Source organism: Rhinolophus ferrumequinum, chromosome 3 (genome assembly GCF_004115265.2).
Source record: "Rhinolophus ferrumequinum isolate MPI-CBG mRhiFer1 chromosome 3, mRhiFer1_v1.p, whole genome shotgun sequence".
NCBI lineage: Eukaryota > Metazoa > Chordata > Mammalia > Chiroptera > Rhinolophidae > Rhinolophus > Rhinolophus ferrumequinum.
The window spans coordinates 93,932,698-94,221,055 of NC_046286.1; the positions used below are offsets into that span (position 1 = coordinate 93,932,698).

Sequence of the window (288,358 nt, forward strand, 5' to 3'; positions counted from 1 at the left end):
GTTGTGGAAATGTTAGCTATTCCCATACCAAGAAAGTCATCGCGTGTCAGATGTGGCAATCATCCTACAATGAAAAATATAGACAATAGTATAAGATTAAGAATGTGAGCAAACTCCCAGCTCTGCCGCAAAATCAACTGACCTCTCAGGACTCTGGACCTGTTTCCTGAGGTTGAAAATCAGGACAGTACGCACTACGTTTGTGAGGATTAAATGAAGTCTCTGTCCAGCACTTAGTACAGTGCTTAGCTGATGGAAAACCAGTGTTTATAATTTGGACTAGTTTTATTCCTACTTGGGAATTATAATCCTGATAAGATTATAAACAAAATACCGGTACTCGTTTTAACAGATGAGGCAGCTATGGTGCACAGAAATTAAGTTTGCCTAAAGCTTACAAAGTCAGCATTTGAACTCCACGGCCCCACATTCTTCTTTGGTAGGCTGCTTCCGGCCTCACGCAAGCCCTGGTATCCAGGTCTGCCACATAGCTAGCCCTTCCAGGAAGCAAACTGCCACCTGAGGGCAGGGCGGCATCAGCATCCTGGTCAGAGGAACGATGTACCGGCTCAGGGCAGCGCCTGAGCTCCACCCTATGGCCCACCCTCCTCTGATTTTTATTGCTAGCCACCTTTCGAGTAGTAAGGCAAATGCCAAAAAGCCTGCCCTGGGCGTCCTGGCAACTCCCACAAGCGGCCCCTTGTCCGGTAGGCCCCCGCCCTCCCATCCTCACGGCCTCTAGGTGCAGTGCCCCCTAGGGGCTTCTGGTCCCGCCGAGGAGGAAGAGACCGGCCCTTCCTGCCACTGGCGGGTTACCGGCTGGACCTGGTGCTTCTCCTTGGCGCCCGCCTCCCCGCCCCCGGGGAGGAACTTGCCATCGCCTCGCCCCCGTGTTCTGCAGCCTCATCTCCGCGTGGCGGGAGGACCTGCCAACCCTCGCTCACGCCGCCTCGCCGCCACCTCGCTGCACCGCCCGCGCCATGAGCGCGCGCCTGCCGCTCTTCCTGCGCCAGCTCCGCCGCCCGCCGCAGCCCGCGGGCCCGCCGCGCCGCCTCCGAATGCCCTGTCGCGCCAGCAGCGGCGGCGGCGGCGGATGTGGCGGCGGCGAGGGCCTGCTAGGGCAGAGGCGGCAGCAGAATGCCCAGGCCGGGAGCAGCCGCGGCCGGGGCAGCGGCGCGCCCCCGGCGGGGAACTCGATCGTCAGGTGAGTGTCCGGCGCTCGCCGCCGTCCAGGGCCCCAGAGGCGGCGGCCGGGGACCCTGGAGGTGGGAAGGCCGGAGCGCTGAGGTCTCGGCGGGGCCCCGGGGGGGTCTCCGTGGAGGGTTTTGCAGGGCGCAGGGACGCGAGTGCTTGGTGCCAACTTGTTAGGGGCGCTGGCGGGCAGGAAGGGAGGGGGGCGCGGGCACCGGCAGGGCGGGCCCGGCGCGCGGAAAGACCGACAGGGGCATCCCTGGGCGAGGGGTGCCCCGGCAGGCGCTGCGGAGCGCAGACGGCACTCACGTGCGCCGTGGGCGCGGGCTCTGTTGCTAAGGCGCGGGGCGCGGCCTGGGCAGGAAAGGGCGGTGCGGCGGAGGGCGAGAGGCGGGAGGCGGAGGGCGGCAGGCAGAGCGCGGGAGGCGGGTCGGGAGCGCGGATGCCGACGCGGTGCGATCTCCGCGCTCCGGAGAGTCCGCGGGGCCCAGGCCTGGCTCCTGCCCACGCAGGGGCTCCGCGTCTGGAACGCTGGCTGCTAGCGGCTCACTGTGGGGTGAAGTTTGCCCTCTTCCGATACGCCGCCACCTTCCGCGAGGGAGCGAGCGTGTTTTGGAGTTGCACCATTTTTTGCTGAACAAGTTAACGTGGAGGCCGGCCTACCCGATAATAAGGAGGGCGCGGCCTGAGAAGTCGGTGCGGACCCGTTTCCAGCATCGCTGCGTGGTGGGCAAGGAAGCCCCTGCGCAGCTGTGTTTCAAAAGTTCTCTCCCGACCCACAGGCGAACTGGGAGACTGGGAACGAGTCTTCCCCTGACTCCACCTGAGATGCCATGTGCCTCCGTCCCCTCCCCCCACCACGCCTCCACCCTCCAGTCTTCGGCCCCCCTGCCCCTCAGTGGGGGAGAGAGGGAAGGGCCTTCTCAGGCCCTTCCTGGAGAAGTGTGTTAATGGGGGTACCTAGACTATGTAGAGTGAAGCGCTCGGGCATATCTGGAGGTGGCTGAAAAGCCCTTGCCTGCCTCCCCACCCCGAACTAGGATTCCTAATTCCATGTCACTGGACAAGTTGTTCCACCTCCATCCGTTCACATCCTCTTTCGTTTTCCTTCTGTCCTTCATTCTAAAAGTGGTTGCCTTTCCCCTCTGTTTCCAAGACTCTCTATCATGTGACAGATGACTCTAAAGAGCCCTTTGTTTAGTTTACCTCGTCTTTCTGAATGTTGTAATTACTTTAGGTCTCTTCAGGTCATTAGATTTTAACCAGTTTATAGCGGAGGTCCTCTTGATGGGTGAGAGTCTGAGGACAGTATGGGAGGCAAAACCACCATCCCATCACCCTGTTTTATTTTCTGGGTAGCTCTTATCACTACTAGAAACTTTCTTGTTCATGTATTATCTGTCTCCTCCACCTGGAATGAAAGCGCTTTGGGTCAGGGGCTTTTTCTCTCTTGTTCACTGCTAGATCCTTTCTAGTGGAGAGTGCCTGGTTTAGGGGAGGGACCTGTGGCACGGTTGGTGATTGAAAGACAATATTTGGGTAATTCTTGGGTTTTATTCATGCATGTTCTTTCATTTCAAGCCATGGCTGATTGAGAGATTAGAATGGTCAGTAGGGGGCTGAAGTTAGGCTCCTGTTGCACTGGGCTGGCCAGACCCTCACTGCAGTGGAGGAAAAATGCTAGTGTCTACTGCAAAGGGTTATGGCAAGAGTTATATGAGAGAACATAAACTGCGTAGTCCAGGACCTGGCACAGCACATTACTATGCCCTAGACAAATGGTGGCTATTGTGTTTATTTTTACAGCATTCTAAGCCAGGAGTTGGCAAACGTTTTCTGTAAAGGACTAACCAGCAAATATTTTAGGTTTTGCAGGCCAAAAGGCAAAAATAGAACATACTGTGTAGGTACTGTTATGTGAGGAAAAACACATTTTTACAATTTTTATTGGTGAAATTTAAAATTTTATTTATGGACACTGACATTGGAATTTCATATATTCACATGCCACAAAATATTTATTTTTTATTTTTATTTTTTATTTATTTTTTATTTTTTTTTTATCAGGGAACAGTGTATTTCCAGGGCCCATCAGCTCCAGGTAGTTGTCCTTCAGTCTAGTTGTGGAGGGCGCAGCTCAGCTCCAAGTCCAGTCACTGTTTTCAATCTTTAGTTGCAAGGGGCGCAGCCCACCATCCCATGTGGGAATTGAACCCGGCAACCTTGTTGTTAAGAGCTCGCGCTGTAACCAACCGAGCCATCCGGCCGCCCCTACAAAATATTATTTTGATATATTTTTTTAACCAGTTAAAATATAAAAGCCATTCTTAACTCCCTTTCTCAACTAGAAGAAGAAAGTGAGTGTTGTACAATACGAGATGTGATTGAAAGATACAGTGAATGTTTAAATTTTAAAAATTTGTTACCGTGAAAGACATATTGCCATTAATCCCCCTCAAAATAGTCCCCTTTGCTTCAAACACTTATCCCATCCTTTTTGTCCCTTTCTGAAGCAGTTCTGGAAGTCCTCTTTCGTGAGTGTCTTTACTTCAGTCTCCATCATGACAAGGCTCTGTCACACATCACTTCTGGTATGGCAGTTTCTGTCAAATAAAAACATTACGGTGTGTCCTCATTCATCTTACTCACCAGATCTGGCACTGTGCGACTTCTGGCTCTTCCCCAAAGGCAAAATGACCATGAAAGGAAAAGGTTTTGAATCAATTCAGGCCATTGAGGCAGCCACGACAGTGGAACTAAAGACATTCGCGAAAGAGGACTTCCAGAATTACTCCAGAAAGTGGCAAGAACGATGGGATGAGTGTGTTCAGAGTGTGTGTGTGGGGGGGTTAATGGCAATGCGTCTTTTACTGTAATAAATGTTTTTTAATTTAAACATTCACCATATTTTTGATCACACCTCGTTTATTACTGCTCCATAGGATTATGGTTAAGAAATAGGCACCTTGCTTTACAATATGACTCCACCACTTAATAACTGTGAGAGTTCGGGCAAGCCGTTTGATCTCAGTTCTTCAAGAACTATACAAAATTGAAACCATAATATCACCTGCTTTATAAGGTTGTTGTGGATATTACTGTACTCTAGTGATTCTTTGAAGCACATTTTTAGTATCTCCCAAATTGGTATTTATCTTTCAGTTGATTGTGGTTTTTAGTTGTTGTTGGCCCGGTGTCAGTCACAGCGTACTTGTCATTGCCTGTATCTGTGGGACTTGGCCGTAGCTTTGCACATCGCTGTACCTTTTGACTTATGTGTATTCATCTAACAAAACTTTTCTCCAATATAGTCCCCCGAGACTTGGAAGAAAAGGGGAAGTGGGCCTAGCTTAGAAGTCATCTGGAATAGATGTGCAGGAACCTCTGTATGTGAGCTCTCGATTTATTTCATGGACAGGCATCAGAAAATTTAAAGAATAAGCTTCTCAAAGGCATAGTGACCTGCCATTTCTGGTGGTGACCATAATCCCCAATGTTTTCTTTATGTGAAAAATAAAACTGACACCAAGCACTCTGAGTCAAAATAGTAACTCAGAAAAGTCAGATCCTGAATGTGAAGAAATTTTAGGAATATCTCAATTCAATTAATTTTTTGGTGTGTTTTCCTTTTTATGTCATATATGATTGGCTTATGACCCCAAAAAACTGTCTAAATAGGTCTAAAAAATTCTTTTAATACCCTATGTTAAGAAAAGATTATACCATAGTTTAATTGGCAGCATTTTTTCTTTCTTTGTAGTTTATAAAACAATGGTATGTCTCTCATTCTCTATCTTAAATGGGTGTAACATAATAAATAAGATTAAAGCTCTCAGATCAGGCCTGTGTATATAATAGGAAACAGGAGCGGTTGCTCTAATAAAATACGCCAAAATAACTGAGGACTTGATTATCCAGAGGTCAGCAGTCCAGGGAAGACTAAGATACGTCCTCACTGCCACAGCGCTGCGTAAAAAGCAGCTGCTCAGGTCTCCCAGCCAGCAAGAATGCAAGAGGGTCAGGTTGCTGGTGCACCTTTTTCTCTTAGCTGCGCATTCCTCATTTCTTTCTGGCCAGTGCTCACAGCCTATTGGGCCGAGGTTGGTCATGTGACCTCATCAAAACTACAGGCAAGACTTGGAAATGTGCTCTCTAGCAGGGTGGACAGGTGGAGCGAAAACTCAGAACAGCACAATGCGTGGCAGCATTCGTAGGAAGGACCCAGTAATGTAAGCCGTTAGTATCAGCTTTAGCATTACTACTGTTACTGTTATGTAAAATGTATCCAGTATTTGCCAGTGCAGTGGTTTATTAAATGCTCCCCTGTGTTTCCAGCCTGCACTATTTCTTGGAATACAGATGGCTGTCTGTCTTTGAAAGAGACCGTTTTGGAAATCTTCACTGTGTTTATTCACTGGTACCTCTTTTGCCTTTGAAAAACTTGAAAAGTTGAAATGTAGAATATTATCAATAAATGGGCTCAGCACTCAGGGATGTACTTAAAAATTGGTCGTTCTCGCTATTGCCTCCCAGACTCTGGCATGGCCACAGCTAGCTGCAGGGGAGACTGAGAAATGTAGTCATTATTCTGGCAGCCTAAAGCAAACACACATTACAGACGCTCCCTGACTTAACGTGCCTTCCTGAACTAGACAGAAACAAGGATTCACCTTGGCCCAAATTAGCAGTCATGAAGGCAAGAAATGGCACCAACACATGGCCCTTGGTCACGCGATTGACAGAAGATTTTAGTGATCGTTTATAAGGTGATTTGTAAACTTTCATATATAGTCTCATTTATGCAACACAATGAGGCAGTAATTTCGCTGGGAATTAAGTTGCTTATCCCAAGTATTTAAAAACAAAACAAAAATTTTCACGGAGCACGTACAGTTACATGCATGCTCACCTGTTGTGTCTTCTAGCCAAGTTGACAATAGAAAAGCTCATCCTGGTTTAGTGTCGAAGCTCTTAAACGTTTTCTGAGCACCGCTCTCTCCTCGTCCCCCTGCTTCAGAGCAGTCTCTTCCACGTACGTTCATCTTCCTCTCTGAAAACCTGGAGAAGCTGACCTGTGTCTCTTTGCCCTTGGCGATTTATTTCTGATGGTATCGCGCTGGAACGTCACCTCGCATTGTTTGAAAGCTGTTCTGTGTGTGCAAGACCCCATCAGAGACAGGAAACAAAATTGAAAGATGGTTAAACACTGAAGGGTGGGGACTGCCTTGGCTGAGCCTTTTGTCTGTTATTGTGGGAGGAAACAAAAGCCGACTTCATATGCAAGTGAGGAACATTTTGTAGGGATGGTGGTGCAGGTGGGAAATCGCTCATCCCAGAGCCTGACTTTCACCCTCGCTAGGTCTGCCCTGCCCTGGGCTGGCACCCCAGTGGCGCTAAGGTGGAGGTGGCCTCTGCTGGTACTTTTAGGAGGTCCAAAAGCAGAGTGCGGGCCCACAGGAATGACCGGCTTTCTCCCTAAGAGGCCTTGGGAAGAGGATCCAATTCTGGTACAACCCCAGTATTTCTGCAGCGTTTCCTTCACTTTCCCTTCCGTCCTCGATCTCCCATGCCTCCCTCTTTTCCTCCCTTCCTTTTTGAAAATGTTTATAGGAGTTTATTTGAGCCAAAGTCACTACACATGCTGGAGAGCAAGAGCTCCGATGCTCCTGCCATTGCTTCTCTGGACTCTGGGACTTGGAATTTGCCCTGACCCCCACTTCTCCCACAGCAAGCCCCCTCCCCAACTCCCTGTCTTCACTACCCTCCGTCCACCAATGTTTGCTTTCCCCATGGACCCCAAACTCTTTTTCTGGAAAGGAGGGAGTACAATGGAAGGAGATTATTTCACTTCTGAAGAAACCCAAACTTTTCATTATAGTGAACTTGGAAAACTTGGAACAAGAGAAAAACTCATCCGTACAAAATTGCTGTTGACATCTAGTTTGTGAACCTCTGCTTATTTTTAAAATTAGATTGTCACATTTTATACTGTGCTAGTATTTCATGATTTCATTGTTAAACGCCCTCCCCTCCACACTTGGAACACGTCTTTATGTTGTCTAATTATTCTCCTTTACAGTAATGAACTTTCTAAGGAACTGTGTTGTACCCATCCTATCTAGTCATTGACAAAGATATGTTATGTTCTTTTTCTTTCTCAATGCAGAGAAGTCATTCAGAATTCGAAAGAAGTTCTGAGTTTATTGCAAGAAAAAAACCCTGCCTTTATGCCGGTTCTTGCTATTATTCAGGTAAGCTGATGACAGGTTGTCCTGTTTTAGGATGCCTTCCAATTGTATATAGTTACCTTCTAAACGACCAGCTGCATTTTTTGTCACAGAGGTCCCATTCAGGCTTCATGGAGGGAAGAGCGGGCTTCGTTGGAACTGCTGTCATTTTCCCCTTCTTTTGATCATTTTGCTTCCACAAGGTTACGCTCTGCTTGAGCATCTTTTGTGAGTCTTTCTCCATTTGATGTGTGGAGCTTTCAGAGGTAGGCATTCACCTAAGTTCCGTTGCACAGGATTTGTAGTGGTCCATGTGTGCTCATAAATGCTTATCGCATGTAATTTGAAAGAGATAAGGGAGAAAACGTCCCCTTTGTTTTCTGTGGAAGACAGATGCTTGCTGAGCATGGTATTGGGTAACTGTCCTACTAAGACTTTTAAAGCCTGCCATAAGTTTGAAGGGCCAAAAGTTATTACATGTCAGAAGTACTTCCACATTCCATGTACATCTTTTGGCTGCAGCCCCTTGGTTCCCAACCGCAGTTGGCACTGTTTGCCATCCATTTTGGCACACCCGTGCGATGACAGGTGCAGGGAAATAATGAGGTGAGCCAAGCCTGTAAACTAACTCAGCACAACAGTTGGGCTGCTACTGTCGTTTTTTTGGCATGGGTTTGACGTAGCAAGATAGCAGCGTCTAGTTCCATGAACGCTGTGATTTTCGAGACTGTAGAGCTATGCTCGAGTCACTTGTATTCTCTGGAGTCTGTCTCCACCTCCCCTACAAAGATAGGCCAGTGAGAAGCATAGAAAGAAAAGTAGATCAGGAGCCTGGGCCTCCTGGGACTCTGGTTTCCATCCCAGGGCAAGTCATCCAACCCCTGTCTTTGGTGCCTTCTGTTTAGAAAGGGATGCTTGGCTGGCTATGTGGCGATATGTGCTTTGGGGAGGGAGGGAGGGAGCTATTATTTTTAAAAAGTGATTCATTTGAAAGCCTGAGAAACCGATGTGTTGGTAAATACCAGCCATTGGTCCCCTTTTATGAGCAATAAGCTTCCTTTTTTTTACATTTTCCTTATCATCGTAATTAGATCGCTTATAATCACAAAATTAGTCTCTGTGTTATGTTTGTGCCTTTTCAAGTTGTTTTGATGTTATTATATTCTCCTTACTTCCCTCTCCTAAGGCAGGGGATGAAAACTTGATGCAGGAAGTAAACCAGAATTTGGCTGAGGAGGTGAGAATTGTTGCTGTTCAAAAATTCGTTTCAATTTTTTTGATGATACATTCTCTTACAGTAACAAACTAACCTTGTGTTCTCTTTTCAGGCTGGTCTGAACATCACTCACATTTGCCTTCCTCCAGAGAGCAGTGAGGACGAGGTAAGGACAGCAGCACATGTGGACCCTTATTTTGCTTTCCTCTTTAGACCTAATACACCTGTTAGCATCTGTGGCTGCAACGGGTGGAGCCTTTTCTTGTGGCTGAACTTTTAGAGGGAAGAATTCCTGTTTCCCTCTAGTATAAACACTCCTTGATCTATTTGTCCCTCACTTCATCTTTCTACTCAAGACGTGAGCTATGACGTGGCGACTTTGATTCTGTTTCTTCAGCAGTAGCAACAGCGTCCTCTAGTGAAAATGGTCTGGCTGCCAGTGTCTGCAGACGAGTTCTGGTTTTGCTCTGTCCTGATGGGTTGTTTGCCCTTGGGCCATCATTCCTTTGGCTTCTCTGGGTCACAGTTGCCTTATCAATAGGAACAGAATGATAATCTTCTAGATCTTTTCCAGGCTAACATTCTGTAAATTCTCCAGTGGTGTTTTGGGGCAGCTGATAAAAAATACCTCTAGGAACCTTTACTTTAGCTGTGGTTGCATGTGATTTAGTTGTCTTCCAGCACAGCGTAACAGATTTCACTTGTGTCATCTCAAGCCTGAGAGAAGCAGCCACCCCCATAAGTATTGGTGAAGCAACTGGACCGCTGGCCGTGGGTTCCTGGTTCTTCTGTGGCTGGATTGTCTTCAGACTGACTGTGGCAGTGGAAATTTGATTTGACTTTCAGTGATAGAAAACCTGAAACAGCTGAATCTGAAATAACACAGAAGTTCATTTTTCTTGTACATGAATAACATTTAGAAGCAGGTGTGCTGGCATCACAAAGTCATTAGAAACTCAGGCTCCTTCGATCTTACTGCTCTACCATCTTTGGTGTGCTACCTACCTCATATCCGAGAGGGCACACTGAACTCTACATGTCACATCCACATTCTAGCCAGTGTCCAATTAAAAAAAGAAATCCCGACTTAGTAGGGGAGACACAATTCAGAAGTATTATGGCAAGGTGGTGAAATGGACTATTACGTTAGGGAAAGCACGCTGACCACAGGATCCATAGCCTCTGAGACTTAGGCAGAGGGTTTTTCTTGTCTTTGGAAGGATGGAGAAGGCTAGAAAGAACCCAGTGTGAGAAAATGGGATGACAGGGTGGCTTGAGGACATAGCAGGTCAGACAGTGTTTTACCCTGAGGCCAGCCTGTTCTCAGAAGGGGCTGTCGGCTAACTGGGCTCAGGGTGAGCCAAAGTTTAGGAACCTGGGGAGGGAGAGACGCTCGCCCAAAATCTGATTCACAAGCAATTTGTTTGGCTTGATCAGTGGGGACAAATAGTTCTGCTAATCATTTATGAGACTTAAAAAATGGGAATTTGTAGGGAATTTGTCTGGCCTCATCCTAGGTAGATAAGGAAGTATCCGTGAGTCTTATCTAAATCAAATGTGGAAGGTTTCTTTGCAGTTGAGGCAGGGGGGATGATTTCATAACTGTTCCTGTTTTCCAGGATCGCAGGACTCAGTTCAACAAGTTCTTATCGCCAGCAAGAAAAAGGAAGGCCAAAGGCCAGACAGGCCCCCCGTCTCTTTCCTCCAGGGGCCTTTCCTAAAAGTCACAATTCTGCTTCCATTCCATTGGCCTGAACCTAATTGCTTGGTCACGATGAAGGGAGGCTAGGAAATGTAGTGTTTACACAAGGTGACCTTAGATCACATAATCACAGCTAAAAGTCAAGAGTTTATTACTAACTAGGACGGGAAACTGAATATTGGGCAAATAGTTCCATTGGGCAAATAGTTGCCATTTTAGTATATTACAAATATGGACACAGCTACGGTACCGCTATTAACAAAAAAAAACAAAACAGAGAAATGTGTTGTTCCTTTGCTGAAGGACACCCATTGTCTGCAGTAGAATTTGCTTTTTTTTTTTAGCTTGTTTTGCCACTGGTATTGTAACCCTTGACTTTTTTCCCCCCTTGACTTATTTTTTGATAAGGAGTCGTTAATACCCTATATTTCTTTGAAATTCTGATAAATGGGAATTTGTGTGGTGTTACTATGTTCGAAAAAGAGTAAAGATCTAAATTAATTAAATTGTTGTGGTTGTTGCTTCTCCCATCGTAGTTACATGTAACAATAGTGCCCTCACTTCATTCTGGGCTCTATTTAGATGTCATCCACTCTGATCACCCCCACCTGCCATCACTCTATCAGTCCTTTACCCGGCTTAACTTGCTCTGTTTTTCTTTATATCATTTGCTACTTTCAAAGATTATAGTATAATAATAATCGCTGTTATTATTTTTATTATTGGTCTTGTCTTCTCTGCTAGAATATAAGCTCCATGAAGGCAGGAATTTTGTTTACACCTCTATTTCTTTTAGTTAGAACTGGTTAAAGTGGGTACTCAAAACATTCAACAATTGTTGGATAAATGAAAGAACAGTGGAGGAATGAGATAAAATTTTCTTGTTGAATTTTGTACATCAAATAGCGTTTCCTTCTCTTACCACAGTGATTTCTGCTAGGCAGTGAAACAAAAACGGTGAACTCACACTTCCTCTTAGTGAGATCCTTATTCATGGGTTAGTAGCTCTCTTATTTATGAACAAATAATATTAAGTGAAACGAATCCTTTCTCTTCTGGCATAAAAATAGGGGGATAAACAGAGAGGGGACAGAGCATTGCTTATTTAAAGACATAGCTAGCTGTTCATTAGCTATTACATTAGCTTCCCAAACTGTACTTTGGTCTTTTTTATAAATAGTGAATTATCTTACTTTCCTATAAGATATCTGTGTTTAGAGTTTCTCTGTCATAAACCTTTGGAAATGCTTTCTGTATAGCACTCAGGTCCAGACCACATGAGGGCCTGAGTAACAACTTGGATGTCATGATTAGTAAGGTTTTGTTGAACTCCTTGTGTTTGAAGCACAGGCTTGGCTGGGCCAGGTGGGGTGCTTGAGATTCATGCTTCCTGGCCTCCCTGAAAACTGGGCAGTCCACTTGGCTTACATATGATTGTTGACAGCGAAACGTCTTTTGCCTATCTAAATTTTATTAACTGTTGAGCTTTGGTTTGGTTTTGTTCTGTTCTATTCTGTTCTGGCAGAGAGTAGAGCGATAAGAAAGACCGAGAAGTCACGAAACAATTCAGCCAGGCTTTTTTTGAGCTTTTATAAACATTGTGAAAAGAGAAAATAGACTTCCTCATTGTGCTTTACACCAAATCGTCAACAAGGAGTAAAAAAGAAACTACAATAGATGCATTTTTTTGACTCTGTTTTTTTATATAAAGCTTCCTTTGTTGGGTCTTATTTTTGCAAAACAGATTTTCATTGTTTTTCCTCTTCAGATTATAGATGAAATCTTGAAGATTAATGAAGACACGAGAGTACATGGTCTTGCCCTTCAGATCTCTGAGAACTCATTTAGCAACAAAGTCCTCAATGCCCTGAAGCCAGAAAAAGATGTAGATGGGTAAGAAAATGTAAAGGAAAACAACTCTAATTGCTAAATGAGTTTTTTCTACTGTGATCATTTTATTCCACTGTTTCAACTATGTCAGTAATTGAGAGGAAAGAAATCATTGTAATACTTAATACAATTTAAAATTGACTATCATTTAAATAATATTTTGGGAGTTTGGGAATTTTTATTCCTTGATCCACCTACTTTATTTTTTTTTAATTATTTATTTTTTTCAGTTATAGTTGACCTTCAGTGTTACTTTATATTACTCTCAGGTGTACAGAATAATGGTTAGACATTTATGTAATTTATGCAGCGATTTCCCCCCCCATTAGTCTAGTACCCACCTGGCACTATACATAGTTGTTGCACATTATTGACTGTGTTCTCTATGCTGTACGTTACATCCCAGAGACCAGTTTGTATTTCTTAATCCCTTCACCTTTTTCACCCAGTCCCCCACCTCCTCCACTCCCCACCCCCGGCAACCATCAGTTTGTTCTCTGTATCTATAAGTCTGTTTCTGCTTTTTTTTGTTCGTTTATTTTGTTCTTTAGATTCCACATATAAATGAGATCATACAGTATTTGTCTTTCAGTATTTGAAATAAGCCTGACTTATTTCTCTTAGCATAATACCCTCTATGTCAGGGGTGCCCAAACTTTTTTCAGCGTTTTTCACCAAGGGCCATATGCGGTAAAATACACAAACAGCCGGGCCACTCACTCGAGGTGAAGTACGTATTGCCTCACCTGGTTTATTTAAGTAAACGAAATATAGTTTTGGAATTTGCTGCGGGCCAATTACAACGGATCATGGGCCGCAGTTGGCCCGCGGGCCGCAGTTTGACACCCCTGCTCTATGTCCATCATGTTGTCGCAATGGTAAGATTTCATTCTTTTTTACGGCTGAGTAATAGTCCACTGTATATGTGTACCACCTCTTCTTTATTCAGTCATCTGTTGATGGGCAGTTGGGTTGCTTCCCTATCTTGTCCGTTGTAAATAGCACTGCAGTGAACATAGGGGTGCATACTCATATGTCTTTTCAAATGAGTTTTTGGGTTCCTTCAGATAAATACCCAGAAGTGGAATTGCTGGATCATAAGGTAGTTCTATTTTTAATCTTTTGAGGAACCTCCAAATCATTTTCCATAATGGCTTTACCAATTTGCAGTCCGTTGGGGGCTTTTTGAATTCTATCTGAGAAAATTACCTATTTTGGAAAACACACACTTGCCCTTTTGTAGTACAGAACCAGAACACCCCAGGTCGTCCCAACTCATAGGAACCAGGCAACTTTTCCTGAGGGGCTGCTATAAAAAGCTAATGGCTTTTATTCCTGCTCACTCTTTATATTTAATTATTTAATATATTCTACCTACCCAACCCTGACTTGGATGTTTTTTCAGATTAATCCATGTAAATTACAGATGAGTGACTTTTGACTCAGTTTTGACTTACCCGTTGCCTTATTTTTTATTTCAGAGTAACAGATATAAACCTGGGGAAGTTGGTGCGTGGGGATGCCCATGAATGTTTTGTTTCACCTGTGGCCAGAGCTATAATTGAACTTCTTGAAAAGTCAGGTATGATGTTCCTTCAGAATTGCTGCTATTTTCTATTTATTGGTATTTGCATTATTTTTTAGTAAGGATTTGTTTCTAGAATGTCAAGATTCTAATTGAAACGTGGAAGTAATATTCAGTGTCGGCTTTATTTTTATCATCTTTTGGAAGATATGAATGACTGGCAAATTTTTCTAATAAGATTAACTATATTATATTTTAAAAGAGAAATTGTTAAAGATAAATGATTAACCTGTTTTAAACAAATTCTCAGTTTCTCTTCATGAAAACAGTCAAAATAACCACAATTAAAAATGTTTCAAGTTTTAACTCAAATCTGTCAATATGTAGACCTAGATAACACATTTAAGTCTTAAATGAAGAACATTTTAGATAGAGTTTATAGTATAGAAACCTAGATTGGGATTTATCGGTGAGCAGTATCTCTTTGAATAATCAGTATTTCATTCCCATCATTCTTTCCCTGACCTTGCACTTCTATGTCAATGACACAGAAATGAGTAATTTCTTTTGGTTATTAACGTTAATAATAAGTAAATTGCTAATGAGTGTTTCATGTATTTGAGGACTTTCTAGCTGAGTGCGAAAAAATTCAGCTTACTAAAGTTTTCTCAATTCCAGCTTGAGTGAAAAAAAAGCAAATGCCCTTCCCTCTCACCTGAACAAGCAACAATCAAACAAAAATTCCAAAATATATACCAAAGTTCTATTAGAAGATCAACTTTCAAGATATACCTTTAGGACATTGGCCATCTGAGATAATCCATAGACGGTGCTTTTCCATCATGTGGGTTATGAGGGTGATGATTCTCAGTCCCTCTACCATAAAAGTTGCCAAGAAAGAGGAAATTATGGCTTCTAGTCATTATCGGTTGGTGCTCAGAGGACCAGGTTTTCAAAGGCTCTTTTCCTTACGGGAAAGCTGTATGGGAGGAAAGCGTGACGTTTGGGTTGTGATACTGATTTTCATTTGGTGGGCAGGTGTCAACTTAGATGGAAAGAAGATCTTGGTAGTAGGAGCCCATGGGTCTTTGGAAGCTGCCCTGCAATGCCTGTTCCAGAGAAAAGGGTCTATGACAATGAGCTCCCAGTGGGAAACACCTCAGCTTCAAAGCAAGGTAAGCATCATCCCGGTGGGAAATACAACCTCAAAGGCTTATATTAGAAAAGGACAAGAGCTGGAAGTGTAGAAGCTAAGCGCTAAACGTAAGAAGTTGGAGAAAGAACAGCAGAAAATCTCAAAGGGTGAAAACAATAAAGAGCATAGATTAATGAAATAAAAAAACAACACAAACACATATGAGAGATTATCAACAAAGCCATAAGTTGGTTCTTGGAAAAGTCTAGCAAAATAGACACACCATTAGCCAAAATAATTAAGAAGAGAAAAAACACCAGCAATATTAGGAATGAATGAGGGGACGTAACCACGGGAACAAAACTTATTTTTAAAAAGGATAATATGAAAAACTTTATGCTGGTAAATATGAACATTTCTGTGAAATGAAAAATTTCCTAGAAAATGTAACTTGCAAAATGGATTTAAGTAAAATTTAATTGACTTAAATAAAGACATTGAATCAGTCTACCCACCAAACAAACAAACAAAAAGGCAACAGGTGGTTTTATAAATGAGTTCAACCCGTCAAAGAACAGATCATAATCTTTTCTCCAGAGAATGGGGAGAAACAGAACTCTTCCCTAACTTGTTTTATGATTGCCCCAAAAAGGGACAAGATGCTAAAGGACAGTTACAGATGAATTTTACTTAGGAACACAGAGGAAATAATGATTAGCAAAATATTAGAAAACTGAATCCAGCACCAGGTTGGGGTCATCATAGGATTGCAAGGGTGGTTTAACATCAGATTATCTATGAGTGTCATTCACATTGTCAGATTAAAAACTACTGTCACCACAGTAGGTGAAGAAGAGTTATTTGACATCATCTAGCATCCTTTATGATACTTTCCTAGAAAGCCCCTTAGACTAGGAATTTAAAGGCATTCCTTAATTCGATAAAACTTCTATAAAAAGTTCTAGCAAGTATCTCATTTAATAGTGCAATATTAGAAACTTTTCTTTTAAAATTAGGAAAGACAAGGTGCCTGTTATCAATACTCCTTATCAGCACTGTATGGGAATGTCGAGCAGTACCAGGAAGAAATGGAGGGAGGAGAGAGGAAAGGAGGGAGGGTGGTAGGGAGGGAGGGAGGAAGGAAAGAAGGAGAAAAGGAAGGAAATTTTTAACGATTGGAAAAGAAGATACCAAACTGTCATTAATCCTCAATGATATGGTTATCTACATAAAAAGCCCAAAATAATGTATTTAAAAATAAGAGAATTAATAAGAGTTCAGCTGGGTTCTTGGGTATAAAATGAAGATGCAAAAATCAATTGCATTTCTAAACACCACACCCACAGTTAGAAAATCAAATTTTTTAAAAGTGTAATTTCTGAGAGCAGTGAGAATATAAGGCACCTAAGAATAAACTTAACAAAAGTTATTTCTGATCTTTTGAAAGAAATTATATAATTTTGATGAAATTCATTAAGATGACCCAAATAAAAGCAGAAATACCATGTTCATGGATAAGAAGACTCAGTATCTTAAAGACATTGTTTCTCTCCAAATTAATCTGTAAATTTGAATCAAAATCCTGACAGAACATTGCTTTGTAGAATTTAACAAGATGATTCTAAAATTTATATGGAAGCACAAGGACAAACACAAGACAGTTTTGAAAGAAAACTAGAGTTATAAATATGTGTATAAACATAGAAGAATTTTTTTAAAACAGCGTTCATTGAAAAAAAGCAAGGTTGTTGCAGAAGGATGTTATTTCATTTCATGAACACCATTTATGTAAGCTCTAAACACAATACTACTCTACAGTATATATATTTTAGGTCTGCATACATATAAAGTATAAAGAAATGAATGAGAGCTATGAACCAAATTAGGAAACTATGGACAGGGACAAAGATGTAGATGGAAAGGAGACGTGGGGACCTTCACTTACACTGGTCATGTCTTTTGTGTTAAACTGTGCAGTGAGTAAGGTATCCAGGTGTGCTATATTCCTTTACATTTTCATGTCTGAAATAGTTAATAAAGTTTTCAGTTTCAAAAAAATGACAATGCATTTCACAAATTTCGAGCAAAGTGAAGTTGAAAACGCATTAAATACAATAGATTAGTGCAGAACAAAAATCTCAAAGATGGTGTACCTCGTATCGCTGTGTGAGAATGGAAACAAGCCACTGTGGTCCTGGCCAGAGGAGGCAGGCATCTCCTCCGAGACGTACAATGTTTGAGTGGCAGGTGGATCAAATATCTTTCATTCTTTCTTGTTTTAAGACAGTTCAGGAAGGTGGTTTGGCAATTAATTCAACTGAAACCTATGTGCTTTTTGAGCGGTCACCACATGGTGGCAGCCTACTCAAGGAAATTGAAGGGCAGCGTGTTGTAATTTAGAGCCCAGAATTTTTGAGTTGGAAGCTTAGTGGAAGAGGAAAATAAACCTTGCCCCGAACTGAACAGCTGTGCTGAAAGAGAGAAAAGAGCTTTCATTGGCAATTGAATGTTTTCACAGCTGTCACAGATACTTTTGCTAGTTGTATCTGTATTTTTGAAAAACAAAGACATCTTTTAAAGTACTTTTTTATTATGGAAATAAATCACCTGAGTTCTTTGGGATCAGTCTCATTCTAACTTTAAGAACGATTAAGTAGCTTTACTCTCTAGAGAATCTAAAAATTTGGTAGCATTCCTGTTTTTGTAAATCTGAGAAGGTTTTCTCTAATAGCTCATGTTGCACACACGTTTTATTTCTAAGACCTTGATACTTAAAACAGCACCACTGTAAATTTTAGAGCCAGTCAACTTTCACTCTTTCTATTGCTTTATCTTAGAAGCCAAAACTGTGGAAAGAAAGGTTCAGGGTTCCCCATGCATGTCTTTGAAGTTTCTTTGGTATCTGGTTTTGGCCCCCTCTACCTGGCCTACTTAGAAATGACAGGCTCCCATCCTACTGCAAAATAAAGCCTGTATCTTCCCATTTTTCATGCCATCAGCTATCACGTCACTGGTCACTTACCTTCCCGTCAATGTGCCTCCATACTTCTACCTGACCTTTGATTTTTCACTACAACTATATTTTATTTCTACAACAAAGACCATTGCTGGGCCTTGTTTCAGAGGGTCAGCAGTCCCTCTGCAGACCACCATGGTGGCAGTTAACATGATACAAAATGCACGTAGGCTCAGGTTAGCATCCTGGGGCACCCGACTGGCATAGGCTGTGTCTACTCCTGCCACATGCTATGAAAAATATGAACATGTTAATTTAACAAGAGATTGGGATTTTTATCTTCTAATTTCATCAACAACGAATAATAGTGCATTTTAAGGTTATAGTCCATTTAGCTTCTCATTATCATCAGTGATAAGTGTTTGGGAATGAAAAGGGCAAGCAAAGGCTTATGGGTATTAGGTCAAAGGGAATTTCTTACATGCTTATGTGTACCTGACATGGGACAAGAATCCCTGTTGGCCATCTAGTTGGGGATTTCCAAAGCCAAGGGCATGATGGGTTTGTGCTTAGGGGGTGATCATACGAGAGTTGTGTCTACCACCTCCTAAACTACATACAGCCTTTCGAGTTTGGGATGTCCTTCGAGTCATCCAGCCTCCTGCAACCAGTAGGCACTGCCTTCGAAGACAGTAGAGCGTGGGCTTCAATGACAAAGCTCTGGGGTCAAGACTTAGCTGCTGCTTAACTTCTGTGAACCTGTCTCCTCGTGTGTAGAATGGGGGTCATGATACTCCATACCTCATAGAGCTGCTGTAAAAATTCAATAATTGTGTAAGTTTGCTCAGCACAGAACTTGGCACCTATTAACATTCACATTAATAGCTTGGCTGTTGTTAGTGGTTACTCAGGAAAGGCACTGGCAAGTTTCACCATACGGATTGATCCACGATGTGGAAAGGCAGGTGGGCCCATCACAGCATGAGGAGATGGTCTGTGCAGTTCCCCAACAGTATGTGGTGGCATAAAGAATTAAACCAAAACAAAATGAAGAGACTGTGCCAGAGAGAGTGGGTGCTCAGTTTCAGCCAGGCCCGCTCCCACTGTGGTCTGCACCAGGAGTGTTATCACCTTTTAGTAATGTAACGGAGAGCCCTTTGCTCTGCAGCTGTGGATCTCTGCCTTCCCTTGATGGCTCTGATACCTGCAAGCCTCTTTCCTTGGCATCACATCTGCTGGGGATTCCTGCTTTTCCTCCCAGGCCCTACAATTTTGAGGAACACTTTTGTCAACTTAGTTAAATAGATAGAGCTCCTACCTAAATCTAGGGATAGTCTTGGGATAATGATTACGAATGAAATCCCTGTGGAACCTGAGCATAAGGAACTGAGATTTGCCTTTTCAGAGTTCTAGAGAAAACAGGAGATTTCTATACTTGATAGCTTTATAGCTTATGCCCATCTGAGTGTATCAATTGAAAATTAAGACTCAGTTTCCTGCTTTGTGTCTGAGCTTTGAGATGTGTCATGCATTTACGTGTGGGGGACGGGAAGAATATTTGGGCATTTGTCCAAATTAGCCATGTACGCTGGAGCGTCAGATGTCAGTGAGCCAGAGCAGCGGGCGTGGCGTTTCTGCATAGGGCTAAGGAATCGCCCTCCTTCCTCCCTCCTCCACCCGAACGTAGGCCCTACGCTCTGCTTCCCTGGCCCCTGGGATAGAATGACCCCTCTGTGGGGATGGCACAGAGCCCTCTGCCCCAGGAGAATTGTCCTAGATTTGGAGATAGCCTCTTCCTCACCCTAATGAGTTCACCCTCATGCCAAAAGCAATCCAAGGTGAGAGAAAGTTTCTGCATTTTGTCCTTACGAGGCACAGTGGTAATCTTCTGCAGGGAAGAGGGTGATGGGCACCACGGGGGGGGGGGCGGGGTCTGTGCACCCCTCACTCCCCTGAGAGCCTCTTCTGCATCTGTGTTAGAACAGCTGGACAGCGATGGCGAACGGTCTCCTCTGTGACAGATCACATCAGTCCCAACTGCGTGTAAGAAATCACCTGGAAATCAGAGAACCATTTTGTTTTGTTTTTTTCTCAGAGGGTCTCATTTCTCCTGAGCACAGAGATCTTCAAAACTAGTACTAACAGAAGAAGGAAAAAATAGAGGTCTTTCACATTTGAAAGATCAAAGTGTGTAGTTTTGTTGAGCAAAGCTAAATTATCACAACGTCATTTCCAGTTTAAATTCAGTGCTTAGCATGGCTTATAAAAGGCTTTTAAAAGTGTATTGGAAAATTCTAAATATATTTGAATTATACACATGAAATCTTGGGGGAAAAAATCTCTTTTCCAAAGATTGGAAAGAAAAAAAAATACACCTAGTTTTCAAACTGGACTAGATTAGTGAGTTACATGGTAATTCTTTTTCTTTAAAAAAAAAAAATTATAGTTTTTCATGCATTTGTCTTTTAAATCCTGTAGGAAATAAAAAGTGTAGTTATAAATCCAAAATGCAATAATGCTGCCTTTTCTGGAGATCTTCATTTGTTCATGTGGCTTGGAATTACTGTCTAGTGTCCTTTCATTTCAACCTGAAGGACTCCCTTTCACAGTTATTGTAGGGCACATCTAGTGATAATGAGCTTCCTCAGCTTTTATTATATGCAAATAAATTCATTTCTCCCTCTTTTTTTTTGAAGTACAGTTTTGCTGGATATAGAATTCTTGGTTGACAGATTGTTTTCTTCTAACATTTTAAAGATGTCATCCCGCTGTCTTCTTCCCTTTAAAGTTTCTGATGAGTGAATTATTCTTTGTAGCAGGAGAGGCTATACTTAAACCTGTAACATATTGTAACAGCAATAATGGTAGCTAATTTTAATGGAGTTAGTAGTTACTATGAACCAGGCACTGTCCTTTACTCACGTTTTCTCATTGATTGTATACAGTCATCCCATTAGGCAAGATTCATTATCCCCATATCAAAGATGAGGAAACTGAGGCTCCGAGAAGTAAAGAGAGTTTCCAAATATCTGTAATTTTAAAATGATGGCAGTCGCTCTACAGCCTGTATTTCTAGCCACTGTCCTATGTCAGCTCTTACTCCAGATAATCACATAGTCTAATCTCTAATCTTTAAAACCCAGAAGTACCTGACAGCTCGAATGGTGAACGTTAGAGAGACCTAGACCCAAGATATTAGACTTTAGCTCAGTTCACCATTGTTCTATGCCAATAGTTAATAATCCCACAAACTCCCTTTTAAGAGAAGGAAGCTGACCTAGACTGAGTGTTGTTCTCTCCCTGAGGCGGGGGCTTGTCACCACCGCTTCAGGCTCACTCCTCAGAGGGAAGATGTCCACCCTACTGAGGCTGGGGCAGGGGGGCAGAGGTGCAGACACGCGGGACGACCTCATCGTGGGACGACCTCATCGTGGGAGCCCCTCTGCTCCCCCACCTGTTGTAGGTGGATGGGGAAAATAGTCCCTGACACCAGGGCTCCACAGATCTTGGGGCAAGGAAATACCAAGGCCCCTCAGTAATATGTGATTAAGTGACCTGAGTAATGCTGGTCCTTGGGCTTGGACAGATTTTTGAACATTCAAGAGCTGCAAGTGCCTTTGGATGTCGGCACCTGTTCTTTTCACTCTTCCTTCTGCCTAATCAGTGCACTGCTTATTAACACCAGAGAAGGCGGTGAACAGAACTGTTTAAAAAGCCCCCCAACCAGGCCATTTATATTTAGCAATGTTGAGGAAAGGATTTGTGAGACGATCTATTGAAACTCAGGGACATGTGATCAGAGGGGGCCGTGTAAAGTCACAGGCTTGGCTGTCTTAGATGTTTCAAGCTATGGCTTGTGCACATGGAGGAGGGCTCCCTGCTGTGTCCTGCAGAGAACAGGCCAGGAATCCACTCCACCTGCGTATCACCCGTAGTTTTCCTTTCTGCATCATCGACAGAGCCTGTTTCCATCTTTCACCCCTGCTTCCCCCGGTGTAAATGCGTTGTAAGGCTGTAGAATTAGACCACTTTAATCAGAAGGTCTTAAACAGAATCTATAACAATAATGCACCTTCTATTTGTGTAAAGATTTAGCTTTCATAGCCTTTTCATATATTATCTCATGAGTATATGAAAACACCTGAAAATGGGGTGTTGGACAGCATACCTTGACCCTGGTCAGTGGTGAAAAGGAGCAGAACCTGAGCTGAAGTCTAGATCTTGTGACTCCACCTATAGGACTCTTCCCACTGCACCTCACTTCCTTTCTGTCGAATGCAACTTGCACACTTTCCAGAGAAGGCAGTGGAGGCCCAGAATGCAGAAATCCTCATGTGCAATATGAGGTTCAGAATTAGAAAGCATAAATGTGTTGGGAAATGCAAAGCTAATTTCCCACCGCCATTATCAATTTGTGTTAATTTGAACATGCTTTGGGTACACAGGCAGGTGGGTACTAGACTTCTTGGGGGGGAATCACTTCATAAGTTATGTAAATAACTATGCTGTGCACCTGAAACTCATACAATATTGAATGTCAATGGTAATTGAAAATGTAAATATACAAAAATAAATTTAAAAAATAAAAACTAATAAAGCATGTGGTTAACAGCATAAACAAATCGTGAAGGCTGCCCTGCCTCCGTGACGTGTGGCTTGCTAAGTGTTGCTCTGGGAACTGTCACGGGAATTTCCTCATTTTTGTGCTGCATGGTTCTGAGTCTGTCATTAGATTCCCTCCCAACACACACACACACGAACACACACACATACACACACTGTTTCTCTCTCATCTCTGCTTTTTCATTTTATTTTTTTCCTAGGATTTGAGGAAGGGAATTATTTTTGATGAACCTTTCAAAGTATATCCATTACTAGGTTTGAGGTTACGTGTCCCTTTTACCATCTGTCATAACTTATGTGAGTGTCAAGGTCACTTAAAGAGGGATTGACTATCTGTTCTATCATTTTGAACACAACCCAGAATATCTTTGATTTCCTCCTCTCATACATTGACTAGTAAATATGTAGAATGATGACGTAAAAGGTGAACTTAGGAACATTAGATAAAGGAAGGTCATTTATTGGCCTTTGGGGGAAAAATTGGTAGATAAGTGCTGTAATTATAATCCCTAACCGTCCATTTGGCTTGTAGTCATACTGATTTATGAAATAACCATGGGGTAGGTCTTAATTTTAAAGGCCAATAATCTGTTCTACTGATCATGGATGAGAGTGGAAAAAACAAACATACCCAGTTCCTGAAAGGAAAAGCCTCCCAGGATGAGGTCACTTGATAAGCATAAAGTAGGGGAATTACCTTTTGCTGAAATTGTCATTCTCCCATCTTGCCAAAGTATTACAACATCTGAATGAAAATGGTTTGACATTCTTATTTTAGAGTATTTATGCAGCTATTTTAATGTTTCTATTTGATAGTATGCTTATTATTTCAGGAAAATGGATATGGATCCATAGATACAAAGCAGTAATCGTACGGTGGATGTTCCATTAATTTAAATAAAAAGATTAGACATTCTAAGTTAGAATAACTTATGTGTACCCAGGGACTTTGCTCATGAAAAATCTGCCCAAATGAACTTTTCATATGCAGGGAACATACTGGACTCAAATGGCAAGAATTTACCAGGCATGGTTGCTAATGTCCGTTTCTATAGTAAAGTCACTTATGCGTTCCTCCTTGTCAGAAATGGATTTTTTTGTCTTTCAGCTTGCTTGGCTATTGGGCATCATTCAAACCTGTCGGCCACACCCTTTCTCCTTAGCTTTCATGAAAATACCATTTTTCTTTTCCTACCTCCTGGGCTGCACCTGAATCAAGTGGTTTGTTCTTCCTCTCTTACAATTTAAGAGGAGCCCTCCCCAGGGATGTACTGTAACCCCTTTTCTTCCCGTTCCATCTATTTCCCTCGGAGAGCTTTATCCAAGCTGCTGGTTATAACTACATCTGCAGGCTGATGTGTAGTGCAGCCTGCAGCCCCACCCTCCCTGGCTACCCTCTGTTCCCGGCACCTGGCATCCAGCTTCTTCCCAGACATCCCCTCTTGCGTGTTTCAGTATTGGGCTTTCCTTGTCACCCACTCCGACCCGGTTCTCCACCCAGCTTTCAGAGGAATCTTCCTAAAACATGTCTGATGGTGGGAGGGCAAAGAAAGTAACCCAGTCTAACAGCTACTTTCCTGTTAATCAAGAAAAGCTCAGCAAATTTGGACATTTGACACTTACGGAAAGAAAAGTGACCTTTCATAAAAAAAAAAAACACAAAAAAAAACACCTAACTTTGTTTAGGACTTTGCCGTGAGATAGTCAGGAAACAGATATCCCAGATACTCCCTGTCACTCTAACGTACTGTGAAGAACCTTCTGTGGAATATAATGTCATCCATAAAGCCACTTAACTGGGCTCGCAGAAACCACATGGTGTCCCCATTAGCTGAAAGTGGAAGACCAAGTAAGGGGCCACCTCCCTCCCTTCGGAACCCTCCGCACTTTCTGTGTGTGACAGCTGCCAGCCAACATACAGGGACTGATCAAGAATGCTGGCTGGTGTCAATCTAGAGGTTAAATACTAATAAAATCTCCTTTCCACACTGCATGGGCAAAACAAGGAGAATTCGAGTGTTTGTTTCTTTTCTCAGTTGTTTGCCCCGTGCTCCTCCGTATTGAAGATTCCAGCTCTAAACTTTAGACTGGGACTTTCAGTTCTGAATCCTCAGCAACCTCTGTCTGCCCTGAGGAGCACTCGAGAGATGGCAGGTGAAAGTGTGTTCACTAAAGAAGCCTGGATCTCTTTTCTTCTCTGTAATGATTGTAATTTTAGAAGCGAGTCTTTGCTGGAGAAAGCACCTGTTGATTTTTTTTTTTTTTAAGTACTGTTCTTCATTTTGAACTTGGTTTTCTGAACTGTGTTGAAGGAACTTTTGAAGGATATAGAAACAGGTTTCATAGGTCTCAGGTAATGTAAAGCACAATTCTTCAATAATATCCCTCAACTTTTTTTTTTTTTAACCTATTCAGCTTTTGGTATACAGTATATACAAATCTCATAGCTGAGATTCTCAAATGTCCCTTCTCGAAACACACTGATAACAGAAGATGAATTCTGTCTTCTAGCCGAGACGGTGAGGCTGACTATACTTTTCTGTAGTTTCAATTTTAAAATGCATTTTGTTTGCTAGATACAAAATTATGATGCAAATCACATCTTTCCTCGCTCCCCTCTTCATGTTTTGACACTTGTCCCCACCCCCCTTAAAAATCAGTGAGTTAGAGAAAAACATTTTTCATGTTATCTAAACTCTACAGTACTCCCGTATCTCCACAATAAATGTCTGCATATCTGTGTCTTGGTATTGTTTTAACATTTGGTCTTCTGCCTGGGGAATGGGCGGTTTCTTTAAGCTGCTTCCACTCAGGTCTCAGCAGAGAAAGCAATATTTTGTTATGAGGTAAAGTTTCAAGCCAGGCTCTGGCCAAGGTCTTTCCCATTTGGGAGGAGGAAAGTAGAAACTGCCAGTGAGACGATAATTCTCCTTGAATTTTAGCTCAAAAAAATCTTCCCTGGTCCTCAGGAGGTTATTTATTGATTTAAGCATCTAGCACTTTTCCCTTCCAAAAAGAATTAACAGCTATGATGTGATCATTGCTAAGGGAAGAGATTTTTGTCTTTTCTCTGTGGGATTAACTGTCCCCCAGTTGCTTATTAGCACAGCTCACTTTGGAGTTGTATTTAGGTCCAGAGTTGAGGGGTCAGAATGAGCTTTCGAGATTTATAGATAATGAAAAGAACAGGTTGTATCAGAGACACCACGTGTAGGAAACTAGGTCTTCTTAGGGGACTTGTGTGAACCTGTGATTCTTGCCCTTTTCCAAAATGAATATTTCAGTCTTCTACGTATTAACTTTTTATAGATGTTTTAACATGTTCTGTTCTTGCTGCTATTGTGCAGAAAAACACAATGGCTTTTCTTGTCTACTGATCATTTTCAGCAAGCATTAAACGTTTGTGTTTCTCTTGAGGCTTACTGTAGTTGAATATTTGCAGTGGTATAGGTAAATGAAAAAATGCATTTTCCTATTCAGGTGTGTAAAATCCTCTTTCCTCAAGAACACTTTATTCCCCAAAATATAACATCACCCAAAAGTCAAGCTGCTTTTTAAATCTATCTGTAGGAAACATAATGTGGCATTAACACAATTCTTCAAAAATATCTCTAGATTGTTAGTAATATTGGGTATACACGTCTTAATTCAGTTTCACAGTGTGATCGCTTCTTGGGCTTTTGGCCAAGATCAAGTGCAGTTTCACAGTGTTGTGGCATAAAAAAAGAATGGTTCTTTTAGTAGGGACTTGTCTTTTTAATGTGAGTCATACCGTCGATTCACTGAGATACCATTTCAATGAATTCATCTTCTTCCTGTACCTTAGTAAAATACGGGACTGCAAAGCAACAAGCACTGTTTGGCTCATGGGTGGTGGCACTCAATGATGTCAGTTCACTTGGTCCTGTTTGCATGATCAAATTGACCAGCTGTTTCTGGGATGTTAACTTTCAAAGGTTGGCTCTTTGAGAAGACACACATTTGCATTGTTACCGTGCCCCTCCTCTATCAGGGGAACTTGGCTTTTTTGTTCCTACACCAGGTGGGACGGTCATGGGTGCTTCCCCTCACTGCCACCTCTTGTCCCAAGATGCCTAAGAGACTTTAGCTGACGCAGCCTCTCGCTGAAACTGTCACACCTGAGAGGGCTGAGCAGCTGGCTTAGTTCCTCCCTGAGATGTTCAGCAATCAGCCTGTCCACACTGAGAACGGACGAGGAGGCATGGAGCATGTTTGTTTACCGGGTAGTTGGCTGGTGGGAATGGCAGTGGGGGTGTTTTTGAGTTTTTATACTTTCTGCTCCTCTGTTTGATTCTGAAGAGTCTGCAGGGCTTGGAAGTCTGTGGAAAGAGCAGTGTTGGCCACCAGTGTTGGAGAGGAGAGGATGGGACCTCCCCTCTCTTTCTACCTCATAGAGTATTCCAAGACTGGGTCCACTAGGGGAAACAGGACATAGCATAGAGCTATTACAATCACCGAGCCTCAGTTTCCTTGTCTATTAAATGGGTATAGTAACACCTCCCTCACAGATTTGGGATATGCAGTGAGATAATAATTGAGAGCACCGAGTGGACATGTGCAGTGGCAGCCCCTTTTCTCCAAGGGTCTAAGATTTCTTCTTTGCCTCTGTCCCTCCACACATGGACCCAGTTGGAGATCATCAGCTGCTTAGTTGGTACAGGGACAGGTGGTCATTCTTTGGTTCAGCTCAGAGCCAACCTCTTACCCTATCTCTAGACATAACCTTCCCACCAGACACGTCCCACCAGCGCTGTGTTGTCAAAATCTGAACAGGACGGACGTGATGAATGTGTTTTGTAGTAGTGGTTGCAGTCTTCCTTTTTCTCAAAAAAAAAAAAAAAAGAAAAAGAGGCAGTTTGGCAGGAGACTGACCAGAGCCTCAAGGAAAGTGAGATTCTTTCTCGAGCTCTTGAAAATCCTTCCATAGATCTAGTAAGAGTCGCATATGGCTCTAATTTTGATTGTGCAGTTGGACGGGCCAGCAGTCCCCCTCGCTGGTCAGATCTGCAACTGGCTTCACATAACAACCCCTATTTTCCTCCTAAGCCACGGTGTGAATCAGGATGCCACCTACCCGGTGTATCTTTCGGGGTCCCCTTTCCATTAGCAGACTTTTCTTTGCGCCATCCCTTTGCTTGACATTGCAGTTAGTGGTGAAAACATATAAATGATAATTCCACACCTAGTCCATGTGTTGAAGTGAGTACACCCTGAAAAAAATTCTAAAGTCTCCTTTTCTTTCTTGGATATGATAAACACGTTGTTAGTACTGATACGTGCTACATTGGTACATGTGATTCTGTCCGAGTCTTCGCTGTGGGCCGAAACTCTGCAACTATGCTTGTCTATTACACTAAAGTCCCTTGACATTGGTTGTTAGTCACGTCTTGACGCTACAGATTAAAAGGTGTGAGCTGTTTTTCTTTTTCTCTCTAGCTTCACGAGGCTGACATTGTGGTCTTAGGCTCGCCCAAGCCAGAAGATATTCCTCTTTCTTGGATACAACCAGGAACTACTGTTCTCAACTGTTCCCATGACATCCTATCAGGTAAATGGGTTACAATTGGTGCTGGGTTGCTGATAAAAAGAGGTGTTGTTATTATGAGAAATGTTAATCTTATTCTAAAGAGTATGTTCCTGAAATGTTGTCATTGCCAACATATGTACTCGGGATAGGAAACTGGAATGTTGATGTGCCTACCTCTTGGGTTACTCACATGGGAACCATGTTGTCCAGCAAAGAGAAGCTAAGATGCCAACTGCAGTAGCTGCTGCTTCCTCCTTCCTTGCTGGCCTCTAGCATTGAGCCATCAGGTTGGTGGCTGTCTAAAGTAGATAATTCCTACTTGTGCCGAGTCTTTTAAAAAGCAACAGAATCCTGTCCTTCAGAGAAATCTCAGCTGAACTTCTACATGTAAAAGCAGATGAAAACAAAGTTGCCGGGAGGGATGGGAAATGCATCCCTCGTGTCACCCTGATTTCACCTTGTACTAACCGCCCCCTCCAAAGGCACCTCAGAACAGTGTGAAAGTCACCATTAGAAACAGAGGTCGTGTTAGGTTTGCTGCTGATAGTTGATGGTATTTTGCCAAGGGATCCAGGAGTGTCTCAGGCCACAACAGGCCCAGCATTAGGGTAGCTCAAGCTATCTGTGTCAGCACCAGGGTACCCAGCTGGGGGCCAGTAGGAGCAAGCCCACAGGGGGCACCCCTTAATCATTCACACTGAGGCAAAGAAAGCTTTGGAACACACCCAGCACAGCTCCTCAAGTCCCCGAGTAATGTGTGTATTCAAGAGATACTGGCAAATGGTGGCAAAGAAACCCTCCTTCCTCATTACCTGTGGTCTCCCATTTCAGCTTGGAGAGGAGGCCTATTCCAAGCTGGCCTGGAGGGCAGCATTTTTATCCCCAAAGCTGATCAGAACGAGGACCAAAGTCGGTAGAGGCCTCTGCCCCCTTTCACCTCTGCCCGTACCATAGTGGATTTCTAGATCTTGAAACCTTCTGGGCAAGACCACAAAAGAGAGTAAAATTGAGAATAATATCCAGAAGGAAATAAAAATAACTTCTGATCTAGTCACCTCTAGAGAACCATTTTGTTTTTTTCATTAAAAAAAAAAATATTCAACTTAGTTGTACGGGATATTCTAGAAGGAAACGAAAATAATATGCGAAAAGCATTCTTGAAATTCATATAACTCTTTCTTTAAAGAAATATTGGACCGTCCTCTCTAGGAAATACAGCTCCTCCCAGAATTGATCAATCAGATTAAAAACTTACCCTTGGGGCTGAACGGTGTGGGCTGGATTGCAGAGTACAAGGGAACATGCTCCGGAATTTGACAGAGTGCTCGTGTACTCAACTCTTGGGTGAAGAGCACATCGATGAATGAAGCAGTTAAATGCAATATAATGTGAATGTGGGATTAATGGCTCTTGTTAGCAAATAGAGGGCACGCTCCAAATAACTTCTTAGAAATAAATGTAGCTTCTGGATGTAATTTTTTGGCCTGAAAAAAATCAATACCTAACCCATAAATGGTGGACGTGGCTCAGAATCTTAGTTAGACTAGGAAAGTCAGTTATGACATATTTTTTAAATGAATGTTTCCTTGCTATAATATTTGCTTGCTGTTTGAGTTTATATATTTAGGACAATTTGGGCACAATCCTGGCTAGAGATAGGGGAATCTACTTCCCCGTCCTTTTGTAATCCCTTTGAGTCCTATGATTATAGGAAGGTGGCATATTTTAGTACTGAAACTGTGCCTTATTTTTAATAAATTTCTTGTTAGGACAAGAAATTTATTTTTATTTTTATTTTTTAAGGCATTCTTTAAATCATTAAATTTCAATGTAGTGATTCTGTTGGCGGAGCAGGGGGTGGGTTGGGGGCGTGAAGACCAAGGCATTATGTTTTCATTTATCCATTCTGTGTATAGACTGATTCAGTTAGGTTTTTCTTTTTTTTTTTTTTAATGATTTTTATTAACAATGCAGCTAATATACAATATTATAAGTTGTATATGGTGATGGGAGGAGAACTGATTCTGGGTGGTGAACACGCAATGCGATATATAGATGATGTATTACAGAATTGTACACTTGAAACCTATGTAATTTTACTAACCATTGTCACCCCAATAAATTTAATTAAAAAAAAATACTTTCAGGTATACACCATAGTTATTTAACATTTATATATATAAAGAAGGAATCACCATGATAAGCCCAGCAACCATCTGACACCGTACCACGTTATCACAATATTATTGACTATATTCCCTATTCTGTACATCACATCCCCATGACTTACTTGTTTTATACCGGAAAATTTGAACCTCTTATTCCCCTTCACCTTTTCCTCCCTTTTTTACTTTTTCAATTATAGTTGACAGTCAATATTATTTTAGGTGAATTTCAGGTGTACAGCATAGTGGTTAGACATTTGTATAATTTAAGAAGTGATCCCCCAGACTAGTCTAGTACTCACCTGGCACTATACATAGTTATTAACATATTGTCGACTATAACTCGTATTCTCTATGCTGTACTTTACATCCCTGTGACTGCTTCGTAACTGCCAATTTGTACTTCTTAATCCCTTCACCTTTCTCACCCTGTCCCCCAATTCCCATCTATCACCCCAACAAATCTAGTACCCATCTGACACTGTACATAATTATTGCAATATTATTGACTATATTCCTTATACTATACCCTACATCCCCATGATTACTGTGTAATAACCAATTTGTACTTAATCCCTTCCCCCCCTTTTTTTTAACTTGTATTTATTTAAGTGTGTTTTTCCACGACCCATCAGCTCCAAGTTAAGTAGTTGTTTCAATCTAGTTGTGGAGGCGCAGCTCACAGTGGCCCATGTGGGGATCGAAACAGCAACCTTGTTGATAAAAGCACCATGCTTGAACCAACTGAGCTAACTGGCTGCCCCTCCCTTCCCTTTTTTTACGCTGCCCCCCAAACCCCTTCCCTCTAGCAACCATCAAAATGTTCTCTGTATCCATGAGTTTGTTTCTGTTTTGTTTGTTTATTTTGTTTTTTAGATTCCACATATAAGTGAGATCACATCGCATCTGTCTTTGTCTATCTGACATACTCCATTCAGCACAATACCCTCCGGGTCCATCCATGTTGCCACAGATGGCAAGAATCCATTTCCTTCCATGGCTGAGCAGTATTCCATTGTATATATGTACCACCTCCTCTTTATCCATTCATCCATTGACAGACACCCAGGCTGCCTCCACATCTTGGCCATTGTAAACAGTGCTGCAATGAACATATGGATGCACATGTACCCTTGAAGTAGCGTTTGTGTTTCTTTGGATAAATACCCAAAAGTGGGATTACTAGGTCTTTCTTTGTCACTTATTACAGCCTATGTTTTAAAGTCTATTTTGTCTGGTATAAGTATTGCTACTCTAGCTTTTTTTGTTGTTGTTTTTTTCATTTCCATTTTTATGAAATGTCTTTTTCCATCCCTTTACTTTCAGTCTGTGTGTATCTTTCAATCTGAAGTGATTCTCTTGTAGGCAGCATATGTAAGGGTCTTGTTTCTTATCCATTCAGCCACCCTATGTCTTTTGATTGGAACATTTAAGCCATTTACATTGAAAGTAATTGCTGATAGATCCGTAGCTATTGCCATTTTATTATTCATAATTTTCATCTTTTTTTTCCCCCCATCTTAAAAGGTCCCTCTAACATTCCTTGGTGATGATGAACACCTTTAGCTTTTTCTTGTCTGGGAAGCTCTTTATCTGTCCTTCAATTCTGAAAGATAGTTTCCTGGGTAGAGAACCCTTGGTTGTATATAGGTCCTTGCTTTCCATCTCGTTGGACATTTTCTTCCAGTCCCTGTGGCCTGCAAAGTTTCTGTTGAGAAATCAATTGACAATCTTGTGAGAGCTTCCTAATAAGTTACTAGTTGCCTTTCTCTTACTGCTTTTTGGATTCTCTCTTTGTCTTTAACCTTTGCCATTCTAATTATGAGGTGTCTTGGTGTGGGCCGGTTTGGGTTCATCTTGTTTGGGACTCTCTGTGCTTCTTGGACTTGTATGTCTATTTCCTTTGCCAGGTTAGGAAGGTTTTCAGTCATTATTTCTTCAAATAGATTCTCAATCCTTTGCTTTCTCTCTCTTCCTCTGGTACCCCTATGATGTGAATGTTATCACACTTGATGTCGTCCCAGTGGTCTCTTAAACGATCCTCATTTTTTTAATTCTTTTTTTCGTTTTGCTCTTCTGATTGGATGTTTTCTGCTACCTTGTCTTTCAAATCAGTGATTCAATTCTCTACTTCTAGTCTGCTGGTGATTACTTCTAGTGTATTCTTCATTTCAGTTATTGTATTCACTTCTGACTGGTTCTTTTTTTTATGGTTTCTAAATACTTTTTTATGCTTGCTATCTGTTGAAGTTCTCGCTAAGTTCCTTGAGCATCCTTATAACCATTGTTTTGAACTCTGTCCCTGGTAGGTTGCTTACCTCCATTTTGTTTAGTTCTTTTTCTTGAGTTTTCTCTTGTTCTTTCATTTGGGATGTATTTCTTTGTTTCCTCATTTTGGCTGCCTCTCTGCTTCTATGTATTAGGTAGATCTGCTATGTCCCCCAGTCTTGGTCAGGTGGCCTTATGTAGTAGGTGCCCCTGGTCACGTGGTACTCCAGGAGTATCTCTCAGATGGGTTATGTGTGCCCTCCTGTTATATTTGAGCCTTGGTTCCTATTAGCACATGAGTGGGTGGGATTGACCCTCAGGCTGATTGACTATGGGGCTTGGCTACATCCACAGCTTACAGGCTGCTTTGCAGGGTGAATTTGAGTAGGATTCACCTTAGTGGGCTCTGGTGCCTGTTGAGACCGCCCTTCGTGTGTGCCCCTTGTGGGATTAATTATGCACTGCTCTGCTATGGTCTGAAGCCAACCTCCAAGTATGTTGGTTCTGGGGCCTCTTGGGAGGAGGTCCGGTGCAGGCCCAGGTCATCCAGTGCTTGTGACCAGCCGGGGACTACCTGGTAGGAGCTACAAAGCAATTCACAGTTGTTTGCTGCCTGTGCGAACCATAGAGGTGCATAGGAAAGTCCACACTGCAAACTGAGAGCGAACTGAGGATGTCTCCCACCGGTACCGGGCCTGGGGTAGCTCTGCAGAAAGCCAGCACACCCCGAAGCCTGCTGCCACCTGCCGGCTCCTTTAAGGTTTCAGCCTGATAAAGCCTCATATGGTATGCAAGTTGGGTGAGGCAGGGTTTCAGGGAGTCACTAGAGTGAGAAGAATTGTGGTCACCAGGTTAATATAGATTCTGGTTTGGTGCCAGTGCTGAGCCTGAAGCTACTCAGCAAAGCACACCGAGGCCACTCGCCACCCACCTGTGGTCTGTCAGATTCTGATAGTTTTCAAAGAAAGAGCACAATGCAGGCAGGGCTTGCTGCTCTTCAAGAAAGTGCCTCCAGCGTTGGGGGAGTTTGGTGGGGCGGAGTCCCAGTGAATCAGCAGGGCAGAGCTGCGGACCTCAACAAACCAATCAGATTCAGATTTGGCCGTAAGCATAGGAGGGCGGGCTCAGTTTAGGAAAGGCACCTGTCTGCCAGCGCAGGGGAGGAGGACCCCCCCCCCCACACACACACAGGGAAAATACCAACTGTCTTCCAACCCTCGCCTTGAAGCCACACCCCTCAGTCTGCCCCCCCGCCCCCCTGTATGTCTCCAACACCCCCCGAGTTACTGTCCCTCTGCTGGAGCCCAAGGTGAGTGCCTGGGAGTGAGTGAGTCTGTGTGAGGGCCCTTTAAGAGGAAGCCTGGGTTTCCCGCCGCCTTCCATCCCACCCCCGCCTTCCGTCCCACCTGGATGGTCCCACCTGGATGGTCAGCATCCCCACTGTTATTCACGCCCAGGTGTTGGGAGGGCTCCTCTTCCCGGCACCAGTACTCCAGACTGGGAAGGTCAGTGTGGGGCTGGGGTCTCTCGCTCCTCCAGGGGGAACCTCTATGGCCAAGATATCCCTCCATATTCTCAACAACCACAGGGAGGTTTGGGGCCTATTTCTCCTCTCCACACTTCCTGCCAGTCTTGTCATGGCTTCTTTATATGCTTAGTTATAAAACTTCTGTTTAGCCAGATTTTAGGTGGTTCTCCAGGTTGAGTGTTCTGTAATTTAGTTGTAATTTTAATCTGATCATGGCACAAAGCAGGCACAGTGTTTATCTACTCTACCATCTTGGATCTCTCTGCAGTTAGTTTCTTTTTTTTAATTTATCTGGTCCAGTAGTAGTTTTCTTGTTGTTTTCGAACACCCAGAGCCCAGCATAGTTCCTGACACATAGTAACTGCTCAGTAAATACTGAGTGTTGGATGAGTGCATAAACATGAGCTCAGAATTGTACTGTGATTGCTGTTCCAGTTAGTTGCAGAATTAGACAGACATTTCCTTAACCGTGTCTCCCCTTAAAAGCAGGGCTGACAGGGCAAAGACAAAGATAAAAACTTACTGTGTTGATAAACTGAATGAGCATTTTCCAGTTGATACTATTTATAATAAATAGCATTACATTTTTCAATAGTCCAAGTTTTAATTTTAACAGCCATGATTAGTATGAAAATTTAATCCACGAGTAAATTGGTGAAAGATTCCCCCACCCTCTTTTCATATAACCTTGACCCTTTGAACAAATGAATAGACTTTTTCAAGCATTATAAAAAGGAAAGATGCTTTTATTTAAACTTAAGAGCCAAAGAATTTTTAATAAACTTGTGATTGAATGAACACAGGGTTTTATAATGAAATTTTTATACTCACCTTAGTGGTACAGGGTTTCCCTACCCAGCCCTCCCCCCATAACAAAAGATGGGATGTTGTGGTTTAAGAGGAGGTAATTCTGTAAAGGTATTTTATTGAATACCTAATCTCTGGGGAGATTTTCCTGGTGGCTGGTATCCCAGACGTCATACTCATAAAACAATTGCCCCTAACTTGTTGGATCCGTTCACTCTCCTATGGCATGACTCTGCTGTTTAGATTTAAAACGGGGATATGGCAGTGTTCAGTTTTGTAGCTATAAGGATAACTAATTTTTTTATTATTAAAAAAAATATTTCAAATGAAAGAAGTGAGGTAGGATTTTGTAATGGAAGACCATTTTGTACCCTAGTATTAGGATTTATTTCCTGATACTTATTTGATTATTTATTTATTTATTACCAGATGAGACAAAGGAGAAGAAACTGATCTTATGTCTTGGGCCCAGAGAACAGTATTAAAACAGCAAGTCTGTGGGTCAGTATAGTTTACAGCATAACTTTAAGGGAACATAATTCTGTTTAGTGTGGAGTGGGGGCAGAACCCTGGGTTTATCCCAGGGCTCATGCTAGTGAGCTGGGGAACCCTGGGCCATTTGAGCCTTCCCTCTTATGGATTTGAAGGGAGTATAATGTAGTGGAAAGAACATGGAATTTGGGATCAGCATTGATCTTACTCAGAGATGGCAGGGGTTTTTAATCTGTTCGACCTCTTAATATCATTGTACTAATAGGCTGTGTGATTTTAAGCAGATAACTTAAGCTCTCTGATCTTCGTTGTCCTTGTGGGGAAGATGGGAGCAAGGCTGTCGGGGGGAATAAATATGGTAAGATACACACCTCAGGTGCACTGCCTCTTTCATAGGTAGCTGCCAATAAATGTCGGTCCACTTCCTCCCTCCACTTCACTGGTGCCACACCACCAGCACACAAAATAACTTTCAGGCTTCATGTTAGCAGAATGTAAGTTTATGTTTGAAAAATCAAGCCCAAGGAAGGAAGCAGTCCCATGAAATTCTGGGAATGTAAGAAGGCAGCTTTAGAGAAACTAGGCATGCGTGTAATTGAATCGGTATCCTAGTGCATTTGGAGTATTTGCTTATGACGCTTGAGCTTTAATTATTCTAAAAGTCATTGTATCTATTACCAGTTTTCTTTAATTTTTTTCCAGGAAATTCTAGATATTTTGGAACTATCCCTGAGATACATTATTGCCAGTTTTTCATTTCAAATTTTAATCAGTTCTCAATACAACATATTGACTCTTTTTTACTTTTTCATTTTTTTTTAATTTTAATTTTAATTTTAATTTTTTTAAAAGATTCTATTGGGGAAGGGGAACAGGACTTTATTGGGGAACAGTGTGTACTTCCAGGACTGTTTTCCAAGTCAAGTTGTTGTCCTTTCAGTCTTAGTTGTGGAGGGCGCAGCTCAGCTCCAGGTCCAGTTGCCGTTGCTAGTTACAGGGGGTACAGCCCACCATCCCTTGCGGGAGTTGAACCGGCAACCTTGTGGAAGAGAGGGCACACTCCAACCAACTGAGCCATTCGTGAGCTCAGCAGCAGCTCAGCTCAAGATGCCGTGTTCAATTTTAGTTGCAGGGGGCGCTGCCCACCATCCCTTGGGGGACTCGAGGAGATGAACCAGCAACCTTGTCATTGAGAGCCCACTGGCCCATGTGGGAATCGAACCGGCAGCCTTCAGAGTTAGGAGCATGTAGCTCTAACTGCCTGAGCCACCAGGCCGGCCCTTTTTTACTTTTTTAAAAGGCTCAAGCCAATAGAAGAAACAAGTCTGTATTAATTTCTTCTTAGTTTGGTTTCAGTGATTTTAAAAAGCTTCTTATATAATACTAACATTTTAATTATATTCCTTTCTCTGAAGATTCTTACACTGTATTCTTTTAAAAAATAGTAATACATAGTTGTTTGGTAGAATTCAGATGTTTTAAGTTCCAAGCGAAACTCTTGAGCATTGTCACAAAAATTGTACTAAAATTTCATTTATTGCATTTTACTGTTTATCCTAAGAGGTTAACATAGTTAACTTAAAAATTAATCATCAGTATTTTTTGAAAGTTTTATCTATACTAATTGTAATATTTAGCTCTTCCTGTTTTCAAACCTTTGCACAAATCTTTTTGGAATAACTTGTTCTTCTAGAGGGGGAGAAAATATTTAGAGTTCAGTCTATGGGTTCATACAGTGCTTTTGTGATAAGAAGGGTGCCCTTGGCCAGATTGCAAAAAAATGCTGAAATGTTTCCATATAACTGAGATGGCAAGAAGACCAAAGAATTTGCCTTGGTCCCTCCCACTTCATTTATTCTGGCAGAAGTCCCAGGGTGGTCTCACAACTGCTCCTGTCAGAAAGGCCTGTTCTGATTTCTAGGGAAAGCATTATAACACTGTAGCCTTAAATTTTCTTATTGTGGAAAGTTTGGTTATTATAGCAGAAATTATAAATGAAAGGCTATCTTTTAAAGTGATTCATTGACTTGTCCCTGGAGGAACCATGAGTTAATGGGGAGTGTTTAGTGAGAAGTGAAAAGACCCATTTGGTTTAGGATGGGACCCCTGGTGGACTCTCAGGCCAAATGTAGACAGCCCTCTGGGTGGGGCCCTCCCACTACACAGGCGAGAGTGAGATAATGATTTCCTTGCTCAATTCTCTTGAGCCATGAAATTTATTAAGGATGTATTCCTGATTCGTTGAGTTACCAACTTAGTTGTTTCAAATTCTCCAGGCTCAGAACTCGTAATTCAGTGTTAGGATGCATTGATTCCTATTACAAAAACAATACAGTGTTCATGTTTGAAAATTTGTGAAATCCAGAATAGTAAACAGAAAAAATTTACAGTAACTTCTGATCCAGTAACCTTGAGATAGCCATCTTACATTTTTTAACACTAAAAAAAAAAAAAAATTTAGTTTTATTGGATGGAATATAGTAGAAGGGGAAAAAAGCATTACTGAAATTCAGATAACTGTTCCTTCAAAAAGAGAAATATTGGTTCCTACAAGATTCTAATGAGTTTTAAAATATGTTTATGTGCATTTTGTGTTGTGTTTTAAAATCATTGTTGATTTTAGCCACGTTCTATTTTATGCAATGCAGTAGCTGAGGTTATGGGAGGAATTATTCGCTGTATAATGCTATAGGTGAAATATTCCTCATTCACATGGATATTTGTGATTCTGTTCCGGGAACATGCATTTATAAATTGATACCATCTCTTAGAATGTAGCTTTTTCCTATTTCTTCATCATTTAAAGATAGAGATAAGAATGAGAGAAGCATATTTCTTTTCCATAGGGGTTGGACAGGACCTTTAGGTCAAATCTCTAGTGATTCAAACAAAACAAAACAAATCTGTCTCATTCTCTAGACTCTTGACTTTTGCCTAAATATGATTTATAAAACTGAAGTGTGGCTAATCTTTAAACAATACTGGAGGGATCTGATTTTCCAATACCCTTAATACATTTAACAATAGTACATCACAAAACACTTACTCTTAAGTGTTTTGTGCTCTCTTGAAATGGATAATTTAAAAGTGGAGTGGCCAAAAAAGAGGAAAACAGTTTCTTAATTCAAAAGAGACGCTATTAGAAACATTTTCTTTTTTTTTCAAAGGAGGGTGTAGGCTAAAGCATTTTACATGTATGTTTACTTTTGATAAACTTTAAGTGCCAATTAAAGGAAGGAAAAGAATTCTTATAAATTCCTCTCTATTTTGAAAACCAGGTCTTTCCTAAAATTAATATTCTAAAATTTCTCTGTTTTGATGACAAGGGTGTTTTAAATTATCAAAGAAAGCGTGATCTTTCCCATAACACTTTGGCAGGGCTTATCCTGTAGGTAGTTAGTCCCCCTTCTTATGTTTCGTATTCATGAGTGAAATTGCTTTTATTTTCTATGTGTTGTTTAAATATGTGAGGTGTGACGATTAAGTTCACGAACTTGTTGCAACGATGTTGCTAACATTTTTTTTATATGAGAGGGATTATTATGAATTTGTACCAACTGGACAAACAGTTAACCAAGCTTACTATTATATTTGGAAGTGCTGAAAAGGCTGTGTGATAAAGTTAGACAAAGACAACCCAAAGTTTTCACCAACAATTCATGGCTCTTGCATCACGACAATGCACCAGCTCACACAGCACTTTCTGTGAAGGAGTTTTTAGCCAGTAAACAAAAAACTGTATCAGAACACCCTCCCTACTCACCTGATCGGCCCCCAGTGACTTCTTTCTTTACCCAAAGATAAAGGAAATATTGAAAGGAAGACATTTTGATGACATTGAGGACATTAAGTGTAATACGACGACAGTTCTGATGGCCAATTCAGAAAGAGTTCCACAATTGCTTTAAATGGTGGCCTGCGTGCTGGCATTGGTGCATAGCTTCCCAAAGGAATACTTCAAAGGTGACCATAGTGATATCCAGCAATGAGGTATGCAGCACTTTTTCTAGGATGAGTTCGCGAACTTAATTGTCAGACGTCGTGCGCAACATATGCCAAGCAGTTTACATACCATGTCTCATTGAATTGTCACAAAATTCTATGAGGTTGATATTACTAACGTTAATTAACACACTCAACATCTCATTTGCTAATAAGAGGTAGAGGCAAGATTTTAATTCAGTCTAAGTCTGTGGCCCAAGGCTGTGCTACTTCCTAACTTCCTTGGTTGAAAATGAGAACGTCATTCCATGTACCACCTTTCTCAAAGGAGCAGTTGGTTATAAAAGACATTATGCTGAAAGTCTTTGTTTTGTATTCCCCCACCTCAAATTTTTTACAGGCAAGCTTGGATGTGGTTCTCCCAGCATACATTTTAGCGGTCTCATCGCAGAAGATGAGGTGAGCCTCCTTGCTGCAGCTCTGCGGATTCAGGTTGGTTTGACACAGCTATTTAAAAATTTGGGGTCTGGAGCTTTGAGTAACGGTGACTAATGTTTTACAGGTTTTTTTGTTTAACAGACGTAACGTTAAATACTTTGCACACATATGTCATTTAATTCTCACAGCAATCCTATAGGACAATGTTATTCCCATTTGATGGGTAAGGAAATGGAAACTTAGAAAAATTAAGTTATTTGCCTTTGGCCACATGATAAATATGGGGCAGGGACCCAACTCATGGTCCATCATTACTTTTATGTTGCTGTGTAATAAATTACCCCCCAAATTTAGCAACTTCAAACAACAAATATTATCTCATAGTTTCTGTGGGTTAGAGATGTGGGAGCAGCTCAGCTGGGTAGTTCTGGCGCAGAGTCGCTCGTGCAGTTGAAATCAAGATATTGGCCGGTGCCGCAGTCATCTGAAGGCTCGACTGGGGCTAGAGGACCCACTCCCAAGATGGCGCACTCACATGGCTGTTGGTGTATTTAATTCCTCATTGGCTATTGGCAGCGTCCTTTTGTTCCTCATCTTGTGGACTTCTTCATGGGCTGCTCATGATCTGGCAGCTAACTTTCCCCAGAATGAGTAATCCAAAGGAGAGAGCAAGGAGGAAGCCACAGGTTTTGTGACCTCGTCTCCAAAGTCACACACCGCCGCTTCCTTTTTTCCTCTTTGCTAGAAGTGAGCCACCAGTCATTCACAGGGAAGGGAATTGGGCTCCCGTCTTGAAGAGAGGGGTATTAAAGAATTTGTGGCCATCCTGTTGAGCCAACACCACGTCTGCAACCTAAAGCCCAACATCCCAAGGTCTCCATGACACAACATTCTTAGTTCTGCTGGTCCCCTGGCCTACAATGATGGCAGCTGCCAGCAAAGGCATTAACTAGCGGCAGAGAAGACTGAGCCACTCATTCCTGCCCCAGTACCTTTAAAAGGAGCAAGTTTTAGTTCATTTCTTTCTTACATACGTAGCAATACACCATTAAAACTTACTTCAAAATGGGATGTAAGGATGTGTGACAGCTAAAGCCAAATTTTATTTCCTTATGTGTGTCTATATTACTATTTAGTAGTAATTTAATTTACTTACTCTTTTATATCAATGTAGAAGGATTATACTTTAAACGGTGTTGCAAATTTTAGAAGCTTGGCATCCAAGCTGATCATTTATGCATTTTCATATTTTCCTCATTCTTCTTTTCTAGTCAAGATGAAGAATCCACTCTATAATTTTAATCTTTGTACTTGATGTCTTTAGGTGAACACTTAAACTATTTTAATAGGACATGTATCTCACATTTTCCTTTTCAAGAAAAAAACTACAAATTAAGTAACAGGAAAATAAAATGATTCCTGATATTCCCTTGAGCTGTCATGCAACTTTGTAATTCTTTTCATGGCATGACATGCCTCAGCAATATTTTCACAGTTGAGATACATGCCCTGTCAGCTTTTACTCTCCTGACATGTTTTCCTTTCTGTCCTTCCTAAAGAATATGGTCAGTAGTGGAAGGAGATGGCTTCGTGAGCAGCAGTACACGAGGTGGAGACTTCACTGCCTGAAACTGCAGCCCCTCTCCCCCGTACCAAGGTATCTGGGTGATTTGTTTATACGACGTCAGCTCATCAAAGTGCCTTAGATATCCAGAGTGATCCATTATGTGGGAGGCATGACTCGTGGGATTATGGCTTTGATGGTAGATCATTTTCTGTAATCAGAGTGCCACACTCTTTTTTCTGTCACTTAAGTCCTCCAGAATTAAATAATAATGAACGTGTTTACCATATTCATTCAATTCTGAAGTGCATATTTTTTCATTTCTGAAATCGATGTTGTATCTTGTATTAAATGGTAGTGTTTTCTTCTACTTAGTAGTCCATGAAATAATGGTATCTTAGGTTTGACAGACTATGGTAGTGTAATATTTGGAATATGCTTTTCAGTGTTAGAAATGCCCAGCATATGTCATCTTGGTCTTCAGGGCCATGTAGCTTTCTACTTGGGGGGTAAGTGGCCAACCAGCCCAAACACCACTCCATGTGGGACGTGCGCTCAGCTTTCTTCAGAGCGTGGTGATATCTCCTATGTGACAGGATGTTCTGTCATAGACCAGATGGATATTTTCTTCAGAGTGGCATTTAATGAAGTGTAAGCTACGTAGTCTCTCTGTATAAATTTGGAAATACAAACTGGAGGACATTGTCTCAGCATTTTTAACATAATTAGTTAGATAAGCTATCTGAGCCAGAGAAATAAATGCATTCCCCAGCCTCATAATGAGTCCTCTGTGGTGGCTGCCCTGCCACCTCAGTGAACTGGCTTTGCCCCTCATCCAGGGCGGGTATAATATAATGCCAGGGCTTCCCCAGGTGATCCCATCGCCAGCGTTGGGATGAGAGCTGAGTGTTGATAGTTAAAACTTCCAGTAATTGACTAAGTTTTCGCTTGATAACCAGTTGCTTTTTAGACTTGATCTCTGTTTCCTTGCGCATTTACTGAACACTGTGGTTCGATTACACCCACTGGGCTGGTGAAACCCTCCCAGCTCTGCTTTCACCCCTGCAACAGACTAAACATCTCAGTCACCTTCTGTGTTCATTAACACATAAATTCCAAAGAATGCTTTTTTTGTAATACCATCCCTGTAGTTCTATAATCTCTGTAGTTCATAAAATACTTTCCAAGTTACTTATATTGTTATAGGACCTTAATGTTTTAAAGTAAATGAGAAAATTCTACTTATAGAGAGCTAAAAACTGAAAATCGAGATGGACCCTACCAAATCCTGTGCCACAATCTTTGTATAAATCAAAATGAATTCTACTTTGGGGAAAAAAGTGCTTTCCTTGCTTAACCAAATTTAACTTCTAGAGCCACTGGGGAAAGCAAGGCAGGCCGAGTAGTTTATAAATCACTCAAAAAAGTGAAAATGATGTGAGTGTCACTCTTTAGCTTGTGAAGAAAAAAGCCTTGGAGATTTTCCAAGAGTGGGATCTTTGGTTTAGGAGATTGTGGCAGGAGAGAAACAGAAAAAAGGGGTAGCCAGGGAAGTAAAATGGAGAAGGAGCGAGGACAGTGAAAAAGGACAGGGGAAGAGAAGAGATAAGGAAAATGCAGGCAGGCTTGGGGGAGGGGGGTAACCTGGCCAGAGGCACAGCCCAGCCCCCATCGGGCCCAGGGGGCCCTCTCCCCTCTCTGAGCTGTTCTAGTGCCCTTCCGAGAAGTCTGAGAAGTCGGGATTGGAGACAGCTTCACTGTTATCCCGTGCACGAAGGTCAGTCCCTGTGGGGTCATGGAGGAGACGATAGGGTCCTATGGGGCCTCAGAGTAGATTGTCAACAGTAGCAACAAAAAGTCCAGAGCAGGGAGTGATCTGCTACCCAATGCAGAGACTGCTGTGCCCCCAAATAAGGAGGGGTCCAGGGCCAGTCAGGGAACCGACTACTGTCTTCTGAGCTGTGAACCCTTAAGACTGAGCCTCTGATGCCTGCTCTCCCATTCTCTGGCTTGTGCCTGCCAGGTCTCACTCTCAAACAGATGGTCACGCAGACGGATGGATGGCCTGAACCCCCAATAAAAAAATTTAAAAAATGGCTGTGCTCAGGAGCCCCAAAAGACTGTCTCTGAGAAGTTCAGCACATGCTGATTTTCGTAGCACTCCTGTACGATGAGCAGCGGTGTTCTCATCTCGCCAGAGGAGAAAATAGAATAGTTAAAGTATTTGTCTAGTAGAACGCCAGAGCTCCTAAAATCTCCTGTGCCTGACGTTGAGCTTCAGGCATTAGGTCCATTACAGTTATGTAATTAATAAAATATTTTGAAATATGATTTTGGACTTGAAATAGGAAAGAAAGAGGGAAAGTATGGACCCAGATAAAACAAAAGAGCATTTCCATATTTTTGAATAGCCAAGAGATCGTGGGGCTAGCCCAAGAAGGAAGCATTATGCAATAACCCGTCTGTTCATGGTTAATGAGTCCATCAATAACCCGTAGAAAGCGTGGAACTCGATGGTGGGTTTATAGTTGCGGGACACCTTTGGGCACATTGTCACTCAAAGCCTCCTCTCCTATAGCATAGGTGTTATCCTGGTACCTGGGCAGAGCTCTAGGATCTTGATGAGTTTGTAAGAGTTGCTTCCCTAAAGCTATGTACTGTTTTCTCAGGCGCATTAATTGTTAGCAGTTGTGATAAATACTGCTTGGGAGAAAAGACCACAAAGCCATCACATTGATTTAATTGTTGGCGTGGCGTATGGCTGTTTTTCATGCTAGCAGCGACCACCTAAGCTGAGAAGACTCTTGCCTCTTATGTGTTTCCCCCCACCAGTGATATTGAGATTTCCAGAGCACAGACTCCAAAAGCTGTGGATGTCCTTGCCAAGGAGATAGGATTGCTTGCAGATGAAATTGAAATCTATGGCAAAAGCAAAGCCAAAGTACGTCTGTCGCTGCTGGAAAGGTTAAAGGATCGAGCAGATGGAAAATACGTCTTAGTTGCTGGGTAAGATTGCTTTCTAACCTATTTTACCAGAGAGACATTTATCAAACTCGTCCCTGTGTATGTCTGTCATCACACCCTTCAAATCCATCCTACTCGCAAATTTGACATTATCTTGTCCATTTCACTTGGCATTCCTTCATGTCATGTGAGACAGTAAGTTTATTTTCCACGCAAAACAAATTAGTCTCCACACAGTATGAAATGTAACGAGTCGCTGATCCACTACTTTATTTTTTGTTTCTCATATTGTGTTTTGATCACCCTTGCTCCACCTTCAATTTTTCATTTTGTTTTTCAGGATAAAATTTAAAATAAGAATTGAAAATGAAACATTTTGAACTGAGCAGGGGTTTTTGTGTGTGTGTTCTGCTTAGAAATAACATTTCAGTGGAAAGTGTACAGATGATTCCATGATACTTTGTTTATTCTCTTCATGTCTTTAATATTTCTTATTGACGTATTTGGATTATAAAAACTCACCGTTTCTCTCTTCTTGTGTTTCAAAATTGACGTTGGGCCATTTTCTTTTGTGGTCGTCATTTTTTAAAAGAAATGCACAATTTTTATGAAAAGGAGTGTTTTCTTTATTATTTTTTCCTCATTTTAGGAAAAGAAATATATTCACTAACTGAAAAACAAAACGATAGAAAACAAGGGATTTCAAATATTAATTCAATGTGACCTGAGGGATCATTGAGAGACCATATAAATTCCTTTGTTGTTTTGAAATATCATTGCACGGACTTGCTAATGATATATAGGCCAATGCTTGAGGCACAAAAGCCTATTAACAAGCAGAGACATTTATAACTGGACTTGACTCATAGTTTACTTTATTTTTACATATTTAATTATTAATGTAAGTGCTTTCTTTCTTTTTCTGGTTATAAAAATTATACTCATGGTGAAAATATTTCAGAAATACCAGAAAGTATAAACAAAAGAGTGAAACATCCCAAATCCTAGCACCCAGAGGAAACAGCTGTTAACATTTGAGACCATCTTGACACAGATACAGCCCTTCATAAATGAGATCATTTGCACCGCTCCAGTCAGTGATTTGATTATTCAGCAGTTTGTCATGCACCTAGCTCCGTGGCAGCCCATACTGAGCCATGTTGTTATTTTTCATGACAACATACCATTTCACTGTTTGCATCCGAGAGACGTCAGGTGCTGGGGGAGGGGGTCCCAGGTAATGTCCGGGATGAGGCTGGATTCCATTTTCCAACGTCTTCCCAACACTGAGAAGCACTGCGTGGCTGAGCCACTAACAGTACAGCATGTTTCTAATGCTTCAAGTCTATCGAGGCAGAAACATGGTTTGCAAACATCATAGGGATGTCCCATAATTCATTTAACCAGTTCTCTATCCGGGGGGCACTTAAATTGTTTCCCATTTTTGGCCATTATACAAACAGTGCGAAAATTAACAACCTTGGGCACAGATATTCGTGTGTTTGTCCAATGTCTCCTTGGGAAAAATCCCTAGAAGTGAATTCAATGTTTTTAAACTACAAATAAAGATAAAAACTACAAAAAAGGAAGATGTCGTGCACAGTAGCACCTGTTTAATGGTGTAATAATTTCTTCTTCTCGCCTCTCCCTCTCTTTACCACCTTCCCACTTACCCACCCCCCAGCTCCTTCTGTTGCTATTTTATATGAGATGTAGACAGCCAGGGTTTTTCAGAGGCACTGAAGTTTTGAGGAATTCGTACCTTATTGAAGCACATTGGTTGCCTTTGGCTTAAACCTTCTCCTTCAGGCTTCAGGCTCACTTAGAGTTGGACTCCCCACCCTAGTGGGGTGCTTTCCAACCTAGGACTCCCCTCCCCAAACCTAGTCCCGCACGGAGCTGCAGGAAGACTCCTTGCTGAGAGATGTTGGTCCCACCTGCAGGTACCCTCTGGGCCAATCTGTAAAAGGAGCCAGCTGACTAGGGGGGGACTCCTGGTTCCCCCGAGTTTGCAGCTCACATCTAGTCAGTGTTGCTTTGATGGAAGAATGCTTGATGCAAGTTTGTTGACAGTGGATAAACAAACTCTTGGATGTGGAGAAGTTCTAAAGCAAATTCAGCCTCTTGTCCATGGGTGTGCTTCTCTTCCTCCAAGCCTTAGGTGACCTTGGTAGGTAGGTTTGCTGGTTTTCTCACCATTTAGGGTAGAAAACTCAGGACGCACTCTCAGTTAACGAAGGAAAAATCAAGCAGTAAGTTTTGATGTGGAGTGGCTGTGGTTTACTCTGTTTTGGGCTTCTCAGTATTGGAAATAAAAACACAAATCTAGACATTGCCCTGCACTTCGCTGGGAACACAGAATTGATGCGTCTAAAACAAAGCTCTGCTGGTATTGTTCTCAGGTTCTTAACTTAAAGTCATCCTGTCAAAGCCTGGCCTCCAGCCACAGGCTGGAGCGTGACCAGGCTCACTAGGGTTACAACCAGGCAGGGGCCTGTACCCGGGAGAACTGCCCCGCACTCTCCGTAGCATTTATATGTACAGTCGAGCTGAAGAAGCCAGGGTGCCGTGTTGTAGACAGAAATGAAAATTAAACCTGAATTCTCCAGTACGAATTGAACCCCAAGATATCAGTTATTTTTTCTGAAATTGTGACATAAGTTCCTTTAGTTCACAAAGGACATGAAGCAACAAAAATTAAACGGTTCCTTTCAACTGCATTGGAAAAAACAAAGCTGTAAGGGTAGGATTTAGAGATATATGTATGCATCCGTAGCAGAGCTTGAAGGATACCACACTGTATTCTGTGAGGGAGGAGTAAATTTACCCACCAACACGAGAAATGATATTTAATTGTGTAAACTGCCTTTGTTATCTAATCTTTTAATAGCTAGCTGCTTGAGATTAGTTTAAAACAGATCATTTTATCTATAATCTGAAACAAAAAGTTCATTTGAAATAAAGATCACCCCTATATTTTTACTTTTGGTCAAGTCAGTTATGGTAAAGTGACCTCATCAAACCATTATATACACTGTTGCAACTTCTTTAGAAACGTGAATGATCCTCCCATTCAATGGAGAATTTTTTTCTTAAAGGTGTTTTATTCTGAAAATAATATTGGCTCATTGTATAAACATTTAACATAAAGAAAAGTAGAAAGAAGGAGAAACTAAATATCTTATTACTCAGAAGGGTTAAAAATTTGTGTGTCTCCTCCCAGGATTTTATCTGTGCATTTGTCCTTTTTACACATTGAGATCGTGTCATAAATATCACTTTGTGTCCTTCCATTTGTCTGAATACTGTAACATAAATCTTTTCCCATGCTTTAGAATTCATACCCAAGTACTTTTTCAATAAATCTAAATAACAATATATTTGTTATTGTACATTTGAATTTATGTGTAAATGCAATTTAAATATATCAACAGTGGGATGAATATAGAAAACAACAGGATTAAAATTTTTTTCTACTATTAATAACCCAAATGCAGAACAGATTAATTCGCTTTAAAAAGCCATTCTTCAAACTTTAGAATTTCTTATTCTGTCAGAATCATCTGTATTTCATCAGCTACACATCGCATGGTATTTACACCTACACATCACTTTATTTGCCTTGCCTGACAAAATGAAAAGTATTGGGAATTGTTCAGGGAAATATGCCAAAAGAATCTTAGGGGCTCTTGAGTATTACATATTTTCCCAGTTACACTAATGAAAAGGAATTTGTTTGAGAACTTGACTCAGAGTGCAGCTGTAGGGCATTGAGTGTGTTGCAGGATCGGTCTCCATTGGCCCTTTACCGATTTCTGTCCAGAAGTTTCTAGAACGTCTCTGAATTGCTTGAACAGAGCAGTTGAAAGAGAAGCCCAAATTGGTCTGTGAAGGGACTGGATTTCACATTAAAGAAAAATTAAAATTATTCACATCACTTTTTTTTTTTCTGTACAGTGCCAAACACCTGATTAGATTTTTTGTTTGTTTTTGTTTTCAATTTCAACCCATTATTTTGGTCAGTATAAAAATAACCTTTACTGAATTTTCTAAGACTGTACTTTTCTGCATTGGGTAACTAACTATTTAAATATCTGTGAGTTTTTGTTTTATTTGTATCACTTGCAAAATATAACAAAAGTGTTTAGAAGGAACCACTACTGACAGGACTTTTGAACTATTTACCTCCGTCATGTGTGATGGGAAACACAACCAAACGGACTATGGAGTTTATAGTTAGATGATAAAAGGCTTTTTAAAAAACCTTCTAAGTTATGAAGATGCGTGGCGTGACTGTTGTTCTTCATATGCTGTCCAAGCATATAGTTTTGAAGTTCACGGTTAGACCCACACTTAATCGCAATAATGCTATTTAACAAGATTCTGGATTTTGAGAACAGTTCAAAGTTTTATCACTTATCCCTACATAAGCAATCTCTTTGATCTTGGAGTAAATGTAAACTTTTTTCAAATCGTGTCCAAATTGGCACAGCGCACTTAATAAATTTTTACTGTAGTTGGCAATAAATATTTGTCTCAGAAAAGGCGTTATTCCTTTGTCAACCATTTCGTACCCATCTGTGCCCTAGACAGGTGACAGGAATTCAAGGAAAATAGGCATAGTACTTCACCGCCTGGTGGCCTGGTAAGCAAGACAGACATGCCGGGAAGCTTCTAGTGATGCCCTCTGAAAAGTTATACAATACACACATAGTGGGTACTGTGGGATATCGGGGGGAGCAGCTCCAGCAGCTGGGAGAAGTTGAGGAAAATAATGAACAAAAATCACAGTCCTCGCTCCATAAACTCATAACGCTTGCAGAAAATGAGGTTTACATGGTGCTTATTTTCTAAACCAACTTGATAATTAGGAACCTGAGGCTAAGAATATTGGGACAACAATTAAACCACATTTTGATGCCATATGCAGAAATGATGTGAAATAAGTTTTTATTGTAGCTTTCCTTTTATTGCTCCCAATAAATACTTCCTACTTTCTGATTTCCCTGACTTGTAATAGTTGGCAGAAAGCGAAGCAGTCCTATGTTTCTAATTAAGAATTGGATGGTTAGCTGAAGTTCTGAGGAGGTCATCTCTGGGCGTGTCTGCTCTTGGCCGTCTCCAGCGGCTATGTTAGCATATCCTTGGGAATGAGAATGTAATCCTTCGTGTACACAGTTTAAATAAACCTCCTATTCCTTTGCAACTAGGAAGTGCTCAGTGTGGTTCTTAAATCACCTTACGTTTGATACCACATTTTCTTTACCGGCTGTTGGAAAATTGTGATACCTATGGCTTTTTAACGTTTTTTTATTTATGTTGTATCTAAAAAATAAAAAGTTGGCTCAAAGCATAAACACCTTCATATAACTTGGCGTCTTCATGTTGACCGGGTTTCGTGTGGCTGGAGGAGGTTGAGGTCCCTTCACTGAGCTGTGTTCAGGTTGGCTCACCAGCTTCCTACCAGTGACCTCCTGGTGCAAACTCCAGTGACCACTCACTTCTAGGTCCTCACCAGGCTTCAGACTCTTCAGACTCTGGACACTTCCTTGGTTTGTTTCCAAGACTCTGTCACAGCCCTGCCTCCTCCTCAGGGTTTCTCTTAGGTTTTACTGCCTTTTCTTTCTCAGTTTCCTTTTGCTCTGTTGTCTTGCTCTTCCTTAAGAAAAGACGTTCTTAACAGTTTTGTTCTGATCTTACTCTGTTCACACTCACTGACTGATTTTACCTATGCCCATGCTTTAAATTGATAATTACAGTTAATGATTTCCAGCCATAGAAATAACCTAGTGAGGTTATATGACTAGCCTGGGATTGATTTTCAGTTCTGCTAATTGTGTGACCTTGGGCAAATTACTTAAACTCCTTGTGCCTTAGTTTCCTCATTTCTCAAATTGGGAAAAAAATAATTAACCAAATATATATAAACACAGAGCCTAGCATGTTAACAACTCCGAGCCCGCCCTCAGTTTTATTAAGCCAATGTTGATTCATTTGTCAGGTTTCAGTTTTGATGTTACTTCCTCCAGGAAGCCTTTCCTGATGTTCCAATTCTAGTCAGATCCTCCTTCCATGTGCTGTCATAATGCTGTCTACTTGCCCCATTTCCCCTGTCCTGGTGTTTGTTACATTCATCGTAATTGCTGATTATCTGCCATAGCTCTCATCACTCATAAGCTCTGTGATGGCAGCGACGGAATCCAACTGGGACGTCTGTGTGTCCCCGGGGCTTGGCACACAGTAGTACTTAATACATATTTGCTGAATGAGTGATTGCTGGTCTGAGATAGTTGGGGATGATGTATCTAAGGGCATTTATTCTTTGTGGTCACATCAGTAGATTTTATAGGTCAGAAAACTCTGTCACCAGTTTTGTTGTGGTTGAGTATCATAGACAACTGACTCACCCTCTAACTCGTAGAAGACCATATTGTAAGCCCAGAGGAAAGTTTTTTAAACTTGTTACAATGGTTCAAGCATTGGAACCCTTTTATGGGACCTTACTTGGGAATGTAATTCGTGCCTGTCCTATCACATAATGCTGTGATGTTGTTCTGTATGAAGGTGTGATGTTTGGCTTTATAGATGCTGTAGCCCGCTGTCAGGTCCTCCGAGCACAGGTGATCGTAGTGCGCTGAGGACCTTTGCACTTGTACTCTTTCCCAATATCTGAGGGGCTGCTGTATGGGAAGGGATGCGGCTTAGTGGGTCTGACTGCAAGAGACAGGAAGCTAAAGGAATGCAGACATTTCTTCTTTAGTGCAAAGAACTTTCTAACTGCAGAAGCTGTCTGCAGATGAGTGGGCAACCCTGGAGGTGATGAGTTTCCATCACTGCTTGTGTTCAAGCATAGTGGGAGCAACCCTGGGCACTGGTACCTAGAAGGAGATGGGTGAGTGGGGGTGAAGAGTCCTTCTGATCCTGAGCTTGGGCCATGCGTTGCTTGCTCGCTCATGGGCCATTGAGTTACGTGCTGTGCCCACATTGTAAGAGCAAATGCCAAATTACCCATCAGCAAGAAACGACATCAACTTAATTATAGAAACCATTTGGATGAATGATTCTGTGTGATTTTTTGAAGTTAATGTTAATTAGGACCACTGCCAAATCACTTATTGGTTTTGTTTGTTTGTTTGTTTGTTTTGATCTCTTGGTAAAGGTGTGTCTGTATCTTGACTTGAGCGTAAGCATGGCCTGTGTGATGTAGGAAGGTAGACTATAATGGTCCAAGATAGGTAATAGAATTATTAAGTGGATTTTGCAATGGTATGTTCTCCTAATAGCCTATGATTTGGTTCTGGAACCTTAAGTTTATTTTGCATAGGTTGTTTACGAAATACTATTAAATTCACTTTCTTTTCTCCCAAATCAGGATCACACCCACCCCACTTGGAGAAGGGAAAAGCACAGTTACAATTGGGCTTGTACAGGCACTGACTGCACACTTGAACATCAACTCTTTTGCCTGTCTGAGGCAGCCTTCTCAAGGGCCAACTTTCGGAGTTAAAGGTACTTTATTTAACAACTGGTATAATTTTCAGAGCAAAATTGCAGTGGGAGAAAAGTTTAAAAAGAACACATCAACAGATGTGGCGTTAAAACCTGTCAGAGGAACGAGTGCATTTCACCCCTACATGCGTTCCCCACATGCGCTCTGGTCACCCCAAGGTGGTCCTCCTGCAGAGGGAACTGCCATGGGGTTTTAGTGGAGCCGCCCCCGCCACCCCCCTTCCCGACCCGATTCCTTGGTTTCCTGAGCAGTGCCCGCCCCCCCCGCTCCCCCCCCCCCCCCCGGGCTCTTGCTCAGGAGTCCAGCCTTGAGCAGACAGAAGCCTTCTCTATCATCAGAAGCTACTTTGCCAAGCGATTTTGAAACTCTGCCATTGTATTGGTGTTTTATCATCGCAACCATGATGAAAGTTCTTTCCATCCAAACAGTTAGAGACCCTCAGTAGGGACACAAGTCTTGTCTCATTCGGAGTCGCTGTGGGGGCCTGAGGAGCTCTGGAGACGGGACTGGCCGTGGACGGCGATGTGATAGAATCCTCTTTGGCTGCGCTTGGGCTGACTTCTGGCACCGTCACATTCACTACTCTTTCTTCACAGAATTATCACGAAATACTTCTCCAGCTCACTTTACAACGGCATTTATTGCTGCAATTAGTGTTTGTTCTTGGCACTTTGAGGTTTTTAGCAGTATTATATTTATATTACTCTTACAAATATTAAAAACTCCTGACCCCTTAAGTACTGATAACCCATAGCATGTCATGTGTTATATAGTGGCGTGAGAACTCGACTTGGAGCAAGAAGGCCGAGGTTTTATTCATGGCTGTGTCTCTTACTGCTGTGTGACCTTGAGCCAGTCATAACCTCTCTGAGCTGCATCCGTAAAACCATAAAAAGGATTATAGTACCAGGCTTACCAGGTTATTGGGAGGACCAAAGGAGATAGCATCTAAAAAACAGGGTAAATTGTAAAGTGGTATGGACATGGAAAGAATCCTGATTGTTTAGGAAAGAGTTTTAACGTAATAACGTTAAAGTTATTCATTAAAGTTGTTAATGCAATAACTTTACTATTTTGAGGGACAAACAGCATGATGACTCTTACATACTATTATCTAAAATAAATCGACCGAAGTTCATAATGTGTTAGTCTGAGTTAGTCAGATGGGGTTTTTTTAACAAAGTTTTTTGATACTTCAATGCACATGCAGTTTAGATGAAGCATAGCCTCATAAACCTAATAAAAAATTTCCCCTATTTGCTGTAATGGCATTTGTTCCATTATTTTTACCCTTTTTTTAAACAAGGAAACGGAAGTCCTTCAATTGCAGAATTGGGCACAGTGTGAACTTTCCCCCTTCTGTTCTGCTTTGATAGACAGCTAATGTTTCTCACTGCCTGTTGTTATTCCATCCGGGTGGGTAGGGGGTGGAGAGTGTGCCTCCTTGTTGGGTTCAGGGAGCCATGTCCCTAGGGCCTGTTCATCAGTGTAGCTGTATTTGGTGACTCATTGTAAATGGTGCCTACTCTGTTGTTTAGGAGGAGCTGCAGGTGGTGGATATGCCCAGGTCATTCCCATGGAGGAGGTAAGATCTCAAAGGGACCCATGTTATGTGTCACTGGTTTTCCTTCCCGGCACCTTTTTTTCCGTGCTCTCATAAACACAGGCCCACCATCCTTTCTCCTCAACCCCAAAGTCATAAATAAGGCCCCGAAAACCAAAAATATCTGCATGACCCATTTGGTGGCAAAACCTGACATTTACTGTTATGAACTATTTGTGGATTTTGTCTATGCCATTTGATGGAAATATTTGTATATTTTGCTGCAGAAATACTGTTTTTAATGAATGGATGCTAACCTAGACGCTGCTTGGGGTGTTTTACAAATAAATTATGTGCACATCACACTACCTTTCTGAATTCCAAAAAAACTTCTGAATCCCGAAACCCCGCTGGCCGGCAGGGTTCTGGATGAGAGGATGTAGACCTACGAGTGTATCACTGTCGGTCATTTGCTATACTGCCAAATTCAGGAAACGTGGACTTTTCACTTCTGAAAATTGAGACTCAAAAACCAAAAATGCGTCCCAAGAAAAATGGACAGAAAGGGCCAATGGGGTTAATTCCTATTTCTCTGAGAACCCCTCTGCTCCCTGATAACTATGCCCTGTTCCCTGTATCTAATCAGTAACCAGGTCTCATCAGTTCTACTCTTTGCTTCAATCCCTTATTTCAGGCCCTGAGAAATCTTCCTAAAGCCCAGATCTAAGCAGGTCCAAGGTATTGCAGTCACGTTGAAATACACTCTCAGGGTAGATGCTAGGAGCCTAGTAAGGAGACCGGGCAAGTGGCCCAGGGGAAAGATGGTGGTGGCTTGGCCCAGGGCAGTGGCAGTGAAGATGGAAAAAAGGGTGACATTGACTTGAGACAAGTTTGCTGATGTTACAGAATTAGATGTGAGGGTGAGAAAAGAGGAGGATTCAAGGATGACATCCAGGATCCCGGGTTGGGCAACTCTGTAGAATCATGTATCGAAATGGAGGACTGGGAGAGTAGTAGTAACAGATGTGAGGAGGCTGGAACTGGTGGCAAATGTGACAGTCATCAGAAGAGGCCTGTGTGGGGCCTGCAGACATCCAAGTGGGTATAAATAGACAGCTGGAAAGAAAAACTTGCGTTCTAATTCTATAACGGGCAAAGGATTCAGCAGAAACATCAGGAAAGAAATATTAACGAACCCGTGGATGTTTATCTTCACTAATAATCAAATTAGTCTACATTAAAACCACTATCAGTTATCATTTTACTTGCCCAATTGACAGAGTTGGATTTTTAAAAATAATACCAAGTTTTGACATGACACTTTTTTGAAATACATTTTTATACACTGCTGGGACATGTATGTTGGTAATACTTTTATGGAGGGGAGTTAGAAATATGTATCGCGTGCCTCAAAAATACTCATACCCTTTGGCCCAAATACATCCATTTTTAGTTTATCCTGAGGAAAAATTGGCTGTGTGTGCAAATACTTAATTTGAAAACCGTTCATCTTCACAGTTTGTAGCATTAAACAATTGAGGGAAAACCTTAAATGTCTAATAACAGGATTTTAAATTAACTATATTTTGAAGACTCATGATATAAAAATGCTAGTAATATTAACATTAAGTGTAAAATCTAAGGTATAAACTATTATGGTGTCATGATCTCAATATTTCAAATTATAAGTATTATAAAATATATATATATGCAATTTTTTACATTTTCTAGTGATCACATATTTTGTTACAAAATGAGATTTTAACAAGAAAATGTAAACGTTTAACCTTCCAAGAAATGAAAGAAATGCAACTTGAAACAGAACACCACTTTTTCAACTTATTAAATTAACTTATTTTTTTAGCCCAAAGATTACTTTGTTTCTGAAGTAACTGATCTGCCAGCGTTTTGTGGGTGGTATTCCAACTCTTTCAAAAAGCAATTTGGTGATATTATCAAGATCCTTTAACCCAGTAACCACACTGCTGGCAATATATCGCGTATTAGCAATTAATTTTTTTAAAAGCTATTTGTATGTGTTCTTTATAATTGTAGCCTTCTTTGCAAAACTGAAAATTTGGAAGCAGCTTAAGTATCCAGACGTAGGAGACCGAAAAATTTTGGTACATCTGTTCAGTTATACAGCCCCTATATATTGTTACCTATACGTAAACAAAATTATTACATGAGAATAAGTTCTTTAAAACAGGAGGTATAAAATTACAAGTATGCTGATTCTACAAATATGTGTACACATAGGACTGAAAGGAAAACAGAAGAATTAATTGAGTTGTGAGAGTGATATATTTTCTATTTCTCAGACTTTCTGTCATATTTTTTTAAGATTTTTATTAAAAATATAGCGAACATACAATACTATACTAGTTTCAGATGTACACCGTAGTTATTCAACATTTATATACCTAAACAAGTGATGTCATATTCTATATTGTTCTATATGTTACTGTTTGTTTTATGCCCTGCCACGTTCCAAAGTATATTTGATGAGACTATTTTCTAAATCATAAAACAATGCATAAAAGGAAATGAAAATGAGGAAAATAAAATAAGGCCCGATCACTAAGTCCTTCAGAATATTTCACCCTTAACCCGAGAAAGAAAGAATTTGCAACAGAGAGTGGGCTCGAGAGTTCTTTATTGTCAGGTGGTAGGCCCTGGCATTGATTTTCTGACTTCAGCTCTTTTATGGACTCAGTGCATAATAAGGATATGTAATTAGTGTAATTATTTATTTAGAAAGGCCTCGAATACTGCCATAGTTGCTTGAAACAAGTAGAAAGATGTTTTCATTTCATTTGTAGTTCAACCTTCACTTGACGGGGGACATCCATGCCATCACCGCTGCCAATAACTTACTGGCTGCTGCCATTGACACAAGGATTTTGCATGAAAACACTCAAACTGATAAGGTGAGAAAAATTTCTCCATGTCCATTTGGGGCATCTTATCCTGGGATTCCTGGATTCGTAAGGAGTTCATGGAAAAAATTCTGGAGCCTGTAAACTCTGAAATTTTATTCAACATTTTGTGAATTTCTATATGTCCTCATTTCTTGGGGAGCAGATCCATACTTTGGTTGGATTCTCGAATGAGGTTATGACCACTGCCAAGTTTGGGGGCGAAGTGTGTTAGTTGTACTTTCTAAGCCAAATATTCTTTGAGACAAGTCTTTTTAGTTTTTAAGGTAGTTGGTCTGCCAGTCCTCTACATTCTGCCCATAGATTTAATCTCTGTTCTGTACAAAGGGGAGTGGAGAGAGGGCTTTTCAAGACTAGCATTACATGCAGCTATCCTATTTGTGCTGTTAAAGAGTTCGGACCCCTGTTGGCTTCAGGTGCATGCAGTCTGAGAGACAAACCACACACCTGAAGGGGACAGGGTACCAGATATTAATTCTTCATAGACGTAAGACCTGGAGGAAAAGTGGGATTTTCTGGCTCTTTTACAAGGGTCCTGACTACCTCCAATTAAAATAACTTCCTAGTGAGTTTGTGAAGCCAAATACAGATAAATATTAATTTGATAGTTATAAGGCTGTAGATCAAGAAATATATATTTATGCAAACTCTTTGCAATGTGCATTATGTCAGCTCTAGTCAGATTTATTAAAATGACAGAACTTAAGGCTACATTGTTTATATTAGCCAAGAATTTTAATAGGGTCTGTAATCTAAACAGTTTGGTTATAAATGTAATGAACTTTGTCATATCCTGTGAATTGTCCAAGTTCATGGTTGGCCCTTAAACTTTTGTTGGATTTTATTTTTGTTTTGTGTCCTTAGGCTCTGTATAATCGACTGGTTCCTTTAGCGAATGGTGTTCGAGAATTTTCAAAAATTCAGCTTGCTCGGCTGAAAGTAAGTTTCCAGTTACAGTTCTTTAAAAAGAAAATGTCATAGAGACAAATCAGAAAAATTGCCAAAGCCAGAAATTTTGAACTTGGTTTGATTTGGGTTTTCAGATACTCTTTTTGGTGTTAAACTCTAAAGAGACAGAATAATCTTCATCTATGAAATAAGAGGAGCGCTCTGCTGATCTAGAGAGTCCTAGTCAACAAACAAATGAGAATTTCCAGGAATCCTTCTCTTTCATGAAATTTTTTCAATTTCTAGGAAGATAAAGCCTTTGAAAATTCATCTATCTCAGTTTTTGGTGCAGCAAGATATTCAGATTGTAATTGTGGAAGCGATCTTAATTTTTTTTCATATTATCATTTTCTAGTGCAATTTGCTGCTTGTCTGACTAATTACGTTGCTTTCCCCTTGCTCTTCTTCAGGGACTAAAAACTAACTTGAATGGTATGATTTACAGCCACTGCTTGGTAGTAATTAGTTTTAAAAAATCCACCCCCTTGCTTCATACTGAACTAAGGTCAGTTTATCAAGATTAATTCTTAGTCTTCTGCCCTCAGCAGCTACAACATACAGAGTTTCTGTTTCCGAGATTCTTTTCTTACAGTTCTTCATTAAAACCCCCTTTCTTAGAATATTTCCTTTACAGAAATAGATGTATTAACCGTGTCAATGTTCTTTTTTTCTGAGTGAATTAGACATTACTAGTTTTGAAAACATAGACATAAACTTTACTTGAATTATTGGTATTTGGATTTGAAAAGAAGAACTAATGAACTGGAGCATCAGTTGTACGGTGTGTGTCCCTTCTGAGCACAGTACCTGATGGCCACTGTGCCATCAGTGATGGGGAGCGAGCGGCCTGAGAGCTTCCATCTGAGATAGCGTAGTCAGCGAGCGCGTGTGTACTGCCTACGGCGCTGATTTTCAGATCCGTCTTTTTTTTAAATAATATTTTCTATTAGTTTCAGGTGTACAAAACAACATAATGATTAAACATTTACATCCCTCACAAAGTGATAACCTCACTAAGTCTACTACCCCTCTGACATTGTACATAGCTGTTAAAATACCGTTGACTGTACTCCCTATGCTGTACTTCACATCCCGTGAGGAAAAAAATATATATATATGTATATTATACACATAATATATATAATATGTGTGTGTGTGTGTGTGTGTGTGTATATATATATATAATTATAGTTGACAGTATTATTTTATCTTAGTTTCAGGTGTACAGCGCCGTGGTTAGGCATTTATGTAATCTATAAAATATTCCCCCCCATAAGTCCAGTGCCCATCTGACACCCTACATAGTCTACAACATTATTGATTATATTCCCCATACTGTATGTCACTTCCCCATGACTATTTTGGAACTACCAATTTGTACTTCTAATCCCTTCATCTTTCTCACCCATCCTCCAACCCTCCTCCCATTTCAAAACCATCTGTTCTCTGTATCTATGAGTCTATTTCTGTTTTGTTTGCTTGTTATTCTGTTCTTTAGATTCCACATATAAGTGACATCAGATCCGTCATTTTAAGGATATGTTACAAATTTCACTGTCTTCCACTTATAGGCGTCATTGGGCCTTCGGCATTTATTTATGAGTTGGCCTAGCCTGAAATGTACGTGAAGTTCAACTTCAGTTTTTTCAAAAGGCTTTCCTAGTCATGGAGAACATAAAGAGGGATCATTTTGATTACATTTTGCTTTCTCTTCTTTCTAAAATTAAGTGCATTTTTTTCCAACCATTAGAAACTGGGAATAAATAAGACTGATCCGAGCACACTGACAGAAGAGGAAGTGAGGAAATTCTCCCGTCTCAACATTGACCCGTCCACCATCACGTGGCAGAGAGGTGGGTGCCGATGTAACATCAGGAGCAACGTATGTTCCAGCCGAAGCTCTTACGTCAGCTTCCCAGATGCACAATTTTATTAGGTTGGTGCAAAAGTAATTGCGGTTTTTGCCATTTTTTTTTTAACCTTTCAAACCGCAGTTACTTTCGCACCAACCTGATATTTCCTCCTATTGTCCGCGCAGCTGGTGTTTCCTAATCCCTTTGTTTGTTTCACCATCCTTGTCTCTCAGCCCTGCCTCCTATTAGTAGAAAAAGCTGCGCCCCGACTTAAACCAACTGCTCCGTATGGGCTCGGTCCATCCATTCCTACGCCTTCCAGTTTCTAAGGAAAATTACTTATTTTCTCTTCTGTCTCTTCTCTGGCTTTTTGTTCTGTATTTTTGTTTTTTGGGTTTTTTTTTAAAATCTTAAAGTGCTCCCCTTATTTGTCCTGCTGCCCTCTCGACCCACCGCCCTAATTTCTTCCTTTCATTTCCTCACCACTAGCTCCTAAGTTCTTAAATTTGTGTTTTCGGTGCTGAAATGTTTCCTCTGACTTTAGTGGCTTCTAGCCACTTATGAGAATACCTTGTAACACTTCAAATACAATGTGAGGGACTCCCCATTGTCTCCGTCCTGACCACCCTCTTAGCCGTGACACTGCCACCCTTCTGCCACACTGCCCTCTACAAGGGTGTGACAATGAGGAAAAGCCCTAAACGTGGAGTCAGGAGCCGTGAGTGTGTGTCTCTACCCCGCCTCTAACTTACACTGCGTGATTCTGAGCAAGCCATGTACGTGTTCTGGGCCTCGGTCTCTCAGAGATGGACATGGAGATGGGAACAAACACTTAGAGGAACATGCAGATAGCATTTGATGAAACCTGTGGTGCTGCAGAAAGCTTAGATGGTCTGTGTTCCTGGTCCTTCCTGTGTGCTTCTCAGACCTGCCTACGCACTCTCCCCACTTCTACCCACTTCCATTTTTATCAGGTGCCTGATTCATTGCCATTGCCTCTTCGTAGGTATTCTTGCTTTCATTTCATCCCCTAATTCAGTAGGTTCATATTGTAGAGATATTCTGTCATTTCCTTGCTCAGAAGCCTCCATCATGTGTGATGAAATCCTGCCCATCCTCCCATCCTGGGTGGGTTAAAATTGCCACCACATAGTTTGCCCTAAGGCCCACTGTGGTGTGGCCCCATGCGCTTTTGCTGTCTGTCTGCTTTCCAGATAGATGGGCGTATCTTCATCCTTCTGCCTGCCCTTGCCCAGCCGTCCTCACCCCTCTCCCTGTCTGTGCCCTCCCAGACACAGCCCAGACACTCTTGTGATGCTTCCCTTCTGGGAATCCATTCAAACAGTTCATTAAGAATTTAATGTTTTCCCACAAACCATGAGGTGGAGAGACAAAGGCAGAGATTGAGTCTTGGCTCCTCCATTTATGAGCTATGCAACTTTCAACAAACGACTTACTCAGTTTCCTCTGTAAAATGGAGTAATAATTACAGTCTCCCCTTCTCACAGGCCCATTGCAGCATGGGAGTGATTTCCAATCTCTAAAGCACCAACCAAGTAATCAGTAGGTGCCCTTGTGATAATAGTTGTGTGATGTAGTATTTCTGTGTGTTTTTGTCTCCCAAACTAGAGTAAAATCTCTTTGGAAACTTTTAAAAATATTTTTTTATTATAAAAGTAACAACAAATAAAGATTTTTGAAATGTCTAAAAAGAATAAGAAACATTTTCCTATACTAATAAAACTATTTCAGGTTTTTTTGTGCATCTGGATTTTGTGTATAACTACAATTCTAATTTAGATGTGAAGATTTTATGTCCTACTGCTTCATTTGTATCATAATATGCATGTTCCATTTTGTTAGCTCTTTGTTGTAACGGTAATTTTAAATGCCTCTAGAATATTCCTTTGTGGATAAACCACAGTTTACTTAATTAAGCATGCCTCTATTATTGAATAGACCAACATCATTTTAATAACGGACAGGAATATTTTCAGCATTTTATTGGGAAGACTACTTTCTTTTAAGTATAACTGAAAAGGTTAATTATTACAACACCTTTATATCCAAAACGCATAGTCAAGGCATTTATGAGTTTATGTTACTCTTTAAAACTTTTTCAGAGCTTGTGAAAGAAAAATCATGCAGGTGGAAATTAGAGTATTTCAAACCAAGCTTGTGGATATGCTAAGAGAGAAATTTTCACACAGGTGGTCATTCTTCCACACCTGTTTTTTGGTTCCAGCTACAGCAACCTTCAGAAAGGGGCAGTGGCTCAGCCCCGTGGGTCTTGGGACAGAAAGGCTACTTATTCCCTCATACCTCGGGCTAATGTTCAGATTGGTTTTCTCTCTGAGAAGTCAGAATGGACTGAAGCATTCCATGGTTGCAAGTCAATTTTAATGGAAGTGGCAACTTAAAAGAAGTATTCCAGATAAATACTAGAATTAGGGCACTAAAGTGAAGAAAATGTTACTGCCATAGACAAGCCACCTGGGTCCAGAGGAGTTTGGGATGACATTTAGTAAGTAGTTTAGCTCTTATTCTCATGAATTAATATCAGAAATGGGACTCTTCATCAGATGAATTGAGGACATTTGATGTCGGGTTTGTTTTTTTTTTTTAAAGGTGGTATGGGCTTAGACCGAAAAATACTGTAACCCTTGTGATGAGATTAGATTTTTATTATGATTTGGTAACTAGAGAGGGGACACTCAGGGACTGTGTGGGGCTGAGAACCTCTTCTCAGACCATGTGGCTGTCACATCTTTAATGGTCACCCCTGTCCTGTCGTCCTGGTGTTTCTTGCACCCTATACCTCATATCGGAAGCTTAAAGTCCTCGTGTGCCTATAGCAACAGGGTGGAACGGGGAGCTGACAGCCTATCCCAGGAACACTTAACATGAGCAGAAGAAACAGTAGACATAGAGCCGCTTTGTTGTTCCTAGGAGGGCACGAGCCCCTGCCTCTCTGAGCACTGGAACTCCTCAGGGCTCATAGTCTTCCCTTCTCCCCTTCTGGATGGTGTGTCCCTTTGTTGCCTGTGAGACCGATGGCCCACAAGTCACAGTCATACACAGGGAACTGTCATCAGGTTCCTGGTTCCCAGCGTTGCCTGACAGCCCTGCAGAGAATCATTGCAGTTCTTGCCCTGAAACCAAATTAGCGGACCTGCCCCCGAGGGCGTGCCTTGTACACCCCAGACCCTGAGCAGCTGTGGTTCCTAGGCCATTAGGCTCACTCTGTCCCTCAAGACGTAGTCAGCACTGTAGTACTAAAAGGACCATCTGGAGCAAAGAATAAACAGATTTCTCCACACTCATTCATACTCTCCTTGTCCCCCCTTTGCCAGTAAATGCCTTAGCTCAGAGACGGGTCTTGTTCACCTTTGTATCCCTGTACAGCTAGCAGGGACCTGGCACACATTTAGCCCTCAGCAGATACTCCTGGAGTGAACAGATGTTCCTCATCCCACCTTTGGTTCTATCGTGTGGAGGCCAGGAATTATGTATCACTCACTTAGGGTCACTTTCTCGTATCTTTCTTGTGTGTCAGAGTTTAGTCTTCACATTCCTTCTGTTATGTATCACTGACGCAGTCACACGACTCTCCCTGTACATCAAAAGCGTGTGGAGGTGCGATGCCCTGCTCTGCTGGGTCCCCGTACACGCACGGGCGGACTTTCAGTGCCACTGATTGTAGTTCATCTCGCCAACATTAATTTTTGGCTTGTTTGTGTTCCCTTTTAAATAAAAAACAGCTGAACTTCCAATAACTGGATCACATCAATCTTGTGCCAAGATTGTGTGTACTACATATGAGAGTAAGAAGCATTTTTACTTTATATGACTCTGCCACGTAGGACTTGGGAATAAGTGCTAGCTCGTGATCAGATTGAGAAGCATTTCTTTCTCTGTATATATACTCTGCTTATGTCTTAAAATCGTAAAGAAGGTTTATATGTGTTGAGTGTGTGAGTGTGTACAAATGTGCGAGAGCGAGACTTACATGTGGAGAAGGAGACTGGCAGCAGCTGAGTCAGGGAACAACCAAGGTGGGCAGGTCTGCTCGTGCTTTGTGTGAAAGAAACGGTACCATTTTCATCCTACAGAAGCTTTCAGTCCCCAGATACATAATTCCCATCACCGTTGTCAGTGCCGTATTATACATTCAGTGAATTGCATCTAAGTTGTCAGTGTGGACAGCTTATTATTTGAAGACCCATAAATTATTAGTGAAGCGTCTGTCCCTCTGGCTTTGTTTCTGGCATTGTCGAATTGGTTTGCACTAAAACCAAATCTAGTTTTCACAAATAAAATGCAAATCAGTGCGATTCAAACAAGCCAATAAAAAAAATGGAGAGAATCGATGCCTGCTTGGGTCATGATTAACTTCTTCCTTCCCCCCATGCTACTTTACTTTTTAATTGTGCTTCAATGTGTATATATATATGTCACTTTCGCCATTTGTAACTGTGTAATTAATGACACTAAACACTACATTCACAAGGCTTTCAATGATTACACCATCACCATTATCTGTACCCAAAACCTTTCCATCATCCCCAAGAAAAGCTCTGTACCCGTTAAACGGTAACTCCCTTCCCACCCTCAGCCCCTGGTAACCACTGTTTTACATTCTGTCTCTAGGAATTTGCCTATTCTAGGTACCTCATTATAAGTGGAATCTTCTAGTATTTGTCCTTCTAGCTTACTTCATCATGCCTTATGTTTCCAGTGTCCATCCATGTTGGAGCATATAGCAAACGTTCATTCCTTTTTATGACTGTATAATCTTCCACTATACGTATATACCACCTTTTATTCATTCCTCTGTTGGGCACTTGGTTGTTCCCTCCTTTTCGCTATCGTGAATGATCCCACTGTGAGCATGGGTGTGCAACTATCTGTTCAAGTCCCAGCTTTCTGTTCTACTGGATCTATACCGAGAAGTTGAATTGCTGGGTCATGTTCAATATTTAATCTTTTGAGAAACTTAATATCCTTCTTGGGACTCGGGTTTCAGCATTACATGTCACTGCTTCAGAGATGCTTTTCTGTACTGCCTGGTCAAAACTGGTACCCCACCCCACGAACGCCCTGACGCACATCATCACATCACCGCCTTCATCTTCTTAAGGCACTTGTCATTAGCTGACATTTTCTTGTTTATTTGATCCCTCTCTGTGTCCTCCCCCTGCAGTGTCAGCCCCAGGAAGCAAGACCTTGTCTCTTGCTCGACACTGCTTCCCCAGCGCTCAGAACACAGCTAGATGCACACTAGGCCGCTAGGCTGTACATATTGATTGAATAACCTGTTCTTTTCTCTTTCAGTATTGGATACAAATGACCGGTTTCTACGAAAAGTAACGATTGGGCAGGCACACACAGAGAAGGGATATTCCCGGCAGGTAGGTGGCCTTTTTTTCACAGGAGTGGCTCTGTTCTTACTAGTATTGGTTTACACTGGCCCAGAAACTGGTTCTCTGCTTTTCTCCTTCCTCTGCCGGCAGTGGCCAGTGGGTCTCCCACCATCTCAAGGTTTTGTTTGCAATCCCTCAGCGGGACTGAGAGAGGATCAAAAGGTGGGAAGTCTCCTGTATTATCTTATCCTTTCTTCTGTGATTTTAGTTGTGTTTCTGCAGTGAGCCACTCAGGGTGTCCCTGGAATGTAAATCCTAACGTTTTATTACAAACCCACCCAGTTATTACTACATCTGCATTACAACTAAAAACTGAAAATCTTGGATATATTACTCAAGTTTAACAACCAAAGAAAAACACCTAGTTATTTGACTTAATAGCTTGAGGAATTTTTAAGGATAATGTCTTATTACCCAAATCCAGAGACTATGGAAGACAAATTACAATGTCCACTTTCATTTTAATAGGTTTCCAGTGTGGGGCGATGGTGCTTAGGGAATATAAATCCATTTCATAACTTTTTAGCCAGGCACAGTAGGCCTCTAAATTATTATTATTTTTCGATAATAAACTATATTTTAAGACAGTCTTAGATTTACAGCCTTTACATTGTTAAGTTTTCTTAGTGAAAAAAAGAATCACTTTTACTCTAGTATTCAGCTCTCATACCAAATAGATTTTTTAGATCTTTTGAATCTTTTGGATTAAAAAGGGATTGGATCAAGAAGACAATCTAAGCCCTTGTACCTTTCCTCCCCCTCTAAATTCTGGAACTTACATACAGAAACAGATTTCAAACAATTAGTCAGTATCCATGCTAGAAAATCAGAATCATTGCCATATAATTTTAGGAGCTCCTGAAAAATAGGAAGATAGAAGTGAATTGATGGAGAACAGCACAGACCCACATCTGGTAGAAGTGTTTTAGGGGGGCTGTAAATTCAGAGCTCTACATCTCAGAAACAGGAGAAGGCCAGAACAGCCCTCAGGGTGAGTTGTTGGGGACAGCTCCCAAGAAGCTGGCGACGGGCACTTTCCTGTGACACGTGTGCTGACTCACATCCTGCTGATGGATGTGTCTCAGCCTGGGGTTCTGAGTGTGGTCCTGAGGTCAGTGTCTGGCATGTACCACCCATCCCTGGGGTGCCCCTCACCTCACAGTCACTGATTTGCATCTAGACTATGCCGCCTATCTGTCATTGAAAAGTGTCCTGTTCAAAGAAAAGCGGTGTATTGTGACTTTTTTTTTTTTTTAGGAAATCGCAGCCTTTTGTCATTTGCACAGAGGGCGCTCTCAGGATTAGCAGTGGCCCTGTATAGGTACCCTAAGGATTAGCAGGACAGGAAGCCAAGCGGCAGCGGCTCCTATGTCTTACCCTGCCGAATCCCTGGTGATAGACAGGCCGAGGTCATTACAAATCAGGTCCACAGACAGGTAGGAAGGAGCTCCAAAGCCTAGAACTGCCACACTCCAAGAAAATCCCCATCGTGAAGATTGACACCAGACCTAACAAAGAAGCCCGCATGCCCAAGGGAAAAACACGATGGCAGAGCAGATGGAAGTTGTCTTTAAAAAGAATAACGTCAGTATTCTCAGAGGATTGAGAGACACGTCAAGCAAGGAGTGAGAATTGGCCGTTGTGGAAAAAAGTCAGTTAAAATCTTAGAAATACAACTGTGATGTCAGAACAAAATCCGCTTAGTGGACTGAGTAAGAGAACTGGCCTAAGTGTGAGAGAAGGAAGGCCAATCCAAAGTTGTCTCTCAGAACCTAGTACCAAAAGGGAAGCCATAGCAAATATAAAGGAAAAGTTAGCCACGGGACGCACATTGGGAAGTTCTAACCCACAGCTCATGAAAAGGGAATTTATTGACTTGAAGGAAAACATGAATTTTCATACTACAGACACTAACAAGTGCTGAGCAGGGTGAATAAAGAACAAGTTGTACCTAGACACATCAGAACACTAAGGGAAAAAAACCCAAAAACTTCCAAAGGGCTGCCAGAGAGAAAAAAGCCCTAGTTCGTGACAAAGGAGTAAGACTCAGATTGGCATCAGATTTCTCACTGACATTGATTGCATGGTGACTGGGAAAATTGATTTGGAGTTCTGAAGGAAAAATATTTTCCACCTAGAATCCCTAAGCAGAATGAGAACGACAGCAGCCACAACGGTGAACCATTCCGAATAGAACACACAAAATAAGCCGGCTGGAGTAGGTCAAAAACCATGGTAGTTGCTATAGATATGAACCAGCACCAATATAACATGTGGAAGTGCTAAAGAAAAGAATAGATAATTTTGACGTAAGAAAAAATTAAAATCTGCAGTGTGAAAAATGACATGCAAAAACATTCAAAGACCAGTAACAGACTGGAAGAGAATATTTGCAATACCAGGGGTGCCAAAAAAATGTATGCACATTACTTGTATTCATCCTTTGTTAGCAGTATATATTGAGTATTACAATTTTAGTACAGTTTTTTCCTTTCTTAAAATGTGTATGCATTTTTGGGGGGCACCCTCTGTGTATATAACAAAGAATTAATGTGCCAAATATAAAAAGAACTTCCCCAAAATAATACTCAAATATTGCTCTCAGTAAGACCTTCACTGGTCACCTTTAAAACTGCAACTGCCTATCCCAGAATTCCCTCTTTCCTGTCCCTGCTATCCTTACTTATCTTGTTTATTTTCTGCCTCCCGTTGTTAAAATGTGAGTTTCATGAAGGCAGGGGTTTTTGTCTGTTTTGTTCACTGCTGTATTCTCAGTGCATAGAACTTTGTTACATGGCAGTACTAGGTGTTAATAAATACTTGCTAAATAAATGAATAGAGTAAGTAAAAGGCAGTTTATAAAAACAATGCCAACAGGTAATCATGAAACTGCAAATTAAAAAACAATGAGGTATTATTTACCTATGAGCTTATCAAAACATAAATAAGTATTAAATGTTAGTGAGGATGCAAAGAAATAGAGACACAGGATTAGTGGGCATATAGATTGGTAACGTCTCTTGGATGATAGTTTGTTAGTATTAAAATTTGAAATGACCTAACATTTCCAATTCCAGGATTATAGATTTAAAAAAAAAAAAATAGAAGAAGGAATATTTGCGTATGTGAAAAAAAACCCCGTATGTATAAGGATATTAATTACATCATTATTTATAATGGTGAAAATTTGAAACAATCCAAATGTTTATCAGTAGGGCAGTTACATATCTTTGGTGTCTCCTTCTGTACCACAGATACATGTGGCTGTTGAAAATAATAAAGTATGTGTAGGGGGGTGACACAGAGCTCTCATAGCAATTATGAAGTGGAAAGGTTAAAAAAAAAACTTACACATTAAAAACATTTGAAGTAAAATACATATAGTGAAATCTGGTTTATGTTAGGAAAATGCCATCATACACTATATATATATAGTTTTACATATATATATGTATATATATATATATATGTGTGTGTGTGTGTATATAGACACACACGAAGTGGAAGCTGGTAAAGTGTTTGCCAACTTCGGACACTGGTTACTTCTGGAAAGAGGACTGGGAAAGAAGGAAGGCCTTTTACATTTTCTCTGCATATTTTTGTTCCTTAACGAGGCACCAGAGAGGGAAGATTATTGTCTATGATTGGAATGCCTACTATGCACCTTGTATTAGTAGGCTCATTACATACATTAGCACATTCAGTTTGTACATTGAGTTTACAGACAAAAGTAGTTATGTTATGTAACTTGCCCAAGGTTATATCCTATATTTATGCACACATTTTTAAATAAAAAGGATTGTTTTCATTTTTGTGTGTATTCTTGTTGGATGATATCCTCAGGACAAATTCCCAGATCTGTAATTGCAGAGTCAAATTGGATGCAGATTTCAAGTGTTGGTGTACATTTCCACATTACCTTCCAGAAAAGCCATGTCGATTCATAGTCTTGCCAACATTGCTGAATGTCCTTTGTTTGAATTTGTGATAAATTATAAGAATAATTTCGTTTATACCTTTATATGATTTTGAAATATTTTATTTGCAAAACAAAAATGAGCAGCCCTCTAACAGGTATGTCATCCAGTCAATAAAACAAGTAACAATGATATTTACATTGATTCAGTTTGTTTCATTTTTGGTATTATGCAAGATGCCAAATTTTGAGAATGGAATGATTACAAATGAAGAACTTGTACATGTATTATAAATTCCACTTATTACTTACACAGATAATATTTTAAGAATACTTCTAGTTCCACATTTTATATAGAAAGGCTCAATCGTCTTAGTAATTTTTTATATGCAATGTTTATAATGGAGTGGTGGTATAGAGAATCCTAAATATCATACAATGAAAAATCATTTATGTTTGGAATCGATTATATTGAGACTATAATAATTGGATATAGTTGCGTTTGACTTTCAGGTAATATTTTTTCACTAAATAGATGACTAAATGAAATTCCATTCAGGAGGTAGCCAGAAAAAGCTCCTTATTTCCTTCATTTCCTTTCTTGTCAGTGACGGAAACGGACAATTCATAAGGTGATCCCACTAGGGCATAGCTAATTTCTCTCTATGTAAGCTTGAACTTTTCAGGCTCACACGCCCCTTGGGAAGAAGAGATTTCAGCGGAGCATAATGAAGTGGTTTGTCCAGTGCTAAATTAGGAGCAGGAGGAAGTGCGTGTTCCTTGTGTGTCTTTGAGTTCCTGCTGGACTGTGTGCAGCCTGGAGTCAGAGCTGGGAGCGAGAGGCCCAGGGACTTGCCACAGAAAGTAGTTGCTCTCCAGCATTCATTGCTGGGCACTTCCAGATCCCATGTGGCCAAGTCCTCGGGGACAGCTGAACACTGATTCTGTGTCTCCTTTTGACTTGGAGGATCATACGCGTTAGGGTGTCCTCGCTGCTGTGTTGAGCTCTACTCCCTCTGGGGAACTCGCCCCAGGACCGTCTTTCACTGTCTGCTCCTCATCTCTTTACTGGAGAGACAAATGCAGGCACCTTGACACACTGATGACTAACGAGCGGAGGTCGTCAGCAGGCTGCCCGTTTATTCAGTGGATATGTGCTGAGTGCCCACTGGGTTTCACACTCAGTCCTCCAAGCTGGGATTCAGAAGCGAGCCCTCCCCAAACACCCCTGCCTTCGTGGCACTTAGAGTCCAGTGGTGGAGACAAGTATCATACATAATCACATTAATCATCAATTGCAAGTCTGAAACATGCTACAGAGCAAACCACATTGTGCCCTGAGCAGGTGTGAGGGGGCCTCGCCAGGCCGAGTCCTGCTCAGCACAGCCAATGGAGAAGAGGAGGCCGCCCCAGAGATAACCAGGCCCAGGAATGGACGTGCTCTAGACACTCAGAAAACGTGTGCTTTGGAGCACAGCCCATCGAGGGGAACCCCCAGACCTGCAAGAACTGTAAATGCCGAAATTCAGCTCTTTGGCCCTCAAGCCGACCGGTACCTGTGCTTCTGCCCCCTCAGGCGCAGTTTGACATCGCAGTGGCGAGCGAGATCATGGCTGTGCTGGCCCTGACGGACAGCCTTACGGACATGAAGGACAGGCTGGGAAGGATGGTAGTGGCCAGTGACGAAAGTGGGCAGCCCGTAACAGCAGAGGATTTGGTGAGTTTGTCCATCTCCGGAGCTCCAGAGCGCTCGCGGTCCCTGTTCTTTTGTAATCAGGAGCGTGAGGATTTCTTTCTCTTATCAGTGTGCGTAACGGGAATTCAGAGAATTTCTGCACACGCATTTTTTACCCCCTCACGAGCCTGTTTGTTTTACAGCTTCATAATATTCTCACAGGCATTTATTAATGTGCTTGTAATTGGCTTCAAGCAAAGCACATGAAATTTACTTCATAAGCTTTTCCTAATCCTCGCCAGTGCTCACCTGTGCTCTCCCCGGGGTGGGGTCGTCCTCCTGCCTCCTCGGGCTTTTTAAAAAGTGTGATCTATGCCTGCTTTAAATCGAGGGCAAATCACCTTTCAAAGGAATAGGAAGTAAGTGGCTCCACCCTCATGAAAGGGAAGATTAAATTAATCGGGCACATTTTTGGCTCCAGCCTGCTCCCTGGGCACCCTGGCTTGTTTAATTTTGTGCCTTAGATTTGGGTTTCACATTATAAAAGCAGGTCTCCACATTAATCAGTGTTACTCATATCTAGCTCCTTTTTGAATGGAATGATGCTGTTTATAAAGCTTTCATGGAATCCTGGCACGCTGCTGCCGTTTTTAGTGCTTATTCTAATTTGGCACGCTAATCGTTTTGTTCTTTTTAATAACCGTCTTTCCTGTTAACTTAAACCCCACCAGTGGTATGGTTATTTCATTTGCTTGTACGTGTCTATAAGAACGCAGGTATGCCATAGGCCTATTGGACAGCCATTACTCTAAGCTTACTTCCCACATACTGAGTCACACACAATAGTGAGAACTAAAACACACACTGCTGGTTGAAAATCCAGTTGTGGAAGGAGAAAAACAAATTAATATTTTATTAATTCCAAGAGCTTAGGATGCAATCTGAATCCTTTGCCAACATGTCTTGATTACATTTTGGCTGCTTTAGAAGAAACGAATCTGACTGACTCATCTCATCGGTCTTGTCAAGTAAATTAAGTAGATAGGTTTATATCAACAGCCCTGTGGAGTGCTCGATACAAAGCTTAAAGAGAAAACCCATATTCTACTTGCTGTAAAAGTACTGCTTTCCAAACATTGACAAACACTACATTTCTGTCTAAACTGACATATTACAGTGTCTGTATAAATATATTTTTCTGTATCCTATTAACCTTAGGTACCAATAAATACTTGGCAGGAGTAATTTGAAATTTAACCCTCAAATATCCCTAAACTTATATTTTTGTATGTGGTAAAAATCTTGGTTCTGGAACAAACTCAAAGTCTGCTCTTTTTAGTTATCTTTTGTGGTTCTTTGCAAAAGCACCTAATCTCTGCAGAGTGTGTTTATCGAGTTGGAGCTATGAGTGGTTAGTCCTCTCTGGAAAATTAAAGGAGGGCTTTCAGAGCATCTATCCTTTCATGTCATTCACTGTTTTATAGCTTGTTTTTGATTTGGTCAAAAAAAAAATTTACGTATTGCATTTGAGAAAAGGAATAGATGGCCTCTGAAAGTTTCTTATAAGATGATTGATTCTGATGTCCCCTGGGAGGATATGTCCAAGCTCTCCCCACCGTGGACTTGGGCTGGAACAGGTCGCATAGCTTATAGTGCACAGGACAGCTCAGAGCTGCTCTCGGTGGTGAAGTGTTTTTGCGTGGGTTGGGTTTGGTAACAGTCATTGTGTAAAGAGCAACAAAAAATGTGGCACGGAAAACCAAGGAGGTGGTAACCTACCTGAGATGATCCAACAGAAATGTCCAATTTCCTTCCTCCTTTAGTTTCTTGAGCCAGGTTTATTTGACCGGGAAGTATAAGCAAGAATAGTGTGCAGAAAAACAGGCTAACTACTATTCTTCCACATGTTCTGTGTTATGAAAAGAGAGCTAATTTCTTTGAGCCGTTTCTAGACAGCAGCTTTCGCAGTAAAATATCTTAATATATTTGTAATAGGTGGGTTATATTTCTTGCAATGTATATTCTGTACAATCAAGTAGAAAATAAATTGGATTTTCTTATAAATCTGAAATGATTGAATATAAAAATAGAAATTGATCACATAGAGAAACAATATTGTGATAGAAGTGGAGGGAGAAAGTGAGAAACTAATGCACTTTGGAGAGATGAAGATTCTCTAGATCCCACCACCAGATCTGTTAAGATCTGTGGCTTGCCTATTTTATTTTTTCATGGCTACATTCCCATGCATTTGCTCATATTAGAGCATTCCAATAACCTAGTTTGTTGAAGGACACTTGCCCAGTATCATTAGCAAAGGTGGAAGGGTGTTTTTTTTTAAAGCTTACCTTTGTGACATTCTCCGGCTCACTTTTTCCATCAGTGCTTAGACTTCATCCTGTTGTCTCCCTTCTCTCTTCTTTTCCAGGAAAGGGAACTTAGAGGGAGCCTGACCCAGGGCTTCCTGAGATTGGAGGGAGGCAGCCCCACTCTAAGCAGACAGATAATATGAGACACAGAAAATGAGAAACCTTTCAAATGCAAGTGTTTTACGTGCCTTCTCTGTCTGTGGGATGAGACGATGGATGCTTTTAGACAGTTCCCTTTACCTCTCTTCATTCCTGCTCTGTAAATAGCCTTGTTTCAGTTCTTCATCTCATTTCTTTGGTCAATAGTAAAATCTCTGGTAATGAAAAAATAATGATCATAATTGCCAGAAAACACTTTTAGGTGGACTGAGACATCTGTTTCTGGCAAGCCTCTGAAACACCCTCAAGGGAGGTTTTGCAGGGGGGGGGGGGGGGAAATGCAATGACTGTTGCTTCCCCATCACTCTTCAACTCTTAGGTGGTTGACATCCATTCAAATGGAGAGATGACACAGGTAGCAGTGCTGTGTCACATGTAGCCCAGAGGTGACAGGAGCCTGTGGGGTGCCCACCCAGGAGGCAGGCTGGTGGGAAATGGCCAAGAAATTCACCCACAGATCATCTTTTGTCAATAATCTAAATAAGTATGTTTTTTTCTCATGGGAGAAAATATTTTTAATTTATTTTTAGTTATAGTTGACATACAATATTAGATTCATTTCAGTGTACAACACAGTGATTCAACATTTATATACCTTGTGACAACTACAGTAAATCTTGTAACCATCTGTCGCTGTACGTAGTTATTACGATATTATTGACTCTATCCTTATGCTGTACAGTAGTACATCCACATGACTTATTTTATACCTAAAGTTTGTGTTTTTTAATCTTCCCCTTTCCACCCAACCCTCCCACCCACCTCCTCTCTGGCAAACATCAATTTGTTCTCTGTATCTGTGTTTGTTTGTTTTGTTTTGTTTGTTCATTTGTTTTTGAGATTCCACATATAAGTGAAATTATGGTATTTGTCTTTCTCTGTCTGACTTGTTTCACTTAGCATAATACCCTTCAGGTCTATCCAGGTTGTAGAAAATGGTGAGATTTCATTCTTTTATATGGCTGAGTAATATTCCATTGGGTGTATGTACCACATCTTCTCTATCCATTCATCTATCTATGGACACCTAGGTTGCTTCCATATCTTGGCTATGAACATAGGCGTTCAGATATCTTTTCATATTGTTTTCGTTGTCTTTGGATAAATACCCAGGAATGGAATTGCTGGGTCATAAGGTAGTTCTATTTTTAATTTTCTGAGAAACCTCCATACTGTTTTCCATAGTGGCTGTACCAATTTACAATCCCTCCAGGGAGGGTTCCCTTTTCTTCACATCCTCACCAGCAGTTGTTGATTGTTGGTTTTTTAATGATAGCCATTATGACAGGAGTGAGGTGATAGCTCATTTTGGTTTTAATTTGCATTTCTCTGATGATTAGTGACATTGAGCATCTCTTCATTCGTCTGTTGGCCATCTGTATGTCCTTTTGGGCAAAATGTCTGTTCAGGTTCTTTGCCCATTTTTTAATTGGATTGTTTGTGTTTGATGTTGAGCTGTATGCATTGTTTATGTATTTTGGATATTAACCCGTTGTCAGATGTATCGTTTGCAAATATCTTCTCCCATTCAGCAGGTTGCCTTTTCGCCTTGTTGATGGTTTCTTCTGCTGTGCAAAGCTTTTTAGTTTGATGTAGTCCCATTTTTTATTTTTTATTTTCTTGCCCTTGACCAAGGAGACATATCCAAAAACTTATATATATATATATATATATATATATATATATATATATATATATATATATAAATTATATACAAATAGTGAAGAGCAATGTCACAGAGTTTACTGCTTATGTTTTCTTGTAGGAGCTTTATGATTTCAGGTCATACATTTAAGTCTGTATTTATTTTTTTGAATTTATTTTTATATATGGTGTAAGAAAGTGGTCTAGTTTTATCTTTTCACATGTATTTATCCAGTTTTCCCAACACCATTTATTGAAGAGACTGTCTTTCCCCATTGTATATTCTTGCCTCCTTTGTTGTAGATTGACCAGGTAAGCATGTGTTTATTTCTGCGCTCTCTTTTCTGTTCCATTGATTTATGTATCTGTTTTTGTGCCTGTATCATACATTGATTGTTATATATAATCATTGATTGTTATAGCCTTGTAGTATAGTTTGAAATCAGGGAGCATGATACCTCCAGCTTTGTTTTTCTTTCTCAAGATTTTGTTGGCTATTTGGGTCTTTGGCAGTTCCACATAAATTTTAGGATTGTTTGTTCTAGTTCTTTGAAAAATGCCATTGATATTTGGAAAGGGATTAAATAATTGGGTTTTTTTCTCTCTCTCTCCTTTAGGGGGTGACAGGTGCTTTGACAGTTTTGATGAAAGATGCAATAAAACCAAACCTGATGCAGACCCTAGAAGTAAGTGGTTTCCTTTTCATAGAAATTGTTGGCAGTTTGGGTTAATTGTGTTGCTTGTGTGTCCCCACATGTGAACATGTCCAGCCGATAGAAGCCCACGAGGAGGATCAGAATTCCTCCTTGGTCATCCAAAAAAGGCTAAAAGTGTATTCATAGCTTCTTTAACATAATTCATATCTTGGCTGATGAAGTACTAACTGACCAGAGTAGAAACTTAGAAACTCAATGTCTGTCTAATACCTCCAGATCTTGTGTAGCCATATTTACGTGATATGATTTATTTTGCCTTTTTTTGATTTAGCCTCATAATCATTAGCTTTTAAGTTTTTTGGTTTGTTTTTCCCAAACAAAACATTGAGAAATGTTTTCCAGGAGAATGTGCTGTACCCTACTGTGATAGGACTGTTGTTTTTATCTCTATATCTTTGCCGGCTCTTGTCTTCATTGAACTTACATTTCCTCAACTAAATATCTATATTTTCATGCGCTTTGTTAGTCACTCATCTTGCTTTTTTGATGTAGTAATTGTCTAATTCCCTCATCCTAGCTAATGAGAGCCCAGGATTTGGGCGCAAATGAGGCAGTACCTGGGTTGGGTTGAGGAAGACACACGTGGGAGATTGTGGGTGGGGTGTTGGGGAGACGGTGGTGTCCTGGGGTTTTAGCGCCAGACTCTGGTTCTGAATTTCTTGACCTCGAAATGTCAGACTTGTAGGTATAGTTACCGAGAGCCAGTAAAAGGCATTTCAAACTTATGTATAAAATTGGATCTTTGATGCACAACAACCTCCTACTTCCTTCCAACTTGCTCCTTCCCCCAAGCCTAGTCAGTGAATGGTTCAACCCAAAAACCCCGAGGTCGTCCTGGCGATTCCTTTTCCTTCCCCTGCCCACCTGCCCCACCGAGCAGCCTCCCAGCTGCCCTCACTCTTTCCACTTTTCCTTCTGAAACCTTTCTTCACTCAGCAGTTAGCGGACTCTAAAACCTGAATCAGGTCCTGTGGCCCCCCTGCTTACAGTTCCCGCGTGGTTTACTCTTGTCCTCAGTCGGGCCCAGAAATTTGGCCCCCAGCCCTGCCCCCTCTCATGCCTCATCTTTGCCTCTCTCTCCCTGCCCAGGCCTGCTCCATGCAGGTATCACTGCCCAGGACGCACCTCCTCATCTTCAGGGGCTCCTTCCCTTCTCTCAGGTCTCATGTCAGCTCAGTGTCAGCTCCCCAGATGGGCCTCCAGGGCCACTCAGTCAAATGTAGCCCCAGTCACTCTGTCATGTCACTGTCTTGTCATTCTCTGCATGGCACAGAATATTATCTGAGAGTTCCTATGGCCTTGTTTGTTTACTGTAGTTCTCCTCCTACCAGGATGAGAGCAGGACCTTTTTCATCCTGTTGACCACCATATCCCTAATTGCTGGAAGTGCCTCACACATATTAGGTGCTCCGTAAACACTTGTTGAATAATTAAATGAATACTTATTATTTTTACTACATTGCTCCTAAAAATACATATTTGTTAAATAAATAACTGAATGCATGAGAAAAAACATAGACACGCAGCATTGCTTCTTCATACACTTTCCCCTCAAAAATGAACACATTATTTTTAGGGATAATCACTTTATTGTTTTAAATAATTATCTTTCTTAAATTAAAAATTGCTTGTACCTTTAAGATACTCCCCATTCTAAAAGTCAAGTTTCCATTTAGTAAATGAATTAATTGGCTGGGCAGCTCCTGAACAATTCTTATTGTACTCACATTTGTCTCTCTTTTTCATTTAAGAGTAGGCCATTTTGTCATTACTTTAAAACGATGGGCATTGTTTAAAAAAAATATAAAGACAGCATTCAGTTAAAATACCCGCAGGTATGAACTCTGCCATGTGGGTCCTAAATAATCATTTTGGGTTAACCTGGCTGATCAGTGGCACTAGGAATCTAAATCAGCGAATAATCTCAAAGTGTCTGGTTAGTGCACCGATTTGAATACACTTCTGTGTTCACATTTGAATGCACTTGATTGTTGGGCCCATGGAGGATTATCAAGGGTTGCATTGCTGTGAGTTGCCAGGAGATCAGTAGTTTTCAATCCTGGATTAAAATCACACCCGAATCACTTAGAAAGATTTAAAAATATTGATGCCAGGTTTCACCCCAGACCAAGTGAACCAACCAGAATATCTGGAGAGTAAGGCCTGGGTACTCCAGGTGATTTTCATGGATAGCCCAGTCGAGAACTTCTCTGTGGAAGACTTAATCAAGGACAGGTCTTAACATTATACCAGGTTAGGAAATAGCCACGGGCTGGCGTGTGCTGTCCAGTGTGGTAGCCAATGGTCACGTGTGGTTATTTCGATATAAAATAAATTTACAGTTCAGCTCTGCAGTCATAACCGGCTACATTTCTATTGACATATTTTATTTAAAAAAAATTTTTTTTTTGCTAGCTACATTTTAAATGCTGAGTAGCCTCATTTGGACACTGGCTATTGTATTGGATGGTGCAAATATAGAATATTTTCAGCATTGCAGAAAGTTTTTTTTGGACAAAGCTCTTTTAGAGCTCTGGCAAGCAAGTGGATAATTGAAGTATTAGTCTCATGAAATGCTTGAAAAATCCCTTATGGAGAATATCCATTGCTTTGAAATCATGAGAAACTGAGATAGTTCCTACATTGCTTTCCTAAGTGTTCTGCATATAAAATAAAATACGAAACTCATGATAGATAATTTTCTATCTTTGTATTAGTCATGGAATTACTTAGACAAAGTATTTAACTATGTACTGTATCATATAGCTATAAACATCAGCTGAGTGTCTGAGCATGTGTATGTCTGTGTTTAAATGTCTCAGTGATATTCTATGAATTTTTCCATTCAAACTCCATACTGGGAGTTCCAAAACCAGGGCTCTAATACCGCTTTAGTAATTAACACACTATATAGCCTTTGATTTAACTTTAAATGAAAATGCTGCTGATCAGGAATAGCAATGTGTTTATGCTGATCCAGCCACACCGTCACCTGTGCCCCCTGGAGACCAGTGCCCGGTGCTTCTCCGACACATGGCCACGGTGAGGATTGCAGTCCGTAGAGGAGTGAAGGCAGCTGCCCACCCAGGGAGGGAGCCCGTGACCTTGTCCTCACTCAACTTTTCCCAACTCTGCTAGCTTACCAAGGGCAGCCACATTCTAGGACTAGCAAGGTTAGGGGGCGATGGAGACTTTGTCTTTTAAATAGTGTTTTCTTCAGAGCACTTGACAGGTTTATTCAGGATGGAAGTGAGAAATCAGAAATAGGTCAATGGGTATAGATCTAGACACTAAACATATATATATATACATGTCCATAAACGTGTATTGGTCTTCTCAGGACCCTGTCATCGTCTGTTGTGAGGACTTTGGGAGAAAAAGTAAATAGAAAACGCACAGAGTGACTTTGATAAACTCTGTCTTTTTCATCCTGAGATGATTTTTCTTTCACTTCCTTTCTTCCTGCTTTTGTTCGGCTTTCTCATCCTTGAAACATGTTCAGCCAACAGCTCATCGAGGTTCATGGGAACTTTCCATGGCTTCCAGCCCCCCTCCTCCCTCGCGTCACTCCCTGCCTTCTCCCATGTCAGTGAAAGGGCAGCCTGTATTTTCACAGGTGGAGCCAAGACTTCGTATACACAGACCCCAGTGGCCCCGGCTGGGCTCTGAATAAAACCTGAACACTGTAATGCATGTGAATAAATTCTTTTAGATAGGGTTATGGTCTTTTCTCATTGATAAAGGAAAAGGTATAGAAATGGGATTAAAAATGAATATATAGTCAGATTTTTGCTAAAAGAATTAAAATGTCATAGTTATCAGAGTTGTAACATGAGACCATTAAACAATGAAAGACTTAAACAGAATTTGTAAAAATCAGAAGAACAAGCTTATCGTGACTATAAAAACGTTATTTTTACTTATTATTGCAAATATAGTATTCTTATGTAGTTGGCCTACCACAAATTGAATTGATTTTTATGCTTTAGGTTTTTCTTGAACTGATTAATTTCTTAATGAAAAGAAATTTAAATAAGCCTCTTAGACCATCAGGGTCTAATTCCATTTTTTTTTAATATAATGCATACTAATATGAAATAAGGTAAGAGGTTTATTTCATGGTCAATGAGGCAGCTAACACAGTGGTTTATCAAAATTATAGTAGGAAGTAACTGATTTTTAGAGGTTTTTTTTCTCCTTGGTTCAGTATTAAATGTAGAATAACACTGTTCTAGACAACATAAGGAACTTGGACCTTAGAAAGAGTCAGGGTTTTAAATTTCTCTGAGAGAATTTGTGCATTAAATTTGCGGTATTAATAAAAGAAGAATGGTTTAAGTGAGTCTTTAGATACCCAGCAGTCTGTCCTGCTTTGTCCCAAATTGATCTCCCATTTGTCTTTTGGGGTTTTAATTTTTAATTTGTTTTTCTATTTTTATAGGGGACGCCTGTATTTGTGCATGCTGGTCCCTTTGCTAACATCGCCCATGGCAACTCTTCAGTATTGGCTGATAAAATTGCCTTGAAACTCGTTGGTGAAGAAGGATTTGTAGGTAAGTCATTTCTTTCCAATTTAATTATTGTAGAACTTTAAAGAAATCTAAAGATGATGACTGGAATAGAGTGATAGCCACACAGACTTAAAATGTATTCTTTTAGACCCAACTTGCGCAGATGTTTGTAATATTGGAAAAGCTCTATGGTCTGGGCTGTACTAGTGACTGATACTGCAGTTGAACCATAGATTCTGATGTCAAATACATACGGGTTTGAATATAAGCTATACTTATATACTTGCTGGCTGAGGGACCTTACACACATTTTCATGATCTCTGAACTTCAGTTTTCTCATCTGTAAAATGGCGATCCCAATATTGTATTAAACCTTACAGGGTTATTGTGAAAACTAAATGAGATTATTTATTCAGCAAATATTAACTGAGAACTTACCATATACAAGGCATGGGACTCAGAGCTGTGGGTACAGTGGTGGGCAAAACAGACCTAGCCCCTGTCTAATGGTGTATATTATGTACCAGGAGAAAGTGCTCGTTCAGTGTTAGCCATTCTTAGCAGTAACAGTACTACTAATAACTTGAAATGAAGTCACTTTGCCCTTTCTCAAATCCAAGTGTGTTTTTGTGGCCTAATGCGGGGCAGGGGGTGCCAGCCAGTAGACTTGAAATTTTCATTGGTGGGACTTCAAACTTTTTGCTACTGTCAAGCTCTTCTTTGTGTTACTTGTTTCTCTTTAGCTTTTGTTGGATAGTCCAGCCAGAAAGGGGGCAACTGCCATAGAGTTTGTGCAATAAGAGCCAGCCCCAATCTCACCCATGATATTAAGGATGTGAGAAAACAAAAGACAAACAAACAAGGATTCGTGGAATAACACCTTAATTTGACATCAGAGGGATTACACTGGTAGATTTTCACAGGCCGACAGGTAATTTCCATTCATACCACATGAGTGCCTGTAATCATCAAGTCTAGTAGTTGCTTCTTTCACACCCATCATCAGCCTTGTGTCAACCTCAGAAGGTACTTATTTTACTAGAAAGGATTCTGCTGGACAAAAGAACTTAGCTCTGCACTTTCATGCTTAACCATTATAAAGTTCATTCCAGGCTATTGAGACTGCTTTAAGAATTCCTTCCAGACACTCAGTCAGGATCAAATGAGGATTTATGTGTTCCTTTCTCAAAGGTCTGTTTTATATAGCTCTCATGTACTTTGCTGCTTCGGTACCAAATCCACTATGAGAGTGGCTAGACATGCTGTCTAAGTGGATTTGCTCCATTGATCACTGCATAATTGTAGAGCTAATGGACAAGGAGGCTGCATAAAGGCAGGCACTGAATAGGTGGGTGCTCATGTGAAGTGGTGGTTCTAATGCATTCACTCCACAAATAAAAGCTTCTAGAAGAAAGCACTCTATTTTATGCTGACAGAGCTCTCTGCTTCTGTACCAGTCCTTCCTCTGTCAATGTATATTTATAGAATATGTGTTAGCATGGCAAAGCATCTTGAAAAGTATATGCTGATAAGGTATATAAAACATACCAGCTGTCTTGTAACCTTGGACAAGTCATTAGCCTCTCTGGGCATATCCCTGTAGACCTTATCATCTGAAAAATGAGAATTTGGAAGATAGGGAATTGGATGTGGATGGGTAGCCATGGACCCAGAGGTAAAAGCTGAGGGATCAGAACTCTTTAACTGGTCATGTGACCTAGGCAAGTTGCTTAACTTCTCTAGGGCTCAATCTCATCTTTTGATAAAAGGAAAATACCTGTGTTGTATCAAATGTGCTTTGTAAACCATAGAGAACCATGCAAGTGTCAGTGACTGTGCTAATTATTTCTATAATCTCTTTTAGACTAAGAGGCTGAAAGTGAGGGAGAATTCAGAGACAGTGAAATATGTCCACTGCCAGCTGGTTCAGAGGACTAGAGTTAGAGTTGTAGTATCTGGCTAAACTCCTTTCAAGTTGTATAACTTGAGGCAAGTTAACTCTTTTGTGCCTCAGTTTCTGTATCTGTGAAATAGGGTTTTTAATAGGTCTTTCTTCATAAGTTTTAAATGAGGATTATATGAGAACAATGTGTGTGAAGTCCTGGCACAGTACCTGACTCATGCTACAGCTCGATAATTCTTAGCCATTCCTCATTATTATTGCCCCCATTGTTGGAACATGAATCAACTTCCTTTTTTAATTTAATTTTTAGATAATGATCTTATGTTTAACTGTGGTAAAATACATGCAACATAAAATTTACCATCTTAACCGTTTTTAAGTATACCTCAGTAGTACGTTGATAGTTCACAGTTCGGTACATTCACCTTGTGCAACCATCACCACCATCACATCCAGAACTCTTTTCATCAATGACACGCAGTACCCATTAAACGACTCCCATTCGCCATCCTCCCAGCCCCTGGCAATCACCCTTCCACTCTCTATCTCTGAGTTTGACTATTCTAGATACCTCATATTAGTATCTGTCCTTTTGTGACTGGCTTATTTCTCTTAGCGTGTCCTCAGGGTTCACCCATGTTGTTCAGATTTCCTTACTTTTTCAGGCTGAATACTACTCCATCGTATGTATATACATTTTGGTTTATCAGTTCTTCTGTCGATGGACACTTGGGTGGTTTCCACCTTTTGGTGATTGTGAATAATACTATTTTGAGCATGGGTCTACAAATAACTCTTCATTTCCTCTTATGTTACTTTTAAGGTGTAAAGATCATGCTCCATTCTATAGAAATATGTGACAGCAGTTACTTATGAGAATATGTGTATACCACAGGACTCGATCCGTGCTGTTAAACTCTCAGGAAGGTAGTATACTGGTGCTGTGGCTCCGTTGGAAGGTTGGAAGCAAAGCCAATGTACGAACAGTGGGAACAGGGTGTGATCAGGAAACAGCGCTCTTTGCCCCATTGCCAGGTCAAGCCTGCTCTGTGGAGCCGGTTTGTTCCCTGTGGTTGGGGGAAATTGATGGTAGATTCCTCTCACTCCCGGTTAATATCTCGTTCCTCTAAAATATTTTTTAAAACATTCCTCCAGTCACTTTCAGTATAAGAAGAGTCTCATTTTAATAAAAAATGTGTGTGTGCCGTCTAATATTAGAATCAAACTCCAAATGTCATTCAAAATTAAGGTTCTCCTTTCCCCCATGTCTCTGGCTGACAGTGGGAAGGGGAGGGTGGCTTCTTCTCTGTCCACCCTCACCTTGCACTTCGGCTGCCTCCGGCCCCTCCAAGGTTGAAGCTTTGGCATTCGATGGTACCCATCCACCTTCTTCCACCACTGGTCTCCAGGCACCACATCCCTTCAGCCTCTTACCTTCCTTCGGTGGGAGTACAGTTATGCCACCCACGACCCTCTGTTCTGCTGCCACGGGCTATTTCAGCCTGTAGAATTCTCTTTATATCCCAGTCCAGCACTGTGTCCCCCAAGCGAGGGACACTACTGAACCTTTCCCGTGGTTCTTCTAAAGCCTTACTCACTAGCTCAAGGAAAAGGAGAACAAGCGGCACATCCTTCCCACTGGGAGCTCGGAAGTGGGATTTGACACACTGACATTTACTTTGAAGAAATCCTTTCCTGACTTCTAACCTTGTCGACCCTTTTGAAACCTCAAGGTGGCTGGCTGTGGGGCTAAGGATTGAAAAATTTATTTTCAATTTCTTTGCCAATGCTGCTAGGTCTAGTGTCATCTTTGCCATGTGACCAACTGACACCATTTTGGGTTCTTACACAGAAGTGAAACCCCAACAGCTCCATTTTAACATCCTTCTACAGTAATTAAATACAGTGGGATAGGGTTGTCTGAAGCCTCAGGGGGGATTTATGTCCTTAGAAAAGTTATTGTTTTTAGGAGACTCTCTTATCAATAAAAAAGATTGATAATTTGGGTCACATTAAAAAATAAATTGATAAAAGGTACAAGTTTAAAAATCAAGTGACAGGTTGGAAAAAAACATTTGCAAACATAATAGACAAATGAAAAGCTTTCAGAGTACAAACCACTAAGTACTACAGATTGATAAGAAAAAACTGAATAACCCAACCGAACAATGGGCAAAGGATTTGAAAATGTTCACAGAAAAAGAGCAATCTGACCGAATTTCTGGGTAAAACTGAAAGAGCAAATGATCTAGCAATTTCACTTCTCTGTAACACCCAGAAAAGAAATAATTGAAAGTATATTTAAGTTTTTGAAATAGTTTACTTTGGTACATATTTTTTGAGCTTCTGCTGTATGTCAACATATGGTAGGAGCTGGGAATCAAAGATGGTTAAGACACATTCCTGAGCCTACAATAATTTATAATGGGGTGTGAGAGACAAGCCTGTAAGCAGAATCTCAGTGGTGAGTATAATGTACTCATGAGATTAAGTATATTGATTAACTAAGAACCTTAAGACATGATGGGCATCTCTTGGATAGATTTTCTCCACACTACTGGTTTAATCTAGTTTTTCATTATATCCCAACACACGTAAGGAAGGAATTATTTTGTCTACTCTGCAATAATTATTCCAAGATAATGGACTCAATACTCCATTTAGACTTAAAACAGAGTAAAGTTTATTTAATTAATTGCAGAAATTTGTCCGACTAGAGAAAAGCACTGCATGAGAATTTGGGGGAAAGTGCTGTGGTTACTGATTTCTACTTCTACTTCTTTAGTCACCCGTCCTCAGGGAAGTCCACTCAACTTCATTAACTGCTGTAGAGGCAAAACATTTCTTTGGCATCAAACCCCAATTGTGTTATTTTTTAAAAAGAAAAGAAAGAAAGAAAAGAATAACAACATTGAGTTCCTAGGTTTTTAAAACTTATCTCATATTAAAACTATTTATAGGGATTTCAAACTTACACGTGAGCCTTAGTTTTTAAAATTTATTTCCTGTTCACTTGGTTTTGATTCTAGTTTTGAATGAATACCTTGCCTTCACTCTGGAATGCAGCTTACGTTTGTACATTTTTATAGCCAGTGGTTTCTTAACTGAGCGTCACCAGCTACCACCCCTATAACTAAGTACAGAATTATATGAGTATGTGTCCTTTTTTTTTTTTTTTTTTTTAAGCAGAGAAAATCTCCACGATTCTCATTAGATTCTCAAAAGGAGTTCATGACTCATAAAAGATAAAGCACGGGGCCTTCATCTCATGGCCTAATGGATGGTGTGTGCTATTTAACCTTACTCTTTAAGGTGATCTACGTGAAGCTGGGGTGCCTTTCGATTTTTATCACATTTGACATTGAGCACTCTCATCCAGAGTGCATGTCAAGAAGTTGCCTAATTGAGTTTCCTTGCTGTCTGGAAAATTACACAGACCCAACTTGGGTTCTCGCGGTGCTTCCTTGGTCCATGAGCGTAAACAGACAATGTGGCAGAAGAGAAAGATGAGACTGACGCTCGATTAAATCACATACTGGGCTTGGCCTCGAACATTTCGGGATTCGGGTTAAAGATCAGAATGACTAGCCATGGTTGTCCTGAGACAAGCTGGGTAGGATTGGGAAGCGAAGCCTTGTTTGCATTTTCATTGTAGATGCTCCTGTTCTCTGAGCTGTTCCTGAGCTCCAGACCTGGTCATAGACTTTCTCACTTAATCCTTAAGCAGCTCAGTGGGGTGGGTGTTATCATCCCCATTTTAGTGATGATATAACTGAAGCTTAGCCAGGTAACGATACACGCCCACCATCACGCAGCCACTAAGTGGCAGAGGACGCACCCTCAGGGCTCCTGTTACCAAACCCTGTGCAGATAATGGTTGCCTCTTCTGCCTGTAGTGATTTTTTTAACATTTGTCTTTATCTGGTTCTATTCACTCCCATTAAAAAAGTAATTCGTTTCAGGTGACCTGACTACAACAGATGGTCACATTTAAAATTTGTGCCAATATAAGTATATTGTGCCAATGTCTGGCAATGGATGCTGACGGTGGTGGAATGCTTTTGGTTCTTTTTCCTTGTCTTCTTACTACTTGAAAAGATCCTTTTCCTTAATATATTGCTAATTAAAGGTTGTCTTACCAAGTCACACTCTGACTGCTGTCTCCTCCCTGATCGCCTCACCCCACGTCCTTTGAATCAAACAGCTTTGAATCTTGCCGGTGGCTATACCCAGTTATTGGCTTGCCCTCTGTTTCCATTTCTATTGCTATGAAATTTTAAATATCCCTTCAATTTGGTAGAAGAGAACCAAACCAAACTCACAGTCCTATAATTTCATCCACTCGGGAAAAAAAAATCGATGTGAAGTGATCGTCCAGCTTTCTAAGCTTTAATTCTCCAAGATTCCACTCTGTTTGCATTATTTAGATACACTAATCTCAGTCCACGCTCCGTTTTTGTTATTCTTCCCATTTTTTTCTCACTGATTGTTTTCGTAATTAAATCAAGAATGAGCAGTGCAGGATTATTGGAGACCCTGGTCATGTGCTCACTAATCACCAGTAGTGTTTTTTAGCCGCTCTATTCAGGAAAGCCTAGTGAGAAGCTTATTTTTCCGTTGTTCTAGGAGTTCTGGTTTCCCTTCTGTAGCTTGGTGCCTAATCTCATTCTCCCCTCACTCTGTGTGCAGGCCCTTATTCCACCTCACCTTTCTCGTCCTGTAGTATAAAGGAGCCCTCTCTCCTTTCATCAGCTAGTCTTCTGTCCCCCCTGAGAAAAACAAAATAAGTGAAATATTCTGAATCTACAGTATTCAGGAAAGTATTCAGATTAATATAATAAAACATCTGTGTTTTATTATATTAAATAAGTGGTATGTTCTGATTGTGACACCTCTCAACTGTGTCAAAATCAGAACATATCACTGTGCTTTGGGTTTTTTGTTTTTGTTTTTTTTTTTAATAAAATATTAGAGACAGGGTTGAAGTCCCCATGAATTCCTCCCTGATCGCATTCCCTTTTCTGCTTCCCTGGAGGACGCCACTGTCCTGATTTGGGGGGATTATCATTTCTGAGCATTTGTTTATAATTTTCTCACATATGTGTGTGTCCAGAAAAGACCGACAACAGATTCTCAAACCTTCTCTGGTCATGACACACCCAGTATCGCAGCAATTTTTCAAAGCACCCCAAGCCCAAAGAAACACTTCCGTTCAGCGAAGTCCAATCAACTTAATGGATATTTCTGTCCTAATCTTACAGGGAATGACGTTGTGCCTCGGTTCTTTGTCTTCTTGAAGGAAAGAATTCAATTAAGAGACAGAGTTTTGCAGTATAGAATAGCAAGAAGTGTATTAGTAAAAGTGAGTTCACTCCAAGATATGGAGCGGGCTGACCTGAAAGAGGGAAGCAGCCTCTCTTTACATTGTGTGAGAGTTTTGAATTCTATGGGTACCATTATTTCACCCTCTCTCTCTCCGATACTTTTCCTTCTCCCAGCTGGCATGTCTCCTACTCCCTTCTTGGTCTCAAGGTTGTCTGAGCTCATTACAACGGCCCTGAGAAGCAGGGTGTATATTCTGATAAGCAGGACCGTTTCTCTCTCTCAATCACTTCTAATAATACATTCCTTTGATTTAGGGGCATGTGTGAGCCTGGAATCCTGCTGGGCTAGTAAAGTATTGGTGCCCTAAGTGAGGCAGCTGCAAGGGGTCTTGACCCAAGTAGGAGCTGCAGTAAGGGGCTTTCTAACCGGGGCTGGGTCTCTCCTCCTGCTCATTTCTATCTCCCTACCCTATTACTAACAACGTAGTAGCTGTCTGGAAAAAAAGAATGCACATGAACTGAAAGAAAAAATAATACTTCGTTCTTAAATAGCGACCACAACTTATTAATGAGACGTGTCCTCGTTGGGCCCTGAACAACGTCTCGGTCCTTAGACTCACTCGACTCAACCGTTCGAGCCTCATTCCTGTTCCATGTAGACTTTCACACAATTCATGCTTTTTGCTACAGCAACCACCAAAAATTTAGCTTTGAAAACCTATGATGTCACTGAAAGGCATGCAGAGTGATAATGCTGAAACAGTAAACTACCTCAAACGAGCAGAACTTGCAGGGTCCACCAGATGTCAAGCGTTGCCGAGTTTCCTTCCAAAATTAAAACATCCATGGCTCCTCTGAGCTCACTGCTATGCCTCAGGGCACCTCAGCATATAAATTTGGGAACCACAGACATGCGGCATGTTTTTGTAGTGTTTTAAATATGTTTTAACATTTTATATATTAAATGTTACTATCTGCATTATGCTCGAGCAGAGGTCAGCAAACTTTTTCTGTAAAGGGCAAGATAATAAATATTTTCAGCTTTCTGAGTCATAGCGTCTTAGTGCAAAAATTCCACTGCAAAAGCATAGATAAAGCATGGATCAAACAACACGAAACAGGGAGTGTGTTCCAAAAGATTTTATTTATGGGCTCTGACATTCGAATTTCATATAGTTTTCACATGTGATGAAATGGTCTTCTTCTGATTTGTTTTCAAACGTTGAAAAATGTAAAAAAAAAAAAAAGTAATAATTACGTTGAAATCTACGGACTATAATTTGCCAGCCCCCGCTCTGTAACTTTCTATTTCCGTTCAGTGTTACATTTATCCATGTAGCTGTGATAGGAGAAGCCTTACTTTACCCCCCGTGTCATCTTCCTTGGCACGGATATAGCACATGTATTTGTGCTTTCTTGATCAAAGGGCATTTAGATTCCTTCCAGAGTTCTGGTCTGACAAATAATGCTACTACAGGGAACATTCTTGTTTATGTCTGGGAATATGTGCAAAAGGTTTTCTAGGGTCTGTACCTCGCAGTGAGACTTACGGGGTTATAAATATGCTGAGAATCAGCTTAATAGATAAAGCCAAATTGTTCTTCAAAGTGCCACTTTATATCACCAACAATTATTTATGAGATTTCTGATTCCTCCACATTCTTCTCCCTGTTTTGTATTTTTAGATTTTCAAAGTCTTGCCAATCTGTTGGTAGTGAAATAGTATTTCATTATAGTTGTGAGTATAAGCATATGTACAGACATTGTACAGCAGTTGTGAATCGCCTATTTTCTTTTGGGTCGTTTATCATTTTCTTATGAATTTATAGCTTTTTTAAATATAGATTCTGAATAGAAATACTTTGCCACTGTGTGTTACAGATATCTTCTTCCATGTGTGGTTTATTTTTTAAATATGTTCACTGTATCTTTTCTCTTTTCATTCCTTTTTTTCCCCCTGATTTCTGATTTTGGAGTCATAAAAATAATGTACGTTGGCTAGTAAAATGTTCGCTCTTACATTTAGGCTTTTTTTTTTTTTTAAAGATTTTTATTGGGGAAGAGGTATAGGACTTTATTGGGGAACAGTATGTACTTCCAGAATTTTTCCAAGTCAAGTTGTTGTCCTTTCAATCTTAGTTGTGGAGGGCACAGCTCAGCTCCAGGTCCAGTTGCCGTTGTTAGTTGCAGGGGGTGCAGCCCACCATCCCTTGCAGGAGTCGAACTGGCAACCTTGTGGATGAGAGGACGCTTTCCAACCAACTGAGCCATCTGGGAGCTCAGCGGCAGCTCAGCTTAAGGTGCCGTGTTCAATCTTAGTTGCAGGGGGCGGAGCCCACCATCCCTTGCAGGAGTCGAACCTGCAACCTTGTGGTTGAGAGCCCACTGGCCTACGGGGGAATCGAACCGGCAGCCTTCGGTGTTAGTAGCACGGAGCTCCAACCGCTTGAGCCACTGGGCCGGCCCCATTTAGGCTTTCAGTCATCTCAGAAATTATGTTTCTTTGTGTTGTCTCCTTTCCTTAATTAGCACAATTTGTGAAATTTTTCTTCCTCACTGATTCTTTCAGAGGTGGTTGTCAGCCCCAACTCTTAAAAAAGGCAGGCAAGAAGCCTCAGTAAGTCTAAATCATTCAGGGGCTCTGCTCTCCTCACCCTGTGCCCCAGTGCCTGTCGTGGTTGGCTGTTCACACTGGGACCTGCCTCCGGAACTGCTTCTAAATCCATTTACCCTGGCAAAGCGAGGGGCACCCTCTTCTCTGCCTCCCCAAGATAGAGGAACCTCAAAGATGGTTTCTCCAGCTCTGCTTATCAGCTATAGAGATTAGGACCCTTCTTCTAGTATAATATACTCTATAGTATATTCTGTTGGTGGTTAGCATTGTCCAGCAATGGTGCCTGGCCCTTCTGGAAAAGTGAAAATGTCTATTCTTACTGCCTGTGTTGTTTAGTTCTGAACATTTGTCATTAAAGGTTCCTTGGAACTTTGAAAAGAAAGGGTTTGATCTTATGGTAAAATTCTGCATTGTCTATTTTCTAGTTTTTCAAGATACTTTGAATAAAATACCTTTACTTGGGATACTTTCAGTTCATCCATTTGGTTATTAATATATTGCTAATATGTTCATTAACTATGAATTAATCCAACAGTGTTTTTGAGATAAAGAAGAAAGAACCTTCACTGGTCAAGTTAACAGAAAGTGAAGGCCTTTATGACCTGGCTTAACAGAAAAAGGAATTCATGATGATAGCAATTTTCTAGAATTTTCAGGAAAAAAAATACAAAACAGATGAATATTAATTATAAAAGGTTTCTTCCCTTTGTTTCGGTAAAGTAGCTTTTTAATTAGAAGCCTAGTTTCTGTTTATCTTTACGGTGGATTTGGTATAGGAAATTATTAGACGTCACGGCGCCTCCTTGAGCCCTTTTCTCGGCCTCCCCTCTAGAATTTTGCCCACCATCTTGACTTTTGTGTTTTGATGGTGTTCAGGGTTTTTAGTTATTGCTACTAACTTACACATATTCTTTTGTGTATATCAAATATTTCGTAAAATTTTTTAAAAACTTAGGGACAGAATTTCTTAATTGAAGGGAACCAGATTTTACTACCTTTCCAAGCTTCAGTGGAATTAAGTTACAATAATACTGAGTTAGACTCAGTATTTTTTTTTATTTTTCGGTTCATTTGAATATCAATATAGGTTATTGGTATTTTCTGCTATAATATACTGAAAATCAGTACAATGGAGATGATTTTCTTCAGAGCAGCCAAGCATATTAGAAGCCAGGTGGCTTCAGCCACCTGGGTTTGAATTGCCCTTTGCTGTGTGCTGGCTGTGACCTTGGGTAGGTCCCTTTACCTCCCCAAATCTTACCTACCTCAAGGCTTGTTCTCGAGATGAACTGCAGCAATGTTGGAAAAAGCACAGACTCTGGTATAAACTGAACGGTGGATGCCAACTGCTGTTGCCACCTGAAGATGTTAAGGATCTTTACTTTTAAGATAAACCTTCGCAAATGCTAATTCTTTCAAGTGAAGACTGTCTGCATGAGAACATTTGTTAACGTGGAACTCATAGAGCAATTAGAGTTCTGACATTGGAAGACCCTACTGCTGGTGTCCCTTCTCATGCAAAGGACCATTATCCATAGAGGGACTCCGAGAGATCTGAGGGGATCCGATCATACCTAGCACCCTCCTCTGGGTTAGGGGAATCCTTTGTCGTGACCGGGGACGGGGAGGAGAGAGCCGGATGCGCTGGACCCCAGCAGATTCACAGGTACATGACAGTGCTTTTCCCTCCCTCCCTAAGCCTGCACTACTCTGGAACTCAAAGGAGGAGAAGAAACTTCGACATGACAGTTGTTGAGAAACAATGCAGAGAATCTTTGCAGTGGCATTAAACATTAAAATTAAAAACATATGGTCTTAAATGCAGCTGGCACTGTTAACATCTCAAATATACTCTTGGGCCAAAAGGGATGCTAACCAAAGCTTTAGGGAGTTTGGCTCCTTATCTGGGAAAGACCATCCCAGCCAAGGGGAGAAAGACAGGAGGCACATGTTTTTGTGATTTGAAAATATAAAGTATCCAAGGCACTTCATATATGCTACTTTTAGCCAAAAGGATATAGGTCCATGGGCCCATTTAATGTACATCTGATTATACTTTAAATTTATTTGCTTTTATGAAAGTACTAGTAAATAATGCAGAACTTAATTTTAAGGGCAGTTTTTATAAATGTACTTGCTTTGGTTGAATTTACAACCTGTCTTCTTAAGTCAGAATATCATCTAAGAGGAGCCCAAATCAAGAACTTGCATTAAAAAGACTAAATTAACTTACATTATAACAACATACCCCTTAAATTCCAACCAATTCTCATGAGGGATCCTAAGGCCTACGGCTGACCTGTATGTGCTGTGTTCTAATACACTTACCATGCCAAACGCATTGTGCAGAGAAACAAATAGGAACCAAGCTTTTAATGTAAAAGTCTTACTTTCTTACTAATGAAATAAGAGGAAAAACATTTAGAATTTATAAAAACAATGTTGTATTGTATTGAGTCTTCACTGACCTGCTCTTTTTGTTTACTGTTATGTTTCTAAGATTGATCCAAGTAGTTGCATCTAGCAACTATGAGTATACCACCATTTATTTATCCATTCTCTTGTCAACAGACATTTAGGTTGTTTCTAGTTGTTGCATTATAAACAATAAATACTAGGATGAGCGACCATTCTTGCGCTGATCTCCTGGTATGCTTGTGCCAGAGTTTCACCTAGAAAAAACTTAAATATGCTGGTTGGTAACATCCTACATATGCGTAACATAAGACAATTTCAAAAATAACTTTCCTTTGTTAAAGTCATACTCTCACCATTATAGAAGACTCAGAAAAATCTTCAAGAATAAAGGAAAACATTTCAAATCATCTCTAATATCTCCATGAAAAGATAATTCCAATTTTGTTGTAATAGCTCCATACTTCTATGTGGGTTTCTTTTTGTTTTATTTTATTTTTTTATTAGTTTCAGGTGTACAAAGCAACGTACTAGACGTTTACACGCCTTACAAAGTGATAATCCATCCAGTCTACTACTCCTCTGACTTCATATGTAGCTGTTACAACACCAATGACTATCTTCACTGTGCTGTCCTCCATATTCTGTGGATATGGATACACACACACACACACACACACACGGTGCCAAAAAATGGATATACATTTTAAGAAAAGAAAAAACTATTAAATTGTAATACTCAGTATATACCAATAACAGAAGATGAATACAAGTCACATTTGACTTCTGCACTTATTACGAGAGGTGCTCAAATTGGTTACCATCAGTGTCCAGACACTTCTGATTACGGCGAACTACTGCTTGAGCAACGTTGACCAAAGTGTCCACTTGTATACACTTTTTTGGCACCTCCGGTATAAATATTTAATTATAGTTGATATTTCAATTTTATTCTACTTCAGCTTCAGATTGTAGCATATTAATCATGGACCCTCCCGGTGTATGAAGTGGGTTTCTTTTAAAAGGACAGTTTTAATCCTATGTGGATAAGTTACTCAGTTTGATCTTTAGCTTTTTTGTGTAGCAAACAGTATACTGACTGAATCTTGGTTTTCTGAAGAGTCAGGCTCCATAACTGTTTCACCCCCTTCTGCCCTCCACCTCCCTCTCCCCACTGTCACCTTAGTGGTCTTATTCACTGTGGCTTATTTCGGGTTTCACTGTCTTCCATCTGTATCCCTGTCCACAACACTTTGTACAGACTGCTGTTTCTTTCACACTTTTGTTTGGGTGTTCATTCTCTCGGATGCTCTGATGGTCAGTTCTTAACTCTTTCATTTGACAGGGCCTCTCCTTCCCTCCTCCTCCTCAAAGCACTTTCTAAACACCAGCCTCTCCCAGCTCTCCTTCTTGTCTCCCAGGGACTCCTTCCTGCAGTGTCTTGCTGAAGAGTCATCTTCTGGATCTCTGAACCTTGGACTCAGCATCAGATCCTTTCTCTTGCCCCATAACTTAACTGACCACCTCCATACTTCTGTACCTTTGGCCAGGACTCCTCCTTGACCACCAGGCTCATCTATTCAGATGCTGCCTTAAAATTCCTAAACCGTAATTTTGATTCCCTTTCTTCAGATCCCAGACCTGCTTCCCATCTCCGTTAATGATACTTTCATTCTTCTGGGGGCTTTTGCCAAAAGCCTTGAAATCGTTGTTGCCTCCTCTTTTTTATCCACACCCCACACCCAGTCCATCAGAATGGCTATGACCCAACCGCTCCTGTCACATGGCTGCCCAACCAAGTCCAGGTCACCGCCATCTCTGCCTGGACTTTGTAACAGTCACCCCTCACCCCACCCTGCCCACAGAGTCTGTTTCCGTGATACCACCAGAGTGGTCCTTTGGAAGTCAGATCCTCACCACCTCTGCTCAAACCCTCCAGTGCTTTGTTATCTTTCAGAATAAACCCAAACCTAATCTTTGCCCCGTCTGCCCCACTAATCTCAGCCCTCCTGCCCTGCCTTTCTCTTGGTCTGCCTAGCACCTGGTTTGGAGATACCAGGCCTCCTTCCACATCTGGGTCCTCACACCTGCTGTTCTCTCTCTCTCTGAATATGCTCAGAACTACGCATTTGCTCCGCTGCTTCATTCACATCTCAGCTTCAGTGTCAGAGGCGGCTTCTGTGTGCATTCTAGCCGGAAGCACCCCCGCCCTCGCCCCAGCTCCCTCGTCCTGTGTGCTGCCTCCACCAGACATGCATGGTTTGTTAGAGCACCGGCGCTTTTGTCCCTTTTGTTCACTGCTGTAACCCTGGCTTATGATTAATAGCTAATAAATGTTTGGCAATTCGAAGAACTCCATAGAGGCAGAGAACAGTCCATAAATTTGTCACCTCAGAAATGTAAAAATTACCAACTTGAGTTCTAGGGACAGCCTCAGTTCAAATCCTGGTTCTGTTCCTTATCAACTCTGTGACTTTGAACAAGTTCTGTAGCCGTGTTTTCAAATGTGACACGCCCATTCCCTCTTTTTATAGCGAACACTTGACTATTCTGAAGTAAGATTCAGGTACCATAACTTTCTGCATGTAATTACAAAAAAGCTATATAATGTGTTAGTTGTGATATAAAGGTATTTTACAATAACACAGTATGTATTTTGATATGTATTAATTAGAAGAAATATTTCAGCTGCACTAGAAGGTATTCTGAGTGGTCAGGTGCTTGCAGATATACAGGAATTAGAGCACGAATGGGACAACTGTGAATGTGGAAGGATTCGGTGTGTTGTTGGCAACTCAGCTGTCACGAGTGGAGATTGGCATTGGTGGTGCGATTTTTCTAAAAAAGTGAACAACTCTTGGCAAAGTTCCAAAGAAAACAAAGGTTAACCCCTCCCTTGATGTTCATTCTGTGCATTCCTTAAAAGTTCAGTACATATCAAGAGCTTGAAAAAAATGCTTTGTGGTTTTATGTAAACCAGATTGAGGGGGTTCTAGGTTCATATCATCATAAACAGGTTTTTCAGCTACAGAGTGGAGGGGAAACCGTGTGGCAGGGGACAGATCTTTGTGCAACTATTCCACGCGCATTTGCAAGATGTCCAGCTTCCTGGCCCCGCCCACCAAATGCCAACACAAGAGACCCATGTACCCTCAGGGTGGTACCTTCTTCATTGGGAGATGACAGCCTTTCCACGCCCCAGTTCTCTTGTCTATAAAGCTCTGGAAAATGACATGACCTAACACTTCAGGCACTTTCACAGAAACGATGCATATTAAGCACATTGGGTCAATTCCTGAACATAGTTACCAGAGTATCTGGCCCATCCCTACTTATGATTTATACACATAATCTAAGTACTAAGGTGCTCATAATGGAGTTCTGCTTATCATGGTAAAATGTGGAGTTAAAATAGGACATGGTCAAAACATCGTCTTGCAGAGATTAGTGCTATGAAAGTTAACATAAAATGATTTTAAAATGTGATCCAGAGGTTAAACTTGAGTCTTAAAATTCATAAACTGCATAGACTTTTTGAGTTTTTAAAAAATCCATTGAACAGTGACTTTCAAATTTACATGATATGTTACGGCTATCTTACCCCATCTTGGCTGAGAACCTTCAGCCTGAAGAGTCAAATGGCCCTAACCTAATACATAAACTGTATTTTAGAAGATTGCAATTATATGAGGTTGAAGCTTTTAGCAATGTTTTTATAATTACAATATTTTCTTGCTGTTCTCATACAAAGAAAACATAATAGAATTTTGAGCAAGGAATATTAGGAAGCTGGTCATTGCTAAAGGAACAGTGGGTCCTTTTGTGGAGCTCTTTACATCGTTCAGGGGACAGGGAAAGAAGCATTGATTATTAGTGTTTTCTAAGTCTCAGCCTCCTACCAGCTTCAATGAATGTTGTTTTAACCATTAATGCTTTACTACAAATAACATCAATTTAAAAAAACTACCTATGGTTTAAAAGAATTATGTAAATTACAGAGTGCTTGGGTATCCAGTTCATAATAAAGCAGATTAAAGGTGTAACTTTAGGAACGACAGAGGTAGCACAATGGAATGACAAAGCAAGACCTCTTGCAATACAAGAATTTAAATAGAATTGTAAACAAACTAACAACCAGCCTCACGTTAACTGGTGGCCCTTAAAAGCACGCTAATGTATTCAGGAAATCGACAAGAATGCTGCAATCACCACTGTACTCATCATTATTCTGGAAGTCCTAGCCAATGTCATAAAACAAGAATAATAACACAGTATAAATATTGGAAAGGAAGGGACAAATTTTTCATTTTTATGTGTAGTATGATTGTATAACTAGAAAATTCAAGAAACTTAAGTAAAAAGTTTCGGTTGACTGTTAAATGCAGTGTAAATATGTAAAAATCAATAATTTTATATCAGTAATAAAGTTTGATGCTGTAATAGGGGAAATAGCCTATTTATATGTGTCCCCAAAACTATAAAATAGTAATAACAAATGAGCATAAAGAAAAAAAAACCCTATAAAAGTTTATTGAAATACATGGAGCAAGACCTAAATCAATGGTGAGACACGCACCATGTCCTTGGATGGGAGTATTCACTCTTAAATAGTCATCGTTCCTTTGTTAAACTGACATGTAAATGACTATAAAACTACTATACTATACCATGCCATGCAATACTATACTATACCATACTGTTCAGTACTTTCTCTATTACATAATTACTATAAAAGCTATGGAGGAAGATGAGCTTCCTAGTTAAATTAATAACAACATTTGTCTAGATTCTAGAAGCAAATTCATGAGGCGAGACAAGTAAAAGAATTTTTTAAATAATGATGGATGACTTACCTTACTCTAGATATCAAAACAAGATAATACTGCCACAATAATAAAGAAGGATAGACAATGAAAACTGATAATCAGAAGAACACTCTAGAGTAGCTTTCAATAGACTATTTCATTATATGTAGAAATTAATAATTTCATACAACATTTCAAATCTGGCGAATGCATGAACTAATGATGAAATAGTAAATAAGTTCTGGTTTTCAGACATTTGTCTATTTAAAGCATAAATCTTATATCACAATATATTTAAAATAAAGAGAGATTAAATTTTAAATGTGGAAATTAAAACTTAAAGCTTTACGAAAAGGGCAAAAAAAAGTTTAGTATTATTGATGTAATAGATATATATGGAACATAGAAAGATGTTCATGATATATACAGTAAAAGAAATCAAGTTGGAAAACAATATAATAATATATTTCTCATTTTTAAATAATCATGAAATAAATACCTCTACATGCACTAAAAAGGTATAGAAGTACGATATCAAGTGGTTACTTTTATTTGTCTGTGGGAAATGGGGTCGTGGTTACTTTCACTTTATACTTTATGGGGGGTTTTTTTGGTATTCTTGAAATTTTTACAAGTAGTGTGTGTTACTTTTTTTTTTGGAAAAAGGAAAAATTGACATGAAAAATCTGAAGTAATTTGACACGCAGTGTCAGGGAGAAACATTCGAGGCAAAGTGCATAGACCAAGCAAGTGAATGTAGGTGGAAAAGTGTTGGTGGGTCCTAGGGATAGTTTTACTGGAGAATAAGACATGGTGGGGGATGCATTTCATGGTTAGATGAGGCTATTTTGGAGGGAAATAAATGCCAACCTGAAATGTTACTCTTTCAATGACTGGCGGAGATAAATTGACAAGTTTTAAATAGTAGTTCCGGTAAGACACTCCCAAGGAGATGGCATTTGAGGCAAGCCTTGAAGAGTGGGTAAAATACAATCTGATGAAGCAAGACCAAGGGGAAGAAGGAATCAGCAGTAATTCAGTCAACCCAGAGATGTGGCAGAGAGGAGACATTGGAGCTATATTCTCAACGTCCTTAAAAGACATAGAGAAGAGCTACCCTGTTTCGCCGAAAATAAGACCTCGCCGGACAATCAGCTCTAATGCGTCTTTTGGAGCAAAAATTCATATATAAGACCCGGTCTTATTTTACTATAATATAAGACCCGGTCTAATATAATATTATAATTTAATATAATATAATATAAAATGCCATACCGGGTCTTATATTAATTTTTGCTCCAAAAGACGCATTAGAGCTGATTGTCCGGCTAGGTCTCATTTTCGGGGAAACAGGGTGGTCTAGTTTCTAATCCATGAGGACTTCCAGGGTGATTCTGTAAAGAGTTGTTGCTGTCAGGAGTCCACTTGAAGGTGGTGTTTCTGCCCAACACACCCCCCTTTCCCCCCACCCCCGCATCGTTTCTTTGAAGAGAACTAGTGAGGGGAAGGAGAGGCCACGTTCTCATCCAATGGGACTCCCCCCCCAGGACAGGACCCCGTCCACAGTTAGAGATGAGGCAGCTCTACACCCAGCAATACCACTTCTGCGCGTTTCCATGAGGCGAGATCTCAGAAGTATACTGCTGGGTGAAAAAACCGGTTGTGGAATTTTAAGTACAGTCTAACACATTTCAAACACACAGAAACAACACTCGGTTTTGTTCATGTCTTGTGCATATGTAGAAGTATGAAAACATGATCTGGATCTGCACCAAGTTAATAAGATTATGGGAAGATTATTGCTGATTATGGGAAGAAGGGCGGGAGCTGAACTGGGAGCCGTGCCTGGGAGACTGCAACTCTATCTGTGCTATTTTACTTCTTTGTAAAAGGAAAATGAGCCACAATGGTAATGGTTGTTATGCATGGGGGTGGGGGCAGAGAAGGCATATGGGTCTGTAATTTAGGAGACAGGCCGAGGCTGGAGCTGTACATTAGCAGTTGTCATTAGTATGTGGTCAAGTCTTTACTTGATTTAGAGCTAAATCTGGATATTAATAGCCCTGTTCAGTGGGTCAGGGCTTTTTGGTTTAGCAGGAATGATGTTTTGCATGTAGCCACGAACTCTTCCCTTTCCTTTAGGATGAGTAGTACAGATGTGGGCAATAGCTGGGGAAGGAGGGTGGTGGGGAATGGCGGTAATCAGGCTGACTGAGCTGGGGCCAGACTTTGTCTCTGCAATCTGAACTGGGAGGAATGAACAAGGCCGTGAGATTCCGCAGTGGTTCCCTTGTAGCCTGCTTTTCAGGGGCATGAGGATGGCTTATTCATCCACTATCTACTCCTTATTCCACACTGAGATGGTCAGTTATGTTGTAACGAATGAGGTGTGGTAGTGTGTTTTTTTTTAATTTTTTATACATTCAAGTGTTTATGCATACAAACATTCTGAATTTCAAGCACCAGTCATCTGAGTACCTTCTTTTGATTCCCATCCCCACCTTATTTAGTTGTTTTTTTTTTTTGTTTATTTTATAAAGTTGCATGCATGTTTTGGTTGATGATGGATTGTTTTTACTTTCTAGGGTCAGGCAATAATGTAATGATATAACTTCTAAAAATATTTTAAACAACTACGAAAATAGTTTTTTGCCTGTAAAAAAACCTTTCTTTGTTGATTACATACACACACAAAGGATATAGAATTTAGAGTGAGAACAGTTCTTGAAGTCCAATGACTAGGAAACCCTCTGGAGTCCCACACATATATCCTGAACCCCTGCAAACTCACATACATACTGGTTTCTGCTGTCTTGATTTAATTCTTGATTTAATGTAATGTATGGAGCTTGTGATCAGACCTTCTCTGTTACCTTCAGTGGTGGAGCTTTGAGGCATCTATTCAAAGAGTTATGGCCACATCTCAGCCCCCGAAATTTCAGCTCTTCCATCAGCAAAACTTTGAGCAAATCTGACATCTTTCCTAAATTAGAAATGTAACCTTGACTTCAGTCCCAGAGTTACTATTGTGCAGAGAAAGAATACTGCATAATGTCCAAATGATATACAAACTGAAATGGTAGAAATGAAAAATGCTATAATGTTTCTAAGTAGGCTCTATTTTCACAGATAGATCAGTTAGGATTAGGTTCATCCACAAATAACAACAACTGTGAGAAAAAGTGACCCAAAGCGATAGAAGCTTGTTTCCCTGTCACATAAAAGAAATTTTCGGCAGGCAGTCTGTTATGTATGGCAGCTCCTCTGTCATCAGGGACTCCGAGCGGCCTGGTAATCCAGGATGGTTGCATAAGTCCCAGCCATTACATCTGTATCTCAGCCAGTAGGAAGAAGGAAGAGAGGCATTCCCCCTTTTCAGTATGTTGTATGGCCTTCTTGGACATGCAACAACTTCTCTTTACATCTCATTAATAACCTTGGCCCCACAGCCATACCTAGCTGCAAAAGAAGCTAAGACGTTTTCTGATTCTACATGGTCTCGTTCAAATAGAAAGGTGAGTTGCTAATCCATGTCAGCATGACATAGTTCAAGACACAGAATTGAGTTAATGCCAAGTTATGCATGTCACTGTCTCTGTTTCCTCGTTAACAACATCCGCCTGGCAGCCAGGCAGGTTTAGGAAAGCAGACTGACTTCTCTACGCAAACACACTTAGGACTAAATTCTAAATCAGCCAAACTGACCGCCCACTTTCTTTCTTAAGTATAGATCACTTTTGAAAAAGAGTTTAAAACATGTCCAAAAATAAGAGTGGTTTTATAAATCATCACTCATTCTTATACTAGATTATATTATATTACATTACATTATATTGTATTATATGTTAATATTATTTGAAAAAATGTTACTGTCTTAGGGAAATGCTTCACGTTTCTTAGGTTAATTGAAAAGAGCAGGATTCAGAAGTATCTTTAGAGCATGGCACTTACTATGTTGAAGGTAAAAGCATATGGATAGAGATGCTGTCTTTGTGGGGACAGCCCCCAGCAGGAATCCATCTCAGAAATTTGCAAGCTAGGTGGGCATCATGATCCCTCGTTTTAATGCTTATTTTTTGCCAACATAATAAACGTAAAATATTTATATGCACTGAGAGCATTTTCCTGTGTAACACAAATAATCATTTTTATCAGCGGCTTTAGCCTAGTTGGACCTACTTCTAGCTATTAGGCCAGGCTCGGGGCATACCAACAGGAGGAGAGAGAGGGATGGCAAAACGAGGGTTTGTACTTCGTTCCAACAAGATGAGAATTACACCAAACTTTGGTTTCAACTCCTGGGCGTAGGGATGTCCCTCCTTTTCAAGGCTATTATCTTGAGTTTTGAGTTTTTTACAAATGTAAATGTGAATTACTGGTGTTTTCAGTGTGTCCTCATTTATTCTGTTAAATCTTTTTAAAATCGAATACCATTGGACAGGTGGTAGGCCTGGTCTTACAGTGGTGTCCATGTCAGACATACTGAAAGGAATATGGGAAGCAGGACAGTGCAGACCTCTGCCTCCACGCCCAAAACTAGAGCCGCAGGATCAGTAAGAGTAACATGGCATCTGTGACCCTACATGTAAACATAAGGGCCAGTGCCACTGAGATCAGGGGTGTTGTTCCTGCGACTGCGAGCTGCCTGTGCTGTTTGTCCCAGGGCTGACCGGAACGGGGCCAGACCTGAAGAATCATTAAATGGATCTTCTTGCGGTCAACTGGTAATGCCAGACATGATTGTCAAACCAGCGGGTCCATCTCTTCCCTTCCTAGAGAAGAAATCTGCAAATGTAGAGTCAAGGCCAGTGACTCTTGGATGTTTTGTCTGAAAGCCAGAGCGTGAGATTCATTGTGTATCACAACTGTATATGCACACGTGTGTCCGTGTGTAAAAACTGGAACAAATGTCTTATGAAACAAATCTACTTTCTCTTATGATGTGTGATATAGCCTGATATTTCTCTCCTACTCTTTATCTTTGTTTAATTCTGGTTGCAACACCGTGTAGCAGTGCACACCCCCATCCACGGTTTCACTTTCTGAGGTTTCCGCGGTTACCTGTGGTCAACCACAGTCTGATTATATTAAATGGAAAATTCCAGAAGTAAACAATTCATAAGTTTTCAATTGTGCTCTGTTATGAGTAGCGTAATGAAACCTCCTGTTGTCTTGCTCCGTCCCACCCAGGATGTGAATCCCCCGTTTGTCCAGCGTCTCCGCGCTGTTTGTGTTCCCTGCCCGTTAGTCACTCACTAGCCACCTTGCTTACCAGGTTGACTGTCCTGTATCTCAGTGCTTGTGGTCAAGTCACCCTTGTCGTACTTATTAATGGTCCCACAGCACAGAATGGTGATGCTGCCAGTTTGGATATGCCCAAGAGAAGCTGTGAAGTGCTTCCTCTAAGTGAAAAGGTGAAATTTCTCATTAATAAGGAAAGAAAACAAAATGTATGCTGAGGTTGCTAAGATCTACAGTAAGAATGAATCTTCTATCTGTGAGATTGTGAGGAAGAAAAGACATCATGCTAGTTTTGCTGTCACGCCTCAAACTGCAAAAGTTCAAACGGAAAAGGCATTAAATTTGTGAGTGTAAGACATGAAGCAGAAAACATGTTCGATATTATCCGAGGTTTCAGGCATCCACTAGGGGTCTTGGAACTGATCCCCACGGATTAGGAGGGAATACTGTACATTGATTTTATGACACGCTAATGGGTCTCTACCTTCAATTCAAAAATCCCTGTTCTTCCTGCTTGTATTTAGTAAATATACTGTAGAATCTGCCTACTTTTGCTTTTGAAATTGTTTTCCTTCTGTCTGTTTTAATCGATCATAGTTTTCATACCAGGAATGTTGGTATATGTAATTTGTTTTCAAACGCAGTAATCATAGTTCCACTTGCTAAGTTTCTCAACACTTGCAGAAAAGCTATTATAGGTTTTTTGATGTTGTTGTTTTTTGCATGGGAACCTTTAAGATAAAATTTATTTATCTATGACGTTTATACATTTTCCCTCCAAGCGTTTGTTTTCATGAACAGCTCAATAAAAAACTTTCTATTTCATCTTTCCATTATGTCAGGTTAAGGCACGGTAGTAGCAGAGCCTTTCAAAATTTGTTTCTGTTTCACATTCCCTTTCAAGTGTCGAGTTCTCAGGGGCTGTAAGAGAACAGCTCTGCCCCCATTCAATCATCTAAAATTCCAGGCTCCTAGCCAGAACTTTGGGACACCATGTGTTTGCTAAAAACGGAAGGGTTAAATCCCTGGTCATAGCGATGACATTGTACAAATGCTCATGATCCCTCCAAGAAGATGGGAACTGTTTGGGTAATAGATTCGTGAATTTAATTTTCAGTTGGATTTTTATAAGGGAGGTAAAAATAACATGTGTAATTTAATTTTCATCTAAACATTTTTTTTTTCAAAATTAAATTTCACTTTGGCCAACATCATTTTACAAACCAAGATGATTAATGATGGTTCCAAATAACGTGAACCAGTGTCTGTAACTAATTAACTCTGTAGAGAAAGGAAATTCTGGGTCCTGACACCAAAGCGCATCTATATGGCATTACTGGTTTTTTCCAAAGTTTTTACTACTAACAAAAACATATGGTTCCAGTGGCCCTATGTTCTTTTTATACTTTGCTTATCTTTTCTTTTCCCAAATAAATTCTCAATAACTTTATCTTGTATTGTGTATGACTACCAAACTTCCCCTAATGGGTGTAAACACTGCCATCAACAAAAAGGTAAGAAAAAGGAAAGACGCGTGCTACTATTAATATTGGAGCTGTTTTTTTTACTGTTTCTTCTTCCCTTAGGTCTCCCAATATGTGCCCAGTTGATCTATATACTCTGGAAATTTGGCCCTAAGACATTTAATAAAATCAAAGAGGGTCATAGATTAAATAGGCAAATCAGAAACAGCAAAAAGGATTTAATTTTTTGTAAAACTTATATGTTCTAAATCCTCAAAATTAATATGTTCTCAAAATTAATATGTTCTAAATCAAGTTCATTTTTTTTTCAGCTGGTAATAATACTGTGCTCCCTTGTAATTAATTTAATGATTCATCCTGGTTTACTTAGTCTCCTTCTAGTAACTAAGAAAAATAATTCAAATCCTCAAAGGCTAGCCCACCTTGAGCTCAAGTTCAGAATCCGTGTGCTTCTGTGACCTTGAACTCCACTTTCCCTGAATTTATCTGCGGACAGCTGCAGCTGAATAGACCTGTTTACATAGGGTAGAAAAAGGCCGTTTGAAGAATCTAGTTTCCATTTCCTTTAGCATTGTTCAGGAGTTACTGCCCACAGTGCTTCAGAATGAAGTCCAGTCCAGCATATACCTTGCTTCTTCCTGTACAAAGGTTTTATTTTTCTTTCTGATTTGTCGTGAGAAAGTAAAGTGCTGACTGAATGAAAGCTACAGTTCTATTCCTCCCTCTGTTTACAAGAAATTCTTTTGAGGATTAAGTTAGCAAAATCTGCCCTGAGCAGATGTATTTCTTATCTCAACCCATTTGAAGCCAGGCTGATTGCAAGGACTAGCTCTTCTGTGAGACCTCTAACAGTCTATAAATTCAAGTTTGTGTCCAAAAATAATGGGGAACTCAATATGTTTTATATTTGATGTATATGTTGCATGGATCGTGGCGAGAAAAAATATTACCATTATAAAGTGACTATGAAATCTGAAAATTCTAATCTTCTGAGTATACATGGACTAAAAGACCCATTAGTGACATAGCAAGCTGGAAATTCAATTTGTAGTTCTGGTGACAAGATTCAGCATGTCAAGTAGCCCGAAACTCAGGGGGGAATTTTCTTGGTGCTTCAATTTAACTCTCAGAGTCCAAGGAGCGTTTTTCCCGGTGTAAAAGCAAAAATGAGAATTTCAGATCTCAAGGATTTGTTGCCTTTTCTCCCCCTGTGTGCTCGTGGTGAGAAGAGGAACATGCAGTCTGGAAAAGAAAACCCAAGCTAGAGGGTTGGAGTTGCTCAGGTCCCAACCAGTGATGGGAAGACATAAACCTGGCAGGGCAAGGCTGGGAAGTCCCGTCTTGGCATCTGAATCAGCCAGTTGGAAGGTCGTGAAATGCCACCTGGCCACCAGGAGCCCAGACTGCAGAGCGAGAGTTCTCTCCCTGCGGCCTGTGTCTGCTGGTGTTGGGTACCAAGCCTGGATGGAACTGGTCCTTGGAGCTTCCTCTCTTGGGGGTCTGTCTTTGTTCACCAGTAGACTTCCTGCCGCTGCCCAGGATGCAGCACTGCCCGCACGTAGACCAGGAACTAAGAATGCATCGTGATTCTTCATCGCCAAATGATTGCTCCAAGAGAAAAAACAAATTTCTGAATTCAGTCAAAAACAAAGAAAGAAAGAATGGCATATCATATGGAGAAGACTCCAGAGTACGTACTCTCTGCAGGGCAATATTGCAGTTAGAACGCCAATCAGGCACACCCTTCAGAGTTCAGGGAAAGAATTGAGGGCTACTTCTTATATGTCAAAATACAGGGTATGTACTTATATGAAGTACAGGGTGTGACGCCTTTCATTGGAATCATTGGAAGCATACTTAGCAAACAGTTGAGCTCGAGAAATGCTACATGCTTCCTTGATATATCAGGGGTGCCAAAAAATGTATGCACATGACTTGTATTCATCTTTTGTTATCGGTATATATGGAGTATTACAATTATAATGCAGTTTTTTTTTTCTTTCTTAAAATGTGTGTATTTTTTTTGGCTCCCTCTGTATTGACAAGACAGTATGGGGTAGGAACCCTGGCATAGACTGCAGTCTTATGGGCCTTGTTTCCATCCAAGCTCTTACCATGTAGCTGTGTGACCTTATTTAAATGTTCTAATACTTAGGTTCTTAAGCAGACGGATAAAGACTTCAATGGTGCGGAAGAGTGAAATGAGATGGAGTGTCTTGTATGTTGCCTGGCACACAGTGTTAGTTCTGTGCCACTCCCCGTGCCCCAGTCTCAAACTAGAATAGCCTTTCCTCCTCATACGTGTTTGTTCTCAGCAGTAAGACTGACCATTGCTGCCACCTGTGTTGTCCCATGTTGACTTGTCATACCCCTCCCTCCCTGCTTTCTTACAAAGTTAGTGTAGCAGTCACCAGTGAGACACTACTTGTCATCACCAGAACTGCCAGGTTGTAGTGAACGCACTGTTGACGCAGCACACGAGACTGCTGAGCAGAATTTTTACTGGGATTATTATATCTCAGGATCTTATGATATGTAAGGTTATCATTCACGAATAATCTTGTACAATTTTTCATTCTTGCAAATTCAAGCGTCCTCGTGATCAAACTGCAGCTGAGTGTCTCTATCTCTGGTGGGATTTTGGGTGGATAATTTTGGGTTTGTTTTGGGGGGTTTATTTTTTTGGAGGCAAGGGAGTTGGCTCTCCTGTGCATTCTGATATGTAGCGGCCTCCCTGGCCTCTACCTACTAGATGCCAGTTACCTCAACCACAAATGACTCCAGACATTGCCACATGTCCCCGGGGGGGGGGGCAGAATTGTCCCCAGTTGAGAACCACTGAGCTGGTTGGTGATTCCATAGAAATGATTGAGTAAATGTACTCACACATGAGACAATTCAGAAGTCAATGTGAAACAGTTGAATTCAAATTTACCAGCATAATGGTAAATAAATAAAATTTTTAAAATACCAGGGGAATTCAAACAAGAAAAAATGAAAAGGGTAAGATTCTTTTTTTAATTAGGTAATTAATCTTTTTCATCTTTGTCGTGTTAAAAATATACTGTTTCCTCACTAAATAAAGGTGTGAGTACGTAGATGACTATTTAAATGCCAGGCAAAATAATAGAGGTTCAGTCATTGGTTAATGAGGAAAAAAAGGAATATTTTTTCCTAAATTCTGGGATGTACATGTTTAATCAAATGGCAGGAGAGTGTAATACAGAAAGGAGAGCTCTGGCCTGGTCAGTAGAGGGACCTGGGACACCACAATGGGCTTTTATCCCAAGAAGATAACAGAGGAGCTTAGTTCCCTCATGGCTCTAGAATTTCTGAACCCAAAATGTATAGGGCCTGCCTATGGGGTCATGATATTAGTGCTGTTTTTTCCTTTAAGTTAGCAGATGAGTGATTACCTGTCTGAGTCCTGATTGTCATTGAATTTCACTTATTGTACTTCTTTGAGTACGGCTAGTTGGGGGCATGATAGAATCGCTCGAGACATAAAAATCATCTCTCTGCCTCACTGAAGAATTTCATAGGTATCTTGTGTGCCTCCTACTAGTGTGTAGTTATTGTTTGTCACCGTTTCTGTTCAGTTGGTACCATGTGACTCGGGGTGCCCCAGCAGATCAACATGGAAAGCCAGCTGCCCGATTGTCCAGTATTGGGTTTTACTCACTAGCTGAACCCAGAGCTCTGTTTCCTGTGCAGGTTACCAACAGTGTTTGTCCAAATAGTCGGTCCCTTCCCAACCCAGATCCACTGATACTTCCTTTCTGGTTTTGAAGTTTGAATTAAGCCATGCTAGAAAATTACTATCTCATAGTTTCTGTGCTTACACAATAAGAGTATCAGTGTTTCCTGTTTTCATTCATGTTGTAAGTAGACTAGCAGTAACCCCCGCCCGTGTAAAAGAGATCGCCAAAACAAATAACTGTTGTGGCACATGCATTTTTTGCAAGGCTTTTTAAATATGCAGCTTTCAGAAGTCTACATTGCATGCTTTTCAGGAATGCTCAAAGTAAGTGTTGTATGTGCTTCGTGACTCAAGAACAAGTCTATATTAAAATCAACATTAAATAATTCTTTAGCCCTTATCTCTTTAAAAATTTATTAAGAGCAACAAATACGATAAGGGAATAAATTGCTTATTTCAGATCACTAGGAAAACTTAGAGGTTTTCTGTTGACAGTTCCCAGGAAGTGCCTAGGAAATGGAGCCTGCGAATAAGAGTGGCTTGTCCCCTTGTGAAGTCAGGACCCCCTGAGACACAGACAGATGGCAGTCCATAGTGTCCATTTCTAAGTTAATACTGGGAAATCATCATTGGTTGATGGCACCTTATTAAGTGGTCCTAATTTTTGTAATTGGTGATTGCACATCACCAAACCTTTCCCACACTCTGTTTTCCTTAGGAGCCCAGTATTTCAAAACAACATAAAAATGATTACATGCGGTATTTCAGAACAGTTTTCAAAGTGTAAGGATTTCGGCATGTTCTTCTGTTTTCTTCGCATTCTTTGCCTCCATATTTCCTTTGCATTTGGAAGCCACAGTCCCTGAACCTTTATTACTACATCCTGTTTCTTGCCCTAACTGAAGTTCTCTTTGTCACTCCTTTTCTCCCCCAATTTGTCTCTTAAAACATGAATTTAAATTTAGCTAGCCTGTGTAGACATCGGAGATGGTCATATCTTTATCAGATATGACATTTATGCCTTTTATTAAAACTGTTTGCATAGTGTAAGAAAAAAAGTATATGATAGGGAGGGATCAGAACATTTTTAATCTGATTCTGTTTCGTGTGTCCCTCTGCCTAGCTCCATTGAGTGACACCCTTTACATCGTTAGCTCCAAGACCCACTCTAATCGTTTCTTTATACCTTTGTTCATTCATTCATTTATATGTGCCAGGTACTGTGTTGGGTCCTGGTGACACAAGAATGATATTCCAGTTCTCTTGTGTCCAATAGCAGATGGTTTCTCCCGCCATGTTCCTGGCGTGCTGCTTGAGGACTGGACTTCTACCACTGAGGAAAATGCCTGGACATAGCAGGAATTCGACCAGTGCTTAAGAATTGAATATGATTTCTAGCAAGTGGGAGATCTGTTCCTTTGGTAATAATGATGCTATCCATTTTTGTGAGCTCCCACTAGGCACCAGAAAAGCAGTAACTTAGTACAGTGGTACCTTGGTTTTCAAACGTCTCCATTGATGAACATTTTGGTTTATGAATGCCGTAAACCCGGAAGTAAATGCTTTGGTTTTCGAACACGACTCAGAAGTCGAACATGTCACACAGCTTCCTCTGAGTGCAAGATCCTAAGGCCTAGCTGTTGGCTGTTTTCGAATGTTTCAGAACTTGTGGGTTATGTTCGAAAACCGAGGTGCCACTGTGCTTTACATGTTTTACCCACTTCATCCTCCTATTTGAGGACTTTGAGACTCAAATAGGTTAAATAACTCGCCAAGGTCGCACAGCTAGTAGGAATTCTGGATCCCGTCTGTCTGTCTTTCTCTCTGTGGTCTGTCTTTGATACTGACCAGCAGAAGGATCACCTATTGGTGACTTGGTAATCTGGTACTGGTGACCTTGCTGTCTTTTTCCCTAATGGAAGTCCACTCTGGAATGACCTTTGACAGAGTCAACTGAATAGTTCTCTTCTGGGGTCCACCATGCCATCAACATGCTGAAGTTAACATTGGCTTTACCAGGGGCACCCCTGACATAGGGGTCGTTATGTCAACGATCTTCTCTGGTTTTGACCCCTACTAGTAAAATCACTAGAATTGTCCCAAGTCCTGTACAAAATGGAATGTGTTCTGCTTTAAATTGTTCTGCTACATCGCTTATTCAAAGAAAATAAAATAAAAGACAAAATGACTTGTAGCTATACTCACTCCAAATCGGATATTTTTAAAGGAATATTTTTCAATTTGTTAAAAGCATATCAACAGTCATAAAATTTTTTTACATACTCTGGCCCCATACTCTTACCCTCGGGAATTTATTCCAAGAATATAATTTGAAAGAGGTTAAAGTTCATACACACAGATATTTTGCAGCGTTATTTCTGTTGGAAACAACCCAAACATCCAATACCAAGGGGGAACAATTTGTAAATCTTGGTACATCAACGTATCAAAATTATAAGCTTCCACTTATAGTCATAAATTTTGAAAGTTTGTAATACAGCAAGAAAATCTGCAATGATTTTAAAGTAATGGAGCAGAACTACAAACTTCTATCATATAAAAATCATATGGGCATATGAAGTACTTAAAGGAAACCATAAAGAATTAGATCAACTGGTTGACGTATTTAGAGTTTGAAATTATGTGTGACATTTTTATCATTTTTTCCTTAATTCTTGTTAAAATGTGTGTATTCAGTAAATGCTGGGGACAGAGAGCTTCATTCTTTTATATTTTAAATGTTTTGATTTTTGTCTTAGTAAAATTTTTTACTGTCAATTCCTGTGTCGTAAATTATGACCTTGTTTGTACTGTCAGTATATAGTGTGTATTTCGTAAGTATTTACTTTTTACTACATTGATAGTATTCCTTGCCAAGAGCTGTGTGCTTCTCACATTTTAATGGGCATTAGTCTCACTTAGAGATCTTATTAAAATGCTGATTCTGCTTGAGTAGATCTGAAGTAGGGCCTGAGAGTCTGCATCTCTAATCAGCCCCCAGGTGGTGCCGGTGGTGCTGGTCCTAGAGATCTCCTTTGTATGTCAAAGACTCTGCTGCTGACCCAGAGTCACTAGTGTTACCTTGGAAGGCACTGTTAGACATTCTCTCTACTACCTCCATTCTTGCCACAGGAACAGTTCGCACAATTTGGGGGCGAGGAGGGGATGAGTAAAGATGAGTGTTGTCAGGGAGGAAAAATTTCTCCTCTACCCTTCTAAATTCTTCTGGCTATTAAATCGACATGGGGCAGGTTAATAGGAGAAAATCAAGTTTAATTTCGTATGTACCGGGGCTCCTTAAGAATATGGGACTCACAGGCCAGTCAGGCAGTTGGGGCTTCTGACCTAAGGAGAAGGGGTGGGATCTGGGACTTCAGAGGGAAGGAAAGCAGTTCCCATAGAGATGGGAAAACAAATGTTTGCTGGGCCTTGCAGAGACAGTGGGACAGAGAGGACGTTGGTCTCCGAGCCCTGTGGATTCCCCCTGCCCACATTCCTTGTAGGTATCTCAAGTGATGATGCTCGTCCTGAATCAGGCCCTTTATCTAAGTTTTTTTAGGCCGTTACGAGGGAGGTTAAAAGCTCTTCCTGAGCTTGTAGGCCTCAGTTGTCTTCAGCTCCAAGTAATTCTCATTCCAGGGTAGCACATTCTGGGGAGACTCGTTATGAACCCCTACAGTGTCCCTGTGGTTATGGAATGAAGATGCTATCTTATATAATAACGAACCTCCTTAAGCCACTCAACTAACTTGAATGTTGTCAATCAACAGAAATGACCAGTGGCACTAAAGAAACAATTCTATGTATGATCTACATTGCGAAAGGCTCTTCCGTCGTAATTATGCTGGCAGTGTTCTTTGATACAATTTGGAACCTGATTAAAAAGTTGAAAATCCCAGCTGTGTTCAGAAAAGTTTTGCTCTGAGTTACTCTACCGAAAGGAAAATCTAGGCCTTGGCAAAGGATCCTTAAGGCATGGTGGTATGAAGCAGAGGGCCATCTTTTTTTTTTTCTCCCACAATAGAATTTTACGGTAATTTGTTTAATTATGACCATTAATGTAAGAGCTGCCTCAATAATTTCATTTGGATAATAAAAAATGATAGTATAATGATGGTTTAAAGCTGGTTCAATCACAATCTTACAAGCTTATTTATCAAGAGTGAAACTAGAAGACTGTTAAAAATAGCTGGAAAGATAATGTGTTATAGTGGTTAATGTTTCTGTAACTGTTGGTAAGGCTTACATCTAAATCTGATGTATAATTCTTAATGCCATTGAAATAGCTCTTTTCTCAGCCATGCGGTATACGCTGGTACTATGAGTCTGGCAGAGACTGGCTATGGGTACCGCGTCTTGTCTTCAGCTGTGACTGCGCAATATCAGCAAGTGCACTTTGTATCTTTTCCAGAAGCATGTCCCCTCGATAAACAACATCCTCCAGACATGTAGCCACTTCGTGATTTTCTTCTTCTAGCTTATACAAGCTAGCAGCCTGTAAAGCAGCTGTAGATTCTTCACTGGGCAAGGAATCTATCAAAACATCGATGTCTTTTGCTGTTCGTGCAATCAGTGCTGCAAAAAGCTGGGCATAGTCTTCTGTGGGATTAGCTGGCTGATCTTTGTTAATTGTTGTCTGAATATTACTAAAAGAGGCAGGAGGACCACACTGGGGCAACACTCCAATTGCATTACAAAACTGGTCTGCAGGCGAGTTCACCGCGTCCTGCAGCTGTGTAAGCCGCCATGTCCCTGCAAGCAAATGAGAGAGAGTCATCTTTTTAGGGAATGTCAAGACATAGAACATTTTCTAAAACTGGGGGTTAGTTTACCTTTGTATATGAACAAGGTGCCGTGCTGTGTAGTAGCCTGGACTTGGTGGGAAATGTAAACTGTCCTTTGAATTTGAACCATACCAATGATTGCCACGCCTTATTATTGTTTTTAGAAGATAATAGCAAGTTTCCAACTTGATTCTCCACAGTGACTGAAGCTGGCTTTGGTGCTGATATTGGTATGGAGAAATTCTTCAACATCAAGTGCCGAGCTTCTGGTTTAGTGCCCAACGTCGTCGTGCTGGTGGCAACAGTGCGAGCTCTGAAGATGCACGGGGGCGGGCCAAGCGTAAGTCCCTTCTTCCTTCCTAGTGAAACCAATTTGAAAGTTAAGATAAAGCAGAATTGAGCGTTTGAAACATTTTGAAACCTGCTTAATAACTCTAGTTTTCTAGAATGTCTCCTTTTTTACAAGTTACCATCATAGGGCACTTAGAGTTTAGGTAAGTTCCAGTAAATATTAACACCCACAAAGTTACTTGTATGCAGTATTTTGGAAAGGAGCATAATGTAAACACTATTTAGTCCTAAGATTCCTATCTGAGGCTGATGTCAGCATTTTCTAGCCCCACGGTCATGGGAGGATAGAGCTCTGGTTGCTGAATGGAGCGCATACGGATCAGAATGATTCCTCTCGTGGGTGAGGTTGTTCAGTGTTTGTACAGACGGTTTTTTGGTTCACTGATGCTACATCTCATCAGATTTCTTCTAGAACTATGTTCCTTCTGTTTCTGTTTATTATGATTTCACTTTATAACTGTTATAGGACTGGATTATTTCTCAGAGAGCTTTGCTTGGAAAACATAAATTCTATTGTAACGTTTTTTAAAGACATTTGATATGAACCTGTATTGTTATATACAGAAATTACACATACCTGAAAGGAAATTTTTTTCATTTCCGCGGTAAAGGTGTAGTATTTTATTTTTTCATTTTTAGGTATCTTCAAAGGGAGAATATGAAATATTATACCACTTCATTGTTTTTGAAATAATATAATTTGGAGTGGCTTTAACATTTACACTATTGCTACGTTAGACAAACTGCCAAATCTGATTTCTGAATTGGTGTACTGTGTTCACAGAAGTCACGTAATTGATGATTGTTACAAGAGCAAAACAAATCCGAGGTTTGCCATCCTGAAACCCCATAATATGCACTGTTTAATCATCTTAGTGATTGTTTGTCCTAGGAGGAGCAGGCATTATTTCATACCATTTTACAGACGAGGAAGTTGAGGTATGGTGGGGTTAAGGAATGTGGGTAATGTCGCCAGGCCAGCAGAGAGCCCGATCTGAAGCCCAGGACTAGATCCAAATCTCCTACTCTGTTCACTGTGCAAAGCTGCTTACTAATGAAGGCTAAACCTTTTCTGAGTCCTGAATGCATGTGTAATACCAGACACTTGTGCACTTCATTTTAGCCTCAAGCTTCATCATTATTTCAAATAGAAGGTTGACTTAACATACATTATAGGCAATAAATCCCAAAGAATTCTGAATTTGCTCAAAACACCACCTGTTGCTGCAATCACTCCTTGACTTTAAACTTTGACTCTATATACCAACTTCCCATTTTCAAAACACTGTTTCTGCCCATATAAGACGCATTTGAAATTCTCCCTCCCTATTTTGCACCCTGAAAATTATAAAATCAAAGTGCTTTAATACTGGAAAGGGTTTAGAGATCGTCTAGCGTGGTTCAGTCTGCATAGAAAGAAGATTACTGAGGTGAAAAAGGATTCAGTGGCTTGCTTAGTATCCCACATTTACTTGCAGGACTAATCAGATGTAAAATCAAGGTCTCTTGGCTTCTAGTCCAATGCTTTTCCACACTGTGATCTCCATCCTGTAAAAATTCCCTACATGATTTATAATCCTCTTTCAGTTCATCTTAATGTATGTGCTCTGTTTTCCAGCACTTGCATTTTCTGCTCGCCTTAATCTTCCACTTAAAGTTGTGGTTCCATGCCAGTGATGATTGTAACAGGGCTCAAGCTTCACGGGCACAGATAAAGGTGGTGCATAATAAAAGGGGGGGTCAGAAAGCTGGGAGAAGCTTGGCTCCCTCTCCTGGCCTCCAGTAGTGCCTTCTGCGTCATACTGTTTCACGATTGTCTATGTGTATGTCTCCCTCCTCAACCGTGAATCCCTTGAGATTAAGGACTATGTCTTACTAATTTGTGTACCCCTGGTGCCTGGCGTAGTCTGTATCCAGGAAATGTTTTCCATAATTGAATAGTAAATGAGCTTTCATCTTCTTAATCCTGTATTCTACATTATCCATCTCAGTGTCATTTCTCCTTACTGGAATCAGCTCTGTGGTAATGTTTTTGATCCATTACAATTTCTACTTCCTTTTAATATCATTGCACAAATAGCCATGGCTGCACTTTTGTTTATTCAGCTTGGTGGGGTTTTTTTTCTTCCCATAATTTGTACAGTGGAAAATCCTGTGACCCTTGAACTTGCCCATTTTAGCCCCAATCGTTTCAAATTCAAATCCTGTCTTCCAAAGTGCTAGACCACTCCTGGTGAGATATAAGAACTAATAATCTGTTATACTTTTGGATCCATGTATTCATTTTTCAGTTCATTCTTTAAACCCATTTTATTAACAAGGAATCTCCAGAACTAACAGGATGTTACATAAAAGTATTTAGTACAAGGAATTGGCTCATGCAGTTATGGAGGCGACAAGTCCAAAATCTACAGAGAGGGCCAGCAGGCTGGAAACTCAGGAGAGCCGATCAGTATTCCAGTTCCAGACCCAGTCTGGAGGCAGTCTGCTAGAGAATTTTCTCCTGCACAGTCTCTGTGTTCTAGTCAGACATTTCAACTGATTCCACGCGGCCCACCCACATTATGGGGTGGCAATCTGCCTTACTCAGAATCCACCAATGTAAATGTTATTCTCAACAAACACCCTCACGGAAACACCCAAAATAATGTTCTACCAAATATCTGGGCACTCCCTGCCCCAAGTTGACACACATAATTAACCATCACTCCCATTATTACTGCTTTTTGGTTGTTGTATTGCAATGACTAGATCAAATTTCATTGTTCCTGTATTAATAACCAGTTGGCCTAACACTGTTTATTTACATAGTCCCTCCTTCTTTCTGATCTTCAAGCCTACATTGTCATAAATCAATTCTTCGTTCCTGTGTACGTCTTTTTCTGAGACCTCCCTTCTGTTCCTCACTATTTACATATAATTGTGTCTGTGCTACACCGATAGCCTGTAGGGCAAGCCCTCCCACGTTGTTCTCTGTTTCATGCTTGCCTGGCCTATCCCTGGCCCTTTTCACTTCCATGTGTATTTTAGAATTAGCTCATAAAGTCCCTTAAGGAATTTCTTAGGATTTTTGTTGAAATGGCATTAAATCAATCGATCAATTTGATGAGTTGACAGGTTTCTATCTAAGAACGTGGGATATCTCTTCATTGATGTAGGTCTTTGTAACTGTATTTTAATAAAGATTTCGTTTATTCCATAAAAGACTTCCACATCCTTTTAGAGATTTGTTCTTGTGTACTTTATATTTTTCAATGATTCTAACAGGATTCTTATATATTGCTTTTATATATACAGTGACCTCTCTAAATTCTTTTTTTAAATTAAGGTATAATTGACACATTACTTTCAGGTGTACAACATCAAGATTTGATATGATCACAATAAGTCTAGTTAAGATTTGTCACCATACGTAGTTACAAAACTTTTTTTTCTTTCTTATAATGAGGGCTTTTAAGGTCAACTTTCAAGTTTGCAGCACAGTATTATGAATCATACTTACCTTGCTGTGTATCCCCGTGGCTTAAAAATTCTCTTATTAATTGTACTAATTTAGCTATAGATACTTGGGAGAGTTCTATGTGGGCTATCATATCTGAAAATAAGAACAGTTCTGTTTCTTTCTTTCCAATCTTCGTATTTTTTTTCTTGTCACCTATCAGGTCTTCTTGGATGCACTGTAGTAGTAAATAGGAATGGTGATAGAGGGCATCCTGATTTGAAAGAAAATGTTTTTAACGGTTCATTACTAAGTATGATGTTTTCTATAGATTTTTAGTATGTTTTTTTATCAGGTTAAGGAAATTGCCTTCTAAACCTAGTTTGCCAAGTTTTTGTAATAAATAGGTGATGAATAAGTTTCTTCATCTATTGAGAGGCTATTGCTTTTCTCTTTAATCTAGTAATGCTGCAGGTTATTACTGAACTTTCAAATATGAAATGAACCTTACATCCCTTTAATAAATCTAATTTGGGGATGTATTATCTTTTTTATGAATGACTGAATTTTACTTATTGGTTTCCTAATGTTTTAAGTAAGATCTTTGCATCTGTATTTAAGAGTGAAATGTTAGCCACATAAAATAAATTACAAAGGATTCCTTCTTTTTTATATACTCTAGAAGGGATTTTGTAACATTAGAATAATATATTTATTGAAAGATGAGAAGAATTGACCTGTAACACTGTCTGAGCCTGTTATTTAATGGTATGGGGTAGATTTTAAACTACAAATTTCATTTTTTAATGAATATATTATAGAACTGTTTAGGTTTTCTACTTCTTATATGAGCCTATTGAAAGTTACACCCCTATGAATTTATGTTTTTAAATGTATGACTGTAAAGTTGGTCATAGTATTCTATGAATTCTGCTTATAGCATATGTGGTTATAATATTGTTTTATTCCTTTTTTAGAAAAATCTTTCCAGAATGTTGTCAATTTTGTTAGTCTTTTTAAGAACCAACTTTTGGTTTAGTTGATACTCTTTGCTTCTTAGTTTTGCATGTATGCAAGCTCAGCAATACTTCACATTCTTTTTTTAATGTAGTATTTTAGTCATTCTAGTTGAAAAGTTCACTCTGTGTTTCAGTCTGTACTACTGCTGGAAAAATCCATCTGAAAATACTTTATTATTATTATGTTTTTTGTACACTATCAAAAACTGTCACAAATACCTCTTTTGAAAGAATTTCTAATATTCTCAAGGCTCTTTTCCACTGAAAGAAAACTAAGTCATCATGTCCTCAGTGAATCAGAATGTTTTCTGGTGTTTCTCACCAAAACTGGTAGCAGAGAAAAAGAATGTGGGATTGTGACAAGGCACTAAATTGGGGTTTCCGAACCCTATTACATTCAAGTCCCCGTTATGCCTCTCCCTTGCTCTGTAACCTTGGGCAAGACACCTGCCTTCTCTGAACTTTAGTTTCTTCATCTTTAAACTGCCCTGCCAACCTCATAGGTTGTGAGAAACTAGGCCAACAAAGAAAGAGAAAGAGAGATGGAGGGAGGAGAAATGGCATTGAAGTACAAAATGTGCTTTTAAATGGACCTTCCCAAAAAGTGACTATGATTTGTTTTTCTTTCAGATCTTGATCAATTAGTGTAAGCATTTTAATGAGGTCATTCTTAATTTTGTCTCTTATCTCAGGTAACTGCAGGTGTCCCTCTTAAGAGAGAATACACAGAGGAGGTAAGAGTGACTGCTTTAAAAGGCTTACATGAAGAATCATTCACATCCAGTTAACCATTGGCTTACAGTTAAAAGTCAGTGAAGGAGTCCTCCACCAGTGGCCTCTTAGAAAAGTGCTTTTCTAATAATCCTAGAGGAAATGGTTGGGGCCAGGGTTACAATCCCTTCAGTTAACACTTCAAACTTAACAAATGCTAGACATGGTCTTTATCTGCTTTCCCCTACCCCAACTCACGGTCTCCAGCACAGACACAAATATAAACCTCATACCTATGTATTCTTTAGATGTGGAAAAAACTGACTTTTGGAGCATATACAACTGGCTTTATGGCTTAATAAGTTACTTGACTCCTTTCTGTAAATACTTTGATTTACTGGCAACAGTACCTCTTAGCTCCTACAGGTGGCACTAGGGGTCGAGCAGGGAGTAGTTGAGCGTGGCTCCCGGTACAGTGGCCTTGTGCCTTCTTATCCACCAGCCTGCAGGGCGTGGGCATGTCGCTCGTGTCCTGGCCACTGCTCAGCCACAGAAATAGGTGCCTGGCTCAAGACCCAAATAAATATGCCATTGGACTCAGAATAATTTTAGACGTTATTTTGAAAATGAGCCATCTCCTTCAGCAGCCATCTTTCTTGGGCGAAGAAGCGATTTGTGGTCTTCTTAAATAGATTCTAGGAACATAACGTGAACAAAGATGGAAGCAAAACCTGCCACAGTGGCCCTCCCAGTTTAGTTTGGCAGGTGTGGTGGGAAGTGTTACGTGGGGGTCTGGTTTTCTTACAGAACATCCAGCTGGTGGCAGACGGCTGCTGTAACCTCCAGAAGCAAATTCAGATCGCTCAGCTCTTTGGGGTTCCCGTCGTCGTAGCTCTGAATGTGTTCAAGTAAGTCAAGCCTCCTCCTTTAAATGTGGTCGTGGCGCTGGGCCACCCTGTAAACCAGATTTGTGTCTTGAGGATGTTTGGTCTTTCTCTGCTTCATCTAAAAGTATACAGAAGTGCATTGCTCTTTCTGTTGGTTTGGTTCGGTTTGGATTGATTTCATTTCCACACAGTGTTCTCAAATGTTGCTAGGGAAATGAAATCTATATAGCGACTTACCATTTCTTTGGCTTTTTTTTTTTTTTTTTTTTAAATTCCACCCAGCATTTCTGTCTGAAAGACTATGGATGATCAAAGGGCTATGTTATGGAATTTTCTCAATAAAACTTGAAATATTTGAGTCATGTTGGAGGAGTTTTTTCCCATGCTTTTCTTTAAGTTTGATTTATTTAAACATGATGTAACCACTTTTGATGTTTAAAATATATTCAGTGTAAGGGAGCAAAGTTCTGTATAAACGGTTAGTCTTTCTTTAAAAACATCCCTAAATGAATACAGATGCAAAAACCACAAACATTTTCATCACTAGGACCGACACCCGCGCTGAGATTGACTTAGTGTGCGAGCTCGCCAAGCGGGCCGGTGCCTTTGATGCGGTCCCCTGCTATCACTGGTCGATGGGTGGCAAAGGGTCAGTGGACCTGGCTTGGGCTGTGAGAGAAGCTGCAAGTAAAAGGAGTCGTTTCCAGTTCCTGTACGATGTTCAGGTAAGATCCCACAGCAGTGCTAATGGTGGCTGACGTTCCTCATACCGTAACTGTGTGCCCAGCCGGCGCTGAGGGCTGTATAGGACTTGTCCCACTGAGTCCTCACAACCCACAGGCAGATGAGGAAACTGAAGGTGAAAGAGGTTAAGCCATCTGACAAGACCCCATTACCACGGGCCGAGCCCAGCTCCTTGCCCCAAAGCCTGGGCTCTCGAAGGCTGTATCCTCTACTTCCACGTAGCGGGCATCAGTGACGAGGGGCTTTGGACACTCGTGTTCCACAGCTGACACTTGGACGGTCTGCACAGAAACAAGCCTTTTGAGCAACTTCATAAGGCTTGTGAGACCGCGGGACATGTTTTCTTTTTCCGTTTCTGCTGTAGCTCTTTTCCCTCATTGCGGTTTTCTTGAGCTATGTCTAGTATATTTTTTAAGTGTTTTAATTATGGTAAAATACACATAAGAAAATGTATCACCTGTACCATTTTTAGGTGTACAGTTCGGTACTATCAAGTACATTCACATTGTTACCAACCACCATCCATCTCTATAGCTCTTTTCATCTCACAAAACCGAAACTCTGTGCCCAGTGACCAATAACTGCCCACTCCCCTCTGCCCGCTGCCCCTGGCAGCCAGCATTCTACTTTCCGTGTCTATGAGTTTAACCACTTTAAGTATCTCTTATAAGTAAAACCACGCAGTATTTGTCATTTTGTAACTGGCTTCTTCATGCTCTCGGCTCTTTCGGCTCCTGTAGCAGAATGCCATAGACTGGTGGCTCATAAACAACAGACATTGATTTCTCACAGTTGGGGAGGCTGGTAAGTCCAAGATCAAGGCCCTGGCGGATTCATTGTCTGGTGAGGGTCTTCTCACTGCATCCTCACATGATGGGAAGGGTGAGGGATCTCTGAGGTCTGTTTTACAAGAGCACTAATTCCATTCACGAGGCCTCCACCCTCATGACCAAATCATCTCCAAAGTCCCCACTTTGCAGATTAAACTTCAACACATGAATTTCAGGGAGACATACTGTCAAGATTCACCCAAGTCATTGCGTATGTCAAGATTTCCTTTCTTTTTAGGGCTGAATAATACTCCATAGCATGCACATACCACATTGTTTATTCATTCATCTGGCTGGCCACTTAGGTGCTTCTACCTCTTGTCTGTTGTCAATTATGCTGCTATGAACATGTCTTCAAGACTCTGCTTTTAATTCTTCTGGGTATATGCCCAGAAAGGGAGTTGCTAGGTCATCTAGTATATTTTTAAGCATATCTAGGTCATGAGCCTTCACGAAGAAAATCTGAACTTCCCAGGACCTCGCTTTTGTCCTCCGTTTATTCTGGCACCCATGTCCACATCTGCACTCCGAATCGTGTGGCTCCAGCTCTAGCTGTTGGATTTGTCCTCAAAGGTAGCCCACAGTTGCCAGAGTGCTCAGGTGCAAGCTGATTTCTTCTTCCCCATTCCTCCATCCCTCACCACTTCTGTTGGTCTGTCTCTCAGATGTCAGACTGGAGCATGACTCCTCTTTGTTGTTCAGATGGCAGAGACCAAAAGCATGAGTGAAGAGAGTGTAGCAGCGTTATCTGTAAGTCTAGAGTTATTATCAGCAAGAGCGTGATGTTGGCCTTGCTGTGAAGGCTCCCACTGGAGAAGGGCTTTTTGTGTGCCAGGCATAGTGGGCACTTTGCACATAACGACTTCTGTAGTCCTACCATCCCTCCTGGGGACGAACTGTTGATAGCCCCCCATTTTACAGATAAGGAAACTAAAGCACAAAGAGAGCAAGGAACCTGCCCGGTGTCCCATAGCTGGAAAGAGGCAGACCTGGGAGAGAATCTGGAATGATGGGAACCATCGTCCTGCTCTGTTCTTCATAATTCAGTGCTGTGTTCAAAAGTGGGGGTGGGCTGGAGGGAGATACTACTTAAAGGGGTGGTAACTGACTGGCCCACCAGAAGTGGAAGCTTGATAGTGTCGGGTGCAGAATCCATGCCAAACGAGGGAGATTGTAGGCACCCAGTAACTATTTGTGGAAGGAAGGACTTCAGGAATGAATTGGGATGCTTAGCCCACAACAGGTTTTGTCGTGTTGTAAAGCCATGTTCTGAATGAGAGAGTAGAATGTTGTAGGTTACAGAGGTGGTAGAGATCAGTGGGGAGGGTGGGAGACTTGGGTTCAACACGAAGAAAACTATTCTGATTAGGAGCTGTGCGTTCTTTGACCCTGGAGATGTGAAGCATAAGATGGACGCAGTCCTGCAGTGGGCACGCCAGGCATGTTGGTGGCTGGCCGAAGTGATCTTGTGTTTCTCCCTCCCCTTGCTGCCCAGGTGAGCCTTGCCAGGGTATCTGCAGCATCTGGCACAACCCTCAGCCCTTTTACACAAACCACTGTCAGGAAACCCTGTCCCCAGCCAGCTCACAGCATCTCAGACTGTTGCCATCAGAGCGTGAAGCACTCCACTCTGAGTGGCAAAGCAGGTTTTTTTGTTTGGTTAGTTTTTTGTGTTTTTTTTTAATGTTCTTTCTTTTTCTTTTTTTATTTTATTTTATTGGGGAACAGTGTGTTTTTCCAGGGCCCATCAGCTTCAAGTCGGTGTCCTTCACTCTAGTTGTGGAGGGCGCAGCTCAGCTCCCAGTCCAATTGCCGTTTTCAGTCTTTAGTTGCAGGGGGCGCAGCCCACCATCCCATGTGGGAATTGAACTGGCAACCTTGTTGTTGAGAGCTTGCGCTCTGACCAACTGAGCCATCCGGACGCCCCTCCGACAGCTCAGCAGCAACTCGTTGTCTTCAATCTAGTTGTGAAGGGCACAGCTCGCTGGCCCATGTGGGAATCGAACCAGCAACCCTGTTGTTAAAAGCTCGCACTCTAACCAACTGAGCCATCCAGCCGCCCCAAAGGCAGGTTTTTTAAATGACTGATTTCATAAAGTGTGTCTCTTTTCAAGGAAACCATTCCAGGAGAAAAGGTCAGTGAGTAGAAGAAATGTTTCTCTGAGTTATGCTGTCTCAGACATGCACTAACCCTAAGATGAACCCTTTTCGTTTCCACTGATACCTTATTTTTTTCCCCTATAGTCCCATTTTTCATGGAGATAATGATGTTAAAATGTCAGCTCTCCTGTGGAAAGGGAGAACATTTATACTAATGTGGTCTCAAGTCCTATATTTGATAGGTGGCCTCAAAGCCAAGATTCTTGCTTCCTGTGCCCACATACTCTGCTCCCTTTTTTTTACGACACAAATTAGATTTGAGCTGCATAATTGTGTATGAGATAATCAGCTTCTTGCTGCATGGCAGTTTGTGAAGCCCGCCGGCTGCCCTGGCTCGCAGTGTACTGGCTCCCTCATCTCTGTGTTCCGCGCACTGGCAAGATGATTTTAGATAACATGAGCCCGTTTACAATCTTGTCTCGTAACCACATCAAAATCTGAATTTGTTGGTGCAGTCAGTAACAGAGCTCAGACTTTTTTTTTTCCCGACTTCTTGCATATTCAGTGCTGGTGAACCTCTAGGGATTAAGTAATGATTTTCTTGAAACCTTTCTGCTCCCTTTCTTTTTTCCTCTGTGATTAACTCTTTGGTGGTCGGCAGCCTGATAGGTGTGGGATTGCTCCACAGGATGAAAGAAGGGATAAAATGCTTTGGGATGAATCACCTGCCGCCTTTACTCCTGAGTGCAAACTGGGCTTCTGTGTGCTTTTGTGACCTGCCCCACCAGACTCTGTTCCACCAGAAATGTATTCAATACAGGGTTGATGGCATCTTATTTCCTGCTTCACACCCGCCCAGTCTTGTGTTAGAGAAGAAAGACACCTGAGATCCATTATTTGGAGGAAGTTGAAATAGTGTAGGAGCACAAGGCATGATTGCTTTGGGCGGGGAGGGAGGTAGATGTCGTCTCAAAATCCCAATCAATGGAAAGAGGAACAGCTAGAGAGACATACAAACACCTGACCGCAGAGACACGGAGGCCAGACACCAGCAGGGTTGGAGGCTTTATGACGATGACCAGCCTATAATTAAAGCAAGAAACAAGTTGTGCTGCTGACTGGGGTCTATGCTAAACTTTATAGGAAATTGAGTTAAGCAGCCCTGTTCTCTAGAGAACAATTGTGCACATTTTTTTATGAGAGTAGCTTCTAATTCAAGAACAGGCAGTTTTTGATTAGGGTACTAGAAGCAGCTGTTGATTGATTCAGAATGATAATTCAAAAAATATGGAATAAGGTACAGTGCCCTAATTGTTCATAGGAAGTTTATCATGTGAGAATTAATATATTTAAATTCGAGGGGTGGCAGGTTAGCTCAGTTGGTTAGAGCGTGGTGCTAATAACACCAAGGTTGCCGGTTCAATCCCCACATGGGCCACTGTGAACTGTACCCTTCTTCAAAAATGAACAGATGATTGATTGATAGATAGATAGATAAATTTGAAATTACAGTGCATCGTCTCCTCTCAAAACTCAGATGGGGCCGGCCCGGTGGCTCAGGCGGTTAGAGCTCCGTGCTCCTAACTTTGAAGGCTGCTGGTTCAATTCCCACATGGGCCAGTGGGCTCTCAACCACAAGGTTGCCAGTTCAATTCCTCGAGTGCCGCAAGGGATGGTGGGCTGCGCCCCTTGCAACTAGCAATGGCAACTGGACCTGGAGCTGAGCTGCGCCCTCCACAACTAAGACTGAAAGGACAACAACTTGAAGCTGAATGGCACCCTCCACAACTAGGATTGAAAGGACAACTTGACTTGGAAAAAAAAAAGTCCTGGAAGTACACACTGTTCCCCAGTAAAGTCCTGTTCCCCTTCCCCAATAAAATCTTTAAAAAAAAAAACAAAAAAAACTCAGATGGTCACAGTCCCCTTTAAGAAGCTGTTAATAGTCCCCCCAAAAAATCATCTACTCTGTGACTTTTTCTTTTCTATTACTTTTGACAAATATATCTTTACAGTTAACTAATATAATATCTCCATATCTGCAAGCACACTGGAAAGTAGTATAGCAGAAAAAAAACTAATCTTCACATACATTTTACTAACATCCCTCTTCCATACATTATTTCAAGCGTATCTCACCCAGTCCCATTGGGTGTGCATTATAGGTGCGGAAACAGAAGTTCAGAGAAAGTGAGGGACTTACCCCATAACAAGTGGACACTCGATGGAAGCTGTAACACTTTCTAGTTAAAAGGATAAAGTTTGGGGGTTATGCACAATTGAGTGCAAATATTGACAAGGCCTCCTAGTACAGATATAAATTTGGGCAAGTTAACTCATCTCTCTGAGTCTTACCTATCAAATGGTGTCTGATATTAACACCAACTTCATCTAGTTGCCGTGAGGACCAGATGAAATGTCTCGGAGTGAAATGCTGAAAGGTAGGAAGCTGGCAATCAGTGTTAGCTCTTCCTCCTGTCGTGTTCACTTCAGGAAGAGAGAGCACGTTGTGAATTGACCTCCAAGAATTACCTTGTAACTCGGGTAACTTTGTCAGACTCTAGAACTGGTTTCCTCTCCAAGTGGGTTAAAACTAGGAATTAGAAGCCAAGGCTTCTAAGTGCACCCAGAAAGAAGGGCACCACCACATTAAAGCACGGCGTTTAGCACTCTTTGTCCGTTAGAATTTAGCTCCACTGGTGATGTAATAAAAACTTGGTTGCTTTTGCAAAGGTTGTGTGACACTGAAAGTCAGCTTGCAAATCGGAGTCTGAATATTGTTTGTTAAATCAGGAGTTAAGGTTGAAAATCATTTCAGTATCCGTCCTCTGACCATGCAAACATTTTGAGGTGTAACCTTGACAGCAAGAGAGGAGAGTGTTTGTTTTTATTAAACGGTCTTTCCTGTTCTTTGTGTGAAGCCATTCTCTTGATCACAGCAGGGTCTGGATGAAGGGAGATCAAAACAGACCTGGAGGACTCAGCCCAGGGCCTGATTTCTGAACTATTGTACTTTCACTGCCTGAATGTTTAGGAGTCTTTTCTTTCCTGCTGGTCTTTTCAAGGCAGCGGTTTGGAAGGGTTGGGGTGTTTTGTTTTGTTTTGTTTTGGGTGGGGGGTGGTTAATTGATTATTATGGAATTATTTTATATTTCTGAACAATTCAAACTTCAACATATGCCAGTTGTTGGGGTTTTGACAGTTAATCCTTTTATTGGACTCTGGGTATTTGCAACCAGAGCCTTAAATTTTAAATAAGTAAATAAAAATGCGTTCATATAAATACTTATATGCATGTAAGTATGTATGTATGTAAGTATAGTGTTTTTTAATTGTGATTATGATTTAAAAAAACACATAATATGAAACTGTCCATTTTAACAAGTTTTAAAATGTACAGTTCTGTGGCATTAAGTACATTCACACTATATATATAGTTTCAATTAATAAAATTTAAAAACTTAAAATGGTATTTATGTATATCTCTGTATGCCTTTTATGTTTCCCAGTAATTGCAGAGAAATACTCCAAGGAGGAAGGGTGCCCTTGCATTTTGCTGCCCTTGTCCCTGTCCTGGGGTCTCCTCGGGGGCCTTGACCTCCTCTGGCTCTTTGCTCCCGGTCCTCAGACTTGCCCTTGGTCTGCCGGTTCCCGCCGCTCCCTCCTTTCCCCTTTCTGTGCGATAGGATATTTAGAAAGCTGCCCCTTCACACTTTCCAGTCAGTTAAGTCTCTCATTCAGAAACCCGTTTCTCTTCCCTGTGCTCTCTTACACTCTGCTCAGTCCTGTGTAGGACTGAGCTCCGGTCGTCCAACCTGAACTGCGTCCAGCCTCTCACCAGCCCCCTCTCCCCTGGCCTCCTTTCCATGATTCAGCTTCCCACCTCACCTCCACACCCTTCTGCAAACACTCCTCAGATGTCTGTCAAAACTAGATTCTTCTCCAGCGTTGGCTGCCCGGTTCTCTGTCACCTCTTGGGCCTGCAGTATATCACTTATTCCTTAGCCTGCCACCTGCCTCATTCACCTGTGTTTGATACATCTCATGAGATCTCACCCTATTGTTAGAACCAGCCCAGCTTTCTCAGCGCAGCCTACTCAGACTTCTGTGATTCTGGCAAAGCATGCCCCGGCTTTGTTTCCTTGATGCTAGAAATAGCACCTGATGAGAAAGAAGCAGTGGCCTATATCTGTCTCACTTGTGCGTGTCACAGGATTCCTATGTCATTTAAGTGCTTTCTTCTAGACGTGAAAAATGGAATGTCACTATGATGGGAGTTTCTAGAAATGCATTATTTCTTCTAAAATTGTGGACCAATCAAGAAAGACTAGGGCATGTAAAATGAATTGTCAGTGTCCCACCATATGTTAGCCAGTCACCTTCTACCACCCCTCTATCCATCCCCCAGCCTTTCTCACTTAGATTCAGGTAACATCAGACCATTGTGCAGGGACAGTAAGCACTAAGGAACGTTATTTATATATCAGCGCAGATGTTACCATTAAAGGTACCACATATAAGAGACCACTTCAGAAGAGAAAGCAACAACCTTGGGATTCAGCGGGGAAACACTTAAAATAAAATAGCACAGGCTTCTAGTCACTCCAGTATCTGAAAGGTTGGGATTTGTCTTAGGAATAATTTTTTATCAGAAAACAATGTCTTTCTCCTTTCGTGAAAATAATTTACTTGGCTTTTGAGTGAGACTTTCAGACCAAAAGGTTTTTTTCTTTCCTTTGGAAGCACATCTCCAGTAGATCAATGAGAGAAATATCACTCCTGTACAATCAAGAAAAAGAGCCACCTGTGAAAATCAAGCGCTCCTTACACACGAAAGTAAAACCCAGACGGCACCTTGTGTTCATTCATATTACTCTTTTAACACGTTGAGTTTATTAAGTAAGGTTTGTGGAAAGAGGAACAACAGAAAGGTCATAAAAACACATATGTGTTTATAGGTCAAGTGGGGTGCCCAAGGTCACTGGCAGCTCTTCCCCCATCTTTTAGGGGAGAAAAGATCATTGAAATCACCTATTCGTATCATTCCTTTCCTTTGACGTTGCTGTAATGTTCTGTTTGAGAGTATGAAAGATCACCCATGTGAATTCCTTATTTTCACCATTTCCTATGGACAGATGCAGACTTTCTGGCAGAGAGCTCTTTTTCCTTTCGCAGGCGCCTGCTATCTCCACCACACACCCTGGTTGCCTCAGGAGAATAAGATTCCTTTGGGAGTCTCCTTGGGTGAACCTATTACTGAGGGCTGGCGCGCCAGCAGCGAGACACTTGGTGGCCGGCTCGTGGCTCATGGAAGTGAGCACGTGTGCCTTTGGTAGCTCAGATGTGCTGGTTTCCAGCCAAGGGCGTGCTTTGTGTGGAAGATACAGGGTCTGTTCTCAGTAGCAACACAGAACGGCTCCCATGACACTGGGGTATGTTAGAATGAACCCTGGTACCTTGTGTATGCTCAGTAGAACTTAACAGTCATGGCTTCACGTTATACTTTTTTTATTCAAAGAACAGGAAAGGCTATTTACCAAACTGCCCTTGTAGATCATTGAAAATGCATGCTTCATTTAAAAGACAAAAACGAACTGAAATAATTGCTGTGTGTCAGGAGATTTCTGTGCAACTTACAAGTTTAGTCATTGATTCCTTTTCTTTAAATATTATATGGGCATTGGAATACAGTTTGCCGACATCACAGCCTAAGAACATTTAACTTGTATGAATGCCACGCTGTGGCCTTGGTAAAAACAAAAGAACAATGTAGTTTTTATTCAGTGTTGACACTGAAGAAACAGCAATGTGTTCCAACACTTAACAGTTGTGGGCTTATTAAGAGCGTGGACTGTTGATAGTCGAGTATTGAGTGGTGTTTTCATGGGTTTTCTAGGAGACTTTCAGGGCTGCTGACTGTGGACCCTGATCTATTACAATACTTGCTTAAAATAAGGAAGTACCATCATCCTGCCTTCTTTTCTTCAATTCCAGCAGCTTCATTTTTAATTTTTATTCTATTTCACTTAATGTTCTGTTTCACTTGATTTTTGTCCATTTTCTTCTCACCAAAGAGGTCACTTAAAAATTGAAGTAACTGCTTTTCTGGAATTTGTAGATCAGTTTTACTCCACTAAAGATCATTTAATTTAACAATTCCAGCAGACTTTCCCAGACCTTTTCAAGAAGGATATGCTATGTAACTTTGAGTAACGCAGCTTCTATGAGCCTGGATTGTCACATCCCCCAAATGAATATAATGAAGCATGAAAGCCACCATGTTGTCCAACTTCCCTGATTGATGGTGTTCATGGTGTGCCCTGCTCTATGTAAGAGACTGCACAGCAATGTAACAATTGGCTGTAGTTCCTTTCGGGAGCTGTGCTTTTTCACTGGTCACAGGTAGCTATTTAAATTTAAATTGACTAAAATTAAGAACTCATTTCCTCAGTTGCACCAGTCACATTTCAACTGCTTAAAATACCCACATGAGGCTAGTTAGTGGCTATTGCACTGGAAACATTTCCATCATCACAGAAAGTTTCCACTGGACATAGACATTTAAGATGTTTGGGAGGGAATTAATGTAGGATGTGTTCAAAGTTATGTTCTTGGTAAAGACGAAGATTTAACAGTTTTAGTTCAGAAATGATCAGAGACCAGTGTAGATGCCAGGCTCCATGAAGTAGAGTATTAATATGTTAAGCAGTTGTAGATAGTACGAATGGAATAGTCTCCTATTTCCAGAATAAGCTTTGTTTGCCACCATTCATTCACACCTTGACTTGTGCCTTTCTCTTTGTGTGGAATAATCTATTCTGTCATTGCTTATTAAAATCTTTCATGTCCTTCAAGCATGATTCAAAGTCCTTTTTTACGTTCCTGCCAACTTTTGCTGATTTCCATGCCCTCCCCTTCAATCTGTGGTCACCCACCTTGAATAGGATGCTTATGCAGAGTCTTTATCACACATTCTATTGTCATACTAGTTTACTGTACCATTGGCCCCACTCCAGCACAAGTCCTTTGTATACAAAGTCCCTGAAGTCTTTGCACACCATTTCTTTGCATATTTTGCAAGTACTTCTCATAGTAGTTATTTATCCACTCAGCAGACATTTATATAATGCCTGTTGTGTGCAAGCCACTGTCCTAGACATTAGTGATATGAGGATGAAAGATATGGTGAATAAATAAATTGGTAAATATTTATGGAGCCAGGGGAAAGCCAGGGAGGATTAATGCATAAACACTCATAATTTATTTTACCAGTTTATTTGTTTTATAAAAACTTTCATTTACCAAAGAGAATATCAAGTTCAGACCAAGATCATTAGACTGAGCTTGAGTTTTGTTTTGTTTGTTTATTTGTTTGTTTTTTGACTTCAAGATTATACTTCTCCCCAGAATCAAATATAGAAACAGCAGGAAGTTCCTTGCCTGCAGACACCATATAAATAGACCATATGCAATGAGAACCACCTGATCAGAGCAGTTTTTAGTTTTTATATTAAACCCAAAAGATTTGTCAGCTAAGATTTTCTTTTATTTATTTACTTATACATGTGAGTGAAAAAGAAAAATTGTAGTAGGAGTCCCAAGAGAACTTTGGTCTTAGGATTTCTAGCTACATTGAGCTGAAGCACTTGATTTATTCAGCACAGGGCTGCCGAACACGTGCCCAGGATGTTGATGGTACATTCTCCAATCCTCACATTGGAAGGCAATCATGGGGGGCATCCTCGTCTTCTCCAGCGTCTGCGAGGCTGGGGTTGGGGCACCAGAAGTGCAGAGTGCCAGGGGGGTCGGGTCGGTCACGGTGCCTGCCGGGAAACATGTGGCCCGGACGCTGAGGGTAAGGAGAAACAAGGCTTTCCGACTGGGACTCGCGCCACTGGCCCCTTCCTGCTTTCCTACGCTGCCTTCTGTTTGGGTCATCTGTCGTGTGTGGGAGGTTGCGATTTTCCTACAGGAAATAAAATGACAACTACACAGTTCACAAAGTCAGCCTGGCACCTGCTAGAAATTCCCAAAACACTTTCAGATAAACATTAGAAAGGAAGACAGGTTAGTTGTTAACAGAATATTTATATTTCCTTATGCCCAAAAGAATTGAAAGCCAGGTCTGTAAGAGATATTTGTCCAGCCATGTTCATGGCAGCATTATTCACAATAGCCAAAAGATGGAAACAATCCAAGGGTCCATTGACAGATGAAGGGATTTTAAAAATGTGGTGAATACATACGATGAAAAATTATTTAGCCTTAAAAAGGAAGGAAATTCGGACACATGCTACAACATGGGTGAACCTTGAGGACATTATGCTGAGTGAAATAAGCCAGATGCAAAAGGACAAATATCGTATGATTCCATTTATATGGGGATACCTGGAATAATCAAATTAATAGAAACAGAAAGTAAAATGGTGTGTGTCAGGGTTTTAATGGGTACAGAGTTTCAGTTTTCCAAGGCGAAAAGAGTTCTGGAGGTTGGTTTTACGACAGCATGAATGTATTTAACAATACAGAACTGTACACTTAAAAATGGTTAAGATGGTAAATTTTATATTATACGTGTTTTACCACAATTAAAAATTAAATACATATTTCTTGAAATAAAGTATTTCCATGTTGAAAACCTAATAGGAAATCAATTAAATACCCATTCACACTAATTCCTTCACATTTTTTATTTGCTATTACTTTGTTCCCGTGTGAATTTTTCTTTAATTTTTCCCTTAATAGGAAAGTTATATGCATTGACTTTATTTTCAAATCATAGAGTTCAGTAAATAGTGCAGTCTACCGTGTTTCCCCTAAAACAAGTCCTAGCCGGACAATCAGCTCTTATGCGTCTTTTGGAACAAAAATTAATGTAAGCCCTGGTATTATATGATATTATATTATATTATATTATATTATATTATATTATATTATATTATATTATACCAGGTCTTATATTATAGTGAAATAAGACCAGGTCTTATATTACTTTTTGCTCCAAAAGACACATTAGAACTGATTGTCCGCTTAGGTCTTGTTTTCAGGAAACACAGTATTGTACTTATTCCATAATAATATTACTTAAGGTTTGTATAGAGTGACATTTACAACACACTTTCTCTATGCTGCTTCTGTGCTTGCAGTAAAACGATGTACAGTAGAGTGTTCCCATCCCCGTCTCAGGGACAAGGAAACAGAGTTAGAGAGGTTACATGATTTAACTAGATATAAGACAGGGCCGTGTTCTTTCCTAGCTCCCCTTGCGCCATTAACAGACACACCCACAGAGGGCTGGAATGGCCGAGGAGGGGTGCGGGTGAGGTACAGGCAGAGCCTGTGTGCAGTGGGGACTCTGCCTGTTTCCCGGGACCCATTATCACACTGCCTGGGGAGCACGACATTCTGAGAACTGGCTCCCCTGACAAAACATGGTCATTGTACTTGCTGTGTGGGTGCTAGAACTATCTTCCAGCTTCCTATTAACTTTTACTTCTTAAAAAGAGCTGCTCCTTGCAAGGCATTTATGGACCAGCAGCGTATATTATATTAGCTTATGTGCAGCGTCAATAGCAGCACTTCAGTGTCCGTCAACTTATTATGCTGATGAGTGAGATCTAAGGTTTATGTAGAGTCCCCTCTCAGTGCTGTCTTCAGCACGTCATTACATGAACTTCTTACTGTCTTCTGTCACTTTGGCACCACATAGCCATATACTCCAGAGGCTGTATTATATCCCACCTCTAAGTGAGCAAGAAGTGGTTCTTGACCTCAAAGAGTTTATAGGCCATCCTTTATTCTTCAGCTAGTATGAACACTGAATCTTTTACATTAGAAGTTACCCTTCAAGCTTCTTTCTCTAGCCCAGCCTCAGCTTTGCACTCATCCAGCAATTCTTGCTACAGCAGTTCTTGGTACCGTACCTAGCTGACGCTGAATGTTCCCAGAGTTCCCCGGTCACTAGTTGGTGAGGAAACTCTGGTTATAGTCTTTCCTTAAACGTTGAGCTAAAAACTACTTCTAATTTTGGCCCTTGTTTCATATTCTGCCTTTCTAGAAGCTGATCATTTCTTTCCAGAGCTGTCTCTTCTAGAGGTGGAGAGTCTTCTCTGGTTTCTTCTATGATGTGGTTTACAAAAGGCCCCTTGCCATCTGGTAGAGTCAGTGTCAGACTTTGATCCCGGGACTGTTACCCTTTGAGGTCCGTCAGCACGCCCTAAGGTGGCATGAGCGTTGCCAGCAGCCACTCAGTGCCAGGTCCTGTTGAACCTCTGGTCCTGTGTAATACCCAGGTGGGAGCATTACAGGGGCATCAGGACGTCCAAGAAGAGAATTCCTCCATGTGGTGAGGGGCTTCCTGGAGCAGCTGGCCTTTGAGAGAGATCTTACAGAGCTCAGGGAGTTTTAGCAGAAGTTGATCTTTGAAGATGACAGACAGAGGCTTTATGTGCAGGGCCCAGAAACAAAGCAATTGGGGGAAATTTAAAGAGGTGGAAACTGATCTAAGGATGCTTCTGAGCATGTATCATATAGATGCTTAAATGTCACAAACAGATTTTGTTCTTCGGTAGGCCGTGGGAAGCTGAAGATTTTTGGATTCTTCTTATCAAGGTACATTTTAGGAAGGTTAGACTTGTGGGAGAGTGGAAAGTGTATTAGGAGTAAAGAGACCAGTTAGGAAGCTTTCATGGAGGCTACACCGTGAGCATCTCAACCAAGAAGAGAGCTCTTAGAAGGATTGTTCTTCCCCACCTCCTCACCTGCACTTGATAGTCTCATACATTTCAGTGTTACTAATTTAATGGTTGTGAATTGGTTTTTCATTATTTTAACTTGCATTTGTTAATTACTAATGAGATTGGGCATTTTTTTCATATGGTTGTTAGTCACTCCTTTTGCCTAGTATTAAATATTTGTCTTTCTCTTGATTTTTTCTTTTGGCTTTATAAATACTTGCATGTATCTTCTCCCAGACTGATCCCACTCCTTTAACCTTATTTGTATATATACAAGAAGCTTTAAATTTTGATGTCAAATCTATAAATCATTTCCTTTAGGGTGTATTCTGTTGTTGTTTTGTTTAAGAAATTTTTCCTTACCTTAGGATCATACAGTTCCCAATGTTTTCTTCCTATATTTAGAGTTCTCATTTTGAAGTTTATGCCTTTGTTCCATATTGGATTTATTTGGGGGCCTAGTGTGTGGTAGGAATCTAATTTTTTTCTTTCCAGCCAAAAGTCAGTTGGATAGTCAGCCATTCCCCTATTCTGTGCCGTCTCTTCTATGTATTGTCCCACACCTGCTGAGGTGTCTTTCTTGGTTTCTTCTTATCTTCCATTGATTAATTCGTCTAGTCCTGTGCCAGTACCACGTGGAATTCCTTAGCATCGTATTGCAGTATGATTGATATCTAATAAGGCAAGTCCTCTTTGTTCTTTTGGTTTTATTTATCTTTGAAGTTATCGTATCTATATGCCATTATTCTTCGTGATGAATTTTAGAATTGGTTGGCCAAGTAACCAAAAGTGCTCTTGGGGTTTTCATTGGATTTGAGCTGAACTAACAGATTGCTTGCAAATACTAACATCTGTAGAGTATTGAACCTCCTCATCCATGAACAAAGTATTTCTCTCCAGTGATTCAGACCCTCTTTTATGTCCTTCAATGAAAGATTATAATGACTTGTACCTTCATTTCTTTTTTATTTGTTGAAAAGTCCAATATTTAAGTTCCACACCACAGAACAACTCTACAGTAATAAAATTTATACTAATAAAAAACACATTTTAAAGCAGTTTAGGGGTCTATCAGATTGGGAGGGTGGAGTTAGCTTTTGTGTTCTCCTGTTGGATAATTCTCCTTCCTATGTGTGTCATCCATAATTCATAAAAATGTACCATTTGCCATTGCCAAGCAAAGTCCTTGAGGCGGGCCACGAGAGACTTCTCCTTAGGTGATGTTTATTCCATCAGCACTGGCTCCAGCAGCTGTTCATCCAGCTCACTGCATTAAGCCTGTGTTTTCTACCCACAGCAAAATAAGGACCGATTTAGTCAAATGCTTTGCTTACGTCAAGAATCACTTTATCTGTGGCATATTCCTTTCCTAATGAGCCATTCTTGTTTCTTAAGATCACTTTTAGTATTTTGCCAGCAGTCTGCATCCATGTTTTCCATTCATGGAAGACTTTTCATCTTCTCCCCACACATTTATTTGCCAACATCTAGTCTTCTCGGGTTTTTCCCATTCTCCATGATTTCTCGTAATTTTCTGAAGTGACACTAGATTCAACCTCTGATTTTCCAATGGAGTATTTGATCACATCAGCATTTATATTAAAATTTCAACCCATTCCCACTCACAAAAAAATATACTTGTTCTTTAGTACTGCTGCGTTCTTTATCGTATCACCAGAGTTGGAAATCAGCACTAAGTATTTACTTAGGAGACTCTTGTTCTGACTTGCCAGACCATTAAAAAGCATAGTATAAAACTACGTTTTTTCAAATTGCTGCAGTGGGTAAAAGTTATTAACTAGGTAAGCAGCCTCTAAATTGACTGTATATCTAAGGCTTTTTATTTACTAATTGACCTCTGATCTGAAATTTTTAGTGCTTTAAGGGTGACAGAAGGAAAAAAGAGTGATTGGTTCAAATGTTACAGTTTCTGATGAGGGAATCTGGTAGGGAATTTTAAGCAATTACAGAAAATTTCACTGAGCCTTTAATTCCTTGACAAGATTAAACGATTTTGTTGTTTTGTTTCTCCAGCTTCCAATTGTGGAAAAGATAAGAACCATTGCCCAGGCTGTCTATGGAGCCAGAGATATAGAACTCTCTCCTGAGGCACAATCCAAAATTGATCGTTACACAGAACAGGTAAAAGTTATATCTTTAGGGGGAAAATATTCACCTTAAATTCTTGAAATATTCACCTTGACTTGAGGACTCATATATGTCTCACCAGCTGAACTTGTCTTAATCTACTTTGGGGTCTACAAAGATTGAAGTAATATCTTTGGGTGTAGGATGTTGATTCTAATTAGAACATTATGGTGATATACGAGGGTATACATCATTGACTGGAGGTTATAAATGTGTCTAATATGGGTGGTATCCATGTTTCTATGTGGTATGTGATCTTTAGTCCCTCTAACTCTCACAGAAACATTGAAACTGTCCTTAGATGTGTGGCTGTGGTCAGACTTAGTGTTTCCTCTTCTTTGCAGGCCTCTAACTACCTTAAAAATGTTAGCATGGCACCAGGTTAGGCACATAGGAGTGCAGCATATAAAGATGGCAGTGTGCGCTGTTCTTTTGTACACAAGTGGTTCTGAGACTGTCCACCAAAGGCTCCATCCTCTGCTACCTCTGGAGACTGACAAAGGCAGTTCGTGAAGCAGCTGTGACGGTGGCTGGGATTCAGCATCATGAGTCATTACTTTATTCTATAATGTTCGTGTTTAAGGGACTCCCCTGCAGCGCATTCAGCCTCCCTGACAGAAAGGACCACATGCCTGGAATGCCCCATCCAACTTGCTGGATGGAAGGCAACGCATTTCAAAGCCTGGTGGCAAAAAAGTTTCATTATTAGTGTTATCTGTTTGGTTTTTTTTTAATTCCCTAACTCCTAAATCCTATTTTTAAATCATATTTGACATTTTGTTAAATACTACCAATGCCAACCAGAGTATTCTCCCAGGTTTGGTAAAACAGTCACCAACTTGTTTTTTCTTAGAATTTTCCATGTATGTTCTTGGCTTGTGCTTTAGGAAAACAAAAAATTCCCAAACATTGTCGTACACTCAGGCATTGTTCTGCAGTGAAATTTTCACTCATGTGCAATGAAATGAGTAAAATAAGGTCATTATCGTGACGGGTTTGTTTTTGTTTGTTTTGAATTTTTAGTAATATTTAAGGACCATCATTTATTCTAATACTGGGTCCTTTTTTGCAGTCTTAAAAAGTGCTCTTTTTCATGAAGTAATATGGTGATGGTATATGCTACGTTCTGTTTTGGGTTTTTTTTTAATATCCCTACTGGCAGAAATTTAAATTGGCAAACATCCATCAGTTCATTAAAATTCCTTCAGTATTTGAGTGATCTCTGAAACCTAAAATTCTGGGCACCATTTCTGCAGAGCAATTGTGATTGTTCCCCAGCAGAATTCCAATCAGCATTGCAAAAAGAGCCCCCCCCCCGAATTGATAATACTCGAAAATCTTTCAAATAGTTTCGAGTTGAATCATAAGAAATTCAGACTGAGTCACCTCTGAAGATTGCATTCCTTTTATCTCTGACTACCGAGGGAATGTCCCTTGAAACTTACGTGTCGGGTATGTGGTTGCCCTTAATTAGCAAAGTGTCTAAAAGGGCACTGTGTACCCTTTAATCGGAACCAGGCTGCGAGGACACTGTCCTTTTTATGAGACGCCACATGTGACTTCCTGCTCTTTCACCTTTGGAACGCTGGGTCAGGCAAAGCCTTTGGTCCTTAAAAATAAGAGGCTTAAGCAGTGACCTCATCTTGGTTCCTATAATGTAATCGCAGATCAAATAGCCATGATTCATAAACCAACACAAAGGGGCCCTTTGCTTCCTGACAGCCTCCAAGAATGAGTGAACAACGTGACTAAAAGCCTCATTACGAAGCCTTTCTCCAGATTACCTTTCTGGGTCCCGGATATTAATATCCTTGGAAAGTGATTTCGACAGCTTGCTGCTGCTGCTGCTGCTGCTGCTCTGCCTGAAAATAGTCACACTTTCTCCCAAGAGCACACACATAATGCTGCCTTCCCTTCGCATAAAGAGAGTTCTCCAAAATAAATACTAGACATCCTCAGCCTGCCAGACGATGATGATGTGGAGGTGGTTGTCCCATCTTCTTGCTCAGCAAGCACCTACTGTGTGCCTGGATCTGAGCTGCGGGGGTTGTATGGAGTGCAAGCTAAACAAGTCCGGGAGACTAACATTTATGCTCAATGAACACATTTCCTTCCTTACAGGGTTTTGGAAATTTGCCCATCTGCATGGCAAAGACCCACCTTTCTTTGTCTCACCAACCTGACATGAAAGGTGTACCCAGGGATTTCATCTTACCCATTAGTGATGTCCGGGCCAGCATCGGTGCTGGGTTCATTTACCCTTTGGTTGGAACGGTGAGTAACATTTTCCAGAAACCTTCAGTCTGTGTCCTCAGAATAGCTAAGATCTTTCTGCTCTGCCAACACTTTGCAGTTCTCATATTGGGAAGTAATTAGTATACAGTATCTGCAATTTTCTAAACACTCTACCACCGTAAAAAACACCTCTGCCGTTGTGGTTTAGATTTCTCTTTTTATAGACCATATGTTCAGGATCCCTCGAGTCATAAAACTGATTCCACTTACAGAACAATGAAAAGAATGACTTGGGAGAATTCAGTCTGTGTTGAAATGCTAAAATGGCTTAGTATAATGCTTCTCGGTTTTTTCCCATTATTGCACTCAAAATGATAAGATTTCCCTGAAGTGTGGGACAAATGGAGGTGACTGCTCGTGCCAGACAGGACCAGCTCCGCCCCAACGAGGGCTGGGGAAATCAGTGTTCACCCTCTACCTTTTTTCTCAGCACATCACATGGGAAGCTCTGCCTTAGAAAATGAGCGAGTCACATGAGTTCTTGTTGTTCACATTGTTGTAATGGCACTCCGTTTCTGTAGGATGCGTAGTATGTTATTTCAGGCTCTCTGTGCGCGGAGGGGAGATAGCAAAGAAATGAAAACTTATGAAAGCACTTAAAATCCGTGATGATGAGCTTCACACATAAAATGCTTCAGTATAACCACATAGTGACATGATAGCCTTCCCTTTGTAACCATCAGTGGCTGAAGTTTGACTTCGCATCACAGGAGTGCTCCTGGATTAGATTTAGAAAATTCTAAATCATCGTTATCATTATTATTGTTGTTACAAACTGATTCAAGCCCCAATAGGAAACAGAATGATTTTCTTAATACACCATGTGGTTCTATTATGCAAAGAAGCAATGGATAGGCCAAAAGTGCATAAAAAGTATAGAATTCTTTTTTTTCCCCCAGAAACACAATTTAGTCAATCTAGATTTTAGTTTCTCAGAGTGACCCTAGGAAATGTGTTTTTTTTCCCAATTAGTTTCAGGTGTACCAAACATGTAATAGTTAGACATTTACACCCCTCACAAAGTGATAATCCCCGTCTCCCCAATCTACTACCCCTCTGACATCGTATATAGCTGTTACCATTCCATTGACTCTATTCCCTATGCTATACCCCACGTCCCATGACTATATATATCTAAAAAGTACAGAATTCTTGCCTTGGTATTTACACACGCTTTATCCTAGTATTAGGCAAAATGTTTTCAATAAGCGTTTTTTAATTCTCACTGCACGTGAAGCATGGGGATGCTAAGAGAGGAGTAGGTGTGAGGAGCATGGGTTTGAACAGCAAAGAAGCATCTAGAACAGGAGGTGTTGGTATTCTAAATGCTTTCAGGGTATAGGGGAAGCCACAGCTAGTTCTGCCTTGAGTTGGAAGGAACAGGGGTGTGTAGAAGAGGAGAATCAAGAATGCTTCGTGAAGGGCTCAACATCTGACTGGGGAAACAGTGAGTTTTGACTCAAAGGCACAGAAGACATGACATACCCTTCCCAGAGTGGTCCAGCGTGGCCAGAGTTGGGCAGGGGTGGGGAAGCTGAGGGGACTCGGATGGCAAGACAGGGCCAAGCCATTAAGGATCTCAACTGCCATCTGAAGGAACTTGGATTTTATCCCATCACACGGGGGAGTCACTATAAGGTGGGTTCTGTGTTTGTTTTATTTTTATAAGGAAAAGAAGAATGTGGTCTGAACAGTATGTTAGAAAAGTAGCTCGGGCAGCAATGTGGAGAGTGTTGAGAGGGCAGAGACCCCAACCCAGGACCAGGAGGTAGATCAGCGGGGCCAGAGGTGCTCCGGGTTGGCACTGTAGCCACAGGAGTACAAATGGAGAGAGAGGTGAATGGGAGACGTATTTTAAAGAGAGTCACCTCCATGTGGGGTCCAGGGAAACTTCTGGCTTGACTGTGGCTGGCGATGTTGTTAGCCACGGAAAGAACACGGGAGGAAGGCAGATTGGCTTGGACAAGAGAGCTGGAAGGGTTAATAGGGTACATAGAATAGTCTGTGAATCCATTAGAAACACAGACGCAACACTCAGAAGAAAGGGAGGGGAAGGGAGGCCTTGAGGGTTTTAAGAATGTAGATGAAGGCAGATGTTGAACAAGGGAGAAGCACCGAGAAACGAGAGGAGAGGACAGGACAATACTCTGAAAACATCCGCCTTGACGGAGCAGGTGGTACAATAGGACCCCTCTGAGGAGTCTGGAAGGAGCCATCGCAGGGATGGGGGAGACCAGGGAATATCCCCCAAGCTGGAGGCGAAGTTTCCAGTTGGGGGAAGGTAGCAACAGTGTTGGTATAGAAGGAAGGATTTAAATAAAACAAATGCTGAATGACATTTTGGAAAAGGTACAACTGAAGTTTAAAAATTCAGATCATTGTTCTGGGGGTGGGGACGGACCAACTGCAAAGGGGCACAAGGGAACTTTTTGGGGTAATGGAAATACTTTGTATATTCTGATTGTGGTGCTGGTTCCATGACTGTATGTCAAAACTCGTACAGTACCCCTAAAAAGGGCAAATTTTATTGAGTGTAATATAATTATACCTCAATTAACAAAAATGTGTACTAAGAAGAGCTTGCTTTAATATTCCTTAGCATGCATGACCTTAGTGATGGCAGCCCCTCAGTGTTAAAAAATCTCCTGAGCTTTGGTCAGTGAAAGCCTTCGCTTAGGAGTAGGAGCTCAGCTGTCATGCAGGCCCAGAGACACCGGACCATGGAGAGAGACGGGGCCACAATGGTGCCCAAATGGAGCAGGAAACAGTGGCCATAATGGAGGAGAAGGTTAACATAGTTCATAATCTGTCCTGTCTTGTCCTGTACAGATTTGAAATTCCGCAGTAGTTCACCTGACAAATTCATTCATTGGTTCATTCATTCAGCCAGTGTTCATAAGAACTGTGCTCAGTGCTATGGGGAGTCCCCAGATGGAGGCGCTTTCTACAGTTCAGGCAGCTTACAGCTAGTAGATGTAGGTGGAAGTGACTGAACATAGAAAGTGGTTTGATGCAAAACATGAGAACCAATAAATGATACCTTAACTGGTTTCCGAGCATTTGATAGTCATTAAATAAAAACCATAATATGCCGTAATTTTAAAATCTTTGGGATCACTAAACAAATATATGCTATGAATCTTCTCCCACCCCAGCTAGTAACACCACCTTCACCACCATGTGAGACCAGTTCTGGAAAATCGGGATTCTGTCAGCCACAGCTGGTGTGTGAACACCAGTCCATCTGTCCATTTGTCCCACTACTCCTCTTTGACATGTGAATAGTTAGAAACTAAATGTGTGAGGAATGGTTTTCCAGGGGAGACACTGGGCCTACTGGGTTTCCTAAAGAGAGCCCTCTGCCCTCCCCCACCCCTACCCAGCGCTAGGCTAAGCTCCCCCTGTGGCCAAGCAGGGCAGGGAATGGAAGAGGAAGGAAGTGGTGCCTGACTAAAGATATTCCTGGAGGTCAGTCAGGAAGCTGTCTCGTGAAGGCAGTGTCCTGAGAGGTCTGCTTTCTATGACAGAGCCGGAAGCTATGCGTGTATTGGCACAGACACCACTGGAGGCCAGGATGGCCTAATAAGGGCCGATATTTACTTGACCCCATTCTGGGCCCTGGCACAGTTTGCTAAAATGCTTCTAACATTCATCACCAGTGGGAGACATAGGGTAGTAAATTCCTGCTGCGATGACTGAGGAAAAGGGGAATGGGGACACTGGAGGGACTGTCTCCTGCAGGTGGGAAAACCCTAGCGTAATGAATCACTCTTAATCACTCAATTTGAGCACATGTTATCTAAAAATTTGAAATACATACTCATCGAGCCACTCCAGAAAGAATGCCCAATCTGAGACGTCAAAATTAGGAAGCTTTTCAATTTTTATGCAGTGTTCATTCATTCATTCATTCATTCATTCATTCACACCTACAGCAAGCATGAGATGTAGACCTCATGGAGGTAAGCAGGATCCAGTCCTCCCCTCACGGGCCTTGTGGTAGACTCTAGTAAATAAAACCACACAAGCACAGAGTGCGGTGTGCTTTGTAACAGAGGGAGGAATCTCTTCTTGGTCTGTTCTCAAGGGAGGCACCCTCTCTGGCTACCGAGTAGGTCTAAAAGTGGGGAATTGCAGTACAAGCAATTGTCTCCTTAAACAATAAATATCTCCAGTCTTGTTGACTTTGGGAGACCATGCAGTGAAATGCTGGCGAGTTTAGGTTTTTCTCCTCTAGATTTCTCTTTCTAAATATTTACTTTTACCCTCCGTCTTTCCTTATAGGCCAGATTTGTCTACCATTTAATTAATTCATCCCATTCTATGCAGTGACTGCTTTAATTGCCGCTGATCACCACAATAAAATAATAGCAATAATAATAAATACGTTGATATGTAGACACTTCACTAGTCCCTTTCACTTCCCCATGCTATTTGTATGGCAGCACCCAGTACATGATTACTCGACCGAAGGACATCTGAGACCTTTGCTACCGTTCTTACCTGCATTGGCAGTGTTTTCCATCGACTCTTCCTTAGGTAGCAAATTTTTCCTTCCTCACATAACAGTCTTCATTCCTGTTAAGCTTCATGTGCAGTCTTGCCTCACGTTAGTGATATTATGCTTACGAATTCTTCCCAGCATGTTACTGAAAGCTACAAAAGAACGCAGAGTTTTTGAATAGCAGTTCTCCACTTAGTACCTCTCCTTGTGAGAAATTGGTTAGCAAATGCAGATATTTGTGGGGCGAAAAGAACTGATTATCTTTATGATTTTCCAACTGTGTATTCCAGAGATTATCCTGTTATGTTTCCAAAATTCTTTCAAAGCTTATGGTTTATAGTGTCCAATAAACCTAATAACTTGTAAACACTCCAAAGCAATCTTGTGCCCAAAAAAAAAAGAAAAATTCAGTAGGTGGTCTGTCTTGTGGTCTCATTGTTTTGATATTGTCTATAAGTTTATATAAATCTGTAAGAGTTGTTTAATCATTTGGCATAAATTTCATGACATAAAAATATTAACATGTAAGCAAAGTATATGAAATGATTTGAGAAGTAAATTACATTCCATATGAGAAAAGACCAGAAAGACACCAAAATCTTACCATCAGGCTGTGGTATTATGAATAGCTGTTTTTTCTTCTCTTTGTTTATTTCAAATCACTATACTGAACAAATGTCGCTTTTATAACAAGAAGATGTAATAAATAGGGAGATAATAAACTAAAAGTACTTGGGAAAAATATTTAACAGGGTCTGTCCGTCGGTTGCAAGAGAGTCAGCATGTGTACAACAGTTAGAATCGCCTTGCCCGTCCTGGCTGTCTTAGCAGTGTTTTAACACCTGAAAAATTGGGATACCAAAGAAAACACAAAAGAGCTAGAATGTTCCTATAAGACATGCACTCCTGAGTGTGCTTTGTCTAGTTCTGTCTCATGTTTGCTAGCCCCAAATTTGGCAAAGGAAATGCAAGGTAGTTGTTTCCACGTTAATTTGTCCCAGGGCCCTTCGTGCCTACTGCCTATGGTCTTGGGATGGAGAGGGAAGAGCACCTTTCTTACGCAACGATACTTTGTCAGACAGCTGGCATGGAGAGGTGTCTGATCAAGTGTGAATTCCTAGCAGACGTCCGTTTGATGTAAGTTCTTGGTGTATTTACACTGTTTTCCTTTGACATCACATTAAAGCAGCGAGAGAGGCTCCTGAAGAACTTAGAAGTCTTCTTACAGACGTGAAGTCTTCTGGAATATGAAGTCTTCTTTATTGACAAACATAGGACATAAAATTAGGATGTGAGGGCTCTTGAAGACAAGAACCTGGGTTAGCATCTTGGCATTAAGCAGTCTCGCCGGTCACCAAGAAGGGATGATGGCATTTGTGTGGAGGTCGGTGCAGTTAGAGCAGTTCTGGGGGAAGGGCGGTAGCTTGAAACTGTTAAGAAATGGACCGTCAGTGCTGTTGTGCCACAGACTGATGATGAGAGAAAAGCATCTTGGCTGGGGGCTGAGATGCAGTGGGCCAGAGCTCACGAGCCTGTCCGGGGGCCGGTTCCTCACTGGGCAGTTCCCCACCCCTCCCTTCCTAAACCTTTCACTCTGGTCCCTGTGCTCTTTCTGAAGCAGAGGATGTAATCATAGGCGTTGTATATGAGTCGGACAATTAAGTTCGCGAACTCATCCTAGGAAAAGTGCTACATACCTCATTGCTGAATATCACTACAGTCACTTTTGAAGCACTCCCCTTGGGAAGTTATGCCCCGATGCCAGGGCCTAGTCCACCCTTGAAAGCAATTTTGAAACTCTTTTCCTGGAATGGCCATCAGAGCTGTCGTCGTAGTACCTTTGATGTCCTGAATGTCATCAAAATGTCTCCCTTTCAGTATTTCCTTTATCTTTGGGTAAAGAAAGAAGTAAGTCATTGGGGGCCAGATCAGGTGAGTAGGGAGTGTGTTCCAATACAGTTATTTGTTTACTGGCTAAAACCTCCCTCACAGACAGTGCTGTGTGAGCTGGTGCATTGTCATGATGCAAGAGCCATGAATTGTTGGCAAAAAGTTCAGGTCGTCTAATTTTTTCACACAGCTTTTTCAGCACTTCCGAATAGTAAACTTGATTAACTGCCCAGTTGGTACAAATTCATAATGAATAATCCCTCTGAAATCAAAAAAGGTTAGCAACAGCATTGCAACAAGTTCGCGAACTTAATTGTCACACCTTGTATGTGTACGTTTGTTTTTTTTCTCCTGCCATGATTGGCGTGTGCTGGACCCATCTCTGGAATTCTGTCTAGGGAAAAGGGGACTGAAAGTTCAGCAGTAAAGCAGGCAGTTTATTTAATGAACGGATACCAGTGTGGCTTTCATTTCCACTCTGTGTGACCTGACCCGGCCACATCTCTACCCAGGTGCACCACTGACGCATGGCTTGGCTTGACTCTGGAAAGCAGGAAACTGCTGGAGCATATTTGGGAAACCAGTGATGTCATCCCCAACTAATGCTGGGTGGAGAGTTACTGAACTGGGGGGAGAGGGGGGGCGGCGAAAAAGAAAGCTGTGGCCCCACCCAGCAAAGTCATTGCCGTTTTGTACTTTCTCACGTTTCAGTTAAGCCCACTTTGTTTTCCGTTCTACACCCCCTCCTGTAAAAGTATGTACTGAAGGCTGAGTTTCCACTGGCTCCGCTTCAGGTCAGTGCTGAAGTTATTCTCAAGCTCCGTGGGGATGTTTTCTCCTCTGCGTACCAGCCCTGCTTAGGGATGCGTGGTTATAAACTCGCTTCGCCTGGTCAGGCGTGAAGGTGAATTAATTCAGACCTTGTAGGTTGAAATCAAACGCATGACTCCTCACATGTTCCAGAAATTTATGGCCAGTTACGCAGTGAAAAAAATTAAACATTGACTCCCCAAGTTGCGCTTTAAATGATATGGACAAGTAGTCGTGTAAAGAGTAAAGAGCTCGCCATCACTTGAGATCACGTGGGACTCCGTGAGCCCCAGCATGTCCCTTGAATCCCAGCATTGGCCGTGATTCCTACAAAATCACTCAGCCTCCTTGCCCCCTTCCCTCACCCCGCACTGTCCTTACCTTCCCGTCCCTGTTCCCACAAATAAACAAAGACGCTCTCAGCTTTTTTTTTTTTAATCTTTTTAATGTTGGCAGAGGCCAACAGCCTTCTTATCTCCCCTGCTCCTTGGCCCTGGTCCACCTGACACCTGAAATAAACCCGACCTGCCTCGTCGTACCCTGCCTGCAAACCACTCCAACCCACCTGGCCTCACTTTCTTGGTACCCTGGGTCCTTTCACTCCAGTCCTGGAGATTTTGTCCGTTTCCTGTTCCGCACCCAGCGTGGGTCCCTTCCCCACTCCTTTTCCTTATCTCTACATCAGAGTTTCCTGCCTTCTCCCAAACATGTCACTTCCCTGACCTAGGCCTCCACTCATTTCCTCTTACCGCAACGTCCTTGCAGCAGGTTGCCCAATCCCTTTGTGACCACGTCTTCCTTGCCGGGGTCCAGAGGAAGCCACACAGCTGTCTGTTCAGTAGGAGACAAGCTATTCCTGTCTGTTCACGGTGGCATGTTTAGGGGAAAGGAAAGTGACCAGCAGCATTCTCCATTTCCAGAAACTGTCGGATTGATGGGCCAGAGGAAGCTTTGTGACTCATGAAAATATTTGCCTCACTGTGGCATAAGGTTATCTAGGTCCAATCCTTTTTTTTTTTTTTTTTAGTAAGGATCTTTTCTCCCCTTGTTTGATGCTAATTTATTTTTTAGCCTAAATATAAAATTACTTTAAATGAAATCAGTTGTCCGCCTGGAGATACGCTGAGTAACAACATTACCAGGTATTTCTGTTATTGAGTTAAATTTTTAACCCACTGCTCTTTATCCTCGCGTGTTGGCTCTGTCTTTCTTACTTTCTACAAACCTGGAAAAGGGTGCTTGTAATGCTTGACTGTTGGGCCCTACAATCAGATATTGGTCCTTTGTTTCCTCCAGGGATCGGCAAAATATTGGCCCATTCCTGTTCCATCTACAGCCTACGTGAGTTCTCCCTATTTTTAGTTTGACTTCATAGCATAAAATTGACAGTCGAGAACTCCTGAAAGACACCCATAAAATAATCTGGAGTATTCATGGAGTTTCTCCTCTGTGCCTCTTTGTTGCATTCGTTATTCTTTGATATCCCAGTTTTTACTAAGAGGCATATAGTCAGTAGCAGCTAAGCAATTTATCAAGGAAAATAAAATTAATGCAAACCAAAATACCGTTTTTCCTAACTACGTGGCCCAGTGGCCCTCAGAGTGAGTTTGACGGTGTGGTGGGAATGGATGAGTAGAAAGAGAAGCTAGATTTCTCAGAAAAATATCACACTTTTAAACCGGAATTGTAATTTGTGTGGAAAATATAATTGATAATATCTAAAACGCATGGCAGTTTACAGACTTAACTACATACGTGTTCATTAAATTATGCACCCATAGGTATCAGATTAAATGTTAAAATAAATAATACATTACATATCTCTAGAAAATATTTGTGATATACTGCTTTTGGGAGAATTGGTTGCCCCTTAGTCTTTCCTGGATACCACTGAAAATTCAAAACATTTTATACCAGTGAGGATAGCCAGATCTAATTAAAATCAGGGAACAGGTATAAAGTTGTTAACAGGTATTATTAGGGATGTAATTTGTGTTGGATTACATGATCAAATGGAAGCACTTATTTACAAAGCCCCCTGAAGGCCCATCATGAAAAGTGACAGTCTCATTGCCAACCCCCTGTAAGGATATGCCAGGGGCCTGCATTGAGTGTGCACCCCCGGCCATTTGTAATAAAGGTACTACAGTCTGCTGAGGAGGAAAACTACAGCTAGGAACCTAAGCTGCTGCATCTGTCATAGACATCAGTCTCCTGTTTGAGCTTCATCCCAACCGGAAGAATCAGTTCTTGAGAGTGTAGGACCCATGAAAGTAAGTTGCCTGCCATGCTTCTTTCCACCTTCCAAAATCCATCATCCAATTCCCAAATTTATCTACACGTCTCCTCTGAGTACAGACTTACTCAAGCTCCAGACCTCCCCCAGGACTGGCGTTGGGAGGATGGGGCCCCGCGAGCCCTGCTCACCCCCATCTCATTCTCAGGCACACCTCTGCATTTGCGCTGCCAGCGCCACCCAGCTAAGATTTAGTGCATTTACTTCCTTTAGTGTCTTTTTCCTGTTAATCCAGGAGACCCCCGGGCGGGGGTCATGCCTTCCGTCCCCTTGACCTTTGCACAGTGGGAGGTCCAGTGTAGAATAGAACAGAACCAGATGTGGTGGTACCAACCTACCAGCTCCGCGGAGAGCCCAGGGATCTCAGAGGAGTCCTCCGCCAGTGTGACTGGCCAGCCCTACAACCCCAGCCTCCAGTCCATCTGGAAAAGCAGCTAACAGGAGAGAGAAGCACAAGTTCCCACCAGTCTTATCTGCTCGTAACGCCAACCTTCCGGGGTCAGTGCCCTCGCCTTTCTTATCAAACCAGTTACTGACCAGCAAGAGTGTAAAACCAGGTCCAAATGTATTATTATTAATGTGCTTAGATGTAAACTTACAGATCAAATATCCCACCAAATTGTATTAGCTGGCCGTACGGCCATTCGTGTGGAAACTGCTTGTCAACATTTTGCATCCGTATATTTCAGTCTTCGTTTCAGCCTGTCCCCTATCTTCGTCATCATCACCATCATGACTGTTTTAACCACAGGTCAGACCCTCTTCCAAGGGCTCATTACTCCTCATCCTGGCCCTGTGAGCATGGTTAGTGATAAATGGCAAAGGAGAGTTCTGTTCTGTGAGAGCTTATGAGCTCTTTGCCCAAGAATAACTTAGGTGTTGAATATCTGGATATTTTCTTGCCAGTAGGTTAGAAAGTGTGTATTCGTGGTGCTATGTATGCTAAGCACTGAGACACGTAAGGAAGCATTAAACTTGACGCCACCCTCAGCAGGCAGCCAGCTGTTTGAATGAAAAATTAAAACAAATGGTTTTTGCAGTTTGCTTGCCAAAAGAAAGGTATAAATGATAAATGCAGTAGAACTTCAAAGAAAGCTAGGACCACAGTGGGTCTTTGGGTAGGCAGGGAAGGTTGGTTAGAGACTGGGGCTTTAAATGACATACGGGGGCATATAAGGGCATTTGAGATCCTGTGGGCAGAGGACCACCCTGGCAGCCGTCTCCTGAAGGAGGGAGAGACTGACGTCAGGAGACTTTGAGGAACCAAGGCCTGAGTGTTCGGAGCCCAGGACGGAGGCCAGAACGGTAGAAGTGGAGAAGAAGGTGTCTGTGGCCAGGACACCAGAAGTCACAGGAGCTGACAGGGTGAAATGTGAGGAAGGGCTGGGTCTAGGGTGATTCCTGAGGACCCGGAAAGAGCAGACCAGCAAGCGGGTGTTGCAGTGGAAGTAACTGACTGGAGAGCGATACGTTGTTTGAAATGCCCATTGGACTTCCTGTGAAGTTGTCCATCAATTAGAAATTAGTGTCTGGAGTTCAGGAGAGAGGCCAGAGCTAACCTTGGGGAGTTTTTTGACTGAGGTGATACACAATCTCTAAATTTCCTTCCAGTTTAAACATTTCTGCGTGTCTAATATACGCTGTGTGCTGAGGTTCCCAAGACAGGAAAGACCCCGTCCCTGCCCAGGACTCTTAGCATTGGGGGAGGCAGACAACCACTGTGAAAGTGAAGTGCTGAAGGTGCCTGCATGCAAAGGGACACGAAAGAACGAGTGTTCGCACCTCCTGTAGGAAAGGGCAGTGGGGCAGAGATCCTAGCAGAAGTGACCCTGCAGTGTCCTTAAAAAGAGTGGAGTTTGTGGGAGTGGGGGCGGGTGAAGCATCCCAGCCAGAGCAGTGGGCAGCAGACTGGCCCCAGAGGGCCTTAGAGGCTGTCGTTGGGAGCTGAACTTGACCCTGAAGGTGGGGGAACAAGTCAGACCATTCCAAGGCCTCTACCTCACAGCTCTAGGGCACCATCCATAGTAGTCTGTGTGAATGGTGGTCCCTGGGGATGGGCAGGGCCACCTCCGGTGTCCCCACAAGGCAAGGTCTCTGGGTCATTCTGCCTTTAATGTAGAAAAGCAAAACTTCAGCAGTTCCCCTCATCCAGGCTCTGTGAGCCCTATTACAGGATGGATTTTGTACATAACCAGGAAGGCCTGAAGTATCAGAAAGAGCAGCTCTAGGATGGGCTGGGGACAAATGACTTGTTACTGCACTGCGGACCCCCTGTGGAGGGGGTGGTGAGATACTATTTCTGTGTCCGTTTAGTCTTAAGCCTTAATAATTAGGTTTCTGAACAGGCTGGTTACCAGTCAAAACTTTTGCTACCAGTCAAAACTTTCAAAGTTGTTTTAAACTACATTACACAAATAAAGGAAGTAATCTCTTCTCTGTTTGAGGCACCATGCATTAATTGTCTGGCCTGCACAAATATTTTTGATCCATTAGAATCCTCCATTTTTAACTTATTTGCTGCTCTGTCAGCAATTATTATAAGTCTCCTGGGACCAGTAACCTGGGTTTCCATTATCTTTGCTCTGTCTTTTTTATGACATGATTGAGGCTACTTCCAAGTGGCAAAGAGTTAACTTGTCCTCAAAGTTCTGAAGTCAGCAGTGAAATGTGAAAGGTTCTCTTTTGGAATTGTAAATCCCAATGACTGCTTGTGTTCAGAGAGTTTTAGTTTGGGCCCGAAAATACTTATAACAGGGTCTCTCGCCTGCAGAAGGTTGGTTCTCCAGGTCGAGCGTGGTCAGTACAGCTCCCAGGTCCATGGAGTTATTGGTGTTCCCTCCCAAGTTCATATAAAATGAATATAGTAGATTACTCATTTGTAGTCTTTTAGGCCATTCAAGAACAACTTACTTAGAAATACTTTTCACATGGATAAAAATCATTACCTAGGTAGCTAGAAATTCTTTATTTATAATAACCATAGTCTTGAAGCTGTTTTGACAGCTGGAGGTTGTTATTTTAATTTTGATAAGTTTGTCATAAAAAATGGAATGTGCTTCTTTTCGGAGATGGGAAAGTTTTGGCGTGGAGCGAGGAGCGGGACACCACCTAACAATGGGATTCTACTAGGAGATCCAGTTGGCTTCTTTGAAGTGCTTTTTAGTTTTCATTTGAGGCATAAATTGGAACCTTATATCTTTCTTGGGAGTAGGAAGTATTTCAGACACAAGAAAAAAAAATGATTGCTGCAACCACATCACTGGAAAAAGAAGAGAAGGTTTCAGAAAGAATAATATTAAGCTCACGAATTAGGACTTCAGACACATTCTTCTTTTATTTGGACAGTAAATAGTTAATGATTCATGGAAAGCATGATGGGAATCTGTGCAGCACTAAGAAACATATGCCTATAAATCCTTCCCTAGCACGTCTTTGTGATCACAGATTCAAGCTGAGGACAGTGATGGAGTATCCAGTTCATCTCAAGTGCAGCCGTCCGCCCTGTGTCTTACCTGACATCCCATCCTCCCTCCTGACACTGCTCTGTATGTATTATTATTACTCAGAAAACAAAAACTCTGCCAGTGGTAGTTCAGTCAATTTTCACAGCTCGTCAGTTGTAATTTTCTTATTTTCTGTGTCTTCTCTGTGGAGCACGTAAGCTGACATCTTCCTAGCCCCCAAATAATCCATTCCTTTCCGCTGAAGTGTAACGTGTAATCCAAAAAGGACTCATTGAAAAGAGGGGGAAAGGTACTGATGTCTGGAGCGTTTCAGGACCAGAATGGTTGTCTCTAAATATGGATACAGTGATCTTATGTGCATAATGTTTAGTGGCTTGGGGAAATAACTGAGTTGTTCAGTGGGAAAATTAATGAGATGTGTAGAGCATAATGTCAACAATGTAAAAATGCATAGAAAAGCAAGTAGAAATGAAGGGATGTTTACATAAATCATAGTGATACAAATTAAAACTGTAGTCACAGCTAAGTTCTGTTGAGCTCTTGCTAGGGCCCCGTGGTGTTCTGAGCAACCCGTGGGAACTAACTCATTTAACGCTGACTGCCTCCCTTCCAGGTAGGTCATATCACCGTCCTTGTTTCACACACAGGGAAACCGAGGCACAGAGATTAAGTAACTTGCCCTGATCACAAAGCTAGTAAGTGACAAAACCAGGATTTCACCTGACATTGCTTCCTCAGAAGCAGTACCCCAGCTTTGTGCGGATTATGTGGTCTTATTTTCACATTCTATGAGTTCCTGAAAATGACCCTTGATTCTGGTACTGATCTAATTAGAAAGTGTGGCCTCAAATTATCTCCTCAAAATGTAATACTATTAAGGTAGCAGAACCTTATTACTTACTTGATAACCATGAAATCCATATAGCCTTTAAAATTTTAGTAACTTAGAATATAACTTTCTAATTTTTCTGGTTGGTTAGCAGGGAGCTGTGTTGCTTAACAGGCACAAATTTTAATTGTGGCATGTTGAGGTTTTTCTATGGCTTTTCCAGTTGAAATTTGTTGTGGGCATCTCCTAAGCCAGAGAAACGTCAGCCACTTTGTACAGTGTGAACCTCAGAGTTTCTGTCACCAATTAGTTAATGTGCTTGGAGCAGGTCCAGAACTGTTTTCTAAGAGAGGTCTTGGTCTCTCTCTCTTTCTCTCTCTCTCTCTCTCTCTCTCTCTCTCTCTCTCTGTCTCTCTCTCTGTCTCTCTCTCTCTCTCTCTGTCTCTCTGTCTCTCTCTCTCTTTGTCTCTCTCTCTCTCTCTCTCCTCTCTCTCTCTCTCTTGTCTCTCTCTCTCTGTCTCTGTCTCTCTCTCTCTTTCTCTGTCTCTCTCTCTCTCTCTCTGTCTCTCTCCCTCTCTCTCTCTCTCTCTCCCTCCGCCCTCAGATGGGTTGGTCATCTTTAGGTGAGAGACTTGATTTGATTCCTTCATTTCACTGACATGTTGTCAAGCCCACCCGCCAAACGACGAATCTGCTGGGCAGAAGATGCACTGTCAGCAGTCAGCATGATAGAATGGGCTCTCCTCGTGCCATCACCACAGAGGATAACCTTGAACTCTCAGCCTCCTGACTTTCTATCAAAGGCCTGCTTGGGAGATGCTATCTCTGGGGGATTATCTGAAGATTCTGCAGTGTGTTCTTCCGGATCAGTGTCCGTCTTTACCAACGTGCCACTGAAGGACTCTGTCCACTTACCTGGGGTCCCCTCTGGAAATCTCGTCAAAGAGGGTCTTCTGGCTTCAGTGGGCTCCTTTTGCACATGAGACTTCCCCTAGTGTAGCGTTTACAGATCCCAGTGATGAAGCTTGTTTCTTTCCCCAGAAAGTGGTCAGTCCTGGGAAGGTGGGAACTTGCCCTATTTGTCCTTGGGTCCTCACTGCCAGGCCTGGTACGTGGCACACAGAAGGTTCCAGTTATTGAGTGGATTTCTTCCAGCCCTAAGTGACAGTTACATTTTGGGGGTTTTTTACTTGGCTTTCCTTTGCTTCTGGAGAATGAAATTGAGGCACATCCTAGATCAATGTTTTCCCCTTTTTGCTTTGCTTGTCAAGGAGCTCTAAAACTAATAAACCCCTCAGCTCTTAATAATTGTAGGATGCATGGACCACATACATACCTACTTTCCTACTGGACCTTGACTTTTGTTTAGTATATGCGTTCCATGATCCTGATATCTATCAAATTCTTAAATTTTCTTACAAGGTAAGCCTCCTTGAGTTCTTTGCTGAAAACCTCCACTTTCTAGGACAGATATACAATACATTAGAGGGCAAGATACACACACAATAAAATGTTATTCCTGTTTTATCTTTGTCAATTAAAACCCTCCAAGGAATGGTCTTACCTTTGAGGAAAGCAGTACACAAAATCCTTGTTTCCATTGCTACTCAGAGACAGCCCAGGGCTTATTTATTGAGGGTTTGATTTTAAGCTCTTTTCTTGTTTCATTTCCCTATCTAGTAAGAGCTAAAGCTGATTTACTACATGACGTTTCAATGAACTATAATTAGCTTTACAAAGAGAGATGAGAAAGATGTGTATCTAGTGCTTTTGACACTGGGAGGGTCTGGACCATGTTGGGGTTCATAGAAGAGCAGGAAGTGTCAGGGCACTGATTGTTGGGGTCTGTCACATTTGTTTTTTGGCCTTTGTCCCAGTGGTAGGGACTGCATTTCTGATCTTACAGAAAGATTGTCACTAGGCTTTGCAGAAATGTGTGTTTTGTTTGTTTGCTTGCTTTTAAGGATGACCTACAGGCTGACGGCCAGCAGGAATCATTAACATTTGCAAATTTTTGGGTATGATAGATGGCAGTTAGCCTCCAGGGGCCCATTTATCCAGTATCATGAGATTTATGAGAGAGCTGTATCATGAAAATTATGGTTTATGGCGGTCCGGGAAATTTGCCCCCCGTGAGCAGGGAGAGCCGTGGGTCAGGCCCACCCCAGGCCCACTCCTGCAGTGCAGCCGTGGTCTTCTCCTTTCCGAGGACTCCTCCCCTGCCTGGTGGCTGCGCGTGGCCTGGCCAAGTGAGTGGTGCGCAGGGCAGCGGAAGGTGTGGACCAAGGGTGGCTTTTTTACTGTTTTAACTAATTTGGTAGCACCTCACCCGTATTATACATTTCACAAGGCTTCTAAAGGAACTTTTTCTTTAACCAAACGGGAGACAGCCTTTCAGCGAAAAGCGGGGTAGTACCGTGGTGAGCACACTGGCCGGGAAACCAGGACATCTGGGCTCGAAGTCCTGCCTCTGCCACAGGGCAGGTCCCTCATCTCTTTGGCGGGATGATGTCCTCCGGTCCCTGTGAGCTCCAAGCATCCGTAGTTCTCAACTGGGGGTTGATTGGTGTTTTCATAAAATCAGAACATCGACTTTGAGGATGTTCTTCTTTACGAGAAACAGCAACTACCAAATTGCTATCAAAGCTATCAGGTACTTCCTAAGGAGTAAGGCTCTTCGGGTGCCATTTTGTTGAATCATTTTTATTCCTGAAAACTACGAGAGTTATTAAGTATTCTTGCTAACCAAACTACATGCAGAGTGGCATTTCCCACAGCCGTTTCTCAAGTGTACCTGACACTGCATTTAAAATACCTTGTCTGGGGGTCGGCTGTCCCGTGGCCGTGCACATCAGCCACGAGAGCGCGAGGAAGGGCTGTTCCTCGGTATATTGCATATAATGCACCAGAGAGCCTTCAGTTCTGTTGATGAGTAAGTCTGTGCTTTCAGTGGATTTTGGCTTTACTTGGTTCCAGACTCAAATTCTTCATGTCACATAGGGAGAGAACTGTAGAGACTCGAAGAAGGACATTAGGATTTAAATGAGGGGCAAAGCAGGCCAAGGTCACCAAGCAGACATCTCTAAGATAAACAGCCCTGACTTTGTGGGACGCCATTCAGAAAAATCTTCTGAACTCTGGAGCAGCTGCTTGCCACTGCTCCTGCATCTTTGTTCCAGAAGAACCTATCTCAGGCAGGCACTTCTCTTCCAGCTTGCATGTCCTGATCAGGAAAACGGGTTAATGATGCCTCTTTTTTATAAAAGGACCCGCATGAAAACCAGGGGGATGGAGCAGGGTGCCTCATACTGAACGTGGCTCATAGTGGAGGCCACATAAGCGGTCGCTATTTATTGTTCATTGTGACGTCTAGTTGGGAATCTCCTCCCTGTCCCAGGTGCTGGGGACTAATAATGACCTGGACCTACCTTGTACTCTTGACAACTCTTCGTGGTGCCTGGACCTGACTGTTGCTAGAAACACAACTGTCTTTCATCTTTGACTCCCAGCTCTGCTCCCTCTCAGCAGATGACCTCTCCTCCTTTACTATATCTTCCCCAGCACAAGTTTTCTTAACATTTCTACACTTCAGTTTCTTTTGTATGCAAGATGGAGGTGATAAAAATACACAGATTTGATCTGAGAACCAGATATGAAAAGTGGCTAGTCCTGTGTCTGGTGTATTAACATCAAGTGCTTACAATGGGACCAGACATCATTCTACGTACATTTGCAGATGTAATCCGTACCGCCACCTTAAGGAGTAGATACTGTTGTTCTCCTCATGTCTTTGACTGATGGCTATTATGGCTATTATGTTTAAGGAATAGCCTTTCATTTCCTGTCCATTTATTCACCCCTTAATCCCTTGCAGTCTCTCACTGTGAAATCCGACTGCTCTTCCTTGGTCTCTGAAACATGGTATTCCTGAACCGCACGACCCATGCCCTACCATACAACAGTCTCTACATATGAAGAACAGCCCCTGTTCGTTTGCTTGATTTGCACGTTTTAGTAACACACAAAATCCCGCCCTGGTCATCGCTCCATCGCCACCACCTGCACCAGCTCCAGCTTGGGCTTCATTTCCAGACATGCACCAGAAATGTAGTGGCACTAGCCCAGGGGCTCTACTGACCCCAGGGGGCGCTGTGGTTGCCGCAGGGAATTGGGTGTCTTATAGGCCTTGGAAATCAGACCCAGGAGTGTCAGGGGTCTTCAGTGCAGGAGACAGTCTTTCACCCTGAAGAATTGACCCTGTACCTCACACCATTTATAATGACCTAAGCCAAGAACCTAACTTGGTTTTACATCTACCAGTAAGCAGAAAGTATTTGTTGCGTTATTTTAGTGTACACTGAATTTCCCAGGCATGCGACTATTCTGTAAAATGAAGGAAGAGTGTAGTCTTTTCGGTTTGGAAGTTTACCAAGAGTTGCCTGCCATTTTGGAAAATTCCTTCACTGACAGCAGAGCTGCTCGGGTTTTATGTCACCAGTACCACATGCTTGTATCGGTCTGTGTACCTGTTGTGCTCACAGGGATTCTGCACTGTAAACAAATGTTTGGCCATTACTTTCACAGAGCCAATATAAAGAAAAGGCATTTTCAATAGTCATTTGAATATCATTTCTTAAATATAAAGTACTCACTATAAGTATGTGCAAATTTCCAACTATCATGTTTTTCAAGTGTAGTCATTGAAATTTTTTTTTTTAAATACGAAAATCTGCTGAAAACAACTCAGTTAACATTTACACAGTACAGAATCAAATGCATTACCTTGGGTGGGAGGTGGGCCGCAAGAGGTATAGGACCACATGGGATTCAGAAAAGAGCACTGGAGACTAAGGCTTTATTGTCACCAAGAGAGGCCAGGTGAGAGAATTCTCTCATTGGAAATGACTAATCCTGTTCCTTTAGATAGACTTCAGATACTCAGGCAAACAGTGGTGATTCATTAGGTCATTTTAGCTCACTGAATGCACCGCTATGGGACCATGCAAATGCCTTACTTCTGATTCACTCACTCCGTGTTTATTGGAGAATGCGCTGCACTAGGCCCCGAGCAGAAACAAACAAAACAACAGCAGAGGTCTGGACCTTGCCCTTGGGTCGTTTACAGGCTAGTGAGGGACACCAGTTAAGTCTAGTCAGCCCTCTATCTCCACAGATGTGGAGCACGGATATGAAGGGCCAAATAAGGGACTTGAGCATCCATGGATTTTGGTATCCACGAGTCCCTGGAACCAATCCCCAGTGGATATGAGGGAAGGCTGGAAATAGACTCCTAAAAGCTCTTTCCCTCTGAGGGACACTGGGGTGCTGCAGAGCCCATGCAAGCAGATGGCACTGAGGGCTGCCGGGGTGCTGGGCGTGGCATTGCCTAAGCCCGATTATGATGGATGAGAACAGGGTAGCCAGGACCTGGACAGGAAAGCAGCAAATATGAAGCCTGAAGGCATGAGAGAGCATCGCTCACGTCCTGTAATACGATGATCGTGTGTGTGCACACAGGCGACAGGAGATTGAGAATGAGTGTGAGCAGTGACACTGAGCAGGAAGGCAGGCCGAGGTCCTGCGAGACCTTGGGGGTCACGCTGAGGATTCAGAACTTTATTCTGCAGCATCTGGGGGTTTAAGCAGAGCAGTGTCATAACTTCGCATTTTAGAAAGATCACTCAGGCAGCAGGCTGGAGAGTGGAGTGGACAGAGGAGAAATTGGAGGCATGAAGACCTAGTTAGGAGGTGGTAGTGGAGGCAGGAAATACAGGCCTAGACTGACTTAGAGGCAGGGAGATGAGAGGAGGAGACGGGCCTGAGAGATAACTAGTGGGGTAGGATGAACTGGACTCAGTGAACACTAGAGGGGATGAGAGAATTCAAGAATGGCTCAAATTTCTGACTTGCTCCTTGGTGAGTCTGGTTGTCCTTTCCTCAGATAAAGGAGGAAAAACCAACTTTAGAAGGACAGTAACTGTTGGGGGAAACCAAGACCACCCCCAGGTTCAGGGACTCACAATGCAGCGTAGTCATACTCACGGCTGTGATTATAACTGCAAAAGGATCGAAAGTGAAATCAGCGAAGGGAAGTCCAGAGGAAACCAGGCCCAAGTTTCCAAGACTCCTCCTCAGGGGAGTCACACAAGAGACATTTCACACGTGTTGTGGCAACACGTGTGAAATGTTGTCTACCAGGGAAGCTCGTTAGAGACTCCGGTGCCTAGAGATTTTGCTGGGGGCTGGTCATGTAGCACCCTCCACCTGGCACCTACCAAATTCCAGACTCCCAGAAGGAAAGCAGGTGTTGAGTGTAAACCACCCATCTTAAGTTAGAGTGGTGGGAACTCTCCCCAAATCCAAGTTCTCAGACACCAACCTTGCAAGCAGATCTAAGGATCGCATTCTCCACCCTGATATGTAAACCCTTTTCTGCACAATGATGAATTCAGCTTTGAACATGCTGAGGGAGGCATTCGCTGTAAGTTCAAGGAAAGAAGTCCACGGGCAGTGGGGTTCAATAAAGAGACCTCCGCTGCAAGTTAAAGATTCTGGAGTCATTCGCACCTCATATGATTATTAAAACCAAGGTCACACAGAGAGAAAACCCTGCTCAGTATTTCTCCAAAACTACCACGCTAGTGACATCATCTAGTTCAACTCTCCTGATAGATAAAGGAGAAAGCTGAGCCCCTCACGGCGTGGCTTGGCTGCACATTTTTCTTTTTCAAGTCTTGTGCTCTTCCCATCATTCCATACCACTTGTCAAAATAGCAAATGGCATTTAGATTATAAAACTTTGTAAGTTTGCTTAATGCAGCATATTTCACAAGGAGCCTGATCCTTGGACCCTGAAAAGTCAAGTTGACCAGATCGAGGCCTCCACCTCGAAAGAATGTCCAAGCAGCCTTTATGTCAGCCATTGGTGTTCAGTCAACCTCGGTTATTAAGAAGGTAAATGTGACAAAGGCTTTGCCCTCAAGTTACTTATACTCTAGGTCCAGGAAAGAGATGAATACAGATAACTTGTATATTACGAGTGTGTGGGAGGCAAGAATAGGCAGTGTGAGCCCTGGGATGTGGGAAATAAAAATAAGTCCAACTCAAAACAAGTTAATTACTTGCTTGAAGCTCTGATAGAGGATAAAGTGGAACTTGAAACCTGTAAAATGAGGTTGCTGTGTATTTAGTTTTGGGTTTCATTCTTTGGTGCCCTTAAACTTGGATAGAAGAGTACTATAAAGCAATATGACTGTTCTATAAGATACATATTTAACTCAAGCATGGCATTTGGCTTTGGTCTTAGGCATTAACGTTGGTCCCTAAAAGAGGAACCTTGTCTGATGCCCACTCCAGCCTTTTTATGGATGTATTGACATGTGGTTGCTACTTTGTGTGTGGTTATTAGGCAATTTTGCATTATTCCAAGTTGTCTCAGGGTATCATGAAATATGTGTGAAGTCCAGCTGACTGGTAGAATGTAGATTTTTAAAACAAGTTGCCGTCATTTGTAGAATCTTAAGATATATATTTAAAAAGAATCAAACTATTTCCCTCTTGAATCTCTATTCCTGTCTCAGCTTCGTTTACTGCCTCATTTGTCATCTAAACAGTCTTTGTTCTTTCAGCTTTCCAACATGATTAATTGGTGTTGTGCAGCTTAGCATAGGAGAAAGGCTGAATATTTTGTAAGATGAGTAATCTAGTTAAACGCCCATCTTTCTTTTTTTTTCTTTTATACTTTACCAACAAATATGTCTTATGCACATGTGAGGGCAGTTTGCTTATTTCCCTGTTCAGAATGTTGTGCTTTTAGCATAGCATGTTTCCTTTCCATTAAGCTAGCCAAAAATAATATTGACAAATTCATGAAGCCTTCCATCTGATACTGTTGCAAACTTATGCAAATATATTTAGACAGTTAAGTGACTGGAATAATTAAACATCCAAATATCAAGAATGGGAAGGGGGAAGTACCTCCAGCTGTTGTATTACATTATCTGGCCTCACATTAGAAGTTCATGAAGTGTGGAAATATACCTTTAAAACCAAAGATCTGAAATGTGTTTCAAGAGGGCAATAATTTGAATAAAGCACAGGGTAATATTATAGTTGCTGCAGGGACTTGAGAGCTTTTCTGGGAGTGTTCATTTTCCGCAAATGCTACTTAGAATATTAAAAGATACTCAGTGTATCTTTGTCATGAATCTCTCCACTGGGACCGGGCCACTCCTGGATGAACTCGCAGATTGAGAGTTTCTCAAAATACATAATTAAATTGTTTGTCTTAAAAATACACTATTTTAAAGTCTTCGAAAAGCAAAGAGTGAAAATAAGGCTAATATTTGGAAAAAACAGTCAATTTGAGAGCTGTCTCTTAAAAAACTCAGATTTCACTTACAGTGTTCACCTTCCAAAGATATTCACTTTGTATGCCATAAATCAAAATTTTTTTCCCTGTATGCCATTTCTTAAATTCTGAATAAATTCCCTCAAAGTGTTAAATTGTTTTTAACTTATTGGAAATAGCAGTTTGGTATTTTTTTCAATTTAGTAAAAGTTGGTCTAATACTGTTGTTCAAAAAAAAACAAACCTTAAAATATCAAACCGAATCATAACTCATAACTTTTCAAGATAGCAAATGTTTGCTAACCTTGAAAAATGTGTTACTATTCTTTTTTTTATTATTGAGGTAACATTGGTTTATAACATTCTATAAGTTCAAGGTGTGCGACATTATAATTCGACAGTGGTATATACTGCATAGTGCACACACACACAATGGAATACTACTCAGCCATTAAGAAAAGATGAAATCCTGCCATTTAGGACATGGATAGACCTTGAGGGTATTATGTTAAGTGAAACAAGTCAGACAGAAAAAGACAAATACTGTATGATTTCACTCATGTGTAATATATAAAACAACAACACGAAACCTTCATAGAGTGAGATAATAGATGGTGGTTATGACCTCCTGCACATTTCTTTGCAGTTTTGTGCCTGTGATGTGATTCAATATAGGAGAGTCTGAAATGTCACTCCAGTCTAACAGCTGAGGACATGTTAGCAAAGGAAAGAGCCTTTCAGACAAATGATTGAGCATAGACATGCTGACACACTTTTCTGTGGAAGGGGAGGCCTGTTGGGGACTTGGCCGCCACTGCTCTGCCTCTGCCTCTGCTGGTGGCTCGCAGCTGCCCTCCCGCCTGCCTCCAGACGGAGGGCCCTGGGCGGGCCGGCAGTCATTCCTGGCCTGGGAGGCCTGCCGCACACTGGTCGTCAGAACTCTCTTTCGGTTGCAAATAAGAGAACCTCAACTCAAACTTACACAAGAAGAGGGAATGAATTGACCCACATAACAAAAAAGTTGTGGCTGTCTGGCATTAGCCCAGCTGAGTTCATGGTTCTGGCTTTTGCTCCCCATTTCCCAGCCCTGCCTCCCTTGGAGTGATGCCCTCTATATCATCAAGTGGCCTACTTCAAACTCCAAACTCCCTCTCCCCAAGAAAGAGCCACCCTCTCTCCCAGCATCGGCCTAGCAGTATTCAGGGATCCCGTTTACCTCCCGTCTCAGTCCTGACTCATCACTGTGTCCAGCTAGGCGGGGACTGTCATACCCACTGAGGACGACGCAGGGGCAGACCGAGCTGCACCACACCGAGTGGCCTCCGCGGTCACAGAAGACCAGACTAGCGCGCAGACTGTGCCTGGTCCGCAGTGTGTCTCCCAAAAGCAAAACTGCCGTCTGTTTAATTATATAGTAATAGGTAGATGTTGGCACGTATGAAATACAAAGTAGTTTGTATGCATAGCGCTCAATGTATAGTAGCTCTTTTGTAGCAGGCATTTTCATGTTGCATGGATTGTGTCCCATGGGAATTAATTTTTCTACTTCAAAAAGAAGTCTCTATTCACAAGTCTCTATATCACATTGGGTTTTTAAAAATTACATTTTGGATTAAAAAGAAATATAGGAAAAGTGGTTCTTAGTCTTGCTGGCCCTTCCAAGGAATCAACAGCTGGAGTGCCTCCTTTTCTGATGCTTCCTTCCCCACTACCACCACACGTTCCCCCAAACCTGTGTCCTCTCAAAGTTAAGGTGTCTCATTTTATCCCCACAAAATTCCTAGTTATCATCTTACTCCTTTCTTATTCAGCTCATTAAAGCAGTGTGTGTGAGTCTTTGTAGTTCATATTAGTAAGTGTTAAAAACGTATCAGTTTGATTATTATTAAATCAAATTAGTTTGACCAGTTGAAAATTATTTAATCATTTTATTAAATCACAGTTTTTGTTAGGTTTATAATAGATGCCAGCTTACTGCCTGATAACACTGGAAGTAAGATTGTGTGTTAAACTTAGCTACGAGTAGTAACTACGTACATAAGCACATATCTCTATGTACTCCTGGAGTGAACTCTCTCAAACCCAATGACCCATGCTCACCAGGTGGTCGATTCTTCTCCGGAAATTGGACGTGGTGGCAGCTTGCCAGCTGGGCGTCCCCACTGATTCCTTTTCTTTTTGCTGATGTCGTGCTGTCACCAGCCAAATGAGCTCTGATGTGTCCCGTGTATTGCATGTGGACCACTGGTGCATGTAAACAGTGGGTGATTATTCTTGATGGCGCATCTGTAACTTTTAGTGAGGCTCTAAGGGAGATGCAAGAGGACTTGAAAGTAGCATTTGAATAACAAGTTTATTCTCCGGCATGGCCACATAAAAGAGATGAGTAATGCTAAACAAATAACACAATTCTGGTTCACTCCATTGGCAACAGAGGAGACTTCTGGGTAAACAAACCAAAATAATAGCTAGAATGCAGATCTGATAACAACACTGTTTTGATTAAATCAGGAGAGACAGAGGAAAGTTTGTGCCAGTCCTCCTCACTGTAGCGAAAGAGGCACGCCTGCCCGACCGACCGCAGTGGAGTCAAAGGCTGCTCTGTGATACTGCAGGGCTCTTGATGCCTTTCGTCCAGTGACCCATTAAGAGGAACTTGAGCCAAGATCTTATCAGTGATGGAGATGGAGACACCTCAGGATTTTCCAGGATCGTTTTTCACTTTTTGTTCTTGGACATGGTTAATAACGCTACCAGACCTTTCAAATCCTGAGGCATTTCCTCATGGCTCCAAGTAGCTGCTGTGGGTCAGGTTCTTCTGAAACGGAGGGTTCGGTTACAACATCCATCTGCGTTTCAGCCCACTCTCTGACCTTTCTTCTTCCTCAGTCCTTTTGCAGCCTTTTCATGTTCTCATCCACTAATCCCAGGAGACCCTCAATATTCCGACTGAGACAGCCCAATTCTTTTTTTTTCCAAAAGTTAAAAAGAAATTTCTTAGCTTGATAATCAATTGCGTCCATTTTTTTTTTTTAACTTAAAAGATCATTTCCGTAGAGCCTAAGACTGTGAACGTTGACAGTGTATAAAAGCTAAAAGTTTAAGAACGTGCTTCGGTCCGTCAGAAGGTCCCTGTGTTCCCCAGGCTTTGCGCTGTCAGCGGTGATGCACCGGGGAAGGATCATCAGGGTCCGTGAGATTAGTGTCAGGACTTGTCCACAAGCCCAGTCCTTTTGAACTCGGCTCCATTTCTTTGAAGCATTGATCATGGTATCCAGCTTTGATTCCTTTCCTGTGGACTTGTGCCAGTGTGCCTGATTTCATTAAATTTTTGGAAAGGACTAAAACTATGGTATCGTTTTATTGCAGTCCTTACATCAATCATAATTTGGGACTGCCTTGGTGAAAGATGAGGAATTCAGGCTGAGGCTGGGGAAGGTGGGTCCGATGGCAAGGGGGATGGGATGCAGCGAGTACTGATGGCCTGTTTTACGTTCAGCCCCTTCTACCCCATGACTTTTTAGCTGCGGCTTCATTCCAGAGTGGCTGCAATCAGAAGGCCCAAACCCAGGTCCGTGGAGACCACACAGTTTTTAACCAGGCACTTTTTCTTGGGATGGGCGCCCCGTGGCCCCCCAAGGTGTGCAGCCAGGCGCAGGTGGGATATGGTCAAGGGCATGCCAGGTAAAGTCTTGCTGGCTCGACAGGCCAGAGGACTTTCGGATGCTGGCTGTTGATAAGCAAAAGCTAAATGCATAGAGTCCATAGAGCAGATTCCAGCTTGCTCTGCTTTTTTCCCTTTACGGCTCTTCACCCTTGACCTAATTCCCCGTTATATTGTCTTCCCCTGGGTTTATAACTTTGGTTTTTCTCCTTAGGGAAGTGCCCCCCTGCCATTATTAGCTAAGCTGCTTTGCTAGAGCAACTTTCCTTCTTCCATAGACCTCAGTGTTTCTTCAGTAAGCATCACGTGTCCTCGGTTCCATTGAATCGCCTATCTACAGATCACTTCCCTGTTAAAGTCCCTCTGGTGACTCTCTCATCTCAGAGCCGACTGCGCCTTTGGGGCCATTTGTCACACAAACCCACGGGACGAAGGGCCAGGTCTAAGAGGACATTAGAAAATAGTAGGTCGCCCCAATTGCCATTTCGGAGTTCTCAACAAGACCCACTGAGGCACTGGACACGCCCCAGTAAACGTCAGCTCCTAAACATTATTACATCAGCAGAGGACCTGGTTCTGTGTTGACTCTTAGTCAACAAGAGAAAGTGTCATTCTTTCCGCCTTCAGAGGACTCATGGGTAGACTTATTACCATTTCTTACCCAAGTGGAAGAGATGGAAGGTTATGACCTTTGGTGCAAGATGTCACCTCTCCAACAACTCAAGTGGTTTCCCAAAGAAAATTAGATTTAAAGTAAAGCTTTCATCTAGACTCTAGAAATTAGGTTTTATGAATTCGAATCTAAGAAATACATTCTGCAAATTAAGACTCGAGACATTTAAATCTGTGAAGCAGATTCCTAAGTATAAAATACTATAAATTAGCATGCTACCACTTACATTTAAATATCTTTTAAACTGAGAAGGTAGTCCCCTAAAACATTGAGACTATACGAGGTTAATGCCCTTAACCTTTCACTTTTGGAAAATGTGTGTATTGTTAAACCAGTAATTTAGATTCCGACACCATGACCAGCCTCTCTCTTTCGGTTGACATCTGCACTTGACTAGTTATAAGATGTATTTTCACGTCATTAGGGGAGGTTGTAGAATACTCACCTTCTCCTCAAGTTCCTTCATCTTTCTTGGGTTTTATTAAACCGTTTAGTCTGTAACATTGTCTTTTAGAGCAGAGGTCAGCAAACGTTTTCTGTAAAGGGACAGATGGTCAGCATTTTGGGCTTTGCAGACCAAACAGTGTCTGTCTTCGGCTCCACTGTTACAGCACAAAAGCAGCCATGGACAATATACAAACAACTGAGCCTTGCTGGATTCCAATAAAACTTTACTTATAGAAATAGGTAGCTGACCCTATTTGGTGTGTGCGCCATACCTGTGATTCAGAAGAAAAGAGAGGTGCATGCCATTTTAGGTTTGGGTAATAAGCACACAAAACTGTCTCAGGACCCCCTAACCTCTTTCCCTTTGGGAACAGTTTTGACTTTCCCAGTGTCCCCAAGTACTGGTGGGAATGAAATGAAAGGGGGCACGGATGCTGTTCCCTAAGGCAGACAGCCAGCCTCTTCCTTTCCTCCATGGAAATCCCCATTGACTTCAGGGAGGGGAAGCAGCTGGTCTGGAAGCCCCCAGCTGGCCCCAGTCTATTTAGGGAACTTGCAGCCCTCCCTGTTCCAAGTCGCTTTGCCTCTACTCTCTAACAGCGTCTGAAGTAAATGTTGTTTGTAGTTTTGCCACATCTGGTAGATATATGTACTTGAATTACATTTTTATGAAAGCACCACATTTACTTTTGGCTTATAGAAAATTACATTGCAGTAGGTAGAGTGGCTGTAGGGAAGTGGGGATAGAAAGAGGAGGAAGTGAAAGTGAGATTTTAGTCAAAATGGGACAGCGTACCAACCTGGGAGACAGGTGACACTGATGGAACTGACGCTTGTTGTGAAGTTCATCTGCATTGATACTTTGTGTTATTTATATATAAGTAATGAAAAATTCAGGCTTTATTGGCTTGGTTTCTGTGGGAAAATAGCTAATGGGCTGATGGTATCACTCTACTTCAACATGCTAGAGAATTACTCAGACGCTTGTCAGATGCCTGAGCCACATACTTACTTGAGAATGTGCCATCATGGGAAGCTTTCATTCACCAAGGTCACTGAGAGGGCAGCTGAGGGAGGCGTGCTGAACTTCAAATGTTTCTTGCTGCTTGTGTCAGTAGCAACGGCTAGAGAAGTAAGGAGCTGACTTGCCAAAAAAGAAAAGTTCAGAGGAAACTGACTTGTTTTGATTGAGAAAAGCAGATAACTGAGCAGTCACTAAAGAATCCTGTTTTTTATTATTGTGTTTCATTTTATAAACTTAAACATAAAATGTGGGTCGCCTTATTGCTAGTCATTGCTGCAATGTTTTCTTTAAAATTGTATGTATTATAGTAATCTACATTGTAAGTACAGAATTTTTCATGCCACCTTTTAAAGATTAGAAACTTTATATACAAAAAAAAATCCTATATTTTTTTATATGTTAATAAGTGAATGGAATTTGGGGTCTGGGTTTAAGAAAGTGATTTAGTTTTTAGCTCATTGTGTTGTGCCATTGGTCCTTATTTATCAATATAATTTTATTCTTGGACTACTTATCTTAAAACCAAATTCTGTCTTTAAATGTAATACTACAGTGTTTCCAATAACCTTGTTCTTTAGATAGAATGAGCAGCATAATGACCTTTAAAACTTCCATCAGCCTATAAAATTCATGCTTTTAAGGCAATAATATCTCACCCACTGATATATAACATACTTACATGTAAATTGCATTCTACTGAAAATGGAGTAAGAGTAACCTGATTTGCCTTTCTATTTGAAACAATTAAAAATCTGGACAAAGTATATGGGAAAAAAAATTACTCAAGACATTGGACATCAAACAGCAAAGGACATTGGTCCTGAAAAACAGGAAACAAAGGGAGCACTACAGTTGCCTTACCCTACTGCCTGGAGAAAGGTTCTAGGCTACTGGGTGGGGAAGCCAGGCAGCTAGAGTTTGCAGGGCAGATACCAGAGAGGAAAGAGCTCTGAAGGTGCACAGAGCGTCCTCCTTGAGAATTCCAGTGAGTTCTGATCAGTGCATGCATGTGAAGAAACTGCCTGAAGCCAGGGAAAGGGTCATCCAAAAGAATTAGAGCAATGCATGGCTCCCACACAGGACAAGAGTGAGAAACCTCAACAGCAACAAGAGTGAGAAATCTCAACAGCAGGGGGCACTGGTTAGAATACTTAGAAGGGTCTTGCCTCAGTAGTAAAGGGAAAAATTAATCCTAGACTAAACACAGCTTTGGTCCTACCCAGCAAGGCTGTAAGCAAACCCAAGAAAGATCAATTTGATTCCAAGTAACTAAGCTATACGTTCCAAAACAAAGTATAAAAATATTTTTAAAACTACGAAAATAACCAGTACCCAACGGGGTAAAATGTCTGATATCCAATCCAAAATTACCAGGAATGCAAACAAGGAGGAAAATAAAACCAATAATCAGAAAAGTTAATCAAGATTAACCCTTAAATGACACAGATGATAGAATTAGTAGATAGAGACATTAAAACAGTTATTATGACTGTCATCCATATGTTCAAGTAACTAGAGGAAAGATGCAACATGTCTAGTAGAGACAGAGATGTAAAAAAGAAATCAAAATTCTAGAGATGAAAACTACAATGTCTGAGATTTTTTTAAAAAATACTCTGATTAATGGCACATTAGATGTTGCAGAAGAAAAAGTTAACTTGAAGACATAATCATAGAAACTATCTTAAATGAAACAGAAAAGAGCTGAAAGAAACGAAAGCATCAGGAGCTTTGGGGCAATTTCAAGTGGTGAAAAATACATATAATTAAAGTTCCACAAAAGAGAAAGAAGAAGGGTGGAAATATTCTAAGAAATAATGGCCAAAATTGTTCCTAATTTGACAGAAACGATAAATCGACGGGTTTAAGAAGCTCAGCAGACCCCAAGTACAAGAAACATGAAGATAATTACAGCAAGGCACACAACTTAATCAAATTTCTTAAAACCAATGATAAAGAGAAAATCTTAAAAATACATAGAGGATAAAAGACACATTTTGGGCAGAGAAACAAAAATAAATTGACAGCTGATTCCTTATCAGAAACAGTACAGACTGGAAGACAGTGGGGCAGCATGTTTAAAGTACAGATGGTCCCTGACTTATGAGGGTTAATCTTACTATTTTTCAACCTTTTGATGTGTGAGAGCAATATGCATAATAAATTACATGAGATATTCAACACTTTACTATAAAATAGGCCTTGGGTTGGATGGTTTTGCTCAGCTGCAAGCTAATGTAAGTGTTCTGAGCACGTTTAAGGTAGGCCAGGCTAAGCTATTTATTATGTTTGATAGGTTAGGTGTATTAAGTGCATTTTCAACTTAGCCCATTTTCAATGTACGATGGGTTCATTAGGACATAACCGGATCATAGGTTGAGTGCCTATACTGAAAGAAATTCTCAACCTAGAATTCTCTACCCAGTTAAAATGTCTTTTAAAAACTAAGGTAAAATAATTTTTTTTTTTAAGATAGCAAAAGCTGAAAGAATTCATAACTAGCCAACCTAAAGTACAAGAAATGTTAAAAGGTGTCCTTCTGGCAGAATGAAAATTATATCTACTCAAAGGAATGATGAGCACCAGAAATAGTAACCACATCAGTAACCATAAAGACTTTTGTGTTTAAGTCTCTTTGAAAGATAAATAACTATATATAAAGTAAAAATAATAGAAATGTAGTGAGGGGTTTATAAAACATGTGGAAACAAAATATGACAATAGCACAAAGTCTAGGAGGAGAGAAATGGAAGTATATTTTTGTTAGATTTTTATACTATATGTGAAGTAGTATAATATCCCTTGAAGGTAGACTGTGAAAAGCTAAATATGTGTATCATAAATACTAAGGAAACTGCTAAAATAACACAACAAAGAGTTAGACTTAATAAACCAACAAAGAAATAAAATGAAATCATTAAAAATAATCTAAAGAAGACAGAAAAAGAGGAGAAAAAGAACAAAGAAAAGGACAAAGAGAAAAAGAACAGCAAGATAGTAAACCCAACTATACTGATAATCCCATTAAATGTAAATGGTTTAAATACCCTAATATTAAAAGACAGATTGGCAGATTAGATAAAAATGCAAAACCCAGCTATATGCTGCCAACAAGAAATCCACTTTAAACATAAAGGCATAAGTAGGTAAGAGGAAAAAATGCTAATACTAATCAAAAGAAAACTGGAGTGGTATCAAAATAGAACTAGAGTTAAGAATATTATGAAGGGTTAAGAGGATTCTTTCATAATTGTAACGGGGCTGTTTCATCAGCAGGGCCTACTAATCCTAAGTGTTTATGTGTCTAATAATAAAACTTCAACATACATGAAGCAAAACTAACTGCAAGGAAAAATAGACCAAACCACAAATACAGTCAGACGTTTAAGTCCCTTCTCAGAACAAGTAGACAGAAAGTGAATAAGAACATAGAAGACTTGAACAATACTACAATACAACTCAACCTAACTGGTATTAATAGAATATTCCACCTAACAACAGCAGAATACCCATTCTTTTCGAATAGACATGGAATATTTGCCAAGATAGACCATATTCTGGACCACAAATTAAGTCTCAATAACTTTTAAAGGATTCAAATCCTACAAAACATGTTCTGCAACCACAATGGAATTAAACTAGAAATCAACACTGAAAGGCATCTGGGAAAATGTCAAATATTTGGAAACTAAATAAACCAGAGAGAGGGAGAAAACCTTTGCAAATCATCTATCTGATAAGGACTTGTATCCAGAATACAGAAAGAACTCTCAAAACCCAATAATGAAAAAACAAACAAGTCTTTAAAAATGAGGAGAAAAAAAAAATGAGAAAAACATTTGAATAGACACTTCACCCAGGAAAATATATGGGTTGATAAGCATATGAAAATATTAGGGAAATGCACATAAAACCACAGTGAGATACCACTACTTATCTGTTAGAAGATGTAAATAAAAGGACTGACGTACCAAATATTGGTAAGGCTGTGGAAGAACTAGAACACTGCCGGTAGGAAGGAAGTACCTACAAAGTACAATACATTCGTTTGCTCGGGCTGCCATAACAAAGTACCACACACTGGGTGGCTTAAACCACAGAAGTGAATTTTCTCACAGTTCTGGATGCTAGAAGTCCAAAACCAAAGTGGCAGCAGGGTTGGTTTCTCCTGAGGCCTCTCTCCTTGGCTTGCAGGGAGAGGGTCTCTCTTTTAAAATAGTGCTGATCTCAAGCACTCCCTGGTCCTTACATGGCCTCTCCCCTGTGTCTGTACAACTCTGGTGTCTGTGGCTCTTCTTATAGGACACTAATCCCATTGAGTGAGGGTCCCACCCTTCTGACCTCATTTAATCTCAATCAGCTCTTGAAGGCCCCATCTCCAAATAGTCATGTTGGAGCTTAGGGCTTCAACATAGGGATTTGTAGGGGGCACAGTTCAGTTCATTACATATGATAAATCACTTCCAGGCCTAGTTTGAGACCTTGAGCATTCACCTGGGATTGGATCTGAACCACCTTTTTAAAAAGTTGCAGAACAGTGTAGGCCTCTAAGTATTTAAAAGAGATAAATTAGATGACAGGGTAGTCATGAGTTCTTTCCTAATTCAGTTTCCTCATCAAGCCTCGACCAGCCAAGTGCCAGATGGGATGAGTCAGCTCCCGCCTCCTTCTCCTCCCCCCAGGTCCCCCCAGACTGCTCCTTTGCCACTGTCCCAAGAGAAACATAAATGGGACAGTAAAATAATGGATACAATTTCCCTCCGTCTTGTTATGTTTTCCTGCTGCAGCCGCTTATTATCTCTGGGGAGGAGCTTTGCAAGTGGGGTTGCGGGGATGGAGAGAGTGAAAACCAAAGGGAAATGCTAGATTACATGGGCCGCTATGCCTTTGCTAACGCGCTCCTTGGAGAGAAAGACCAGCTCAGCTTAGTGAAAGCAGTTTTAGTCATCCCGCGCCTTCCTCCCTCCTTGCCTTCCCTTCCCCTCCATCTTCTCTCCTCTTAAAGGGGATTCAGAATGATGATTTAATTGCCAGTAGGACCTTGGGACAAAACCCATGCCCAGAATGTAACGGTTAATTTTCAGAAGATGAGCTTCTTCCTCAAAAATCATAATTTTATTACTAACTACTGAGTTTCCAAACAGTGAAACATTATTAAATTAGTTTGTTGTATGAAAGTTAGTGGAGATTCTCCTGGCACGCCACCTGTCAGTCAAATGGCTGATGAATGAATTATGAGTACCCTGCAAACATTCCAGGAGAGAGGAGCAGTGTGTCAAGAATTGAATGGGTTCGTCTGCTCTTCACAGCATTTTTGGCCTGCACAAAGAGAGTAGTCTTCGTTTCCTAAAGCCTGAAGCTCAGTTTATCGTCACACTTCTGAGGGTCTCTCTTTTAAAATACTGCTTGTTCTCAATCAGAGCAGTTCTTGTTTGCTTCATATTTTAGTTCTTGCGTATTGGGTTTAGCTTCAGATTTGATTGCTTCAAGTAGGAACTACAGAAAGTGTGGCTGTTAAAGTTAAGGGAAATAATCTCATGAAACTAACGATAACCCTTTTTTCTTATTAAAAAAACATATATGGATAGATCCGATTTGTTTTCAAGTTTCCTTTTTCTATCATAAATAATCTACAATGTACTTCATGTACATAATTATGGTTGTATATTCCGTCCTAGAATAATAGTCCCTATTGTGTATTCAACATTAAACCAGGGTCCTTTGCTACTTTATTTCATTTTAATTTTGAAATAAGCCCCATGATATAAATACGTTTATACTCAGACTGTATTTCCAGATAAAGAACCAAAGGCTCACTGAAGTACCTCACCCTAAAACACACAAGTCGCACAGGAGTGGAGCCCTTCCCTGCACAGCTCACAGACTTGATCAGGTTACTACCAACCCCCAGACTTCAGTTACCACGTGGAGCTCTGACACTTGTGGTTCCCATTCCTCATTAGCCCAGGGAAGCCACACAACTAGCTCGAGCCCATTTCTGCACCTGTTAGTGGGCATCCAAAAGCCTCTCCTACCTCACCTGTCTCACAGGGCCTGGGGACCTGCTCAGCTGTGGTCATTATGGTAACATGAGGAAAGTGGGGGGAAGAAACCTCCATAGCAGTCCCGCGGAAATAGGAAGCATAGAATGTAAACAATTTACTGCCTGTGTAGGTGTGACCTTTATGTATCCTTTTGGAAATGAATGCAAACAAAGCATATAAGTGATAGAGAAATCAGCTGGTTGATCAGCAGTACCATTGCTTTAGAACTGTCTGTCTTGGGTTTTGCCAACCCTCTACAGTTAATTTCCAGAGCACATTCCAAACATAGTTATGGAATATTTCCCCTGAAATGGTTAAGTAAAATTGGGATGGCTCTTAGCTTATTTCAGTGGATGATGGTATGGGAGGCAATAATCCACGTCTCACCGCTGATCTTTAAAAAGTGGCAAGCCTGTTATTTTTAAGGACAAACTCTTGGTGTTAATATATGTGCATCATTTTGGAAATTTTTTACCGGTCATTAGGTGTTACCTATTGCTAATTTAGCTATGACTAGTTTTTTAAGAGGCAATTTGGAAAGATGCTACACTGAGTATAAACTGTATAACATATTCCTAAATGAATGTTAAAGTTTGAAAGACTAAAATTGCAAAGTAAATGAATTTACAAATTCATGTGACTTTATTTACTGTAACTGAAATATCAGGAGCTCTATAAGATGTGCAGATTCCAATTGCAAACAGAGCTCATAACGTTTCTTCGTGCAGTTTTAGCCCTGGTGAGTCTATCCTTCCCCACTGTGGGGCAGTGACACTAAATGCCATGGTGTCAGGGAGGCAGTTGGGATCTGTGGTGAGGGCCAGGCCTTCGGAGTCACACTGTCTGCATTTGAATTCCAGCTCCCCTGATTATTAGCTGTGTGATTTGGGGCACACTGTGACACTTTTCCTGGTGAGGCTGTAGGAATTAAATGAGATACGATGCATGTAAAGTGCTTAGCATAGTACCCGCGGTGTTACCATTGGAGTTGCCAGGACACCAAATTATTACCATGAAAATTGATAAGTAAAAGAAAGGAATCTAAAAATTTAAAAAGGAGCCACGAAACACGGCATTTTTTTTGCACTGACTATCATGAGTTGTGCCTGTTTGGCTTGGAGCTGCCCCTGCAGACCAGGAAGCGTGAGGACGAAGCCAACCCCAGAGGATAACAGAGAGAAGCCATGGGACGGCAGGGCTCAGGCTAGTCCACCATGTGCCACTCTGGTCTTCCTGGCATGGGCACACGAAGGACGTTGTCTTCCTGAGCAGGCCAGCATGGGGGCATTCCTGGAACCACAGCTGAAAGGAGACTGAGCCACACCATCCTTACAATCAGAACAAGTAAAGGGAAAAGATTATGGGGAAGGGGGAGACTTCTCACTCCTAGTAGTCTTTTCACTAAAACTGTCAGTCCTTTATCATATCTGAGTTCTTTCGCTTATGCTTCAAGGCCATGCAAGAAAGTTACAGAACTTTGTTTCTTTTGTCTACGTCTGGTCAGTCAGACCCTCTTGCTTCACATTTATTTTTCTTTCCCCCTAAAAGAACTCCCTCTAATCTCATTTTCCCAAAGGAGGCCCATTGACTTTACATACAGAATGTGTTGGTGACATCTCTTCCTGACTCTTCCCCACTCCAGCAGTATTCCCTTGGCTAGAAAATACCCAGTTACGTATTTTAAATTTTAATCTCTCTGATAATCAAATTTCAGGCATGTACATGTGGAATTATCCAATGTCTGTGCATAACTATATAAATACACACCATAGAGTCACATTGCTTATAGGAATAGAAAATTACCTGGGAGTTTGCACAAAAAAATTGTTTATAGGGGTTGTTTCTGGGAAGCAGTATTATGGGAAAAGGACTTGACTTTCTCCTTCTGCTGTTTTTTACTGGTATATTGAAAAAATTTTTGTAAGTAAAATTCTTTTTTACTAATAGAAAAGTTAGTTAGGGACAGGCTCCCTACCACTAAGAGAAACCATGGTTTCCTTTACAAAAGAAGAGAAAACACTTTCATTCAAGGCCATTGAAATAAATTGGAATAATCTGAGCTGTGTAATACTGGCAAAATATGTGAGCACAAGATGGTAATTTTTATAGTAATTGAACTTGACTTCCATCTCAGAAAGTCATAAGTTAAGAATGTATTCTGTTCATTCTTTTTATATAAAAAAGCAAAGAATGAAAAAGATTCATTTTAAACTAAAACGTAAACAGTGACTTAACCCAGGTGTCCCAATGGTCTACTTTTGTGGTCTGTCCACAGGCACCAGGGCCTGGACACCTCGGTGTCCCCAGAGTGAGCACTCAGCAAAGGATGCTGGGTTAAATGAAACACCAGTGTGTCCTTTCACACAGTAAAGACAATCATTGGCCACCAGGAAAGATGAGTGCACTCTTACCAGACACTCGGACAGGACCCCAACTCCCCAAGTATCCCTGGGAATAAAACAGAGGTCAGCTTTTGAATGCAGTCATGAGCTGTGCAGGTAGATGTTGCCTGGCTGCCCAGAAAACAATCCCAGGACACCCGTCTCCACTAAGACAAGCAAATGGAAATCCCAATGGTAGCAGCACTATCAGTTTTCATTAGAATGATTTTTCATCTTCTTCTTTCAGTCACTTGATGTTTATACTGGACCATTTTTCCTCAGATACATCCTCTTAGGGTAGCTTATTTAATTATCTAAATGACCATTTAATATAAGTGATTCTGTCCCTCATAATCAAAGAAGAAGGGAAGAAACAAAGAAGCCCACTCCGTGAGAAGTTTTCATAGTGTTTCCTAATTCTGTAATCATCCTCCGTTTTACTCATCTATTTTAAAAAGTATCGAGGACCGAATATTGCCAGGCACTGTATTTTCACAGGATCTTAGCCAGAAGGCTGAGAAGCAATGGGCACTGTATTTACAACTCAAGATATAGTTTTGCTTAATGAAGACTTTAAATTTTTGAGTTACTGCATCAAAAAGAAAATCTTTTCATTTCAATTATATCATAGTGTAATTAACCATTATAGGCTTCTTGGTTGTTCAATCATCTATTAGAAAGGAAAGAAATGTGTAGGAGGCATTCCACCTCAGATCATGAACTGAGAAACAAAAAAGTGAGTAAAAATGCTTATTTTCTGAACCAAAATAAAGCTGGATGGTTTATTCAGTAGGAAAAAGTAGTAGATTTAAGGAGAAGTCAGAAAAGAAATTATTTCACAAATACAACAAAATTAACTACAACGATATTTTGTTGTTGTTATTTTTCTGATTAGTTCATTCATTTATTTTCTTTAGATTCCACATATAAGTGAGATCATATGTTATTTGTCTTTCTCTGTCTGACTTACTTCACTTAACATAATGTTCTCTAGGTCCATCCATGTTGTTGCAAATGGTAAGATTTTATTCTTTATGGCTGCATAATACTCCATTGTATAAATGTACCACAGTTTCTTAGTCCAGTTGTCTACTGATGGTGTTTCAGTTGTTTCCATGTCTTAGCTATTGTGTATAGTGCTGCAATAAACATAGGGGTGCATAAATTTTTTTGAATTAGAGTTTTGGATTTCTCCGGATAGATACCTAGGAGTGGAATTCCTGGGTCATAAGGTAGTTCCATTTTCAGATTTTTGAGATACCTCCATACTGTTTTCCATAGTGGCTGCACCAATCTGCAATCCCACCAACAGTGCACAAGGGTTCCCTTTTCTCCACATCCATGCCAACACTTGTTGTTTGTTGATTTATTGATGATAGCCATTTTGACTGGGGTGAGGTCGTGTCTCGTTGTGGTTTTTATTTGCATCTCTCTAACAATTAGTGAGGTTGAGCATCTTTTCATGTCTGTTTGCCATCCGTATGTCATCGTTAGAAAAATGTCTTTTCATGTCCTCTGCCCATTTTTTAATTGGGTTGTTTGTTTTTTTGGAGTTGAGTTGAGTGAGTTTTTTATAAATTTTGGATTTTAACCCCTTATCAGATATATCATTGGCAAATATCTTCTCCCATTCAGTAGGGTCCCTTTTTGTTTTATTGATGGTTTCCTTTGCTGTGAAAAAGCTTTTTAGTTTGATGTAATCCTACATGTTCATATTTACTCTTACTTCCCTTGCCCGAGTGGATATATAAGTAAAAATCTTACTCTGGGTGATGTCCGTAAACTTTCTTCCTATATTTTCTTCTAGGAGTTCTGTGGTTTCAGGTCTTACATTTAAGTCTTTAATCCATTTTGAGTTTATTCTTGTGTATGGTATAAGGAGGTGGTCCAGCTTCATTTTTTTGCATGTGTCTGCCCAGGTTTCCCAGTACCATTTATTGAATAGACTGTTTTTACCCCACCGTACATTCTTCCTTCCATTGTCATGGATTAAATGGCCATATAGGCATGGATTTATTTCTGGGCTCTCTATTCTGTTCCATTGATCTATGTGTCTGTTATTATGCCAGTACCATGCTGTTTTGATTATTGTAGCCTTGTAGTATAATTTGATGTCAGGTATCATGATACCTCCCACTTTGTTCTTATTTCTCAAGATTGCAGAGGCTATCCGGAGTCTTTTATTGTTCCATATAAATTTTAGGATTATATGTTCTATTTCTGTGAAAAATGTCCTTGGTAGTTTGGTAGGAATTGCATCGAATATGTATATTGCCTTAGGCAGTATGGACGTTTTAATGATATTAATTCTTCCTATCCATGAGCATAATATGTGTTTCCATCTATTTATATCTTCTTTACTTTCTCTCTTCAGTGTCTTATAATTTTCTAAGTATAGGTCTTTTATTTCTTTGGTTAAATTTATTCCCAGGTATTTTATAGTCTTTGAAGCAATTGTAAATGGGATTGTTTTCTTAATTTCTCCTTCTGATATTTTATTATTGGTATATACAAATGCAACCGGTTTCTGAATATTAATTTTGTACCTGCTACTTTACTAAATTCATTTATCAGTTCTAATAGTTTTTTGGTAGAGCCTTTAGGGTTCTCTATATACAGTATCATGTCTGCATATGAGGACAATTTTACTTGCTCCTTACCAATTTGGATGCCTTTTATTTCTTTTCTTGTCTGATTGCTATGGCTAGAACAGCAGTATGTTGAATAGAAGTGGAGAAAGTGAGCAATCTTGCCTTGTTCCTGATCTTAAAGGAAATGGTTTTAGCTTTTCCCCATTGCATATGATGTTAGCTATGGGTTTATTATGTATGGCCTTTATTATGTTGAGATATGGTCCCTCCATTCCCACTTTCTTAAGAGTTTTTATCATAAATGGCTGCTGGATTTTATCAAATGCTTTTTCTGCATCTACTGATGTTTTCATATGATTTTTATTTTTCATTTTGTTAGTGTGATGTATCACATTAATTGATTTGCGGATGTTGAACCACCCTTGCATACCAGGGATGAATCCCACTTGATCATGGTGTATGATCTTTTTAATGTATTGCTGAATTCTGTTCGCTAATGCTTTGTTGAGGATTTTTGCATCCATGTTCATTAGGGATATCAGCCTGTAGTTTTCCTTTTTTGTAATGTGTTCGTCTGATTTGGGGATCAGGGTGATAGTGGCCTCATAAAAAGTGTTTGGGAGCCTTCCCTCCTTCTGGATTTTTTGGAATAGTTTGAGGAGAATAAGTGATAATTCTTTTTTGAATGTTTTGTAAAATTCACCCGTAAAGCCATCTGGCCCAGGGCTTTTGTTTGTTGGGAGCTTGTTGATTACTGATTCAATTTCCCTCGTGGTAATCAGTCTATTCAGATTTTCCATTTCTTCTTGAGTTAGCCTTGGAAGGTTGGATGCTTCTAGAAAATTGTCCATTTCTTCCAGATTGTCTAATTTGTTGGCATATAGTTGCTCATAGTAATTTCTTAAAATTTTTTGTATTTCTGTGGTGTCTGTTGTCACTTCTCCTCTTTCATTTCTGATTTTATTACTTTGGGTCCTCTCTCTCGTTTTTTTTGATGAGTCTGGCTAAAGGTTTGTCAATTTTGTTTATCTTCTCTAAAAAGCAGCTCTTGGATTCATTGATCTTTTGTGGGGATTTTTTGTGTCTTTCATTTATTTCCGCTCTGATCTTTATTATCTCCTTCCTTGTACTCCCTTTGGGCTTATTTGGCTGTTCTTTTTCCAGATCCCTTAAGTTACAACAATATTTTGGTTAAGTAGAAATTATGAAGCTATCACTTTAGGAAACAGAATTTTTAATATAATTTTTCTACTCATGCCAAGGAATATTCTACTTTTACTTTTAATGACTACTTTTAAGTATCTGAATATTTTCTCTTAAATTTTTTTTCAATTACAGTTGACACACAATATTGTATTAGTTTCAGGTGTACAACGTGGTGATTAGACATTTACTAGTTTTAATGTATGATTAGAAAGCCTACTCAGAGAACTCATCATTTCTCCAAAATAAGCTTAACCTGAAATCGGTAAAAATCTGGAAGATTCAATGTAGTTAAAAATGAGGGTCATGAAGGGCAAAAGCCCATGTTTTTCAGCCTTTGTCAGAGAATCCATTAATGCAGTGTGACAAGTAAGTACAATTTCATGGCTCTCTCGTTATTTTAAGCAGGAGGCCTCCTTAGAGGGTGCACAAATAGTCGACCTAGATCGTCACTGACCCCAGGCGCGCGGCCAGAGGTCAACTCCCAAGGGCTGTCCGAATTCTTTTTTCTTGTAGTGATGTGCTGACTCTTGTCCAGGAGCTACAATCCTTTGATACCAGTTTTTTATTGGAAGAGAATTTGATGTTAACATAATTCCATACTGTGTCTGCTCAGGAGCAGAAGTTTTCTTGTAAGAACAGGTTTACTGGAGATGCTTCTTTGTCCGCAGGGCAGAGAGTCCCTCAGCTCTGCAGCCTCTGTGTGCTTTCGTGTCTGTTGTTGCTTATCCCAAATAAGTCGTCCTGATTCTGGGAACTGATGATTGCATCATTGGGAAAGAACATGGGAATCTTTTGATTAAACTCATTTCTTCCCCCATCTGAGAGAAATAAGCTGAAAATAGAGGGAAGACATTTCATACTTCCCGGCATGTAGTATTTTGGCTCCCAATTTTGTGACAGAAGCAGAATAACCAAAAGATGCACACTCTGGTTCACGACAGCCCAGAGACCAGCGCCAGGAACCACACAAATCGCACTCTACCTGTGTCAGCCTTGGTTGTGCATCAGCCAAAAGTTAATGGTGGAGAGTTGAATTCTCATGTCTACAAAGACAGTGTGTAAATAGGCAGGCAGGGCAGTCGTTATCCATAATAGAAACTTCCATTGTAGCTTTGTTCAGGTGGGTTTTCTTACCTCGTGTGGATTTAGACTTAAGCTGCCTCCTGCTGAATTCCCCCCTGGAGTGAAGAGTGTTGCAGCCTCAGAAGTAGCAGCCGAAAGTCTGGGTAACGCCCTGTCGTGTTAGTTTATCCCTGGGGCTCAGTGTGATCATTCATTTCCTTCTCTGAAACTACCAAATGCTGGTTCCTTTTTCCAAATCCGTAGCCCCACAGAGACTCTGGAGGCATCTTAAAATGCCCATGTGAGAATGCAGTTAGGCAGGAAAACTGCTGTGGACTACCTGATGTGAGTTGTCCCCAGGCAACTGGGGAAAGTGTGGACAGTTCCCCACCAGAGTCCTTTGTGTTTGCTGTCCCAGTGCGTCAGCAGTAAGCGTCAGGTTTTTTTTTTGGGGGGTTCTCCTCGGATATATGCAGCAACTGTAGTAACCAGAGAAAAATATGTGATCCCCCTGCTAGGAACAGAAACTTCAGGAGTACACGTAGCCATACACATACCTACAGTTTTAAAATACAGGCAGTATCCACCTCCTGTGCACTGAAACTTTATTTTAGTTAATTGCTTGAAATGCAAAGCACATTTTTCCCAAAGACATGTTATAAATGGTACCTATATCCCGAGCAGGTCCCAGAAGCCTTTTTAGCCCATAAGGTATCTCAAGTACAGTCCTGTGCAGTTAGGAGGACAGGAGCTAGCGCCAGATATCACAGTGTTTTATGCATCCGGCCACGTGCAGAGTACGTCCTGTTGCCCTCCTCCCTCACGCTCTATGGGTCCAGCAGGTTAATGAGGACTGCAAGTGCACAGGTCCCCTCCGCCACCGAGCCTCCTCCTCCGTTCTCAGGGGAATGGGGAGTGGGCAGGAGTAGCCGTCAGAAGCGTCCCGGCCGCACTGACTGAGCCAGCCCTCCTCATACTGTAATGTGCCACAGATAACCCGGGGACGTGCCAAAATTGCAGATTCTGACTTAGCAGGCCTGGGCAGGCTCTGAGATGTGACTTTCCAACAACTGCCAGTGATGCCCACGCTACTGGTCCACAGTCTGAGTAGCAAGAGTCTGTCAGCATCAGAGGGTGCAGGAGAGGGTGGCAGAGAGAAATCCTGAGAGACCGGAAGTGCAGAACGAGAGAGCTGGGTTCTATCTTAGAGGCCTTATCTGAGAACTTTTTGCCAGGTGGGGAAGAGCGGACACGCCCTGGGTGCCACTGAGTACTGGATGTATTGCCGCTTCCTCTCGGAGTTCTCTGGCCGTAGCAGGCAGGAGTTTGCCTGACAGCCCTTAGCCCTCGGAAGAGCCAGGCTAAGCGGAATCCCAGGTGTCTTTGCTCCGATGGGATGCAGCATTGCTTTACAAGCATCCTCTGTATGCACAGTGCCTATGAAAACACAGCCGGAAAGACTGACATCGATAAGGAGGGGGGTCACCCAGGAGCCTCACAGTTAGGTCCGAGACCAGTGTTTCCATGTGTGAGAACCACTGAGGCATCGGGAGTCTTCCCCCAGCTCACCCAGGGTTCCTGATGGAGGTGGGCAAAGAGTGCACTTTGGCAATCTCTGACCTGACACGGGGCAGTGAGGGGTATGGGCGTGGCCTAATCCTGTCTCCACCCCTAACTAACTGTGACCTTGTGCATGTGCCTTCGTGCCTAAATGTTCTCTGACCTCATCAATAAAGTGGGGCTAAAATGAGTACCTACCTCTGGGCGGTGGGGGGGGCTCATTTCACTTACCCCTGGAAAGCTTAGAGTGTCCCAAAGGGGGGTGGCCAAATGAATCATTGGAGATTGCAGGCGTGGAGTCAGACTTCGAGTTTGGCTGCTTATTAGTACCTGCGTAGCCGCGGACAGGTGATTTAACCCTCTATTACCTTCCTTGTAACATGCGCATCAAAAAGTACCTACCTCATAGTGTTGTCAAGAGGATAAAATAAGTAAGAGACTCAGCACAGTGCCTGGCACATAGTACGTTCTCAATAAACATCAGTTCTTGTTACTAAAGTACGCCACAGTGGTCACTCTCTGGAGAACAGGAAATTGCAACCTGTGCTCCAAGAGTTGTAGGTTTTACAAAAATGAGTCTTGGGCACTATATTAGGGGGTAAGGAGCAGGCCGTCATCCACTCCACCCACACCCACTGTCCCTTCCACCGGAGGAGCTCATCTTTGTTGAGGTTCAGTATTAAGGTTTGATTTAAAAAAAAAAAATGGTTTGAAAATCACTGTTTTGGAGCTGCAGCGTGCTGTGGGGCAGGGAAATGTTCTCAATCTTCAAAAAGTTGACATTTGCGTTTTCTGTTTCATTTCCTTAAAGACTGAAATAGCAGACAGCGCATTTAAAGAGGTAGATGTACGAGTTTCATGTTTCCCCAAAAATAAGACCTAACTGGAAAATAAACCCTAGCATGATTTTACAGGATGACAGCCCCTGAACACACGCCCTCCTAATGCATCTTTCGGAGCAAAAATGAATAGAAGAGCCGGTCTTGTTTTCGGGGAAACACGGTAGATAGAACCTTACGTTCTGTGAGGCTGAGTTGAATTGTGTAGCTGTTTCTGCCATTAGCTGCACAGTGTTGGGCACGACTGCGTAGCAGCGCTGGCTCATGGAGACTGCTTGTGTTTTATCCGCCAGATGAGCACCATGCCGGGACTGCCCACGCGGCCCTGTTTCTACGACATAGACCTTGACACGGAAACAGAGCAAGTCAAAGGTTTGTTCTAAATGAACACGACACCACAGGACCCCGGGCCACTCAGGTAGGCTACTGTGCTTTTTACTTTTTTCCCGAACCTGTTTTAGTTTTATTTTGTTTTTCTCATATCTTTGACAAAAATGGTCTGACGAGTAACTTCCCGGCTTGGTTACTATGAATTTCTGCGTAATAACAGGCCATGACGTGGGTCACGCCCACGTGCGCATATGCAGTTAGATGGTCCGGACACAGGCCATTGGGGAAAGTTAAATCGTGTCTTCTCTGAATATAGATTTGTTTAAGGTCGCTCACCTCATCACTGTGGGACCCTGTAAACTCATTATTCTTTTTCCAGAATTAAAACTGGTACCTGCTATCATTTTAAAGGACTGACTATCCCACGTAGCTCTTGGTTACAGAGTTAGGATCATGTGAGAGAGGAATCTCAGTGCATTCATTTTCTAGAGCTGCCATAACAGAGTGTCACAACGGGGTGGCTTAAAACGACAGAACTTTGTTCTGCCCCCGTTCTGGAGGCGAGGATTCCAAAGTCAAGGTCTCAGCCGGGCCAGGCACCCTCGGAGACTCCAGTAGAATCCTTCTCGGCCTCTTCCCAGCTTCTGGGGGTTGTCATTACTCCTTGACTTTCCTCAGCTTGCAGCTGCATCGCTCCAGTCTCTGCCTCCAGGGTCACACAGGGTGTTGCCTGTGCACCTGTGTTCACAGGGCATTCTCTTCTTGTAAGGACACCGGTCATATTGAATCAGCCCCCCGCCCCCCATATTGACCTCATCTTAATTACCTCGGCAAAGACCCTGTATCCGAACCCTGTCTTAGGTACTGGCGGGTCAGGATTTCAACATGTCTTTTTGGGGACACCATTCCACCCATAACACTCAACTGTGGCTCAACGGGTAGGATAGGCTCTTACACCCGGAAAAGACACATAAAGATGGGACAGATCATTTAGAGGGTCCTGTGAGTCACAGGAAGGACAGGTCAGCAGAGATGACACAGTTTCAGACTGTTGGGCTGAACTTGGAGCTGGCTGAGGCAGCCCTCAGCGGGGGCCTTTTCATCTTGTTCTTGTCTGCCCCCACTCCTGCAGCCACACCTGCTGGCTTCTTTCCTAGCTTCCCATCATGAAGAAAAATAACCACCCTCCCAACCGTCCTCCCTGGAAAACTCCCAATCAGAAGTTTTAAAGGCTCAGAGCTGCTTTTCCCCATCCCATATATCAGACATGTCCTCACCATATTCTCAAGACACATTCCTTCCCCCAAAACACCCCCAATTCATTCTCCCACTCACTCCTGTTCCTGTTCCTCAGCCCAGCACCCCTCCCTCTTGCCAACAGGTTCTGGGCCTTCACATGAGCTTGTTTGGCCTAAAGACTCTTCTTCCCAATATCTCTGAGATGGAGCCTCAGCCAGGCACTCAGGAGCCTCACTAACATCTGTCTCACGACCGGTAGCCAATGTGGGGAGGCTGTTTTGTTGTTGTTGTTGTTGTTGTTGTTGTTGATGTTGTTGTTGATGTCTGTTACTCAAACACTGAAGTCCTGGGCTATGATGAGAGAGGTAAGGGACCATTTATATGCGATCACATGAATGAAAGCTGTGGAATTGTTTGGTGTGGGTTTTGGGTGTGATGTGTCATGTTATTTGTGTGTTTTGCTGAGGAGTAGGGGCTGTCTTTAGTTTGAACCACAACCTCATTGCATATCCTTCTCGTTTCTGAAAAAGAAAACAACAGAAAATGAACTAGAGGAGACTTTTTTTTTTTTTTTTTTTAACAAGAAAGCCCATAAACTTGAGTTTTGATAACAGTGTTATTTTGGTCATTTGGTATGACCGGCAGGAGGGGAGGGCAGAATGTCTTGGCTTTCCCAGCGAGGCCTTGGGACACTAACAGTATCCTTCCCCTCAAACTGAAAATTGACCCCTGTCCTGATTAATCTCCCTTTTCATGTCAAAAACCCATTATATTACGTTTCTGCCATTTGTCATTTTTGTCCAGAACAAGTGTGTACATGCCTCTCATCTCTTGGGTAGTATTTTTCCAGCCTTGCGGTCCATTTTCATTTGCTCTCCAAGTAGGTCACATAAACGCAATTATACCTTAGATATTACAGGTAAGACTCAGGTAATGCCAGGGAACACGTCCGTAGCTTTGCTGTCACGTCCACGTACATCCTATGTTTATGTTCGCTAACAAGTATTCCTCTGGATTTTATTTAAAGATTGGGCAGGGGTGGGGGTCAGACACGGGTCGATGGTGGTGACCTCCAACGTGCCAGGCGCTTGCACAGGTGGTCTCAGCACCCCCTGGAGGCAGGTGCTGTCCCAACAGGTTAGGTCCTTCCCCTGTGGTCCCTGAGAGGCGGTAGCTGAGGGATGGCCCCCGTCCACTGGACTGCAGAACTGCCTTTCCACTGCTCGGCTCTGCCTCTCATCCCATAGCTAGCACGAGTTACTTTGCCTTCCCGTGTTACGTGTCATGCTGGGATCGACCCAGTGAAATAGGTAGTATTTTTATTTCAGAGTTGTGAAAACTTTGGCCCGAGAGGTCAACAACTTGCTCAAGTTGCACAGCTAATAAGTACAAAAGCCAAGACTCGGCCCAGAGCTGCTTACTCTCAGTCTCACTCCATCCTCAAGGCCCCAAACCACAGGACGTACTTTTCATTTCAGTCCTGGGGTAAATGAACTTCAAACCATCCTGGAAGATGATAACCAGCTATTTTAGCAGACCTGTGATTTGGGGGATAAACAGGTGATTTTTAAAAAAAGAAATAAAGAAAAGAAAAGAACAAGATAATTGGGTATTAAAAGCTATGACTCTGTCCAAATTATTTTAAGTCAAAGTATACTAGGGCTATCTCTTACTTAACTCTCTCATTGAATGGCATTTTCCCACTCACTTATCCAAGGCTTTTTTCGTTGTGAACTGTGCCAAATCCTGTCCTAGGCGGTGGGCAGTGGCTCAAAAACCCACTACTTGACCTTGCTTGAACAATGGAAAACAGGTCCGGTGTCGTAAGCGAAAACCACCAAAGAAAGCAAACGTTCCTTCTCAAGGGCTGTTGGATATAATGATCCCGCAAACATCCCTTCTGTTTCCTGTGCCCTCTCACATACAGCTGTCAGACACCACTTCTCCTAACAAAGGCCTGTGGCAACGAAATATGCGTAAAATAAAAATGTGAAATCTTGGATGACAGTCAACTTCGACAGACTCGGGCATCGGAAGAGGAAATGTCCAATTGGTTGCTTTACTCACACCGTGGTCAGACTCCATCCAGATGGGTCTCTGCGCGCCGCGGAGTGTGTTGCAGGCATATTCCACACGGAAGAAGACTGCTCGGTCGGTGACGGTGTTCTTTCCTTCCGCCTCCTCACCTTTCCTGTTTACCTCACCCTCGAGGAAACGGTGTGAGATTTAGTATGAGCAAGAGATGCCGCGATATCCCCAGAATTTGAGCTCCTTTTTGACACGTCCCTGTAGAGCTTTCACTGTTGTCAGAATTGGGGCATGATTCATTCTTTTGGATGGCACCAAACAGAACTAACTCAAATAAGTTATTTGTCCCAGTGAAACTGATGCTGCAACTTTACTGTTCAGTCTTTTGTTTGAAGGTGATTGGATTTGGGGGGGTTGATTCTTTCCCCCTCTTTGGGCTTCTGATTCTGAACCTTCATCATATGTCTGAACCTTGGCAGGATTCAAATGAACACAATAAACCCTGGCAGATTTCCGGAAGAATTCAGATATTCCTTACTTTGTTCTGATGTGCCAAGCTGTGTTGAGTATGGAATCAGACTGACTCTAGTCATGCAATAAAAGTTAGTTACTTACCTAAGAATTGTTTTTCTTGAACTGCACACACAGAAAGGAGGATAATACTAGCTCATTTCTTCCCTAAACTGCCATTACAGCAGAAATTTTCAATGATATTAAGAATCATAACCGTGACTAGTTGCTGCCTGCAGCCCTTCTGGGAACAGGGCCTCTTATCCCCAAGTTGCAAACCCACGGGGTTTTGGGGTTCCCTGGGGGAGCACCTGGGCTCTGTGATTTTGGTCTTCAAACTCTAGCTTTTCAAGGAGATCCTCAAAAATTGTTCATCACCATTGTGTTTCAAGGCACAGGTCCTCGCTTCACCACCCCACACACCATCCCTGGAGTACAGCGTGCCCCTCTTTTTCTCCCGTTTCCAGGCAGGGGCCAAAATAGGCTGGAAGCCCAAGCTACTTAAATAAAAGATTGTGATAACTAAATCTAGGCAGGACATAGATTTAACACTTCAGTAATATCTAAAAGATGGTGACAAGTAAATCTTCCCTAACTAAAACAGAATATTTTGAAACATAGCTGTTGTGAAATTAATTCCCTTTGTAAAGAAGGTTTTTCTGGGCACTTTTTGTTGGGGTGGGGGGAGGCTAATCATCTTATATTTAGAAAAACATAAGGCAAGGAAAATAAATATTTCAGCAAAGTAGAATTTTTTTAATAACTAAATCTATACATGGTTAAATTGTCAGTGAAAAAAATCAGAAAAATTTCCATTATGGCATTAGTTATAATCTGCTACTTGGTTGGAAAAACATTAGAACTTGTAAGGTAGGAGGAAAGTTTTAACCAAACGCTATGAATTTGAAATTCTTTCCACCACAGAAGACATTTTTATCAGACATGCAAAACGGTTAATAAACACATAGTGATATCATGCAGCTTCACTAATAAGAGAAATAAATAGATTTCATTCGCCACAATTCAAAAGCAAATCTCTAAAGAACCTCATGATATATGAAGTTTCTAAATTATTCAGTCTTCGGGGTTAAAAAATATAGTAAAACCTGTTTCACCATCAACTTGACCAATACTGTTGAGATTGAGTTTTAATTTTTATTTTAAAGTCACTTTGGTAACATTTAATTTTAACCTCTATTATCAACAATAAGAACCAATGAATTATTGTCTCAAAACAGTATGGTATTGGCAGAAAAACAGACACACAGACCAATGGAATAGAATTAAAAACCCAGAAATAAACCCACATATACATGGGCAAATAAATTTTGACAAAGAAGCCAAAAACATACAATGGAAAAAAGAAAGCCTCTTCAATAAATAGTGCTGGGAAAATTGGAAAGCCACGTGGAAAAGAATGAAACTAGACTGCTATCTGTGACCATATACCAAAATTAACTTAAATGGATCAAAGACTTAAACATAAGACCTGAAACAATAAACTGCATAGAAGAAAGCATAGGTACTAAACTAATGGACCATGGTTTCAGGAGAAGATTTAATGAATTTGACCTCAAAGGCAAGGGAAGAAAAATGAATGAGACTACTATATCAGACTGAAAAGCTTCTACACAGCCAAAGAAACCAACAACAAAACAAAGGAGCAACCAACCAAATGGGAGAAGATATTTGCAAACAACGCCTCCGATAAGGGGCTAATCTCCAAAATATATAAAGAACTCATACAACTCAACAACAAAAAAACTAACAATCCAATTAAAAAATGGGCAGAGAACCTGAACAGACACTTCTCCCAAGAAGACATACAAACAGCCAACAGATACATGAAAAAATGCTCAATTTCACTAGGTATTAGGGAAATGAAAATGATGAGATATCACCTCACGCCAGTTAGAATGGCTATCATCAACAAGACAAATAATAACAAGTGTTGGAGAGGCTGTGGAGTAAGAGGAACCCTCATACACTGTTGGTGGGAATTTCAGTTGGTACAGCCACTATGGAAAACAGTATGGCGATTCCTCAATCCCTCTCCTGGGTATCTACCCAAAAAATCTGAAAACATTTATCTGTAAAGATATACGTATTCTGTGATGTTTGTTGCAGAATTATTTACGGTGGCCAACACATGTAAACAACCAAAGTGTCCTTCGATAGATGATTGGATAATGTGGTATACGGGGTCTGACAATTAAGTTCACAAACTTGTTGCAACAATGTTGCTAACCTTTTTTGATATCAGAGGGATTATTCATTATGAATTTGTACCAACTGGACAAACAGTTAACCAAGTTTAGTATTTGGAAGTGATGAAAAGGCTGTGTGAAAAAGTTAGATGACCTGAACTTTTCACCAACAATTTCTGGCTTTTATATCACGACAATACACCAGCTCACACGGCACTGTCTGTGAGGGAGTTTTTTAGCCAGTAAACAAATAACTGTATTGGAACACCCTCCATACTCACCTGATCTGGCCCCCGATGACTTCTTTCTTTACCCAAAGATAAAGGAAATATTGAAAGGAAGACATTTTGATGCCATTCTGGACATCAAGGGTAATAGGAGGACAGCTCTGATGGCCATTCCAGAAAAAGAGTTCCAAAATTGCTTTGAAGGGTGCACTAGGTGCTGGTGTCAGTGCATAGCTTCCCAAGGAGAGTACTTCGAAGGTGATTGTAGTGATATTCAGCAATGAGGTATGTAGCACTTTTTCTAGGATGAGTTCGCGAACTTAATTGTCAGACCTCATTTATATACAATGGAATACTATTCTGCCTTAAGATGAGATACTTCCATTTGCGACAACATGGATAGATCCTGAGATTATTATGCTAAGCGAAATAAATCAGACAGAAAAAGTCGAGAACCATATGACTTCACTTGTATGTGGGATATAAAACTGAAAACAACAAAGGAACAAGACAAGCAAACAGAAACAAAAACTCATAGACACAGACAACAGTTCAGTGGTTACCAGAGGGTAAGGGGGGAGCGGGTGGTAGAAGAGGGTAAAGGGGGATCAAATATATGGTGATGGAAGGAGAACTGACTCTGGGTGGTGAGCACACAATGTGATACATAGATGACGTATTACAGAAATGTACACTTGAAACCTATATAATTTTACTAACCATTGTCACCCCAATAAATTTAGTTTAAAACAAACAGATGTTGCCAGAACTCCTGAAGTGGCCCTTGTGACCCCTCTCAATTCTTAACCTCCTCCTTCCCTTCAAAGAAAAAAGCCTATCCTGACTTGTTTTGGAAATCTCTTGCTTGCTTTTCTTTATAGGTTTACCACCTAATTATTAAGCTGTAAACACTGGGGGAAAAAAAAAAAAATACATCATTGTCATTAGTAAAGAGAAGCCACGAGCCAAGTGTTATTACTAATAATAAATAAAATGAAATTTTCTTTGTTTAGTAAAGAGGAGAGAGCTAATCGTCCCTTCCCCTGATGGTATACATCCTATGGCTGCTGTGACAAATTACTGTGTGGTTTAAAACACCAGAAATGCATTTTTTCACAGCTCTGGAGGTTAAAAGTCCAAAGTCAGTAGGCCGAAATGAAGGTGTCCGTGGGGCCCGATCGCCCCCAGAGGCTCTAGAATCCATTCCTTGGCTCCTCCTGCTTCTGGTGGGTGCAGGAATCCGCAGCCTCTTGTCAGTCCCACTGACTCGTCCTCTTCCGTGTGTCTGTCTGGGCCCTTGTTATACTAGCTTCCAAAATATTCTCCTAGTGAATAAACTTATATAATTTTTTTCCACTGAATAAACAATAAACTGATTCATTTTTATATTCTCACCTTGGTTATTGCATTTCTGATTTTTTTTTAAACTATAATCAGATTTTTCTATACTTTTGCCAACCCTTTGAATTTTCTTAAACTGTGGAACCGTGGACTCTCATCTCAGCCCCTTCAACATAAAACCATTGGCTACAAAGGTGACTAATCAGCTGCTCTCCCACCTCCGCCTCTGGAGCTGGAAAGCCTTTTCCAGCCTGGCGGTGCCTCCAGTCATCTCCCGTCCACCAAGCCCACCCTCCTCTCCCCAGCTGCCCCTTCCCTCCCCTGGCCTCACTGAGCTTCACATCTAGGGCCCCCGAAGTGGGGCTGGCCTCATCCCTGAGTGGAGGGGTGAGGTCTGCGCCGGGCAAACCTCCCTCCCTAACATCTAAAATGTTTTCTTTTTGTTAATGTATATTATGCTGGCAGTGCTGCTTTTGTTTACTTCCCTGACTTGATCAGACATTAGGGGAGTATTTGAAGTTCCTAGTCCCCTGTCTTCATCACCATCTTATGTGCTGAAGCTAATCAAGCATCTTTTCTGGCTCCAAAGCCCTCCCTCATCTGTGGGAGGCCGACTTGCTGTATTCCAGCCAACTTTGAACTCTTGGCCCAATAGAGAAATTCTTCCATCTATAAATTCAGATTAAAGGCTGAATGCTTGAATTTACATTTCTCCTGGAGTGAATACATGTTTTTCTTTTCTGGACCATAGGTGCTGTGTTTGTTTGTTCTTTTTAAAATAGTTTTTTCACTTCTCTTTCGAAAAGATTGGAGGATTCAGTAGTAGCAGAAAGTCTTAATATCCTTTGAGAGAAAGCAACAAAGCCTTAACAATAATAAGGTTCAGGTCTACTCACTTTCATTCTTGTCCTAAATGCATTTTACAGACCTTGCTTTCTGTACTTAGTGTACAAGAGAAACTGAAATCCAAGGCGACAGGATTCCGAATCTAAAATCCCAAACATTCTCACTCAACAGGATCCTGGAGGCTATAGATCCCAAATTTGGAAGCCATGGAATTACTGCCACAGTCCCCAGTAAATCTTTTAGGAAGCTTAGAAGGCTGCCAGCAGCATCCCTGCTGACTCAGTCACAGAGTGGTACAGAAACGGATTGTCACTGCCCATAAGTAAAAAGATTGCAAAGAGCGATCCCAGCCCCAGCCCGGTCTTGTGAATAGAATCACTTAACCGCCATTGAATTTTCTTTTGGTCTCCAGCTTTAGAGCTATCATATATTAACAGTTTAACACCAGGGAGGAAAGCTGTTCTTAAAGCCCTGAGCATTTTTTTTCTGTTTTTCAGGCTCCTGAAACACAAACTGCTCCTTGCCTTTTGGCTGCAGTTGGAGAAGACAGCAAATTTGAAATATACTTGTTACGCAATGCTGGAGAAATGGTGAAATAGGCCAAAGATTTATCCTTCCTTCAAGACAAATTCTCTTTGCAACCGAGTATAGTGTTCAGTAAAAGGACCTCCACCAAGTTTGAAAGAAACTAATTTATTTTCTGTTTCTGCCGAGTTTACATTATGTCCCATTGCTTACACTTTAGAATGTTTACTGTATGGGGACTGAGGGATTAAAAGAGTGTGAACTAAAAGGTAACATTTTCCACTCTGGAGTTTTCTGTTTTGTCTTTGAACTGAAAATAAATATGTATCTAGAAAACCAACCAGCAAGTTTTCAGCGCCAGATAAACCTCTGCTCTCTAGAGGTAACTCTTCATGTTGGGGTTGTTACCTGACACCAGTTTCCTGGAAAATTGTGAATGCAACCAGAGCTTTATAAATATAACAAGAAAAAAATAACACACACACAAGAGAAATATCTGGTCAATTGTGAAATCCTCCGACTGTTGGAGATTTGTAATATCCTTTGGAGCAAAGTGCATTTTATATCCAGAACTACTTTTCAGTGCCACTGAAATTTACATCACTCACCTAAAAACGAGGGGTTTTATGCTAGTTTCTTCTACCTATAAATGAATCTCAGTGATCAATAAGCTTTCGAAGGCCCATAGGGCAAAGAAAGTGCCTTGTAAATGTCAGGTGTTTGGCAAATGTTTTTCCATTTGTCCAACTCTTAATTCGGAGGAAAGAATGTTCTATGGCCTTATTCCCCTCCCCAGAGTTCCTGACCCTTCTTTGTTCCCATTTTTTTCCTACAATAATATAAAATTATGTGAAAGTTAAGACAGAACGAAGCATTCAGGAGCACACAAGACGTGCTTGTCCTCTAAGCAGTGTAAGTAAAATAGTCACCATAAATATCTTAAATGTCCCCCAGGCACATCCTGCAGGAGTCCTTGCCATTGGCTCTTTCCTGTGTTCTTGTACTACTCCCTTCACTGACTCTCATTCGTTGCTCTGCCCATAATTTATCTTCATATACAACTTAATTTGTTCCAAAACACTGACTACTTACTAAAAAGCCTCCCCACGCAAAGACCATCCCACGAATAATTTCACAGGAGCGCCCCCCACCCCATCCCAGCCCTTTCTTCGGGAGTACACCTCCCTACATACACAGTAAACTACTATTTTCAATACTATTTGAGGATTATAAGGGTTCTCAGTAAATTTGTTCTCTGTAATGCATTCAGTAAGCAGTCTTTCTCATGAATTGATTTTTCAGCATTTCCCATCTGCTACTTGAGTTTTATTTTCCTCTATCATGTAAAGCTCCATTTTCTAATTTGAAATGTTTGGGGGGTCGAGAGGGAGATTTTAGAAATGTATATTCCAAGTTCTTTAGACCAGGGATTTCCTTCTTTGTCTGCTTTCACCAGGCAACTCACCAATTCACCCAAAAAAAAAAAAAAAGGAAAGAAAAACAGCATCCTGAACACAGATGTGGGAATTTTAATAGTCACGCTGAAGAACCTGTAATCCAGGATGTACTGGAAACTCCAAACTGCTACCCCTCAGGAGGGCTCATCTTAACCCCTCTCTACATGTCATAAATGACGTTTGATTGATTTGTTTCCTCTCATTCACTTACCCTACAAGCACACAGTCCTGCTGAAGAAGCAGTCTCCACTGGCAAGAAAGAGCGTTGGCACGTTGGTTAATGGGCTTAGCGACTCCTGATCTGAGTTGAGGCATTCATAGACTGCAGGTGTTATTTTAGGGAAGAGCTAGTCATCTACTCTCTTCTGACGCCAAGGCCCGAGGGAAAAAAATCACGTAACCTTTGGCATGGTGGGTTTCAGTTAGAAATCTTCCCAGGAAAGGCAGGTCCAGATTTCTCTCTGCTTCTCTAACTGAAATGTAAGGAACAGGAACAGCCTAGAAATGGTGAGGGACCCTGGTGACCCGCCATGGTTCACAGACATGTGGTCTTGCTCCCTGTGCTCACGGCTGTAGTAGCAACACCCGCCAAGGTGGAGACCCAAACCGGGAGAACCCTGAAGGCTCCCAGAGGTACACACTGTGGGGATTAACCGGTAACCGGGGAGACTCAGGTCTCAGCTCGGCAACTAGCCAATGCACTCATTAATATTCCTTTTATTCCTCTATTTCCAGGGTTATTTTGTTTAACTGGAAGGTGCTGAAGTAAGCAATACATGAGTATTGTTCACAAAAGATATTTAAAGAGAATTCCTCTGGTTTAACATTCTCCAGGGACTGGGTTTTATCAAAATTTATAAATATGACGCTTACCTTATTGATTCCAGAAAAATCCACATACATATATTGTTCCATTGCTTTTGTAGAATGTGTAATATGCAAAGGACTAAAAAGTAATAAGGGCACTTTTATAGCATTTGTTACAAACCTGCAGTCCATATCCACTGAAAAAGTGGAGTATTAGGGCAGAGCAGTGGGCCAGTGAGTGGGTCTTCATGTGGTTCCTTCAACTCTAATGCGCTATAGACCCGAAAAAAAGCTCTTGCAGCTACACTTTAATCAAAAGACAGTCGACTAGAATTCAGGAGTCCATGAACTTAGATGAAAAAAAGAATTCCATCTTTGTTTTCATTGACCTCTAACTGTAATGTAGCATTTCCTTCAATCATGAATGTCGGCAACAAACCACTGTTAACAGTACCCATGTCTGTCGCTAAAAGTCACTGATATTTTAATTCTGCATGAGTTTCTGTAGATATTCGCAGTAGCATTTATGCTCATCACTACCTCCAAATCATGATAGTTAGATCTACCCCATCCTTGTTATTTCATGTGTAAAGAGCCACATTTATTGCTATAACCAAATTTGATTCCATTTTGATAATCGCATTTCACTCTCATTGGTTTGCTTTATCATCATACAGGGCATTTAAAAACATTCTGATAAGGGGTCCACACACTTCATCAGACTGTTAAAGGGGTCCATGCACAAGAGGTTATAACCCCTGGCACTAGATGAAAGTCTGGCAGCCTAAATGCCGGCTCCGTGGCAGCGCTGTGCTCCAGGCTGTGCCTACTGGTCCCTGCTCCAGGGTTCCTGGTCTGGAGCTGAGATTCTTGCTCTGGGAGTAGCACAGGCAGCACTTGTCACTGAAGCCCTTCCGAGCCTCACTCAGACAATACAGAAGAACCTCTGGAAACTGTAGAGTGCTGTCAATGCACAGCTTGGTTAGCAACGCCAGCCCCTGAACTCCCACCTTGCCCTGCTCTGGAGCCCTGGCTTCCCACGTGGCTTCAGGTGCTGCCCCTGGCAACCAAGCCTACCTGACCTGGTCACCCACAGCTCACACGAGGCTTCAGCTTGCATCCTTGTTCTGGGGACTACAGGCTCAGGGTAACCAACAATGTTATTTCTACAAAATTACAGGTTTTACTGTAATTTACTGGTAAGACCCATTGTTGAATAGCATTTTTTTAATTTGTTAATTTGTTCATTCATTTGTTCTACCAACATGTACTGGGCAACTACCAAGAATGAAGCAGAATGTTTCAAGAAGAAAAGCAAATAAACATAGAAATTCCATGACTGAAGGGAACATGTTGGGGTATTCTCTACTATATCCCCAACCCACAGAATAGTGGACTGGAAGGTAATACGTGGATCACTAAGTCTCTTCTGAGTGAATTCATCCATTCATTGAGCACATATATGCCCACCTGCAACTGTCAGAGGAAGTGGAGACAGTCTTGTTGGGGTCCCCGCCCTTAACCTGTGGGGACTGTGCTAACTCCATGTAGTTAGTGTTAGAATTGAATTGAGTCGTAAGACATCCAGTTGGTGCTGGAGTGTACACCAATGGAGGATTTCATAAGCAAAAGGTTTTAGTTCATGTCATGAGAAAATACTGAGCTACATAAATATCAAGTTTCAGAAACCATGGGGCAGATTTCATGGCCTACATAATGTCCCTGATGGATTGCCCACAGACCGCAGTTCACACTTTGATATCTACTTTTAAAGGGAAACCTTCATTTTCAAGTTTAGCTATTGGTCAATTAGGAGATTTAGTTTGGTTTCAAGCCGTTACCCGTTAAGAGGCCATGTTTTTCCTAGAGCCTGTAAGTTTCCTGAGAGCAAACCAGTGTCCACAACCCTGGGCAGACACCATTGGTCATTGGAGGTGGGACAAAGCTAAAAGCTAGGGTCCCTAAAAGGCCAGTGTCCCCCTCCTTGGCCGCTGTTTGTGGGATGTTACATACAGAGGCACCCTGTTCTGATTATGCATTAAAATAACCATGGATTTAGGGAACTGCCCAAAGAACCACGGCTGCTGGGCTTTCCTTCAGGTCTCAGTCAGAAGGTGGATTGTAGGACAGAAGGTGGATGTCATAAGCCAAAAAGGATGGGGAAAATACTTCACAATAATGGAGTAGGACATGTAGTTGAGCCTTCAACATGAGATGAAAAAGAATGAAGTTCTTCCCTGTGCCACCCTCCTGTGATCTCGCCTTATCGATGTGGTTCGTCTTCCTAGGTAATCTAATGCTCATTCTTTTGTGTTGCTTAAGCTCTGGGGTAGGTCCAAAGCGTGGCCACCTCACTTAGCACTACTGTCCTGAGTCCAAGACTATGGATGTGTGTCTCAACTACAAGGGACACCCAACTACATGGGGCAGCACAGTGACTGGCCAGTGTATTCAAGGTCAGCTAAATTCATATGAGTTACGTGAACATAGGAATCCTCTCTGGGCAATTAATAGAAGACTCCCTAGCATTTAGGCTTGTTTTATTATACTTACAGGTTTAGGGGTCTTTTTCTCAATCCCAGGACCATCTGCATCAGGATTCTTTGAGATGCTTGTTAAAAATGCAGCTTCACGTCTCCATTTAGGCCTAATAAATTGGGCTCTGGAATTGATCCTGGGAATCAGTGTTTTAAGTTCACTAAATTATTTTCCTGCATATTAAAGTTTAAGAATTAACCGAACTCTTTCCCATCTTGCAAAATGGTGGGTGAAAAAGCTGAGAAACCAGACACTAAGGAGAAGAAACCTGAGGCCAAGCAGGCTGATGCTGGTGGCAAGGTTAAGGGTAACGTGAGGCCAAGACGCCTCACCAGGGGAGCCCCACTGCAGCCGAAACCCTGTCCTGGTCAGAGGAATTGGTAGATGTTCCAGACTGGCTACAAATTCCTGAAAGGCCACGGACAACAGGAAGTATTCCGCAGCTAAATGCAGGGTTGAAAAGAGAGGGGAGGAGAAGGTTCTTACTACTGTCACAAAACCAGTGGTGGTGACAAGCATGGCGGCATCCGAGTGGTTAAACTTCACAAAATGCCTAGGTATTATCCCACCTAAGATGTGCCTTGAAAGCTGTTCAGCCAGGACAAGAAACCTTTCAGTCAGCACGTGAGAAAACTTGGGGGCAGCAACACCCGCGGGACCATTCTGATCATCCTCACTGGGCCTCCTCACTGGGCAAGAGGGTGGTTTTCCTGAAGCAGCTGAGCAGTGGCTTGCGATTTGTGACTGGACCTCTGTCCTTCCATCCAGTTCCTCTGTGTAGAACACACCGGAAATCTGTCATCGCCACCTCCACCGAAATTAATATTGGCAGGGTGAAAATCCTCCAACATCTCACTGGTGCTTGCTTCACAAAGAAGAAGACACCAGGAGGGTGAGACACAGAGAAAGAGAAAACAGGAAATTACAGGGCGGCGTAAGGTTGACCAGAAAGCTGTGGACTCGCAAATTCCACCCAAAATCAAAACTGTCCATCAGCTCCAGGGCTACTTCGGCTCTGTGTTTGCTCTCACAAATGGGGTTTATCCTCACAAACTAGTGTTCTAAATATATTACGAAGAACCTAATGAAATGCCTGATCTGTTAAAAAAAAAAAATGAACCTGACCTCCACTTTTGTATCACCCTGTGCCTAGCACAATACTTAACAGATAGGATGTGCTAAATAAATACTTGTTGAAAAAATAAGTAAACCTTGTCGTTCATCTTCCGGCCCCTTGTGTCCCCACGTGCATGTCCTGGGTGGCCACGACAGCCCCCTCAATTTCCGATACCCTTTCAGAGCCAAGGAATTAAATGTTTTCGTGGCATTTCTCCCCGCCCTTCTCAGCTACAGCTTCGATAGGCTCCCAAGCCTCCTAAATTAATCCTTTTACCATCTCAGCAACCACGACCTCTGACGACGGTTCAGTGGGGACAAGGAAGAAGTCTACGGGGTCAGTCAAATTCAGGACCTCCCGTCCAGAGTCTTGTCTGATAACCCAGGATGCGCTGAGCGCCTACCCAGGCACGGCCTCATGTTAAACTCAGTAGGTTAAAGAAAATGGTCAAGGCCGGGGCAGGGGTGCCGGTGAAATGATCCCAGAAGTCATTGCGGGGATCCTGGGGGTGGGGCCAGGGCGGGCAAGAGCACCTGCAAATAACGTTGAGGCCAGCCCTGGGGGAGTGGCTTTTCACCCATCTGCGGGGGGGGGGGGGGGCTTTCTATCCGTGGTTTGAGTTCATTTTTATAAAATCACACTCAGTGTGAAGTCAACCCTTCTCTTTAGCACTCTAGATTTGTGGTTTAGTTTCCTGAAATGCTTTAAAAATACAAGCTTTCAAATACTTGATCAACCGTACGTCGTCCCACGCTTAGAAGACTAAAGGCAGGTTTGTTCTGAACACAGCCCGCGCCCCCTCCGTTTTGACGGAGCCGCGCTCAGAGGAGAAGTGTGTAATTGCCCGGACTGAGTTCAAGGTTAGAGTGTTTATGTGGCCAATCAGCTAAAGTTAAATATTTCTTGTGCTGTGGTCAGGGCTGCCAGCCTTTGGGGGGGCACAGCACAGCGAATGACATCTGTTTACTCAGCCCTGTGTGGAAGGACCCTGCTAGTTTAAAACCAGTTAATATTTTCTATCGTACATCATGTCACTTATGTATTTTACACTAAGGATTGCGAAGATAATCTTTCAAAACAATCAGACCGATGACACTTGTGTGTGTGTGCTCGTGAGCAGACAAACTTAATGAGTGCTCATTTGGCGAAGTCTTACAATTAAGGAATTTTTCTTTCTCAAATAATTGCATGAGCCCTGATAATTTGTCTCCGAGCTGGCCGCCTGCTTACCTCCCCCCTTGAGAGAGAGGATGTGTATCAGACAACCAACATGGACACACTGAAGGGCTGCGAAGGCTCTCCTGAGTCAGGAACAAGCCAACTGTATGAGAAGGGATGCTGTTCAACTTCACGGAGTTGGGAGCCAAAGGACATTTCAAGGGCCAGAGGCAAAAAAATGCTGAATAACTCCCCACTCCTCCCAAGGTATTTTATACTGTGGCCTCATTACAGAGTTTGAGATGTGAATTCCCAGAATATCAGACACCCCCAAACTCAAAGTGAGGACAAAAATGCGTTCCAAAGCCAAGTGTAAATTATTTTTAAATTATTCATGCCCCCTGCTCACCATTAGAACAGATAATTGAACTAACTGTAAATACATATAAACAGAAGTGACAGAAACAGAAACATTCACAACAAACTACAGATGAACAGAAAAAATCCACTTAAGTGCTAAATAATTAGGGAGGAGAGAAGCCAAGGAAGGTGGGAAGCCATAGTTCTGGAGTGATGAGCGAGTTGGGACTAAACTGGAAACAGCCAGCGAGATGGGAGCTGGCTGGAAGATCTTGGCAGGATGGGATTTGGCCGAGAGGAAAAGGGAGTGGTGAGGAGCTAAGCTTGTGCAGTGAAAGACAAATCTGGGGTGGGTTCTGGTTTCTGACAAATCTGCAGTCCACGAGGCAAAAATGGCTGATGGAGCCCTACCAACATGAAAAAAAGAAAGTAGTACACTATAAACGGTGTTTCCCCGAAAATAAGACCTACCCGGAAAATAAGCCCTAGCATGATTTTTCAGGATGACATCCCCTGAACATAAGCCCTAATGCGTCTTTTGGAGCAAAAATGACATCTTTTGGAGCAAGACCTGGTCTTATGTTTGGGGGAAACACAATATGAGATGTTTGAGGTCCTCCAGGAACTGTGAGACACACATGGAAATAACATTCCTTCTGTGCATTCCGCCCCAGCACGCCCTGCTTCTCTGCAGTGAGCTAGGGGTAAAAATGTTCTTAGAAGCAACACTCTCCTCTATCAAGTGGCGATTGGGAAGCAAGAATATGCTAACTGATAAATAGTTTGAGATTCTCCTATTTTAAAAATTTAAGAGCTCTCAAAGCAGCTAGTTAGAACACAACAGGTTTGAAGGGTAAAGCATGTGAGGTTGTCCCCCCCAGACGGCTCCTCTTCCCCACCACGGTGTGTTCCAATTCAAACACAGGAAGGTAATCGCCAAAAAGAAGCTGTTTAACCCCTCATGAAGTGGGCAGGCAACCTGAGAATTAAAGTCCCAATTTAGCTGGTGATATTGCTTGTTCCGAAAGGAGAAATCAAACACAAAAAGTTCAGTTCTTAGCGGATTTTGAAATGGGAGCAGAGATTTAAGCAGATGTCTTCATCCATGCAGACACCTGACAGGGCTGGCAGTTCCCAGACCTGCCAGGTCAACGGCTCTGTGAGGACAGAGCATGAAGGAGACTAGCCCATTGGGGAGGATAAGCAGGCTCAGAGCAACCCGGATAATCACAGGAACAGGAAATAAGCGAGTAAAAAAGGCGGGATCTAGTTAACCACCAGAAAGATTGTCTCCAACGTGGGTAAGAAGAGAGCTTGTGCCCCACTTTAGAGGACTACCAACCTCTCCACACCAGGGCTTTAACCCCAGTGTGACCAAAATGGGTAAGAGTGCTAGGAGGCAAACATTTCTCCCCACCATGTGACCAGTGAGGACAGAAGTACCGTGAGTCACCATTTGTGCAAACCTCCCAATGCCACACAAACTCCAGATAGACATCACCGGCCCTGACACTCCTTCTAGACCTGAGTTATGGATCAAAACAGAGAAATTAATCTTAAGATTGGTAATATTTCCACCTAGACATTTTTAGGATAATCATGTTTAAAATTATGTGGTCTTATGGGTTCATCTCTGGATCACTGTATCTGAGAGATGAATAGCATCGTTTATGGGGTATATGATTCAACTTAAGAAAACATTTTTCAGTGTCAAGTACTTAATCCTATGCACAGTACCAAGCCCTGGTTATAGGCAGATGCAGCCAGTATGAGGAATTCACCCAGCACAGGTAGGCAAGTGCACGGCTGAAATGTAACACGTGACAAACAGGCATTTCCTAACCATCATTACTAGTAGTAGTATTATTCCTATCCCTGCTGTCAAAAATCCAGAAATAGCTAAAGTGAAACCATCAGATCAATAAAATAGTAACTAGTAAACGTTCTATTGTACACATCTGTGAACAGTCTGTGAACTAAGAGCTCTCAAACCAACAGTGGAATGAAGCTCAGAGGTATGTGTTTCAGGACAGCTTACATAATGAAAATTTGGAGGCTGTTTATTCTTTACAATTATTGGTTATAGCACTGGCGTTTTTCCTAATGACAGAGGGTTGGTTAAAAGTGGTTAATTTATATGCCAATTTTGGAATACTGTTTATAAGTTTTGTTTATGATTTTCAAAGGTATTTACAAAAAGCAGACCAAGTTAATGACAATTTTGTTCTAGGATAAGTTAAGTTAGGTTTTGCTTATATGGCTTAACTGGCTTTGTCTGCTCAGGGAATTTTCAAGTCTGGTCTCTATTTTAACACAACTTAGTAGCCAAAGTAGTAGCTGCTCAATAATTTTTTTGTTGAATGAATGAACCAATCCATCATTTACATGGATATTACAACTACCCAAGATGGCAGCAGGAAACAGGACAAAGAGAGAACCCCTGAATCAGATGCCGTTGGGAAAAGAGTAGGCTTGCCATGGAGGTTGGTAGAAAATGGCAGTGAAGGATGGATACACTCTCCTCACATTGGCTGAAGTGTGTCCAGAGGTCAACAGCAATGCAGAGTAATGATTTATAAAGGAATAAGACATTTTCCTTAAAGGACTTCCTCCCTTTGCTTTAATACCGTATCCAGGTTGATACTTGCATCCGAGGGGCAAAAACCAGTAACGTGCTGGAGGCTGAGTGGTGGGAAAAGGGAGTTAGAGGGAGGAGCCAAGGCCCAGAAAGCCCTGGAAAGTGCCTACCCTGGGATCCCCACAGGTTGCCAGGAGCTATGAGTGCAGGTGCCAGGCTGGGCCTCAGTGAGAGGAAAATCCCCACATATGAGCTGACCCTTGAGGAAAGAGGGACAGTTGCCCCTGCAGAGGCCTTACCTCTTTGATGTGACGCCCACAGCCAAGGACCAATGTGAGGGCCAGGCCTGTGCTCTGAGGAAAATTGATGACACAGCGCCAACCCTGAGGTAGCCCCTCTAGAACAGTCTCTTCTTCCTCCTCCTCCACCAAAGATGCCTGTAGAAAAGGACTGGGGAGGAAATACACTTACTGGTATGCTTTAATGAATGAACTTAATCCAGTGTTATTTTCTAATTATACCTGTTTGCTGAGGGTGTTCCCTCTGAATGTGACCTGGTTACGGTGATTCAAGGCATCAGAATTGCCAGGAGGGCATTCCAAAATTACAGCTGTGGCCCCCTGCCCATAGCCAGCCTGCCTCCCCAGGGATTCATCCCCCAATCCACACACCGAGTCATCACAGGCATGAAAGGTGCTTTGAATTGAGCAACAAGAGCTAAACTCTGACTAGATGTTTCAGAAGAATTCCAGGAGCCCTCAGCCTTCCTGGTTTTGCCAAGAGTGATCTTAGTGACCTCCCTCAATGGAACCCAAGGTTTTTATAACAACTCTGCTTTCTCTAACTCCAGATCGCGGGCAGCTCTGAACTCTGTCTCTTCTGATTCAGCTTTTTGGTGGCCAAGGAGTAACTTCAGACAGAAACAGGTGTTCCTGCTTCCCATCACCCTCCACCCAAGTGCCCTTCCTTCGGCTCCACTTGCCTGGGACCATGCCGTCCCTTGCCCAGGACCCAGCCTCCCAGGCTTACAGTCACCTGCCTGGGCCCAGCACATTCCTGCAAAACTGCGATGGCAGACAGGGCGAGTTCTTCCAGACTCTTTCAAACGTCACATCCGGAATGGGGAGACTCGGGGTGGCTGGAGGGCTCAGTTGGTTAGAGTGCGAGCTCTGAACAACAGGGTTGCCGGTTCAGTTCCCACATGGGATGGTGGGCTGTGCCCCCTGCAACTAAAGATTGAAAACGGCGACTGGACTTGGAGCTGAGCTGTACCCTCCACAACTAGACTGAAATCCAAAGACTTGGAGCTGATGGGCCCTGGGGAAACACACTGTTCCCCAATAAAATTAAAAAAAAAAAGAAAATGGGGAGACTAATTTTTAGAATGTAACCATGGATTCACTCTAATAAGGCTGAATTTTTAATATGGTTTTCATAACAATTCGATTATTTCTTTTCTTTGTGTTATCAAATTAAAAATACATTATCAAGAATATTGCAGTCTAATTACTATGTTTCTTTGTACACCTGAAACTAATAAAAAAAATGGGGAAAAAAAAAAAAGAATATTGCTGCCTTTCTAATCCACAAAGGGGGATTGTTTTGTTTGGTTTTTAATCATAGCAATGAAATTCACTTCATGCAATTGTAGTATATTGCCTTTTTTCAACCTGTTTACTTCCATAGCAAAAAAGAGTTCCTCAAAACGTTAAATATAGAATTTATTTATAATAAATTCAAAGAACTGAAAACAGGGACTCAACCAGATACTTGCACACCCATGCTTATAGCAGCATTACTCACAACAGCCAAAAGGGGAAAACAACCCAAGAGTCCATCAACAAATGAAGCATAAACAAAATGTGGAATATACACATATAATGGATGAAATTCTGACACATGATACAACATGGATGGACCTTGACAACACTATGTTGAGTGAAATAAGCCAGACATACCAGGACACATATTGTATGATTCCACTTATATGAAGTGAATAGGCAAATTCATAGAGGCAAAAAGTGGATTGGAGGTGAATGGGCTGGAAGTGCTTGCTTTATGGGTACAGAGTATCTTTTTGGGTGATGAAAGAGCTTGGGATTAGATAGTGGTGATGGTTACACAATATTGTGATTATAATTAATTAATACCCCTGAATTGTACACTTAAAATGGTTAAAATAGTAAATTTTATATTATGTGTATTTTAGCACAAATAAATTGAAAAAAAGTTTTTTATTAATATGACAATTTCTGGCTACTAATTAGAATTGGCTTGTATTTAAAGTCACTGTAAATGACGTTTGTTTCCAATATACAACGCCAACTTTAAATATCCTGAGAACTTCGCTGACATGATCAATGTAATCATAGTTTGCCTGGAAATGTCCTTCTCAGGCCGCTGGGTCCAGAATGAGTGGCAGATAGATCCGGAGTGCCTGGCCTTGTATCCCGCTCTCTGCTTCCTGCCAGTGTGACCGTAGCAAGTCACTTATCCTCGCAATGCCTCAGTTTCCACATTGTACAATAATAACCAGGATTGTTCTATGGTCATGGATTGTCGTGAAGCTAAAATGTATTCCAAATATAATGTACTTAATACACATAGTAAGAGCATGGTTATGCTATTATTCTTATTAATATTACCATGGCAGAATCCAGATTTTTTAAAATGTATTATTGCGATTTAAAGGGGAAGAATGATTAAGAAGCACTAACAATTCAAAAGAGAAGAACCTAGAGAATGGCTCAAAGGCTTATGATGCAGCCCAGTCCTGGCAGCTAAAGAAGGACATGAAGCATTCCTGAACATTCCCAAGTGGCAAGGCTGAGCCTGCTGGTAGCTCCTTGGGGAAGCAGGACAAGACCAGGCTGAGTCATTTTCAGGGGTCCCTCAGCTTGATCCATGGGAGCCTCAGGTCCCCAGCAGCTTCGAATCACAACTGTGGGCAAATGGACCTGGAGTTGTTATAATTCTGTTTGCTCTTACCATTGGTAGCAACTCGAGTCCTTGAGGGTTTGGGGCTCCTCTCCAGCCAGCCCAGGGCAGAGAAACGGCACACCCAGAGATGGAGAGCAGAAAACACAAAGCGCCCGCAGCCCGAAAATGAATAAAGCTTCCTAAGTAAAAGTGACCAAAAATAATGGAACACTCCACAAATAGTTGAAGGTGAAGAGGAAAACTGGTGATATTTTAAGTCAAAACTATATGCTAGGATACCCTGGAAATTTGTTTTCCCAATTCACATATTTTTTTTTTCTGATTCAAAGATACATTAATGATTATTTAATGGTACAGAATTTTAATTCTGGAAGATGAAGAAGTTCTGGAGATGGATGGTGGTGATGATTGCACAGAATGTACTTAATACCACAGAACTGTGCATGTTAAAATGGTAAATTTTATGTTGTGGATATTTTTCCACATTGAAAATAATGTTTACGTGCATTAATTGTCAGATGCCTACAAACCTTTTGACTGATTTAATACAAATTTTACCTCCTCATTCTTATTCATTTTGTGTCTGGGGTTCAGGTCAGCTCTGGTTCTGATTACTAGACTCTACCCTAACTAGTTACGTGACCTAGAACAAGTCATCTCACCTTTCTGGTCTTCAGTTGCCTCACTCGTAAAATGAGAGATTTGAAAAGAATTGTCTGTTACAATCTCTTACAGCTCTGAGAGCCCGAGAATTAATATCAGGTACTATTAATAGAGAGGGTGCCATGAACCAGGCTCTCTGCTACACATTTTATCAGCATGACCTCATTCAATCCTCACAAGGATCCCGTGAGAGCTGGAATGATTATCCTCATCTGACAGAGAGGAAACTGAGGCTTAGAAAATTTAGTGGCTTGTCCACAAACAGGGAGCAAGTGGGATTTGGTTTCGGTCTGTGGGACTCCAAGCCCCGGCTCTCAGCGGCTGCTCAATCCTGCAGCAGGAGCAACGTCAGAGCCAAACCACCAAGGAAGGCACTTTCTCCCTGGAAAAACTATTAGCCTGGAAAATAAGACCTATGTCCAGCCAGAAGCTCTTTCTACTGTGCTTTCTTATTCCACTCGGTGACAGTGCTGCAGCCTCATCAGAGATGGAGGGGCTGGGGCAGAAGCAGGAGAGGCAGGTTAGTCAGCCTGTGGGCTCTCGCAAAGTTGCATCTTCACAGCTTTCATTATTTTGCCCTAAACTCATTGGCATCCCCCCAAATTAGATATGCCCTCATTTTAGTGTAATTCAAATATGTTTGAGAAAACAGGCATTATGTTTAGATTATGTGTATTCTTATTCCCCACCCTTAATACAATCAAGAGTTGATCTCCTGAGTGGGCTTGGGATTATATACATCAGCTCACATCCGCCACGCGATGAAGAGTCACTAACCTTCAGATGGTCTCTAAGTCTGTTTTGACCAGGACCTTTTCTATCACCCTTTACCACAGCCATAATTCGGGCTCTTAGCAAGAAGCACAGTGGAGATATCCATGTGTGCCCAGTAGACCTGAGCCAGGGAAGCAGGAAGAAAAGTAAGAAAGGCAGCAAGAGTACAACTCAGCACTGGCTGCCCGCAGACCATGGCAAAGCCACAGAGTACTTACATTTGTGGACTAAAAGCATTGGAAATTAACCCAGGAATAGAGAGCTGACAAAAATCGTTGGAACGTCCACACAACGACATGATGTAGACATTAAGAATGAGACAGATTCCTAACAAAGTAAATTCATGATATTCTCGAAAGCCTCTACATGTCTTGTCAGCCTTGTATATTTGAAAGGTAAAGTTTTCTCCTCCTGTTGGACTTAGAACAGAGTCTGTATGGAGTAAGGTTCCAAATGGCTTGACATCAACTTCTTTTTCCAGCAAAGAAATAAAATCATTCGTGTTTGTACAAAAGCCAGGTGTAACTATTTGTCTAATTTTGCCCTCGACATCATCTGCCTCTACACAAAGTTCTCATCAACTTTCAATGCATATTCAACACGGAACATTGTTGACAGGCTACCAGCAATATAGTACAACAGGATCTTCAGACCCTTGTAACCAAAAGCAGTTTCATCATCCCCAAAGAGTTGATGGGTATATTCAGGAAAGAAAGTTCTAATGTCGTTCTCAAGATCTTCAGGAAAATGCACTAATTTTAGTTCAATTGCTGTGTTGGTGTTACATTTATATTCTGCCAGTTTCTTCTCCACTGTACTCTTATATTCAACCAAAAATTTCTCCATAGCACCAAATCCTCTGCCGACCAGGAGCTGCGCTGAGAGTTCCGCGCTTCCAGGCTGAAGCAGGCCTTCTGGAACCCAGGCTAGAGTCCGAAAGTTCCAGGAGGACACTGTCACCACCGTCTCGGCGTTCTTTCCCAAACCTGCCTGGCCCCTCCCCCTGGTAAACTTTTCCCTGGAACTTACCCACCATTTCCGAGCTAAAATCCACAATTTAAAAGGCCGTTCATGATACCTTTATAGAGAGATTTCTGCATTGGATACTCACTCACTACTGAGAACCAAGATCTGTTACCTGGTGTAAGTAAAACTAGGTAAGTAGCATCGTATTAACTAACTATGGCCACGTAGCACATTACCCCAAACCTTAGGGACCTACAGTGACAATTATCCTTTACTATCTCTCACGGTTTCAGTGGATCAGAAATGTGGGCCACAGAGGGACCACAGTTTTATCTCTTTTCCACAAGGACTGGGGCCTCAGCTGGAAGGTTTGTTTGCAGGGTAGGAGCTGGAATCATCTGAGGGCTTGCTCTTGTGTGACAGCTGATGCTGGCACTTAGCTGGGGTCTAATTGGGACTACTGGTTGGAACCCCCACACATGGAGTCTGCACATGGCCTGGGCTTCCTCACAGTATGTTGGCTGGGATCCAAGGATCCAAAGATCTCAAAGGAGACAGAGCCAGACAGAAGTTATGTCCTTGTTGCAACTTAGCCTGGGAGTCACACAGCTTTGCTTCCATCATACTCCGTTGATCAAGGTGGTCATAGCTTCCACCCAGATTCGAGGAGAGAGACCCACATCTCAATGGATGGATGTCGTCACACTGTAAGAAGAGCATATAGAGTGGGATACATAGGTAGGTATGGCCATCTTTGGAAAAATACAACCTGCCCTTACAAAATTCTGCTTTAAGGCTGATTTCCATAGGGATGTGCTCCATGGTACAAAGACTTCATGAACAAGGGAGTCTTGGGTGGATCCCAAATATTTGGTGTCTGGTGACATGGTGGAAGATAGGCTTAGCAATGTATGTTAGGGCCAGATTTCAAAGAGTTGTAAATGACATATTAAAATTGTGGTCTTTATTCCAAGGACACAGAGGAGCCACAGAAGTATTTTCAGCAAAAATTGCCATCATAACTCTGGAGAGGATGGATTAGGGAGAGCTAAGAGGCCGGGAGATGAACTGGGAGCTAATTAAAGTGGCCCAGGTGAGATATGTCAGGAGTCTGGACAATGACATTTATCTACGTCTCTGAGCCACCAGCCTAAACCATCTGTGCATTTTTGCTCCTGTCTAATTATAAATTCAGTGAGGATCACAAATAGTTCCATCATCTAATATTAATAGATTATAGGTCTTAATGATATAACTTTGTAATAGTCTGTAATCATGCGCATATGGCATAAAGCAGTTCGCCTTGAAACTACATTTACTTAACCCATGGCTATTTTATAAAGCATGGATTTTGCTTATAAACCCCACAAACTTCCTCCTACAGCTTCTTCCTGGACTTGTTGTTAGTGTATTTACTTGAACATATGACTTTGATTCTTTCGTCCTCTTTTTCTGACTTTGCTTGACCCTTAGCATAAGCCAACATTACTGAGCAAGTGACGTCCCTGGTTCTCTAGAAAACTTGACTCGGTGGTTGAACTGTGATTTGGGAGGTCTCGATATTCATGAGGTGAGGGAGGGGCCAGAGGCGTGTCACAGACATCTCTAAGCATCTGATGAAAATTCACAGCTAGTCTGGGAACTCCCAGGTGAACTTGTCTCATGAGGTGGAGTCTTGGGTGGATCCGAAGTATTTGGTGTCTGGTGATGTGGTGGAAGACAGGCTTAGCAATGTATGTTAGGGCCAGATTTCAAAGAGTTGGCTTTCTGGTACTTGCTTACGTCAATAAGGTCATATGGATCAGCTGGAAGTTGTCACCTGAGTTGGGTCAGAGTGGTCACAGGTATTCCTGGCTCCTGAAATGAGGGCTCAGTCTGACTGGAGGCAGTCATGCATCTCTTTGAACTTCAGTTTCTCAAGATGAGAATGGTAACTTTACCCCCTGGAAACAATGTCCTGATGTGCTGCCCATCTGCTTGGAAATCTGTATTTGCTTGTGCCCGCGATCAAGGCGAGTGTGACCTGTCTTTTCAAGTGACCCTGCTGAGGTTGCCACTACAGCTACAACTTATAGTTTGGGTTACTCTTAGATTACTTTATTTAATCTCTAATGTAATATAAACACACTTCAGCACAATTTATAGGCTTGTAATTCTTTCTATCATAAATGGCTTTTTTTTTCTTCTTGAAACAAACTCTTGAGTCGAGAATTTGTCAGGTTGATACATGAGTTTGGGGACTGTTTATACCAAAACCATATACACATTCCAGAAACATGCCTTGTTACTGATCTGAAATAAAGATGATGAGCCTTCAACTCATAAAGAGACACCCAAAATCATTAGAAGTGCAAACTCTGATCTATTGCTAAAAAGAAGCACAAAGGATTCCTCAAAACTTGCTTTGTTGCTTTAAGAAGAGGTGGGTGTTAGGGAGACAGCAACCTTAGATCAATATGGCAGAGAACTTTCTCATGATATAAACTGTTCCGCAATGAATAGCACTGGGGAATCTCTAAATAGTGACTTTCCTCTTAGGGGAAGTGATAAACAGAACTGATTGACCATCTTCAAAAAATGGTAGTTAAAGATTCAATCAACTAACGGGAAAGAAAATGGATTTGGAGGTACCTTTCCATTCAAATATCGTACCTTAGATTTCTCCAATAAGCCTTTGAAGATTAAGACGGGTCTGTGTGACTGACTCAGTCCCAAAGAGCAGATCTTTGTAAACAGTGATGTGTCGTTCCTACCATGGGTAATGTGTGGGGGTGAAGGTGGGGGTGCTTGTGCTGTGGTACGCTGGGTGTTGCAAGCCAAGTGTGTAGTCCAAAGAACACATTTCTAAGCTTTCAAAACACAGACAAACTGTAATCAGTCAGTCAGCATTCAGTGGCTTCTCCTTTCTAGGGCTGAGAAAACAAACTTAGAAGTGGCGAAATTCACCTAGCCAACCTGTTATCGACAGCAGGCTATTGGAAGGAAGATCCCAGTATAGCAGTGAGGACAGAAGGGGACTTCTTGATCCTTCAGAAGCAACTTACCTGCACAACATGCTGACAATCAGACTGGGGTTGATGTCCATGAAAAGCAAATCAGTCCCTAAAGTGTCATGTTTCATATTTTTATTCACAAATAAGCTTCAATGTTATTATCTGATTTCCTCAGACCCTCATATGGATCAGCAGATGGAGAGTGATAAAGTTCAGAAGCTCTGCCTTCTAATAAAAAGGCAACACACACACACACACACACACACACACACACACACACACACACAGGAATTCCTTCTCTGTGTGCTACCAGAGAGTAAACATACGGTCTTCTATGTACTGCCAACTCATATCCTGAAATGTGGTGGACAGATTTTGCTTTTCCTGCCCAGTATCTAATCTCCTGTTTGTAGAAACAACACCTTTTCCTTTGGAGAACCACATCTCTCTATTCTTGGGTGATTCTGGTGGCGCAAACCCCATCCCTAGCTCCAGATATGAGCTAGTGATCCATACCTGCCAGTCCTAGGATGGAAATGTGACTTACGTTAGGCTGGTGAGAGCCGAGGACTTGGGAGGAAGGAGGTTTTGGAGAAACAAAATACTAGCTTTTCCACTGAGGTTGCTGAGTTGGTAGGAAGTAAGCCTGGAGCTGTCTGGGCACCACCTAGAGACTGACATCTTGAGAATGAAGCCAACAACAAAGAAAAGACAGTGACAAAAATGGAGAAAGGGACCACATCCTGATGACATGTGTTTAAGCTCCTGGATTCAATCATGATGAAAGCTCAACCTTTCCTTAAACTTTTTCACTTCCCAAGCCAATAAAAACAGTCTTTTATTACATTATGCCTGTTTGAGTTAAATTTCTATCACTTGCTATCTCAAGAGAATCAATAACTCAGAGAAAAGTCGAGCTGTAATGAGGCACTAGCGAGAGCTCAGTCCCATCCCTCAGACTGACACATGCCAGGGTGTCAGCAGAACCACCTTCAACAGGCCCAGTGAGAAGGTTCGACTTGGTGATATTAGGTTGATGCAAAAGTAATTGCGATTTAAAAGATGAAAAATAAATGCAAAAACCGCAATTACTTTTGCACCAACCTAATAACTTTGAGACTTTCTGATTTATGTTTTAAACCTTGATTTGTCTGGGCTTCAGAGATCAAATTATAGTTTTAAAGATCCGATTTGTTTTCTCATGAATCATTGGGAGTCTGGTCTTTGTAGTGAGTTTGAAAAAATAAGTGGTCCAGCAGGTGCTTTCCGGTGCAGCCTTCAGGATTAGCATTTCATGCGGAGCACGGAGATAGTTATCTTTTTTAAATAGTGCTCCTTTTAACTTGAGTTTTTTACACTGGCTGAAGTAAAGCAGGTTTCATGGCCTCAAGTGAATTTAAGTTTGGGTCTGGGCTACCCATTTCTTCATCCTGTGCGGGCTTGCATAGAGGGAGACTTCATCCTTCTCGATTTACCGTGTTTCCCTGAAAATAAGACCTGGCCGGACAATCAGCACTAACGTGTCTTTTAGAGCAAAAATTAATATAAGACCCGGTCTTATTTTACCATAAATAATACCAAGTCTATAATATAATATAATATAATATAATATAATATAATATAATATAATACCAGGTCTTCTATTAATTTTTGCTCCAAAAGATGCATTAGAGTTGATGGTCCGGCTAGATCTTATTTTCAGGAAAACATGGTATGATGAAGTGTGGAAAATTATGCCATGCTAAGGTCTAAGGGAACTGGTTGATCATATTGAACATCTAGAAGTTTGTTTTCTCTGACAGATTATGAAGATTCCACATCACTTCACTAAGTTTACATATTTAATTTGCATTCAATTAGCTACAGCAGCTGGAGTGCATGATATTAACTCATTAATTCAGGTATCAGAGTGGAAGGTTATGCACAGCCATCGCCTAGATGAATGCGTGTAAATTGCTCTAATCCACAAATTGGAGCACATTCTCTGTAATTTGAACGCTTGGACGTGTTTCCTTTACGACATATTTTCTGCAACACTCAAAAATAGTGCTGATACAGTCCCACAGTTTGGAAGCATGCTTTTTAAGCAGGGAGTGAAGTGATCTGTTTTACATTTAGGAAAGATCATTTTGAGGTTGCCCAAAGGAGGAACAGAGTAGAGCAGATGGGGCAAGTAGGCAAGTTTTACGATCATCCAGTCAAGAAATAACAGGAAGTTGACCCAGAATTGTGGGAGAGGGTATCTGAGAGACATTTGTTTGTAAGGCCCTGGTAGTGAGTTGAATAGTAGGCCGCCTAAAAAGATGCTCTACCGCAACCTGTGAACGTGATCTTGGAAAAAAGGTCTTTGCCGATGTAATTAAGTTAAGGATCTTGACGTGAGATCATCCTGGACTAACCAGGTGTACTTGTCTATTTGCTGTCCATTCGTGACAGAGCCAATTATATTAACTATATTTTCTTATTTTCTGTATTCTTGATGCTCTGGCCTGTGGGGGCCTACAGACCCAAGGAGAGACTCCTAGGGCAAACTAATTCCTAATGAGAATAACAACTTGCCCAGCAGCACACCTTTCATATGCAAACCAACCAATCCTGAGTCTATGGCCCCAACCACCCCCTGATCTAACTCTCTCACACCAAGCCACTATTTCTCCTGCCCTAAATCATCCCAGAGACAGCTACTAGGCAAAACTCAAAGCCTGCCAGCATTCTTCAAACTAGCCAGTTCTAAAACATTTACCCTGCCCTGCCTTGCCTTTTCCACAGAAACACCAATAAAGGCTGGGGCTTAGGATTTTCTCTCCTGCTTTGGCCTTCTGACCAAACCTGGTACTCCCCCATGCGGCCCCGAGTGGCACGGTGTACCCCTTTCTCTTGGGAAATGTAAGTAATCAATTCTTCTTTCAATGGCATTGACCAGTCTGTCATCACTCAGTCTCCATAAATCAAAATTCCCCCCGTACAAATGAGACAGTTGGCCCTAAATCCAATGATGGCTGTCCTTCTGCAACAGAAGGGGAGAAGACACAGAGAAACATGGAGGACAAAGCCATGTGAAGACGAGGCAGAGACTGGAGTTATGGAGGGTCTGCCACAGCCCAGGAATGTCTGGAGCTTCCAGAAGCAGGAAAAGGCAAGAAATGGGTTCTCCCCTAAAACCTTTGGAGGGAGCATAGCCCTATCGGCACCTCGATTTCAGACTGCTGGCCTCCAGAACTATGAGAGGATAAATTTCTGTTGTTTTTACGCCACCAAATTTGTAGTAATTTGTTGCAGAAGCCACACGTAACTAACACAGCACACAACCAAGAGGCACTTCCAGAAATTCAATTTTGTTTTTTCCTGTCTTAAAAGGGGCATTACCACCAGTTTTAGAGAATAAAAATCACCACCTTAAAGCAGATCTATCTTATTCTACAAATAATTACTCACTGCAGAGAAAAATTTCTCCCACTGACCTAGGAGAAGAATGTAATAAAACATTTTTTTGGAGGGGAGGGGATTGGAAGTAACTTTAAAAATGCCTCTTCTCTTTTAAGAGTAGGAAGGGGTGGGAATGTAGTTATTGGGAAAAGTAGGCAGATGGTGGACAATGCACAGTTCCAGCTGAGATTGGAAATTAAATAATAATAATAGTAATAGTAATAATAATAATAAATAAGATTCACTAAATTTTTTTTACTGATTTATTTATTTTTTAAATTTATTGGGGTGACAATTGTTAGTAAAATTACATAGATTTCAGGTGTGCAATTCTGTATCACATCATCTATAAATTACATTATGTGTTCACCATCCAGACACTAAAATTTTTTGAGCTACAACTATTTGCCAAATATTTTGTTGATCACTTTTCACATTATCTCACTCAATCCTTCCAATAATCTTATTATTATCCCCGTGTAGATGAGGACCATGAAGAGATACCATTAGACCCTGCTGAATAAATTTTCCAGCGGCGCTTATCCGTTGGTATTAGAGCAAAAGCAGGTAGAAGGTAGGCTGATCCACAGCTGTGCGCCTGTTGGTTGAGAGGCAGGGAAAGGACAAGGTAGCAACGACCTTCAGGGTTGATTCATTTACTCAGCATGATGGTAGTCATGACAAATTAGTTCAAGGGGTGACTCAGAAGATTTAGAGGGGTGCTGTCCTTAGAACTTTCGTCTGTAATGGCAAGGTTCTATGATTCTCACTGTTCAGGACAGTAGCCACTTGCCACATGTGGCTATTGTACACAGGAGATGTGGTTAGTACAACTAAGCAACTGACTTTTAAATTTTAGTGGAGGAACCACATGTGGCTAGTGGCTACAGTGTTGGGCAGCAGAAATCCATGGTATACTAGAAAACAAAAGCTAGAAGGGAGCTGAGATGGGTGGAGGGAGGGGACTAGAGGAGTTTGTCAGCTGGAAGAACAGGTTTGCCGGCACAACATGAGGGAGTGAGAGAGCTGAAAGGACCTGGGAGGGCGGTGTCAGAGCGTGGGATATTGGTCGCCAACATTTCAGAAGGGAGTGGTAGCTTCCTGTCGCATCCAGGGAGCCGGTTACAGAAAAGCGGGTATGTTGCTTCCCCACCCACTCTCTTCCTCCTCCACTTTCTTCCACGCTCCCCCACCGCCCGTAAACCATACTTTGTATGGGTCTTTGGATAAGGCAAATGTAGAAGGCCCCAATCTGGGACAAAACTCATCTTTTCTATTCGTCTTCCCTCCCAGCCTTGCTCTTTTCTCTTCCAGTCTCTTGAATTTCCACATTAATCAAGCGCCCTAAGAGCTTGAAGACCACTTTCAAATCCCAGAGGAAGACATCATAACACTGATAGCTATTAGAACACAATTCAATCCCCTCTAGGAAAAAGCAGAAATATTTAAAATCTGTATTAATATAGCACCAGAGAAAAAATTTTAGATTGACAGATCACTGCTTAGCATCTCATTAGATCATTATTTTTTTTCATTGATTTTTCTGTCGTTAACACAACACAGACCATGGAGGAGTTATTGAAAAATTGATAAAAGGGAATTAAAACACAGTTGGAAAATATGAAGTTCAATGTAAATCGCAATTTGTCATTCTTAGCTGAGGTTGCTCTTCCATTTCGGTGTTTGTTCTCCATGCCCCTCATCATTTCTTATTATCTTTCATTGAACGCAGAGAGCTGTTCAATTCAGTGTTCTCTCTATTAAGTTTTAAGTCATGGGTACCATGACTATCCAGCTGAAGGATCTTATTTTGCAGAAGACTCAGAACCTTTGGGAGTTCATCTATTTCAATAGAACCCTTTGTGGGATGAGGGAGGGAATAGAAAGATGATAGAGACAGATAAATAGATGATTGATAGATAGATAGATAGATAGATGCCATAATGTCTGGCCCCAGGATATATGTGTGTGTGTCTGGCCCCAGGATACACATACCAGGGTTCAGCAAACTTTCTATATATAAAGGCTTTACAAGCTAGCAAGCTATAAACTGCTTCTGTCACATATTCTTTGTTTTTTATTATAACCCTTACTAATATAATAACCATTCTTAACTCGCAGGCTGTACAAAAAAAGGCCATAGGCCATAGTTTGCCAACCTTTGATATAGACTATCCAGATGAAAAAGTTTATTTGTATTTGGAGTTTCATAGAAAAATGTTACCAATGATGATAGTGTGTCATGCGTAGGAAATAGAGAAATAGAAATATTTAAAATCTGTTAAATACTAATTGAGAATGATCTGATCTGAGCATCTCAAGGCCAATTGTTTTAAATATGCTTCAAACATTATGTTTAGTATTTCGATAGTCCAATGTTAGCTTTTAGCTTAGGGGGAAAGTCTTCATTTGTCTTTTCTCATATCTAATCGGAATTTTATTTTCTTGTTTTCAAGTGTATCTTTTTGTCATTGTCAAAGAGAAATATTTTCTTTTCTCCCTTGCTGAAATTTCTTCCACGATAGACTGGGTTGAGTAAATAAAGAAGAAGGACTGTGTTTCATTAAAACCTGTTTGTTGAAAGCAGAGAAAGACTCAGAGCCCAATAGTAGCAATGAGATTTGGGTTCTATCCAGCCAATTACTAGCCCCATGGACTTGAGCAAGAAACGTGATGTCTTTGCGGCTCAGCTTCTCTCTCAAGGGTGTGACGATCAGATTAAATCATCGGCAAAAGGGCTTTATGAATGTGAAAAGCATATATGCATATAAGTTATTATATTTTTCATTTACCATTCTTCATGCCTAAATATGCCAGTACTAAAAATGGTTTTCAAAAGGCCACTCAAATCTACAGTAAATATTCTTCTCTCCTCATCCATGTATCCATTCTTTAAGAGACACTTATTGAGAATCAGGTACCGCAGTGGCAGTGGTAAAGAAACAGGGCTGGCCCTGCCTTCGGGGGTTTATAGCCTCTGGAATTATGACAGTCATTTCTGAGGGGAAGGGGAGGCAGTGTTGGAGCCGAACCCCTGATTTAGTTAAAGCAAGAAAAAAGGCCCTTTGTGAGGCACATGGAACTTTTACTCCTCAGCTGCCGATCTGATTTAGGAAGTTTTTTATAAAGTTCACTTAATTTTATATTTACGTGCAAAAGTGGTTTTTTTTATGTACACCTGTCTTATTTGAACTTCAGTCCACCTCTGTGAATTCCGAGTATTATCCTCATTCGAAAACTGAAAATATGAAGCTCCAGAAATTATGTTAATTTGCTCAAAGTCAAATGGAAGATTGATGTGGAAACTGGGATGAGGGCTCAGGTCTTCCAGCCCGACGTGCTTTCTTTAAATAGCCAGGGTTGCTCAATGGTGACACAGTGATCAAAGGTAAAATGAAATGGAGTCCCAAGTTTCATCCCTTTAGTATCTTTCTCCTCCTCCTCCCCTTTTCCTCCTTCTCCTCTTCCTTCTCCTTTCCTTCTTCTTTTCGTGGAACTGATATTGAATGAGTGACTGTCATATGCCAGGCCTGTGCTAAGCTGGGGATCCAGTGGTGACATGACAGGCACTATGTATCATGCGCCCATGGATCTCCTGCCCCCAGCAGACAGGAAGCTGGCAATTAGCGCTCTGTGTGCTTAGGACTGCGATGGGGTGAACATAGGGGACCAAGAGGTCACCAGGCTGTGCAGCCAGCCCAGACCTAGATGGGCAGAAAGGGCTTCCAGGAGAAGTATCATTTGAGCTGAGGGGGGAACAATGAGGAGTGTTGCCCAGAGCAAGGAAGAATTTTACAGATACACACACACACACACACACCCCTCCTGGTCCCATGCCCCGATTAGGAGGGGCAGGCAGAGGATCCCCATCAATTTTCTCACCAGCCATCTCTTGGGGGAGAACCAGGAGCAGCAGAGGCCCAGGTCTGCAGTACGTGCATGGTTATGTGAGTCACCTACAACCCTCGTGTGTGACACACCTAAATATGAAGGTTGCTCTATGCAAACAGGGTACAGGGATAAGGAGGCGCCATATTTCACTTGACCTCTCAGCCAGAGATGTGGGAAAACACCCACTACTGGACTGCCCTGAAATTCTCACCTGCATGCCCTTTTAGCACCATATTACAGGAACAATTTTATAAAAAGAAAAGCATCAACACAGATTACAAAATATCAACACCACATACAAATTTGGAACTAGAAGACCTTCGCTATCAATGGTGAAATGATATTTTGCTTCCATTCTCCTGTCCTTTCTTCCAAATTTGTATTTCTCCACTGCAGCTCCAGGCCCTCTTCTGATTCCGACTTCAACCCATTCTCTGTAGATGACTAACCTTGCCGCCCTCTCCACAGAGAAAACATAGGCCAAAAAGCAGGGTCTTTGGCAACTTCCTCTCTCCCACCTCCACTCCACCATGCAGTTGTCTATCTCCGCTTTCATTCTCCCCTCCTGTTTTAAGGGGAGAAGTATTGTCCTCCCTGTACAATCCTAATTTTTCCATCTGTGCTTGGGATCTTACTTTCCCTTTTTCCTGCAGAATTTCATTCTATGAAATAAACCTTTTCCTTTCTCTTTATCTTCTCCTTCTCTCCTTAGTGCTTCCACTCAGACTACCAAGTGGATCCCACACAGCCCTCTAACTATTGCTCTGTTTTTCTCTTTCCCTTGGGAGGAAAGCTTTTGGAAAGAGTGGTTTACACTTGTGGTCCTTGATTCTTCATCTTCCGTGTCCTCTATTTGCTCCTCAACCCACTATAATCTGGTTTCCACCTCCATCACCCCACAGAAACTGTTCTCACTAAAGTCAAATCTTTCATGTTCCTTGGTATCTCTGGTTTCTCTCCTCCCACTTCTCTGACTGCCCTTTCTCAGGTCTCTGCATGGCTTCACATCCTTCATCTTCCCTGTACATGAAGGAATTTCCCACAGTTCTGTGTTTACATTTGTTCTCACTCTACACACTCTAGTTTGAGGATCTCTCCTTCCATGCAATGGTTGCCACCAAATTCATTCCTTCCTGGAGACTCAACATGTGAATTTTGTTGTTGTTATAATTAGCTAAGATGAAATCATAATGGAGTAGGGCAGTGTCCTTAAAAGAAGGGCAAAAGAGACATACTCGTAGAGACAGACACACAGGGAGAACATCACGTAACAATGGAGGCAAAGATTGGAGCTTTGCAACATCAAGCCAAGGAACACCAAGGATTGCTGTCACAGATGAGAAATTAGAAGCGGCAAGGAAGGATCTTCCCCTAGAGACTTCAGAGAGATCATGGACTTCCACACTGTGATTTTGGACTTTTAGCTTTCAGAAATTAAAGTGGCAGTAGGATCAGAGTCCCTCTGAAGGTTCTAGAGGAGGATCCTTCTTTGCCTCTTACCAGCTCTGATGGTTGCTGGCAATCCTTGGCATTCCTTGGCTTGTGGAAGCATCATTCCAACCGTATCTTTGCCCTCATTGTCACATAGTATTCTCCCTGTGTGTCTGTGTGCAAATTTCCCTCTTCTTATAAGGACACCAGTAATATTGGATTAGAGACCACCCTAATCAAGTATGACCAGGTACTACAGTGACACTGGTAAGGAAACAGAATTGACCCTGCCCTTAGGGGTTTACGGCCTCTGGAATTATTACAGTCACACTCCAAAGAGAAGGGGAGGCAGTGTTGGAGCCGAACCCCTAGTTGCTGATGCTGTGCTTTGCTTTAGGGATTTTAAATTTTCTACAATTAAATAAGGTTAAAATACATTCATCTGGTAGGCATCGAGTACTTAGCAAGTTACTAATAATACATTTAGTATGCAAAATACAAAAGATACAAAAGAATCTGCAGTCAAAAATCACTGTATTTGGTTGAATAGGGTCCCCCCAAAATTCTTGTCCACCTGGAACCTATGTATGTGACCTTGTTTGGAAATAGGGTCTTTGCAGAGGTAATCAACTTAAGATGAGGTCAAGCAGGTTGCTATTTAATCGTCACCTATCCCTGCCCAAGAAGGGTAGGAACAAGAGGGCTGGGAGAGCCTGCACCAGGCTCAGAGCTGTATCCCCAGTGCCTAGTGCAGGGCCTGGCAGAGACGACACTCAAATTATCGAGAGGGGAAACGAATTACCTGATGCACGCTCCTTAACAACTGGCCCCTCCACTCACGGCGAGGAGGCTCAGGGAGGAACCGAAAGGGTGTTAGAAGTCAGAAATACACTCATGATGCTCAGGGTTTCTTGCCTTTCTTTGATCACAGCCCTCCCTTAGCACTTGGTGAACGTGCCTCGCCATCTGGAAAGCTCCTCCCCACTAAGAGACATTCAGATTGAATTAAACCAAATCAATAGTAAATGGAGACATTTGGGCAAATTCAACCCAAACAGCGGTATCCTCTATTTTGCTCATCCACTCTGGAGCTTCTACTGTCAAAATTATTCTTGTTCTCTGCATGAAAGAAGTGTGTACAAAGCACCACTAATCAACTAGCAACTATTGATTGACAGTGACCAGCAGGTAACATTAGAGCTCCTCCTCCAAAAAACTTCCTTTAATCTTTGAAAGTCTCAAATAAAGAAGGTCTTCTGTGTTTTCTGTGTGCCTCTCCTCATGACGCACAGCCTCTCCTGCTATATTTGTATTTATTTTGCACATGTTGAGTGCCAGGATGGCTCTGGTTAGGACAAAACTTGAGAATGGCTGTTGTCCAGACCTAAAGCTGGTTGCAGCTGGCCGTAACCTTCCAGATGTTTCTCTACCACAGCCTAACAGAGGCTCCTGATGAGCCTGCCATCTCCTGATGTGACCCTGCCATGCGGGTCCCAGTTAGAGATGCAGCCCTTGGACCAGTCCATCTATTGATAATGATATTTATTGAGCACTTACTATGCACCGGGCAAGTTATTCATCCTCACTGTACTGATGCAGAGATTGAAGCACAAAGGTTACGTACTTTGTCCAGAATGTGGCAAGGCCCAGCATGGTGACAGTCAGGCAGCAGAGGCACCAGGTTGAGCTGCTGTGTCACATAGCTCTTGTCCAAGTCTTGTGTGTTGTTGGGGCCCTTTAGCTTTGCCAACATGTAGAAAGTGTTTCACACTTGATAGGTGTCTGAAATCACTCCGTTTAATCTGGAAATTAAAGCTGGAGAAAAATCCACTATGGCAGATGCTGCAGGAAACACGCACGTGTGTTTGAGAGGAATAACTGACTGGAAGGGGAGCGGGGTGAGGACTGGGGCGTCCTTTATCTGTGTGTCCAGGACTCAACAGGATATCTGGTAGTGCGAGCACCGTAAGCATTTGTTGAAGGAACTTTGGGGAGTAATTAATGGTATTTTGTAATTAATCGTACATTGTTCTCTGAGACAAACTTTCGGTAAGTGATTGTCTTAGCCACCTACTAGACAAGTTAGGGCCTAAATATGCAATCGCCTTCCTCTTCTTCTTCTCATCAGAAGTAGGAGATACAGGTGGGCATTTGGTAGACATGACAGGTAGTGAAAACACAATGGCAGAAAAAAATAAATAAATAAAAAATCCCACTGGCAACACAGTCTGTGAGAGCTCTTCAGTTGTTTACCCTCGTGATCACGTGGCTGACTGGGGCCTGTGGCCCGAGTGTATCAGCTGAAGCCCAGCGTCACCAGGATATCACAACGCATGTCACTAGCCCAGAAAATATTGAAATTTAAAATTCAAAATGCGGTTTCTACTCAATGTGTGTCAGTTTCGCACTATGATAAGTCAGGACCATCTGCACAGCAGAGAACAAAATCTAGTCCCTGCCCTAAAGAATCTTCCAGCCTCCGGGGAGAAGAAATAGACCGGTAAACAGAGGATTATGGGAAAATATGTCCACAGTGGGGAGTAGAGCACTGCACCAGGGGGCACACACTGGGCTGACCTGATCCAATTTTGGGGGACGGGGGAATCAGGGAAGGCTTCACAAGGGAGTAACATCTAAGTGGAGGCCTGATGGAGGGGAGTGAGCTGTGTGGAGATGACAGAGAGAACAGTGCAATCAAGGACCTGGAGTAAAGAGAGAGCAAGGCACGATAAGGAATTTCAAGTTGAACAAGGAGCCTGGGGTCTCTGGTAGTGGGGGTGCTGGGGGTCCCTGGAGGAGTGTCTTCAGAGGAGTCTGGAGAGGTAAGGAGGTGCCAGGTCATAGAGGGCTTATATGCAGAAGGGGCGCACATCCAGCTTGGCTGGCTCACACCTGTTTCTCTGCACAATTGTTAATAGTGTCCCTGTTACTCACGAAAGCACCCCGATTTGCACAATCAATCATACAGGCATCCCAGTTATACACTATAGACTGAGGATTTGGGTTTTCTCCACCTAGTTGCATTGGAAATGAAGAGAACAAACTTGAGAAATATTAAGATGATAAAGTAATAGGATTTAGGTTAGATCTGGGGTGGGGTCCGGCTGAGTCCATATATAACTAACAACCTGCTGTCAGTGGTTCTACAGCACAAATCACTGGTTTTGGTTTGGTTTGGTTTGGTTTGGTTTTGGATGCAGATTCACCCTAACCTAGACCCCCTCAACCTGGGAGACTGCAGGGTTAACAAGCTGCCCAGGTGATTTTCCTGCAGCTGAAGTACAGGAGTTGGCAGTCGATGACTGAGAGCAGGAGTCTGAGTGGGATGGAGGGAGTGGGGAGTTCTGCAGCTTTGCTCTGGGGCTGGGGCTGCAGGAGGACAGGCCCGGTGGGCCCCATGGGGGCTGCTCTGGGTCTCCAGGGGCCAAGTGGACATCAGCCCTGGGGGGTGGGAGAGAACATAAAGTAAGAGCCATAAAAAGACCAAACGGCACCTTCGCAAAGGCGCCCCTGCCGCCCCTCATGCTAAATGTCTTGCAGTGAGACAAAGGAAGGGGAGAGTAGAGGAAAGAACAACAGGAAGGAGGAAGGCCACAGCAGCCAGGACGTGGCAGGGGTGGGGGTGGAGGGGCAGAGGGTGTTTGCTTGTGGGGCAGGAAGTGACAATCCTGGAGTGTCCTACCAATGCAGGATGTCCCCTTGCATTCTTTTAGGTCAAAGGCCTCCCGCATCCTGTGCAGGCTCGGAATGGACACGCAGCCCCCACCTGCCCTCTACCCCCAAGAGCCTGACACTGAGCTGCAAACAAGGCTCAAGCCTGGGGGTTCCTAAAGGCTCATTCTGAGGGGAGAAGAAAAGAATGAAGGAAATGGAAAAAAAAAGGAAAGTCTAATGTAGTTTTGTCGTCAATTTGGGCAGGAAAGGGATACACTGGGTTCTGCTTTCAGGAGAAGGCTGGAGTTCTCCCTGCCGGCCAGCACGAGGGAGATGTTTGCTGGCAGGTTTCTTTGATGGATGCTAGTACTTGGACACAGATCATGCCAATATTTTCATACGTTTTGGCTCTCCTTCCCTTCTAATATTATCGCCTCCAATAATTGTTGATTGCTGCTGTTCTCAGGACCCTCTCTAAAATTTCCACATTCCTTCTAAAATCAGAGCCCAAATACTAGCTGAGAGGATCCAATCTGCTCCAGGCTCCTCGTTCTTATTTGTCAGATTTTCAATAATGTTTTAGGACACCACTGCTTGTGTTTATTAATAGTTTATGGCTCACTGAGGATCAGCCAGCCTTTCTCAGCAACATGCTATAAACTGAAAATATTCTTCTCCACTTTGAATCTGGGTAGTTTTGCTCTTCTCTTTTGCTCTTCTCTCAACTGGCTTTTGTCAAATAGTATTCCAGCATTTCCCCCACTGTTTCTCAGAGCAGCGGTACTGTCATATGTTCCTGGCTCAGTGATCCAATAAGGTGGGAGGGAAAGTGCAACCCTGTCTGTCCATGAAGATTTGCAATGGCATTAGCAGGTAAAATGGCTCTGACAAGTTCTGCACTTGTCTAGTTTAGCATTCCCCTGCTTACTAGCTTACCCCTGGCAGGCCAACCCCCAGATCATTCTGATTGCCCCAGAGTGAGTGCTTTCCTGGTACGGGGTCAACCCCTTCCCAGGTCCATCTCCCTAAATCCTCCACATGGCAAAATGACATTCCCTACTGCGTGGCTGATGACATTTCAGGTTTTATTCTTCCCCCGAATGCAATGCCTTCATTGCTTTTTATAATTATTGTAGTAATACTTTTCACTATTATTATAAATTACATATTAATTACAGATAATATAGAGAAGGAAAAGAAGCTAAAACACCACCTCTGTCAAGGAAAACCACTGTTGACATTCCCTTCTAGATTTTTCTATGTATTTATACATAATACATGGACTTACGGGTTTTTTTGTGGGGGGAGGGGTGGATATACAGTTTTCACATATTATGCACTTACGTTTAAATTTGACCATTAAATACTGAGCCTAAGTATATGTTGATGTTATATCCAGATTTTTGAAATGTAAAGATAAATGAGCAGATGGCTTTAAGGATATGATATATTAGACACTGCAGAATCTATTAGACAATTAGAATGTTTAGACAGTGGTAAAATTCCATCTAGACACACTTACACATTTGGTGGTACAAGTGAACGCTGTAAGAACAGGGAGACATATTTAAAACTTTGGGTTGCAATTGGTCCCATCAGGACTAAACTGAGAGATGCTTGGTTGCTGATAGAATCTCCCCTTGACTTCAGACTTTAGACAAATGAAGGAGAGACTCGTTGTCAGTAAACAAAACCACTGAATTGTATAAAATCCCCGTTAGTCAGGAGAAACAGTAGCAACAGGATAGATTAAGAAATTGGCTCATGGCCATTTGGATTGCAGGGACTGGCCTGTCTGAAGGGAGCAGGGCTGACTGGAGGCGGGAAATGCAGCTGGATCTTGCAGGTTAAGGCCAGGAACTCTAGATTGGCACCGCAGGCTGGAAACCCAGGTCTAGAGGCAGAAGGGTTAGTGCATTCCTCCAAAATCCTTGTTTTCCAAACAAGTTCCCAGGATGCTTTCCTCCAACAGGGTACTTACGTATTTTTTAAATGAGATCATACCATAATGTATTTTTATACAAGTAAATTGGTAACATCTTCCCATATCAATTGTTACATTTCTGTAATGTTATTTTAATGGCTACATAGGATTCTTTAGTGTGGCTGCATCGTCATTTATTTAATTGATCCCCTATGGTGAGACGTTCAGATTGTTTCCAACTTCCCTGTATTCCAAACAGCACTGTGATGAATTTATTTAGAGGCAAATTCTTGCATGTTTTCTTAGTTATTGGCTTAGGATAGCCTCCCAGAAGTAGAATTATGTTTCTCGTAACACGGTGCTGAGATCATTGGTGTACACGGGGAGTGCCCGGGTTCAAGGCCTGGAAATGGGCAGGATTCACCCGACACTGCTAAGGCTAGAGTACCCTCCTCTCTCAGGTACACGGCAATGCCTTGTGATGGTTCTACTGGTTCCTCAAACTTGGTGGCTTAAAACAACAGAAATGTATTCTTTCAGGTTTGGAATCCAGAAGCCTGAAATCAAGAGCTCAGCAAGGCCTCATTCCTTCCCTCTGAAGGCTCTATGGGAGAATCTGGTCTTATCTCTTCTAGCTTCTGGGATAGGGAATTCCTTGGCCTGTGGCTGCAAAACTCATCTCTCTGCATCCGTCGTCATTCACGTGGCTTTCTCTTCCTTCTTTCTGCATCGGTGTCTTCTCCTCTTCTGTCTTGTACAAGGACACTTGACATTGGATTTGGGGCCCACCTGGATAATCCAGGATGATTGCTGCTTGAGAGTCTTAATTTAAATTACATCTGTCGAGACCCTTTTCCAAATAAGGTCATATTACAGGTTCCAGGGGTTAAGGCAAGGGCATATCTTTTGGGGGACAGCCATTCAACCCACTGCAATGTTCTTCTAGACCGTGACGAGTGGTTTTTCAAATTGGTGCACACACACATAGTATTAGGAGTGGACTGTCTTTTAAAATGCAATCTTATGTGCAACCCCAATATGTAAAGCGATCAAGTCAAGCTGTGCGGCTGAGGTGGGTGCAGGGAGAGCAGTGTGCAAGAGCACACACTAGGTCAATGAGAGCGGATTGGAGGGATTCTAGGACTCAAGGACTCGCTGTCCCTTTAAGGAGGTCAGAGGGAAGACCAGTTTACTTGCTGCCCTGGGGGATGACTTCTCCATCCCCTCCCTTTCTGGATCTGGGTCTCAGCCTACACAGGCCCTCTGCCTCACCACGAGGAGAATTGGGCACCGAGGGAAGCTCTGCACTTGATCAGCTGGCCGTGTGCGGGAATCACATGGAGGTCCTGATTTACAGTTTTTTGAAAAGCAAATCATTCACATATCTTAGCATAAGTCCTCAAAGGACATTCCTGAGTTTCAGTGGGAGGAAAAATGAGTTGCTTTATGAGCTCTTTCAACATGTTTCTGGACTGTTGAGTGTTACAATATGCTGCAATGTTACAACCTTATCTGTAAACTGGGCCTGAGTGTCAAACACAGGCTGTCCCTGAACTCAAAAATGACCATATTCCAAAAGTTCATTTGTAGGTGAGTTATTTGCAACACAGAGCATCTTTTTCCATATATTGTGGTGGGCTAGAGCTCCTAAAGACTGTTGATTCCTGCGGTAAGTGAGAGAGAGCGATGGTAGCTCCGTGACCTTGACCTTGGTCTCACAGAACTCCCAAACTCTGAGTCCTGGGCTCTATCAGGCCTGAAAGCACGGCTGGAAGGGGAAGGAGAAACATGGCATAGAGTCTTCCAGGGGTTCAGCAGCCATGGGCATTGCTGGGGGAGGCACCAAGAACAAGAGGGTCGGGGATGAGACTGTCACCGTAGGGGTGGCTGCAAAGGGCCACAGATACCCGTATGTCCAGATGTAAGGCCTACAAGGCAGGCCTGACTCTACTGTCACTACCTGATTAGTAAGGATTCAGAGGCTATGATTGGGAATGGATTTTGGAAGGTGCATTACTAAGCTACCTAGGGTTCCTGTCACAAGTACCATAAACTGAGTGGCTGAAAACAACAAAATTTTATTCTCCAGTTGTTCTGAAGGCTAGAATTTGAGGTCAAGGCAGAGCCATGCTCTCCCCGGCTTCTCATTTTCCTGCAGTCCGCCCCGGGCATTCCTTGGCTTACAGCTGCTGAGCTCCAGTGTCTGCCTCTGTTGTCACGAGGCCTTCTTCCCTGTCAATCTGTGTGTTCACATGGTGTTCCCCCGCCTGCCTTTGTGTGTCTTTTTATAAGGACATCAGCCATATTGGATTATTGTTCACCCTAATGACCTCATCTTAATTTGATTACATTTGCAAAAATCCCATTTCCGTTTAAAGTCACATTCACAAGCACCAGGAGTTAAGACTTCAACATATCTTTTGGGGGGGGCACATTCAACCCATAACAGAAGGCATGTAATTTACCATCCCACATCAAATAAAAACATACTCTACAATGGGCATGATGCAGAACCATAAAGACTCTGCTTAATACTGCCAAGGGCAGACAGGCAACCCAGTCTCTTTTCACAGTGTCCCAGTCACTACCTACCTCATTCCTTAATGTGATCCAAAATCTGCCTCTCTTATTGAGTCCAGTTTTCCCTTATGAAACTATATAGAACAAATCCAATCACTCTTGACAAAATTCTTTCATACATATGAAGTCCACCTACAAATATGTTAAGGCTAAATTCTCCAGATATTCATGTGCCATTCAAGCCCCTCTTAGGATCCAAGCTACTGAACTCTGTACCTGGTCGTTGGTCTAGACTCATCATAAGAAGAGGCCTCCAAATACTCCCAATATAGGTGTGGTCTGACAGATACAGGAGTCAATGGGTTCACTTACCTCCTGGGATCTGAGTATAACTCCTCTATTGAAACCTAACTCTGCATTGAGATTTCTCTTTCGTTCTGGTTGGTTTTGGTTTTGTTTGCTGCTTTGTCTTGTAGAGAGAGGGTCATAATGCTTAGTGGCCAAGCTAGACTGCAGGCTCAAATCAAGTTTGCAGTCAGCTGAAATCTCTGAGCTTTTTCGTACCAATTCCTCTTTCAGCACGTCTCCCACTCATTATTGCATGTTTCCTTTTGAGCCTCCTGCGTATTGATTCCCATTAAATTTCATCTGATTGCTCTCAGTCCTTCAATACAGCACATTTAGAGTCTTGTGAATCTTGATCTGTCATTCCTGCATTAGCCGCCCAACCCAACTCCGGGTCATCTGCCTTCCAGCAGGAAAAGAGAAAGAAGAAAGACAACCAATATTTAGAATATTCAGTGAGAGCCTACTAAGCTGGACTAGATAGTTGTTTCTTTCTCACTGATGTCAGCACACACACAGAAAAGTGCACAAACATAAATATACAGTTCAATGAATTATCACAAAGCAAACGCCTGGGTAACCACCCATGTCAAGAAAGAGAACATTAGGCTGGGAATGTTTGAATAAACATTTTTCTTTAATTCCTCAGACCTGTTTGGTAATTATGATTAAACCTGGTCTGCAGATGATAAAACAGACTCAGAAAGGCGAAGTGGCATGAGCAGCATCCCACAGCCGGGAGGTCATACGCGTATCGTGCAGACTGACTCGCCACGCTGTCTTCCCACTGTTGACACTGGACTTGAAGAACGAGAGATGTGGCCACGCACCCCGATGAGGGGGGCAGAAGGGCATCCTGTGCAGGACAAACCAGAACCAAGGCAAGCAGGCAGGCGGCATGGACAGGGCGCAGGTCGTCCAGCATTCCTGGAGCACAGGATTCTGGGAGGAGAATAGTGGCTGGAAATCGGGCCAGATTTGGTTAGGCTCACAAATCTGGACATCATTCTCTATCAGTAGAAAAGCCGCTGAAGCTTTTGAAAACTTTTCTTTAGGATAAAAGAACTCATTTTAAACAACAATCTCATACGAGGAATATCCTACCGGGTTGCAGGCTGTTCAAACTCCTATTGCTTACTCAAGCTTTCTGGAAGTCTTGGAAAAGTGAGATCTGGGACTTCTGGGGATTAGATTTTTGGGGATGAGAGGGAGTAAAAGAAAAAGACAAGATAAGCCCTTAGGAGACTGGCCAAGAGGCCGCCTGGGGGGCTAGAGAAGGCTGACTGCAGGGTCTGTGCCTCCTGCCGGGAGAAACAACGCTGCTATAAACTGAAAGTATGACATGGTCTTAGCCTTTTAAGTAAACAAGTGTTTCTAGTAAAGTAAAATGTCAACCTCAAGCTAAGTAACATCAAATTAATATCACCCAGGGAACAGGCAAGATTTATTACAGCATTGTGTGCGTAAAACTCAGCGACATGGGTTTGGGGGTTCCCATAGTGACCTGGACAACTGACCACTTCTCGTTAGGCTAGTGTGGAGATTAGTCACTTTCTGTGCAGACTAGAGAACTGATCTAGCAAAGGAAGGAAAGAAAAGGGCATTTCTTTGACTATACAAAAAACAGGGACAAATGACACAATTGTTTTGGGGGGTGTGTGTGTGTGTACCAGTTTTACAACTTGTAGGAATGAATGAAGACCAGCCAAATGAGAACAAGCAAAGCCTATTGATTCAGAGCTTGCTATAGGAAGGGAGGCAGCCACTGTCACTTGGGTTTGGTAGAGACTCAAAGGCAGGAAGAGGATAGGGAAACATTCAGAAGTGCCCTAATGGAGACTGTTAGCATGGGAAGCTGTAGGCAGCTAAGTAGAAATGGGGTATCCTATGTGATTGCTTAGGGGTGCATATTTGGCGTTCTTTGGTGGTCCTAAGTTGGAAGCTGGACAAAAATTAAAGGAGCTGTCAGTTATCAATCAAGTCCTGTCCTGTTGGGGCCAATTGTTACAGAAGTTATTATTTAGCTTCCTGGATTGTTCCTAGAGATAGTTTATTTTCCTACAAGTCTGACTTATAGCAGGCTGGCTTCCTGGGCTCTTTATTGTAGATAAGGGGTTGGTTTCCTGGGCAAGTTGCTACAGGTTGTAGGTCAGAGTTCTGGTTTTATATATAGTCTGGCCATCGTCCATATATTCAGTCTTTCATAACGAAGTAGGTGAAGAAATGATTTTTTCTTAAATGGGAGTGGTCAAGGCAATAAAGGCAGGTGAGTGGGTAAGGGAGACAACTGCGTGATGATGGATGGGAACCACTTCTCCGAGATGTGGCCAGAGCACAGGAGGGGAAGTGATAGATGATGGTGGTAGGTCATGACGAGCCTTGAATACAAGACCAAGGGGTTGGGAGGTGATGCTGAAGACAGTGGGGGCCACCACGAACTTTCCAACAGGGTTAATGGGGGTTCCAAGGTGTGATCCTAAAAGATTAGTCTGGAGATGAATTTAAAACACCAGACTAATCACATTATTCTCCTGTTTAAACTGTCTGGAATATTCTCTTCTCCTTTCCCTCCTCTGGCTGATAAACTTGTCTTCCTCCTAAATGGAACACCACTTCCTCTGTGAAGCTTTCTGAACCCTTCTAGGGTTGAGTTATTCAGTCCCTTTTGGAACCTTAAGGTATTTCCCGTTATCCTAACTACAGCACCTCTCTCACGAATAGAATTCAATGTCCTGGATTATCCCCCTCATTAAAGCCTTGTCCTGAGAGGAGGACTATGCTTTTTTCATCTTTGTACTTCCACTGATTAGCAAAGTGCCTGGAAAAAGTAGGCATTCAAATCCGTGGGCTGTTGAGGTGGTTGACTGGGTTAGAGGGTGACTTGACAAATGGAGATGCTGGATGCAGAGGCGGGGTTGGAGGGGAGGGGGGCTGGTCTAGGGTAGGAGCGGTGGGAATGGAGTTATTTGGGACAGCGGCTCCTAAATCCTGGTAATCATCAGATCACATACCGGGGGGGATAGGGGAGGACTGTAAATGAAGATCTGCAGGCCACCTCTAGATCTATTGACTCAGAATCTCCCAGAATGGGACCTTAAAGGAAAGATATCTTTGTTAAAATCTGAATTCACTTAAAGTTCTCTCAGATGATTCTGATACTCAGGCAAGGTTGGGAAACACTGACATAGGTGATAGGACAATATTTGGGTGAGTCACAGGAGACTGGGATCAAAGGAAAAAGAAAAAGTTGTCTAGGCCCTAGCCTTGATCACAAAGGAAGATGGTAATGCCATCAACTGAGGGAGGGGTCTTGGAGAAGGCAGGGGGTTCAGCTGCTTTACAAGTTGGGTGTGAGGTACACACTTGTATTCAGATGAAGATGTCCCTTCAGCCGCTGGAAATCAGGCCTGGGGCCCAGTAGAACCGTCTGTCCCTTACAACCTTGAGAATTTGACATTTTAGTAGAAAAAAGATCATGCTCCCATAATCACTCTGCTCTGTAGTGTAGCAGAGGGGGATAAAAGTTGTTTTTACTTTCTAGAATGGATTTAGCCAAACAATCAGTACCAATAATCTAGAAGGAGAAAAGTATTCTTAATGCGCACACTATAGTCCTGCAGTAAATTAGCTTTTTTGAAGTTGCTTGTTGCTCACAATTAAACAAGTGCTTTAAAAGAAATTAAAGGAAAGATATCTTTGTTAAAATATGAACTTTAAAAATGGTCGCTTTACAAAATGGTGCAGCCACTATGGAAAACAGTATGGAGGTATCTCAAAAATCTGAAAATGGAACTACCTTATGACCCAGGAATTCCACTCCTAGGTATCCAGAGAAATCCAAAACTCTAATTCAAAAAAATTTATGCACTCCTATGTTTATTGCAGCTCTATACACAATAGCCAAGACATGGAAACAACCGAAATGCCCATCGGTAGACGACTGGATTAAGAAACTGTGGTACATGTATACAATGGAGTTTACGCAGCCATAAAGAAGAAAGAAATCTTACCATTTGCAACAATATGGATGGACCTAGAGAACATTATGTTAAGTGAAATAAGTCAGACAGAGAAAGACAAATACCATATGATGTCACTTATATGTGGAATCTAAAGAAAAGAATAAATGAATGAACTAATCAGAAACAGTCTCAGAGACATAGAGGAAAAACTGAGGGTTGCTAGATGGGAGGAAGAGGTGGGGATAAGGGGGAAGGTGAGGGCTTTAGAAAGCACAGTCGGTAACCACAAGATTGCCAAGGGGATACGAAAGACAATTTGGAGAATGTAATAAATAATGTTGTAAAGATTTTGTAGGGTATCTGAGGGACACCTGTCTCATTAGGGAGACCACTTCAGGGATGATGTAGATGCCTGATCACTGCACTGTACACCTGAAGCTGAAGCTGAACAATAATGAATGTCAACTATAATTATATATATAGTTGTAATTATATATATAGTCTCAACTGTAATTTTATATATATATACATACATTTACAAGAAGTGGAGTACAGCATTAAGAATCGAGACAGTGGAAATGTAATGGCTGTGTGCGATGTCACAGAGGGGTAGTAGATGTGGGGAGAGGGGTTATCACTGTGTAAGGGATATAAATGATAAATGTCTAACTATTACATTGTTTTCTGCACCTGAAACTAATAAAAAATAATAATAATTTAAAAAATGGTCGCTTTTAAACTCCAGTTAATGTTACTAATTGACTTGAAAGTCTGTTTTTATAAATAAATAAATCCTGGATCCATAAGTGAATACTAGATCCCCCACATACACCAAAAGGACCAAAGCCATGTATGCAAAAACATCTGACCTGATCAATTTTCAAATGAATCTAAAATTACTATTTGAATTCAGATTTAGTAGACGTCATGCGTCATTGCCATGAGGCACAGATATAAAGCCAATCTACTGAATTACACAAAATAAGGAAGGAATAGAATCATTTCTCTGGTGAATATAAATAAGCATTGGAGCCCATCTGGATAATTTACATAAAAATCAGATTGTTCCTCTCATGAATTATCTTCTTATAGTGGACATCTATAATATTGTCTGTTCTATTTCCTGCTCCACTTGCCCTCATCTACGGGTCTACTGCAGAAACTACTTTGTTTTGGGGGAACTCCATCCCACTGGCCAAAGTTTACTGGTCCATGACAAGGCACCTCTATTCCCCTGGGTTGCTGGCTCTCTCCCATAGGGAGTCTGCCTCTGAGATCTAGCATTGCCGGCAGCCTTTTTCTAGTGCTAGAACGCTAAAGGGAAAAACTTGGGAACTGACAACAGCCATGTTACCCACCATTAGGAGAAATCCTTTCAACAAACAGAATGAAGCCCAAAAAAGAGAATGAGAGAAATCTTGACCCACTCAAGCCCTTTGTTCCAGTAGCTTCTGAAGTCAAGCTGCAACCCTGACCTCTCGCAGTCTGATTGGTTCATTCTTCTTTTGACTCTATAACCCAAGAACTCCTTTTAGCCTAATCTAGAGGAAAATGAGTTTCTAATCTCTTGAAACCGAGTACCAAGAGTAATAATGTACCATTTCAGACATGTTTACTCTCCAGCTCAATCTCTGAGAGCTTAACTTTTCTTAGATACAAATAGCTGTAACAGGAATTTATGAGATGAGATGTTCTCTCTTATGGATTGAATTGTGTCTCCCCCAAAAATATGTTGAAGTCCATATTCCAGTGCCTCAGAATTTGACCTTCTTTGGAAATAGGGTCACTGAAGATGTAATTAGTTAAGATGAAATCATATTGAAGTAAGAGTAGACCTTTGATCCAATATAACTGATGTTTTTATAAGAAGAGAAGAGACAGAGATGAAAAGCGAGGAGACAGCCTCGTGATGACAGAGGCAGAGAGCAGAGCGAGGAAACTACAAGCCAAGGAATGCCAAGGATTTTCAGTACGTATTGCTGGCTGTTCCCAGAAGGTAGGGAAGAAGCAAGAAAGTATTCTCCCCTACAGGTTTCAGAGACGAGCACAGCTGAAACTTGGGTTTCGAATTTCTAGCCTCCAGAACTGTGGGAAAATAAATCTCTGTTATTTTTAAGCCACCTAGTTTATGGTATCAGGTTGGTACACAAGTAATTGCAGCTTTTGCAATTAACCTTTTAAACCGCAGTTACTTTTGCACCAACCTAATACTTTGGTTGGCAGCCCTAGGAAACTAATAGTCTCTAAGACACTTTCTATCTAGAAATTGCACTGCTTCAGTATTCTTGTGAGGTTAAGAAGGGACAAAAAATACCAAGCTCTTTTCCTTTCTGTGTTCAGGAAATGAACACCTAAATCAATGGGGGCTGGACGGGATCACCAAGGGGAAAAAAGGCTGTGGGATTATAGACTTTTCTTATAATGCTTTATATCCCATAGTTGTCAAATAAAGGTTATAGACTGACACGTGGCTAGGGGTGTACTTCAGACAGTACCTGACATAGAGCAAATGCTGAAAAACGGTCATTCTCCCAGGTATGTAATCAAAGAACAGAAAGAAATATACAGATGGTCCCCAACTTACGATGATTTGATTTAAGATTTTCTGACTTGACAGTGGTGTGAAAGCGATACACATTCAGTAGAAACTGTACTTTGAACTTTGAATTTTGATATTTTCTCGGGCTAGAGACGCGTGGTACGATACTCTCTTGTGAGGCTGGGCAGCGATGGCAAGCTACGATGAGGGTCATCACCAAAGTTCTACCGTGTACTGCGTTACCAGTATTTGTGGACATTGTGTTTTGTGTTTTTACATCCCGTCATATCTATAAAACACCCATTTGTGCCTGTTGTTTCAGGTGGGAAGAGGCAGGCAGTTACCCTACGATGAAACTCAAGGTACTCGCCCAACTGTAGCTAATGTAAGTGTTCTGAGTACCTTTGCGGTAGGCCAGGCTAAGCTTTGATGTTGGTAGGTTAGGTGCATTCAATGCATTTTCGACTTACAATATTTTCAACTTACTATGGGTTTATCAGAACATAACCCCATCGTAACTTGAGGAACACCTGTGTTCAAAAGGGGTTTGCTCTGAGCTTTACCACGTACCCCAAACCCTAGCCCAGCTCAGGAGTGCTTGCTTCCACTCCTTTTTCAGATTTTTGCCAAAGTGCCAGGATATTGAGGACTCCACTTTAAGAAACATTTATTCTGAATGTCTTGCTTTGTCTAAAAACACGAATTCCACTTGGTTTCTGCTATGTTGTCTTAATCAGAGGGAAGCCTAGTAGGAAATAAATAAATAAGTAAATAAATAGTTGGCCTTCATAGCTGCCACCCCCCACCCCAATGGGGCAATTTCTCACACGTTTTCTAGTATTTAGAAACTGTGCAAGTGTGATCACCAGTAGATTTTCACACAAATGTAAGGTGAGAATAAAGTGGTTTATTGTCCTGTGAGCAACTCTTCCTTCAAGTCCATGCTTTTTCCACCATCCCAGTATAAGAAGTTAACCGTATTTATACAACATAAATCTGGGTGTTTCAGTAAACTTTAAATTCTTCATGCTAATAAGAAGTGGGCATGTCAGGAATACAGGTCTCCAACAAATTGGGGAGATAGATTTGTCAAGATGTTTAAAGACTTTTTTTTAAAAAATTATTTTTAACTTTTTCTAAAGTAACTAGAAAACCAGTATGTCAATTGATAAATTTGAGCTTCTTTCAAAGAGATTGTATTAGTCTTCTAGGGCTACCATAACAATGCACCACAGAGTAAGTGGCTTAAACTACAAAAGTTTATTTCGCACAGTTCTGGAGGCTGGAAGTCCGAAATCAAGGTGTTAGCAGGATTGGTTTCTTCTGAGACCTCTCTCCTTGGTTTGCACATGGCCATCTTCTCCCTGCATCTTCACAAGGTCTTCTTTTGGTCTGTCTGTATACTAATCTCCCCTTCTTATAAGGATATCAGTCGTAATGCATTAACCACGCCCCTTCCGCCAATTTATTTTAACTTAATCACTTCTTTCAAGATCCTATCTTCAAATGCAGTCACATTCTGAGGTACTGAGGATTAACACTTCAAAATAAGAATTTTGGTGGAACACAAGTCAGCTCCTAACAGAGATCTTGCAGCAGTTAGACTTAAGTTCAACCTCCTTGAACAGCAACAAAACTAAAATCAAAATAATGGTGGTTTAAACAAATACAACTCTTTGTTTCTCTCATGAAAGACTGGAGGTAGGCATTTGAGCCAGTATGGCAGCTCCATGGTCATCAAAGGCCCAGGATCCTGCTGTCCTACCACAGCTGTCCCACCTTGAGTGCCACTTTATGGTCCAAGATAGATCTTTAAGCTTCGGTGTTTGCATTTTTGTTTGCATTTCAGCCAGCAGGAAGGATGAAGAGAAGGAGGGTGCCCTTTCCTTTTGGGTGGAGCCTTCCTAGAAATATGACACCATACTTCTGCTTCTCTCATTGACTAGTCATTCTACCTGCAAGAGAAGTAAGGAAATGCAGCTTTTTTTCTAGGCAGCAGTGTGTCCAGTTAAAAAATCAGGATTAATTTATAAAAAAGGATGGATATTGGGAAGCAACCAAAAGTCTCTGTTACAGGTTAAATAATAATAATGCGACCTTGCACTTCTAAAGCTTCTCCAAGAATGAATACACACACACCACACACACACACACACACACACACACACACACACACACACACACACATCCTACCAAAGAAAACAAGGGAAAAAATATCCTATATTTCTATAGTGATAGGAATTATTTGGGGGCAGATCCAACCATACTGTTCAGTAGGGCCCCAGAGTCCTATTCTCCATTTGGTAAACTGGCCAAGGTCAGAGCTGTCCCTGGAACAGAACCACATGGAGAGGGACCCTGGCCTCACAGGTCTGTGTTCTGAACCAACCACACTCGCAGAGATCTAGGATCTTCAAGATCTGGCTCTCACCCAGCCGTGGAGAACCTTTCAGAATTCAATGGTTTCACACCCCCACAACTTTGCTCAACTGGTTCACTCCTTGGAGAGCACCATTCCCTTCACCCACATCTGTCTGGTAGACACTGGTTTAAATTTCAAGACTCAGCCAATTCCCCACACCAGAGGCCTTTGTTCCTTCTATACCTCATATACATCTTCCAACTTAACAGTACATGTTTTTGTTATCCCTCACATAAGTGTTTCCTATCGAAACTGTGAACTTTTTGAGATCAGGGACCATATCTTATTCATCTTTATATCCGCAGCCATGTAATATATGATGAATGACTGAATCTCAGAATTAGAAGGGATCTAGACATAAATCTACTCTACCACAGCTCTCACAGTCACTCAGTGCTACTTGAATCCCAGCAATGACTGGGAGCTCATCATACCATAGTTATACATTGTATTGATTAGGCTAGTGAATGCTAATAAACGAGAAAACAAATTTTGTTACATCTTCAGTGGGTATCTAGCTGGGTATTCCATTCGTATTCAGATACAAAGTTTTACTCACACCAGAAAACTAACAAATGCTTTCATTGTATTTTCATGGGATCAATATAAACAAGCAAACAAATACATTTCTGATTCTGGGCCTGCCAATTATTCCTTTATTCATTTAATAAGTATTTAAAGAATGCACACAATGTATAAAACACTATGTTGTTGTAATAGATATAAATTTATGATTCTTGCTCTCAAAGTGCTTATAATCTAATTGAAAAATTAAGACAACACTTGGGTCATTAGATACAATAGAAGACTAAGTGCCAAAAGAGTGGAGAGCCTATCAGTCCTAGAGAGTCTTGTTATTGGAGGGAAGAGAGGAGGCAGGAGTTGAGTTGGATGGTAAGGAATGACTCAGTTGAGACCTGGAGTGGGGTGTCTATTTCAGGTAGGAAGAACAGTACTTGGTAAAAGCAGAGGCAAGAATGCATCATGTGTTCAGGAGATAACAGAATCAAGACTTTGAGCACAGAGCTACAACAGGTCCTGGGGCCTGCGGAGCTTGTAGCCCAGGCTGAGCCAAGCGCTCTGCCTAGAGGGGAGGATTTGGAGCCCTCGCTCCACAAAGAAGGACAGTCCCCAGTACCTGAGGATACCTGGTTTACCGATGGTTCTAGCCAAAGGGCTGCAGCTGTTTGGATGGCTATTGGTGTGCAGCCCAAAACGGATACCATTTGGTTTGATACTGGGACGGGCCAGAGTAGCCAGTGGGCTGAATTACGGGCTGTGTGGATGGTAATCAGCCAGAAGCCTGGGCCCCTAGTTATTTGTACTGACAGCTGGGCGGTGTTCCGGGGCCTAACGTTGTGGCTCCCTACATGGAAACACCAAAACTGGTTGGTAGGACACTGTCCACTGTGGGTTCAAGCCATGTGGCAGGACCGCTGGGACCTAGGGCAGAGAAAGGTGGTGACCCTAATGCATGTCACAGGTCACTCCCCCTTAGTAGCCCCAGGTAATGATGAAGCAGATGCCCTAGCACGGGTCCGATGGTTAGAACGGGCTCCTGCCACTGATGTGGCCCATTGGCTGCATAGGAAATTGCAGCACACTAGAAGCCGAACCATGTGGCAGGTGAGCAGACACTGGGGTCTGCCTTTGAAATGGCAGGAGACAGTAGATGCCTGCTATGACTGTGCCGTCTGTGCCCAGGACATCCCCCAAAGGCGGAGGCTCCCCTGGGAGACACAGCAGATTATGTGAGGGAGGGTACCCCTCATTCGCTGGCAAGTGGATTACATTGGACACCTGCCTAAGGCCCGCAATGCGATATACGCATTTACAGCAGTGGACACTGCTACGGGGTTGATGTTTGCTTGGCCGTGTCCGGCTGCAGATCAGCGGCATACAGTGGTCGCTCTTACACGGCTGTGCGCCCTCTATGGGCGCCCCCAAGTCATTGAAAGTGACAGGGGTACCCATTTTACGGGGCAAGAAGTGCAGCGCTGGGCTGCCAGGATGGACGTGCAATGGTTGTTTCATGCTCCATATAACCCACAAGCAGCTGGCATGATTGAATGCTATAATGAAGCAAGGTCTCCGGGTGTCAAAACACCCTCCCACTATGCGTGACTGGGCCTCACGTCTATGGGATGTCCTGAGAATCCTGAATGAGAGACCACGGAAGGGAGGGCCCCCACCAGTAGAAGCTCTGCTACATCGAACGGCCACTCTCATTCAATTACAAGTTACCACCAGTGAGACTGTTAAAGCCAGGCTACTGCAGAAATGGAAACATTTTGCTGCCAGCACCCACATGCTTGAAAGCAGGGGAACGGCAGCAATGGACTTGGCCCTGGCAGGTCAAAAGCCCCCACTGTCAATGGTTGGGCCTGATACCCCATGGGGGGATGGTTTTACTCATGATTTGCAAGTGACGCCAGGGGTGGTGGCTGAGTGGCCACCACAAGTGACTGTAGTATACGGAGGTCCCGATACCAGGATGATTTTGCGGGGAAATTATGTGCTCTCACTATGGCCTATTATGGGGTCCCCTGTTCTGTTACATGTTGAAACTATGCAAGGGACCCCAAGCACTGCCATAAAGGTCTGGTACCACAAACTGGGAAAGGTGCCAGTGGCAGCAACCCTCCTTTCCCAGGACAAAAAGCTAGCGTGTATCCTCCCGGATGGAAGGGATTTGCCATTGTTGGTTCCTAAGACTACCATTTCTTTTCATCCGTAGGTGTCAATAGGCTAATATGGCACAGGGACCCTCGCGGAAGACGCTTGTCGGGTAGATTATGAGGCGAGAACCTGTAGGGGTGGAGTGTGGAGACAGAGCCCCAGAGAGCAGTTTCCAGGCTCTCAGCCTCATGTGGAAAGGTGCTGGCTTGGATAGTAGATAGCTGTCACCTGTGGCTGGTTGGCTGTCAGCTGTAACCATTGAGCCATTGGCCACTAATATAACTGCCGTGGCTATGGAGGAGAGTGGAGGAGAGTGGAGGAGAGTCGGTCGGTTGGCTGCAAAGTGGACAGCAGGTCGCACGTCGTGTAAACCCAGCCTCCAGTGAGACCATAGTGGTATGACTTCCCTACCTATGGCGCCGTGGGTGTTCCTTTTTGGCCTCACCACATCCTGCGTTCTTGTGTGGGGAGCGGGAGCAGAGACCACGCAGGCTGCCCTGCACGACACTAATCCATAGTAGGGATTCAATAAAAACTTGGTAAATGAATGAAAACTGTATAGACACAGTATGATTTTTTGACCCTGTGAAACAAAACCTACTTATAGAGAAAAAATAAAAAGAAATATAAACAATGGAGATCTGGTGAAGATGGCAGAGTAGGTAAATGCTGTGCTTATGTCCTCTCACAATCACATCAAAACTACAACTAAACTACAGAACAACCATCATTGAGATTCACCTGAAGTCTAGATGAACCGAAGGACGTACAGAAGAAGCCACCTGGATACTGGTAAGAGGGTCAGAGACACAGAATGAGCTAGTCCCACACCAGCCTTTGATACTTAAAAATTGAGAGGGATATTTTGGCTGTGGAGGACAACCCCTGAGGAGCGAGAGGTCTCAGCCCCTCCCCAGCCCAGGGTTTCAAAGCCGGGGAAAGAAGTCCTCATAACTTCTGGCTGTGAAAATCAGAGGAGATTGTGGCTGAGTGAGATAAGAACAGCTGCACTCCCAGGTGCTCCTCTTAAATGAATGGCACATGTACTTATTCACTGACGAATTCACCCGCTCTGAGCTCTAGTGCTAGGGCAGCAGCTGAAAAGGGTCATGCAAAGAACTGACAGGGTCATACAAAGAACTGAATTGGCTTCAGGATGAAGGCTGGAGAGGCAGCTTTCTCCCAGAGAGAAGTGTTGGCGTAATCCATTGTTTCCTGTTGAGCCCTCTCCCCTCCTAGACTATACAGACTGGTTACTGCAATAGCTGAGATCCCACTTTGCAGATATTGGTTGGCCCACCCTGGTCATTTCCTGAGGCCCTGTCCCACCCAACTTTCAGGCACACCCAACCTGCTTCCAGTGGCTTTTCCATACATATGGCCTGTCTCAGCTCATGCTGTAAAGTTACCTAAAATCTCTCACAGGCCCACAAACCCCAAGCAAGCAACATCTGGCTTCAGCATGTGCTAAAGCTCTGGCTGAGCAGCCCTAAGTCTGGCACTAGTGAGAGTCAGCCTCGCTTTGCAGCTTGGCCTCTTGAGGCACCTCCAAGCCCAGTGCAGGTGGTAGCCATTTGTGGATTGCTTTGTGGTTCATTGCAGGTGGCCCCAGGCAGGGCCCAGCTGTGTCAGGGCCCCTCCCAGGAGGTGCCAGGGCTGGTACACCCAGTGATCAGCTTTGGACCAAGCTGGAACATTACCCAGTCACCCCAAGGACAACACACCCAAAGGACACACTGGACAGGCATTGGAGCCTTGCTAAAGTGAGTCCTCCTCTATAGGGTCAGCCCCTGAGCTCCTCCACTGCTCCTCCACTGTCATGGCCAGTCTTCACAACCAATCAGCCTGAGAATCAATCTTTCCTACTGACATGCAAACAGCAACCAAGATTCAACTACAACAGGAGGACACACACAACTTACACAAAAACACACCTGCAGCACCTGACTCTGGTGACAAGGGAGACTGTGCCACTGGGCTGCACAGGACACTTACTACATAAGGCCACTCTACTAAGACCAGGAAGCATAGCAGCCCTACCTAATACATAGAAACAAACACAGGGAGGCCTGGGGACTGGCACACCTGGCAGCCAGCTCTGGACCCAGCCAGAGCAACACCCAGTTGCCTCCAAGGAAGACACACCCAAAGGGCAGACTGGGCAGGCACCAGAGCCCTGCTGAAGCGAATCCTACTTGGTAGGGTCAGCCCCTGCACAACAGGGGGGTTTATTTAAGATGAAATAATAATAATAATTAATAATTAAATGTCAATAACTACATATCTATCAACAATTAATTTAAATGTAAATGGATTAAATGCTCCAATAAAAAGATGTGGTGGCTGAATGGATAATGAAATAAGACCTTTGCATGTGCTGCTTACAAGAGACTCATTTCAGATTGAAAGACACACACAGACTGAACGTAAAGGGATAGGAAAAAGATATTTCATGAAAATGGAAACAACGACAAAACGTTGGAGTAGCAATACTTATACCGGACAAAACAGACTTTAAAACAAAGGCTATGAGTGACAAAAACTCAGTAATTCTACTTCTGGGTATTTAACAAAAAAAAACCCCAAAACACTACTTAGAGGGTATGTGTGAATCCATATGTTCATTGCAGCATTGTTTACAATGGCCAAGATGTGGAGGCAGCCTGGGTATCCGTTGATGGATGATTGGATAAAAAGTAGGAGGTACATGTATATATACAATGGAGTATTGCTCAGCCAGGAAAGAGAATGGGTTCTTGCCATCTGCAGCAGCATGGATGGACCTGGAAGGTATTGTGCTGAGTGAAGTATGTCAGACAGAGGAAGACAGATGCAATGTGATTTAGCTTATATATGAAGTCTAAAGAACAAAATAAATAAATAAACAAAACAGAAACAAACTTATAGATACAGAGAACATTTTGATTGTTGCTAGATGGAAGGAGGGTTGAGGGGTGGGTGAAAAAGAGGAAGGGATGAAAAAGTACAAACTAGTTATTACAAAGCAGTCATGGGGATGTAGGGTATAGCATAAGGATTATAGGCAATAATATTGTAATAACTCTTTATGGTGTTAGATGGGTAGTAGATTTATTGGGGTGATAGATCAGAAGGGGGTCAGAGGCAAGATGAAAAAGGCGAAAGCATTAAGAAGTACAAATTGATAGTTACATAATTGTCATGGGGATGTAAAGTACAGCATAGGGAATAGTGTCCATAATATTGTAATAACTATGTATAGTGCCAGGTGGGTACTAGACTAGTCAGGGGAATCACTTCTTAAATTATATAAATGTCTAACCACCATGCTGTACACCTGAAATTAATATCAAATAATATTGAATGTCAACTGTAACTGAAAATTTTTAAAAGGTAGGGGGAAGGTGAAGGGGAATAAGTGGTCCAAATTTCCAGGTATAAAACAAATAAGTCATGGGGATGTTAAGTACAGCATAAGGAATACAGTCAATAATATTGTGATAGCATGGTACAGTGTCAGATGGTTGCTGGACTTACCATGGTGATCACTTCTTTAGGTATATAAATGTTGAATAACTATGGTACACACCTGAAACTAATATAATATTGTATGTTAGCTGTATTTTAATAAAAAATCTTTTTAAAAAAAGATTTGCCAGAACATAAGACACAGAAACTTTAAAAGTCAAAAGATAAAATTCTACCAGTCAACTAGCCAAATGTAAGCTAGTATAGCTATGTTAATATCAGACATATAATATTATAATGCAGTTAAAGTGAATGAATCTCAGCTGTCTTTACCAACATGAGTGAGCCCCAAAATACAATGAGTTTAAAAAGCAAGAAGAATACATGTGTTATAAAGATATTTATAGACATTTCATATATGGAATCCATATTTTATGATAATATATATTTCAAAACCAAAAGTATATTGGTCAGCAATACATGCATAGGTGGTGAAACTATCAAGGAAATCAAGAAAATTATTGTCCAAAATTTCTGGCAGAAAAGAGGGGGCCAGATCAGGGCAGGCCCCTCAGATGTGTCACAGGTACTGGTGACATTATCTTTAGCAGAGTGATGGGTTCATGGGTGTTCATTTTATTATTTTTTTAAGGCTTGTTTTTATGTTATGTGTACTCTTGTCAATAAATTTCCTTTAGAACTAAAAAAAAAATTTTGTAAGTTGGAATGCTGATTATCTATGTGAGAGCCCTTTATTCTCAATAAGTATGGAAATAGTTAAATTCAATTTTACATTAATAAATTTTTATTACCTCTAAAAACAAAGAAATATAAACTGTGGTAGGAGTATCACCTCTTCTATTTTTCTATAGAAGAAAAGAGGCACTGTCCCAAATATTGCATGAGATACACTTGTCATTGTTGATCAAACTTCAAATATAACTGGATAGCCTATATTTTTATTTGCTAAATCTGGTAACCCTACTAGACATCAGATTTGATATGCTTATAGTTACTTTTTTCTTACAGTTAGTTTTTGATTAATTATTTTTTTCTTATAGTTAGTTTGAACTGTTGAACAAAGCTGTTCCCTTGAGCACTTAATAAGAAGTATGTCGTTACTTTCCCTTTTCTCACATATAATGTGTGTGTGAGTATGTGTGTGTGTGTGTGTGCGCATGTGTGTTCACATATTTCCTTGTATAGAAAAAGCATAGAGACAAAAATCACCCTAAATTCCATTAGCCAGAGATAACCATCACTTACATTTTATTTAAGACATTCTGTACATATTTGCACATACAGATTTATGTATGCAATTTTACATGAATATAGAATCATACCATACAGGCTTTCCTGTAATCCTGCTCTTTGCTCTTTATATTCTTCTTGACTGCCAGTTTCACTGCCTATCCAGGTCTACTTCCATAAAATCTCATTTACTTACCATTCCCGGGAGGCCACCAGCACATGGGCTCCATATGCAGATGATTAACTAGTAGTATGTTGTTTTTATGGCAAACCACAAAGCGCTGGCTGAGAGGGACCTTACTTGAGAGGCAAGTGCAGAACCTAATATCTAAGCCCTCAAGGACTCTTGACAAAGACACTCAAGTTTAGGAGAAATATGTTCATGTTGATTGGTATTTACTTAGTGCATCTCACTTTACTAATTTTGTTCCAGAAACTTACTTAATAGTTAGAGAAACATGAGACAATCAAGATGGCTATTTGGGAGAGAGGCTGATGACCCAGTGCAATCCTAACAGCTGAGCTCAATATATTTATTGATCAGCTACCATCAGCCAGGCACAGGGTTAGGCACACAAAGGTTACAAAAGCCAGGAAGATGTGCCCCTGCCCTGGAGGAAACCTAAACTTACCTGACATAAAACGAACTACACATTCATCCATGATTCTACACTACTATGGACATTTGAAATACTACTATGAACGTTTTAGTGTATGTCATTCCCGATGCAATAATTACAAAAGCTAACACTTATGGAACACTTAGTGTGTGCTGGCTTTGTTCTGAGAGTCTTACTATTCACTCATGGAACGCTCAAAACAAGCTGCTGTTCTTATTTCTATTGTACAGATGAAGAAACTGAGGCAAAGGAAGGTTGTTTAACTTGCCTCAAATTATAGGGCTGCAAAGTGGCAAGGCCAGGATTCAAATCCAATGTCTCTCGATAATGGCAGGTAGATACCTAGATCAGGTCACACTGCTTTGGAAACCAGATTTTGAAACCAATAGTAGATAGTGTTTATTATGTGCCGATCGCTGTTCTAAGTGTTTTACATCTATTGGTTTATTTTTTCCATAAAGCCAGCATGTACAATGTATTTATTTTATTTTATGTACAATTTATTTGTTTATTTTATTACATTTTATTTGTTTATTTTATGTACAATTTATTTGTTTATTTTATTTAATTAAATTTTATTTAATTTATTTGTTTATTTATTTATTTTATCCAGACATTTTTAGTGACTGTAAGGAATTTGAAGGGTGGTAGAATGCCAAGGAGACCTGGCATTGCCCTGCATTTCATCAGAGCTACTGTCAGTAAGTTCAGGGAGTTCTGCTTCACCTGAAAAGCAAAATTGCTTAAATGGAGCGTTTCAAGTCGGTTTTGTCAGCCTCGAATTTCATGGTCGTGTGTGAATGAATTTAGCTCTGAACCCATCTCCAGGATGGCTCAGGCATGATGGAAAAATTCACACACACACACACACAGATAAGCAGGAGTCCCAGACCATTAGATGTATAATTTCATCCACAGACCTAAGAAAAGTGAACAATTTTGCTCTAAGCCATGAGGTGGTTTCGTGTTAGCAGATTCTCAATTGATGAGTGGGAACTTTTAAAACTTTATTGTCAGCCTCAGGAGAAAGGAGCACGCACTCAAAGAAAGGCTATCTGGAGAGGGGGCGTTGTCCAGACCACCAGAATCCAAATTCCTCCACTGTTTTGGTTGAAGCTCCACCACAGTGAATTTGCCAGGGTACAACTTTAATTTGCTCTCATCCTTTTCTCCTTCTTGGCAAAATGAACCATAAAGTGTATATTCATGTTAGCATATACATTTTAAATATTCCCTGTAAAGCCGTAGACGTAATGAATTCAAGGCGCCCACATCATAGTAATTCTGACCATAGTTATTCTGTGTTTTATGATGTGGATCCAGCCTCCTTAGAATTTTCAGTAGGAACAGACTTCACATTTCCAGGGAAATGAAAAGAAGGAAAATGATATGAAGTTTCAAATGACCGCTCAGTTTCAAACACTATTGTCCTGTAGCCCCAGAGTCCCAGAAGGTAAGTAACAGAGCTGTGTGTGGTAAGAGGAAGGCCCCAGGGTGAGATGCATTGGTAGGAGGGACACTTGAACTTGCTGCTCTCCTCCCGGTGGCCTCGATGTGCCCTGTGAATTGGGACTGGTCACCGAGCCCCGCGGCCCTGTGCACATATCTGCATTTCTGGGACAGCCCTGCCTTGCAGGTGCCTGAGAAACACATTTTTCAGAGGGGTCGGTCTGGCTACTCATCTGTGCTTATTATAAGAGAAAGAGGAGCGCCCTTCCGGAGGAATTCCAGCGTGCAAAGGCGCTTTGAAAGCGCGGTGAGCTCAGGTTCCCTGGAGCTGTTCTCGAAACTTTATCTCTCCCCCACCACCCTTCATGCCACTCTGGGAAAAGCTTCCACATGGCAGCCAGGGTTCGTTCACTGGGATCCCCAATCAGATCACCAGGCATCAGAACCCATATACTCGCTCAAAGTGGGGTTCACTTATTCCATTTCAAACAGCAGAACAGTCTCTCCAATCCAGGGGAGCCTTTAAGAAGTACGGGCTGCGAAGGGTCACATTTGCAACCTGGCTCTTGATCTGCAACGTTCTTATGAATGCAGACCAGTTGTGCACGAATTCGGCTGGGACACATGCTTTTCACTCAGAATGTTCACATGAAATGTAAGGATCTCTTGTTCCCTGTAACATTAGACGAGGTTTCAAAAAACAGAATCCACGCTGAAACCACCAGGCCAGCAGCGGGAGGCAGGCTGTCTTAGAAGCAGATGGAACTGAAGATTGGGTTCCCAAGTTCCTAGGGTGAGACAAAAGGGCAAGATGTCAACCCAGGACCACCCAGGGAAAATTAAATACAGATCAACTTTTGATGGCTTATGTTAACAGAGGGGAGAGGGAGTTTTGATCTTGGGGAAAACAAACATCACAAACTTTACCCGTAATCACTGTTTATCACACTCCTACCCTAGAGTAGCAAGAACTGCTAAGTAGCCACAAACACACAAGTGGAGGCTTCTGTCACTCAGCCTGTCCTCCGTGGGCTGGAGAGCAGGGTGGAATGCCAAAAAGAGCCTCAGGGTTTCCCAGCCATTGAACAAAGGAAAGAAATAGGTCCTACAAGGGTCAATTACCCTTTCTCATCTGTAGATTGGGACCAGAGGCCACCCCGGCTCTGCTTTAGAATCAGGGGCAGCCCACCCACCACCTGCCACCCAGCCTATCTGCCACTGCCGCTGGTGTCTGTCGCCCTGGGGTTACAGGTGGAGTGAACCTTCCTAACTCCACTCTCAACCGGAATCTTTTTTAGCTGTATTTTTTTAACTTTATTATTATATTTTCACACATACTCAGAAGTCGAGAGCATGGTACAGTAAACTGCAGATTCAACAATTATCAAGATTTGCCACATATCTTTATTCATCCAATTTTTCCTCTTTACAGCAAATCCCAGACATCAGGTCGTTTCAGCTCCTCATGCTGTAGAAAGCATTGCTAAAAAATAGACATTTTCTACATAACTGTAACATGTATGTTCCGTCCATTATAGATCTGCCTCTTGAAGACCCTGAGACTTTCCGTTTGCCTAGGCTACTGAATCCAGCAGCAACATGGGATCAGTAGAAGGCCAGGTTCCTGAAAGCCTAGAATAAGGAGCTATGCATTTCTTAAATTAGAGAATTACTCACTCATTCATTTACAGGCTTTTATTAAGCACTTACCAAGTCCTAGACATGTTCTGTTCACCAGGTGTATAGCAGTAAACAAAACAGATGGCATCCTGGGTCTCATGGAATTTATACTCTAACTGGAAAAGACGAAAAATTTAAATAAGAAAATAATAACACACAAGATAATGATGAATTCTAAGGAAATGAAAGAGAGTGACACAATAGGGAAGGGTTGGGGGAAACATTACTTTAGACTGGAAAGTAGAGCAAGTCTTCTCTGAGGATATGTCATTTCAGCAGTGACCTAAATGACAAGAAAGAATCAGCTGGATGAACATCTGGGAAAAGGGCCTTCCAGGCAGGGGACATAGCTGGCACAAACACAGGACCAAACTCAGTGTGTCGCAGGAGCAAGAGAAAGAACACCCACCATGTAGCACACTGAGAAGGTGAGCGGTGCTAGATGACGTCATAGGTAGGCAGGGGCCACGTCCTCTTGGGTCTGACAGCCTTTATCTAGAGTGTGTCGTTTACTCAGACTGCAATAGGAAGCCACGGGAGGGTTTTAAGCAAATTCACGATCTGCAGAATATTGGTTTGGGCACCTGAGTGGATGGTGGTAACACTTATTAAGATGGGAGAGATGTAGAAAGAACATGTTTGTGAGGGGGAAGGTTAGTTTGGATAAAAAGTCCTATTTTACACCTCTTAAATTTGAAATGCCTATCAGCCTCGGAGAAGTCCAGTAGACTATTGAATTTATGAATCTGGTGTTGAAGAGGAAGGTCAGAACTAGAGATACAATTGTGCTATTCATCAACATATAAATAGAATTTACAGCCATGAGGTAAGATGAGATCTCTGAGGGCAAACATAGAAAAGGGGCTTCAAACTTAAAAATAAAGGAAAAGGAGCCAGCAAAGGAATAGTCCATGAAGTAGGGGGAAAGCCTGGAAGAGAGTGGTGCCAAAGGAATCAAGGAAAGATAGTATTTTGGGGGCCGGCCTGGTGGCTCAGGCAGTTACAGCTCCATGCTCCTAACTCCAAAGGCTGCCAGTTCGATTCCCACATGGGCCAGTGGGCTCTCAACCACAAGGTTGCCAGTTCAATTCCTTGAGTCCTGCGAGGGATGGTGGGCTCTGCCCCCTGCAACTAAGACTGAACACGGCAACTTGAGCTGAGCTGCAGCTGAGCTCCCAGATCGCTCAATTGGTTGGAGCGCATCCTTTCAACCACAAGGTTGCCGGTTCAACTCCCGCAAGGGATGGTGGGTTGTGCCCCCTGCAACTAGAAAACGGCAACTGGACCTGGAGCTGAGCTGCGCCCTCCACAACTAAGACTGAAAGGACAACAACTTGAAGCTGAACGGCACCCTCCAAACTAAGATTGAAAGCAAACAACTTGACTTGGGGAAAAAAAAGTCCTGGAAGTACACACTGTTCCCCAATAAAGTCCTGTTCCTCTTCCCCAGTAAAAATCCTTATAAAAAAAAAAAAAGATACTGTTTCAAAAGAAAGTTGTCCACACCTAAATGCCACAGTGAGACCAAAGACTGATCCCTGGTTTGGGCAAATGGGGATCACGGGTAATTTTGACACACATCATTTCAGTTGTGTGGTGGAGATGCAGACCAGATGGTAGTGGTTAAGGACAGAGTTGAGTAGAAACAGGATAGCAGTTCTGAAGAAATTTTTGTTTGGGTGGGTGGTTGGTTGGTTTTAATGATGGGGTACCCATGGGTCCATTGTTGGGAATGACCTAGTAGAGAGGGAGAAATTAATGACACCAGAGACAGGAAAAAAAAGCTACAGGAATGAAGGCATGCCACTACTTTGCAACCTCTTTCAGGGATGTTTAAGAACACCGTTCTCTGAAATAAGATTAAATTAAGTATATGGAACGTCTGGGTATTAACTAGACACTGAAAGCTGAGTGTGGGGAATGTGAGTGGATTGGGAGGGTGGGGTCAGAAGATACAGGAGAGAAGGAAGGGAAACTGGATTTATTGGGCGGTAAGCCACTGATGGGCAGACATGGGAACTTTGGGGTAACTATTTTAAAGTTTTAAGGACTTATTACCTTTGTTTCATTTTGTTTTTTATTGTGGTAAAATATACATAACAAGAAATTTTACAATTCAGCTGCAGTAAGTACACTCCCAATGTTAGGCAATCATCTCCACTATCCATCCCCAGAACTTGTTCGTCACCCCAGACAAACACTGCACCCATCAAACAGTAACTCTCCATTTCCCCCTCCGTCTAGTCCCCAGCAGTCTTTATTCTATTTCTACCACTATGGATTAGCCTCTTCTACGTACCTCATAGAAGCAGAATCATACAATATTGATCCTTTTGTGTTTGCCTTATTTCATTTTATTTGTTTTCAAGGTTCATCAATAATGTAGCTTTATTAGAATTCCACTTTTCTTTATGGTGGAATAATAATATTCCATTATCTATAATGAAATATATACATATTTGTTTATTCATTCATAGGTTGATGGACATTTGGGTTATTTCCACCTTTTGGCTCTTGCAAAGAGTGCTGCTATGAATGTTGGTATACGAGTATCCGTTTGAGTCCCTGCTTTTTCTGTTCTTTTGGGTATACATCGAGAAGTGGTCCCATTTATTTTTTTGTTTAATGCTCACAGCAATCCATGGATAGATATTCCTCAGACTGGGGTCTGTTCTCTTTTTATTCCCTCAGTGGAGGTTCCTATGCTCCCAGCTCCCAGGACAACCCCCCAAACAGAGTATTGTCCCCGGCTTTTGTTCTCACCCAGGCTCAGCTTCCAGATGAGCCCCTAGAACTCAGCCTCCAGGTCTTACAGCTCCTGTTTTTCCAGAAGGGAATCCTTTCACAGGTTCTGGTGGACAGGGGAGAAGGTGGGGAGGCACGCCATTCCTCTAACTCTTCCTATGGCCGACTGCAGGGGCACAGGGCGCTGACTTACTGCTGTGAGGTGGCTGGGTGTAAATGCTTACTTAACACGAATGCCTATAAGTGAAACTCGGCCTTATTCTTCAGATCCTTTTGAACTGGAACTGTGCCTTCTCTCTTAAAATTGTGCTGCTTCTAAAAAGAGCTAAACCTAACTTTTCCAGGCAAAAACAAGTCATCTGGGGCTGGCCCGGTGGCTCAGGTGGTTGGAGCGCTGTGCTCTTAATGCCAAGGTCGCCAGTTAGATCCCCACATGGGCCAGTGAGCTGCGCCCTCTACAGCTAAGATTGTGAACAACGGCTCTCCTGGAGCTGGGCTGCCATGAACAGCCGGAGGTCCGCTTAAGCTGCCGTGGTTGGTGTAAGCTGCCGTGGGCTGCTGTGTGCTGCCATGAGCTGCCAGTGGCCAGCATGAGTGGCCGGCAGCCAGCGAGAGCTGCCGTGAGCTGCTGTGAGCAGCCGACCGACACTCGGCAACCGACTGCCTCAGCCCAGGGGAGAGCAAGTCTCATAACACCAACATGGGCCGGGGAGCTGTGTCCTGCACAACTAAACTGAGAAACAACGGCTTGAACCAAAGTGTGGGGGGTGGGGGGGGAAGGAGGGAGGTGAAAGAAGGGGGAATATAAAAACAAACAAACAAAAAACCAAGTCATCCGATAGCAAGTCATAATACCATAGTCATTTGGCTATCTGAACATGCTAAATAAAACTCAAACACTTTAAACACTAGAGGAGATGTTATTGTGATAATAGACTGGACTAGGAAAATTATTTATAGAAAACAAGTAAAACAATGGAATCGCAAGAGTTTTTTAATAGCTACAATTTCCTGTAAACTGCTATACAGGAAATAAGATAGTCTTTCCTTTAAGGTATAAAAGCATCTTGTGATCCAAAAATAACTGATCTCAGCATTGTTTCAGGAAAGTTTCCCTTAAAATAGAATTTTACTTTCCTTTTTAAATGTTATGATCTGCATGATTCTATGGAACTTAGTTCCGTTTACACAAATTACCCTGGAATAAAAGACAATTAAGTGGCCCGAGAGAAAAAAAATTATAAGTTTTCTGTTAATATTTCTGGCTCTGTTCGGATTGCAACAAGATAGTGAGGACCCTGGATCAATCCCATAGTGGGTGAGGGGTGTGGAGGGAAGCCAGGAGTTGGGACTTGAGTCTCAGACACAGGACGTCCCCACCCCACAGCTTTCTCACTGCCATCATCTGTGAATGTGGCACACGGGCGCACTATTCATTCATTTTGGGGGGTAGCACAGTGCATTTTTCTTTCTCATTTTCTCTGCCTTTCCTTTCCATGTATTCTTATAAACTTTAAACTGATCTTAAATTTATCTTACTTTCCCAACACAATTTTGCCATTTTTTATATATTCCGTCCCTTAATCATTTACACAGGAGACATTTTCTCCTGGAGTTTGTGGGGTTTGGGGGTTATTTTTGTTTGTTTGTTTGCCCTTTGCTGGACTCTGTCTAGAAGTTTTTCCATTTCTGATTTTTTCAGTTTCCCAGTTCTATTTCTGGAGTACTTTATTGCAGCTATCGTGTTCAACTTAATTTTTCTCCCCTTTCTTTTAGGTAAATGTTTTCATTTTAGCTTTCAGGTTATTTCATAAAACTCTTTCTTCAAAGTGTAGTTAAATGCGGACTAAATCAGTGTTTGGATGTTTATTGACTTCGTATTTGCAGTTTCAATGATCTATCCTCTAGAAAATCAGCGGCAAAGATTCTAACTGTGAAATAGCATCTGCTACACCCTGTGCGGATCCTTTTACTTGGAAAGTTCCCTTGTCTACCCCATTTAGATTCCCTACATGGTATAAATCAAAATTATGAAAGCTTTTCAAAATAATGTTCATTTAATTTTTGTTTTTATAAATATGTCCTTTTCTCTTGAAGTCAGGAATGAGGCAAGAATGGTCTCTCTATCATCTGATTACTCAACACTCTTGTAATCCCTGCAGATGAAGTCAGACCAGGGAAACAAAGGCACATAGATATCAGTAAGGAAAGAACAAAAAAGATGGCAAGCTAAAGATGATATGTTTGACTACCTAGAAAATCCAAGAGAAGTATTTTATTTTAAAAAGAAAAATAATATTTAAAGCAAAAACTTCAAAAATAGGGAAAAACACAAAGAAAATAACAACAAAAATCATCCACAATCTCTCTAATCAGAGAAAAGCATTGTTAAAAATCAACAATTTGATTTGTATCTTCCATTACGTTCTTGCACATATGTGTGTATATTTATGTGTATGTATATGTAATGTATTTATCCCAAACATCTTTTATCTATTTATACTGCCATCAAATTTGAGGTAAAATATAAAATGATCCTTAGAAGAGACTTCTTAGTACCGTAGTCCTCCCTTACCCACTGACTGTAAGTGACTGTAAGGAATTTAAAGGGTGGTAGAATGCCAAGGAGATCAGGGAGTGCCTTGCATTTCATCAGAGCTTCTGTTAAATGGATAGGTTTAAGACCCCCACTAGGACTGCCCGAAACCGCAGATGGTACCAAACCCTCTATATGATGTTTTTCCTATGCGTACATACCTTTTTTAAAGTTTAATTTTTAAATTAGGCACTGCAAGAGAACAACAACAATAACTACTAATAAAATAGAACAATTATAACCACGTACTGTAATGAAAGTTACATGACTTTGGGGCCCTTCGTACATAAAGTAAGGACGACTCGCACTGCAATACCATGACAGCCGAGATGATAACTGAGGCAGATACTCGGGCGGAGAGTGTGTACAGCATGGGTGCGCTGCACAAAGATTGTGATGCACGTCCTGGGTGGGATGCAGTGGATGCGGCCAGATTTCTTCACACTACTCAGAACGGTGCACAATTTAAAACGTATGAATTGCTTATTTCTGGAATTTTCCATTTAACACTGTCAGATGGCAGGTGACTGCGGATAAATGAACCTCAGAATACAAAACCCTGGATAAGGGGGCACTACTGTATCCCCCTGAACGGAAGTTTAGTCCCTGCTCTAATGAAGTGCAGAGCACAGGGACACAAGCCCTGACCCACAATTCTAAAACCCAAAAAGTTCCAAAACACAAACTCATGTGGTAACCAACCTTGACCTAAAATGATGTGAGGTTATTCCTTCTTAATTTATCCCAATTTATCCTAAATATTCATAGCATATGCAAATATATCACTACTTTTCATTAAAGGGAACTTCCTGAGGCCCTACTGGGAGGTGGTTTATGCTCTGTGTCACCTTTCTAAAATCCAAAATATTCTGAATTCTGAAACATAAAAGGCCTCCAGGGCTTAGGATAAGGGATTATGTACCTGCAATATACTGGGCAGTGTCTGGGACACCAAAGAGACAAGTATGCAAGCTACCATCCAGGAGTTCACAATCAAAATTGAGATGGTAAGATGCATGCATAGGAAAAACTTTAAATCTGTCAAATAAACCTTTCAATAAATATATATTCCTGGTCTGTATTGAAGTGAAGAGATGCACAAACCTGACAGTTGTCGGGCAGTGGGGGAAAAAAAATTTAAAAAATTAAAAAAAAAAAAATATATATATATATATATATACATATATATATACATATATATGTATATATACATATATATATACATATATATATATATATATATGTATATATATATGGTGTTGCCTATGATGATTTGTTTAATACATGAGTCGTTCAAATTGTGCAGGATCATGTCTGATGGGTAGAGACTTGCCCTAAAATACAGAAGAGCTATGCTTGACAGCAGGGGTCAGGGAGGGGGGAAGAAGGATTATTTGTAAGTTCTATATATTAGTCTGCTAGTTGTAAGTGTCGGAAACTTAACATAAAGTAAGCATAAAAGGAGTCTATTGCTCCTGGTCATGAAAAGTCCCGGCTTGCATGAACCACCTCATATTGCTCTCTCTCTCTCTCTCTCTCTCTCTCTCTCTCTCTCTCTCTCTCTCTCTCTCTCTCTCTCCTCTTCTTCCTTCTCCTCCTCCTCCTCCTCCTCCTCCTCCTCCTCCTCCTCTTCCTTCTCCTCTCAGTCTGCTTTCTTCACTATTGCTTCGTTGTCAGGCAGGCTCTTTCTGCACGTGGGAAAGATGGCCACTGTCAATGTGCAGGTTCGGATTCTGCCAGGCTGCAATCCCAGAGGGAAGAGAGAGATTGTCTCTTCCCCTGCATCCGTCTCAGTCTCTCAAAATAATCTGACCTGGCCATGCTGGCATCTTAACTCATACCTGTCTTAAGAAATGGGGAGCACTGACCAGCACGGGTCCCATCATGGGCTTCGTAATTGACAACCACCCTATAATCACATAGGTTTGGAGAAGGGCAATTACAAAAGCAAAAGGGGCTGGGGCAGATTAATAAATCTTTCTCCTAAGAGGGACCCATTTGCTTTGCTGAGGAGGGCATTCAGGCAGGAAGGGAGAGCTAAATGGTAGCAGTGAGAACAGAGGATGAAAGGAGTCCAGGAGCCCAGTCACTCTCTGGTCACCAGTATCATATGCAGACTTTTCTGTGTATGCAACGGGGACAGTGTTCACAGGGGGATTTGAAAGAGATGGTATAGGAAGAGTCTTTCAAAGCACCCAGTGCTCAATGATGTGAGTATTGAGAAGGTGTTAATGGAAAGAAAAATACATAGCTGGAAGGAGCGACACAATATCACATGCAGAAGGTGCGGCACTTATCTGTATAAGTAATTTTGCCCTTAGCTGAGTCTAAATTGGAATAGCCTTCTTGTGAGTAGTTCTCTTCTCCTAAAGGTGAGAAATTTCTGGCTCGCTTCTGAACCATGACAAGCTTGTGAGGACAGGCTCATGTTGAATGGATATAGCCCTTCCCTAAAACACAGAAGAGATACGCTTGACAAGGAAATAAAAAATATCTTTTATAATTCCTATATATTAGACAGTTGTGAACATCAGAAACCTGACTTAATATGAATTAAGCAAAAAATTAGCCAGTTGGCTCGTTCAGAGAAATATTTAGAAGACGCAGACAATTTCCGGACCAAGAGTTAATCCTATTATAATTCTGACATTTTGAGACCAAGAATATCCTCTATTCAAGCTGCATTAACCTAAATAACTTGCTGGAAGGCACCCAGGGAATGATTAGTTGATGTTCCAGAAGACAGAGATGCAACAGCAAAGAGACTGTACCTGGAAATTTTCTGAATAATTAAGTTACAGTTGCTATTTGCAAGTCACTGCAGAGGAAATCTTCCAATAGATGCCACTTATTCAGTCATGTGTGTCAACCTAGATACTTCTTACATTAACATTGTGATTATATTTTGGATCACCCTTTGTTTCGCTCCTGAAGGACAAAGATTAAATCTGAAATGCAGGAGTCAGAAGGAGAAAACACATTTCTCATGGCCTGGATTAGTAATCCCAATATGTTGATTTAGACTCATACAAAGCTGGGTGGCGTCGAGCTATAGACCAACCTTCAATCCATTATCACGTACTGCAGATTAAAGGAAGGAATGAATGAAACCCATAACTTGCTGGGCACTTTACACAATTCATCTTTGGAAGTCTCACAACAGTGAAAGAAAGGTATTATGATACCTATTTTAATAGATAAGCAAAATAAGGCTCAGAGAGCTTTACTCGTTTTTCCATGACCATCAAGCTCCTAGGAAGTAAAGCCAGGGTTCTGGAACTGAACTGTTTGATTTCAAAGCCCGAACAAGATTATGGGCTGGCTTAATGCTGGGTGTTATCGTTGGGGGAATAATTAAGCTGTGTAACACTTAGCTTTTGGTTTCCTGTTATAAATCCTCTTTTTCTGACCATAGATAGATTTATGATCATCAAGAGATCATGTGAAAAGCACAATCTAAGGAGCTGGAAATGCAAAGAACTGAATATAACCTTTGCCCACCAAAAGCTTACTGACTATCTGGGAAAATGGAACCCAAATGTGAAACAATAAACAACAACCTACAGATGGGGTTGGGCTGAGCAATGAGTAAGCAGAAAAGGCTCAGAGGACAGTGACAGACTCTAGTGATCCCCAAATACCTATCTATCTCCCCTTTCTCAATAAGATAACTCCCATCTTCTTAGCTGGGACTATAGCCATCCGGAATGTAGACTACATTTCCCAGCCTCTCTTGCAGCTGAGTGAGACTAAATTCTATTCAAGGGGATGAGAGCAGAAATGACAAACGCAACTTCTGATGGGGATTCTAAAGGCAAAGAACATTGGCATTCTTCGTGCTTTCCTCTTTCCTGCCTGTTGGTGCTTCAGCATCCATTCTGAATCACAAGGTGGGTTTGGGACGGGGAGGAACTCATGGCAGAGCTACGGGGTGGAAGAAACCCAGAGATCTGACTCCATGTAGCACTGCCTCTACTCTCAATTGCCAACCTCCACTCTTTTATGTGAAAGAGAAGTAAACCTCTATCTAATCTAAGCCATTGTTGTTTTGGATTTTTGTCATTGCAGGCAAATTTAATCCTAACTACTTAATGGGCATGGTTCTCTTACACCTCCACCCCCACCTCTACCCCCCAAACCCTATGATGTGAACTACAACAAGTCACTTAACCTTTCCCAGAGTGACTAGGAGAACTCAATGAGATAAACCAATGAGAGAGCAGGAGAAAAGTACTTGGGGATTTTAGTAGGCCTGTGGTGACACAGTATGGTGGATGGAGGGCAGGGCGAGGAAAGTCTTTATACACAAGACTATTCGACTCACAATTCCCTGAAGTCCTTAAAGAATAGCAATTGTAGTGTAATGTCTAAAATAGTGTAGCACAAACTTTAAATTCTTTGAGAATTCAGGGGAGAGAAAGTCTGTGTGCTGGAAAAAATGATTAAAGGTTTGATGAAGGAGGTGAAGGAATGAATCCATTTTAGTTTGTAAGTCATGACTTAGCTACTGATTTTCAAAATTCAGTCTAACCCTGCTTTTAAATAAAGGAGGGAGTTGGTAGTTGGATCATGTAATTTCAAAGGCAAGAAACAAGCTCAGGGAAAGCTGGATCAAGACCAAATGATGTCACCAGGATGTGGTGTCACCTCTGCTTTTCTGAGCTCACTGCATTCTCAGAAAGCACGAGGTGGCATCTGGCAGCTATGGATTGACAACCTATCAGGTAGCAGCCTAGGTAGAGGACACCTCTTTCCCTAGGGCTGCCAAGAAGTCCTCAGCCTACCTGCCTCTCTGCTGATGCAGACTGGTGATGTTCCCATCTCTGGACTGGTTGGGCCAGAAGAGCTTACGGAGCATCAGTCCCACACAGATTGCATGGATTGGGGGTTTAAGGAGGGTGGTTGTTCAAAAGAAAATGTCAGATGCTATTGGCAGTCGAAGGGAAAAGGACGTTGGGAAAAGTATTGTTCAAATTTTAGGGCAGAGAAGAGAAAAAGTCAAGATAGAAAGTCTAGAATGAGTGGAACAGGTTGGGCTGAATGGGAGAGAAAATTCACGCAGGGGGGAAATGTGCTAGCAGGGGATCCCCTTCTTCCTCCCTGGATTAGTTTGCTGGGGCTGCCAAACAAGATAGATGGCTTAAACAACAGAAGTTTATTTCTCACACTTCTGGAGGCTGGAGTAACAACCAATATTTTCAATGGCAATCGCCTCCTAATCTGTTGACCTTACTGTATCTCAAGTTTTCTATGAACACATTATATTTTAAATAGCCTATATCATTTAAGAGATGCTCGTTGCAACAGAAAACCCAATTCAAACTGCCTTATGCCTTATAGGAGTTGCGCTGTGAGCTGAGAGTCAGGGCAGCTGGTTTATTTCAGTCTCCAGTGATGTCCCCGAGGACCCAGTGTCTTCCAAGCTTTCACCTACACTCTGCGACATCAGTATCACCCCTCACTCCCAGGCCCACAGGCTTCCTGATCAAGCTGAGAGAAAGGGACTAAGTCTCTTCTGGAAGCTGCCTCAGGAGCATGGAGCAGTTTCATTCCCAAGAGCCTAGCAAAACTCTTTGCAAAATTGGGTCATGTGTCCATCCCTAACCAAAAAAAGGATTATGTTGACGAGTTTGGGCCTGAGCCACAGGTCCTTCCTAGAATCAGGAGAGCCTTCAGCTCTCAGGAAGCGTGTGAACGGCATGGGGTGGGGTGAACACGGAAAGGGATCCTGCGCTGCGTGGTTCACAGGAAGAGGGGAAGACGGTGTCCAACGCACTGATATGACCGCAACAGGACTATGAAAAATAAAGAATTGGCACAAGGCAATAATCTGTGCTGGGGTAGGTGGTTTAAGAAGATGGAAAAAACCTCGCAGAGTTGTTGTAGGTACCACATTTGCAAGTAAAACCTATCTTTGGTGGCTTTTACTACAATTAGAAGGAGACAACTCACTTCTCGTGAGATATGATTCTGATTTTGAGATGGCCATAAAAAAGTCATTAAATTTATACTTTTCATTTCTGTCTTACATTTGCCTGTCTTATCTTTTAAGGTTGTAAACTTGATGGGGAAAGAGGTCATATATTTTTATAGCACGGTGGTATTTAAAATGTCAAGAACCAAAAAAAAATCAGGGTACAATTTAGCCTGTGAATTTTAATGCCCGTTCATTGCTTTTCTTCAACAGCTTCTCTCATTTCACACATACACATAAATATTAGTGCCCGCCCACGCCCCCCCGCCCCCCATCTACCCACTTACCCTCAGACACACACATTTCGTCCTGGGAATGATGTAATACCAAACAAGAAGCACAATTCTTTATTAAAGCCTCAGAGAAAAGAAGGCTAATTTAATCAGTGTCTAGTCTGGAAAGAATGAAAAAAAGCACCTATAACGTAGAAAGTTTATTTGTGGAAAAAAATGACTCCTTGATTTGTGTCTTTCTGCTGCTCTCAACAATAGAGGTTTGCTCCCTCTCTGCAACAGCCACACTTCCCATCCCCAGGTTTCTGTGGATTTATGCTCTCTTCCTGATTTAAACAGCAGCTCCCAGAAGGCAGTACCGTTCGGCATCACATATCGAAGGGTTTGTTAAGACATTCTGCAAGTATATATCATATTTATCACTAGAGTAGAGATAATTGTAAGCAAAGATGAAAAATGATCAAATTCACAAATTAGGCTACTGATGAGCCCAACTACAATTATTTTTAACATACGCATTTTGCCGTGATTTTTGCATTTGGTGAAAGTAATATATGGTATGGAAACAGGACTATCAAGCAACATTTCATTTGCTCCTTCTAACAAAAGCAGAATGAGAAAAATGGGTCTGAAAGCCCTTTGTAAAACCTAAAGCACAATATAGATGTGAGTTATTGTTATTGATTTCGTTATTTCTTTAGTTTTACTTAAAAGAAAAAAGATAAGAACTGCATAAGTTAGCTCATTTTCTTCCTTTATTGGCACTCTAAATGCATTAGAATTACCTATTTAATTTCCTAAGTATGTTAACATGTCCAAATAGAATATCCCACCCTGAGGAATGTTTTTACAGTTCAAAAGTGGTCTGCTGTCAATCCAGTTTTTTAAAATGGGCAAAAGACTTGAACAGACATTTCACAAAAGAGGTCTGACGAATGACCGATAAACATATGAAAAAGTGTTCACAATTGATCAAGGAAATGCAAATTAAACCCACATTTATTTACCACTGTGTGCCCAACAGATTGGCTAACATTGATCAAAGCTGCCAATTCTGAGAATTGGCAAGGATGTGGGGGGACTGGATTTTCACATACAGTGTACACTGGATTACACAACAGTGTAAATTGGTACATTTTGAAAAGCTATTGGCAGTATCTCCTATAGTTGAACTTATGCACATCTTATGACACAACACTCCCAGGTATATACCTGTGGTAGGCAGAATAAAGACTGTCCCTACCCCCAAAGATGTCCATGTCCTAATCTTGGGAACCTGTGACTATTTTACCTTATGTGGCAAAAGGTACACTGCAGCTGTGATTAAGATTACAGACCTTGAGATGAGGAAATTATCCTGAGAAAAATAGGTGAGCCCAATCTAATGACATCCATCCTTAAAAGCCAAGAGCCTTTCTCATTGGTGTCAGAGAGAGATGATAAAATGAAGGAATGGTCAGAGACATGTGACAGCAGAAGGATTCCAAGCCACCGTCGCTGACTTTGATGATGGAGAAAGAAAGGCCAAGGAAAGCAGAGGCCTCTCGAAGCTGGGAAGGGCACTCAGCAGAAAGTTAGGAAGAAAATGGGGACCTTGGTCCTACAGCATCAAGAAACAGAGCTAGGCCAACAACTCCAGTGAGCCAGGAAATGGGTCTACCCCTAGAGCCCCCGGAAAGGAATGCAATCTGGCTGACGTCTTGATTTTAGTCTGGTGAGATCCATGCCAGACTTCTGACCTTCAGAGCTGAAAAATAATAAATGTGTGTTGTTTTAAGCTGAGAACTTTGTGGTAATTTGTTGCAGTAGCAATAGAAAACTAACACAATACCCAACAAAAATGTGCACAGTGGTGTTCATGCCAGTATGATTTATACAATGATCCTCATAGCAGTAATATTTGTAAGAGCCCCAAAGTGGAAACATCCCAGATGGCCAGTTACAGGACAGAAAACTAGGCTGGCCTGGCTGACAATGGGAGGCTGTAGAGCAGCGAAGAGGAGGGCAGCAGCCCCGAGATGAATCTCACAGCGTGGGTGGGGTGTGGGGTATGAGTGGAGACGGACTATGTGGTTCCGTGTATATGAAGTTCAAAACCAGGCAGAACCATGTTCTACTGACAAAGGTCAGAATAGTTGTCTCTGTGTGGGGAAAGGACTGAGAAGAGGCATAAGGGAGCCCTTTTCTTAAGGGGAGGAGGATGCAAAAATGTTCTCTATCTTGACCTGGGTGGTGTTTGCTGAGGTGACTGGTGCAGTTTTCTGCAGGCATGTCATACTTTAATTTAAAAGTCCACATAATAAGAAGTGGTCTGTCTGTTTGAATTACTAAACGTCTTAAAAATGTAAACTAAAGACCACTTTATAATAGTCTTTAGTTTTATTTCTCTCATTTACTTTTGGCTACCCTGTGATTTTATGTCACAGAATGTTCCCCTTATATAGGGAGAATAGGAAGATCCAGAGAAATGCCATCAAACGTTATGGTGCACTTGAATTGATTTAAATGTATACACTTTCACACACTCTGCTTTTAAATTGTATTTATTTGAAGACCACCAGTTTCTCCCCAGAAGCAACTATTGCATTGTTACCACTTTTAAATTTTCTTTTCACTGTGTGTGTATGTGTGTGTGTGTGTGTGTGTGTGTGTGTGTGTGTATTTACATGAACGATAGCAAACTATACATATGGGTCTGTACTTGCTTTTATCATCATAATTTGTAATACCTGAGTAGATAGAGTCATTTGACTAATTCCCCTATTGATGGACATTCAGGTTGTTGCTTGTTGTTTGTTATTGTAAATAATGCTACAATAAATATCCTTAAATGGCTATCATTTTGCACCATCACAAGTTACTTTTCAGTATTTTACATCAAATCAGTAAGCATGTATTTGAAGCTATGGTGGATGTTAACATTTTTCTTCCATTTAACAAATGGACTACCTGCTGAGAAGGGTATTCATTCATCCAAAGATACTTTGGTGCTTATCTTCAGATTAGACAAAGCCTAAACAATAAAATAATCATATATCTACAAAGGATGTATTTTTTAAATGATGTATTAAGTAGTTTCCTAGGGCTGCTGTAACAACGTACCACAAATTGTGTGGCTTAAAAGAACAGAAATTTCTTGTCTTGTAATTCCAGAGGCTAGAAGTCTGAAATCAGAGTATTGTGAGAACCATGCTCTCCCAAAGGCTCTAGGGAAGCATTTGTCTTTGCTTCTTCCAGCTTCTGGTGGTTCCCAGCAATCCTTGGCATTCCTTGGCTTGTAGATACATCACTACAGGGGAGGAAAAGATTCAAGAAGGAGAAAAGTGTATTGCCACAGAAAGGTACGTGGAATGCAAACTAAACAGGGACCACTGGGTTTGGTAATGAGGAGGTTTTTGCTGACTTTAGAAGTTAGGTTACAGTGGGTGAAGGAATGATTGGGAAGTGAGCAAGTAGGGTAATATTATCTGAAAGGAAACTAACCTCCATCATCTGACTTAATAATAAGTTTTAGGTTCATAAATCACGGTGCTGACCTCTTTCCCCTCCTCCTGTTCGGAGATGTCTGGGCCCTCATTTAGCGCTTCCTTTCAGGGGATACTGGCCATCCAGGTCTGTCTGATGAGCACAGCACTGGTCTCCACTCCTGAAATGCCCTTGCCCTTCGCAGGTGCAAATGCTACGCATGGCTCAGATCTGGCTCACACGCTGTCTCCTCCTGAAAGTCTCCCCTAGTTTTCCCAATTGCAAATTTATCTTTTTTCCTTCTCTGCATGTCTACAAAATTTATCTGTCCATCTCTTAAAGTATACTTTGATTTAAACCTTTATTTCTTTTATCATAATTATTGGTGATTTTTGTATCTGCTAGACTAAATCTTCAAACAGAATCCATGACTAATTCACCTTGATATTCCCAAGGATGTCATATTTCTTCACACTTACATTAGATATTAATATTTAATACATACTGACTGTTCAATAAACATTGGTTTAGTAAATTAATAAAGGGAGACTAACTGGACTCAACATGATAACATAAAATGGAGTCCCAAAATCTGATGTAATGGGCATAGCTTTAGATTAAATGCTCTGCAGAAAACAGGAATTTTTAAGTCAGCAGAAGCAGAGTTAAATGCCAAATATCTAACCCAATACAAAGCACCCCAAATTCAGGAGATGATGTAAATGTCAGCCAACGATGGTATTGCTATAATAAATCATGTGATATGGGCTAAATCATATTCCTTCAAAATTCGTATGTTGAAACCCTAACCCCCAGTACTTCAGAATGTTACTATATTTAGAAATAGGACCTTTAAGAAGTGACTAAGTTCAAATGAGGTCATTAGGGTGGGCCCGCACCCAATGTGACTGGTGTCCTTATAAGAAGAGGAAATTAGGACACAGACAGACACCAGGTATTCCAGTACACAGAGAAGAGGCCATGTGAGGAACAGAGAGAAGGCAGCACGTGCAAGCCAAAGAGAGGCCTCAGAAGAAATCCAGCGTGCTAACACCTTGATCTTGGACAACTGGCCTCTAGAACTGAGGAAATAAATGCCTGTTGTTGAAACCACCCAATCTGTAGGTGGCAGTCTGAGGTGACCAATATGCTGTGATAGTAAAGAGCCACATTGCACAATAAGGAGGGGATGGCAGTGGGACAAACCAAACAGTAGTCTATTATTTTCTATGTGATTTTGAGCAAGTAGCATTGCCTCTACAAGCCAGTTCTTATATGACTACGTGGGAGACAATAATTCATCTATGGTTGTTATGAGGAATATGTACGATACATATATAGTACCTGAAACAGAAGGAGCACTCCACAAAGGATACTTCTGTACAGTCAGAGCAATGAGAAATGTAAATATTATATGAGCATTAAAGTGATTACTCTAAAGACTGTAGCAGCATGTTTTATTATTATATATTATATTAAATGTGATATTTTACTGATTAATTATTAATATATAATTTAAGATATTTAATATATCCAGTATAATAAAAATTAAATATATTAAACTTAATTGTATACTATTAAATAAGAGAAAGCAAAACAAAAATTATATAAAACTCTGCTAGTTAACAACTCTATAAAAACTATGCATACTTGTTGACAAGATTGAAAGGCAACGTGTAAGTAAGAATATAGTTGTTTAAAGTTGAATCAGTTAGGATTATTTATTACAGGAGGAAAACACTGAATTTGAAGTCATCTAGTCCCAAACTGGAATTTATTTATTCTCAGATCCCAAGGAAATGTCGAGCGAGGAAGCTATAGAGGAGCTGGAATCCAGCTGGCCCATTGGAACATTTGCAACCAGGAGTTTCAACATAGTTGGGAGTCTCTTTTCATCTGTAGATCCTGCTGTTGGCTTCCTTCCTTCCTAGTCAATGTAATTGGCTTTGTCTATATGCAGAAAACATGGCCTCCCTTAAGTCATATTTAACCTCCGCCTCCAAACAGGGATTCCCATATTCCCTATTCTCAATCAAGGCTGCTATTCAGCTAGCCAGCACTGGTTATGGAAACTGACGATCACCCCTGGAATCAGGTTGAAATCCCAGAGAAGGGAATCATTGGTGTTACGTTTCAGTCAATCAACCATAGGCAGGAGGCCAGGTCACATAAGAGCGTGGCTGTTCTCACAAGAACCGTAGATTTGAAGTGATGGAAGCAGCAGTTCCCTAGAACAAGGGTTGGTACTGGGCAAAAATGCATGTCAAAAAAATTAAATATATGTCTGCTCTATGTATGTATGTATGTATAGTTATAGCTTTTATTTTCCCAAATGTTAAAATATAAAAACTTTTAAAAGGAAACAAAGAAAATTATTGGTACTAAAAGACATCTTTCTTTCTCCCTTTTACTTCTACTCTACCTTAATTAGAATGTGTTTCAGCATCTCTGTTCAATTTATAATTAAACACGGTCACCACGTATTGGAAGTCCTTGTAGAAACGGGTGGTGATTTCCAGCTTTATGTCACCTTTAGCTCTTCCCTCACTGAAAATCAAAATTGTTCATCCGTTTGATGTTAGAATAGGTTCATATTTGATGTATTCAATTAGCTCTCAAGTTTTCAGCATTTGGGTTAAATTTCATTCACAGTTACACCCATGCTTTAATTTCCTCAAGGAACTAACCAGAAAAAACAGGCCCCCACTTTGCCACAGAGACACACCTAGATATCCTCATCTTTTCCCTCAGCATATGTAGATAACATTTTTTTAAAATAGATTTGCATACGAATGTAAAGAATCTATTTTAAGGTCTTGTGTAAAGTCTTTTACAAAGAGCTTCCAAATTCTTACTCTTGAATCTCTCCTAGTAAAGCAGGAGCTAATGTGACTGCTGAGATATTCACAGAAGAGATGAGAAAAAAATAATCAATTTCCAGGCATGTTTAATTTCATAGACTCTTAGGCTTATAATTGAGTAGTTGATTTCCAGTTTTTCCAGGTGCAACCACAGCACGGAAAAATGATTTTAACAGATGAAGATTTAATGAGAGCCTAATAAATTTTTTAGGCCAGCTGTCAAGATCCTCTCAATTTTCTATGTACTATTAAAGAGCAACACATGTCCGGTGGTTAGAATGCTCTAGTAGTGCACCTAGGGACAGAAATGACTGTATAACACAATAGGATATGCCTAGTGTCCAAACAGCAAGCAAACAAAGATGAAAATGGCCACCAGCTGAATAGAACAACCCCAGGGTACCTGCCATCAGGATAAAAATCACAGAAACTTCTAAAGGGTGCTCAGGGCACACGTTCTAGCAGCAACCCTTGGTTTGTCTGTGTTTTGCTTCTTTTCTTGACTCCTGGTGTTTGCAATGAGACTGCATTCCCAGGCTCACGGGCCTTTCCCAAAACGCCCTGGCAAAGCTCTCTGCCAGTCAATTGGGCAAAGCATGGCAGAGAGAACACCCTACTTCATATTGCTAGTTTTAAATGAAGGCTATCCTAATAAACAAACTAAGAAGCAAACATTAGAAATCATGCCCAGTCCAACCTGCCAGAGAAGAGGGACCATAAATATAATAAAGAATTCTAGAGTGGGATCATTTTTATACATAGGTTTAAAATTTCATTCATAGAGAACTAATTCTAGAGTTCGCTATGGTTCCCTCAATACTTTTTTTCACACTGCAGTGAAAAAATTCTCCATGGGCAAAGGTGTCTTGATATATCATGAAATGGAAAAAGCAGCCAGCATAGATTTCCAGTCAGTACACTAGAACGTTGTATCCCTCCACACATTAATTCCCTAAGTGTTTGGGAATTAAAGTTGTTAACCTTCTTCTTCTTCTCCTCCTCCTCCTCTTCCTCCTCCTCCTCCTCCTCCTCTTCCACTTCCTCCTTCTTCTTTTTTTATTAGGGAATATTGGGGAACAGTGTGTTCCTCCAGGGCCCATCAGCTTCAAGTCATTGTCCTTCACTCTAGTTGTGGAGGGCGCAGCTCACTGGCCCATTAAAGAGCAACACGTGGGAATCGAACCAGCAACCCTTTTGTTCAGAGCTTGCTCTCAAACCAACTGAGCCATCCAGCTTCTTCTTCTTCTTCCTCTTCCTCTTCCTCTTCTCTTCCTTCTCCTCCTTCTTCTTCTTTCTTTTTTTTTTTAATCACAAGGGCCCTACTGGTATGGTGATTAGCAATTTTAGCCTAAAAAAAAGGAATTCTAGCACAGAGAGGAAAAAACAAACAAACAAACAAACAAACAAAAACACAGAAAACCAGAACAGCTGGGAAGACCTGGTCTATTTCTGCTTTCCATTTAGTTGGCAAAACAAAATTCCCTTTTGGAAAGAATTTTCCTCCTACTCACTCCACTTTAGTCACCATATGTATCCATTCTCTTTTCCTATGTCTTCTTATTTATGTTTTCTTTCCTTAAAGTGGCTGTTTTTTTATTCACTGGACATTTCCTAATTTTTTCATTCACTTAACAAAGATCCTTTGCATGCCTGGTACAGGTGAAGTACTAGGCACAGCGGGGCCATATAAAGATAACTTAATCATGAGTACTGACATCAAAAACTGTGTCATCCCAGGAGAGGGTATGACTGGTACACAAATAAGTAAAATCGAAAGTAAAAGGTGATAAATGACAAAATAAATATAAAGTGACATAGAAACTCAGAAAGAGAAAGATTCATTCCAGCTTGGGAGTTCAGTGAAAGTTCACAGAGGAGGTGTGTAGATAAAGGGCATTCTACACAGAGAAAACGCGTAAGTAAAGACAGGGAGGCATGACAATAATTTCTAAAAAACATGGAGGGATTGAGTTTAATTAGAGCAGCAGTTCTCAGGGCGTGGTCCTCAGGACATCAGCATCAGCATTACCTGAGAACTTGTTAAATAGGTAAACTCAAGCCCCACCCCAGAGCTATTGAATCAAAAACCCTGTGGTAGGACTCGCAACAATGTAAGGTGTAACAAGCCCTCCAGGAGAGCTGATGCATAATCAAGTTTCAGAGTCACTGATAAAAGCATATGGCACATGGGGGTACATGGAGCAGGAAATCAGCTTTAAAAGAATGTATATTCTGCTGCTGTTTGGTGGAGTGTTCCAACATGTCTATTAGTTCTAAACAGTTTATAGTGGTTTTTTGTTTTCTCGTTGATCTTTTGTCTAGTTTATCTATTATTGAAAGTGTCCAACTATTGTTGAATTGTCTATTTCTCCCTTCATTTCTGTCAATTTTTGCTTCATGAATTTTGGAACTTTGTTGTTAAATGTGGGTTGCCATAACAAAATACCACAGAGTACAACAGCAATTTATTTTCTCACAGTTCTGGATGCTGGAAGATCAAGATTAAGGCTCCAGGAAGGCTGGTTTCTCCCAAGACCACTCTCCTTGCCTTGAAGATGGCCACCTCTTGCTGCCTCTTCATATGGTTGTCCCTCTGGGCACTCTTGGTGTCTCTTCATGTGTCCTATTCTCCTTATAAGAACACCAGTCAGACAGGATGAGGACATACTGTAAAGCCTCCTTTTAACTTAATTACCTCTTTTTAAAAATTTTTTATTAAAAATATAGTTAGCATACAAAATTATACTAGTTTCAGGAGGTTCAACATTTATATACCTAAAGAAGTGATCACCGTGATATGTCCAGCAACCATCTGACATTGTACCAGGCTATCACAATATTACTGACTATATTCGCTATGCTGTACATTACATCCCCATGACTATTTTGTAACAATCAGTTTGGACTTCTTAATCCCTTCCCCTTTTTCACCCACACCCCTAACCCCCCTCCTATATGACAAACATCAAAATGTTCTCTGTATCTATGAGTCTGTTTCTGTTTTGTTTATTTATATTGTTCTTTAGATTCCACATATAAGCGAAATCATATTGCTTCTGTCTTTCACTGTCTGAAATACTCCATTCAGCACAATACCCTCCAGGTCCATCCATGCTCTCACAGATGGCGAGAACCCATTCCCTTCCATGGCCAAGCAATATTCCACTGTGTATATGTACCATCTCTTTATCCATTCTTCTATCGATGAACACCCAGGTTGCCTCCACATCTTGGCCATTGTAAACAAATGCTGCAATGAACATATGGATGCATATGTCCCCTTGGAGCAGCATTTTGGGTTTCTTCAAATACCAGGAAGTGTGATTATTGGGTCTTTGTCTCTTGTTATAGCTCTTGTTTTAAAGTCGATTTTGTCTAGTATTAGTATTGCTACCCCAGATTTTTGGTTTGTTTTTTTTTTTCATTTTTATGAAATAACTTTTTCCATCCCTTTACTTTCTGTCTGTGTATGTCTTTCAACCTGAAGTGAGTCTCTTGTAGACAGCATATGTAAGGGTTTTGTTTTCTCATCCATTTAGCCACCCTATGTTTTTGATTGGAGCACTTAATCCACTTACATTGAAAGCAATTGTTGATAGATATGTAGTTATTACCATTTTAGTATTCACATCTTTGATCTTTTTTTTTTCTTCATCTTAAAGAAGTCCCTCTAACATTCCTTGTAATACTGGTTTGGTGGTGATGAACTCCTCTCAGCTTTTTCTTGTCTGGGAAGCTCTTTATCTGTCTTTCGATTCTAAATGATAGCCTTGCTGGGTAGAGTACCCTTGGTTGTAGGTCCCTTCGTTTCATCACATTGTATTTGCAGGACAATCCCTTCTGGCCTGCAAATTTTGTGTTGAGAAATCAGCTGACAGTCATATGGAAACTCCCTTATAGGTAACTAATTGCTTTCCTATGCTGCTTTGTCTTTAACTTTTGCCATTTTAATTATGATGTGTCTTGGTGTGGGCCTGTTTGGGTTCGTGTTTTTGCAGACTCTCTGTGCTTCCTGGGCTTGTATGTCTATTTCCTTTGCCAAGTTAAGAAAGTTTTCAATCATTATTGCTTCAAATAGATTTTCAATCCCTTGCTTTCTCTATTTTCTTTCTGGTACCCCTATGATGTGAATGTTGTTACACTTGATGTTGTTCCAGAGGTCTCTTAAACTATCCTTACTTTTTTTATTCTTTTTTCCTTTTACTGTTCCAATTGGGTGTTTTCTGCAACTTTATCTTCCACATTGCTGGTTGAGTCTGTGTTTCATCTAGTCTTCTGGTGATTCCTTCTTGTGCATTCTTTGTTTCAGTTACTGTATTCTTCACTTCTGACTGTGTTTTTTAAAATATGATTTCTATGTCCTTTTTTATGCTTGCTATCTCTTTGCTGCAAGTTCTCACTAAAGTTCTTGAGCATTAAGCATTCTTATAACCATTGTTTTGAACTCTGTTTCTGGTAGGTTGCTTGCTTCCATTTCATTATGTTCTTTTCCTGGAGTTTTCTCCTGTTCTTTCATTTGGGACACATTTCTTTGTTTCCTCATTTTGGCTGCATCTCTGTGTTTGTTTCTGTGTGTTAGGTAGGGATGCTATGTCTCCCACACTTGCCAGGTGGCCTTATGTAGTAGGTGTCCTGTGGTGCCCAGTGGCACAGTCTCCCTGATCACGTGAGCCAGGTGCTCCAGGAGTGTCCCTTGCATGTGTTCTGTGTGTGTGTTGTGTGTGTTGTGTGTGTTGTGTGTGTTCTCCTGTTAAAGTTGAGCCTTGATTGCTGTTGGCATGTCAGTGGGTGGTACAGACCCTCAGGCTGACTGGCTGTGGGGTGTGTCTCTTATGGGGATAATTGGGCAATGTTCTGCTGTGGTCTGTGGACTGCAGCTAACCTCCAAGTATGCTGGTTCTGGGGCCTCTTGGGAGAAGGTCTGGTGCAGGCCCAGGTCAGCCACTGCCCATGAGTGGCCAGGGAGTACCTGGTAGGAGCTACACTGCTGCCTGTGCTAACCCTGGAGGCACGTGGGAGAGGCCATGCTTTGAACCAAGGATGGCTGCCACCAGTACCGGATCTAGGGTAGCTCCACAAAAAATCAGGACAATCTAAGGCCTGCTGCCATCTGCCGGCTCCCTTAAGGATCAGCTGCTGATAAAGCCTAGTGCAGTAAATTAATTGGGTGAGGCAGGGTCTCAGGCAGTCAGCAGGGTGGAGCAGTGGAACTCACCAGGCGAATCAGATTCAGATACGGCCTATATGGGCAGGCTCAACACAGGAAATATGGAGTCTGCCAGCCAGGTGCATGGGAGCAGGGCACCACACAGGGAAAATGGGGACTGTCCCTCCAGTCCTTGCTCTGAAGTTATACAACTCAGTCTCTCCCCGTATGTTTCTAACGCACCCAGAGTCACCGTCCCTCTGCCAGAGCCCAGGGTGAATGCCTGAGAGGGACCTTTAAGATGATGTATGGGTTTCTTCACAGCCTTCTCTCCCATCCAGATGGTCAGAATCCCCACTGTTTTTCACAGCCAGAAGTTGTGGGGTTCTTCTTCCTGGCACCAGTACTCTGTGCTGGGGAGCATGGTGTAGGGGGCTGGAGTCTCTCGCTCCTTCGTGGGGAACCTCTGTGGCCAAGATATCTCTCCTGATTGTCAACGTCACACGTGTATGTGAGACCAGTCTGTTTAGTGTCTCCGCTCCTCCTACCCTATAAAGTCTCTTCTTTATAGCCATAGTTATAAAACTTCTGGTCAGCAAGACTTCAGATGGTTCTCCAGATTGATTTATCTATAATTTAGTTGTAGTTTTTATGTGTTCATGGGATAAGGCAAGCACAGTGCTGATCTACTTTGCCATCTTGCATCTCCCCCAGGCCTCTCTTTTTCAGAGTGCTAGACCTGGGTGCTAGACAACACACAGACCTGAATTTTAGCTCAGAACAGACACTACCTACTTAGAGCTTTTCTCTATGAGCTGCTGCTTCTCTATTTGTAAATGGAGATAATTCCCTTCTTTTTTCCCTCCCCTGGTAGGCTCAGGTGAGATAGGTATATGAAGATTTTTTTTTTCTTAATTACCTCCTTAAAGGCCCTATCTCCAAATAAATAATTGCATTCTGAGATACTGGGAGTTAGAGTTTCAAAATATAAATTTTTTTTGAGGGGGGGAGGGACAAAATTCAGTCCCTAACAATTTACAATTGTTATATATTCTTGATGGATGTCTCTTTGGTCACTACTAACATTTGTTTTAGTCTTAAATTCTGTTTTTGGTATTAGCATAGCCACTGATATTAGCATATTAACATTTGATATTAGCATATTAACATTCAGCTCTCTTTTGGTTATTAGTCACATGGTTTATCTTTTATCAGACCTTTTTTTTTTTTTTTTTTTAAAGAATGTGCAGCTCACAGTGGCCCATACGGGGATGGAACCGGCAACCTTGGTGTTATTAGCACCATGCTCTAACCAACTGAGCTAACTAGCCACCCCGTCTTTTATCAGACTTTTAATTTCAACCTATTTGTGTCTGAATCTGAAGTAGATAGCAAATAGTTGGATCATATTTTGTTTTTTTAAAATCCATTCTTCCAATATCTACCTTTTAATTTCATGTTTTATCCATTTATATTTAATGTAACTACTGATAAAGTAGGATTTATGTCTGTAATTTGCCGTTTGTTTTTTATGTCTTATGTCTTTTTGTTCCTCTTATCCTCCATACTGCAATCTTGTGTGTTAAATATGTGGAAGAAAAAGGGATTCTGCAATAATAGTAACCAAAAGTAACCTCACAGGGTGATCTGATCATAAATTCCTAACTGGGCAGGTCATGGTGGGTAGTCACACCCCAGGCCTACAAGTCCTTTGGGAAAAAGATTTATCTTTGCCTTAAGCAAGCCCTGTTCATTATTTCTGTGCATCTAGGTTAATACACCTTGGAAATGCCTCATTTTTAGATCACCTTTAAGAGAGCACATAATTTTGTTATATTCCTTCAGTCTGTTGAGATTTTGCTCAAATAACTCTAATAAATTCTTATAAAAATTTTATCCAGGTTTGGATGTTCATATGTTGACAAGTAGATATTTTCTAGTATCCTATTTAAATTCCTTAGTTGTCTCTTTTCTGATTTTTTTTCCAGTTATTTTCTTAGTGGTTTACCCTGCAGATTAAAATTAACATCCTGCGAGGTCTGAAAATTAAGTTCGCGAACTTGTAACAATGTTGCTAACCTTTTTTATATCAGAGGGATTATTCATTATGAATATGTACCAATTGGACAAACAGTTAACCAAGTTTACTATTTGGAAGTGCTGAAAAGATTGCATGAAAAAGTTAGACGACCTGAACTTTTCGCCTACAATTCATGGTTCTTGCATTATGACAATGCACCAGCTCACACGGCACTGTGTGTGAGGGAGTTTTTAGCCAGTAAACAAATAACTGTATTGGAACACCCTCCCTACTCACCTGATCTGGCCCCCAATGACTTCTTTCTTTACCTGAGGATAAAGGAAATATTGAAAGGCAGACATTTTGATGACATTCAGGACATCAAGGGTAATATGACGACAACTCTGACGGCAATTCCAGAAAAAGAGTTCCAAAATTGCTTTGAAGGGTGAACTAGGTGCTGGTGTAAGTGCATACCTTCCCAAGGGGAGTACTTCAAAGGTGACTGTAGTGATATTCAGCAATGAGGTATGGAGCACGTTTTCTAGGATGAGTTCATAAACTTAATTGTCCAACCTCATAATTTATAACAACCTTGTTTACATTAACACCAACTTAATTTCAACAGTCTACAAAAAACTTGCTCCTAAGGATCTGTTCCTATCCTCTCCCTTGTGCTGTTATTGGCACACAAGTTCTATTTTTATATGTTGTGTGCTCATCAACACAGAATTATAATTATTGTTGTATGTAGTTCTCCTTTAAACCAGCTAGGAGAAAAAGTACAACCAAAAATAAAGTTATGCTGTATTTATATTTACCTATGTAGTTACCTTTACCCATGTCCTTTATTTCTCCATATGGATTTGTGTTACGGTCTAGTGTCCTTTCATTTCAACCTGCCTTTAGAATTTTTTTTTTTTATTAGTATCAGGTAGAATTGTTTAAAGGACGACCTTCAAAATTATCCTGGAGAATTGAAACGGCACATTAGAACATAGGCCAGTTTTCTCATGACTTTTATGGAGGAAAGAATTTTCAGAGATCCTTTGTCTGACACTTTGGCTGACATCCTTTTTTCTCATATTTGGAACCTGGGTGGGAGCTTTGTTTCCTCTGCTCAGTGTTGTAGGATGGGCTGGGGCAAGGCCCCTGGCCTCTTTCCCTAAGCCTCACCCTTCTCTCTCTCAGAGTATGGATGCAGATGCAGAAATCATGCCCAGAACAGTGCTTGTAAAGCATACAATGCAATGCTGACATCACTTACTCAAATCTAAAAGGATTCACCCTGAAGGAACTAGAGGAAGGTTTTCTTGGCTTTGTGCTGATAGCCGTACCAGGAGACTTGCCCAATGTGAGGTCACTCTCAATTCCTCTCTTTTCCTTCTCTACTTTGTCCCTACGATAAGGCAGAGATGGGGTCCAACTGAATTGATTTGGTCATCCCCTAGTCCGAATCAATTCAAGACCAAGTTTCCGGCTGATATGGTGGCAAGAGCCACCATCAATTTCAAGGTCAAAGATAACTCAGTCTAAATCCAGCCATGCCACTCACTACATGTGTCCCCAGAAAGTCCCTTAATATCATTGAGCCTCAGTTTATTTGTCTGTAAAATGTGGGTAATAATATTCACCTTGGGAGTTCCTATAAAGATGAAATTAAGCAATTAATGTATTGAAAGTATCCAGTACAGTGCCATACATGTAGTTCTTGATGATAATTGCTAGAATTACAAGTGTATGCCATGCATATATTTGGAGCTTGAGAGTAATAATTATGTCTCAATATTATACAAGCGGGTGATTTACATAGCTTTCTCTCTCATCTTTTCCTTTATTAAACATACCTTATTCCCTGAAAGTTCTTCTTTACATCTAACCTAAATTCCAGACTATATTTAACTCCCTTGTTTTGGGAGTAACTCCTAGTGATGGGGTGTGTCTGTGATCTTGCTACACTGTGACCCTTTGCGACCTGCTTTAAAGTCATCTCTTGGACATGCTATCATTAACCCAGATTTCTTTGGTCAGCATGCTCGGCTCTCAGTCCCTTTACTCCTCCTTTAATAATCCTTTGCCCCCTTTTGTGCTTCTCTTTCTTCCATCTCTTCCTATCTGTATTAATTGATGTATTTTCTAGGTCAATGTGCTATTAAGGTCAAGATCTGTGTCTCTAGACTTGGATTCAACTGTCAGTCCTCAGCCTCTAAGACAATTCGAGACAGGGTTGAAGCTGCATTTGGAGGCAGAAAGGCTGCAAGAGAAACAAAGGCTGCATTTGATGGACAACAGGGACAGCTGGAAATGACAGAAGCAGTCTCTTTAGACCTGTTTTCCTGAGGTCAAGAAACTCGGGAAGTAGGGTAGGTAGAGTGTTCAGGAATAACTATAAACACCAGCCTTGCACACACATAAGACACGGGTCAGGAAATACTGGGTCTATTTCATTGTTTTTCACAAATGATCCCCTCAGACTTTTCTGTCTCTTTTGCTAATAGATGCTTGCCCTAAAATCTATTCATTCTCTCTTCCTTCATTTGTTTATTTTTCATTATCTCCCCTAGCCAATTTGTTACGCACTTAATTGTCATATTTTCTTACTGGTTCCCTTGGTATTTTTCTGGCTGGCCACTCTTGTCCTCATTACAGATCTTTCAAGGTCATTTATTTCATATAATGGAAAGAATGAAATTTGGAATCTGACGGCTCAGCCACTGGGAGATGCACAACCTTGAACAAGTAACAATGGGCCTATTTCATAATTACCTCCCTGAGTTGTTAGAAAGATGAGAAATGTTTAGGTATATGCAAGATTGGGACATAGTGAGAGCTCAAAAAAGTAGAGCTATCATTGCTGTTTTATAAAACGCATACATTTAAGTTTGTTTATATTTTTGTATCGGGTGCAGTGAGATTATTTGGCTATAAATAAGACAAGTAACCCCTAGTCAGAGTTGGTTTTCCAAGAATAAGAATGAGCTGGACCGAATCATTCACATGCTCTATTTCCCTCATAACCAAAGGCCAGAATTGTGAAGATGAGGATTTAGACAATGTCTGTGGCAAAAATCCAGGTAGGTAACTCAGTGTCCCCAGGCTTTGTTGCTGGGTTTTGTTTTTGTTTTTTTCATATCTCATGCCCAGGGAGTCCAGATTTTGGTCTGTGGTAAGCCTCAGTTATCTGAATTTTTAAAAGGCTTTGGGCAATTCTAGTTGTTTAGTCAGATTTCCCAAATTAGATAACTCAGCAACCCCTGCTCCCAGATGGTGGGTTTTCATCTCATCCTCTACTCAAACTTTTCCAGTATTCCTCGCTTTAGATAAAGTAGTTATCTAATGCAGACCAGCATGCTACCAATGCCAGGGAGTTAAACTGTTGTTTCCTCCCGTTAATGTTTGCATTGTAAGTGGTTCCATCTGAAGGACAGCATTTTTCCTCAAAGGAAAGATTTTGCATCAAGTCTTAAACCACTTCCTCCTCCAGGAAACCATCTCTGATAGCTCAGGTTCAGCTAAGTGTCCTTTCCGTCTACTTTGGAAACACACAGTGCACACCTCCATAGTTGTATTCAAACAATCTGTGTAGAGATCTGCCTCTTCAGGGCTGGTGACTGTGTCTTTTTCATTTTTGTGCCCAGCGGCTGGGACACACTAGGTCCCCAATGATCTGTCCTTTATTGAGCTGCTGCTCTGGGCCAGGGGCTTTACATATTTTCATCCATCCATGAAGAGCTTTCCTAATGAGGTCAAATCTGGGCCTCTAATGTGATTGGCCCCAAGCTCTTCTTCCTGAATTCTCTATTTGGTAATTCCACTTATCTTCAAAACCAGAAACTCACGCTTCAGCCTAGACTTTTCTTTCTTCCTCCCGCTTGGGTCCAATTAGTCATTGATATCCTGTTCATTCTTCCTCATGGAAATCTCTCTACCTGTCCCCTTTTATTCTGGCCTCATGGCTATAATCTGAGTTTCATGAAACAGATGTCATGAAAACTCATGGACTGGTCTCCCACTCCTCGGTCCAGCTCTCTTCCCATCTCTTCTTCTGACAGCTAAAAAAAAAACCCTTCAGTGAAATGTCCTTTTATGGGGGATGGATAAACTGTGGTATGTCCATACAGTGGACCACTACCAAGTAATCAACAGGAGAGCAGACTGATATATACAACAACTTGGGGGAAACCCAAGGGCATTGCGTTGATAAAAGAAGCCAGTCTCAGAAGTTTACATATTACGCAATTCCATTTATATGACGCTCTCAAAAAGACAAAACTATAGTGATGGAGAATAGAGGAGTACTTGCGATGGTTGGGGTAGAGGAAGGGTATGGCTACAAAGGGGTAGCAGAAGGGATTTGGGGAAGGTGTGATTGAACTGGTCTGTATCCCGATTGTGGTAATAGTTACACAAAACTGTACATGTGTTGAAATTCATAGCACTATACACCCCCAAAAGGTCAACTTTGGATATGATAATTTTAAAAAATAAAATTGAAACATACATAATGAAAATCCTATTTGTTTCTAAATTTAATTAATGGAATATATGAATTAATAAATCTTACAGATGCAAAAATAACCCCACACCCCTCAATGACTCCCTAAAAGCCATGTGAAAGTGTCCTAGTGCCTTATAAGATCTGTTATGATCTGACCCTAGTTTGCCTTTGGGGGTACCCCTAGAATACCATGTGCAGCCCTCCGCCCCACACCTCCCCCAGAACGCACAGTGCATGTCCAGTCCTGCTGAGCCGTGCAAAGCTCCCCACACTCACGGAGCTCCCTTTCATTTCCCTGGTGCCTTTGCAAATGCTCGTCCCTCTGTGGATGGATGCCTTTCATATTCTTACTCGCCCTGTCGACGTAAGAAATGTCCACAGTTGTAGAGAATTTTTCTAAGTGTTTGTTTGAGGTCAAAATTGACGGCAATTGCCAGGAAGCAAGATTTCAAATGTTCAGAGAATAACAGTTTTGCCGTTTCCTTTGTGCGTTGGAAATTAAGGAGGGAAAGAAGGAAGAGTAAGTGGAGGTGGGAGAAAGCAAGGCTTAATAGTTAAGATGATGTGCTCTCTCGAGGGCATAACACTTATTTCAAGGTGTAACCTAAATGCACAAGAACAATGGACAGGGCTGACTTAAAAGGCTTTCACTGAGAAGTTACAGGCCTGGGGCGGGATTACCACCATGACCTGCCCAGTTAGGAATTTATGATTTATTTATAGCACCCTTTTTCATCCACATCCCTAATGTCCATATGGCTAGTGAACGCCTCACCCTTCATCCTATTACTTTCTAGATTCAGCCAGTAACCTGCTCAGGCCCATCTTCCCTGACCCACCTGGCCTATGGAAAGACCCTTCCTCAGAACAGTTGGGTTCCCCGCCTATTTCCACCTCTGTGTACCATAATCCTCTGCTCCTATTGCGGTTCCTCCCCACAGATTGCAAACTCCCAGAGGGCAGTAGCTGCTGCTTTCTCTATATTTCCAAGTATTTAATACAGGCTTGGGATTAGACCGTTACACTTGAGGAATGAATAAGTAAATGATGTTCTAACCTCATAAATATCTCTAAAACACATAAGAAGAGAATGAGAAAATGGTGTTTTAAATTATGGTCAGTCCTTCCATGAGGCAACAAATACAATGGCTACCTATGTAAGACAAATATAAACAATTAGTAGGCAGATGTCCCTCTAATTTTAAGCCCACGGTAGTGGAGGAAGGGGAGCTAGGGGAGGAAGGGGGCAGGCATTAAGACTGATTGGCCACGTGCTGTGTCAGGCACCCTGCACATACACCGTTCTGTTCTTTATTCTCACAGTAATTCTATGAAGTAGATGTGAACAGCCCTATTGCACAATGAGGAATCAGGTTCCAGAAACCTTGCCCAAACTTCCAGAGTTAGTAAGTGCTGGAGCTAGTATTGGAACAATAAGCAATAGCCAATGTTTATTTACTAGGCTTACTGCCTTGTACCTTTATCACATGAAAATCTTTTACAAACAGTCTTGTGTAAATGGTGTTTTATATCCCCACTTCACACATGAGAAAACAGAACAGGAAGATTTGGAGACACTTAGCAATTCCTCCTACGTGAGTAGGTCAGGTAGGTCACGTAGTGGTAGGGCTGGGTCTGTGCGGGCAGCAAAGGCTGTGTTCTTGGCCATAATGTGACACCTCCATATCTCTCCCTCCACAAAGTCTCAGTCATTGTACACACTTGCCAACCCCCAAGACTCAGGTGCCCCTTTCTCACATTTGCAATTCCTCTTTGCTCTCCAGCTTGTCTTAGTGAGACATCCCAGATGATCTCACAAATTCCCACTGCTGTCTTTATAACACAATCCAGCCAGTGTCACTGATGAAGGCAGAATCCCTTCCACAAATGAGAGCACAAAGTTGTTGGTGCCGTAGTTAATTCAGGCTAAGGATAAACATTCCTGTTGGTTTCAGAACGTTTTGATTTAGAAATTACATTGACTTAAAGGGAGCATTTGTAGTCATTGAAACCACAACCTGAGGCCTTGTACATGTTGGTAAATGTGAGTCCAGCTATTGTATACATTTGAAAGAAATAAAGCTTTACTAGTTTGAATTCAAGAGGCTTAAAAGAAAACAAAACCCTCATAACTAACTGCGATAATCGGTAAGAAAAGGAGTAGGACTTTTTAAAACAAAGAAAGCTAGTTTTGACCTCTATTTACACTCTGCTAGCCTCTTTTTTTTTCCTGCTAGTCTTCTTAATTGCAATGCTTTGCCAGTTCAAACACAAGCTTTTGCTTGCACAAATTAGCCTTCTTTATTATGTCCAGAACATGCACTAACAGAGACTGCAGAGGCAAAAGGTAAAAATCAGGAAATAAAGGGGAAAGGGATAGCCCTTTATTATAGGCAGAAGTCTTTTAACTTCGACTCCAGATTGGGCTGGGAAAAACCATGACTAAGAATAGCTGCACAGCGGGGTTTGGTCCTAAGAGCCGCAAGCGTTGGCAGATGAGGTGGTTGCCTTCTGTTTTAAGTTGCTTTCCGGTGGGTGACACTTAACAGCAATTGAGACTGAGTTCAGGTTTATTTTTTGGCTCGTTCCCTGCATCCTGCCCTTGTTCTCAATAAGCTTTACCTCTGCCTGACACCCACCCCACCTCCTTTCCCAAAGAGCCCCGCTGGCCTTGCAATCTGATTAGGTTCCAGCCGGCGCTTTCCCTCGGCGCCTCTGCGACATTGGCCATCAGCTTGCCGGCCACAGGTAGTGTTTCCGGGAGACCAGCTGAGGATGCTTGGACTCCGCACAGGTGGGGGATGTTCATCAGAAAAGGCACCTTTTTCATCATCCAAACTGAAACTGTACCTTGTTCTCAGGTGCAGCTTTGTAGAAAAAAGTGCCTTGGTCCTCTCACTGGAAATCAGCTAGAAAGAAACGCGAGTCCCTGTAACAATATTAGTATTGACCCCTCCTTCAGATTCGAGTCTGGATCTCTCTGCTGTAATTAAATTAAAAACCAAAAGTGTAGCTTACTCACGTTTCCAGTTTTACCTAAACCCCTAAGAGATTTCGGGCTGCAGCAGTTGTCTGTTTCCCTCTGTTGTGTCTACTCCACCTTTCTCTGGATGCACACTGGGTGATCTCTCATGGCTGCTGACAGTGTGGTGAAAAAAAAGGTTGAATTCCAGGGCCAGATGCTGTCATTTGAGGGCAGGACTTGGCATCTCTGAAGAGGCTGTGTCCCTTCAGCAAAAACCAGAGTGCAAGCGGGAGGAAGAGCTCTGGGGGCAGAATAAAAGGCATGTTGCAGAGAGCAGGAGCTGGAAAGACAGAGCAGGTCAGAGTTTGGCTTGATGGGGCAGAGAATGAGGGTGGGGAAGAGAAGGGAACCAAGGCAGGGGCAGATCTGAAAAGGCCTATGTTCCAGGCTAGGAGCTGGGATTTCCTCTGCAAGTAAGGGGGGCAGGTGATGGGAAGGGAACGGGTCCACGGAAGAACTTTGAGTGAGAAATTAACGTGACCTGATTTGTATTTTAGGAAGACTGCAGAAATTCAGCAGCCTCCAAGGATTAGAAGCACCCAGAGCTATAGGTCTCCTTTGCCAAGTCCCTTCAGGTGTATGTTGCATGAAAGCAGCTTCTACAACAGGCACAAATGTATAGGAGCAAGCAGGCAGGAAAACAGAAACACAACGTGTTGTGTGAGCACCATGAAGTCCTAGTTCTCTGCCCTGTAGGAGCTGAAACACCTCAAAGGACAGAATCCCTTCTCATGGCAAATGTGACATTGTTCTGAGGACAGGATGGCAGCAGTCTTAACGGAATATGAAGAGAGAGAATGGAGGCGCACCAACAAATTTCTAGAATTTCCGGACCTCAGGGGCCATTCTCAAGGTTTAAGGCTAAGGGTTTCACCTGATTTTTAACCCACTCATACAAGAGGAAGTGCCTGTGTAATTCTTTTTAGCAGTAATCCTTGTCCCTTTCACCCCATTTACCAATTTACAATGCTCTTTAACCTCCCTTATATTCTAATCAGTAAATCCTCTAGTGCAGGTTAAGTGACGTATTTGAAGTGCCTTCCTGGGGTTGACTTCCGATTAGGGGTCTTCTTTTCCCCACTTTTAAAATGTGGTAAAGTATACAAATACAATTGACCATTGTAACTCTTAGTGGCATTAAGTATTTCACAATGTTGTGCAACCAATCAACACTATCCATTTTCAGAACTTTTTCATCATCCCAAACTGAAACTGTACCATTAAATGACAACTCCCCATTCTCTTCACCCCCAACCCCTGGCAACCACCATTCCACTCTCTGTCTCTATGAATTTGACTTCTATAGAAACGCCATATAAGTGGAATCATACAATGTGTGTTCTTTTGTGCCTGGCTTATTTCTAACCTCGTAAAAATTAGCATAATGTTTTCAAGGTTCATTCATGTTTTAGCATCTATCAGAATTCATTCCTTTTTAAGGCTGAATAGTATTGTGATCAGGGTCTTTTAAATGTCAACAAACCACTCCTAACATGTAGATGAAAGTTGACTTGTACAAACATACACATGTCAAACTGTGTCTGTGCTGGAGATGTAAAATAGGACAGTATAACAAGGAAGGAGTAGTAAGGCCCAAATAACAAGGGCTGCAGTAGTGAAAATGGAGGGGAACAAGTACCTCAAACTTTCAGGAGACAGAATTAATCAATTTGGCTACTGGCTGAGGCAATGAGGGACATGGTGGAATTTTGCATGACTCTAAGCTTTCTGGTTGATGAACTAGCATGCTATGAAATACAAGAGAGGGAGGAAGTTATTTGGAAAAGGAGGTGAGCTCATTTGAAGTAGTTGATGTATAAAAAGGGCAGTTGGATAGTCTGTTTCTGGGTTGCAGAAAGAGACTGGCTAAGGGACGCATCTGGATATGCTTGGCAAGTAAGTAGCTACTAAAGTTTTGGATGGGCTGACTCAGGAAGGAGACAGAGTATGAGATGAGGTGAGAGAAGAACAGGAGATGGTCCGGGACAGGGTATCGAGGAGCAGCCACATTGGAGGAGAGAACAAGGTCGGCCAGAGACCAAAGGGCAGTTAAAGCCAGGTAGCTGCAGAAGAAGAGGTTTCTCAAGGGCAGTGGTCCACAACGTCATATCGCAGGATGGGAACAAAGATAGAGGCTGACGCACAGCGGTGGACCAAGACAAGCAGACAGCAGCAGCCTGCCGGAGTGGTGGGGACAGATGCCAGATGGCAGAGAGTCGAGGAATGACAGAGCGTAAGGTGAAGAAGACCAACGTGCTGGTCTTCTAGATTATTCTTCCAAGAAACTTGACTGTAACAGAAAGGCAGCTTCTAAGGGTGTTAAGTAAAGTTTAGCGGTTGTTTATTTTTTAAATCTAAAATAGAGTTATACATTGTATGAAAGTCAACAGAGGAAGAGAAGTAAGATACGCCAGGGGGAAGGAAGAAATACCATCCATGGCATCAGGTCAGTGTTCAAATCGTAGCCCCTGTCATCTCCGTCTGCTAGGATGCTGGAGTAAGGTGAAAAGTTTGCCTGAGTGGATGAATTGCAGGATTAAGGAGATCTTGATGGCGAGGAAGGGCAGAAAAATGCTCTGTTTTAGGCCAAAAAATTTGGAAAAACCAAAGGGACTATTTTCCAGTGTATTAACAGTCTCCACCTGAGGAGACGCTGCCTGGACACACGCACAGAGACCCAAGCGTCCTATGCCTGTGGTGGGTGGGTGACCAGACAATCCACGGACAGTACAGAGGACAATGGGTATCGTGGCCTCTTCATCACAGCTCTCTACTGTGGAGGACACAGTAGTGAAACGTGAGACAAAATACAAGATCCAACGTTTTACAAATTAAAATAACAGTTTAACATAAAAGATCTACTATTTAATTTTGCTCCGAGAATTTAAAAGGGGCCCACGTATTCTTCAAGATCACAGTGCCGAGAAAGGTCATATCCTAGAGTCATTGTCTGTGCTCTAAATGAGAGCTAAATACGATTGAAACCTCACCATAGAAAGAGACGAGCTGGAGATGTAAAATCACTCCCCTCAATGAAGAGATGGGACCTCTTGAGGTTTAAATTTTTTGGCTCCCCCAAATTCTCAGCATGTTGCAAATTTCCACGTAGATTCTGAGAGACCTACTCTTACCATTTCTTTAAGGCAACTGATTGTGTCTTTTACAAATATTAATTTTACTTACTGCATTTATAGTGCTTTGCAGCTCATTTGTATGGAACAAAGTGTCGATGGCTGCCTGGCTTTCCTCGTGACATCACTCTTTATGCAGTGAGCTGTTTCCTCTCCTGGTTGCTGTTCCAAATGTCTTCTGCGCCTCCCCAAAACTCTGCCAGATCCTAAGATTACTCCACATTAAAATTCAGTGTTTTTAAATTTACATATATTTTTTGCACTCCACTATTAGGTCTGAAAATAGATATTGTTTTAGCGTGTGTCTTATAAAATTCTGGAGCCTCTCAAATAGCCCCCGAGGATGAGAACAAGGCCATTTTACATACAGTCCTATTTCAATGGGCGTTGCATTGTTGAGCATCTCCTGAGTTTTTATTTGCCACAGGGCGTTGTCACAGCTGATCCTGCCTCTGTGGTCACTGCACAGGTCCTCTCTGCAGGAACGTCCTTGTTGGAAAATTGTTCTGTGGCTCTGCCTGCCATTTAATGAGCTCATTTCCTCGTCATACATCTGCGTCTGAGAGCTCCATCCAGATCTTGTTTGGAATTAAACAGTGCAGCGGCTTTTGTAGAGGGTGGCTGTCACCAAACTGTGACACAAGAGAAATCCGGAGCCTCAACTCAGATAGGCTTAGTGACCGCTGGGAATTATGCATCTGCTAAAAATCATAAGGATCTACCACCTTCTTTTGTAAATATCTGAAATCCTTGGGGCTTGCAAATTCCAACATATTTTATTTGTCCTTTAAACAAAAAACAGAGCATTTTTTAAATACCTTAAAACAACAAACTTTCTTTTTTTTTTTATTGTACCCAGTTTCTGCGGCTCAGGACGCCGGAAATGGCTTAGCTGAGTGGTTCTGGCTCAGGGTCTCCCCTGAGGTTGCATTCCAGCTTCCGGCCAGTGTTGTAGTTCTTTCCAGGCTCCTCTGGAGTTGAAGAATCCGCTTGCCAGCTCGCCCTCCTGTTGTTGGTAGGCCTCGGTCCTTAGCTGGCTATTGGCAGGAGGTCAGGCCCTCACCACATGGGCGTCTCCATTGGGTTGCTCACAACATGGCAGCATGTTTTCCTCTGAGTCAGAGAGTGATGAGAGAGAGAGGGAGAGGAGAGAGAGAGGAGAGAGAGAGAGAGAGAGAGAGAGAGAGGAGAGAGAGAGGGCGAGAGAGAGAGGGAGGGAAAAGAGAGAGAGAGAGTGAGAGAGTGGGTATCTAAAATGGAAGCCAAGGTCTTTTTATAACGTCATCTATCAGGCATGCAGTCCAATCCTGGTGGTGAAATAATACATAGCATTTTGCTTTGTAGTACTGATGCTCAAAGGTATAGATTAATAGAAAGAATAGATAAATAAGAATATATAAATAAATAATAGAATAGAATAGAATATACATATGAAGCTAAATGCTTTTTTTTTTTTGTAGTGATGGGGTAGATCATCAAAAAGACTGGAGACCACTGCCTTGGAGAAGAAGAAATCCTGCTTTGGAAATATTTCCTAAGTACCAGGCACTGTTCTCAGCCCTTTAAATGTGTCCTCATAATTACTCCTCACTACCTTACGAGGAAGGTATTAAATTCTCACCGTACAGTTGAGCAAACCAAAGCACAGACAGGTCAACTAACTTGTCTGAAGCCACAGCTACCAAGTGGCTGACCAAGACTTAAATCCAGATAAACGAATGTAAGGACAGTCCCTGGCCATTCCTCTCCACTCCCTCTCACATCCAGTTTACCCATCATTAAGAATTCTCTTACACTTTCAAGGACTATGCTAGATTATGGGGGGAAAAATATAAAATGCGATCCTTTCCTTGAGGAGTGTGTGATGTGAATGACTTAACAGCCAGCCACTAATACTAAGTGTGAATTTCCGGTTTTAAATCACAAGTCATTTTTATGGCCTGGACTGAGGAAGACTGATTTTCTTCGCTTTTCGCAAAGCAGTCTCCAGGCTTCTCACATGTATACGCCATCAGTTTTTTTAATTGAGCATTTGGATCCAATATCCATAGCTATATTTTTTAGGTTGGTGCAAAAGTAATTGAGGTTTTTGCAATTATTTTTAACCTTTTGAACCACAATTACTTTTGCACCGACCTAATATTTATGATACTATACTATATTAGGTATTCATATAATATTCTCAGATTAGTAATTTATAGATAGGATGAAACTACATACATGTAAATAAGAGCTTTCCTGTTTTCTTCTTGCACTTAGAGAGTCCTCTGAGAACCTGCCTGTTTGGCTCTGCCTTCTGAGATGGACATTTGTGGCCACTCAAAATTGTCGCTCATGGCAAATTCCTAGTCTCAGAATTCTTGTGTTAGAGGGAAATTGTGATAGGCCTAGAGTGCAACTGGAAGGGATAATCTGAAATAAAGGTGCTTTAATAATTATTTTCAAAATAAGTAGTTCTCTTCATCTTCTTGGTTTTAAGGACAGATTCAATGGGTTGTCATTCCAATTGTTTCCACCAAGACTTCCTCTAGCAAATAAGGTCCCCAAGTGGCAAAGCCTGTAATTTTCATTGATCTCACCTCTTATTTGTCAGCTATTGCTCCACAGACAAAATTCTCACCTACAAGTGGTCAACACATCATTTTTTGACCCCACAGTGGCTGGTGAAATAAATCACATTTAAAATTTTCCTAGTTCATAGTCCAAAGAAAACAGAAAAATGAAAAATAAATGTTCCAGTCTAAAGTGTGTTGGGCTTATCAAGAGAGTAATTTCTTTGTCCCTGAGCCCTGCCCCAGGCTGGACCCACCTCCTCTCTAACACCCCTCGGACCACCACCCTCAAGAGAACCATCATTACGCTCCCTTCTCCAAGAGTCTATGAGTTTCAGGGCACTTGACCCACTATGTAAAAGCACCAGGAAGAAGAAGGAAGCCTTATGTGAGTTTCCCCCACAGTAAACTCCCTCTTTATCTTGGGATTCCCAGGATTGGTAGAGGAATGCAGGAGAATACAAGAGTGGGGAGCCGGAAGTGTGTGGGTGGGGCAGGATGGGGACAGATAAGGGACTTCAAATCAGAACCGCAATTTCCACAATAAAGGTATAAACCAGAACAAAAAAAATAAGACGCAGTAACAGAAAGCAAACTGGAACTTTGCAGCTTTAGGAAAGAAAAACTCAATGAAGTTCCAAGGCCAATCCTTTTTACCATCTCCACTTTTCTGAATCTTAACTGTGGCTTAAGTGGGACGGAAGAGCCTTCCATTTAATTATCTCTATGGTTTTGTGTTTTGGGATGATAACACATTTAAGAAATAGCTTTTGCAACTTGTGCTGCTGAGAAAAAATTGTGTCAATAAGGAGGAAATTATTCAATAATAAATACAATCATTCTTCAACTCAACTGCTAGTTTGTTCAGAGCAAGCCCATTGCAAGGATATCAATGAAACCTTAGTCTGCTCAGATCTCTAAAAATCCTCTTACCTGTTCTCTTGGCCACCAAAGTTAGACATACCATTATATTGAAGAGTGGTTAAAATGGAATTTGTCTACATATCTCCAAAGTGTCCAGAAACCATTTTACTTGAATACAATGAAATGTGGACATTTTGGGGGTAAGTGTAGCTCTCGGCCAGGACCCAAGTCTTACTCTGCTCAAAAATCAGCTTCTAATACTGGTGGCCAGTGTGCTGGCTGAGAGCTTTATCATTATCAGAGCTTTTAAAAAATATGATTATAGAAATGTATTAATTTGTTAATCTTAGGGAATGCCTTGCTGCATTGCCTTGAATGTTGCAAATGTTTATAAACAAGAAAATATATAATAGTAGTTATTAAATATAGGCCAAAGAAGAATATGGATTTTTTCAAATCCAGAAAATACAATCCACGCTCAATTTTGTTCAAGTTAAAGTTACCCTAGGAAATTAGCATTTTTAAATCACCAAAGCAAAGCACGCCTTTTGTTCTTTCTTTATCCGAGGTATTGCTAGATTCCCAGATGTATTTTGCTAATGAAAGACATCCTAAACCTTGGTGATCAGAGAAGCAGAAAAGGGAGGGACCTCTGCAGAAGCTGTTTTTGAGTGTACGATGTTCCTCTTTGCTGATCTCACTGTGACTGTCCCCTGGCTTCCTTTCTTGTTTTGCTCTGGTTCCTTTGAGACCCTTCACAAACAGGAGAATTTGGAAATGATGTTGGCCAGGATAATAACAGGTGGGTCCACTGCTTCAGGCAGATGAAGCCAAGAGTTAAGAGTGTATTTACACAGCAGAGTCAGGAAACCTATTGTTTCTGTGTTTTTATCAAGTCTGATAGTTAACAAGCTTAGAAGCACTACAAAATACCAACCTATTAACACTGTGTTGACATCTAATTTGGCTTAATTTTCATTTTAAAGAGTATTTCAAGGACTCTGGAAAGTTGAGGAGACTAAATTGAATAAAACTGGTGTCTTGGATATTTTAGCCCATCTGAGAATAAATATTTATTGTTCTTTATTAAAAAAAATTAAACCTTTCTTTTTCAGTTAATTGTAGACTCACATGCAGTTTTAAGAAATAATACAAAGAAAGCCCTTATACCCTGCACCCAGTTCTCCTCATGGTAACATCTTGCAGAACTATAAGATACATATCAGTCAGGATACTGACTTGATACAATCAAGGTACAGAATGTTCCTGGCCCAGGAGGATCCCTCTTGTTGCTGGTTTTATGGCCATACCCACCTCCTCCTCCCCCACCCTTCCTTAACCCTTGGCTACCACTAATATCTTCTCTATGACTAATGACTAATTTTTCGAGTTTCGTCATTTCAAGAATGCTGTATAAATAGAATCATACAGTATATAACCTTTTGGGATTGGTGGTTTTCTTTCAGCACAATTCTCTGGAGATTCAGCCAAGTTGTTGCATGGATCAGTAGTTTGTTTCTTTTTTATTGGGTAGTAGGTAGTTTCATGGTATAGACATACGTGTGCCATAGTTTGTTTATAACCATTCAACATGTTGAGGGACATCTGGGTTGCTTCCCCTTTGGGGCTATTACAAATAAAGCTGCTATAAGCACTTGTGTACAGGTTTTTGTGTTAACAGAACTGTGTAAAGGTCCAAGGGTGTAATTTGGTAGTTGCATGTTTAGTTTTTTTTAAGAAGATGCCAGACTGTTTTCCAGAGTGGCTGTACCATTTTACATTCTCACCAGCAATATATGAGTGATCCAGTTTTTCTGCAACCTCACCGGTATTTGGTATTGTCAGTATTTTTTATTTTAGCTCTGTTGGTAGTTATGTAGTAACCCCTCAATGTGGTTTTAATTTGCTTCTCCCAAATCACACACATTTTTATGTATTTATTTGCCATCTGTATATCCTCTTTGGTGAAATGTCTCGTCAAGTCTTTTTGCCCATTATCTCATTGGATTGTTTTTTTTACTGTTGAGTTTTGAGAATTCCTCATATATCTAGATACTTGTCTTTTATTGGATATGTGCTTTGCAAATATTTTCTCTCAAGCTATAGCTTATCTTTTTCATTTTTTAACTGGGTCTTATGCAGAGCAACATTTTTAATTTTTTGAAGCACAATTTATCAGTTTTTCCTCTTATGGATCATGCCTCTTATGGAACTCCACGCCTAGGCCTAGGTCCTTAAGATTTTCTCCTATGTTTTTTATCTAAAAGTTTTATAGTTCTATGTTTTACCTTTAAGTGCGTAATCCATTTTAAGTTAATGTTCTTCTAAGATGTGAGATTTAGGTCAAGGTTAATTTGTTTGCCTATGGATGTTCAATTGTTCCAGCACTGTTTGTTAAAAGGCTATCTTCCTTCCATTGAATTGCTTTTGCAGCTTTGTGAAAACTCAGTTGTGTCTACTTACATGGGTTTATTGACATTATTATGGAATTATTTTGAAAGACTTTAGCAAGTCAGTTTAAAGGAATGCAAAGAAATGTTAGATCAACTTATCTGTTTTTCTTCCATTTATTCCTAGTTAAGATGTTTATCAGTTCATACTGATTATTTTCATGACTGTAGGCATGAGGGTTTTGGCTGAGGAAATATTTTCTATAGTGATTACATTCTACACGTAGGAGCAAATACTCAGTATTTCACAACCTAATAGTTTTCTTCTCGTGAGTATGATAAGTAATATATAATTGAATATAGATGATTTTATATTTATCTGTAACTGTATACCAAAATACCATCTTCATTGGCATGATTTTAAAAAATGCACTCTTACTATAAGATATTCCTACCTAAAACAAAATTCATTATGCCATGAGGCTTTATGTTGGACCCCTTCCAGGTGGATTGATTTCCTTGGAAGGATCAGATTGAGTATATGTAATGATGATGATTCCAGAACATAGAATTTCCCTCCCCTAATATCATTTAAAAACTGTGCTAAAAGGAAATTACTTTTCTCTCATATCCTTGCTTAGTTGACTGTTAATTCCCATCAGAATCCAGGAAGCAACAGGAAAGTCAATTCAATCGCAAGTCTCCAGAGCTGTGGTTCTCAACCTTGGTTGCACACTTAGCATTAACTAGGGAACGTTTTACAACCCCAGTACCCAGGCTGCACCCTAGACCAATTAAGTCAGACTATCTGGAGTTGGGACACAGGCCTTCAATTTTGTTAAAACTCCCATGTTTTTCTAGTATACAGCCATGTTTGAGAACTGCTGAGGTCTCCTGTGTGGCTTACTTTCTTATGAACCTATCAATGTTACTGTAATTTGTCACTCAATACTGTGAAATACAGTGTACTGGGTTGTCATAACATACTATATAAACTTGTATCTTTCAGGTTAAAACCTGGATATCTTCCTTGGAGAATTAAAAAATTTCTAAATGGTTTTATTCTTTTGGCAAGAATTACATGTGTCTAATGGAGAAAACTTGGGGGGAAAAAACAAGCAACATAATGAAGGGGAAAAAATCATTTTAAATTCTATCATCCAGAAAGAATTACTTTAACATCTAGTCTTTTTCTTAGGCGAATACACACACACACACACACACACACAACAATATATTTTTTTTTCAGCTTTTATCCTTTCAAAGTTGAGATGATATCATAATATAGTTTTATAAGTTATTTTAGACAGCTGATAAATTAATGTAAAAATTAGTATCAAACAGAAACTGTGGCATATTGGCTTGCAATTGTCATAATTTTTATAATTTTACACACCTTAATCTGTGTCATGGATATAAGCAGTTAAAATGTACTTTTTAAAAAGTCATTTTACATTACAAT

The 288,358-nt window shown here is 41.5% G+C and overlaps 2 protein-coding genes across 2 annotated transcripts; one reads left to right on the forward strand and one right to left on the reverse strand.

Moving 5' to 3' along the window:
• Positions 1–787: 787 nt before the first annotated feature.
• On the forward strand, positions 788–193,405 carry MTHFD1L (methylenetetrahydrofolate dehydrogenase (NADP+ dependent) 1 like). Its single transcript, XM_033103092.1, has 28 exons — positions 788–1,204; positions 7,358–7,442; positions 8,605–8,655; positions 8,747–8,800; positions 12,105–12,229; positions 13,708–13,808; positions 14,790–14,926; positions 27,923–28,034; positions 39,616–39,707; positions 41,213–41,310; positions 44,050–44,223; positions 51,554–51,690; positions 53,230–53,276; positions 56,057–56,164; positions 57,038–57,112; positions 58,872–58,974; positions 64,309–64,385; positions 69,890–70,030; positions 74,778–74,846; positions 79,318–79,429; positions 111,859–111,998; positions 117,160–117,201; positions 117,986–118,086; positions 118,613–118,790; positions 134,510–134,617; positions 136,745–136,897; positions 180,846–180,970; positions 189,778–193,405. Exons 1-27 carry the CDS (start codon positions 981–983, stop codon positions 180,933–180,935), a joined length of 2,934 nt encoding a protein of 977 aa, XP_032958983.1. The 5' UTR covers positions 788–980; the 3' UTR covers positions 180,936–180,970; positions 189,778–193,405.
• Positions 111,144–111,651, reverse strand: LOC117018357 (mediator of RNA polymerase II transcription subunit 21-like). Its single transcript, XM_033099327.1, has one exon. It carries the CDS (start codon positions 111,649–111,651, stop codon positions 111,193–111,195), a length of 459 nt encoding a protein of 152 aa, XP_032955218.1. The 3' UTR covers positions 111,144–111,192.
• Positions 193,406–288,358: the final 94,953 nt, after the last annotated feature.

Bases quoted from the DNA above. Each gene is read 5' to 3' on its own strand.
- MTHFD1L (XM_033103092.1), top strand. From the start codon at position 981: ATGAGCGCGCGCCTGCCGCTCTTCCTGCGCCAGCTCCGCCGCCCGCCG. The intron at 12,230-13,707 runs GTAAGAAAATGT...TTTTTATTTCAG, and splicing joins CCAGAAAAAGATGTAGATGG to AGTAACAGATATAAACCTGG. The intron at 118,087-118,612 runs GTAAGTCAAGCC...TTTCATCACTAG, and splicing joins GTAGCTCTGAATGTGTTCAA to GACCGACACCCGCGCTGAGA.
- LOC117018357 (XM_033099327.1), bottom strand. From the start codon at position 111,651: ATGACTCTCTCTCATTTGCTTGCAGGGACATGGCGGCTTACACAGCTG.